This window comes from Meriones unguiculatus, chromosome 4, assembly GCF_030254825.1.
Source record: "Meriones unguiculatus strain TT.TT164.6M chromosome 4, Bangor_MerUng_6.1, whole genome shotgun sequence".
Taxonomy (NCBI): domain Eukaryota; kingdom Metazoa; phylum Chordata; class Mammalia; order Rodentia; family Muridae; genus Meriones; species Meriones unguiculatus.
The window spans coordinates 31,931,263-32,219,620 of NC_083352.1; the positions used below are offsets into that span (position 1 = coordinate 31,931,263).

General features: G+C 39.6%; 4 protein-coding genes, 2 long non-coding RNA genes and 1 other non-coding gene across 16 annotated transcripts; 4 read left to right on the top strand and 3 right to left on the bottom strand.

Annotated features, from left to right (window-relative positions):
• Positions 1–9,313: 9,313 nt before the first annotated feature.
• On the top strand, positions 9,314–75,378 carry Zdhhc2 (zinc finger DHHC-type palmitoyltransferase 2). Of its 2 annotated transcripts, XM_060381627.1 has the most exons (13): positions 9,314–9,905; positions 33,767–33,793; positions 34,885–34,979; positions 42,274–42,394; positions 44,260–44,329; positions 44,977–45,009; positions 50,027–50,147; positions 52,255–52,387; positions 56,114–56,240; positions 56,659–56,751; positions 68,683–68,795; positions 70,491–70,563; positions 73,491–75,378. In XM_060381627.1, exons 1-12 carry the CDS (start codon positions 9,779–9,781, stop codon positions 70,529–70,531), a joined length of 1,101 nt encoding a protein of 366 aa, XP_060237610.1. In that variant the 5' UTR covers positions 9,314–9,778; the 3' UTR covers positions 70,532–70,563; positions 73,491–75,378. The 2 variants fall into 2 exon arrangements, with proteins under 2 accessions (XP_060237610.1, XP_060237611.1); XM_060381628.1 differs by lacking the exon at positions 9,314–9,905 and having other exon boundaries at positions 42,293–42,394.
• LOC132653882 (small nucleolar RNA SNORA26) lies at positions 30,212–30,308 on the top strand. Its single transcript, XR_009591709.1, has one exon. It is a non-coding gene; the product is annotated as a small nucleolar RNA SNORA26 (small nucleolar RNA).
• A 10,752-nt stretch (positions 75,379–86,130) lies between the features above and the next one.
• Cnot7 (CCR4-NOT transcription complex subunit 7) lies at positions 86,131–106,077 on the bottom strand. Of its 3 annotated transcripts, none has more exons than XM_021627173.2 (7): positions 105,869–106,077; positions 104,292–104,503; positions 102,032–102,225; positions 95,046–95,207; positions 92,304–92,448; positions 89,463–89,573; positions 86,131–87,732 (listed from the first exon to the last, which is right to left on the bottom strand). In XM_021627173.2, exons 2-7 carry the CDS (start codon positions 104,406–104,408, stop codon positions 87,604–87,606), a joined length of 858 nt encoding a protein of 285 aa, XP_021482848.1. In that variant the 5' UTR covers positions 104,409–104,503; positions 105,869–106,077; the 3' UTR covers positions 86,131–87,603. The 3 variants fall into 3 exon arrangements, 2 of the variants coding, with proteins under 2 accessions (XP_021482848.1, XP_060237619.1); XR_009591363.1 differs by having other exon boundaries at positions 87,599–87,732; positions 89,355–89,573; positions 105,869–106,071; XM_060381636.1 differs by lacking the exon at positions 95,046–95,207 and having other exon boundaries at positions 105,869–106,069.
• Positions 106,078–106,102: 25 nt separating this feature from the next.
• Positions 106,103–142,422, top strand: Vps37a (VPS37A subunit of ESCRT-I). 5 transcript variants are annotated; one of them, XM_060381634.1, is made up of 12 exons: positions 106,103–106,541; positions 119,942–120,016; positions 121,394–121,508; positions 122,208–122,308; positions 126,009–126,234; positions 126,788–126,858; positions 128,200–128,327; positions 128,411–128,469; positions 128,552–128,620; positions 133,492–133,635; positions 134,635–134,676; positions 136,225–136,502. In XM_060381634.1, the coding sequence occupies exons 1-12, from the start codon at positions 106,417–106,419 to the stop codon at positions 136,240–136,242; spliced, it is 1,173 nt and encodes a 390-aa protein (XP_060237617.1). In that variant the 5' UTR covers positions 106,103–106,416; the 3' UTR covers positions 136,243–136,502. The 5 variants fall into 5 exon arrangements, with proteins under 5 accessions (XP_060237617.1, XP_060237618.1, XP_060237615.1 ...); XM_060381635.1 differs by lacking the exon at positions 136,225–136,502 and adding an exon at positions 135,043–136,211; XM_060381632.1 differs by lacking the exon at positions 136,225–136,502 and adding an exon at positions 137,361–142,422 and having other exon boundaries at positions 106,104–106,541; positions 134,635–134,715.
• On the bottom strand, positions 141,716–230,453 carry Mtmr7 (myotubularin related protein 7). Of its 2 annotated transcripts, none has more exons than XM_021663329.2 (14): positions 230,393–230,453; positions 199,745–199,867; positions 196,666–196,828; positions 185,439–185,596; positions 178,575–178,703; positions 174,875–175,009; positions 168,438–168,570; positions 152,330–152,439; positions 151,105–151,230; positions 149,476–149,525; positions 148,445–148,645; positions 146,214–146,354; positions 145,080–145,206; positions 141,716–142,078 (listed from the first exon to the last, which is right to left on the bottom strand). In XM_021663329.2, the coding sequence occupies exons 1-14, from the start codon at positions 230,414–230,416 to the stop codon at positions 141,716–141,718; spliced, it is 1,983 nt and encodes a 660-aa protein (XP_021519004.1). In that variant the 5' UTR covers positions 230,417–230,453. The 2 variants fall into 2 exon arrangements, with proteins under 2 accessions (XP_021519004.1, XP_060237612.1); XM_060381629.1 differs by lacking the exon at positions 230,393–230,453 and adding an exon at positions 201,106–201,124.
• LOC132653615 (uncharacterized) lies at positions 170,916–188,612 on the top strand. Its single transcript, XR_009591364.1, has 3 exons — positions 170,916–171,044; positions 177,610–177,807; positions 186,723–188,612. It is a non-coding gene; the product is annotated as an uncharacterized LOC132653615 (long non-coding RNA).
• A 7,009-nt stretch (positions 230,454–237,462) lies between the features above and the next one.
• LOC132653616 (uncharacterized) lies at positions 237,463–251,237 on the bottom strand. 2 transcript variants are annotated; one of them, XR_009591366.1, is made up of 5 exons: positions 251,134–251,237; positions 250,924–251,006; positions 246,300–246,395; positions 242,899–243,021; positions 237,463–238,463 (listed from the first exon to the last, which is right to left on the bottom strand). It is a non-coding gene; the product is annotated as an uncharacterized LOC132653616 (long non-coding RNA). The 2 variants fall into 2 exon arrangements; XR_009591365.1 differs by lacking the exon at positions 251,134–251,237 and having other exon boundaries at positions 250,924–251,070.
• Positions 251,238–288,358: the final 37,121 nt, after the last annotated feature.

A 288,358-nucleotide genomic window follows, 5' to 3' on the forward strand; every position in this document is an offset into this window, starting at 1 on the left:
AGGGAAGAAAAAAGAAAAAGGGAGAAAATGTACCTAATATGCATATGCGGCCCTGATTGAAGACAGGCAACTCACCAATTCAAATACCGAAGCTGATGGAGAGAAATCAGGGACTTTCAGTTTGATTCGCAGACTGAGGGTCACATGATTTCTGAAAAGTCTTTGCAAGAGAACAGAAGCCTATCTGACTCTGACATGATGGACTCTGACATGATGTTTTGTCTCTAAGGGGTTGAACACGCCCAAGCCTAGTTTGGGTAGGAAGCAGCCCCACTTCTGCTGTGAGAGGCGCCCGGAGTATGGGCAGCGCTCTACCGTCCCTCATCTGACCAGTTATCTTTCAGATGCATCAATGGCGAACTCTTCGAGTAGGAAAACAGAAAGGTTTCTGAAGGCCCTGGCTGAGAAAGTAGACCATTCTTTGAAATGAGACCTTGTCTGCCAGTTCTGTTCCTTTAGCATTTAAAGCCAGTGCTTACCTTTAAAAGTTTGTGTAGCTGTTTGATGCTTAGAAGATTCTCTCACACACTCCCAAAGTCATCATTTGTGCACAAGTATGTGTTCTAAGACTGTGTTATCTCTATTGTCACCCAGATGGTCTTCAGTCTTTAGACTCATCTTCAAATTAAAAAATAAAAATGAAAGTTTCTAATACAAACCTAAAAATGTCCACTCCCATTACTTTGCGTTTTTTGTTTCTGCATAATAGTAAAGATTAGATGAAGACTCCTTTCTTTCTTTCTTTCTTTCTTTCTTTCTTTCTTTCTTTCTTTCTTTCTTTCTTTCCTTTTCTTTCTTACATGTACAAAAATAAAGCTGGCCTCATGAATATTCAGAAAAAATAAAATGTCAAGTTCCATCCGATACTGTTGCCTCTGGTGATGGAACTGTCCTACATCTGCACTGTCCAGTGGGACTGCTGGCCACGTGAAGCTGCTGAACACTGGGGCGGTGGCTTCCTCAGCGGAGGAACTGAGAATTTCATCCCATTTAAATTTAGTTTTTTAAAATTCATTTTGAACAAGTATGTGTGGTTGATGACTGCATAGCGGGTTTGCGGGTCTAGAGAATAAATCTTGATGGGCTTAGTTCCTGTATCCCTGTATCCTGTATCTATCTCAGAGTACCTCAGCTCCCAGCTGAATAGATCGGAACTAGCCTGAGACCATTGTATATATTATGCACACCCTCTTCTTATAATAATGTACTTGGGAAAAGTAAATTTTACCCGTATGTAATAACACACACACACACACACACACACACAGCCCCACACAATGAGGTTGCCAGGTAAACCCAGAACCCACCTTCAACACTGACCTGCACTGAGCTTCACAGACACCCCTCTCTGAACTGTTCTCTTCCTCACAATAGTCAGACTCAGACAAATACATTTCCATTGTGTCAAAGTAAGGAGAATGGAAAGGCTGATCTGGCCTGAACTGGTTTGGGGTTCACTTTCATGAAGGAAGACTTCGTCCTTCAAATGAACTTTTTGCAAGAATGCGCTATTTACTGCCTTCTGCCCATGCAAGACTGGACACGTGGGAAGGGACAAGTACAGTAGGAAAAAACATATATCTGCCTAATCTATCAATCAGAGTGAGGGACTACCCAAACCATGCCCCTTAGTAACCAGCTCCTTCTTTAAGTTACATAAAATGGCTATAGCCCAGAGCCTTTTAATACCTTTATTCACGTGGCCCCCTGTCAATCTTGAAAGTGTATACTTGTTTAAAGGTTTTCTTTAAAAAAAAAAAAAAACAACAACAACCTATGTGTTGTGTATATGTGTGCGTTCACACACAGGTGCATATCTGAGGATGTGTGTGTGTAGGCCTAAGGACAGCTTGAGGGAGACGGTTCTCTTCTTCTACCCTATGGGTTCTGAGAACTGAACTCAGGTTTTCAGGCTCGTGGCCACGTGCTGTTACGCACTGAGCAACCCTACCAACGCTGTGTGCCACTTTAAGCTGTACTTTGCTCCACGTGGGATAAAGTTATCTGGATAAAGTTACTTCTGCAAAATAATGTGAGCCCTTTGTTTTCAATTTTTTTTTTTTTATAAAAGCCCAAGAATTTAGAAAGTACCCAGTCCAGACCTCAATACTGGTGACACATCCTTTAATAAATGGGGTGCAGAATGAAATTTAAACTCGAACAGAGTTGTAAACATAAATAAAATCTAATTGGTCCCCCCCACACACACACATTTTTTTTCTACGTATATAGGAAGCCTGCAGAATCAACTAGAAGACTAGATAGTCCAGCTTGAGCTGGAACAAAGGAAGCTGGTACATGGCCAAGATGCTGGCACCAAAAGAGGTCTACCTAGAATACCGCTGACACCCGTGGCATGGCAGGATACTCACCACCGCACCGCAGAGTTCTGCTGCCTTTTTCCGTCTGCTGGCCTTTCAGGGGTCACTCCCAGACAGCAAATTCCTCCATCAGGCTTGTTTAAGGGCCATTGTTTTGCCCCTTAAAGAGAAATCTGTGTTACATATATACTTTTTCATATTTGGAACCTAGATTTCATACCATGTATATGTGTGCACGTGCTGTTATGGCAAAGAGAGGACCATCTGGAGGGAAGAAAAGTCATAAGGAGAGGATGAGAAGGTAGGAGAGAAGGTAGAACGGGGGAAGCAATGTGTGGTGTGTGCTGGAAAAAAATGCCATCATGAAACCCATTATTTTGTAATCGAACTAACAAATTAAATTGAAAAAGATTATTTTTAAACTAACCATGCTGGAGAGGCTGATCCCTGAGAGGGGGGAGGGATTCGCCCACACTTGGGGTTAATGAGCAATGCCCTTTCTCATTTACAGGTAAGAGAGGAGGATCATTGTAGGCAAGAGTTATTATTTAAACAAAAAATTCTTATTCTTATATATTACTCTTACTTTCCATTGCACGAAGTGGAAAGAGAATCCATGTGATTTCCTGTATCAAAAGATTATTTTTTTTGCCTTTTTAATTTCTACATTAGCTTAATATTTTTATTCATTAGCCACTAAATTACAATGTGAAATTTTACAATTATAAGTGGTTATAATTATGTGTAATTGATCATTAAGTCATAATTTATAATTGCTTTGGTTAAGTTAACGTTTCGTGTTATTTAACCCATGAAGACAATGCCAAGAGAATGGTGCAGTTTAGCGTGCTCCTGCCATCTAGTGGCCGGACACGTTAACAGGTAGAAGAAATTCTAGAGCGCTTCAAGGGGGTAATTGACCCGTTTGCCCCCATTTACAATTTTCTCAGTGTTTTCACACAGCGAAGCGTCCTCGGGTCTTGCAATCAATTCCGGAACATAGCTTTTGAGAGCCAGGGTGTTTTTCCCCCCCATCAGTTTGTAAACATCATTTAATTCCCGTGTCCCCCTAAAGCAAAATTCTTTTCTAATACCACCTTTCTTTTACATGTGTTCACAACATCATGTTCAATGCACGCATGTTTTTCTCTCACAGTGGCGATCTCTGCCGCTGCCCTAGTTAGGGTTTCTATTGCTGTGATGAAATTCCACGACCGAAAAAAGCAAGTTGGGAAGGGAAGGGCTTATTTATTTTGCTTACATTTCCACAGCACATTTCATCACTGAAGGAAGTCAGGACAAAACTCAAAACAGGTCAGAAGCCTGATGCTAGAGCTTGGAGAGCATGCAGAGGTTATGCTTGCTGGCTCGATCCTTAAAGCTTTCTTAGCCTCTTTGTCATAGGGTCCAGGACCACCAGCCCAGAGATGGCCCCACCCACAGTGGGTTGGGCCCTCCGCATCAACCACTAATTAAGAAAATGCCCTACGGGCTTGCAAACAACCTGATCTTATGGAGGCATTTTCTTTACCTGAGGTTTGCTCCCTCTCAGATGCGTCAAGTTGACATAAAACCTCCAGCTACTCATCAACGCGCATATAAACTGTCAGCCACCAACATCATGGTTTCTGGCTCAGCCTCCCACTCCCCAAACTGATAAGTTGTGTGTGTGTGTGTTTATATATTTTTATTACAATTTGTTCACTTTGTATCCCAGTCCCCTTGTCCCCTCCCAATCCTCCACTGATAGGGGAGGTCCTCCTCCCCTTCCTTTTGACCCTACCCTATCAGGTCTCATTAGGACTCTTTCATAGTCTTCCTCTGTGACCTGGTCAGGCTTCTCCACCCTACCCCCAACAGGTGATCAAAGAGCCAGCTACTGAGTTAAATTGAAGGCTAAGCTGCCATGGGCTACATCTGTGCAGGGGTTCTAGGTTATCTCCATGCATGATTCTTGGTTGAAGTATCAGTCTCAAAAAAGACCCCTGGGCCCAGATTTTTTGATTCTGTTACTCTCCTTGTGGAGCTCCAGACCCTTCCAGGTTGATAAGCTTTGTTTAAGAAAATGGTAAAAGACAGTTTTTCAGCAAAGAGGAAGTCATCAATGTATGAAAACAGATTACACCCAGCCTCATTATTTTCCCCAATCGTCATGAAAGGAGATGGTACTTGTATGTCATAACTATATCATCAGTTTTTTACACATCTGAGAATAATAAAATTCAGAGTATACTTCAAAGATTCTTACTGCAGTGTTAATCACCACAAATACTTGAACTATTGAGCAAATGCCCAGGTAAAGTCCATAAAGGTGTCTGAGGTGAGATTAGGCTGAAATGGATGTTAATGGAATTTGGTGCTCTCTAGAGACTTGATGGGTCTTTGGCTTCTGAGCTTGATTGGCATGGTGGTTTCTTGATAATTTTCAAGAGACTTGGTGAAGATTTCAGTCTGCATCTGAGAGTCAGAGTATTAGCCACAAGGGCAAGATGGAGTTGAGGTCTGGTGACTGGAGAATCAGAGACTGGGATGCAGAGGGAATGGTAATCAAGAATCTTTCCTAAGTCAATCTGGCGCTTTCTCAGACAGTTAGGAATAGTGCTTCCCCAAGATCCAGCTATCCCACTCCTAGGCATATATCAAAAATATTCTCAAGTACATAACAGGGATATTTGTTCAACCATGTTCTTAGCAGTTTTATTCATAACAGCCAGAACCTGGAAACAACCCAGATGTCCCTCAACTGAGGAATGGATACAGAAATTGTGGTACATTTACACAATGGAATACTACTCAGCAATTAAAAACAAGGAAATCATGAAATTTGCAGGCAAATGGTGGGATCTAGAAAAGATCATCTTGAGTGAGGTATCCCAGAAGCAGAAAGACACACACTGTATATACTCACTTATAAGTGGATACGAGACATAAAATATAGGATAAACCTACAAAAATCTGTATACCTAAAGAGACCAAGCAAGAAGGAGGACCCTGGGTAGGGCGATCAATCCTCACTCAAAAAGACAAACAGGATAGGCATTGGAAGAAGGAGATAACAGAAAACAGGACAGGAGCCTACCACAAAGGGCCTCAGAAAGACTCTACCAGCACTGTATCAAAGCAGATTTGGTGAGACACAAAACCAAACTTTGGGCAGAGTGCAGGGAATCTTATGAAAGAAAGGGGAGTTAGTAAGACCTGGAGAGGACAGGAGCTACACAAGGAGAGCAACAGAATCAAAATAGCTGGACACAGGGGTCTTTTCTGAGACTGATACTCCAAAGACCATTGATGGACATTACCTAGAACCCCTGTTCAGATGTAGCACATGGCAGCTCAGTATCCAAGTGAGTTCCCTAGTAATGGGAACAGGGACTGTCTCTGACATGAACTCTGTGGCTGGCTTTTTTACCACCTCCTCCTGAGGGGAGGACAGCCTTGCCAGGCCACAGAAGAGGACAAAGCAGCCAGTCCTGATCAGACCTGATAAACTAGGGTCAGATGGAAGGGGAGGAGGACCTCCTATAGTGGACTTGGAGAAGGGCATGGGAGGAGATGAGGGAGGGGGCTACAGCTGGGATACAAAGCAAATAAACTATAATTAATATAAAAAATCAAAAATGAAAAAATGAAAAATAAACCACATTATTTCTGAGTTAAAAAAAAAAGAATCTTTTGTAGAACCAAGATCTGATCACAGGAATTTTGTAGTTGTATTACTATTACTATTATCATTATCATCATTATTATTAATTACAATGTATTCACCTTGTATCTCTGCTCTAGCCCCTCCCTCATCTCCTTCCAGTTCTACTCTCTCTCCCTTTCTCCCTATGTCCCTTCCCTCCCCCCCACTAGTCCACTGACAGGTGAGGTCTGCCTCCCCTACTATCTGACCTCAGCCTATCAGGTCTCATCAGGACTGTCTGGATCCTCTTTCTCTGTGGCCTAGTAAGGCCACCTCGACAGGGTGGGCTGATCAAAGATCAGGCAATCAAGTTTATGCCTCTGACTGCCCCTGCTCCTCTTACTAGAGAAGCCCCATGGAGACTTAGCTGGCCATGGGCTACATCTGAGCAGGGGGTCTAGGTCCTCTCCATACATGGTCCATGGTTCATCAGTCTCTGCAGGACCCCTGTGCTCAGATTTTTTGGTTCTGTTGCTCTCCTTGTGTAGCTCCTGTCCCCTCCATGTCTTTCTATCTCTCCCTTATTCCATAAGATTCCCTGCACTCTGTCCAAAGTTTGGCTATGAGTCTCAGCATCTGCTTCAATACCCTGATGAGTAGAGTCTTTCAGAGGCCCTCTGTGGTAAGCTCCTGACCCTTTCCCTGTCTTTTTGATGTCTATCTTGTTCGCTCTTCTGAATGAGGATTAAGCCTCTTCCCTAGGGTCCTCCTTGTGGTTTAGCTTCTTTAGGACTATAGATTTTAATATGTTTATCCTATATTATATGTCTAATATCCACTTATAAGTGATTATATACCATGTGTGTCTCTCTGTTTCTGTGTTACCTCACTCAGGATATTTTCTAGTTCCCATCATTTGCCTGCAAATTTCATGATTTCCTTGTTTTTAATTGCTGAGTAGTAGTCCCTTGTGTAAATGTTCCACAGTTTCTGTATCCATTCCTCCATTGAGGGACATCTGGGCTGTTTCCAGATTCTGGCTATTTCAAATAAAGTTGCTATGAACATAGTTGTTGAATGGTGGGGCATCTTTAGGCTATATGCCCAGGAGTGGTATAGGGAATTTTGTAGTTTTAAAAGAGAATATCTTTGAAGTGTGCCCTCAATTTCATAAATTTCTGAGTGGATGGAGACTCCAAAAGAGGCCTCACCAGAATGGTGTTATGGCCATTTGAACCAGAATATACAAATTCTCCTCAAAAAACCCAAACCAAAACAAACAAAAAAATTCTGCTCAACTTCCTCTGCCTGTTTTTATTCACATGTAGTTTCTTTCAAAAGATAATATTTATTTAAATAATCTTTTAAAAGATAACTACAAATTAGAGCTGGAACTTACATAGCTCCGTGAAGAGTAAATTTCTGGTAAACTGTGCTCAGCCTTCACACTGTTTTCCTGTTGAAAGGGGGAGCAAAGGCTGTCTGCTCCTGAGAATAAGTTACCCTTCCAGGCTCATGAAAGCCTGGTGTCTAGCACTGGCTACTGACCAAAGAGCTTGCATTTGTGCATGTGTGTTTATGCCTGTCAAATTAGAGGGCAGGCAGAGATAAATCCTGTCATTGTGTGGCTTCAGACATGATTCTTCCTGCCTCCCCGTGCTAGACAGTTTGTGATAACAGTGAGCACTCATCAACTCAGTTAATAATAGTGTCCTTAATGCAGCAAAGAGTTTAAAACACTTCACAAACACCATAAATGTGAGCAATGAACGTTTTAGGGAAATAATAAAAATGTAGCCTCTAAAGATGTTAAACCTGCATACTCTTCATGTTGAAAGCTATGTAGAATGATTGCTCTCCCTGGCCTTACCTCAAGCCCAGAAACACAGTTGAAGATGACACAGGTGCTATCAGGTAGCTGAAAGGGCACAATGGCATTTTCTCCAGGGCTCCCACGACTGGGGGATGGGATTGTCCTCTTTTGAGTCTTCAGCAATGTCCGCTAATCTTCATCAGCAGCTGCCTCATCGCTATGAGGCATCTCCGTTCTGATATGGGAATCGCATTTCCTCCTTTGTCTCATTATTCTATTTATTGGAAGCTCATTATTTATTGGAAGCTGGTGGAGGATATTGAACCCAGGGTCTTCAAACACGCTAAGCATGCACTGTACAAGGGAGCTACACCGTCAACTCCCGTATTCTGTTCCGACTGAGAATATAAAGTTGATTTCTATGGGAGGAGCTAAGGACAGCGAGGAAGCTGTGTTTTCATTCTAGTCCTCCCTACCGAATATCCAGAAAGAATAAGGCACTACAGCAAAATAAAGTGACTCGCCAGAAAAGACCATTTCAATGACTCAAAGACCCAGCTAAGCCTGACTACCGTTTCCTGTGCACTTGAGAGTGCCGGCGGGATGAAGCGGCTTCTGCATTGTTGTAGCAGCTGTTTTAGGGAGATTGTCTTGTCGTTTAATCCAGTCTGAGGCAGATGGGTGAAGAGCCAGGTGGATCTTAATTCGGGCTGAATTTCCATTCCGTCACTGTTCTTATCATGATCATGAACTAATTCTGTTCAGTGTGGTGGTGTGGCGTAAATGTTAGTCTGGGGCCTGTTACACGTACTGATTATGGACATAGTGGGGGAGGGGTAATCTCAGAAACATGTATCTTCGATTTGCCAGAAGTTCACTGTGGGTGTCCGTTTCATCACTTTAAAATCTACTATGCACTAAATTTAGAACTGCCACCACAGAAGAAAACATTGTCAGGCGGGATGGAGTGGGAAAGAATGCGGAGAAGGACTCTTGAGATTGGGTAGTGGTAAACTTTAGTCTTACAACCTCTAAATAATTTAACACACACACACACACACAAAGAACCTTCTCCAAGCAAAGAACCGCCATGCCCAACTCTGGTTGTCAGTGGATACACAACGTAAAACGCAACAACTTGCTCACTCTTGCTGGCCCCTTCAGGCCAGAAGGCTGCCAGAAGACAAGCCCCCTCGGTGGCGATGTGGACACCTAGGTAGGCGTCCTTATGCCCAAACACCATTATTTTGCTGGCTTGCTCTGGAAACTGGCCGCACTTTGGCTGCTCTCGGTCAGTTTACCCACAAGTTCAAGGGAGAATTTTCCAGGCAGGACTTGGCCGCACAGTCTCTCCTGGGCCTGGCAGGTGAGGAGTGGGCTAGCAGCTGCTCGGAGTCCCGGGGCCTCTGGTCCCTCCTCCCACCCGCGGCTCTGCGCGGCGTCTTCCCTGGGATCCGGGTCCGCGCCCTGGGAGTGGCTTGCGGCTGGGGAGGGTGACCCAAAGCGCGTGTCACTCCTCCTATCAGTCCGGCGATCTAGGGCCAAGCGCAGTGGCGGGAGGGCCAAGGTGGGCAGGGGGTCACCACCTCGGGCGCCCCTGTGGTGGCCCGCGGCCAGGGCGAGCGGGTGGCCGAGGGCCCGAGGGCGCAGTGGGGGTTCGAGCCCGGAGCCCCGGCACCCGCCGGAGGGCGCAGCTCGGGGCGCGGTGGGAGGCGGCGAGGCGGGGACCGGGCGGGGACCGGGCGGGGGCGGAGCGGAGCTTCCCGCCTCCTCGTCGCCTCCGTCCTCCCACTCAGAGCCGCCGCCTCGGCCGGGCTGAGCAGCGGGAGTCCGCGGCGCCCGCTAGCCGCCGCGGGATGGGGAGCTAGCGCCACGGCGGCCGCGGTGGCCGCAGCGCAGCCAGCCGCCGCCCCCGGGCCTGTCCCGCCGGGTGCTCCGGGTGTCCCAAGCCCGGCCCCGAGCCAGGCCCGCGGGCGGCGGCGGCGGAGGAGCTGGGCAGGTGTGTGCGGCTGGAAGATGGCGCCCTCGGGCCCGGGCAGCGTGAGGCGGCGGTGCCGGCGGGTGCTCTACTGGATCCCGGTGGTGTTCATCAGCCTGCTGCTGGGCTGGTCCTACTACGCCTACGCTGTCCAGCTGTGCATAGGTGAGTGAGGGCGGCTGTCCCGAACCCCGCGCGCAGCTCCCTAACCCCCGACTCCCGCCGTCCCGGCGCCGCTGCCCCGCTCGCGATGGCTTCCACTCTGTGCCTCCGCCCGGCTTCCCTGCGCCCCGGGCACTGCCCACTACCCCGCCCTGTCCCCATCCCCAACGGAGGTCAGCCCGCCTCCTCGAAGCCTCCGCGCACTCTGTAGCTCCCCAGGCAGCTTTCGGGTCACCGGGTCACCTCCACCCCAGGACTCACACCCCTGAGTACCCTCGCTGCCTTTTGCTCACCACTGCCGCCCCAGCCACACCCCCTCGCTGGCAGGACAGAACCTGGGACCACAGTGGTCTCCTCAGCCTCAGTGGAGGGCCGAGGCCAGGGAAGCAGGGCCACAAAATCAGAGCTGCTCCAGACCGGTGAGGGGAAATGCTGGCCTTAGCCTGGGCGCCAGAGCCAGATTCTTTTCTGATGGACGTTGATCCACTCTTTACAAAATTGTGACAGTTCTCACTGGGGTTGTAACTGCCTTTCTGGTTAGAGGGTTGATAATTAGGCACTTTCTAATTCAAAAAGAGGCAGAGGAGGTGAGCCACTAGAAAGTGTTTTTTTCGAAGACATATGAGAAATAGAGGGCTGCAGTTTAGATGATGGGATAATGGGAAGTGGGGCAGGGAAACCCAGCATCTGAGGTTTCAGATGCCAAGTGGCCTCAGTCCAACATAACGCTTCCGAGCTGGTGGGTGGGGCACGTTCAGCGCCGAAGATATTTTTTTTATGTTGATCGTGCATAAGCAGGGAATACAGTTATGAAACTTAATGTAAACTTTGTGCCTTCGGAGGTTTTGTGACAGCTAGTGTATGGTGTCAGGAAGAGATGTTCAAACGGGATGACTTTTCTGCCAGTGACTTCTGAATATTTCGTCTGATGTCCCCCCACTGAACTTCCTCTGCCTTGCCCTTATAAGTCCTAGCCTTGGGTGGCATAAGGAATAGATAGGGCCCCTTTCCGTAAAGCTTTGTAACGTAAGCCGCTTCACGGGTGAAACGCAAAATCTTGTGCGAAGCCATCTATCTTATCTCCATACGTTGGTCCTGTGAGGAATGGTGGCAAAATGATACCACAGAACAATTTTGACATAATTTTCAAGATAACTGAGAAATCTCATTTCATATAGTCATCGCCATCACTACTTTGTTGACCAGATTCAGAGACAACCTTTTGTTTTGATTTTAAAAAAGAAGAGGGCTATACTGACATCTTCATGAAAGTGCACATAAATATGTAATATTTAATCATGTATAATATATAGGAAGAATGTTAAAGAGAGACTGTATTAACAGTTAATCTGTAAATAGGTAGCTTATATATTACATAGCTATTGGGAAACTTTGTTGTGTTTTATTCCTTTACTTCTGAGAAATAATGAACAGTATCATTTGTTGCAAAAGAGGAATGCCCTAGAAGGCCTTCACTATCAAAATAGCCAGCTTGTTCTTTATTATCACATTAAGCTAAGAAGCTTAGCCTGGCATAATGGATAATGTCCAGCAAGAGGAAGCGTTAAAAGAGTGTTTCATCCATCACAGGTTTCATGGGAGGTTTTATTTTACTGATAGGTGATGGTCAAGGAACTAAATAAAAAATTGCTATTATTATCTGATGATATTGTGATATATATTTTGTGTGTGTGTGTGTGTGTGTGTGTGTGTGTGTGTGTGTGTGTGGTCTTTGCCTATGTCCATGTGCGTTCATTCACCCATGCTGATGGGTGTAGAAGTCAGAAGTCAGTGTTGGGCGTCTCTGTCAATTATTTTCCAGTTTCCCTCTGGAGAAACGTTCTCTTGCTGAAACTGGAGCTCATCTTTTCCACTAGACTGGCAGGCCAGGAAGCCGCCCCTCCCCCGTTTCGATCCTTCTCCACCTCCCAGAGCTAGGATTACAGGCATGCACTCACCCAGCTTTTACGTGGGTCGGAGGGAGTCTGCACTCAGGACCTCATGGCTTGTACAGCAAGCACTTTAACAGCTGAGCCATCTCCCCAGCTCCTAAGCCATACTTTCATGTATATTTTTGTAATTTTTAAATAAGATATTTGTGAAATCTGAATACCCTTTTCATATGTGACAATTTGACTTGGACATTTTCCTAGGGTCGATGGTCTCTTATTGAGATTTACCTAATAAAGTGACTGTCCCTCCTTGTCACTGACCACCTATGGTTACCTAAATGCTTGCCACAGTAAAAGCATTCAGAAAATGGACTATCAGAAACAAGGGAATGGTATACTCCCCTCCAAGTTGTCAGAAAGTGGTTTTAAATATATTTATTGTCACAGATAGGAAGGACGTGGGTGTTGCAAAAAAGTCTAGATCCTAAAGGTGAGAAGGCAAAATTCAAGATGGTGAGTTTGACTTTTGGAAACTGTGGCAGTTGGTCAGTGGCATTCCTCAAAAGCCTCGAACTGCCTCACTGTGGTTGGCTGAGAAATGGAGGTTAACTGTAGAGTTCTTTTCTAGGCACAAGGAAAGATGGCAACCAGTGTGATGATGCAGACAGCCAGCTTTCACTGCTTTTCACAAACAAAGAAAATGAGAGTGCCAGCTTCCGCCCCACTGTAACATTAATCACATCTGTGTCTGCCCTCTGAGGATCCACCCCCCCTTGGAAGTTGTTATTTACAATCATATTCCTCAAATTTCTCCTATGAAATATTAGCCAGGGTTGGGACCAAAGGATTAGGGGTCAGGGACTGAAATGTGAAGTAGGTAACAAACAGAATTAAGCAAGCAGGGTGATTTACCCCGATCCTAGTTCCACATCTGCTGTCAGCCAGTGATGACCCTGAATATAAATTACTCTATGCCCTTTGCTGAATGAACTGCAATTTAGGAGTAGTGCTTATCCTTGGTATCCTTGGAAACTGGAGATAATGATTCTCATTACAGTTCGTTTCTATATTTAACAATGTGCGTGCATGTGGCTCTCTAGGCACTTTCTCAGTTGAGCATAATTCCTGCTTGGTGTTTGTATTTTCACAAAAATAACTCTTCTCTTTTGGAATGTATATCTGAAATATGTGGGATGCAGAGATAACATGTAACAGTCAGATATTTCAGGTAAAATTGCTTCTAATTGTGCCAATAAAAGACCAAATAGGGCTATTATACTTGTAAGCATCTAGAATATGTTTATATGGTTTGCTAGTTAATAAAACTCTTTTATCATATCTCCCCCTTCACGCTTTTCTTTCTTTCTGATCAAGCCACTCCCTCTTCCTCCTGCCCCTATTCCTACCCCTGGTTTCTTTTTTGTCTTACCCATCTTTGCTCTAGTCAAATATTAGCTATATCATCTTCTACATGGTAATTTGCATTCCGTAGCTTAAAAAGTATAAATGTGTGTACCTAGGGTGCAAAATTAGGGGAGTAAGAGTGTCTGCGGCCTTGGATGTGGCTCAGAGGACATGCGGAGCTGACGTGTACAGAACCACCATTCTAATTAGTACAGAAACGTTGCTTGTTGGAGAAGACATGTTCCTCTTACATGCTAACACTTAAAACGGATTGACTGTTTTTATACCTTTTGTCTTGTTATAATTCCAAAGTTACTAAAAGCTAAGATTATTATAGGAGATGAACACATACCTTTGCTGAACCATTTTGGTCTCTTATTTGCCTAAAATGTGTCCCTGCCTTGATTTCACCCTGCGAATGTGCTGTTCTTCCTAGTGGTCAGGGTCTAGGCCAGGACCTTTTCTGAGTCTGGGGCCTATTTTGATGAAATGAAATCCCACACAGATTGCAAAAGATCAAGGAAACTTTACGCAAAGCAGAATGCCACAACAGGTCAGAATATGCTGCAGGAGAGCAAGTAATCAGTTTTAGATGGCACACTCACAGTTCTGCGTTTCCTTCCGGTTTTACTTAAGAAATTTCAAGCAATCCTGACAATTTCCGAAGCTTAGCGGTAGTGTAGGTCGGCCCCATCTTGATTGTGGAGGGAGAGTTAAATGCTACATTTGCTAAAATTTCAATGTCCTTCCCAAAGTGTCTTTTGGGAGTGTCACCTGTGGATCTTTCCACGGTGGTGTAGTAAGAAAAAATTTTTTTATAAACATAGAAATGTTATGTGAATATGTTTTTGTTTTAATCCCAGGTGTGGGATATGGAACTACTTCAGATTGTCCACAGCTGATGACTATGATTTGCCTCATGCTTTAGCAGATGCATGATATTACCAGCTTAAGATAGTTTGCATTTGAAATTCTGGGGACTCTTCAGAGGGTATAGTAATGTCAAAGCCCTGAGAAGCATGGGAATTGCTGCTGCTCCTGCTGCAGTTGCTGGTTGCTGGTTGCTCCTGCTGTTGGTTGTTGTTGGTTGCTGTTTGCTGGGTTCCTGTTCGCTGGTTAGAGATGTCCAAAAGACAAAGATCAAATTTGCCCCAAGGAATTTGATGACCCTATTCATCAGGAAGTAGTCTGTTGACATCAATGACCCCTTTCCCCTCTAACCTTTCTTCTCTCCTACCTAGTGTTGGGAGGTTGGAAGGGATAGAGGTTGTATAGGGAGATAGGAAAAAGATCCCAATAAAGTAGCCAAAAGCCCCGTTACACAGTGGTCAGGTGTTCTGGGGCTGAGGGACTAGCTCGGTTTGTATTTGCTGTGTATGCATGAAGACATGAGCTTGATCCCCTACACATGTGTAAAAAGCTGGACTTGGTAGCACGCTTGTAATTCCATTGCTGGGAAAATGAAGACAGGTGGTTCCCAGGAGGCCACTGGCTAGCCTACCTAGCCTAATTGGTAAACTCTAGGTCTATGAGAAAGACCCTGCCTCAAAAAACAAAGTAAAGAGCTAGTGAGGAATAGCTTTTGAATATACTCTCTGGGCTCCATACACTAGCACACATGTACACACACACACGAACACACACACCTCAGTAATGATTGCAAATATTATGTTTCATAGTATGTAATGAAGATGCTTAAGAACTTGAAGAAGCCAAGAATGGTGGCGCATATCTATAACCCTGCACTGGAGAGACAGAGGCAGGAGGACTGTGGGTTCCAGTCCAGCCTGGGCTACCCGCTTAACTCTCTAAATAGACGAGTACAATTTATGTATATAAATAGATGAGACAAATAGAGACAATAAAGAATAGAATTAATCCACATATTTAGGAGAGCATGTTGACTCACTTCTTGTTCCTTAAAAACAAACAAACATCCCCAAGGATATACTTTATGAGCCCACATTTTAGACTCAGTTAAACTCTGTTCTCCCATGAGCCCAGGACTACTGCAATCTCAAGGACTGAGACTGGAGGACCCCAAAGTGCCTTCCAATATAAAAATAATTTGAGCCATGCAAAAAAAATATTAAATTTATTCTTGCTTTTCGTAAACTTTCACTTTATAAACCATTTAGGACAACTATGGTTGTTTGTCTTTTAAGATCGGCGAGACACAGGGAGGACTGGTAGGAGAGCAGGGAGGGGATGGGAAGTAAATAATTAACTAAAAAGAGATCAAACAAAAAAGATCAGAGAGACAATTTAGGAATGCAGATGTTACTATCCTTAAGTACCAGGGTAGTTTGAAAGGAAATAGACACATCTGTGAAAAATTGAGACATATAAAACATTTGATGACTCTATGCTTTAGAATGCTTCATGTTAGATTAAGGCAGATATACTCTGTGAGGGCTTTTTTCCCCCCTTGATATTGTTACTTTTGAAAATTTTAAACCTTATCAGGTGTTAATCTAAAATTCAAAAGTTTAAAAAAAATATTTCAAATTCTGGATCCGTGTCACCATCTAACTTTAATATGCTCCAGACAGAGAAAGAAGGAGAAAGAAAACTGCTTGCCTTGTTCTTGGCTCCATTAATTCGTTAGAGCATTCTTTGCCTTTTGATTTGGAGGATAATGCCGTTAATTTTTAAAGTACAAAAACCACAAATAAAACAGCTGACATTCTTAACATGTAGAGATGATTGATAAATGTTTAAAGAACTAATTCTATCTGTGATTTTTTTTAAATTGACTTTCTGTTTTTGATATGAGGACATTGAACCAAAAATACAAATAAATCTGAGAAGAGGATCTAGCCATCAAAATTCAGTCTTTTTTTTTTTTTTTCAATGCAGTTTATTCAGGAACATTGAACAATCCTCGGACCCCGGGGAAAGCCAGCCCACAGCTTAAATAGCCTCTGGGTAGCCAACCCAGGCGTGCCACGGGGGCAATGCAGATAGGTCCACATACATGGAAGCAAGCCAGATCCTCGGCCTTAGCCAAATGTGGAGTTGTTCGTGACAGAGAGCACTCACCATCGGGAAGGTGGAAGGTGGAAACCAGCTCCATCTTTAAGGCATAGCATTCCGCAGCTCTCTACAGTTAAAAGTTTGCTTCTAGAAACTTCCTAGAATTGTCATTTTTATCATATCATTTTTTATAACTGTTTCCCATTACCAGAAGCTGACAGACCAGTTCCCTAAATCAAGACAAACTTCTCTGGGGAACATAGGTGTCTGTGTGTGTGTGTGTGTGTGTGTGTGTGTGTGTGTGTGTGTGTGTGTAAAAAGTTTAGCTGGGAGTGGTGGCACGTGTCTTTAGTTCTAGCCCAAACTAGGCAGAGGCAGGCGGATCTCTGTGAGTTCCTGGTCTACAAAGCTAGTCCAGGACAGCCATGGCTACCCAGAGAAACCCTGTCTGGAAAAACAAAAACAAGAGAGAGAGAGATAAAGAAAGAATGAAAAGAAGTCATCATTGTCCATAGATGAGGAAGCTTCATCCATTGAACCTGGTAACCTGGCAAGCATTTCCCTCCACAGAGATTATTTGCAGAGCTTAATGGAGACATTTCATAAAAGCCAAGAAAAACTGTGTGCCAGCATACCCATACCTGCCTCCTTCAGCTTGGACATGAAGAAAGAGTGCTGCCTTTCTCTCGATAGCTCCACAGCCAGGTGTTAGGGTGACAGAAAGGGACTAGGGAACTGCCAGGAAGTTGTAGATTGATCCTTGGACCAGAATGAAAAGATAATCCATGAAGAAGACAAAAAGACCCAGGGAAAGCATATCAGCCATAATGCCTTCAAATTGTTATGCTGACTCCATCTGCATATGTCCCAGTCAGATTATGACCAGATGTCCTGCTCCTGCTGTGAACTCGGGATGAAGGTTCAGCTTCCGTGTTGCTTCCATGAGGGATGGACTGCTTTAACGCCACCCTCATTTAGTCTGTGGAACTAGGCTGGGAATTTCATGAATACTGTTCACTGAGCCTGCGAGAAGACTGGGGGGAAATGTATCTTAGAAAATTCACAGAGGCCAAGAGAAGGTGGATGAAGCAGTGCTAACGGTATGCCAGAAAAAAATGGGCTTCCGAAGGAGACACTGCCTTGGCTGCCATCAAACACTGAAGATGCCCCTGTGCACACAGTAAACACGGTCCCCACATTAAAGGCTTGAACACAAACAACAAGCTGAGCTGTGGATTTTGTTCCCATGGCGAGGAGGGAGCAAAGTGGTTCAGGAAACATGGACATTTGATGTTTTTTGCTGAGAAATGGCACCACTGAGACAAACAAATTTAAAAAGCAGACAAAATTACGCAGAATGTGGACTGGAGGTTTGCTTATGGGCTTACTGGTAGAGCATTTGCCTAGCTTGTATGGAGTCCTAATTTCAGTCTCCATCAACACACACACACACCACACCGCACACACATACACACATGCAACACACATGGAAAAAGAGAGACACAGAAAAAGAGACAGAAACAAATGGACACAAAGACACACATATGGAGAACTGTAAGTTAAATTTTGTTATTTATCCTGTGGATTCCACGTGTTTTGACAGTCAAATCACCTCTTCCTTAGAAGGTGATGAGTTCAGGAGTCTCCTGAGATTGCAGCAGTGCACAGTCTATATTGACTGTAGAAATAACTGTTTTCTCTAGCTTGAAAGTAATAAAGTAGAATGTGACATAGCTGCCCCATGCTGTCTGCTGGTCCAGCAGTATTCCAAAGGTGGTTTAGAAAGACGCTTTATTTTTTTTTTTCATACAAAACCAATTTAATGAATAAAGTGGTCTTGTCTCTAAGATGCAAAACAAGCAAAAAAGACCCCAAACCACTCTCAGGCATATTTTCCTTCAGAAAGACTTTTTATGTGTAAAGTTCTGTTATTACTATTTAGAAATATTAAAGACAGTCAATCACAAAAACAAAAATGTCATTGACTGGGCATTTTGATACTCCATTTGAAAACCTATTGGAAAGTGTTTTTTTCTGATTCCTTTAAGGAGACTTTACATATTTTGTTTTTTACAGTCAGATGCTAATAGTGGAAAGGAGCAAGTTATCAGGGCAGGGAGTAGGGTTGGGGTTAATGTAAAGTAAGTAGTTGCCTGGATTGCTCTGTTCTCTCTCTCTCCCTCCTTTTCTCCTTCTCTCCCTCCTTCTGTCACTCCCTAGTTTGAAATAGACTGTTATTTAAGTAAGCCTGGCTTAAAGACCTTTGCTACTTCCTCAGCATTTCAAATCCTGGAAATAAAGGTATGTGCTGCTCTCATGCCAAATTGCTTTAGTTTCTTAAGAATCCTATGACTGCAACAAAACAGCTGTAATTCTTGGCAACTCCTCCTTCAGAATTATAACCACATTTTTGACTGTGACTCTTAAATTGTATTCATAATACCAGTGCTTAAAAGCACTGCAAAATCCATATTTAACTTAATTTATTACTTGAAAGTTTTATACACATATACAATGTATCTTGATCCTATACACCCTGCCCCATCTCCCAGTTGGGAATCTCCTCATTACACCTTCCTTCCAACATGCTGTCCTCCCAAATCCATTTTTGTCTGAGAGACACTGTTGAGTAAGGGTCAGTCCTGGCGGCATTTGCCATCTTAGTCTTTTTCTGCACACGTGAAGGTAGCTCATTTTAGATATGCCATTGATTACATAGAAGAGTGCAAATTAAGTGTCTGTATACATGGCTGAGCTATATTCTTTGCTAGTGCTTCTCCATGGCGTCCTAAGATTTGTTTTCTTTGTGAACTGTACAATTAACTGTACAGTTAATTAATTTACTTGTTAATGGTCTCTTTGCTTTTCATCACCAAGAAGAGCAAGACACCCCAGGGAGTCTGGCAACAAAATAACACTAACCAACAGTCAAAAGCCCCCTGTTATAAGTCTTTTAAAACAAAATCTTGAAGGCATAAAATGGCTTTGAATCAGTTTTTAAGTCTCCAGGATCATCTTATAATAGATATAAAATCTGTATGAAGACTTCATGTAGTTCTAAGAACCTCACATCTTTTGTGATTCAGTGAAATAGTTCTCTTTTGTTTTTTTAGTGTGCAGCTAAAATTGGTTTCTTGTGCATTTTGTAAAAAAGAATAGGTGTTCATTGCATTTGAAGTGTGTTTTGAGAATGAAGTGATTTAAAATCCAGACTGGGGCCTAGGAGCCTAGCTTTGTGGTAGAGTGTACATTTAGCATGTCTGAGACTTCCCGGGGTTTTCTCCATCACGAAAACAAATGAAAAAATCCAGATTAGCTTATGTCCATGATCCCATTTTTTTGGGGGGTTGAGGGAGAGGCTTATAGGTTATTCTCATTCTCCAAGAGATGTATGCTGCCTCTGCAGAACGGCTTTTCACTGGGTCTGTAGAGATGGCACGATTCAAATGCTGTCTGTAAAATACATGTAATTCACATCAGCAGTACTTGAGTGGGAGAGGCAGCCTGCTGGAAAACAGTTGGCTAAGCTGTAATGAAAGATGCCTGATAATCAGTTACAGAGGAGGAAAAAGAAAAAAAAAAAAAAAACCATTTCAGTCTCCAACTTATAGTCACAAGCTTGCTCTGAATTGCAGGGCTAATGTATGACCCAGTTTATTGCTAAGTGGCAGCCCCCTTGACATGAATTAGAGAGAACGGCTGTCAGGGATTTATGTACTTAACCCTGACTACTGATTCTCCAGGGCTTCTCCAGGGAGGCCAGAGAACAGGAAAAAAAGAAGGACAGAGACCAGTGTGACTTAATCAAGTCTTTCATTATAACATATTTTTCATAAATTACAATTAGTTTCAGAAATAAGTGCATTTCAGGAAGTAAGATATACAGGACTGGGAGGTGGTATGGATTCACTACAGGTTTTCAAATACTTACCCTTTAATAAGTAACTGCAAGACCCAAGGATCTAATGCCTTTCAAGCATCCGTAAATTTTGAACAGCTTAAATTTATCATTCGGAAATGCCTACTGGTTGCTCCTTGTCTTAGTTGGGATTTCTATTGCTGACGTAAAAACAACTTGGAGAGGAAAAGGTTTATTGTAGGTTACACTTCCAGATAATAGTTCATTACTGAGGGAAGTGAAGGAAGGAAGCTGGAGGCAGGAAGTGAAGCAGAGGCTGTGGAGGAATGCTGCTTACTGGCTTGGTCCTCATGGCATTCTCAGCCTGCGTTCTTACATAACCCAGGACCGCCTGTGCAGGGTTGGAAATACCCACAGCCATCTGGGCCATCACCCCTCAATCATTAACCAAGACCATACACAGACTTGTGTTTAGGCCAAATAAAGAAGACATTTTCTCAAATAAGATTCCTCTTTCCAGATATGTCTTGGCTTGTGTTAAATAGACAAAACCCAAACGGCAAACACTTGAATTGGGGAAAAGATGACAAAATGATTATGTAATCTGTTAGAGAGGCCATAGTTGAGAAATCTAATAACTCCACAGCCCTAGGAGAACCCCAGGAGGCCCCAATCTGTATAGCTAATCTGACTCCATGACAGGCTTCATTTTCAACTTTGCCTAACTAGGCCCAAGTTTCTGGTTTTTGGAACATAGAAAAACACTTTCTGGGAAAACTGAAGCTTAAAGGCAGCCAATCAGCTTAAAGGTTAACATATGGGCTTGAACTAAGTATAATGATTCAGTAAACCTGAGGTAAAGTCCCTAATTGCTTTTAAATTGAGCCTCTGTGCTCAACTCGTGGTCCCATTCTAAGGAATAGTGGCCCCGGCATACTGGAAAATTTCTGCAGAAAATAATGCTCCTTGCTTTTGCATACACCTTGAGTCTGGAGTCTTTCTTCAGTGATTCTTGGACCCTAACAATAGAGTCATAACAAAAAGGAAAAGAACAGGAAGGATTGGGTGCTGGGCATATTAGCATTTGCCTATAGTCTCAGCACATGTGATTATAGACAGGAAGATTGGACATTCAAGGTAGGTTAGGCAACCTGGCAAGACCCTATCTCAAAACAACAGCACCCCCCATGCTCCCCATCCACACCCGCAAATACGTAATGACAACAAAAGCAAGAAGCTTGAGAAGGCCAGGAGAAAATCCAAGTTTCAGCGACGATGGAGAAGCATTGAGGGGCTACAGCTAGAAGATATGCAAGTCAGGCAAAGGGAAAGATACGTGCAGTGCTCCAAAGCAAGGTCACTGGACTCATAGTCTGGGGACGAAATACAGAAGAACGTCATGGCAGTGAGCATGTCTGGCATGTGCATAGTGATAGTACTCATTCCTGTGAGAAAAACAGTCTATTAGTCTTCCAGGAATGAATGAATGGGTGAGGAATGCCATCTGAGTTTGTTGAATTGAGCCTGGTGAGAATGGTAGACATTGAAATCAAAGAACATGGAGTCTTTCTTGAGCTTAGTTTTTTTTGTTTTTTGTTTTGTTGTTTTGTTTTTGTTTTGTTTTTATCATTTGGCCATTCATGTTCATAAATACAAACAAGTTTATGTTCGTATTTATTTTCATATATTTATACACATATGTTAAGGGATGCAATTTGTTTTTCCTCCTGGACTGTGAATGTCATGTGTAATAAGGAATTAGGTGAATTAACCGTAGATTTTATTTGAGAATTGATAGGACAATACAATATAATGATAACATCTATGTGTAATAATAACTACAATTCAGGCTAGGTAAATTATATGAACTGATATACCTATAGAAGTGATCACTAAAAAATAAAATAAAATGTATTTGCAGGAAGCACACAGGCTGAGTCAGCATTGTCCAGACACTCCCTTATGCAATTTTGTAGTTCTCAGATAACTGAATCTTCCTCTTAAGAATACTAAAATTGTTATTCACTTTATATTTTGCAAATGACTTTCCAAAATGTGTTTCAATTCCTTCCTTTCCTTGCCCAACCTTCTTAAGAATGTGCTGAATGTAACTTATTTCCTATTGACTGGAAAAGGTCATGGGGTGGGAGAAAGGGGGGTGGCCACTTTGCCCAGGCATTCTTGTGATTCTCAGGCCCTGAGAACCCCGGGCAGAATCGTGAATGAGCCCCTTCACCAGCACAGATGCCTGGCTGTGTTTCTCTGCTTATCACTCTGGGATTACTTCCCAGGGTAAGAGAGAACACTTCAGCTAAAGTTCAATATTAACCTACTTGTGGTTGAAAATAGACCCTGGAGTAGGTGGTTTTTGTTTTACTGTGGTAAATGCAACATAAAAATCCACTATTTCAACCATTTTTAAGTGTACAGTTTAATGGTACATTCTAATTACTTTACTCATAATCATCATCTCTAGGATAAATTCCCAGGCTGAGTTTCTGTACATATTAAACAATACTAGCCCCACCCTTGGCAATCCCTATTCAACTTTCTGGCTTCGAGGATGACCATTCTAGGGACTTCCTTTGAGAGGAACTTTTGTTTCTGGTTTGCTTCATTAGTGTATTGTCTTCAAAGCTATGATAGCTATAGAAAACATACAGATATGTTGTAGCATGTGACTGAATTTTATTGTTAAAGACTGGATAATATGCCATTGCATGTATATGCCACATTCTGTTTGTCAATGGATATTTGAATTGTTTTATTTTAACTATTGTGAATAATGTTGCCATCAACAGTGTGTATAAACACCCATTGTATCCTTGGACTAAATTCTTTTGAGCTATCTTGGCATGGAATTCTTAAAGAGCATGATCATTCTCTGTTACTTTTTTAAAGGATTACTGTACAAGTTTTCCAAAGAAGGTAATTTTGGTGGAAAATTACTCCAGAGTGCTTATAATAGGTGTTCAAGTGTGAAAGTTTCTAGGGGTACCCAGGAAATGTGTCAGCATTTTTCTATCTTACCCTTTCATGGTTCAGCAGCAAGTTCATGAACAGGGACAGGGAGTTGTGAATAGTCCCACCTTACCCCTGGGGACGCTTTTGTTACTGGGTTGTGGGCACTCATGAAAATGCTGGCCATCAGGCATGCCTGAGGCAGAAAACTTAAGCTGCTGGCATACAGTGATAGTGGATAAATGCAAGAAAAGTGTGGGGGAAAGCACACTTGAATTAATACTATGGGCATTCATTAGGACCTAGATCCTGAGCCGCAACCCAAGGACTGCCCATGATTCATGAATGCATGACATGAATGACATTTCTATAGTGCCTGTGGGCTGGAGATCAGGGAAATGGTCCTGGAAGCCCAAAGTGAAGGTCTATCCCAGCAGATGACCCATCACATTGAGCAAAGGAAAAAATTCAAGTATTGATGACTGCCTTCTTTGAAACAAGTTCATAGCTTCCCGTTTATCTTAAGGAACATATCTGGTATGCAGTCTGGTGCTTTTGGATGAAATTGCCCCGTTTGCTGTAGTAACCCCAGACCTCTGTGAGCTGCACTGATGATGTGAAACCTGCTCTGACTTCAAGAGAATGTCCATCGTTTACAGCAGGAACTGCCAGGTAGACCGTGCTAATGCTGTAGGGAAATGATTCATAGGATAAGGGTACAACCTGCTCTACTGAGAAGGGACGGACATTGTGCAGTGCAGCCTAGAAACAAAGAAAGATCACATAATGCAAGCTGCACGACTCCCCCCACCCACAAAAGAGAGAGAGAGAGAGAGAGAGAGAGATACTCAAGAACTTTGTGACCCTGTGACAGAGAGGTCTCCAAAGGACCACTGATTCCCAGTGGCCCAGCACTGAAGAGGGAGTGTGTGCGCAGCAGAGGCTGTGACCGGTGCTATAACTGCAGCAGTTACTGAGGGGACTAGTCCTGTTTCTATCCCACCTTATCTCTTCAAGTGCAGCCTCGTAAATTCTGTCCCAGGGAGCACTGTGAGCACAGCAGTTAGTATTGTAGTCCTGTGTAGCTCCTTTCTCTGTAGAGCTGTGAAGTGCCGCCTAGGGTCAAATAACTTCTATGAACCTGGAAATGTTGGCTTAATTTTAAAATATGTTGTGTGAATTCTCTGGTCTTAAAACCATGCTTGGTGACTACTAACCAGGGGGTGTGATTAGTTTTAGGAAGTTGTGTGTTTCCTTGAAGAAACACTATTTGCTTGCTCCTAATGTATAAAATAACTAACGTCTGGTAGTGAGAAAGAAAAAATAATATATTTTACCCTTCATGATATTTGTTACCATACCAGATAATGGAAAATTGATGGAGTGACATTTTTTTAAAAAAAATGACAAAAATTGTTTCCCTCTGTTCATATACATTTCAATAGTGGAATTTTGCTATATATGTGTGTATGTGGTGGTCTGAATGAGAATGTACCCCTTAGGCTCATATTTTGACTACTTGGTCCCCAGCTGGTGGAACTGTTTAAGGAGGATTTGGAGGTGGGGCCTTATTGGAGGAGGTGTGTGGCTGGGGGCAGGCTTTGAGGTTTCATGCCATTCCCAACTAGTCTCTCTATGCCTTGTGCTTGTGTATCAAGATCTAAGTCCTAGCCGTGTTATGGTATTTTAGGACAGCAATAGAAAGAAACTAAGACAATATATACATATAAACATAAACAAGAAGCTGGTGAATAATTACACTGGGCAATGCGAGTAGCCTGGCCTTTTTTTGTTCTAATGAGGAAAATGCCTGAGGATATAGGTCCTCTTGGCCTTCCCTTTGACCCTAGACAGCTTATTACATGTGAACCAGCTAGAACTGGTGAGAGTCCAGCATCCACCATACTTGCCATGGTGCAAAGAAATTTCTCATGGCCCCTCTGGTTTTCCCTTAAGGAAAAGCATTTGAAACTGAGAAGGAAGAGGGTTGGACTTGTAAAGGCTCCATGGTTATTTGGACTTGAGGTTGAGCAGTGGGCAAGTATAAAAAATGGAGGGCCCCGCCAGTGTATGCAGATTAAATAAAAAGTTGCACCCACACTGAAGTCTGCACAGCTTGCTGGCACTGAGAAACTTGTTACTGTATATATTACCATTATTTATTGTGTATGTGTGCATGTGTCACACTTTGTGGATTGAGGTCACAGGACAATTTTTGAGAGTGTTCTTTTAACATGTGGCTCTGAGGGATCAGACTCAGGTCATCAGACTCTAAAACAAGTGCTTTTACTCTCCAAGCCGCCTTGCTGGCTCCTAATTTTGTCTGTTTTGAGATAAAGGTTATTGGATTCGCATTGAGTAAAACCAGAATAATAACATTAAGGGACTAGCCTAGAGTTCAGATGTCCCCATTTATCTACACTGCTCATTAGATGGGAATTGGGAATCACTTTTTTCTATGTGAATATGAAAGTGGCAGCGAGCCATAACATACTGTTTGCTTCCCTCCCAGAACAGATAAGTTGAAAGACATGCCCACTCTTAATGATTTAAGTGCAGTCAGTGAATGTGTTTCTAGTCTTAACTTAGTTCTTAATACCATCTGTAGAAGAGCTACACTGATATTTGGAGCAATTGAATGAACATCAAATCGCTGAAGTAGGAATATTAACTATGCCATATGCAGTAGTGGAATGTATGAATCTTGAGGACATTATGCTGAATGAGATCCACCAGTCACAAGGACAAATGCTTATTCCACTGATTCTAAGGATGCAAAAGAGCCAAACTCAGAGAAATAGTGCCTAGAATATTTAGTGGTTTCCAGAACCGGGAAAAAGAAAGGAATGAGGAACTGCATTCATCAGGTGTAAAGTTCTTCAGGCATATTAGATGACTGGGCTCTAGGAATCTTGTCTATTGCTAGGCTGAGACTTAACCCTACTCTCCTGTGCCGTTAAAATGTTTAAAGGAGGAAACTTTCAAGCTGAGTCGTTGCTGTGATTAATAAAAAATGGAGATGTTGTCCTGCTCTTGGTGCAGGAAAGAATCAATCCTAGGCTCTAATATTTTCACAAATGTAAGAACTGGAGATTCTAAGTCAGGGCAGACCCGTGTTCTGTACCCCTTAGTAGCAGCTTAACCAAACAGGAATGGGCCTTCCACGTGCGCCAGGTTAAATCCCTTTCCCTTTGCATTGGTAACGTTGAAAGTTTCGACACCCCTGGCTTTCTGTCACCAACAACCCAGTCTCTTCCTAGTAACACAGCTTGTACTCAATTTCAAAGTGAAAAACTCAGTAAAGTGTAAATTTAGACTGCGCCCATAAATACAGTTACTGGAATATTTTAGCTGAGACTAAAGTTCACAGTATTTGTTCCTAGATACTTTAAGCAGGATGTAAGAGGAGGCGTTGTAGAGGAAGTAACCAAAGTGCTATGGGTATCAAACATTGGCAGAACGAAGGTCACTGACGTTGGAAGCAACCATAGAAGGGATCTTCTCAGGGCAGGAAGCCTAGCAGAGGGCATGGTTAGTAGGCACCAGACGTCAGAGGTCTGGGAAGCCATGTGAGAGGGCCAGTAGGCCCATAGTTAGATCTCAACTGCATATAATCTGCATGGTGTTTCAAACTTGTCCTATCTCTGAAAGAAAGTCTCAGATTTTAAAACTGTAATATAACCCAACTCACAGACTATTATAAGGTGTAAATGAGATGAATATTTAAGATTTCAGACCTCATTTTCTGTGTATAGTGAGCATTCAACAAATGTTTCTTTTTAAAAGGAGTTTAGTATTTCCATTATCACCTGACCCTCTCTAACCCGATTCCCTCTCATCTCTATCCAGCTTTTTCCCTGTTTAAAATAATCTCTGATTTTGAAGGACATTGTGAGCTGTAATGTTTCCATTCAAAAGTCTTAGGTTAGATTTTCAAACTTGAGGGCATGGTAATGTGACTGTATTTGGAGACAAGGTCTTTAAAGAGATTAAATGAAGCTAAAATGAGGTCACCAAAATGGGTAGGGTCTACTCCATTATGTGTGGGGTCTAGATAAAAGGGGAAATTTGAAAGCATGGTGTAACAGAGGGAAGATGACCTGAAGACAAGGAGAGGCAGTGGCCATTATCCCCCAAAGAGAGAGTCGGCAGGCCCCCATCCTCTGGCCACATCTTGCTCTTGTTTTTCTTGCCTCCCTTGTTTAAGGCTGCCAAGATTGCTACCTTGTTACGGCATCTCTGATAAGGTAGCCAAGTGTCATTGCTGAAGATGAGGGGCAAGTCAGGAGGAAAGGAGAGGTAGGGTAAAGAAGTATGTGACCCCCTCACCAAGCTGGGCATACTCCTGTAATCTCAGCTATTCAGGGGAATGGAGGGAGAGGGCAGACCCAGCGGGGCAGCATAAGGAGACACTCAGGAAAGCCTGCCCTTTCCCCTGATTTAGCTTGCCCAAGGTGGAATGTGATTTGCTACATTTCTTTTTCATTTTCACCTTAAAAGGTCTTGCCCCAGTCCAGCCCTAGCAACTCTGCCTTCCCCTCTAACAGCAGCTTTGAGCTTCAAACTCCCAGATCACTGCGCTCCTGGCCTGTTTTTGTGTATGTAACTGCTAGCCTTGAGCACCAGGGAACGCCTCTCTTCATTTCTCTGGCCACGTCTTTATCCACATTCAACTAAGAGCCCCTAATACACGCCAGGCTCTATGCCAAGTGCTTCTGTTTCTTATAATTTAATTTTTAGAACAGTCCTTAGAGATGAATTGAGTGTTTAGAGAAAGAGAGAGAGAGAGAGAGAGAGAAAGAAAGAAAGAAAGAAAGAAAGAAAGAAAGAAAGAAAGAAACTAGCCAAGATAAAATGTCAATGACGCTGTAGAGCCAGGATGCAAATGTCAGTGAGCAGCCCAAAAGAGAAACAAGAAAGGAAAACGAAGTGAAGAGAAAGAAGAGAGTGGTTACTGACATTCAAGCTGCAACTGAGGGGTGGGAAGGAACACAGAGCTGATTCAAAAGACACAGTCAAGCCTGTGTTCTAGAAACAAGCACAGCAGCCTCAGGAACAGGGCTACCGGTGCAAAGATGTGATTTTAAAGAAAGGTAGGTCACAGCCTGGTCACCTGTGACCTCAAGGATAATATAAAGCCGGGATGGTTTTATTTTAAATGCAGCACAAGTCTTGGACTGGGTTTTAAGAAGATGATTTCATCATCAGCTTACATTTTAGTAGAAAAGGTGGTTTGTTTTAGTTGAAAGTTGGAGTTTTTTTAAATGCTGTGTGGAGATCCACTGTGGGTCATAGAGTATCAAGGATGTATGTAACATATCTATGTAAGTGAGGACTGGCTCCCATGGTAACCCAGGTGGGAAGACACATCTTTGAGTTTTAAGTTCTATGCTCTGGGAGCCTCATCCTTCTCCTTTATTTCTCTCCTGAAGCAACTTCCCTGTCCTTCACAAATCAGATTATAACACGAATCCAATGGCAAATTTATTTTTAGAATCACTTTTGACCAAGGTTTTTAAGTCAGTTTTTTTTCTTTTCCAGAAAACATTAAAAGATAATAGTTTAATTTGGGAGTAGGAGGACTTTTCAATATCAAGTACAACTTGATCTTGCCTAAATCTTTGTTGCTTAAACAAGAAAATTATAGCTCAGCTTAGTTGTGGATGGTGATCACAGTAACATGTATGGGAGGACTGGACTGTGTATGTGTGTGTGTGTATGTGTGTGTAGGGGGCAGTATTATTCAGAATGTCCAGAGGGGTAGAAGCATTGTGTTCTGGAAGGAAGCAGTATGATCTAAGGATGGAGAGAAAGGTGGGCTCTGGAGTGTTCCTAAAACATTCCAATGGCTTAAAACATGGCCTTTGAGGATCACACAGAAAAGTTTGTAAAGATCACAAAAAAGGTAATAGGGAAAAAATTAACTCAATAGGAAGAAGAAGCTGTAGTTAGAATTGAGCTGGAAACATTCGTAGGAATAGTAGGTGTCTCTTAAGTCTGGCATTACAGTGTTCTAAAGGCAATGTCACCTTTGATCTTCAATACAATAAAAATGAACGTGAGCTTCTTGAAAAGCAGCCACAAGGACAAAAGATTCTGCTATTAAGAGGCTTCCACTGGTTGAATTTATCCAAGATAAACTCACAGTCAGTTTGACAAACTTTTTCAAAGCGAGCATAGTTAGATCTGCCTGAGTTATTTGAGCCTAAAGAATCAGCAGTATGGAGAGGCCATCGGAGATCTCAGCAACAGTGACCATGGCAGGAGATTAGATATGACAAACTAATGGAGTTGAACAAAGAAGCGATAGGACATCAGTAGTAGAGGGAATGATTTGGATAATTGCTAAAATTCCATTTTCTTGTAAAAAAAAAAATGCTGACAAGCAAAAACAAAAAGACATTGTAATGGCAGCTAGAGGCAGGAAAGCAGGTCTAGGAAGTGTGGGTAGTCAAAAAACAGAACTGGAACCCAACCTCTGAGCCTTGTAGTCTGGTGGGGTCTCAGGTATCACTCGTAGAGGGCTTGGTTTTGCTCTTGGCACACAAGAACAGTTTAGTAACTATGGTAATAATCTCTTGTTCCTGTCCTGCATCCCATCCATGCCAACACAGGGCTATGAGTCCTGTAACACAATTAGCCAGGGGAGAGTTTTAAATCCTGGAGGCATAGCAGAGGAGCAGAAGTCTCTAGAGCAAAACAGATTATTTCAGGACACAGGTCAGGAAGAAATTCTACTCATTTAAGATGAAATTAGACAAGTGCATTTTGAATGTGGTCCACAGTGTTACTATGGCATATGTGAAACAGTAAACATATTAATGTAACAATAGAAGTGCCCTTATACAAACACACACACACACACACACACACACACACCAGCCACCAATTAAATTATATTTGTGTTATCTGAATAATAATATTGAACATTTTTATAATACATCTTCCAAAAGTAACTGTTAGGTTTTTACTACGGCTTTTAACTTATGACACAATATTATTTAATTATATCATTAACTTCACAAAGCACAGCCAGCTGCATACTGTGATCATGGTAACATAAATGGGAGGGCTTGAGCAGAATCCAGCCCTGTGACTTGTTCAAGTGCCAGTTCCCAGGACTTCTGAGGAGGGGCCAGTGTTAGGATCTTAGTTCCATCTGTTTAAAAATCATGCTCCTAACTGACTCGTAGAAAATCTCCTCCACGCCCTTTCCTGTGTCCTTTTAAGGTTGTTGTGGTACGTAGCAATTTCTATAAAACCCAGAAAGGAGATTGTACACCTCCTATTTGGATCCTGTCTGGAGTCACAGATTTAAAAAAAAGAAAAGAAAAAGCAAAGAAAAATCTCCTGCAAGTATCTTATGTGGAATTTCACCATGTTCTTTTAAATCCCACTATTACAATGCATACAGTTGTGGGCAATCTTCATTAAAAGAAAAAGAGAGTTCACTCAATCACAAGCATTCATGCATGAATCAGTTCTGCCTTAGAAATTATCTGACTTCTGGTTTAGAACTATATGTAGTTGAGGAAAATCACGACTTTGAGCTTTATTGTATCAGATTAGAGTGACTTCTTCCTTAAAGCAGATATCTGCCCCTCCAGTGTTTACTATATAAAAGACAGAGACAGACAAGCGGAAGAAGCCACTACTTTAAATCCCATTAGATGATGTATCAACACAAACATAGGAGAAATGTTAACTCTTGTACCTGTATGAATAACTCACAGAAGTGGATGACCTGACTACATCCTCATAGCATATTGAAGAAATGCAAGTAGTAACCGAGAAGCACCTTTTGCTGTGTTCCCTGCTAAGGGTATTTCTCCAGAGGGAGGAAAATACCTCTCTAAAGAGAGAGGAAGACAAGTTTCCATTCCTGTAAAACAGAACAGGTTGAGGGAGAACCTGGCTTCCGGCAGCTTTGAAGACACTAAAACTATGTCAAGATCACAGGAGATCCCCCTACCAGTGATTCCCGACCTCTATGGATTTATGTTCAATTCCTCCAAAAAAAGTGTTCCTAAGTTTCACGGTGCTACAGAGCACGTGCTTCTGGCAGAGGCGGGTGACATTTGGTCCCACTCTGTCAACTGCGGGCTTATACAAGTTACTGTGCCGTTCCTCATAAAACTGTAATGACAGTTTTAGCAGTAGGGCTGTTTTGTGAGTGCCTGCCAGGCAAACCTAGGATTGTCTATCCTCCTGCCTCTGCTTCCCTAGTGCTAACAGACCCAGTTTTAAAACAGTAGTCTTTCCTTTGGCCTATGACATTGACAAATTTAAAAAGACTCATGGCTACAAGAATTTTGTTTTGTTTTGTTTTTCGAGACAGAGTTTCTCTATGTAGCCTTGGCTGTCTTGGAACTTACTCTGTAGACTAGGCTGACCTTGAATTCAGAGATCCACCTGCCTCTGCCTCCCAAATGCTGAGATCAAAGGTGTGTGCCATCGCCCCTTCCCCCAGCAGATATAAGAAATCTGATAGCTCTATAATATTAGTTCAATTGAACATAGTCTCTGGGGACTATTACCTCTCATTGTTTAAATGTTACCAAAATAATTTGCTGTAAGTGTGAATCTACATATAACTTGTTTAGTTATAAAAAACATTTGTAGAATTTGAGGTACATTTTGTGGGGGCATACAAGCCAATGCTGGCAAAAAAAAATGTTTTTAAAAAAGATATAGCTGACCTCTCTCTGTGAAGTTAATAATGCTATTAATAATACTGGATTATCCACTTAATGGAATGCTGTTCCAGGACAGAAAATTATCAGCTCATAGTTGCTGTACTTATTTTTCTGAATGTCTCTTCATTTTACCATTATGAGTTCTGACCACTGCAGTCATGGATCAGCAAGTCCTTTCTCTTCACAGCCCCATACCCCTGGAATGGTCCTAGATGCTCATGTATCCAAATTGATTTTGCATTGTTTTGGACTTGTTCTACTGGAAGATGGGTGAGGGATACAGTCAGTTTTGAACCCTTGGGAGTACAGGACATCTGGGCCTAATAGAAAAATGCTTGCATGAGTAAGATGGTCTCTTCAGAAGCAGAGAAAAAGCTAGTCGTGAATCTTTATGCTGGCAGATAAGCTTCTGCAAGGGGGCCTCAGAAAGTGGCTAGACTAGACTCTCATTTGTAAACAAACCTACATAGTAGGTTTGAGAAGCTAGGAGACATTTTTCCATGTGGTGGTGATGGTGTGTGTGTATGCACATGTGTGTGTGTGTGTGTGTGTGTGTGTGTTTATGGGTACACTTTTTGTATGTGTGGGTAGGTGTTCATTCATGAATGTGCAGGCACATGTGCATGTATGTGCATGTATGTTCAGAGGCCAGAGTATAACCTCTAATGTTATTCTTCAGGAGCTATCTACCTTTATTTTTCAAACCTGTCTCTGTCTCCTAGCACTGAATTTACAAGTGCATATACCTGGCTTTTTTCTTTAATGTAAATATTGGGGATTGAATTCAAGTACCCATGCTTCCAAGGCAAGCAATTTACTGACTGAGTTGTCCTTTTTCATGTCCAGTATAAGCCAGACAGGCAGCATGACGTTTGGCTTACAAATGGCTTTTTCTTGCAAGCTTGCGAACAAATTAGAGGCTAGGCAGAGTTCATTTTCTCCCTGGACCTCTGAAGTAGGTGGTAGAAAGGATACATTTGATGGGAGAGAAACTGACATTATTGTATCCCCCTTTAAATGGGATACAATAATGTCAGCTAGGAGAGGTTTTGTCATTTAGGTTTTCTTTACTGTTACAAAATGGAAATCTGGCTCGCCACAGATCAAATCCATGCAGGAACAAATTTCAACATGCTATGTGCATGACTATTTTCATTCTTAGAGCCAGTCAGTAATGTAAGAGCCGGAGAGCCTGTTCTCTAAAACTGGCTGTGGAAAGACTTGGGGAAGAAGTGGGTTTGATCACATATTATTAAAAATCTGTCCCAAGACCCTGAGATTGCAGCATGTGTTAAGTCAGTGACATTTCATTCTGTAGTAAGGAAAACTGAATTTAAAAAAAATACGTAGGCAAAATGCAACCTTCCCTTGGAATAACCAAGAAAGGCCCAGACTCTAAAAGATATCATTACACAGGACAATCAAATGGTAACATGGATAGAAAAAAAAAATAGAGAGGCAAGGGTTGCACACCGGTGTGGATTACTGAATGAAGATTCCTGTTCCAGCCTGTTTCAGATTGCTATGGCACCTGTTTCAGATTGCTTGTCCTCACCCAACTGCTGTCTTCAGAAGAAGCTCCTGAGGGATAGTGGTTCCTCATGCCTTGTCTGGGCCTCAGTATTGCTTAAGGAGCAATTAGAGCCACGAGCTTGAGGATTTCTGCTGTTAGGATGTGAAGTATCTGTGTTGTAAGGACATTTGGTTCTTTGTGGAGACTTTACTAGACAGTTCATCATTCTTAATGACCAATAAATATCTCAGGCCTGGAGAAGACCTTTTTTAAAAAAAAATCTGAACTCTTTAGTTGGAGGCGAACTAGAGTGGCCCACAGGCTCATGCTTGAGGAGCACTGCTTTGCAGCACTGCTGACTGAAGCTGCTAGCCCCACTCCTTGACCCTCAGTCCACAATGCTTGCCCCTCCACTACATGAAGCTGAACAAACATTTAAGGAATGTTGGTCTGAAGGGAAGCCAAGTTATTAACCCATTTTAATGTCTTTTGTCTTCAGATCCCTTTGTTCACAAAAGATTCATATAACCTATTCATATAACCTTTTTTTCTTCTATTTCTAGTGTCCATGGAAAACATTGGTGAACAAGGTAAAATACTGTTATGATTGCAGATATAATGTCTTAAGAACAGTTGGAGAAAGCAAATTGTATCCATTGTATTTGGTTGGGATTAAGAGAACATTCCTTGACAAGATGGTAATAGGATAGAGTAAATGACATCTCATTCTTCTAAATTCTGTCACTCATGTGGCAAAGAACCCTGTAATGGCCATAATTGTTTCAAAGATCCTTGTACCTCCATGATGCAATCAAATTATCAATATTGCGCTTAAAATATCAAACATGTCATATCCTGCTTATTTATTTGTTTAGTTTTTGTTAGGAGTAGGGGCCTGGATGCTAGAAAAGAACTCTACCACTGCTCGGCACCCCCAGTCCTCAAACATGTCTATATTCCGAATTGGTACATTTTCTGCAACTGTTTACTTCTGAACTGTGCTAATATATTATTCACACAGACTTATTGTCAGTAGTATGGAATTATTATTTCAAATCCATGTCATACTTCAAGACTTTAAAAGAACATGCAAAACGTTTGTATTCTCTAAAAAAATAAAAGTACTCAGGATGTTTTTCTTAACAGTTGTCCTGTGTAATAAATCAAGTCATAGGATCCCCACGGGCAGAAATCACTTCATCCAGATGGTGCCTGTTTACATGTTGTCATTTTAACAAAGGGAGCCACCAGTGTCAACTAGAGCTAAGCAAACAGGCAGACAGTGTCTCCAATGGGAACTGCTTTCTCTGCCTCTCTTAAGCAAAGTTCATAAACCCTGGAAGTCTGAGCATTTGGTTAATATTGTATTTACTCTTCTGCAACCTCCCTGTTTTTACAACTTAGGAAAGGTCTGTTTAGCCAATTTGTAAAGAGACAGGCCTATGTACAGATTGGGGATGGGGTTCTATTCATGGATATAGATATAATGATACATTCAGAGATATTTTTTAAAACCCTCCTGACTTCAGGTTTTTAATTCAAAGAATTGTACTATTGGAATATTATGATACAAATAATATTTTATAGTTTATCATCACTGTTAATTAGGATATTTTGTGAATACCACGATTTGAATAAAAATTTGCATGTTGCAGTGATGATTATGTTTCTTCTGTTTTAGTTGTGTGCCTCCTGGCTTATCATCTACTTTTTGCAATGTTTGTCTGGTCATACTGGAAAACCATTTTCACGTTGCCCATGAATCCTTCAAAAGAAGTAAGTTAAAGCAATAGTGTAGTCCTTCTAAAGACAGCAACCTGTAAAATTAATTTCTGAAAATGAATTTTCTTCTTTTCATTAATTGTTTCAAATTTATTGAATACAGTGATGTTTTTTGATTTAAAAAATCTGTATATGTTCATAAACCCTGGAATTTTCACTAGGTTCTTGTCTCTGTGTATGATAGAATTATCCTATCAAATCTTTTATGCATTCCTTTCTACTTTAGTGTTAAGCATCCAGATGGATCGATAAGAGATAATTTTCAGATAGATAGAAAGATAGATAGATAGATAGATAGATAGATAGATAGATAGATAGACAGATAGATCCAGATGGGTCAGTAAAGATAGGTGACAGGTAGGCAGACAGACAACAGACAATTTTGGAGCAATTTTACATTAATTATTATAGTAAAAACATATTAGTTGTTTGTCAGTCACCAGAAACAACAATAATAAATGGTGTAATTCATTCTCTCTGTATTCAAGATATCTATAGCTAGCCCACAGCTTTTACATACCCAGACTCCTGTCTTACTGTTCTGTCACATGATGTTTTGATTCCATGGGCCACTTTCTGGCTGAAGGTGTAACCCTAATTCCAGACATCATGAATCTGTTGCTGCCAGCAGGCCGTAGACAGTAGGAAAGGGTTGTCCTTTCCCTTCAGCAGCATTTTCTTCAAGTTACTGATTCCATTTCTACTTGCATTTAGATGACTTCATTATGTGACCACCTCTCACATGGAAGCCTGAGGATGTAATTGTGATTCTCAGTGGTCATGTCAGCCACTAAAGGCAGGAGTGGTTATTGGGGGGACAGAGCAGCTAGCAATATGCTACAAAAGGTCTCAAGTAATAGTATGTGACTAAACTAGATTTGCATTTTTTAATTTATTGTCCTCGTTTCTGGGTTACTCACTTGGTTAAACGATTTAAGAGCAAGAGACGGTATTTTACACACTTTTGTGTTCTTCGCATTTGCTCTAATATGTGTTTGTTGAATTGTAATAAACCTTGCTGTGTATATCATAGCATATTTTTTAGTAGGTGAAGTTAAAAAGAAAAGACATCACAGTAGTTTATTTCCTAAAGAAATCAGTTTGAGATGAATTTGTGACCATATGACCCAAAACTACGCTTTTGGCCTGCAAAAGGGTGTTAAAACCCAAAACGCATATATTTGCACAGAAATAATGGTATGTGTAGACTGTAGTGTTTCACAGACTAGCTTGTGTCTTTGACTCTTCATGTCTTTTCCCCTTTTCTATGTGTTTTTTTTTTTCCTTCCTCATATAGTATTCACTTCTTTCTCATAATCTCTCTCATGCTATCTTGGCCTTTGTGCAGGTTTGAGGGAAAATGCTGCCTTCAGTCAACTGAGCGAGTGATCTCATCCACTCAGGTGGCTTACCACCTACCTCTACATTGATAACTTTCATATCTATTCCCAGCTCTGATTTCTTTTGAGGGCCTAGCAAGGGTCTCTCTAGCAAACATTCCACCTTGGTCAGCCCACTGACACCTTAAATACAAACTGTAAACAGAGATCACCATTTTGTCCTTCCCTAAACCCTACCATGTCTGCTACTTTCATTAGTAAATGTCTCTGCTGTCCACCTGGGAGGTAGGCCAGGATCCTAGTGTCTGCTTGCCTCTGTCTCTCTCTTTCCGTCCCTCTCTCTCTCACTCTGCTTCTGTCTCTTTGTCTCTGTCTTTCTGTCTCTCTGTGTCTCTCTCTGTCTCTGTCTCTCTGTGTGTCTCTGCTTCTCTCCAATTCCTCCCTACCCCCTATTCCTCTCTTTTTGTCCCTTCCTCTTACCATCTCAACCATCTCCATTGTCTGACATACTATAGTCTTCATGCCGTGTAAGTCTTACTTGTGTCTGCTTCCCCTGGGCTCCATCCACAGGGAAATACAGCATTTTTATCTGCTGTATATATCTGTTCTGTGACTGCATATACCCCGCAGGGTAATTCTGGTCTCCCTCGCCTGGCAATAATTATCTTTGTCTGAGTCTGACTTCCTGCTTTCTGTTCTTGTAACTCTTAACTCGTGTAGCTTTCCAGTATTCTTCTTTCTATAATATTTTTTTCTCTTTATAGTTTTTCTCTATTTTTTTCTCTTTATAGCTTGCATCCATACCAGCAGCAGTTATTTCCTGAAATTCTTAAGCATGAAATTATCCCAAAGTTCAGTTCCTGGACCTCTTTTTTTATATATCTGCACTGGAGATCCCCTGTAATTTTATAACTTTAGATAGTGTCTCATTGGTATAACTCTCAAATGGATACATTAGCCTTTGGCCTCTCTCCTGAATGCCCGACACATCAATCAAGATCTCTTTGACATCTCACAAAAATTTCAAACTTAATGTATCTGAAAACATCTGGCTCTCCTACTCAGTTTTGTAATCATATTCCTAAAGTGTCCCCGTCTCAGTAATGGCAGCTGCATGCTCCACTCTTCAGGCCAAAACCATTACAGTCATCCTTGAGAATACTTCCTCCTGGTCCAATCCAATTAGCAATTTAGCTTCAGGCTATGACTTTAGCCAATGCCGACAGTGTGAGTTCTTGCCTCCTCCTGCTGCCGCCCTGCACCACTTCATCATCTCTTTCTTACGTATTTGCAGTATCATGCTCAGGATGTCTGTAACTACACCATGTACAATAGCAAGCCGCCTAGCACAAACATAGAAATTGATGACAATGAATAGACTTTGCTGGGTGATTGTTTCACATAAAATCATATGTATCCGTGTGTGTTCAGATAATTGTGTGAGGTAGATAGTATTGGATATCCTTTTATGTGTGTGTATGCGTGTTTATGTGTATGGGGGCAGCCTCAGAGGCCAGAAGAAGATGTCCACATTCCTAGAATCTAGGGTTACAGGTGTTTCTGAGCCACTTGGTGTGGGTGCTAACAACTGAACTTGGGTCCTCTGCAAGAGCCGGTACTCTTAATCACGGAGCCATCCCTCCAGCCCACATTGTAATTGTCATGGTGGCATAGTCGTTTCATTGACCATGTAATAACTGGTGCAGTAATAGACCATTTTTAAATTTTAGGCTAACCCCAACCTCATATCATATGTAGTGCTGATATTACTGTTTGAATGCAGAATTTTACCCACATTTTAAATTATTTTCCTTAATAAAAATTCTCAGATGTAGAATTAATAGATCAAGGAAATTTCAGTGGCTTGACCAATTGTTACTCAAAAGGATGCAGTAATTTTCAACATTACCAGTTATGTTAGACTCTTGGCATGGCTTGCTATTATGAAAACTGTTAGCAACTTCGTAGACAAAATGTTCTGTGTTTTAACTTGCACATTTTAGATTCTAGTGAGGGGATATAGATATATATATCTGTCCTACATGAAAGACAACTAACAGACAAGAAAATGTATTTATATGAGTTATCTGGTTCTTTTTAAAATAAGAATCATGATTTTCTTTTTGTGTATATGGTTAAAATTGAGCCCTGCTGTTATCTAGAAACTATAGATGAGCTCAGATCTCAGTTTCTGTTGCAATTTACCAGTAAGAAGCAGGTAGGCGTTTTTGGAGAAGTGATTACTCTTAAGATTATGCAGGAATAATGAAGATGAGCCAAGGGCACCTTCTAGTGCCAGAAAATAAGAAAGTACTTAGACAAAATAGATAGAAGAGAATGTGTCAGAGGAACACAGGGGCCAATGAAAGAAAGCCCAGTAAAAAAGATCAAATGATTAGAGCAGTAAAACTCTCTGTGCATGAAATAAACATCTATGAGATTACTTAATTAAATAAGCAATTGAGTACATTGATAAATAAGTAGCACAACAGAAACATCTGCCCAACAGAAGGCTTCTAAAAAGTTTCTGATAACACTTGACCTTTTAGGAGTCAAGGCATAAATCCCCACTCCTTATATATGAATGAATTCCCTCCAAGGGTACAGGATGGAAAAGGAGAAGTACTGGGGAAGATCACAATAGAACCCCTGATGGAAAAGCCGCCTCAGGCTGGAGAGGTGGCTCATGTTCAGAAGCACCTGCTCTTCTGGAGGACGTGGATTCAGTTTTCATCACCCACATGGCAGCTAACAACCACTCATAACTCCAATCCCAGAGCTCTGAGAGCACCAGACATGCACATAGTACATATACACACATGCTGTGAAAACATTGTACGCACAAAATAAATCTTAAACAACAACAACAACAACAAAACTTAACCCTTCCTTAAACTAAATGATTAAGGCCAGTATCATATGATCAGGCTTGCTACTATGACCTGCTGGCAATGTCAGTTTTCCTCCTAACGATCCATAACCCCAATCCCATCAGGCAATAAACATCAGAGAAGTTGCAATTAAATGCACAGCACTCTACATGGTATTGGTGCCCCTCAGAACTACTATGGTAATTAGAAGAAACAAGAAATAAAAAATATAAGCAATGAAGGAAAATCTGAGAAACCACAGAGGCTAAAATGAACCCAAGGGCATGTGGCAATTGAAAATACTATGGTATTGTCATAATCCCATATTGTGGAGATATACAGAACAGAAGTACTGAAGTAGAAAAAGATATTCCAAAAAGGAAAACCTGAGTATCTATGCTGAAGCTTATGTGATGCGCTTTGGTTAATAATAGATCGATATTACCTCGTTAAAGTGCCAACTGTGCCTTGCTCCTGTAAGATATTAATATGAGGAACTTAAGTGGGGCATAGAGGAAATTTTATACTATGCTCTTAAAATTTTTAGTAAATTGAATGTATTTTTAAAGGTAAAATAAAATTAGTGTAACAGAAGCAAAACCAGGATGTAGGGAGAGCTGTGACATCTGGAGATTGGAGAATATATCAGGAGTTCCCAGCTCTACTTTCCAAAATGCTCAGTACCTTCAGATCTGTACAGACAGCATCTTCTAATCTGCAAAACCCATAGGACTTTGCATATCATGAATGTTCTGGAGGAGGAAATGGTAGAAGGGAGAATCTTATAGCTCTACCCTATGCCAAGGTAGAAATCCATTTTTCATCTCTGTATTATGCAAGTTAAAAACTTCACCAACCTGTATTTGGCTTCTTGGAGCTTCTGGTTAATTTAATAATTTAAGCATTAAACATGCCAAGGTCTTCCATGTCCAACACTCCCTAGAAGTTCCTCCTAAGCAGACAACGACCCATAAACTTGGTGAAAAGTCATAAAATGTTGATTATTTCAATCGCGTGCCAGTTCTAAAAAGTCTTTTAATAAACCAATTCACAGGCAAGTCATAATGCCGGGTTTTAAATTAACTTTAGAAATGGCAATGGGAAGAACTAGGGAGGTGACTCAGTGACGAGACTGCTTGCTCTGCCAGCATGAGGATCTGAGTTCAAATGTAAAGCACCTATGTAATGGGCTAATGGGCCTGCATTATTATGATTAGGTCTAGCAAAAATCAGTTAAGTTTATTTTATAGAGGTGAAGTATGTGGGCCCAATATCATGTCCTAATTTTTATTGAATAAATTGTCATAATGTATATGACATGTGTAAGTAAGCTTAATTTTTTTTTTTTTTTTTTTTTGAGGCAGAAACTCTCTGGGCAGCCAAGGCTGGCCCTGAACTCACGATCCTCCTGCATCAGTCTCTTAAATGTTTAGATTACAGGTGTGCAGTGTCATACCCAACTCAAGGTTGTTTTTAATCTTTCTTTTAAAAATTATCTATCTATTCTGTTGGAGATTCATTAGTAACTCCTCCCCTGGGAGGAATTCTTAATATAAAATGTGTGTATAAAAGCAGAGGATCTGATTCAATGGTAGAGAATTTCCTTTTTATATATGATGCCCTAGGTTTAATTCTTGCTACTGCCAAAGAAAGTCTATATAATGTACAACTTCAGAATATTCAAATGAAAATGACTAAGCAAACGTGCAGCTAATATATAGAACATTCATATTTTTCCTTTCTGCAATACACTTACTTCACAGTTGCATTTTCCTAGACTCTCCAAGAAGAAACAACTATTCTGCATTTAATTTTAGTTATTCCCTGTTCCTAGATGTGAATGTGCCCTTATTGATTATACAAAGGTGGTTTAGCTTCTTGATTTTGAACTTTATGGAGAACGTGTTCTATAAGGTAATTTGCTGTTGCTGTTTTCAGAAGATATTAGGTGAGATCTGGTCCTTTGTTGTTGGATCGTTATAGTTCATGGTTAAGCACCAGCAGTAGGTTTAGATGTATCTTGTGGGGCTAGAGAGATGGCTCAGTAGTTAAGAGCACAATCTTCTCTTCCAAACGTCCTGAGTTCAATTCCTAGCAACCACATAGTGGCTCAAAACCATCTCTAATGAGATCTGGTGCCCTCTTCTGGCCTCCAGGCATACATGCAGGAAGAGTACTGTATAAATGATAATAGATGTATCTTGAGCTAATTTATTTATTTACCTACTATCCTTTGATAGACATTGGATTTTAGTTTGTATTTTTCCCATTTCAAAGAACAACACTATGATTGATTTTGTACATATCTTTATATATATATAAAGTGATATATATGTATATATGTATAGATATACATATATATCTACATATACATATATACATACATATGTGTATATATATACATACATATGTGTGTGTGTATATATATATATACACATATATCTATATGGACTCATACCAACTTTGGTAATTTTACATGTTTGTGATTATCTAGTAGGAAACGAAATAAATCTTTGATTTTCTCAAATAAGTGTAGTTCATTAGTTTAATCAAACTATCAATAAAAGCCATAAAATGGATTCTTATTTGAGTGCCAGAGGAAATGCTGTGTGACACTTATGGCTAAGTTCAAACTGTCTAACATGAGTATATATATATATATATATATATATATACCCGATTGATTTTTTTTATTTACTTTTGCTTCTAATGGTATCCAAATGAAAAATTCATCTGTTGAGCCATGCATTTTTACTGGGCCATCTTATCTATTATATAATTGATATTTTGACATAATTATTCATTTTATAAATAAATCTCTACACCCTGTTTCCTTAAAATTTAAAAACACTTGATGAAAGAGGTATAATAATTATCATACCTATTACTATTATCACATTTTTTAAGATTCATAAAATGGTGAGGTTAAGAGACATGTCCATATTTGAAACTCTACTAACCTCTCAGAATATACTACACACCATTAATATTTTATAAGAACCTTTAGGGATAATAGAGCAGACAAATGTGTTGTCATTCCTTTGAAAATACTGATTAAAATTTAAATTTATTCCTCAGTTCCATCTCTCTTATGCAGAGAAAGAATTGCTGGAGAGAGAGCCAAGAGGAGAAGCGCACCAGGAAGTTCTGAGGCGAGCAGCCAAAGACCTTCCCATCTATACCAGGACCATGTCCGGAGGTGAGCAGCTATAATGAGGACATTGGAACAGCACCCAAAGGAGGCGTAATGACCTTTAGAGAGCACATTCATAAATACATAATACATACGTTTATGAATACATAAACTGTCAAACCCTGGTTTCAAAATGTTGTTGCTGTTTCTTGGGTTGCTATGAAATCACTCCTGTACACTTCCATAAAATAGAACGGAAACATGAGTCACAGGTGGCACGGAGATCTCAGAACTGACTCTAATTCTGTTCCTCCTACTACTGCGTCGTGACTTGGTGATGACATGAGGACTGCTTAAGTCTGTACCTGCTGCAGAAGACTTGCTTTTAAAGTTTTAATTATAAACCTTTCTATTTATGTTTAAAGAAACTATATCTACAATAGACGTAAAGCTAATAAGTTTGCAAGTATTTTTTAAATAAGATTAAAGCACTAATTATATGTGAATTGTGTAAAACATAATTTAGGTATTGCTATCGGTTTTTAAAATGGAAACTGTTATACAAATATATTAATAAGAAGCCTGCTTAGCTTATATTTAAGGTAATTTAACATCTAATTAAGTCATTGTCTTAAAAAAAAAACAACACACATGAACTATACATAATTACTACCAAGACTTTAGATACATGTGTTGTAGCTTTAAAGTTCTGCCTGCCCCTTATGACTCATTAGCCCCATTGTCTGCCCATTACTTAAAATATGGCTATACCAAGGTGAAAATTCTTAGGTATAAGATACACAAATGCTTTTAAAGATTTAGCATGAAAACATAAAATGCCACAGTGGAGAGGAGATGGCTCAGCAGTTAAGAGCACTCTCTGATCTTCCAGAGGTCCTGAATTCAACTCTTAGCAACCACATGGTAGCCCACAAACATCTAAAATGTGATCTGATGCCCTCTTCTGGCATGCAGGTGTACATGCTGATAGAGCACTCATTAAAAATAAGTCTTAAAACAAAAAGAGAAAATATAATATGCCTGATTAATGTTCCTATATGATTTATATTTGCTTTTAGCTCACATTAGAACCATATTGAGTCTACATTTAACACAATTTTCACTGTAATCTAGTGCACCCTCTGAGGCTTGTGTAGAGAAATACCATCTCAAAATCAGTCATCCAGATAGACTGTGCCCTGCATGTACTATTGAAGAAACAATGCCATTGCTACCTGCAAGAGCTAAAAGCTTTGACACACGCCTGTAATCCCAGCACACAGGGAGGCAGAGGCGGGCACATATCTGTGAGTTCGAGGCCAAGCTGGGTCTATGAAGTGAGGACAGGACAGCCAAGGCTACACAGAGAACCTTGTCTCCAAAACAAACAAACAAAATAACAACAAAATAAGTAAAAAAAAAAAAAACAAAAAAAACTAAACTAAAATCTCCTATTGTATATGCTTCTTCCACCACTTGTTTATACACACTATTGAATCATAATTAACAGAGATGTGAGGTCATTTCCAATTTATCTAACTTATAGAATGTATTTAAACGTTCTGGAACGTGTCTCTGAGGTGTGTCCTCACGCAGTTAGACACAGGAATAAATCGATGTAGCTGAGGGAGACTTTCTGTTGACCTGTAGAAATGAACACAGCTTTCCCTTGAGCTGTAGCTATTGATGCTGGAGAGCTCTTTAGGCAAGCTCCAGGAGGTCTCCTGTTCTCGGGGAACTCTCCAGAAAAGCCTGTCTCTAGGCAAGTGTTTTAATCCTCTGTATTTAAAATGGCTTGAATATCTTATTTATTTTTTCACTAATTTAAATTCAGTATGCTTTGTGGAGTTTAAATTTGGAGTGGTGCTTAAAAACCAGTTAATTGTTTTTTTTTCAGTGACTTAGAGACTAAGTGAGCTCTTTGTTCCTAGCAATCCGATATTGTGACAGATGCCAACTTATAAAACCAGACCGCTGCCATCACTGTTCCGTCTGTGATAAGTAAGAGAATCTTTGCTTTTTTGAAAGTGCATGGTCGTGTTGTTCAGTCTTGCATAACTGCTTTCCAGATTATCACTAGAGCCCACATTCATGCTTTTTGGCCACTATTTAGATACATGAGTTAAATTTTTCCTTGTATTAAGAGCAGTGTAGCTTATGCCACTATTAATGTCGTTTCCCCAGGTCTAGGGATTCTCGTGTGGCAAGTTCAACTTAGCAAATGCTACTTCTGTGAATGTTTTCACCTTTAAAAAGACACCTCTCGATTGAGTCCACATACTTACATACTGTTGTATATTTAATATGTAAGAGGAAAAGCTAAACTTGTCCTAAAGATTGATAGTTAAGAGCAAATTTTATATAGACTGTAAATCTACTGGTGGTTTGCACTTTTTAATGCAAAGCAGTCTTGTATTAATGCAAAGAAACTGATTTGTATCTTAAGGAATGTACATTTTGAAGTTTTATTATTCTATTACAACTTGAGTCAGCTATAGTGTCTGTTTTAAATGAGAATGGCTGCTCTTACTGGATTTCATTTTTAAATAAGCAATTCTGTAGAATTTTATATGCTACAGCTGTTGAAAATATCTTCCTTTTCTAACGAACATCACCAAGTGTCATGTTTTATTTTTGGGTATTTTTAGATGTATTTTGAAGATGGATCATCATTGCCCATGGTGAGTATAAACTTATACTTAAAACAAGTCTCTGTCAGTTATTAAATTAGTATCAATTGAAGCACTTTTTACAAATCTCTTTATTAACTGGTTACCTTACTTGTCCTAGGAGGCACTTTCAGGTTTCGTTTCTAATACCTAATTAGCTTCAAATGAGCCTTCATTTAGGGGAATTTCTATTAAATAATTTCAGAACTAGTGTGTTAATACCATGAAAGTTAATTTTATATGTTTACATGTGCAAAGTATATTCTTTATGCAAATACATAAACGCAAGTGCACTAAAATACTTTCCAGAAATGTATCTATATATTAATTATATGCAACAATACCTCAGTAGAAGTTTATAATAAGCTTTTAATGACTTATTTTCAAGGAAACTGCATTGAGGGGTAGAATAGTAAATATACAGATATGCAGATATGGTTAAACAAGATTTTCTACTTAGAACTCATGCATGCTTTTTTTCTAAGTCATTAAGTTCAGCTCCTTTCCGGAGGGCTATGTGAAATACCTGCTGAGGAAGGTCACTTCTCCCACTCTTGTTACCGTTTTTCATTCTCTCTACATGTTAGTCATGTTAAGGTGGCCAAGGCTGAACTCAAGCATTAATTATGATTATTGTGTGAATTTATTTCTCCCAGGGGTGACACACTGAGGAAATATGAATGCTCACAAATTTACACTAGGCAGTTTGCAGTGCATATAGGTAATGATTTTCCTAGGAACAGGGAGGAATAGGGGAAGATTAATGGTTGATGCATCCTGGATCTCTTACCGTTAAACCTCTCCCTTTTCTTCAGCAGGTTTCTTGCTTGAAATTGTTGAGGGTAGTCAACTCCTATCAAAATGCTTATCTTCTTTAAAACTTCTGCATACTTGACCCCTCTTTGTACTAATTTATACTTGTGTTTGGTCTTTTGTTCCCCATTTTTGTCTCTCAGAATATTTTCCTACCCAACCAATACCCTCAATTACAGGTTTTCCTGACTCCCCCCCCCCCCCTTCTGTCATCCAGTGCTCCCAACAGTACCGTGTGAATTTTCTTGTAGTGAGGACCCCTCTATTTGATGACATCCTTATGTCTCAGGAACCTGTCTGTGTTCCTTCACTTCCCCCTCTGGGCTTTTTTTTTTTTTTTTTTTTTTTTTTTTTTTACCTGAATGAGATGACTCACCTCATGGCATGGTCAGTTCAGAACTACCAGGACATGAGTACCTCTAGGACCATCCTTCAGCCAGCGAGAGCCTGGCTAACAACTCAACTTTATTGACATTTTTCCTCTCCTTCTATGGCACTGGGGATCAAACCCAGAACTTTGAACATGCCGGGGAAGCTCTCTGGCCTAAGCTACATCTCCAGCCCTTCTTCAATTGTTTATCTAAAGACAAACACAAAAACCTACCTACCTGTATCGAAACTGTTGTCCCAGAGGAGAACTCATATTGAACATTCTCCTGTCTAGATTTCTGTGCAATCTAAACACAATTGTCAGTTTGTAAAATAATCAGGGCAGAGAGCCTACACAAAGGTTCTTGGTTTTTGTTTTGTTTTGTTTTCCATTTTAATGAAAAATTGTGATAATAAAGAACGGAGAGGTAGGGACAATCAGATTTCTCCCAAGCCAGTGCACACAATAGCTCTTACCATCCACTGTTAGATGCATAAACTTCCCAAAATAGAAAATAATGACTCAGGATTAGAGCAGTCTTTCTAAACCAGCAATTAATGCGGCGGAACAAGAAACTGGAGGATAATTTAACAATCTTTCGAACTTTGACAGATCCTATTAAGCAGGTAAAAAGAATAGCTAGACAACTGCAGCTATTAAAAGATAAGCTTCTACAGCATGACTTCTTTGATCTCAAGTTTATTGAACTGTTTCCTGCACTGACATTTCTTAGGCTGCTACCTTTGTTCCCACACCATCTTCCCTGCACTCCTCCTGCAGAAATCAGCAGCGTTATCAGTATATGAATGACTGGATCCCAAAGTATCTCGTTTTCATCAGGTGTCAAGTCAATGGCGTAGCCGACTTTTTTTTTTTTTTTTTTGTAAGATGGAATGAGCTGGGTGCTAAGCTAGCATGCATTAGGCCCTGTGTTTAATCTCTAGCATCACAAGGAGAATTTAAGAATTTAATTTAAAAATATAGAGAGCTAGGGATGTGTGTCCCAGTAGTAGAGTACATGTTTAGTGTGTGATAAAATCTGGGTTCAAGATCAGTATACCCTCTCCCCCAAAATTACAGATAAAGCATAGAGTTCAAAAGCAAAGGCAATGCATATGTTTTCTAAGGTCTGTTTTTTTTTTTACTTCTTCCCTAATCACACAGAACCTCTATTGGTATTGTTGTGGCTGCTGCTTAGGTCTAAATGTATCCATGTATATGGTTGTATATCCATACATATATTTGTGTGGCCTTTCTCTTAAAAACAAACTACAAATGGCTACAGAGTTGATAGAATGGATATGTTTCACTTTGACATTCAATATATTCTGGAACTGTTTCCACTTTAGTAAATCAAAATCTTCTTACAGCTGTTATGTGAATATAATTTCTCACAGTGCTTTTAGGATATTACCAGATTATGCAGCTGCTTTTCCTTTTAATAGAACTTGCATATGGTTTTGAACTTTAGAGATCATATCAGTTTGGAGCATTTTAAACGTTAGTTAAACACTGCCTATCTGCTTTGCTTTCAGTGATTTGCGGGTCCTCTTGGGCACTTAAAATTACCCATTAGGATTTAGGAGATCACACGTGTCGTTTTAGCTAAATTAGAGTTTTTGTGGTGTTTTTTATTGGAGGAATGATTTTACTTTTAGCATAAAATTTTAATTAATTATACTTATATTACCTTGGTATGCCTACCTAATAACTTCCTCAAATAAAAGTAAAAATAAATTTAGCCTCAATATATTGAATGCCCAATGAATTTTAAAGACCATACATTAAAAAAAAAAAAGTTATCTTTACATACTGATGACAGAAAGAAGCCAATTATTTGTCCTGAGGCTCAGAAGAGTGAACTCAAAGTCAGACAACTAGTTTTGTTTAGGGGCCTGAAAAGCTACTTTTCTTCTAATATATTATATTCTCTTTATAGTTTAGATTTATAATTTAATTTATAATTTATATAGGAGTTTCTGTGAAACAGCCAACAGCTCTGCTTTACACCAAACTAAAATTTCACAACCCAAAATGTGTCCTTTCTACATTAAAGCCATTGCTATACTTCCTGGGAGGTACTCCTCAGGCCACACTGAGTCTACAATAGGGAGTTAGGATGTCTAACCAAGAGCTGTCATGAAAAAAGTATGTTGTTGTTGTTCAATATAAATACTCCTCCTCTGATTCCTCTTAGAATATACCTTCCAGAATCTTCTATGTATGTAGATCAAATGGTGATCAAATGGTGATTCCACATTCTGTATTCTTGGTTCTTACGTGGCAAATTACCCCAGTGGTCTTAAACATGAGCTATAGTAAGCTGAATCAGATGTTATTAAAACCTGATTAAAACCATCTTTTTATAAAAATGATCTCTTTATCATTTAATAAGAACCTGTTTGCATTTCAGAAAGAGGAGCAACTGTCACAATAACTCAGTTGACAAGTGTCCTTGCTTATACCCACTCTGCCCTGAAGTCCACCTTTATTTAGGCACTCTACTTCTTGAAACCAACACTAGTAAGCAAAGGCAATATTCTGCATTATTTAGAGAGAGATCATATTAGAGGAAGCCTGTGCAGGACTGTTTCCAATATTCTTTCTTGCCATTATTCTATTCCAGTGTCATAAAAAGCAATCTCAGAGATTTGTTTCCATTCCCACTGGGTCCTCTAAAGCTGCAGACATAAACATTAACAAGTAATATGCACCTGCAATTTAGCTTATTTCTGAATTGCTTCTCTATGGACAAGACCTTTAAATTCAAACTTACTCAATCTCCAGCTGTTCCTTGTGGTTTTTGAAATACAAAAACAGTTTTTGTAAACTTGGATTATTGTGTTGTTTTTTTTTTTTTAATCAAGAAAAGGGAAAAAAAGTACTTTTGTTTTTATTACCAAAGTCAACAGAGAGAGGAGGGGAGAGGGGGGAATGGGGAGGAAAACTTAAGAGGGAACAAGGACTGTATGTAATAGGTTTGTCATCCCAGCTAACTACGAGTTAATTCTATCATATATATTGACTAGTTTAGCCATGGAGGCTGTTAACATTTGCATAAAGAAGATCATGGAGTCATGCCCTTGGTTAATGGAAAACAGAGAAAACAGTTACACAATGAAATGTACTCATTTTTGTGTTGTCGCTATTTATAGTTGTGATTCTACCCTCCCTCCACACATCATATAATGATTTTAGAATAGGAATTTAGGATTTAATTAAATTTTCATATTTGGAATCATAGAACATAGAGCTGCATTTCAGAAATTATCTGAGCACTTATTTTCTAGGAAAGTGACCGAGATTCTAGTTCACATCCTCAGTCACATAATTATCTATTATCAAATAGACATTACTCCTCCTTTTCTTAATTCTTCCATTTAATACTCTTTGATAATTTGATTGCCTTCACATTGGCATGCAATGAGGAGTACTGAAGGGCCTTCATCCAAATTGGGGGAAATTAAAAGAATTTAACCTCCTTAATCATAGTTGGAAATAGAATCTAGAGATAACCTAGTAAATTCCCCAAATCTGCCTGACTTTGTAGGGTCTGGCACAAACTGCCTGTCTTTAGGTGTTTGTTTGTTATTTTATGTAATTCATTGTATATGTGGTGTAGTGACATTCACTGTGATTGGTTAAAGCAATATTAAGTATATCATATATTGAATATCTGAGTGCAAGAAAATTCCTTTTCAATATGTTAGAAAATGCTATGGCTTATCGTGAATGAAATGCTAATGAGTTTTAGATGAACATAAACCAAAACCTATGCTATGTTTAAATGTATTTTCCCTAGATTGAAGATGTAACTCATTGAGACTATTTTTGTTTTATTGGCAGGGTGAACAATTGTGTCGGATTTTCAAATTATAAGTTCTTCCTCCTTTTCTTGGCTTACTCTTTGCTGTACTGCCTTTTCATTGCTGCTACAGACTTACAGTATTTTATCAGATTTTGGACAGTAAGTCATTACTTCAGTGGCTTTTCTATATACAAACATTCACTAGTGAGTTACTTCAGACTCTGAGTTTCTAGGGTTACTCTGTGTAGTCATCAGTCCTCCTTATTCACAGTCTGTATTTGTACATTCACCTTCTCAAGATATATTTGTAACTTCCCAGCCAGTGTCCTCAGAGCTTTTTCAGTTGTTTCTAGACATGGCCATATTTGCACAGTGCGCATGCGTGTTCTTACTAAGATGAACCGTCTGCATCTCTGCAGCCTGCAAACAAGGTTGTTCTCCCATGGTCTGTTGACTTCCATGTTTTGTTGTGGGGATTTTTGTTTGTTTGTTTGATTGATTTGTTTTACCTTTTGCTGATATTTGCAGTATAAAATGATCTTCACACATGCCGATGAAGTACTACCTATCGTTTCTAAACGAGACTGACGTGTCTTATGGAGAAAACACATGCTTCATGCAGACATTAATTATAGCACTGTTGTTCAGAATTTCCATATTAGTAAGTCAAGGCAATATGTTAAACAAGGGGCATTCAGACAGAACCCAACATCAAACAAGGTTGTGAACTGGTTAGTAGATGCCCAAGGCATCATGAGAAGAGGAAAAACAACCCCATGTTTCCCCAAGATCCAGTACTCATGGATCCATTGTTGAAGATGACCCTTTTCAGCACGACAGCAAATAATGAGAATTGACTAGATAAGCAGATGTTCTTCTCAGTATTTAAAAACTGAGGTATTTTCTCCACATGTGTTAGATTAAATTTTAAACTTTTACATCTGCAGTGTCCCAAATTTTTATTACATATTCTATTAATAAGCTTTAAGTAATTCATTTGTTTTTTTCACTATATATTTTAAAGTAAAGCAAAGCAAAATTATGGCATATGTAAATGATCCAGAAACATTCCTAGAGAACATGAAATGATGGTAAGAAAGCATTCTAAAAAAATTTAAAAAATTTAAAAAAAGAAAGCATTCTACTCCTCGCCAGGATTGCTTTCTCCCTGAATCTTCTTTTATTTTCATTAAATTATCTCCCATAATGGCAAAAGATTTCTGAATTGCTGGGTAATTTATATAATACTTAAACCAAACTTAACACTAAAGAGTTACCGAATGCATACTTTGTCCTTGTCCCATGGCTAAGAAACGCGTGTATGTGGGTGTGTTTCCAGCATGAATGTTTTCCAAACTGTCATTTCACTGCCCTCCATCCCTAAGGGTAGTTTTCATTCTAAACCTCAAACACACCTGGACAGGAAAGACCAAAGTTTCTGTTGCTCAGATGTTACTGTCAAAAGCTGCCTGCTCAGGTCTTGTCACCAATGGGAATGGCCACTACTGTCGGGAGGTGAAACAATGCGATCATGTCACAGTGGGAGGCCCCTGGCATCTCTGGTGCTCTGCTGAATGTTAGGACCCCCCCAGCCCTTCACTCGAGAACCAGCCCTCCCCTCTTGGATATGCCATCAGTCAGGGGCAAACAGGTTTTGCAGAGCTGGCTGGTTTCAAATATGGGCAATAGAATTTTTATGTCAGACAGCTTGTTACTGATATTGATCTTTTCTGTGATGCTGTTAACAGAACTTGAAGCATTATTTTGGAGGTGTGTCTCCTGTATTCTTTTAGTTGATAGTGTTGTCTATACTAATCTAAAGTATCAAGAAGAATAGAAAATAAATCATGCCAACTAACCTATTCTGGCATTAAATTAAAATCATTGGAACATTTATGAATATGAGGCATGCTAATAACCTGTTCAGGCAGTAAATTTAAAACTCCATTTTATAGGTTGTTTTTTTTTTAATCTTATTTCTCACCAGTATAGTTTATGCTGCCATTTTTTTAGGACTTGATTTGGTTATGCAAAGCAAAATAAATAATACATTTTAATCTTTTCTGAATATATATTCCTATTTCAGTAAGCCTTTAATTTAATGTGAAATGTTTACCTGTCTCCTTAAATTTTATCATGAAGCTATGTGTCATTTTCCATTTCTAAATTATTTAAAGAAAACAATCATATTATCTAATTAATAAATGTAGGGGAATACTCATTCTTCCCTTTGACAAAACATTTTCTTTTCTTCCTTTCCTTATAGAATGGTCTGCCTGATACTCAAGCCAAGTTCCATATTATGTTTTTATTCTTTGCTGCAGCTATGTTTTCTGTCAGCTTGTCCTCTCTGTTTGGTTATCATTGTTGGCTAGTCAGCAAAAACAAATCAACATTAGGTGAGTATCCAATTATTGTGGAGAACAGAACTTTAAATCCATATGCAGTCACTCACAAAAAGTTGTCATATGAGTAAATGTCATCAATACGTCTTGAAATAGTAAAAAAAAAAAAAAAAAAAAAAAAAAAAACCTTTCTTATTTGCCACGTGTTTTGTAATGTCATATAGGCCTATGTCCATTCTTTGCATATATTAATTGACTGTGCATGGCATGCAAAGCAGGATATGTGCCCAGTGGAGAGCTAAGGAGCACGAAGGCAAAAATCAAACAAAAGTAAACAAGGAAACAAACAGGCATGAAGTATGGCAGAAGGGCTGGAGATGGTGCTGGTTTGAATGACTTGTCAAGGAGGACCTCATCTCACCAGGAAATACTCAGTCTGAAAAGTTAACCATAGAAAGGGCCAGAACATGGTAGGCACAGAACAGGGTCTGTTAAAAAGTGATGGCTAATGGTCATTGTTAAACAAAATCTAGAATCACGTGAGAGATGGGCCTCTGAGCATGGCTGGATTATCTCAGTTACCCTAACTGAGGTTCGAAGACCCACCTACTGTGGGTGACATCATTCTGTAGCTGGGATCCTGAACTGTATAAATGGAGGAAGGGACTGAAGAGCAGCGTCCGTTCATTGTCTTCTCCATCTGACTGTGAACATACTCTACCTACCAGTTTTATGCTCCTGGCCCCACAGTTTCCCTGCCATGGCGGTCTGCAGCCTGGAACTGCAAGCCAAATAAACTCTTTCTCCCTTAAGTTGCTCTCATCAAAATAGTTATCACAGCACCAGGGAAAGAAAGGTAGACATAAGGAAATAAGTAGGGCTTAGAGGAACAGTACCATTGCAGACACGCATAGGGAAAATGAGGACATAGCTCAACCAGTAACAAGGTAGGGTGATGAGCCAGTAGAAGGAGAGGAGCATAAGGCCAAAGCAAGCAAAGAGAAGGTCTTTATGAATATGGAAGATAATAGAAGGGAAGTTAAAAAAATAAATGAAGCCAATAACTATTATCTTTAATGTAACTTATTTGTCAAGGCTTGCCTAGGAAAGAAAGTAAAAGTTATTACCAAAATTAGCGGCAAGGGTAGCATCATCACCAACTTCACAAATGTGGAAAAGATTTTGAGAGGATTGTATGAACCGCTGCCCATTGGAAGAACAGGTTAGCTAGGTGTGATAGAAAATGACCAGAAACAAAGCACCAAACCAACTGAATAAATAACAAGGCCATATAAGGCAAGACCCTGTCTAATAAAGACATTTTTGTTTTGTTTTGTTTTTAAAGCTGAACATCCAGGAGCAACAAAGGCTTAAGATTTCCTAGTTTCTGACTCTGCCAGTTAGATTTTCTCTCCAAAAATGATGGATAAAATCTTTATACTTCTAAATGTGTTCATGTCCTAAAGTTCAGATTTTAGAATTTGCTTTGAGGGTTACTCAAGAGGAAAACACTGTGTTGTAAAAAGAACATTGATGGCCTTGTCATCATGAAGTTCCACATCTGTATTTACTTCTGTGACTATGGGCAATTCTAATGTCTTTTGGACCACAGCTTTGATACACAGAGTGGACATAACCAGATATGACTGTTTGGGGATTGTATTTTCGTTTGGAACAAGCTAGCTGTAAAGTACACTCTTAGGTCAGCTGGAAAAATTATGATGAAATAAAAATTTCACCAGAGTGGACGCAGGACTAGCCACAGGATTATCATCATGGATTGCTGCAGCCATGAATCATCTGAAGGAATGGGCGGGCATGGGAGCATTAGCAGGCCTTCTGGTGTTGGTCTCCTTGGTTTGCCTGTGGTATATATGCAAGATTAGAGTCTCACAACAGTGTGATGCAGCCATGATCATTCAGGCCTTTACAGCCATGGAAGCAGGACATTCTCCCCAAGCATGGTTGGATACCATAAAAAGCTAAAATGTTACGCTCAGGATGCGAGGCTAAGCACTGCACTCAGGGTCAGCCGCTTTGGACCCAGAGAAGAGCATGTCTGGTTGCATGCGGGTTGATCCCCCAGGTCCTGCCTCTGAGAAAAAGGTATCGGACAGGTCTGATGCTCTTTGGGTGGATGACACCTAAATGAACATCGGTACAAAGTCCCAATTTATTTCTAATATCAGAGATCAGACCTCTACTCTTGCCTGATGCATCTAAAACAAAAAGGGGGAACTGTAGAGAGCTGCGGAATGCTATGCCTTAAAGATGGAGCTGGTTTCCGCCTTCCACCTTCCCGATGGTGAGTGCTCTCTGTCACGAACAATTCCACATTTGGCTAAGGCTGAGGATCTGGCTTGCTTCCATGTATGTGGACCTATCTGCATTGCCCACGTGGCACGCCTGGGTTGGCTACCCAGAGGCTATTTAAGCTGTGGGCTGGCTTTCCCCGGGGTCCGAGGATTGTTCAAGGTTCCTGAATAAACTGCATTGAAAAAAAAAAAAAAATTTCAGTGAAGTTTAAAAATGGAGTTTCCTGACTTAACAATGATATCAAGTATATGTAAAATATATTCACACTTCGTTAAAAACAGATTTGAGTATTTCAGTGTGATTCAGTCTGTCTACCCTATTTATAGTCAGAAGACCTAGAAGGTGGGCTGGTAGGGTAGCTCAGTGGTAAAACAAACAAACAAACAAAACAAACGGAAAAAACAAAACACTTACCATAAAGGCTGATAATCTGAGTTCAATCCTAAATCCCACATAAAGCTAGGAGAGCCATTTCCAGAGCAGTCCCTTGACCTGTACATGCACACACACTGATAATAAATAAAACAAAAATCTGGAAGGTGTAAATTTTAGTTTATTCACTCATTTGTATTTTCTGATTTTCTCTTGTGCACATGTATTCTTGTAATAGTGAAAAATTAAAATATACTTACTCATTTCTTAATATTTTAAACCAGAATAGACTACCTGCATTTCAGGATAATGGATACATTTTTTTTGTTTGTTTGTTTATTTGTTTGTTTTTGTTTTTTTAGTAAATGTTAGTTTATTTACTACTGAAAAATAAGAATAAATGCTGTCAGCATTCTAAAAACTTATTCAATGTCCTCCTTGATCAATATATTTTTTTATTTTTTTCTTCACAATTTATTCATTATATATCCCGATGGAAGCCACCTCCCTCAACTCTCCCAGTCCCACTCTTCCTCCCTTTTCCCGTCATCCCCTTTCCCTAGTCCACTGAAAGAGAGTTCTCCACTATTGCCATCTGCCCATAGCTTGTCAAATCTCATCAGGACTGCCTGGAGCCTCTTCCTCCATGGCCTGGCAAGGCTGCATTATCAGGGGCAAGTGATCAGAGAGCAGTCAACTGAGTTCATGATAGAGGCAGCCCTTGCTCCCCTCACTCAGAGATCCACATGGAGACTGAGCTACCAATTGGCCACATCTGAGCAGGGGGCCTGGGTCCTCTCCATGCATGGTTCTCCATTGGAGTCTCTGCAGGACTCCCTGGGCTTAGATCTTTTAGTTTTGTTGATCTCCTTGTGGGGCTCATGTCCCCTCCATGCCCCTCTAATCCCACCCCTCTCTTCCTGCATAAGACTCCCTGCTCTCTAACCAAAATTAGCCTTATGGATACGTTCTTGAGTACTCTCGGGAGGCTGCCCATTGGTTGTTAGAATTCCCTCATTTTATTTGTTTCAGTATTAGGGGTTGCTAGTATATGCATTTTGCATTCATGGTATTACTCTCTGTTTCTTTTAGAGGCATTCAGAAATCCAGTATTTAGACATGGAACAGATAAAAATGGATTCAGCTTGGGTTTCAGTAAAAACATGCGACAAGTTTTTGGTGATGAGAAGAAGTACTGGCTGCTACCAATATTTTCAAGGTACTTTGTTCTGGAAGGTTTTTATTTAAACTAATGAAAATAAGTAAACAAAGGAGAGTTAAATCTGTTGTTTTCTGCACAAGACCTTCTAGAGCACTGGTTCCAGACTTGTGAGTCACAGCCCCTTCAGGGGGGGTGAAGGACCCTTTCACAGGGGTCACAGATCCAACAATATCATATCAGATATTTACATTAGGATTTAGAGCAGTAGCAAACTTACAGTTATGAAGTAGCAACAAAATAATTTTATGGTTGGGGGTCACCACAACATGAGGAACTGAATTAAAGAGTCAGAGCATTAGGAAGGTTGAGGACCACTGCTCCAGAGTATGAATTGGGGATTCGCTTTTGATTGTGGAAAGCCATTAATGCACTGACCCACATGTTCTGCCTGTTTCCTCATTGTTTTTAATTACAGTCAAGGCGACGGCTGTTCCTTTCCAACTTGCCTTGTTAACCAGGATCCTGAACAACCATCCACTCCCGCAGGACTAAATTCAGCAGCTAAAAAGTAATGCTACATTTTTTCTGTTTTATGTTCAAGGGATGCATTTTATTCTGTTGTATCTTTTGGTTCTGTGTTCCTTTGAGAAAAGGATGTCAAGGGTGAAGGAAATTTTACTGCAGTGGTTTCCACTTTCAGTGATGGAGGGAGGCAGTGGTATAATAAGGAGGATGCACAGTTTCAATTACATTCTTACAGTTCTGTTCATAGTACTGGAAGGAAGAAGACAGGTGTTAAATCTCTAAACATTTTAGTTGAATAAAATATATTATGATATTTGGTTGTGAGCATAATGTTTAATGGCTGAGCCATCTCTCCAGCCCAAAATATGTTATGTTTTTTGAAAGGCAGTATTTAAACAAACACTGTAAGTAAAAAAAATAAAAAAAAAATAAAAAAAATAGTTCCTCTCTGCCCCTCTGACAAGTCAAGGTAGGATTCCTCTGTCAACCTCTGGGTCTTTCATCTGTGGTAATGTTTACAAGGTTAAAGACAATTCCTTAATTGGACTTTTGGAAATCAAAAGGATGTCTAGGCATCCATTTGACAGTTTAGGGGGGCTCTGAGAGGCCGCAAAGTCCTACCTGAGTTCATGTGCAAGGGTGCATGTGTGGTGTGTGTGTGCATGCAGGCTATGCGTTTTCCCAAAAGAAAGCGAAAGTGGTTTGAAAATTCACTGTGTGGAATCTTTTGCTTAAGATTGTTTGGCTGCTAGTCTGTCAAGGATTTGGGGATAACAACATGAAGATAAGTTTAATCCTGACTTTGTGCTAACTGGAGAAAGGAAAAAAAGTATAAAACCATTCAAGTTGCTGTATAGGAATTTTCTTTCTTTTTAATGAAACATGGTTATAGCCTCCTGTTTTTTTTGTTTTGTTTTGTTTTGTTTTTGTTTTAGAAGGATACATATGCCTTATTGGAACTTTTCTAAGATATTTATTTATTTTATTTGTGTGCATAACTGCTTTGCCTGCATATAAGTAGGTATATGCCCTGCAGGCTTGCCTGGAACACCAAAGTTGCAAAAGGGAATTAGGCACTCTGGGATTTGAGTTACAGACAGTTGTAAGGCACCGAGTATATACTGGGAACTAAGCACAGGGCCTCTGCAAAAGCAGGAAGTGCTCTTAACTGCTGTGCCATCTCTCAGCCCCTATAAAAAATTTCCCGTGGCTTGAAATACTAATTTTTATATATTTATATGAATAACAACAGACTCTGATTTTTAAATGAAAGTCAAAATTATAAAGTCAAATCATAATATTATTTATACAATTTTAGAGGGTTTTTTTATTCCTATAATTTCAGATGCACAGGCCCACCCACACACCCTTTAAATATTTCATATTGATTACAGTAGATTCTGGAGTGTTTCCAGAATTTTCAAGGCTGTGATCCTGGCAAACATTCAAAAATCACATTAAGTTTTAAAAGACTTAAAACATACTTATTGCTCCATCTTTAGTGTGAACTGTGTACAGATCAAACTTTACTCATTAGTGAGAAAGCTGCTCACAGAGACGTTCAAAGGCATGACCCAGTCATTTCCTGGGTCAAACTTGATGCACTTTGGCTTGAAAATTATATACGGTTAAATGTTAATGGATTTTCCTATACATCAATTAAAGAAACTGGATTCTAATAAATTATTTAGGATATGTTTTCAAAGTTTTGCAAAATTTAATAGTAGATTACATTAATGTTTTTGACCCCCTCTTAAATGGCTTTTGTACTTTAAGAATTTGTAGGTTTCAGAAGCAGCATTTTCTCCATCTTCTATGTACTGTGTCAGTGGTTTTCAGCCTTATTAAAGCTGTGACCCTCTAATACAATTTCTCATATTGTGATGACCCCAAACCATAAAATTATTTTTGGTGCTACTTCATACCTGTGTTTTGAATTGTAAGGTATTATGAATTGTAATGTAAGTATCTGTTATGCAGGATATCAAATATGTGATCCCTCCCCCACCCCAAAGGAGTTATGAACCACAGGCTGAGAACCTGTTGGGGAAAATCTTACTTCGGACAGAATTACCCTGCTAGCTGAACTTGAATGTGTCCTCAAGGGGCATTTCCTCTCTTTCATTTAAATGTTTGAGGCTGAATTTGAATGGCTAAGAGGGATCATGAGTTTAAGGCCAGCTTGGGCTGTTTAAGACTAGACTGACCTACAGAGACAGACTGGCTCCAAAATCAAAGGCCAGAGACACAGTTCAGTGGTAGAACTCAAGCCTATTATATCTGCAAGGTCCTAGGTTTGCTTCCTTAACACTGCAAAAATTATATGTATACACACACATATATATAATTAAATTTTTCTTGTGCATACACTTGCAGTCATGTGTGAGCACGGGCACACACAACCTTGCTTACTGCTTTCATGGCTGCTTTGGCGAGCTAGGCCACCGTTACTTTTCCCATAGATAATTTCAACAGGTTTCTAACTGGTCCCCCTTTGGGCTGTGTCTTCTCTCGCTTCTAGTTCTTCAACAGATCTTATCAGATCATATACATATATGTACACGATATATCTCAGAGCTAACAAATGTGCTTGCCTGGCCTACTAGACAGTTTCGGATCTGCCCTTGAAAACTTTTGATGTTATCCCTTCTCACTTTCTCACCGTTTCCAACCCGCAAACACGAAGGTCTTCTTCTGTTTCTAAACCCTGCACGCCGCGGTACATCGCCTTGAGGGCCTTTGTACGCCAGCTCTTCTCTGTTCTCGAGCGACTACCTTAAGAACCAAGGCGGGTGGGTAGAGAGTCGGACAGACTTCCGTGTTACTGTGTAGCTGGTGATGGCTTTAAACTCCTTATCTTCCTGCCTTTGCTTCCCCAGTGCTGGACTTGTAAGTGTCTGATACCCCTCCCTGTATATGAGAGGCCATGTTCAATAACATTTGGACAACAATATTTCATTATAAGGGGCAGCATAGGAAATCATTTAATTTATCATTATCACCTAAATATTTGTGTATTAGTCTTTCACCTTTAATGATAAAATTTCCATGACTATGAAGGCTTCATTCTTTCAAACAATAGATACATAATAAATATCGTTACAGGACTAGATTTGTTCTAATCATATTAGCAGTAATGAATTCTCAAGAAATCCCTCAACCAGTAGTTAATTAATATGTTGTGCTTGTCCTATTATCCCTTTCCTGACAAATAAGAATATTTAACGTAGAAGTAATATTATATATATGTATATATATGTGTGTGTGTGTAAGCCTGTATAGACATACTATTTTAAAGATTTGCTTCTTTTAATCAATTTAATTTATTAATTTATTACATTAAAATTAATAACTGTCCTGAGCCACAAAAAATAAATTACTGTATTCAGAAATTTTTAGATGTAAGGCAGTTATCATGGTGCAAAACCTGATCCTCATAGCCTTAAAAATAATCATTATGATTAGCTGAAACATGTTAAATTATCCTTGGAAAGATTTTAAAGTGGTTCTTTAAAAAAAAAAAAAACTTGTTATAATTATACAAGGGGACCCTAAAAAAGTTTCTGTGTTAATACATGTCCATAAATTAAGTAGTCTTTTATGTTTACTTTCTGTGCCATCAAATATGCTATCATATACCAGTTTTTTTATATTAATTACAGTTTATTTACTTTGTATTCCAGCTGTAGCCCCCTCCCTTATCTCCTCTCTGATTCTCTCTTAGTCAGAGAGGAGGACATTGCAGCCAGTCCTGATGAGACCTGTTAGTGTCAGATGGAAGTGAAGGAGGATCTTTTTTTTTGTTTTTTGTTTGTTTTTCTTTTTATTATTATTATTATTATTATTATTATTACTATTAATTACACTTTATTCATTTTGTATCCCCCGCATAAGCCCCTCCCTCCTCCCCTCCCGATCCCACCCTACCTCCCCTTTCTGCATGCATGCTCCTCCCCACATCCACTGATAGGGGAGGTCCTCCTCTCCTTCCTTCTGATCTTAGTCTATCAGATCACATCAGGAATGGCTGAATTGTCTTCTTCTGTGGCCTGGTAAGGCTGCTCCCCCCTCAGGGGGAGGTGATCAAAGAGCAGGCCAATCAGTTTATGTGAGAGGCAGTCCCTCTTCCCATCACTATGTAAGCCACTTGGACACTAAACTGCCATGGGCTACATCTGTGCAGGGGTTCTAGGTTATCTCATGAATAGTCCTTGGTTGGAGTATGAGTCTTTGGGAAGTTCCCTGTGTTCAAATTTTCTTGTCCTGTTGCTCTCCTTGTGGAGTTCCTGTCCTCTCCAGCTCTTGCTATTTCCCACTTCTTACATAAAATTCCATTCACTCTGCCTGCCAGTTGGCCATCAGGCTCAGCATCTGTTTTGTTAGTCTGCAGGGCAGAGGCTTTCAGAGGCCCTCTGTGGCAGGTTCCTAGGTTGTTTACTGTTTTCTTCTTCTGGCTTGCAGAGGCCCTCTGTAGCAGGTTCCTAGGTTATTTCCAGTTTTCTTCTTCTTCTGATGACCATCCTCTTTGCCTTTCAGGATGGGGATTGAGCGTTTTAGTTAGGGTCCTCTCTTTTGCTTAGTTTGTTTAGATGTACCGATTTTAGTGGGTTTATCCTATGTTGTATGTTTATATGAGTGAGAATATACCATGTGTGTCTTTTTGCTTGTGGGACAAATCACTCAGGATGATCCTTTCCAGGTCCCACCATTTACCTGCAAATTTATGATTTCCTTATTTTTCATTGCTGAGTAATACTCCATTGTATAGATGTACCACAATTTCTGCATCCATTCTTCAGTTGAGGGGCATCTGGGCTGTTTCCAGCTTCTGGTTATTACAAATAAAGCAGCTACAAATATGGTTGAGCAAATGTCCTTTTTGTGTACTTGAGCCTCTTTTGGATATATGCATAGAAGTGGTATGGCTGGATCTTGATGAAGCGCTATTCCTAGTTGTCTGAGAAAGCGCCAGATTGATTTCCAGAGTGGTTGTACAAGTTTACATTCCCACCAGCAGTGGAGGAGGGTTCCCCTTTCTCCACAACCTCTCCAGCATGTGTTGTCACTTGAGTTTTTGATCTTGGCCATTCTGATGGGTGTAAGGTGAAATCTCAAGGTTGTTTTGATTTGCATTTCCCTAATGGCTAATGAGGTTGAGCATTTCTTTAAATGCTTCTCTGCTATTCGATATTCCTCTACAGAGAGTTCTCTGTTTAGCTCTGTTCCCCATTTTTTAAGTGGATTACTTGGTTTGCTGCTTTTCAGCTTCTTTAGTTCTTTATATATACTGGATATGAGTCCTCTGTCAGATAAAGGGTTGGTGAAGATTCTTTCCCAATCTGTAGGCAGTCGCTTTGTTTTGATGACAGTATCCTTTGCTTTACAGAAGCTTTTCAGCTTCAGGAGGTCCCATTTATTGATTGTTGCTCTCAGAGCCTGTGCTGTTGGTGTTCTGTTCAGGAAGTTCTCCTTTCTGTACCAATGAGTTCTAGGGTATTCCCCACTTTTTTTTCTAGCCGATTTAATGTGTCTGGTTTTATGTTGAGGTCTTTGATCCACTTGGACTTCAGTTTTGTGCAGGGTGATAAGTATGGATCTATTTTCATTTTTCTACATGTAGACATCCAGTTAGACCAGCACCATTTGTTGAAGAGGCTATCTTTTTTCCATTGTATGGTTTTGGCATCTTTGTCAAAGATCAGGTGTCCATAAGTGTGTGGGTTTATTTCTGGGTCTTCTGTTTGGTTCCATTGATCCACCATTCTGTTTCTATGCTAGTACCATGCAGTTTTTATAACTGTTGCTCTATAGTACAGCTTGAGATCAGGGATGGAGATACCTCCAGAAGATTTTTTATTGTAGAGAATTGTTTTAGCAATTCTGGGTTTCTTGTTATTCCATATAAAGTTGAGCATTTTTCTTTCCAGGTCTGTAAAGAATTGTGTTGGCAATTTGATGGGAATTGCATTGAATCTGTAGATTGCTTTTGGTAAGATGGCCATTTTTACTATGTTAATCCTGCCAAGCCATGAGCATGGGAGATCTTTCCATCTTCTGATATCTTCTTCTAATTCTTTCTTCAGATACTTGAAATTTTTTTCATACAAGTCTTTGACTTGCTTGGTTAGGGTTACACCAAGGTACTTTATGTCATTTGTGGCTATTGTGAAGGGTGTTGTTTCCCTAATTTCTTTCTCAGCCCTTTTGTCTTTTGTATACAAGAGTGCTACTGATTTTTTTTTTTAGTTAATTTTGTATCCGGCCACTTTGCTGAAGGTGTTTATCAGCTGTAGGAGTTCCCTGGTAGAGTTTTTGGGGTCACTCATCTATACTATCATATCATCTGCAAATAGTAATAATTTGACTTCTTCTTTTCCAATCTGTATCCCCTTGATCTCCTTCAACTGTCTTATTGCTCTAGCAAGGACTTCCAGCACTATGTTGAAGAGATATGGAGAGAGTGGGCAGCCTTGTCTTGTCAATGATTTTAGTGGGATTGCTTTAAGTTGCTCTTCGTTCAGTTTGATGTTGGCTATAGGCTTGCTGTATATTGCCTTTACTATGTTTAGATATGTGCCTTGTATCCCTGATCTCTCCAATACTTTAAACATGAATGGGTGTTGGATTTTGTCAAATGCTTTTTCAGCATCTAGGGAGATTATCATGTGGTGTTTTTCTTTCAGTTTGTTAATAAGGTGGATCACACTGGTAGATTTCCATATATTGAACCACCCCTGCATACCTGGGATGAAGCCTACTTGGTCATAGTGGATAATATCTTTGATGTGTTCTTGGATTCGGTTTGCAAGTATTTTGTTAAGTATTTTTGCATCAATGTTCATAAGGGAGATTGGCCTGAAATTCTCTTTCTTTGTTGAGTCTTTGTGAGGTTCAGGTACCAAGGTGACTGTGGCTTCATAGAATGAGTTTGGTAATGTTCCTTCTGTTTCTATTTTGTGGAATATTTTGAAGAGAATTGGAGTTAGCTCTTCTTTGAAGGTCTAGTAGAATTCTGCGCTGAAGCCATCTGGTCCTGGGCTTTTTTTAGGATGGGAGACTTTTGATGACCGCTTCTATTTCTTTGGGGGATATAGGACTATTTAGTTGATTTACCTGGTCCTGATTCAGCTTTAGTAAGTCAAATCGATCAAGAAAATTGTCCATTTCACTTAGATTTTCAAATTTTTGTGGCATATAGACTTTTGAAGTAAGTCCTAATGATTGTTTGGATTTCCTCAGTGTCTGTAGTTATGTCCCCCTTTTCATTTCTGATTTTGTTGATTTGGGTGATGTCTCGCTGCCTTTTAGTTAGCTTAGCTAAGGGTTTGTCGATCTTGTTGATTTTCTCAAAGAACCAGCTCTTGGTTTCATTGATTCTTTAAATTGTTTTATTTGTTTCTAATTGATTGATTTCAGCCCTGAGTTTGATTATTTCCAGCTGTCTACTCCTTCTTGGTGTGTCTGCTTCTTCTTTTTCTAGGGTTTTTAAGTAAGCCATTAGGTTGCTTGAATGAGCTGTCTCGAATTTCTTCTTGAAGGCATTTAGTGCTATGAACTTTCCTCTTAGCACTGCTTTCATTGTGTCCCACAAGTTTGGGTATGTTGTGTCTTCATTTTCATTCATTTCTAGAAAGACTTTAATTTCTTTCTTTATTTCTTCCCTGACCCAGCTGTCATTTAGTAACAAGTTGTTCAGTTTCCATGTGTGTGTAGGCTTTTTGCTATTTCTGTTATTGTTGAGGTCCAGCTTTATTCCATGGTGATCAGACAAGATACAAGGGATTATTTCAATCTTCTTGTATCTGTTGAGGCCTCCTTTGTGACCAACTATATGGTCTATTTTGGAGAAGATTCCATGAGGTGCTGAGAAGAAGGTAAATTCTTTTGTGTTTGGGTGTAAAGTTCTGTAAATGTCTGTTAGGTCCATTTGATTCATGACCTCTGTCAGAGACATTGTTTCTTTGTTTAATTTCTGTTTTGTTGACCTGTCCTTTGTTGAGAGTGGGGTTTTGAAGTCTCCCACTATTAATGTGTGGGGATCTATATGTGGTTTAAATTTTATCAATGTTTCTTTAACAAATGTGGGTGCTCTTGTATTTGGGGCATAGATGTTCAGGATTGTGGTGTCTTCCTGATGGAATTTTCCCTTGATGAGTATGAAGTGTACTTCCCCATCTCTTTTGATTAATTTTGGTTGAAAGTCTATTTTATCAGATATTAGAATGGCTACTCCTGCTTGCTTCTTGGGTCCGTTTGCTTGGAAAGTCGTCTTCCAACCCTTTACCCTCAGGTAATGTCTATCTTTGTACCTTAGGTGTGTTTCTTGCATGTAACAGATTGCTGGGTTTTGTTTACTCATCCATTCTGTTAGTCTGTGTCTTCTTATTGGAGAGTTGAGTCCATTGATGTTGAGAGTGATTAATGACCAGTGGCTGTTACATCCCTTGATTTTGATGTTGGCTGTGGTCATCAGGTTGTGTGCTTGGTTGCTTTTTGTTTTACTGTAGTAAGGTTAATTATTTCCTGTGTTTTCTTGAAAGAAGCTAATTTTTTGGGGTTGTATTTTCCCTTCCAGTGTCTTCTGTAATGCTGGATTTGTGTGTAGGTATTGTTGAAATTTGTTTTTGTCATTGAATATCTTGTTTTCTCCGTCTATGAGGACTGATAGCTTTGCAGGGTATAGTAGCATGGGCTGACATTGTGTTCTCTTAGGGTCTGCATGATATCCGTCCAGGCCCTTCTTTCTGGCTTTCATGGTCTCTGTTGAAAAGTCAGGTGTGATTCTAATGGGTTTGCCATTATATGTTACTTGGCCTTTTTCCCTTGCAGCTTTTAGTATTTTTTTCTTTGTTCTGTATGCTTACTGTTTTGATTATTATGTGGAGGGAGGATTTTCTTTTCTGGTCAAATTTGTTGGGTGTTGTGTAGGCCTCATGTATTCTTATTGGCCTCTCCTTTAACTTGGGGAAATTTTCTTCAATGATTTTGTTGAAAATATTTTCTGGGCCTTGGAGAAGGGAGTCTTCTTTTTCCTCTATACCTATTATTCTTAGATTTTGTCTTTTCATATTGTCTTGGATTTCTTGGACGGTCTGTGTCAGGAATATTTTAGATTTAACATTTTTTTTGACAGATACATCGATTTCTTCCATTGTATCTTCCACACCTGAGATTCTTTCTTCCATCTCTTGTAGTCTGTTGGTTATGCTTACCTCTGTAGTTCCTGTTTTCTTCCCTAGGTTCTTCCTCTCCATTATTTCCTCCATTTGTGTTTTCTTGAATTTTTCCAATTCTATTTTCAGGTCTTGAGTTGTTTTGTTTACTTCCTTCACCTGTCTGATTGTACTTTCCTGTTTTTCTTTTACTTCCTTCAACTCTGTTTCTTTTATTTCATTCAGTGCTTTAAGCATTTCCTTTCTAAAGGCCATAAACTGTTTGGCTGCAGCTTCCTCTATTTCTTTACGGATGGCAATATTCTGTTTGAGTTTATCTTCCTCTATGTCTTTACGTATCTTATTTGTTTCCTCTGTTATCATCTTCATGAGCATAGTTGTTAGGTCATCTTCTTGGATTTCAGTTATGTTGGGGTGTCCAGGGCTACTTTCCCCTGGGTAACTGGGTTCTGGAGATGCCATATTGCTCTGTCTTTTGTTGCTTGAGCTTTTACGCTGGCCTCTACCCATTGTGCTATCTTAGGTGTTTGGGGTTATTTCCTAGTGGTTCCTGGGGATCCTTTGGTGGAGAGAATCCCCTTTGCAGAAAGCTGGTTTTTCCTGAAGGATGTCTTCTCAGCTTTTTGGGTATAGTCCCTGGATGGTTGGCATTTTTTCAGGAGTTGCTGCTGCTCACCTCAGGGATAGAGACCTGAGTGGTAACTGTGGTCTTTGTTAGTCGAGAGGGTTCTCCTCTCACCCAGGGAAGTCCTGAGGACAGCTGCCCTGTTTCTGGGTTTCTTGCTGTAAATTTAATAATCAGCTGCTGTGACTCAGTTGGACATCTGGTGCGCAGCAACTGTTTGTGCCTGTGTCTGGAGCACAGCTGAGTGATGGCGGCTCAGCCCAGCCGGTCTGCTAGACTTTTTCCAGGTGATTTTAGTCAGTACAGTTTCCTTCCTTCCCTGTGGATTCTCTGGAGACAGGGATTCCTGGTCTCTTTTTTTGCCCTGGTGCGCACTGCTCAGTCTCCGCCAGCTGGCTGGTCGCAGAAACTGCCTGTGTCTGCCTTTCCGGCCTTTGGGAGCCTGGGTGTCTGCCTAAACTGGGTAATTTTCCAGAGACCTTTTTGGGGTGGGGGTGTCGGCTGAGTGCTCTGAGATCAGACCACCCGTTTCCCTCCCTGTGTGTTTGCTCAGGACAGTGAAACTCATTCGCTGGTGCCCTGGTGCCCACAGTTCTATCTCAGGCGGCGAATCAGGCGCGCAGGCAGGGCTCTGTGTCGGAGCCTGGGTCCCCAGCTCTGGCTCTGGGCTGGTTCCTGGGGGGCCCGTGGAACCCGAGTCTTTTTCAGGGGATGTCTGGGTGACCTAAGGTCGGTCCCAATTGTTTCCTGCACCGTGGGGTTATCTCTATCTCTCAACTGAAAATCCGGTCTCTGATAGTGTGGTGTGCACGGTTCAGTCAGGGACTGTGACCAGAGACACTGGCTTGTGGCTCTGGGCTGGGGCTGGGGCTGGTGGCCGGAATCCAAGAGTGTGGCGGAACCGGGATCTCTTCCGCGGTTTAGCCGGGTGAGTTAAAAGCTGATTGAATCCCCCACCGTGGGGTATCCTTTCACCTGGGAAACACAATGACTTTGTTTTATGGCTGCGATTTCTGATTGTTGGTCACTGTGCTGATCCTGCTGCTGCTGCTCAGAATGAGAGTCCTCCCATCCATCCATCCATATAGCAGTTTTGCCCCCCATCCATATAGCAGTTTTAACTAATTTTTTTTTTAATTATTTTTTTCAAGACTCTTAACTTCCCAAATTGTATATTAGGTCGCTGGGACCTTGTAAGATCAGATGCCTTAAAAATGCCTGTACAATATGGTTCAACTTTGTCTAACTTACAAAGGGACAGTAGTTCTTAGTTCAAGCTGATTTAGGTCACTTGCTGAACACAAAGGCAACTTTTCTCCTTGACTTTTCTTCTTGGCATCTTCTTCATATTCCCTCCCTACACACATACCACTTGATAAAATTAATATATATTTTCTTTACTTGACTATTGAATGTGTGTGGGGGGGGTGCTAGCACATGTATTTGCATTTCCACATGTGTGTGGGTGCATGTGTTATAGGTGCACATATCCCCTGCATGTGGAGACTCTAGGCTGCATCTGGAGTCTTCTTTGATCTCTTGCCACTTTACTCATCAAGACAAGGATCTTTCAGTTGATTCTATAGCTCATCGTTTTGGCCAGCCTACCTAGCTTATTTGCTACAGGAAAACCCTCTCTCAGTCTCCTGAGCACTGGCATTCCAGATGGGCTCTCACCCCCACCTTGTATTTATATGGATCCGGGGATCTGAGCCCTGGTTCTCATGCATGAATGCAAATGCTTTACCCACTGAGCCATATCCATGGCCCTCAATTTTATTTTAAAACCAAACTTCATATCATTGTTGTGAGAAATTACTATTTCTTGGCATAAATAAAACTCAATAAATGATAATCAAATAACTGTTGTTGCATTTTAACTAAATACCCGTGCGGGCTTTAGCATTATTTAACTCTGAGAACATTTTCTGTACTTTAAATGGGAATTTCCCAGAGTTGGGGACTGTTGCCTTAGCCTAACAGGGAATGCAAGAAGGCTAAACAGAATGATTCTCTCATGGAGAATCTGGTTTAATGCCCTTTTTTTGTAGTCCTAGGTTATCTTGGGTCTCTCCTCACACTGTCTTGCACTGCAGGAGGTCTGTATTTTGTTCTTTTGAGAAATATTCAATGGTGCTGTTAATCGTTAACTTGTGATCATGATTATTTTTATCAGTCCTGACAATCATCAGTTTCCTGCTAAGCCACTGAGAGAGTCCCAGAGCCATCTCCTTACGGATTCTCAGACCTGGACAGAGAGCAGCTCAAACCCTGGGAAAGGAAAAGCCGGTAAGGTTGTGCTTGCCTTCCTTTCATAGCCTATGTGAAATAGATGAAATAGAAGAAAAAGTCATTGCACAGAGCTTCATCTTTCACTGTTGAGTCAGACTCCTGTCATACTCTTAGAATTACTGTCTCTTCAGCATGGAACCTTTCTTGTGGCACGTTGTAACAATGATAAGTGATGCACAGTAGAAAGTATAGAACGTAAAAGAATGCAATCGATTCAGGAATTTACAAATCGTCTCCAGGAAAGAATGCCGAATTCTGCAACTTTGTCTTTTACTTTAAGAATTCAATCTAGCTTCAGAATATCTGAATGAATTACATATTCACCATAACTTTAGCTGCTTCTGATTTCTTCACATCTCACAATTGCTCTCATTGTTGATGATTCTACTTTTTGTATTACTTCAGTCACTACCGTTTAATTAACAAAGAACAAGCAAGGTTTTTAAGCTCAGAAATGATTACCAGTCTCAGTCTTTAAGTGACATTTAGATTTTGTTTCTTTATATTACAGTACGGGTGCTTTTAAGGGTTAAATGCAACAGTGTGATTATAACACAGGTATGGTGTGTGTGTGTGTGTGTGTGTGTGTGTGTGTGTGTGTGTGGTATGTTTTGGTGTTCCATCAAACATGTACAAAACCACAAATCTAGGATTAGGGAACTGTTATCTACAAGGCTCCAGATAAATTTTCATCATTTTAATTTAGATCTTCACTTATGTTTACCTTGTTCTCCTTTCATTTTCTACATCCACGTGCCTTTTCACTACATTTTAAAGTACTGAATGATTTATTTTGACTCTCTGGTATTTTGTGATAGTTCAAACAAAACATATAGCCCCTAGAAAAAGTTTTAGTTATTATTTAACATCTAATCAGCCACATTCTTCTAATGTGTGATGTTTCTTTAGCAAATCTTAGGTTTTTTTTTTCCAAAATACATTTGTCTTGTGATATGGTCTCTCTCACTTTCAGTTGTAGTATTTCACTTTCCAGGTGGTAGAAAGGAGGAGGCATAACCTACACAATAATTGATGGTACTTACTTGGCTTTTGAACACTGCTTTCCATGGAAACAAAGAAGTGATGCAGGGGCAATTGTCAGGGATGCTCACAAATATTCCTTCCAGGAAGGATATATATTTCATCTCACAGTACACATTAACATACTGCTGATTTCTTGTTTTTTAATATGCTATTAATTATTTGGTAGTTAAAATTGATTTTTATGTTTTTTCAATTGCTACATTGAGAAGCAAAAGGGTGATGTAAAGGAGGTAAGAAGTACATGAAAAGGATGGGATGGCAAAAGGGCTTAAAAAGCTTTCATCAGGTGAGAGAGGGAAGAAGTCAGGAAGTTGAGTGCATGCAGTGCCTGCTCTATCACATCTTTCTTGACTCTGGTCTTCTGTTTCTTCTGCTGGAGGCCTATCTCCCCTCACTGCCCCTGCTCTGTATGTGTGTGTGTGTGTGTGTGTGTGTGTGTGTGTGTGTGTGTGACACAGTAAGAGAGAGAGAGACTGGAGTGATGTAACTAATGCTGTGTAGTGTGTGAATGCCTATGTGTTTCTGTAATCAAATATGAATACAATATACCAAACTCGTTGTTATTATTCTAGAGGACCACTTTATAGGTAGAGATGTTTTTGCTTCTTGTTCAAACAGTCAAAAAAGTCTTAACTTATGGTCTTTAAGGTATGAGCAACCCTGCATTAACTATGGAGAACGAGACTTAACTCTACAATCAAAATAAAATCATTTTTAAAGGGTAAGATGTTTTCGCTTTATTGCTACGTTTTATTTTTAGCAGCTTTCTAGTTTCAAAGAATTACTGGGTTTATGAACAGTATTTGTTGAATGACTCTGAAGATATCTTGCTTGACCCATGGGATTCTATGAATCCTGTTGGACATGGACATGGACCTAGCTTCGGTATTAACCAGCATCTATGTTAGCTTGACAAGCTGTAAGAATAAGTTAGTGGAAAAGTTACTATAATAGTAATACAGTAAGTGCCAAGGATGGATCCTAAACCAAATATTATCTTGCATTTTACAGGATCATAAAATTATTTTTTTCTCATTTAGGGTTATTGTCATCATATCTTTGATAATCTATTAGCAGACTTTTACCTGGTCTAAATATTAGATGGTTAAATCTTCTCAGCACAAACCTTGTCATCCTCATTTTGCGTCATTCCCAATAGGACCTCATTATATAGTCATCTTTAATAGCTGTTGCAGATCATTTTCTTTACATTATAATTAACAAGTAAACTTGTGCTTTCAAATACATTTCCTTAAAACCTATCCTGTTTATAAGCCTTAGTTAGCACAAAGGTAGAATAACAAGTGCCTTTGAAAGACCTCTCTGTGCATCTACTAAAAAAGCCAACTATATATGCAATATTAGAATAAACACAATATATACCACATAGGGTATGTATGCAACGTAATCCCAAAACCCAAAAAGCAAAAGCAGGGAGAGCTCTCTAAGGACTCAGCCAACTTCATCTGCGTTAGGAGTTCCAGGCCAGCCAAGGCTATGTAGAAAGATCTTATCTTAAAAGCAGGAAAACAAAGAATAAGCACAGTGCAACCATGTTAAACATCAAATGTCATAAACGCAACTTCTAAAATCCTCACTTTTAAGGGATACATAATTGTCCAAAATAACATAATTTGTATCATCATGAATATTGACTTTTAAAATTTACTTTGTTTGGTCTTGATGAATAATTATGTAAATAAGAGAAGACTACAGCAGGGTGTAGAGACATGTTTGTTCCATCCCAAAATTCAGGAGTAGAGTCAGGTAGAGCTTTGTGAGTTTGAGGCCAGTCTGGGCTATATAGTGAGTTCCAAGTTATTCAGAGCTGCATGATGGGATAAGAGAGAGAGAGAGAGAAAGAGAAAAAAACTATTAAATTATAAGCTGCTAGTTAAATAGTTTTTTGAATTTGGGAAGCTATGGGTCACCTCTGAACACATGATGGAACAGGAGATCATACTGTCATAGCTATAGTTAGGAAGATGAAAATGGAATATTCTGAGTTTGGTTAAATACTAAATAGGTATTAAATGTTTAGAAAAGATCCTAAGATCCAATGAGTAAAAAAAAAAAAATGAAATACTAGTTACTACGACAAATAGAATATTTTATAGAACATACTTGGGTAAGACACAAAATTCGCAGTATTTTCTTTCAGTATTTCAAACCATTGGTTATAAATACCATTGCTTATCAGGTAATTATTAGCACAAAGTTTTCTTTGTATTAACAGTTCTCCTGTTTCTATGTCAATGCTGTCTCTAAGTATCCTTTGCATTCTAATGTTCTGACACTCACCGGTATTTCATTTGTTGAGAACAAACCCCAACACCTTTCACAGAGACCAGTGATTGGACAACATTAAAATTAAAGATCCAGAGAAGCTTGATTTTATTGGTATTCATAACCAATGGCAGCCAAATCAACTACACAAACCCTTTTTAAAAAGTGATTTTTTTATGTGTTTCTCATTTATGTGACATAACCTGCAAGCAAAGTTTTAAATTAAATTTCTTCTAAGAGAGTAACAGAGACTATACTATTTGTTTGTTTTGAGCCAGGTCTCATCTGGCTGGCTTGGAACTCATTGTGTAGAACAGGACAGTTTCAAACTTACAGAGATCTGCCTGCCATTGACATGGTGGGATTACAGGCATTCAGCACCATGCCTGGTGATATGACATTTAAAAAATAATAATTATTCTTGCATTATGTCTCACATTTGCAAGTCACTTCATGCACACATTTATGGAACTGTGTCTAGGGAGCTAGAGAGATGGCTCCATGGTTTAGACCACTGGCTGCTGTTCCAGAGGACCCAGGTTTAATTCCCAGCACCTACATGGCAGCTCACAACTGTCTACAACTGAAGTTCCAGGGGCTCCACACCCTCAAACAGATGTTTGTGCGCCCAAAATAAAAAATAAATAAATTATTGTAGAATCATGTCTAATGTTGGTGGACCTAGTTCAGATTACCAAATGGTGTCTTCTATTCTTGTCCTTTTGAAATACATTAGTAAGTGCTCTTTGGCTTTGGGTTAGATACCGAAGATGGATACCCAGAGCCTTGTGCATTCTAAATAAGCACTGTACCATACGGTACCATACCATACCATACCTTTGAGTTAAGTCCCAATCCTAATCTGTGGCCTTTTTACAGGTCTCTTGTCCAGCTCAGCATAATTTACAGTTATTTTTCCTGAAATGCATCATGAGGCTAAAAACATTAGCTCTAGTATGCCCAACCCTCCTTATTTTACCACAGAACATGTAGAAGTACTGTGATGTCATCCATGTGAATTAAAGAGTGAAAGTGCCCTCAACTCTTTAGCCATTCCTAATTTCTAACTGGCCTCAGAGGGGAGAACAAAGAACTTACTCCTGGAACTAGATTGTCATGCAGAACCTTGTCCGTTGCCCTATACCTACTGAATCAGAATCTGCATCAACAGTGCGGTCAGTAAGAGCCTCTCGTGTGTGTGTACATTGGATCTGGAGCTCTCTAGTCAAGAACACTTCTGCCAAGCCTCGCGGCACAGGACACGGTTTTGAATAGGGGTTGTGTGATAATGCAACAAACACTGAGTAAGTTGCTTAGTTTTTAAGTTTAACATAGTTTTCATGGTTTTTGTTTGCTTTTAAGGTTCCAGTGCTGTGGAAGAATGGAACAGGCTTCCCACAGGAAGGCACCATTGGGCAATTGTCCCTATATCTCTTTGGCTAAATATGCAAATTTTTCTTCAGTGATGGGGATCAAACCCAGCAGTAAGAAGAATTCTGAGGAATCACCAAACTTATGCTTAAAGCAGAACACAGTTTAGTCCAGTATATAAACTGCTGTAACTAGTACAAATTACTATTAAACTTTAAAAGTAATTAAAAAGAAATTATTTTCAGCCAAAACCTGAGAATAAGTTCATGGGCCAGTTTACACTCATATATTTGGGTTGTACAATTTATCACACAATCCCATCAGTCATTTGATATTCTGTTTCAGAAAATTTAGGTAAATCTTAATATTCCAAAATTTCCAAGTCATGTCATCATGCTAAGCTGTCTCTGGAAGCAGGTAAAAAAAAAAAAAAAAAAAAAAAAAAAAAAGCATCCATCTTTGATTTTTCCCTGTAGTGTAAAACTGGCTTCAGATGAGAAAGCTATACTAACTACGAATTCATTATGAAGGCCATGTAGTCTACAGCTGAAGGTCATCATCCATTTGTGGAAGGTTCTAATTCTAGACTTTTTCTCCCATTGCAAAATAAGTATGAATCCTGAAGCATGAGTTCACTGTTGAAAAAAATTGGATAAAAACTTTTGTGAGCACTAATGCGTTGTTTTGACAAAGAACTTATATCAGAAATTTCTTGTCTTCTAATTTGAAATCAGAGAGGGATTATGCTAACTATTATTAAGATTACTTGATTTTTTTAAACTCCTTACTCTATTTTGAAGTTACTGAGTTTCTAAGCATTTCTGACGGATTAATGGAGTATTCCTCTACACCTGTGTCATCTGCGTCTTTTCATCAAGACTATAATTGTTGCTATGTATTTTTCCTCAAATGCCTATCAACATTCAATTATGCAAATTGTTTAAAATCATATACTTTTGGAAGTTTACCGCGAACTAAACAGTATGCTCTTTGGAAGTGTAGTTTAAGGTAAACTGAAATAATGAGGTTTTTGATGCCAAAAGGTTTGGCCTCAGTGAGTATACTCAGAAGCTCCTGTGCCTTGTCTGCACTATTTACAAAAGGAAAAATGTCTCATTAAAAACAAAAATCTGGGAAATAAGTTTTATAAATTAACCATTAGAATACTAGTAAGCTGTGTGGTCCTTTGGTACTAATTTTGAGAATTTTGAGAGTATATTAGCTTTTTTTTTTTAAACAGCTAAATAACTGACATAAGCAAGAATTAACTGCAAACTAAAAAACTGGGAGATAATAGGTCAATGCAAGCTCCTTGCCATTGCTCACCCTTGCTAAAGCATTTTAGAGTTTCCTATTGAGCGTGTTTCGGGAAGAACTGATATCAGCCCAGTGCACTTTGTGGTCCACTTGGGTGCAGTTCTGTGAAGGAGGGTGACGGGTGGGTTCATGTATCCCAAGCTAGAGAGTTTAATCTGACAATCTACTTCAAAAGACTCAGAGGACGGGGTGTGCTTCCCCTTTGTCTTCATGCATGTTTTGGTCATTTGTCATTACCGGAAGTGCCAGCCTGGAGTCCGTCGCTCCTGCAGAAGTCGTTTGGGCAGCAGCATGCAGTGTGTCGGAGGACCTATGCAGCGGGTTTTCCTGACAGCACAGTGCTCCCTTGTCCATTTTCCAGGACCGCAGTTTCTTAGGCATGTCCTTTTATCAAACTGGAAGCTGGTGGGGATGGGGGGAGGGTTTACATTTTGTCCTGCTAGAATACTGTTATTTCTGCCCTCTTTAGGCCATTTATGTACTTATTTTAAATACCTAAGTCCATACACCTTAGAGTCAAGTTGGAAAAACAATTTAAAAAATAAAATTTTTTTCAAGACGTTGTAATGGTTACTTCTGTTTCCATCCAGTTATTTAGCCTTTAAAGTTGGCTGGTCGTTTTGTTCTTCCTCATGGGGTCAATGATTGGAATGACTACATACATCATCAGAAGTACAAGCATCGGATATGTATGTCTATCTACAACATCTTAAAGACTTCGCTTTAAAGGATGTAATGGCTTAAATCAGATTTGTACAGACACACACTCCAACAGTCCTGATTATGTTTAAACTGATAGTTTCCATTTTACTTGTTTTAAGAGCTCTTTCCATATAGGCAACAAGATTTAAGAAATTGTCCATTTAAAAATATTGAGTAAATGTTTCATTTATTTACATTACATCTGTTGCTTTATAGCAGTGTAGGACTTGTTTGTTCAAGAATAATACTTGCATCTGGATACAATGACAATGTCTTCCCATGCTCATGAATTTCTTTCTGATATTCTCTAATGAAATATCTGTCATTAGCTATCCAGACGAAATTGCCTTGGCACTGTCAATACATTAAAAAGAGGCTTTTTATAATAGTCTGCCAAAGCTGCTAATGGTAGAGTCCATGTCAACAATTTAGTCATAGCTCAAATCTCTGGAGAAGATAAGAAGATGAAGAATGACTTAGTAGTTAAGATAATTTTTACGACAGCTGGAAATAGACTGTAAAACTTAAGTACCTTGTAATCTGTAACTATCTACTGAAAAATATGCCAACCACTTAATAACCAACTACTGTCACCAAGAAAATCAGATGCAAAGAATTTATTAACCAAGTTTATAAAAAGTAGCCTATCATGCAACTTATGTTTAAAGAAAATATGGGGAAAATGTTGTGCCATTATATTACAAACTAGTAATTTTTTTTCTCATTTTAAAATATGTGTAAGCGTACTTGCCTGATTCTGTAGTTGGGCTGTATAAATATTTACTGATGGAAGTAGTGGTTTTGACACCTCAGTGAGTTTTCTTAGGCACAGAAGCTTGTACACAGATCAGTAAGGTGGTTTACACTGTACACCATGGCAGTTTTCCCAGCAGAGCCTTTCCTTCTTCCCAAGCGGATTGTATACTGGTGAGCCAATATTTTGTACAAAGTTGATGACACTGAACCGTGATCTTCTCCCACCCCCCAGTAACATGTTTGTACATAAGATCCTTTTGTGGACACCTGTTTTTCCTGAATTGAAAATCAGCTGCTTCAGTCCCACATTCTGCCTTATCTTGGGAAAAAGAATCATAGAACATCATTAAAGGATTAAATGAATACCAACATTAGGGAGTTCTTATTTTAAAACTGAGCAATATGTTCGCCACCAGAGTTTCTGTAAAATGTATTAACAAGGCTCTGGCTTTTGCTACACAAAGGAATTCCTCATAACTCAGGACCAGGCAATTTTATGACTTACAAAGACCTATGGTATAAATTTATAGTGCCTTATGCAGAAGGCCTAACACTAACAGAAAGTGTAAGGAACTTTCTCCTGTAAGAAATAGTTGTATAGAAGGTTTCACTCCAGGAAAAACTGGAAATTAAACAAAACATCACAGGTGTGGAAAAAAAGAAAATCTTTCAAGATTCTTTTTTTTTTTTAGGATTTTTTTTTTATGACTCGATTATATGCTTATTATTATTATTATTATTTTTCAATGCAGTTTATTCAGGAACATTGAACAATCCTCGGACCCCGGGGAAAGCCAGCCCACAGCTTAAATAGCCTCTGGGTAGCCAACCCAGGCGTGCCACGGGGGCAATGCAGATAGGTCCACATACATGGAAGCAAGCCAGATCCTCGGCCTTAGCCAAATGTGGAGTTGTTCGTGACAGAGAGCACTCACCATCGGGAAAGTGGAAGGCGGAAACCAGCTCCATCTTTAAGGCATAGCATTCCGCAGCTCTCTACAGTTCCCCCTTTTTGTTTTAGACGCATCAGGCAAGAGTAGAGGTCTGATCTCTGATATTAGAAATAAATTGGGACTTTGTACAGATGTTCATTTAGGTGTCATCCACCCAAAGAGCATCAGACCGTCCGATACCTTTTTCTCAGAGGTGGGACCTGGGGCAAAAACCCGCATGCAATCAGACATGCTCATCTCTGGGTCCAAAGCGGCTGACCCTGAGTGCAGTGCTTAGCCTCGCATCCTGAGCGTATCATTTTAGCTTTTTATGGTATCCAACCATGCTTGGGGAGAATGTCCTGCTTCAATGGCTGTAAAGGCCTGAATGATCATGGCTGCATCACACTGTTGTGAGACTCTAATCTTGCATATATACCACAGGCAAACCAAGGAGACCAACACCAGAAGGCCAAGACATCTCCTTGGCTCTTACAGAAATAGTAAGGGACATCAGGGGTGGGGCAGGAAGGTAGACTCTGATTGGTTGAGCTGCCTACCAGTTAGTTATACAGAGAGCTCAGCTTCCCCGAGTCTTTACCCTTGTTGGGATGGGGTATTTGTTTTTCTTTTGTTTGTTTTATGTGTGTGTATGTTTTGTTGTTGTTGTTATTGTTATTTGTTTGGTTTTGCTTGCTTTTTGTTATTATTATTCTTTAACCAATACAGCAGCTTCTGGGTCATCTCTGCTTCTGTAAGTAACCCCTTCCCCACACTCCTGTTAGTAACCCCAATAAATACTCACTATTCACCAAGTTGGGACTTTGGTGCAGTCACTACTTTGGTCTGTGCTGGGTTCTGTTTCTGGGATGAGTACATGTATGTGTTCTGTCCTCCCAGGAAAAGTCTCTCATATGACAGAAGCACATTAATACTTAATAATTTATTTGACATCTAAAGGCGCCTACTTTAATTGAGAAAAAAATTTTAATGCTCCAAAGTCTTACAGTTAAGACTAAGTTAAAGAAAGAATGGGTCTCAGTCCTGGAAAGCTGCAGTTCTTGGTGACTTTCATTAAGTCATTAAAGCAAGGCTCTCACGAGTTTTGATTAAATGTTCTTTTTCTTTTATTTTCTATCACTATGTATGGCTTCTTAAAGTGTAATCTTAAAGAATATTAACTAAGCCGGGCGTAGGGACACAATCCCAGCACTCAGGGAGGCAGAGGCAGATGGATCTCTGTGAGTTTGAGGCCAGCCCAGTCTACAGAGTGAGTTCTAGGACTGCCAGGGCTACACAGAAAAACTCTGTCTCTCGAAACAAACAAAAAAATAAAATAAAATAAAATAAAATAAAAACATTTGTGTGTGTCTTAACCTACTCTTGGAATAGCTGAATGAGGGTTAAAGTACTTGAAAGTGGAAACACTTGGGAAAGTGGAGAGGACAGGGATGTGCCTGCAGTTAACTAAGAGTCAATTAAGTTTCATACACAAAACACAGAAATGTTTACTGATTTTCTATGTAAAGTATACCAGTGATGAAAGACAGCTGCTGACAGTTAACAATGTTAATTTGTATTCAAAGCAAAACAACAACAAAAATGTTGCAAATGGAAAGATCTCCATTCAAAGCATTTATGACTTAGGTCAATTGTGATGTAAAATATTGTGTCCTGAGTTCTTCCAATGGAAATTTCTTAAGTTGGAAGCCCAGTGGTGTCACTCAGGCTGAAATGAAAGGGAGTTCCATTTCTTGGTGTGGTACCGAAAGAGGAGACCTAGGAGGTAAGAATCTACTCTTCTGATGCGACATAGCTGGAGACTATTCACCAAATCCATGTGTGCCAAGAACGTTAGTGACTGGGAATCTTCACTAAAAAAAATAAGGAATCATTACACAGAAAGGCACATTGTTCATTTAGCTACAAAGTTTAGCTATGAGCCAATAAAAATATTTCTACAACTTATAGTAAGAGAACTTATTGTTTGCTTTTATGCTACATCTTACATATAACAGAATGGCTGACACCATAGTCAGTTATCTATCACAAATCAGAAAAAAAAATGAAACTCAGTGAATGAAAATCCTGTGATTATCACTTAAGCTAGCTCCTAACTTAAAAGAAATTTAAAGGATGTTGAACGTTTCTTTCTGTTTCTCTGCCATCCAGTATTCCTTTATTGAGTATTCTCTGTTTAGCTCTGTACCCCATTTTTTAATTGGATTACTTGATTTGTTGCTGTTTGACTTCTTGAGTTCTTTATATATTCTGGATATTAGTCCTCTGTCAGTTATAGGGTTGGTGAATATCCTTTCCTAATCTGTAGGCTGTTGTTTTGTTCTGATGACAGTGTCCTTTGCTTTACAGAAGCTTTTCAGTTTCATGAGGTCCCATTTATTGATAGTTGCTCTTAGAGCCTGTGCTGTTGGTGTTCTGTTTAGGAAGTTCTCTCCTGTGCCAATGAGGTCAAGGCTCTTCCCCACTTTTTCTTATAACAGATTTAGTGTGTCTGGTTATATGTTGAGGTTGTTGATCCACTTGGACTTTAGTTTTGTGCAGGGTGATGAATATGGATCTATTTAAATTTTTCTACAGGTAGACATCCATTTAGACTAGCACCATTTGTTGAAGATGCTGTCTCTTTTTCATTGAATGGTTTTAGTTTTTTGTCTAAAATCAAGTATCCATAGGCGTGTGGGTTTATTTCTGGGTCTTTTATTTGATTCCATTGATCCTCCTTTCTGTTTCTATGGCAGTACCATGTAGTTTTTATTACTATTGCTCTGAAATACAGCTTGAGGTCAGGGATGGTGATACCTCTAGATGATCTGTTGTTGTAGAGGATCGTTTTAGCAATTCTAAGTTTTTTGTTTTACAAAGAAACTGAGACTTGTTCTTTCAATTGTGTTGGTATTTTGATGGGAATTATATTGAATCTGTAGATTGCTTTTGGCAGGATGGCCATTTTTGCTATGTTAAACCTACCAATCCATGAGCATGGGAGATCCTTCCATCTTCTGATATCTTCTTCTAATTGTTTCTTCAGAGACTTGAAGTTTTTTTCAAACAGGTCTTTCACTTGTTTGGTTAGAGTTGCCCCAAGGTACTTTATGTAATTAGTGGTTATTGTGAAGTGTGGTGTTTCCCTGTTTTCTTTCTCTGCCCCTTTGTCTCTCATATACAGGAGGGCTACTGATTTTTTTGAGTTAATTTTGTATCTAGCCACTTTGCTGAAGGTGTTTATTAGTTGAAGGTGTTCTCTGGTAATATTTTTGGGGTCTCTCATGATATCATCTGCGAATAGTGATACTTTGACTTCTTCCTTTCTGATCTCCTTTAGTTGTCTTACTGCTCTAGCTAGGGCTTCAAGTACTATGTTGGAGAGAGTGCGCTGCCTTGCCTTGTTCTTGATTTCAGTGGGATTGATTTAAGTTTCTCTCCATTTAGTTTGATGTTGGCTATAGGCTTGCTGTATATTGTCTTTACTATGTTTAGGTATGTGACTTGTATCCTTGATCTCTCCAAAACTTTAAACATGAATGGGTGTTGGAATTTTGTCCAACCAAGGACCATGCATGAAGATAACCTAAAACCCCTGCACAGATGTAGCACATGGCAGCTCAGTCTCCAAGTGGGTTCCCTAGGAAGGGGAACAGGGACTGTCTCTGACCTGAACTCAGTGCCTGGCTCTTTGATCACCAACTCCTAATGGGGAAGCAACCCTATCAGGCCACAGAGGAAGACAGTACAGCCAGGCCTGATGAGACCTGATAGGCTGGGGTCAGAGAGAAAGGGAGGAGGACCTCCCCTATCAGTGGACTTGGGGAGGGGCATGGAAGGAGAGGAGGGAGGAAGAGTGGGTTTGAGAGGAGATAAGAAAGGGGCCTACAGCTGAGATACAAAGTGAATAAGCTGTAATTAACATAAAAAATAAAAATTTAATTAAAAAACTAAGTGAATAAACTAATTTATAAAAAAATTTAAAAATTAAAAATAATAAATTTAAAGTCTGAAATGATGGATGGTTTGCATAAAGCCTTACATTGCTATAGTCTGTTACATGCAAACCTCACTGTCATATAAATTATATGCAGAAGCATATAAAAGGCACAACACATAGCATCTGCTTTTAGGGGAAATAATCCATTCTTTCTAACTTAATTATAAACTCATATATTCATTTATGAACGTGAGGTGTTTATTGTTTCTATTTATATTTTGATTCCACTTCATTTTGATTACTTCAAGGGTCCATTGCATTTGGTATTTTATCTGCATTTGCCAAGAGGACATATAAGAACCTAAGCATTTCCTCTAGCAGAGTATTATTTTTAGCAAAATCTCATTCAGTTTTACCAATAAAGCAAAATTTCAATTGTTCAATTTTACCTAATGCTTGGGTGAAAGCCTGCTAGCTCAGAGGGTCAAAGAAAGCATTCAGATGGCTTTCCTCCCAAGCCAACATCCCAGGAATCCCCCTCTATCCTGCCATCTCAAACAACCTCCTTCAAATGGAATTTCTCTCCCTTCTACTTCCTGTGCATCTCCCTCTCTATCCACCTGACTTCCTCCTCCTCTGTTTCTGTCAATTGGTTGCTTGCTCTGCCTCTTGACCTATGGTTGATTTTATTTAATCCTGTTTATAATAGTCAAGCAAACAGCACTTAAAGGTACGTGCTAGGGCTGAGCCACACAACTAGAAACAGATTTTTCCAGTCAATAATACAATGGCTGGGTTCACTGTGTGATCAACTATTCTGGAACAGCAAAGGAGTATACAAACCCTTTTGTTTTTCCTAACAGGCTAGAAATTAATATTTGAGGCTTTGTGAGCTAAAAGATAAAATCAAGGACATTACTCTGGTACTTACACAGGAGAGAAAAGATCTTCAAATATTTTATTTTTTAAAAAAGGGCTGGGGTGATGGCTCGGCAGCTAAAAGCATGTGCTGCTCAACGATGAGGATCAGAAGAAGAAAAAGAAAAAGAAAGAAAGGAAAAAAGGAAAGAAAGAAAGAAAGAAAGGAAAGAAGAAGAAGAAAGAAAGAAAGAAAGAAAGAAAGAAAGAAAGAAAGAAAAGAAAGAAGGAAGGAAAAAGGAAGGAAGAAAGAAGAAAGAATAAAGAAAGAAGAGAGAAAGAAATGAAATGAAATGAAATAAAAGTTAGCATTGAACCTGAATTAGAATTTTCTGCTTGTCAAACTTGGAGTAGGGAAGATAACTACAAGTTTAAGGTCTGGTCTAAATAAGGAGTTCAAAGTCATTTAGGACCATGTGGCAAGACTTGCCTCAGGAAACATGAAAAAAGAATTTTTCTGCTTGTCTCAAAACTTTATAGAAACTGTAAGCCCATGAGAGTGAATGAGTAAGTGAATTGTTGATACTAGCAGTTTCTTCACAGCAGAATTTTCTACAGTGTCCATTGATGAAAAATTAATTGAACACTTGCATGTTATACTTTTCACAAATTTTATAAACTAAACATTTTCTACTTATCATCAGTTGTAGTACACCCAGCAGAAACCATTTTATACTGTCCACTGACAGTGGTTATGAACATCTTTCAATTTTCCTAATTCTTTGATTCAGTTCAAACTCAATATTGGTTTCTCAAACATTAAGGTTGATAATATCAGTAGCATCTGACTCATTAATGTAACCAGATTTTTGGCTACTTTTTTTGTTTGTTTGTTTGTTTTTTCCCTACCTCCTTACCTCACTCCTATCCCTTCCAACCTCCAAATACTAGGTAGGAGAAAGAGAAAGGATAGAGAGGAAATGGGACCCATCAATATTCTTAGACTACTTCCTGCTAATTAGGGGCATGGAGTTCCTTGGGGCAGGGTCGATCTTCATTGTCAGGATATCTCCAATCAGCAACCAACAACCAACAGCAAACAGCAACAGTGGCAGGAACAAACAGAAAACAACAAGAGCAAACAGCAATCATCAGCTGCAGGAGGAGGAGCAGGAGGAGCAGGAGGACCATCAGCATCAGCAGGAGCAGCAGCCACTGAGGCTCCAGCTTTTATGCCCTCTCAAGAGTTTCCAGAATTACAAACATAAACTATCTTCAGCTGGCAAAATCATGCCTCTGCTAGAGCACATGGCAAATCACAATCAGCTGCTGTGGACAATCTGAAGCAGCATATCCCACACCTGGGATTAAAACAAAAACATTCATGTAACATTTCTAAAATAAACAGATTTCTCACTACAATTAAATACCAAAAAAAGAAAAAAAGCATTCAAAATAATTTGTTGTTGCTTCCATTGCCTTCTTCAGTCTTCAAGCAACTGCTATCCAAAGGTCTCATATTTCTCTGGATGCTTTCACCTGAAACATTCAAACATGACATTACTCATGGTAAATGACTTCCTTTGGCTAACAAATTGGTCACTTGTAAAGATCCTTCGGTTGCAGGTTATTTTCATTTTGAATTTTTACGAAATTATATTGTTGTGGTGAGATATTCCACCTTAGAAGTTTCTAATTCTTCTGTTGCTTTCCTTTGAGTGGGGAAACACTGTCAAGTGCTGATTGTGGAAATGTCAACATACTGTATTTGCCAAATTTGTATCATAGCATCATAATGAAAATGCATACCAGGTAACCCGGTAAACAGATAGCTTACTTTCTGGCTACAATGTGTAAATTCTTTAGGAATACTTTCAGAGTTCTGGGGAACCCTACTTTGAATAAGATCACCTTAGGAAGCATTTGTTAAAATCCAGTCATCCAAACACTCACAAGAGCCTTAGTGTATGGTCTAAGTGGGCACAGACACTGCTTCAACATGTGAACATGTAGTGATGGACACTTTTAAAGAATATCAACAGTTAGGAGCACTGGCTGCTCTTCTGGAGGATCAGGCTGTGATTACCAGCACCCACAAGATGCCTACAACTAGCTCCAGCCCCAGGGGATAGGACATATCATTTCCAGGCAAACATAACCATTAAGCACACAAATGATACACGCACACACACACATGCAAGTAAAACACATAAAGACCAAGCAAATACTCTGCACCAGGATATTAGTGAAAATGCCTTGGGAGCCAATCAAGATTATGCTACAGAAAAAAAAAAAAAAAAAAAATAGAGCCACCCTCCCCCAAGAAAGCTACAATCTCATGCACCGGAAAACATGTAAATTGAACATTTCCAGATCTGATATAATGAACAGGTAGTAGAAAAATGCAATGGTTTAGTATGGCAATAGATGCAGCATTCCAGATGTTGTCCAATTATTACTGGCAGACTATGATCATAGACACCATAGGCAGCTTCCGTAGCAACAACTCAACTTCCCTACTGTCAAAGAAAAATAGGCATAAATGGCCCATGAATGATCAGTGTGGCTGAATTTCAATAAACCTTTCACTTATGGACTGGAGAGATGGCCCAGTGGTCAAAAGAACTGGTTATTTTCCCAGAAGACTTGGGTTTTATTCCCAGCACCCACACAGTGGCTCATGAGTAACCCCAGCTTCAGGGGACCCAATGCCCTCTTCTGACCTCTCCAAGCACTAGGCATGCACCTGGTGCACCTACATACATGATACATACATTTAGTCATTCATACATTCATGAATGTATGAATTCATACATATATTCATACATATATAATAAAACTAATCTAAACAAATCCTTCACTGTGGATAGCAAAATTTTAATTTTCATGTCAGGACAGGTTCTGCTGTTCAACCATTTAAAACTAAAAACCAGTCTCAGTTTATAGGACACAAAGATATAGAGCAGACTGGCTTGTTGACCAGTTTAACCTCTGAATGCAGATGAATGGATCCGTCCAAATGTATTAAAAGCTGAGATTTAGTATTTAACAGTCCTGAGCAAAAGTTGTTACTACTTCTAGGGAAAGAAACCCAAACTGGTAGAAATCAGGAAACTCGGCAACGGTGACTACTAAACAGGCATACCAGCTTTCCAGTTTTCTGAAAGATAAAAAAGAAACCATAGGGAACTGCATCATCTTGAGTTTTAAAAATAAGCCATAGTTGGGTTGTGCTAAATATTCATAGTTTTATAAGTCATGCAAAAGGCAAGGACAGAAAGATCCTGTTCTCTCCTCTTGAGGTTACAGGGGATGAAAGCCTCATAATCCTCCCATGATCTCCCAGTTGCTAAAATTCCTGGCGAGACATAAGCATTTATCCATCCTACTTGGGTTCAAAGGACAAACTAAGGCATGATTCCCGCTCACCTTCACCCTGAGCAAACAATGACCTTGAGTTTCCTTGCAGTGTAGGTGAAGGTGGAATACAGTAGTGTGGATGCTCCTCCCTGCAACAGTCTTAACTAGAAAGCTTTCATCAAGCAGGGAGGAGGGCTTCCCCTAATCCTCCAGGCCTACATTTTCTAGAACATGTGCAATTAAGAGCTATGCACAATGATTGAGTGGCTGTATATTTAAGTGAGGATATTGTGACCCTCCCTACCCTTGATGGGAAGTAATCAGTTAAAAGGCCCAGTTGTGAAGATTCTTTTTCAAAGGGATACAGCTGAACTCAAGATAGACTCAGGATAGTCACAACAGTAGGATTACAGATGTGAGCTTCCACACTCAGAAGTTCTTATTCACTTCAGGTACTTATAAAGGGCAAGGTAGAGAGAGAGAGAGAGAGAGAGAGAGAGAGAGAGAGAGATGGTACAAAAGGTTCAGAATGCCTTGCTTTATGGCACACCTCAGGCTGGAGAACTGGACTATGGACCAGTTGGCTTTCCTGGAACTTGAACATTAATAAAAACCAAACTAATCTTTTGAAAAAATAAAGCAAAATAAAAATCACCTACAGCTATAGAAGCAGGGCCACCAAGTCCTGTTACCCAAAGTAAATGGCTCAAGCATAACACTTCCAAATAAGTGCTTCAAAACAAAATCACCAGTCACCAGTATATAAGAAATCATTTCTGAAGCCTTTATTTACAAAAGCTTTAAAAACAAATACCCTCTGTTTTGCAAATAATGTTTAGTTTAAAAAGGACCGCCCAGTTACAGCATTTTAGTATCATGAATATAGAATGTACAAGGGAAACAAACTATGCTGCTAACATTTGGAGACTTGCTAATATTATTGATTGAAGTGTAGATAACACACATTACAATTTGTAGTCCATCACTTCAGGGTAGAGTTAATGATCACCAAAATCTTCCAACACATGCTCTGGTCTGGTCACATATTCTGCATGGCTAAATATTTCACAGTCTCTTGTCAATATATATAAAATAGATTGCAAAGATATACACAAAAAAATAAACAAGCATTACACTCCTCAGGTAATTTTATTAGCTATATATATGTGTGTGTATTTATATATATATATATATATGTACGTTGCATTTTGTTGTTTTGCACCAAATCTCTCCATTATTTCTTTTTGTAGCATCTATGAAATCACATTTTTTTGTATTTTTAATTTGATATAAAATGTACCTAAAGACTTGTTATCTTTGGACTTTAGTGAAATTGATTTGTATAGTCAACAAATCAAGAACATCATAAATATACCTATAAAACAATAAGGGTAAAAGTGACGGAGTAAAAGGAAGCCGATCAAGGGAAGTGTTGCTGTCATAAAACTGTAGCTCCAACATCTTGAACGCCAGCTTTCTGGCAGATAGTAAATATCCAATCACAAGGGCTTCTTCCTGAAGGGTGTAAAGCTGGTTTGAAATTCTTCAGTCACAGAGCAGCCTATGCATGCCAATTAGAAACCAACAGACATGAGATGTGCTTGGAAGGTTAAACACTACACACAGAAACAGTAGTTACTAGGCTCTTCAGTAGTTCCTTGTCTTTTTCTGTTAGTCCTGTTGAATCAACAATTTGCACAATGCACGTGCTGTACTCCGAATGTCAAAAACAAGCAAATACTGTAAAAAAGTGGCAAATGGTCATTTTTCTAGCTAAGAGCAAGAAAAACCACAATTTCTGATAAAATAGAGGATTGGAATCACTCTCTAAAGTGCAAACTTGATGGTCCACAATCTTAAATACCTATAAGTACTGCAGAATAGAAGGAGAGGCATGGAACAGGGAAATAAATTACAGTCAATGCTAGTTAATTTGGGAAAAGGGGAAACAAAACCAAGCTCAAGTAGGCAAAGTTTATCAAATTACTTAGTAATGTAGCTTTGTCACACAAGCTTGATAAGAAGTATATTAAATTAAGGCCAGATTTAACCTGAATGTACTTTTATTTATTAAGATCACAGCTAGGAAAGGCCATACTTAGTACTGAAAGCAGAAAAGAAGGGCTATAAAAGGAGGGGGAGGTATTGCCTATTATTTAAGGGATTCAACCAGAGATAAAACCTATATACAAGCATGTGTGTAACTCGTATAAAATAAAAATAAGACTATTTCCTGTCATGACTGTTTGCTGGCTTCCTCTTCATATGCATTCCCTGTGCCGTTCTGTACATAGGATGAACCAGAACCAAGGCCATATAAATGGCCACAGTATTTGGCATCATCAATGTGATCTTCAAAGAACATCTGAAAAGAAATTTTGAAAGAAAAAAAAAATCATTTTGGGTAAAGATACCACTTGTAGTTTCTCTGTCTCTCTCTCCCTCTCTCTTTCTGTTTTTCTTTTGGATTTCTGTGTAATAGCCATTGCTGTCCTGGACTTGCTTTGTAGACCTGGCTGGCCTCGAACTCAAGAGATCCACCTGCCCCTGCCTCTTGAGTCCTGGGATTACAGCCATGTGCTACCACACCTGGCTATAGTACATATCTCAACACTGTAATTGCTACTAATTAGGTATAACAACTCTTTTCTGTGATGTTCCTTTGAGAACATGTACTGCATATTTAACGAATAAGACTGACTGATGTCCTTAACTACTGGCCTAAAGGACACTTTTTAAAAGCATAAATCTGTCTTTATCATTAACATTTATACCATTTTAATGAGACTTTATGAGCATGGAAACATGGTAAGAGCTTTTTATTTCATTAATATACCAAACTCAAGAGAACGAGAGAAATAATGGCAGAAGGGGAAGGGAGGCAGTACTATCTTAAGTTGCCTCTGTGCAAGGCTGAATTGACCAAAATTAACCACATCCTAAACATGCTATGGACCATAAACATCAACTTTCTCACTATATTACTGTCCCTGAAGAAGCCAAGGAAAGTAAAGATTACAAACTGCTGCCAGAAAGCCACCATTAACTAACCATTACGCCATTTTAAAATGAAAATCCAAAATGTGGTTCTATATTGAAACTAAACAAAGTATATTTACTTGCCATGAGTGGACAATTCAAATAACTTCTGAATCAATACCACCTGGCAAAACAGATCAAATGCTTTCTAGCATTAGCATGCTTCTATCAAGAAAACATATTTTGAAAGAAAGCAAATATTTTGCAAAAAATTTTCTGTAAGTAATATATATGTGTGTATGTACCAAACAGAAACAGGATATATATGGTATATATATGTATATATATGATATATATCCTATTTTGTTTTGGTAAAATTTAAAAAAATTATTATTATTACTCTCAATGAAGGAACCACAACACCTACCACCTAAATTCACTTTCACGAAACATCATTACGCTCCTAAGAATTTTATACTCGAAGTACTTAATGGGGAAATTCCTGATACAGGTCTTGATATACTACTGTATATCAAACTTCAAATTTATTTAATACCTTTTAACTCAAAAACCCCTTTAAGATTTAGTAAAAACTGTAAGTTTTACTTTATAAAACCTTCAAAACAATGAAGAATGACATGAGCAAACACATTTTCACCACAAGTTTTAAGTAAGAGAAGGTACAACTAAGAAAAAGCTGATATAATTTTCCTAAATCAAAAGGGCACCTACAGGTCTAAGAATGGCCTCTAGAGTTCTCTCCTTAGTAATGTTTGTGATTAGATAGCATTACTAGCCTCTTATCTGTTCGTTCACATGAAAAACAACATGTTTGTATGTACATGATTTCTACAATCACATACTTCTTTATAAATAACATCTTTTATGTATAATAAACAAAATGTTTTTTATTCTATAAATATTTATTCAATTTCCTTTTGAATTACATTTCAGGAGGACTTATTTAACACTTTCATTCAAATGTGGTGGATGTAACTTATATAGTACCTCTATTCATATCTTCACTTAGTAGGTTCTTAATCCCAAAACTTTTGTCACCAGACTTTTAATGTTCTCTACCTAACAACCAAGAAAAAGGCACTGATGTCTTCATACTTCTCTCATTTTGAAAAAGGCCATTCCTGTAAGCAGAGAGTCAGATCCTGCCTGGTGTTGTGGTCCTATCCGCTCCAGCTCTAACTGTTCAGCCACTTCCTGTAATCCACCCTAGAAAAAAAGAAAGGCTGCTTGTCAAATGCAGAAGATGTTGAAACCTGAATTAACAATCATAATTTTAGACACTGATAAAAGTATGAATGAATTTTTCATATGTAAAGGCCAGCCTTGTAAAAAAGATAGCAAGGAAGTTGATGAAATATATTCGTGGAATTTAAAGGCCTTTTTATCAGAAAGTAAAAGTCTAATTGGAAAATTTTATTTTAATTATACATTTCAAGGCATGTGGCAGGCAAACAGTTTTCCAAAGATAAGGAGGATATAGGTCATATTGAGGATAACAGTAATCAGCCACACTCAGTGTATTGAACCATAAATCATTAAAAAGCTCAGTATCAAGTACAGGTAATTTCTTTAAAATATTTACCTATCCACTAAACTGTTTAAAATAAGCCATCATGAGTCTTCAGATTGTTGTCAATCTACCACATAACTGTAGCTTTCTCAACTACGAGAGTTTTATAAACATAAAACTTTTTTTTGCTATGATCTGCTTACATTAATATATCGAGAACTGAGAAAAATAACAAGTGTGAAAGGAAAACAGAAAGAACAAATAAAAGACAGAAGCAAACTCTAAAAACAATAAACTCACTCTTTAAGTTACAAAAGCCTTTACTAACCAGCCAGACCTTTGCATCCTAGCTCGATAGGTCCTTGTACAGCAACTGTTTCTACGCTAAAAAACATCATGTGCATGATGCATCATTAGCAGCTGTTTCTAACAGAGGAACTGACTAGAAATGAATGAATGGCATCTTATCATTAACAAACTTTTTAACAGCAGCTCACGCAATACATATTAGAAATATTTGATATTTTTAGACATTTCTGAATGTATAGATGAGTAAAACTTTACTACTGTGCTTCTGAAAGCTGTGAACTAAGACAAAAAACCCACGAACAAATGAACAAAGAAACAAAAACCAATCAAAGCCAAAGCCAAACACCCATACCCAGATCAAAACATGGAAGGCCTTGTACTCTCAACATCCCATACATCTATGTGAGTAGTCAGAATATCCTGCTGGAAGCCTCTCAAGTGACACAGAATTCTGCTACTTTCGGCTGACATGGTCATGAAATAATCTTTCTTAAAACTTTTCCTACTTATATGCACCACATCTACCTCAGAGGAAAATAACTGGGTTTGTCCTACAATTCTCAGTTTATTTGTTGAAATCAAAGCATCCACCTTTAATTCCTCTATTCCTGCTGAAGGAAAACTCAAAGTCCTTATCATTTCCTAAAAGTATAACTGTGTTTGTACTTTTCTAAAGCAAAAATAGAGAAAACTTAATCAATCTTGGTTTTATTAAAGGGACAATACTGCATAAACATTAAAAAATAAAATTAAAAAACCTCACAGTATCTAATTACACTTCTTTCCTCAGTTATAACTAAAATATCATACCAAAACCCAGCCAGTAAAACCCACTCTCTGTATTGCCAGGGATCGGTGCTAACTCAGGTAAATTTGCTCTGAAGCTGTAGTACCTTTCTTTAATCAGGAAATGTGTTTTGATAAAATTAATGCTCAAAGGTTAAAAATAAATGGTTACACATGCTATGTAGTATCAGAATAAGCTACTCTCTAGGTAGAACCTATACATTTGCTTTAGCATTTATGCCTAACCCGTCTTAGCTATGTAATTAAATTGTAAGAACATGATACTTCAGCAAGAAAGAATAAAGAGTCTCTACTCAGGATAGTCTGAAGGAAAAACTCAGAACACTCTTGACTGTGTCCACCTGTCGCTGGCCAACACCTATCTGAATCTTTACAACAGTTCTGCATGCTGGGAGTGTGAGTGCCTCTGTAATGGGGCCAATTACTGTGCAACAGCTCACACTTTAGTTTCATTTGAAACGTTCCAATCTGGCAGATATAACAGAAATTTGGTCCTCAGCTTGACTTTAGTTAAAAATTTATTCTTGGGGCTAAAGAATTAGCTCAGCAGCTAAGAGCACTTAAGTGTTGCTAAGTGAGAACCTAGGTTCAGCTCCCAGCATCCACTGGGTGGCTCACAACTACCCATAAGTTCCAGAGGATCTGAAACCTTCCAGCCTCTGCCACCTCTATAAAAAACAAAAAAACAAAACCAAAAACAACCTTATTCTGGGCTGGAACGTTGGTTCAGCACATAAGAACACTTGCTATCCTTGCAGAGGACTCAGGTTCAGTCCCAGCACTCACTGATGGTTCACAGCCATCCATAACTACAATTCTAGGAGGATGGATGTCCTCTTCTGACCTCCTCTAATAGCAGGCACACATGCAAGCAAAATACTATATACATAAATAAATCAACAACAAGACAAAAACCAACCAAACAAAATACAAATCAAAATCAAAACTTTATCATGCCAAGACAGATACTACAGCTTTGAAGAGGGACTATCTATACAATAGGACCACAAAATATAACTGCATTTTAAAATAACTTTTAAAACATTCAGGTCTAAGATATTATATACGTTACTTGGTCTCAATCAGTGGTTCTCAACCTTCATAATGCTGCAACCCTAATAGAGTTCCTTGTATTGTGGTGACCCCAAACATAAAATTATTTTTGTTGCTGTCATGAATTGTAACTTAAACATTTGTGTTTCCCAATGGCCTTAGGCTACCCCTGTGAAAGGACTGTTTATACATAACCCAGGCTGAGAATCACTGGTGTAACTAATATGTTGGTTTCATATAGTCATCTGAAGCCTTACTTTAAGATTTTTGCAGCTCTTCATGAGGTACTTCACATCATAAATGACAGGAAAAAATAATCGAAGAATCTCAAAGAAATCAAGTTCTTCTTCAGGCAAATTAGAGTTGGTCAGGATTTTGATTAAATAGCCAAAGTCATAACCACTATGAAAAGATTAAAAGAACACAAAAAAGAAATACATCAATACCATACAGTGAAAGAAATCAGTTTTTCAGATACAAAGTTAAAGAAATCATGCTATAGGCAAAAGGAGTAACAACAGAAATATATATATACAGGAGCAAGGAAAAGAACCACATTCATAACTGCAATGCAGAAATGCTGTCAGCTTGTAGACTAGTGAGCACTCAGAGTCCTAAACACATGATATTATGACTTCCTCTCTATAGTCACTAAAATAACATTTTTCTGACACTTAAGAAAATTCTGGGTAGAGAAGATGCTTTTCAAACATGAGTACTTGAGTTTGATCCCCAGCACCCAAGTAAAAGCTGAGTATTATGTCAACCCCAAACACATAAAAGTGCGCACCTCCAACAGATAGGTTTAGTAAGGTCCCTGCCACAATGAATGGCAATGTGATCAAAAAATGTTAGAAGCTAGCAAGACATACATTTCAATGGCAAAAAAACATGTAAAACCTTGCCACTATTTACAGGAGGTGGTGACACTTCCCAAACCCAAAGAGTATAAGTCCCTAACAGTATTTCATTTTCCCAAAGTAACTTTATTAGTATGTACATTTCCTCAAATGTTGTTCCTACCTCAGTATAACTCTCCAAGAGATATTTTCAATGAAAAAGTTAAAAAGGAAAGGTTTAAGGAAAAGTGAGAACCATTTTTTTCCCTATATAATACAGTACAACCTTCTGCTGCCTCAAATTGAGATCCCACATCTTTATCACTAGTGTTTGCACAGCTGCCTAGCTCCCTCCATTCCTGAACTCCTTAGACACTATTTTCTGTTAAGGGCCGGTGAAAGCAAGCCCTTAAGTGCCCACATTCCCAGACATCTCTATACAGGACAAATGTTTGCTGGTACTAGCATCTAACTACATGGATTTTATCCACTAGTTTAAAGGACAGGAATCAGTCGTATCTTTTTCTTATTTATAATTTGAACTCATATTTGGTCAATGACCTTACTAAACATATCTTTTGGAGGAGATACAAAATAAACTTTTACTTGATGTTTATTATCTTACTTTTAATTTGAGAAGGGAAAAGTTTACCATGGAAGATCTTTGGCACGTGTACCCAAGAACAGAAACTTAAATTTATTATTGGCAAGGAAGTAACCTTGCCAGTTATCTAAAATACAGCAATATGGATTTTGCTTACTTCTAATAAAATATTTCAGCTTAGAATTTAAATAAATATTATTTATTTTTTGACAGGGCTTTACTCCGTAGCTCTGGCTAGGCTGGAAATTACTACTGAGATTAGGATGGCCTTGAATTCAATGAGATCTACCTGTATCCCAAGTACCATGACTAGTAGGATTTAATTAGAATATATTTTTTATATGTAATATTAAAATATACCATATGCTAATCTAGACTAAAAACTTGAAAAAAACTACAAACCCTCCTTGTATCTTGCTACAGTTCCATCCCCTTCCCAACCATTACTACAATCATTCCACGTGGAAGATTCTTATTTTTACAAAAATACGTGAAGACTATCAAGATTAAGAGCACTAAGACCTGGGGTTTGATTGTATATTCTTGAATGGCCTGAACTTATCTATAGACCAGGGTGGCCTTTTAACTCTTAGAGATCCTCTGGCTCTGACTCCAGGGTGCTGGAGTTAAAGATGTGTGTTACTGTGCCTACCAATGTAGTGTTTTTTAAACAGGCAGAAACCCTGTTATCAGATAAAGAGAAAATAATTTAAAAAACCCAATAACATCAATGGTCCCTTTTAATTCTAGAACTGCTAAATCAGCTGACTTATACAGGAAAACATTTTCTCATACCTGTAAGTAAACTGACTTTTATAAAGTGAATTAGCTTCTTTGTAGAAATCCTCCTTAATTATCCAGTTTTATTTTTACAATAATAAAGAATTAAAAGTCATCACATATAGAGTATATAAAATACTAGATGCTTTAACTAGGTTGTTATCGACCACTGAGAAAAATGTGAAAGATGTTTTTTTAAGGGATACCCTTCCCAATCACCTCATCAAAAAATAAGGAAATAAAATTAGAAATCCCTAAATATCCATTTTTGGTATTCTCCTTGTTGATCAGTTATTCTTCACAGCACTTATTATTGTGTAACATACCACACTAGACATTAGGTCATTAAAAAAAATACGGGTTTACCTTCAGCAGAATGGAAACTACATAGGGAGGAAAATTTTAAGTCTATTTTGTTCAGTTTTAGGATCTTAGCACAGTCACTAACGTCAGGAAATACCAAGTTTTTAAAAAATGGATGTCTTCCTTTGTATAATCATAAAAACTAAGACTTAAAAACGGTTGCAAACCATAGGTGGCACATATCCTCAATGGCTTTGCCAGATTTTAACAAAGGTTTGCTCTAGTTTATATTGTTTCCACTGAGAAACATTACCTCTCACAGGCTAAAACAAATGCCGTGTTAAAAGGTGGATAACACTGTTCTCAGTGGCAGTCTGGAACTGAGCATAAAACTGCTGATACAGTGATCTAAGCAGACATAAGGCAGATATAGGATGGAAGCACACTGCAATCTTTTTTCTTTTTTTAATTACCTATGAAATGATAACCATTTGACCCCTTCGCAAAGAACCACTCCTGAAGTCATAAGAAGTTCTGCGAAGTATTGGGTCTCAATTCCTTCCTCCTCATGTTTTTTAAACTGGATACCAGATGTTGTTAGTAGCTCTATAGAGTCCTGAGCATACATGTCCTCCCTGGCAGGAGAAAGAAAAAAAAAAAAGTTCAAAAATACCATTACTTTATACAGTTGCTCTCCCACTTACTACAACTACAGTGCAGAAATAAGACAGAGGACTGGTTTCTGTAAAACTATTCAATGTTTCATAACTATCAAGAAAAATAACAATTAAAGTATCCAAAAAGTAAACAGTCATTCAAAATAGTCCAATGGTGAGTTTTTAACCCTTACCACTGACTCAATTTCATTAGGCTTCTGCACATTATATAAATCTCACTGGGCTTACAAAGGGTCTTTTACTCACCAGAGCCTATCACAGACATGTTCTTTCAGGGGCTCTCAGTCTCTGCAGCTATTTTAGTGCTGCCAGATGGAGCGGTAGCCACAGCTATGAGGGGTTAAGCACACCTCTCAAGCTCTCAGCAGAACCAGGAAGTAGACACCAAGTGGCAAACATCTCGTGGCTGAGTTAAACTACATTTCATCTTAAAGAAGAAGGAAACGCCTCCTCTCACAAATGAGGGGCCTTTCAGTGGCTCTAATAAGCAGTGAACTGATCAGAATTAAGGACTTAGTTAAGACAGTAGTTTCTTCTTCCAGCAGTCACATACCTACATTAGAGGCAAACACTACTGTAGAAGACTATCTTCTAAAACCAAGCCAGGGAGCCTACCTATAAACCAGCCCTTCAAAATTTGACTTAAAACTGGAGAAAAGGCACCTCTAATTTACAAGCACAAACATGCTGAATATCCAAAATATTAAATTAAAAAGTTAAGGACTCATAAAAAAAGTATCTTGTCGATTTACCATTTATTTTTATTTACTTCTTTACTTTAACACTGTTTCTACCATTAGCAAAGGAAAATTTCTACGAAAGACTGTAATAAAACAAAACCAAAATAAATGTTTGACTTTGACCAAATATATTTTTGTAGTTTATTCTCTGGAAATCAATTTCTAACACAATTTCAAGAATTGAAACACATAAAAACAGAGAGAAGCCACAGTTGTCACTTTACATCATGATTTCTCTTGGAAAATCCTGTAGGAAAGATATCAGAATAAATTTAATGCAGTTGTTTCCCCCAGTCAAATAATCAGTATTTTGCCCTACTAAAAACATGTCCTTTAAGGGAGACTCTCACCACAGGTCCTTGGACTCACACTGAAGCATATTTTAACTAATGTAACCAACCAAGAACACAGCAGACTGTCCTCCACACTCACACTACTCTTGGCTACATGCTCAACTTACTATGTTCAACATTAAATAACCATTACCAAATTAAATAATACATCACAGAGGTAGGACAGTGAGTCTTGTGGTATTTAAGTCATTATTTCTCATACTTGTAAACGATAATAATCACCAGGGGAACTTACCAAAACTATGGATTCCCAGGTCCCAGTGCAGTCCCAGACCTATTGAATCACAGTCCTAGGTGAGAGAGCTGGAGGAGTACCTCGGTATTTTATAATAAAGTAAGATTGGCAGACAAAGACATATGTACAGTCCCTTTCTCTCTCTCCCTTCAGCAGAGTTCACATAGCTTAGTCTAAGCCTTACAGAAATGAGTCTTTTATAAGAAAGTTTGGTACAGATCTCATGCTTTATAATACCCAACTTATAACCACATGGGTGAGTTCAATCTCTAGACAGGATAAAAAAAAAAGTTCTATAGTAATTTGAGTTTCACAGCAATTATTATTCATACTTTCAAATCAATACATGGTCCTTTTCTGATGACATCAATTTTAAAAGGTCTACATTCTGCCTTTTCTACTCTCAAATACTCTAACACTATAGGGGAAAATACTAAAACTAAAATTAAAAGGTAACTATTACATTGTTTAGTCAAAATATAAGAATTTCAGCTTGTGTTGGCTAGTACCTGTTAGATCCACTGTTTAGAATTATGAATACTATTAAAGATTACAGTTGGCAAAACACGTAGTTATTATGACTGAGTATGAATGAAAACCATGTAAAAATCTCTAACAATTTCCCAAAAGTCATAGGTGTATGGTTATCTTTAGTTAACATCCTAAAGACCCACTATCTACAAACTCAACCATGTAAAAATAACAAATTTCCTATTTTTATAATATGAACCAACCCTACTGTAAAAACTCACATTTCTAAACATGTGTTCTTATCAATATTAAACTACTTCTGGATCACTTTCCTGATGGCCAACACAGGTTTGATGCAGTCAGTACCTTCTCCAAATGTCACTTACTTTTATACAGACTTTTCTTTATAAGTCAAATTTACTTTAAAAAAAATAAACTCCAACATATTAAAATTTATTTTAAAATACAAATAAGCTGGAATACAGAGAGCCATAGAGATGGTTAGCCACCTTTAATTTTTAATAAACTGAAATAAGTAAGACAAAAATATCCCTAAAATTGCATAGGCTACCAATGACAAGAAGACAAATAAAAAGTATTCCCATAATTAGCAAGCCATTCAAAATATGCTCATATTTTCTATTTCCATGGATGAAACAAAACAGGATTTTCTAATTGCAAAGAACTACAACTTCCAGAAAACAGTAACAAGGCCACCTGTCCGTTTTTTAATATACACATATGTACCTAGTTAAAATTCTGTGAAAGAATAAATTAAGCTTTAAAAAAATGCTTTCATCCTTGCATTTAGATCTGTACTTCCAATAAAATAACCAAAGTATCCTAAGAATATACAGATACTCCATGATTAATGTGATGCTGTAATAAACTTATTAGAATTTAGAAAAACACAGTAACAAAAGCTGGATTATTAAACTATCTAGGAAATCAAGCATCATAGCTTGGCAGCAAAATTCAATGAAAAATACCATTTTCTATGTCAAGAGAGTAGCCAACTGGGAGATGGTGCTTACTACTGCTACCCAGCACTTCACAGAATATACATTGCTGCCCAAGAAGAAGTTCAAAATTCAAAAGTAATCGAATACATACTACTTTTGTACCATTCCAAAGTCAAGAAAGGGTAAGTTGAGCCATCTTGAGTCAGGAATCATTAGAGTGCCTCACTAAAGAATCTAAAGCACACACTCTAATCATCCAACCATTGCAACTGGTTAGATATACTACAGTACATTAAGAAAAAGGTCTACTTGGAGGGCAGAGGCTGGCAGATCTCTGAGTTCAAGACTAGCCTGTTTTACAAAGGGAGTCCAGGACACCCAGGGCTATAGAGAGAAACCCTATCTCGAAAAACAAACAAAAAACAAAAACAAACAACCCAAAAAGGTCAAATAAATGACTACTCAGAATTCTGAATAACAATTTCACATAGAAATGAGATGTCCTTGATATATATACCAAAAATATAATAAAATAGTTACAAAATAACTAGACGGAAGTGTTGAGAAACTAGTGATAGTTGTTGCAACTTTTCAATACTCTCCAGTTCCAAAAAGCATATTTATGTAAACAAAGAGAAAAAAATGTCGGCAAATATGCTTTGTAAGTTACAGTCTCACTTTGCTACAGTCTAGATTTCTTCCTTTATGTCTAAAACCCATATGTCCTCATGTTGGTAAATCCACACTGGGCAAATGTGTTTACCTCACCAACACCTTTTCAGACCCCAGAAGATGAGAAGGTGAGAAAATACAGAATTAAAATAATTACAGTGACCACAAGGCCAGCTCATTCTGTAACAATGAAGCTTAGCTGTATTTTAGGACACTATAGTAGCAACTGTGCTCCTTATTTACGGCTGTGACAATCCTTACTGTTAGAAAATTATCAAGCATTATGCAAAGAAAGTAAATGGTCTTACCTTTAAAACATTAAGAAAGATTTGTTTGCTTTCAAGCCAACAATAAGTAATTACAGTCATAAAAATACTAAGGCATTTAAAGAGAATCATTTTTACTGAGAATATTATTTGTTCCTATATGCTTGTTACGTAATACGGACCTAGACATTACAAATCACATCTTCAGGATTCAGAGAGTGTTAAATATTACTTAAAACTAAAACTTGAAATGAGTGTTCTTCTGATTGCAGGAGTTTCTTATAAATATTTTGAAGTATCTATTTAAAGCTTAACGTGATACATACTGTATTAACAAATATCTTTCCACAAATCTTTAAACCTATAAAGATTTGCATTTGCTCCTTTCATGCTAATGGTAAAACTTGAAAGAACACTGGCAAACCTAGAACCCTGACTTGAACCAATGTGAGAAACACAAAAACGTCACAAGCACAGACAACAGAGGGAGAAGAGATGGCAAACACTAAGTTATGATGACCTTAAGCAGTGTTCATCAACAGTGTACTGTAGTCTAGCACACTGACAACACTGCTTATAGGCGGCGTTCAGCAAAGTCAATTTTCACCATTCTTCAATATATCTAAGATGGTATGATGTTTTCAACAATAGGCAGTACTACTTTTCTTCTCAAGGGCTTTTCTCTGCATAACATTTTTCACAATGCTCTTCAAATTTTCATTCACTTATGTGTGTGTGCCTAAACATGTCTGTCACAGGACACACGTGAAGATTAGATCATAACTTCAGTCAGTCAATTCTACTATGTGGGTCCTAAGAATCATACTTAGATCATCAACCATGTTGGCAGGCACTTAAGCACTGAGCCATCTATCTCACCTTCTTTCATCATTTTCTATGACGTTACCATTACCATAAATACTAGCAGAACTGGTAAGAAACTAATTTTGTCCAAGTAATAAACAAACACACAAACAAATAAGTGATAAATAAATAAATAAAGCATAAAGCTCAGAGACTAGTAGAAATTTCTAACGGACTAATAGAAATGCCACTGCTACAAAAATCACCATCTAGCAAAGGACTACAAGCTTTATCAGCTGACACACTGGTGTATTAGTTCCTACAGACAAACTGAGTATCTTATGTAAAAAACCAAACCAAACAAACAACAGGAAAACAATGTTCTGATGATGAGTGTGAGGGAAAAAAGAACCTTGAAGGAATAAAATGGTAAAAAACTAAAAACAGTTATCGTTTGAGGAAAGGATGGAAGGCATTTTTAGTTTGTTCCAGAGCTGTAGCACTTATGAAGCATTATAAGGTTATAGTGGAGATGAGCACTTTTATAGCCTTTGTAGGGTCTAGAGAGACTACTGTTACTTTAGTATTAGACATTAAAATACTGTTAAGTATTATTTACAGAATGAACACAAAGTGTTTTAAAGATACACAACTGCACCACTAACACTATTACTCTCTAAAATCACCAGTCCTGCTATTTAGTAAGTCTTACATGTTAAACAGTAATTCTCAACAAAAAATAGGAACAAAGAATTTTTACATTGGTACTGGGATCCATTTTCTTACCGTTTTCGGTTGCTACTTTTCAAACCAGATGTTTGATCACATATAAACACAGGCTACCAAACAGAAAGGCACTAACTTACTGTAACAATGCATAATATGCTGAGTATTTTCTTTCCTTACCTTAACAGAAATAATATGCCCCTCTTCCCTACTAGGCACTTACAACCTGCAGTTCACATGAATACCACGATAGTTAGGAATGTGGCCCAGCACAAAGCATGAACTTAGCTAAAACATTATATATATATATATATATATATATATATATAATTATTATTATTATTTTACAATTTTCTTTTTGTTTTTCGAGACAGGGTTTCTCTGTATATCCTAGGCTGTCCTGGACTCACTCTGTAAACCAGGCTGGCCTTGAATACAGACACTCTGTCTGCCTGTCTCCTGAATGCTGGGATTACAGGTGTGTGCCACTACACCTGACTATATTTACATTTTTTAAAACACAACTGCATGGTTCTTGAGCATGAACTTTGCAAGTGACAACACTGTCCCATAATGTCAAAAGAATGAACTCACTTTTCTGTAGTTCCCTCAGCTACCAAGATTACAATATGTAATGTAGGAGTATTCTAACTAAGGAAATGAAGTTTATCCTCAAGATTTGAGATAGAGATCAGATTCTGGCATATAACCAAGGTTTTAATACTATAATATTTTCTGTATGTAGATTAAGAGGTTTTGAGTATGACATGAGAATTGTCATCTAAAGAACACTAATTTGAGAAGAAAATATATCCAACTTCCCAAGAAACTATTTACAGCATGTGATAAGTATTCAGAATGCAAAGCATGATTGTAATATCTTAATAGGAACAATGACTATCTTAACAATTCTAGAGCAGACTGGGGATGTAGCTGAATGGTACCTGCCTTCTTAGTCAGTAAAAGTGGCACCTGAATTGTATGACTTTCAAATTATGCAAAAAAAAAAAAAAAAAAAAAAAAAAAAGTGAAAGTGCTGGGTGTGGTGGCACATGTCTTTTAATCGCAATATTTGGCAGGTAGAAGCAGAAGGACCTTTGGGAGTTTGAGGCCAGCACTGTCTACACAGAGAGTTCCAGGCCAGCCTGGCCTATGTATATAATGAGACCCTCTCTCAGAAAAACAAAACAACAAAATGTAATAGTAAAGTCAATAACCTAAGACTCGTGTCTTAGGATCCCAGGTTTAATCTGCAGCACCTTAAACAATGACAAACATAAGAGAAAATAATAACAAAAATACAGTTTCACAACTTTCCAGAAAAACGGCCGTCATATTTTAGAAATAACATCTCTATAAATAGTCTTTGAAATTAGAATTTTTTATTATCTCAATTGTATCATAATAATAAACCTAAGCTTTTGAATTTCTATATTTAATAAATTTCCAAGGAAACGACAGCAAATTCACTTAGAATTTCACGACATTCAAATTCAATTCTTAAAATTAAACTAGAAACAAAAAGTTGGGTTATATATTTATTTCCCACTTACGTCAAATTAAATTTAAAATTAAACTGCCAAGTTGATGTTCCTGGAGGGTATTCTCCTTGCTCATTCATAAATGTCAGTCCTAGCTGAATTATCTTTAACAAGTCTACATTACATCGCAATAGTTGGTATTGATAGTCAGCATTGCTCCTGAATTCTCCAATGGGCCTTGCAACAACACCTGGAAACTCGGTGTCCTGTAAAATAATTTTAAGATTCACTATTTACTAAATGGTCATCAATACAATCCATAAATCTCAGGAAATTTTTGATGCAAGTCAAAGAATTCTATTACAATGACATTCTGCATGTTTATAGTCAATGATTAGGTATTGTATAAGTATAAAGAACATTACTTATTAGACTCCAAATTCTATAAACTCAATTACTTTTTCTTAGCTTAAGTTTATCAATAAATTATTACCCTGTACAGACAACTCATGATAAACTCAAGCAAATATTTGCTCCATATCCAAGAAGAAAAGCATGAACTCATCCCTAAGGAATGAAACTATGCTTATAGCATTCCATTATAAACTCAAAATGCACAAAGGATTGATCAAAATGCAGAAAATACACCATGCTTTCCAATTACTTTTGTGAGGCAACATTTATCTTGACATCAAAATAAAGAAAAAGTCTCAGTAATTTTTAATTTCTTTAGTTAGCCCAGTATTGTCTGTATTTACAGAAAGCATGTCAAGATTTCCACTTCCTCTTATAAGCTATTATTATTTCTGGAATGCAGCTATTCCTTATCATCTGATATATAAAAGACCACTAGCAATTTCTGCTGCCCATAAAAATAACGGTCCCTGCCTAACAAGAAAGTTTCAGCTCTAATAATGGACAAGTACAGCTTTATTGAATGGAATTCTGTCTATGTGCAGACATTCCTTTTTTAAGCAAGCATCCTGTTCATTCTCAAAGATGTACTTTTGTTTGTTTAAGTTTTGATACTAGGGAAATTATGTATTACTTTAGCAAGAGAACTTAAATTAAGGCTAGCCAAAAAGAAAAAAAAAAAAAAAAAAAAAAGAAAGAAAGAGAAATAGTGAGTCAGAATGAAACAGTAAAGAAATCAAAACTCCTCAAATTTAGGACAGCCACAAGACAATTACTGGATTCTATAAGCATTATGTTACACTTGAGGGGGCTGGGGATAGAGTGTAAGACATTAAAATACTGCCTTCTAGAACTAATAATCACGTAGACCTAGAAAACAAAAGACTTGTAACAAATACACAAAGTGCAATAACAAAGCAGAAAGATAACAATACAGTCTAGGCAGATTGAATACCACCTATAAGAGCAGAGTTGTTTAATGTTCTAGTGTGTGTTTTGGAGCTTTAGCAATGTTTTCCTAAAAGATCTAATTTCAGTTTTGTTTGATATAGATGTCCAGGAATTCACTGGCTTCTGAAACCTTATCTGGTACTAGTAGCATGGCCTTGGGATTGCTTAGAACTGAGCTGACATTCTTAGACGGCCTCTAGTGTCCTCCCATTGAATGTAATCAAGCTTCACAAAATAAAATACATCTATAGCCATGTCCCGACAAAAAAAAAAAATCTAAACCATAAAGAGGATTACATTTCTCATCCTAGCTAAATGATTAACTACTGGCCCTCTGCAGCCCCAGTATCATTCGTCTTCTTACTCAGCACCTAAGACTCAGGAAGAAGCCATAGGTACACCATGGTTTCTTGACAGCATCTGATCCATGACAGAGCCAGTCTCCATTAAGCCCTTAAAACCACCTGACCCAAGCCCCAATACTAACGTACTTCTAACACTTTTATTCAATTGCCCATTACTTCTAATCCCTTGTCACTTAATGCAAGCAGTAATAAGCTCAACTTGTTAAATTACAGGTTTGTTTCTGATGGGCTTTGCTGGAGGGAATAAGCAATTTTTTTCATGAATAAATTAATTAGTTCAAGGTTTTTAAATCTCACTCCAGGGTCTGAGGAGACAGTTCATTTGGTAATGCAAGCATGAGGACTGCAGTTCAATCCCTAGGATCTACATCTTAAAACTTGCATACTCCATGTGCCTGTAATTTAAGTGCTTGGAAAGCAGAGTCAGGTGGATCCTGGGGCTTCCTGGCCAGTTAGCCTTGCTTTATCAGCAAGCCCCAGGCCAAGGAAAGAACAAGCCAGTCAGTCGGTCTGACCCTGTCTCTCTCACTCTCATTCTCCCCTCCCCCCATATTCCCACTTTACCCTACAAAGGCATTTTAAAGATTTAGTCATGTCCATACCATGGCAACATAATTATATTTTCGGATAACTTGACGAATTTTCTTCATCTCTTCATCCAGGTTACAAGCCCAAACTTCACAAATTCTTTGGCTATGATCTACAGTTGCTGCTGGCATAGTGACAGCACAAGGAGTCTAGATGCCAAGCATCAAAATGTTATACTTGATTGAAGATTTGTTTCATAAAAATATTTTACCCTTTACTTGTGTACCTGTAGGAATAAAAAACACCTATATCATGAATGTGAATTATAAAATTCAGCTGGTATAAACCTAAGGTTACTTATTCAAAGTTCATGATTCATAACAAAATCAAGTTTTAGAAAGTCACTTTTTTAATGGTACACAGTTACTATATACAGAATAAAAGCACCACAACTCCAATTTCCCATTTGGACATAAATTTCACTAATTAGGATCTGCTCCAAGTTCAACTCACTCCATATATATAAATATCTATGGTCCATTTTAAGCCCCCCCCCAAAAAAAAGAGAAATTAACAAAACCCAAACATTTCATTCAAAAGTGCTTGCTTTTATTCTTCTAACAAAACATTTAAAATCTTACTTGATTAAAAAAATTCTGCAATCCCGGTGTTGGTACTCATTCAAACCAACCAGAGGAAAAAAATTAAAAAAAAAAAAAATTTAAATTGTCTGAAACAGCATCAGGCAATCTCAGAAATCAATGTTCATACCGCAGGAGGGAGAAAGAAAGAAGGCAATAAAAATACGTGCATTTAAAATTTCCTAATTTCAAAACCAGTAACCATTTCCCCTGGATACCAAACAGGGGAATCAAGTTTTTGCCATAAATACAAGGTTCAGGATATTCAATGGTGAGGTAATGGATACAGACAAACAAAATCCCCAACAAAACAAACCAGTTAAAGGAGGATGCCATGTGTTCTAAATTCGTAAATGTAAGCTGGAGAAATCTCAGAAACCAAAGGTGCTATTGGGCACGCCTTCTTTCTTACTCCTGTTCGTGCTAACCCAGGTACCCAGGCACCTACACATACACACGTACGTACACACACACACACACACACACACACACACACGAGGGGGAAACACTGTAATTTAACACTGCTTTCCTCCACCCCTCTCTCTACTGCCATCTCAGGGGCCCTGAAGAGGCACCAAAGGCCTTCTCTTTACTGAGGTCGCATGTCCTCCGTGGGCTCCCAGAGCAACGTGAAGAAAGCACAGACGCATTCATGTCAGTGAGAACTCTCTTCTCTGGCACACAGCCAGGCTGAAGGCGCTGAGGGCATTTACTAGAGCCAGGTTGACCCTCGAGCAATGTGGAGAGGAGCTGGTAGTTGAGAAGTAGGCCACCGCCCTCCACTCTCAATTTCCTTCCCACAACGAAGTCCCAGGTACAAAGCGGTGGCGTCATCACTGCGCGCCGCGCTCCTGACAGGCCCCCGGCCCGTTACCCGCCCCCCACGACCCCCCTCTCTGCCAGCTCGGTCCGCCACAGCCGCGCATCAGCGGGCGCCATCGCGCGCCCTCAGGTTCCCACTCCCGCCCCTTTCCCATGGCCCCAGCACGCCCGGGCCCCGCCGGATCTACTTGTGTCTCTGAGCTCGCGCTCCTCCTCCTCCTCCTCGCCATAGAGATAGCACCCGGCGGCGGTGGCGGTGGCGGTACCGGCGGCGGCGGCGGGTGCCCCATAGACACCTCTCGCCCTGCAAAGGGGAAAGGGTTGCTGGAGCTGTGCTCTGCCCAGCGCTGCGACGTCGCTCCTCGCACGTCCTGGCGAGGGCGCGGCATGATGACGCAGAGCCGGTGGGCGGGGCTCTCGGGAGGGCGGGGCGGGCAGGTGACTGACGCCCGGCGGTGGAGCTACGGGCAGGGCGGCGGGCCTAGCTGATTGACCGGGTGGTGCTGGCCGCGGGCGTACCGGGGTTTGTCCACCGGGCGAGTTGCCCTTGTTTATTCCAGCCGCCCGCCGGGCTAGCTCGTCTCCCGCCGGAGCCAAGAACGTGCGAGTGCGGCGTGTGGGAGAAGGCGCGGGCCCTGGCGTCCCGGCCCTGCTCGGTCGCCGGGGAACGACTGGACTAAGCCAGGAGGAGTAGGCCGGAGCCTTCGAGGGCCTCGGGCCCGGAGACTGGAGGAGGATGAGCTGGCTCTTTCCCCTGGCCAAGAGCGCGTCATCCTCCGCGGCCGGCTCGCCCGCCGGCCTCACCAGTCTCCAGCAGCAGAAGCAGCGGCTGATCGAGTCGCTCCGGAACTCCCATTCCAGGTGACTACGGTGGCTTTGACCCAGGGAGAAGTAGGGCTGGAGGGTGGACTGCTTGCAAACACCCGTGCAGCTCCGCAGGCCGCCCCGCCAGCTGCCTCCTGTTGATAGTCCTTGCCTGAGAGTTAGGCGCTTGCTCTGTGTCCCTGGTGCCCCACCGGCCGCTCAGCTCCTCTCCTGAGTTGCTCATCTCCACTGTTACAACGGAGTAACCTCTCTTGAGCTAAATTCAGTATCCCTGGCTTCCACGCTAATTTTTCCTTTAAGCCACCTGATTGTAGCATTGCCTTTGAATTGTTAACATGCTAACAATTGGGAAGGATAATTCTCAAGTTTTACAAAGTGAGAAACTAAACTGTTGCAACGTCGAAGGAAAGGGAAGCCAGTGTTTTCAGTTAACTTTTGTCCTGGTGATAATCCTCTTGAGTTTGTAATTAAGGCTCATCGTCCCAATAATCTCTCTCTGTCTTGCAGCTGCCAGTCTTTACACTTCTCACTTTCTTGTGTTCGGCTCTACTTTTTAGGAATTGCCATATATCATCTGGATTATCTGTTGACTTTCGAATTTGCTAATTTTATCGTCGTTAAGCTAGAAATGCAGGAATTTAGATTATTTCGACTTTTTTTTAAAAAAAAAAAAAAAACAACTGTAAACTCGTTTGCTGCAGCCTTTTTATTTTTACGTATGTCCGTGGCCGCTACAGGTTTTCAAATATCAGACCTGCTTTATGATACATGAATTTTACAATTAATTAATAGGTTCACAGCATATTTTATGCGTTTCAAAAACATTGTAACATTATACTATCTAATATAATTTCTTACTGTAGTATATATACAGATCTATGAGATAATAATATCAAGTTGTCAACACACCATCAGGAGCTATTTTGATGTTACACATCATTTCTCCCCTACCCCTAAGCAAATAAGTTATAATCTCTAGTCATTTTAAGTGGTATTGTCAAAAGAAAAATTCACTACAAAATTTGAGGCCTGTTGTGACTGGTGCAGGAAAGTTTCCAAATGTCATTTATTGTCCTTTTAGATAGAAAGAGTGGCCATCTTTTATTTCATTGTGGGAAATTAAATTCATAAAGGTCTTCAAGTGTAGACGTGTGATAGCTTTACCCCAATCACAGAAAGAAGGTCATGATCCATGCTCTTAAAGGTTTAGGTTGGCTACGGGAGAGAAGCATAATAGACTTATTTAAAAAACATTTTATGTGGCATGGAGCTGTCAGAAATGAAGGCCCGGAGTCTAAAGGAAAACTGTTTTTATACTTAGGATAAATAGGAAAGTGTTTGGACAAAAGGGTGTGATCTAATGGTGGTTGCCTGTCACAAGTCTTGTGTTTTTGGTTTTTTAAGACGGTTTCTCTGTGTAGCCTTGACTCTCCTGGATCTCACTCTAGATCAGACTGGTCTCGAACTCACAGAAATCCTCCTGCCTCTGCCTCCCAAGTGCTGGAATTAAAGATGTTTGTCATTTCTCGAAGTAAGGTTTCTTTCTGTTGTCCTAGATGTCTTGGAATATGTTCTGTAACCCAGGCTGGCCTTGAATTAAGGGATTTGCCCCCTCTGCCTCCCAAATGCTGGCGTTAAAGGTGTGTGTCACCACACCTAGTTCCTGGTGCCAGTCTTCCTATTCTTATCTCTACCTCTGTGTAGCATTCCTTCTACCCTGCTATAGGCACAGAATCCTCTAGAAAGGATTTTCTAAGGAAGGAGTGGCTTTTCTAGGTGTTAGGTTTCTTTTATCATACTTGAGGAAAGGGAACTCTTGTTTTTATTACTACTTTCAGAGGAAAAGATGGGCAGAATTTGCTTCTGAAGCTTTCAATATCCCTTAGTTCAAAGGTACTTAGCCTGTCCAAGTGCTCTACTTATGAGGATAGCAATTTCTGAGCTCTACCATAAGTCAGTCCTTCTCTAACTGATGTTTTTTGATAATTTTCAAGAGCTACACTTGCAAGATACTGTACAATAAAGTGACTAAATTTTAAGAAACACAACAAAGGTTTCCCCCTTAGAATGTCACCTTTGAAAAGTGTAGACTGTGTTAGTTCTGCTGTTGCAGAAACACTGTTGGACTCATTCTTGTTAGTATTTTCTGTTAGTATTTTTATTTTCAGAGGCTGGAACCTCCAAAAGATAGAACTTTTGAAATACTGTATAGTCTTTTACTGCTAAGCTTAGTAAATGAGGAAAGTGGTCTGAAGTTTGTGTTTTGGCCCCAAATAGAGGTAATAAAGTGATAGTTGTTAATTGAAGGAGTTCTGGAGTTGGTTTAAAAGGATCAGTAAGTAAACTTAAATGGGTGCAAAAGCTGTTGCGTGTGATAATCTTTGAACTAGAAATTTTGGACTGGTGATATTATCTACATATATATGTAGAACATACAACCTTATTTGATTTGATTCTTAGTTGAAATATTTCAAACTTATAAATTTGATATGAATAATTCTAAACAGTTAACAATCTCTTAAACACTTTCTTCTCCAAAAGTTTAGGTGAATTTTATGGCTACTTTTTTTTGTTGTTGTTGTTTTTGTTTTTTAAATTAGTGATGCTCTGCAGGAACAAGTCTGAAACTATCATGAAAGACTAAAAGGGTTTAACCAAAGCAGAAAGACATACTTAAGTCTGCTATGAAAATGAAAAATGGACTCAAGAACTAATCTTCTAAATAAAAATAATGACACTGTTAGTTTACCACTAAAAAGCAATTGTCAACCTTCCTGATGTTGTGACTCATTAATATAGTTACTCATGTTGCCGTGACCCCCAGCCATAAAACTGTTTTGGTTGCTGCTTCATAACTGTAGTTTTGCTACTGTTAAGAATTATAAGTAGCTGATATGCAGGATGCTGAAATGAAACCTCTGTGAAAGGCACATTCATTCCCCAAAGGGGTCTGGACCCACAGGTTCAGCACTGCTGCACTGAAACTGAGTTCATATGAAAAAAAAAATTATTCAAACTCCTTCAAAAAGTTGACTTCAGAAAACACCATTGCTTTCCTGTTTAGGTCCTGTCTAGATTTCTTTAAAGACCACCTGTTTATGTTTATAATCTGCAGGATCACAGACTTAGTGGAGGTTCTTTCAACCCCAGGAGGTGTAAATAATCAGTGATGATCTTAACTCTCACCCTCATTTCTTTTCTCATGGGAGTAGGATTCCTCCTCTTCACCTTTTTATTTTCTTCTTATTACTACTTATTTATTTATTTATTCATTCATTCATTCATTCATTTTTGGATACTTTGAACAGACAGGGAGTCATCTGCCTCTGATTGCGCAATGCTGGGAGGTTGGACTCTTGGTAAATAGAAGTTGGAGGGGAAGTCCAGGTTTTCTAAATAATATAAAGAGCTGTCTGGGAAGAAAAACAAAGGGGAGAAATCCATGATTTTTTTTTTTTAAGATATTACATTGTGATTCAAGACTGTCAACTAATATAAAATAGGACATTTTTTTCTTGCTAAATGATCAACTCTGGAGCTAACCCTCTTTTCTTTGTGGTACTTAGTGTTTGAGATAAATAATTCCTCACTGGTGAAATGACTTTCACACTGTTTTTTGTTTGTTTGTTTGTTTTTGTTGTTGTTGTTTTTCAGGCTAATATTTAATGTTTAAGGTTTCCAGAAGTGAAGCTGCTTAGTAGAATTTCTCTGTGTTGCACCCACAGTTAGAAAATACTACAAATGGATGAATTAACAGTGACTGTTCTAACCAGGTTTCTCTTTTCTCAACATCTAAAGTTAATTATCCTCTTTATTAATTTTTGTATCTCTAAAACACCCAAAGCTATGTTATTAGTGGTAATTCTTATTTATAATTAACTACATAAATTCAAAGTTATACAGTAATAAGCTATCTTTATTACCTTTTCTTGGATCTCCGAGGTAAAAGGCTTCTTTTTTTGTACTATTAAATAATAGACTGCATATATATATATATATATATATATATATATATATCTGAGCCAAGAAGTCAGGAGATACAAATGGGAGATACATCAACTGTCCTGCAATCTTTACATATCTTATGACCAGTGAACTGAAAGAGTTGAGTTGACTGCCTGATAGATAACTTTTTGCTCAGCCAAGAAAGTCAGTTGATTCCTTAATCCTGTCAGTGTAATGGTATTCTTTTTTTTTTTTTTTAAATTTTTATTAGTTACAGTTTATTCACTTTGTATCCCAACTGTAGCTTCCTCTCCCCTCCTCTGCCAATCCCATCCTTCCTCCCTTATCTCCACCTAAGACCCTCCCCCAGTCCACTGATAGGGGAGGTCCTCCTCCCCTTCCATCTGATCCCTAGTTTTTCAGTTCTCTTCAGGAGTAGCTGCATTGTCTTTCTCTGTGGACTGGTAAGGCTGCACCCCCAGGGGATCAAAGAGCAGGCCAATCAATCCATGTCAGAGACCAGTTCCTGTTCCAATTACTAGGGAACCTACTTGGATACTGAACTGCCATGGGCTACATCTGTGCAAGAGTTCTAGGTTATCTCCATGAATGGTCCTTGGTTGGAGTATCAGTCTCAGAAAACAACCCTGTGTCCAGATTTTTTGGTTCTGTTGCTCTCTTTGTGAAGCTCCAGTCCCTTCCTGGTATTTCTATCTCCCCCTTCTTTTATAAGATTCCCTGCACTCTGCCCAAAGTTTGGCTATGAGTGTCAGCATCTGTTTTACTACCCTGCTGGGCAGAGTCTTTCAGAGCCCTCTGTGGTAAGCTCCTGCCCTATTCCCTGTTTTCTCCCTCTTCTGATGTACATCCTCTTTGCCTTTCTGAATGAGGATTGAGCATCTTACCCGGAGTCGTCCTTCTTGCTTAGCTTCTTTAGGTATACAGATTTAGTATGTTTAGCATATATTATATATCTAATATCCACTTATGAGTGAGTATATACCCTGTGTGTGTTTCTGCTTCTGGGATACCTCACTCACAATGATCTTTTCCAGATCCCACCATTTACCTGTAAATTTCATGATTTCCTTGTTTTTAATTACTGAGTAGTATTCCATTGTGTAAATGTACCACAATTTCTGTATCCATTCCTCAACCGAGGGGCATCTGAATTGTTTCCATCTTCTGGTTATTACATATAAAGCTGCTACAAACATGGTTGAGCAAATGTCCTTATTGTATACTTGAACATCTTTTGGATATATACCTAGGAGTGGTATAGCTGGATCTTGAGGTAGCGCTATTCCTGATTGTCTGAGAAAGCTCCAGATTGATTTCCAAAGTAGTTGTACAAGTTTACATTCCCACCAGCAATGGAGGAGGGTTCCCCTTTCTCCACATCCTCTCCAGCATGTGTTGTCACTTGAGTTTTTGATCTTAGCCATTCTGATGGGCATGAGGTGAAATCTCAGGGCCATTTTGATTTGCATTTCCCTGATGACTAACATTTCTTTAAGCGTTTCTCTGCCATTCTATATTCCTCCACAGAGAATTCTCTGTTTAGCTCTGTACCCCATTTTTTTTATTGGATTACTTGATTGGTTGCTTTTTAACTTATTTAGTTCTTTATATATTCTGGATATTGGCCCTCTGTTAGATATAGTGTTGGTGAAGATACGGTATTCTTTTTTTTTCTTTTTAATTTTTTTTTAATTTTTATTTTTTCTTATCAGTTACATTTTATTAACTCTGTATCCCAGCTGTATCCCGCTCCCTCATTCTCTCCCACTCCCACCCTCCCTCCCTCCTCTCCACCTTGCCCCTTTCCAAGTCCACTGATGGGGGGGACCTCCTCCCCTTTCATCTGATCCTGTTTTATCAGGTATCTTCAGGACTGGCTGCAAAGTCCTCCTCTGTGGCCTAACAGGACTGCTCCTCCCTTGGGGGGTGGGGAGGTCAAAGAGCCAGCCATTGAGTTCCTGTTAGAAATAGTCCTTGTTCCCCTTACTATGGGAAACCAATTGGTTATTGAGCTACCATGGGTTACACGAGCAGAGGTTCTAGGTTATATCCATACATGGTCCTTGGTTGAATGTCAGTCTCAGAAAAGACCCTGTGCCCAGATATATTTGGTCCTTGTGGAGCTTCTATCCTTTCTCCATCATACTAACTCTCCTTCTTTCATATGATTCCCTGTACTCTGCCAAAGGTTTGGTTATGAGTCTTTGTATCTGCTTTGAAAACACTGCTAGTTAGAGTCTTTCAGATGCGCTCAGTAGACTCCTGTCATATGTTCACTGCACATCCCATCTGTCTTTCTAAACGAGGATTGATCATCTTACCCCATGTCCGCTCAATTGATTATCTTTTTTATGTGTATAGATTTTATTATGTTTATCATATCGTATAGGCCTATATAAGCGAGTATATACCCTGTTTGTCTTTCTTCTTCTGGGATATTTCACTCAGAATGATCTTTTCTAGAGCCCACCATTTGCCTCCTTTTTGATTGCTGAGTAGTATTCCATTGTGTAAAAATACCACAATTTCTGTATCCATTCCTCCGTTGATGGACATCTGGGTTGTTTCCAGGTTCTGGCTATTACAAATAGAGCTGCTGTAAACATGGTTGAGCAAGTATCCCTTTTGTGTACTTGAGCTAAGTTTGGGTATATACCTAGCAGTGGTATAGCTGGGTCTTGAGGAAGCACTACTCCTAATTGTCTGAGAAAGCGCCAGATAGATTTCCAGAGTGGTTGTACCAGTTTACATTCCCACCAGCAGTGGAGGAGGGTTCCCCTTTCTCCACAACCTCTCCAGCATGTGTTGTCACTTGAGTTTTTCTTAAATGCAGAAAACAAAATAAGAATATTGTAGACCTGTAGGGGGCACACGAAAGAGTCTTGATTGAACAGTGGTTCTTAACTTTCCTAATGCTGTGACCTTTTAATACAGTTTCTCATGTTGTGGTGATCCCCAACCATGAAATTATTTTTCTTGCTGCATTACATAACTGTAATGTTGCTACTGTTATGAATTATAGTCTAAATTTCTGTGTTTTCTTATGGTCTTAAGTAATCCCTGTGAAAGGGCCACTAAGCCCTCGGTGGGATGAGAACCACTGGAATTGAAACATTGTATAATGAAATTATCCTAGATTCCAGTTCTAGTTCTAACACATACTAACTGCAGAGTCTCTTAGTAAAACATCCAGTTCTTCCAGGTTTCTGTTTTCTGTCTGTAAATTTAAATTATGATTCTGATGTGTAATTTTGGGGATGGGGAGGTGTTGGAGAGGAGATAGAACTCCCTATCTTCTTGAGCCTTGAGCGTGAGGCCAGTGCTCTGCCGCTGAGTTATATCCCTCCCTCTCATATTGGAGAGTTGATATTTGAAAATTAAAATAACAACTGGATCATAGTAGGCATGTGGGAAATTATATCTCATTTTGTACTCTGTAGAATCAGTGTGCCTAAAATCATTGTTTCTTAAACCAACTGCTTTTATTCAGCTTATTGTTTATGCATCTCTAACAACCTTACCTACAACTCATTTATCTTTGCCAGGCCTCCTCTTGACTTTCTTATAGAAAAAGTTTAATCAGGAGAATTAGCTAATAAGTGAAATGTCCTATTTAGAAGGGTTTAAAGTCCAAGGCAGCTAAGGAATCTGAAGTGTTGTTTAATACACAATAAGTATACTCTGTAAGTGGCCATTGTTATTTTATTCTTAGTCTTAAAAATAATAGGTTCTTGAATTTAGTGGCTTGCTCTTTGATCACCTCCCCTTGAGGGGGGAGCAGCCTTGCCAGGCCACAGAGAAAGATAATGCTGACAGTCCTGATGAGACCTGATAGGCTAGGGTCAGATAGAAGGGAGGGGGACCTCCAGGAGAAGAGGGAAAGAGGGTGGTATTGGGAAGGGATGAAAGGGGGCTATAGCTGGGATACAAAGTGAATAAACTGTAATTAATAAAAAATAAATTAATTAAAAAATAATAGATTCTTTGTAAGTAGGCCTTCCATCACTGAGAAGACACCTGAGATACACAAACATATAAAGGAAAGGTCTGTGGGAGATAGGTCCGTTGACAATAGACTTGAGTCCAATCCCTACAACCCAATAAAAAAGGTTGAGCACAGTGGTTCCTGTATATAATTCCAGTGCTAGGGATGTGGGGTCAGAAGGACCCTGTGGTTCACTGCTCATCATCTGAGCCTTCTCAGGTAGCTCCAAGTTCAGAGAGAGGCCTGCCTCAAAACACGAGTTAGACTGCTGTGCTTACAAACAATATCAGAGCCTTGCCTTCATATACGTGTGTGCTGTGTACCCAGGCACACACAAAAAGTGGGAAGACTTATTTTGATTTCACAAATTCAGAGACTTAAGGTAAGCTGTTGGCCACTGAATTTTCAGTCTGTGGCTGAAGTACGTCATGGTCATAGTCCATGACAGAGGAAATTACTCTGTCATGGAAATTACTCTCTGCTAGGAGGCAGAGAGTTGAGAGCAGGAGCCCAAATTTCTCCTTCAAATACATGTCCAGTTACCCAGTTTCTCTCTGCTAGGCCCCTCTGCAGAAGGTGCCCTGACATTCCAAGTAACAGCACAAACTATGATCAAAGCTTTCAGCACATGGGCCTTTGGCAAACATTCCAGATCGAAACGTGCAGCAAAACTATAGCAATGTCGGTCTCCATAGTCTTTAAACCATTCTTTGGTACTTTGTTTTGAACCATTGCATGGATCACAGATTTCTTTTTCATAATTCAAACCTAAACAATATCACTTTGTTGGAGAATAAGCTTTTGTATAGCTCTTGACTTACAGCTTTAAGCTTTACTCTTTGTTTAGTGTAAGGCTTTCACCCTACAACTCACTGGTTTCAGAGTAAGTCTTTATAGATTTTACTCTCAGTTCATAAGACTCAAACATTGAACCATAACAAACTTGTAATGGGAGGGTATACATTATCTTTTAACTTATTATATTATTTTTATAAAAGAATCATTTTCAGTATTTAAAGTTGAGACATTATGTTTAGTTATTAGAATCTCCAAGTTTTTTTTTAATAGACTTCATTTTTAGAGCAAAAAAAAATTAAACCCATCATGACTCTTCCAACTTTTCTTTTACAAGTATGAACATCTGGCAACAATTTTTATATAACAACATTTATATTTAGCTAAGAGTACAGTGCCCTGTGCTAGGCTACCCTCTTTCCATTTTTACAATTCTCTGTTGTACAAGGAGCTGTACATTCACATGCATTACCTAGCTACTATAGGTCTTTGAGATTAATTTGTTGCAGTAAAAAGTTTTATAAGAGGGATGATGAGATGCTGAGCACCCCATGGGCCTTCCTCAAAAAGGTCAGCCAATCATGGGCTAAAATTTCAAACTGTGTCCAAAATTAAGCTCCTTTAAAAGCTAATGTACTGTAGGTATTTGTTACCGCTGGTGAAAGATGAATAACACAGGAAACTGCTACTGAGAAGTAGAATTTTTGCTCTGATCGTTCTGAAACAATGTGGAAAAGCCACTAGAACTGGTTTATACAACTTTGGAGCCAAGGGCATTTGAAACCTGTGATGCTGTAGATAGAGCTTAGTGGGCAATCTTGGTAGGCACTCTGAAGACCAGGCTGGTAGTAGAGAAATGTAGACAGTAGAAGTTAAGCTGAGGAGGTAAGAACTGGATGCTAGATAGCTCACAGGGCATCACCAAGCAGAAGCTTGGCTGCATTGATTACACTTGGCTGGAGACTTTATGGCTGAGCTTGAAGCTAATGGAGTAGTTTTGTGGTGCATGAAATTTCAAAGCAACACAGCATTCAAGCAGTAACATGGATGCTCTTGAGAGCAAACAAATTTGGAAGACAGATGTAGAAAAATTTGAGAATAGCCAGAAAAGGAGCATATTTAAAGCTGTGTAAACAAAAACTGCCACACGTGACAGTCCCAGCTCTCAGCAGACAGAGGCAGGAACATCATATTTAAGTTAGCATAGAGGAACTACATAGCTTAAGGCCTGCCTAGAAAACATGATGAAACATTTTTTTCAGAAGTACAAACAAAATGTAGTCAAGTTTTGGTTGTTAACAAGATTAACCTCATTAAAAAAAATAATAAATCCAAGTGTTGTTCACTGGGACAGTAGGAGCTTTCCACCTCTCACTAGTTCACCCTGTTTTGAGACCCGCAGTGAGGAAGCACACAGTAGTATGTTGCACAACTGTTCACTGGATAGCAAGGTTTAAAAAGAAAAAGGAGCTTGGTCCTCTAATGTTCTTTATGACACAGGCTTCTAGTAACCTAAATCCCACACTCAGTGGGCCACCTTAGAAGCTTCACTCTTTTTCATTAGTACCAATATAGGAACCAAATCTTTGTCACGTAGGCCTTTGGAAAACATTTCTGGCTAAAATTATATCAGACTCCATGTTTTATTTTTGCATCTGAAGCTTCTTCAAGAATGTGCTTTCCGATTTCCTTTTCCTAGTTGCTAAGTCTGGGTTCAGACTTGGGGAGTCTAATGCCGGGCAGTTCATTGTCAGCATATTTAAAATATGGTACAATTTGGAGCAAGGTTTTAAGGCAACAGTCAGTCCAATCAGTTCATTTTCAGGTGCACAGTACATTAAGCTTAAGGTGTGACTACATACAGACTCTTAGTATGTGTGACCATGAGGGTTTTATAGCTAAAAGGCCTAGAATCTAGTCTCCAATTGACAGCATACAGGTCAGCAGGCCATAAATTACATGTGACATCTGCCCTAAGGATGATGGGTCATGGTCTAGGGAGGGAAGAGTCTGAGATAATTGTTTTGGGAAGTTTGGGTGACATCTGCCTCTATAGCAAAAGGTGGGTGAGTGCCTCCACAGGTAACACAATGGCCCCAGGTCATTAACAAAAACCTACTTTCAGCTTTCTGGATAGAATGCAGGTATTTGATATTTATCACCTCCATTGAGGAGACACGCCTGCAGGATTAATATTCCTGGTTCTCTTAGTGCTTCTCTCTGATTATAAAGACCTGTGTCCCCAACACACATTGTCACACTTGCTTTGAGTTTATATGTATCTTTCTGTATCTGGAGGATATTGCTTCCTTGTACTTATCAACAACCTCTGGATCTTATATTCTCCCCTAACCCCCTTTCACAGTGGTCCCTCAGCCTTGAGAGAGAATTTGATGTAGATGCCCCATTTAGTGGTGAACATTCCTTAGTCTCTAATTATTAGTCTCTGTACCTTGGCCAGTTGTAGGTCTCTATTAATCACCATCTATTGCAAATACAAGCTTTTCTGATGAGGTTTGAGAGGTACATTCATCTGTGAGTATAGCATTAAGTTCCGTGTCATTTAGCTGTTCTCCCCTAGCCATATGACCCCTCTAGCTACAGGTTCTTGTCCCTAGTAATGGTGCAGGGTATGGGTATCATGTTGTGAAGAGGGCTGTAAATACAACCTGAAAGTAGCAGGGTTTTCTGTTGTGTTTGTGCCTCTACTGCACCAGTGCACATGCCTTGCTGGCCAGTTATTATTGTAGCTTTCGGGGTTCATAGATGGGTAAGATTGTTGATTACTTTTCTCCTCCAACCAGAATTTCATGGTAGGACCCTGTCAGCCTGGACCAGCATATCGTTCTGCCTTAGGCCAAACAAGTTTATTAAAAAATACAGCATCTTACAGTTTGCAAGTGGTTGAGGTGGAGGGGGTTGGAAGTTGGGGGAGGGCATGGGATGGAAAGAGTCTGCAGAAAGCTCTCATAGTGGGAAAAGTCTGGATATCTCAAGTGTGTCACAAGACTGAGAACAGAGTGGCCTTGGGACTGATAACCATAGTCCTTTAAGACATTGGGTCCCCACAATTGGAAGTTGCAGCTCCCCCAAGGCTCTGGCTACAGGCCATTACATTCCTTCTCCATATATCAGGGACACATGAAAAGTACTGGATCACCCGGGCTCCCAACCCCTGTTGCTGAAGACACTATATACTTGAGTCATAGAACAAAGAAAAATCAAACTGATTTTGACCTGGAAGCTTTATCCCTTATGGTTAGCTTTCCTTGTGCTGGAAGGTGCTGCGATGCTATGGAAACAGAAAAGTAGCCATCAAATCTTTTACGTGTTTCTTATTAGTGACAGCCTCATTCCATAGGGTATTAGAGAAAAATGCTTATTTACATCTAGGATTGTCCATAGCTTCATCCCAACTGTGGTGGTTTAAATGAGATTGACTCCCATAGGCTCATATAAGTGAATGCTTGGTCACCAGTTGGTGGAACCATTTTGGAAGAATTAGGAGGTATGGGATTGTTGTAGACAGTGTTTCTCAACCTGTGGGTAACAATGCCTTTGTGGGTGAATGACCTTTTCATAGGTGTCACCTCTGACCATCAGAAAACATATTTACATTATGATTCATAATAGTAGCAAAATTAGTTAAGAAATAACAACGAAAATAATTTTATGATTGGGGGTTGTTGCCACAACATAAGGAACTGTATTGAAGAGTCGTGGAATTCGGAAGGTTGAGAACCACTCTTCTAAGAGGTGTGTCACTGGAGTGAGGATTTGAGGCTTTAAAAGTCCATGACAGGTCCAGTTTCTCTCTGCCTCGTGCCTGTGGATCAGTTGTAAGCTCTCAGCTACAGATACAGCACTGTGCTTACCTGCTGCTATACTCCCCCCATGATGGTCAAGGGCTAACCCTCTGAAATGGTAAACAAGACCATATTAAAAGCTGTCTTTTATACATTGAGTTGGTCATGGTGGTGCTTCATAGCAATAGAAAAGTAACTGAGAAATCAACACATAGGAATCTTTCAAAGTACATAAGATTTACATATTTGAGAGGCTAGGTTTTTTATTAAAGGCCAGAAAATACAGTAGTTCAAAAGTGAGGAAAACAAATAAGCTTTATAAAAGCTATTATTGGTTTGAAATAACTAAAAGAACAGAAAATAAGTCACTATGCATTTTGTAAGCCGTCTTTTCGGAAGAAGAGGAAATGTAGAAAGCAGCCTGCAGCCATTATTTTGCCATTCTAAGAGACATTAATCTAGACTTCTTGGTTTAAGCTCTTAAGACCCAGACATCCCTAGCTGGCCATAAAGCTGTATAGTGGCAGAGTTATTAGAACTTAGATACTTATTGACCTGTATTACCCAGAAAGCTTGCAGTTGCTTCTACTAATGATAAATTGAATATTAAATCAATATAAGATTAATTTGAGCTTCCCTTTATTTGTTTTCCTCAGCATCCTTCCCTTACACTTTGGATATTTCAGAGTATCATTGTCTACAGAATTGATAAGCCTTTCCGTCTATGGTAATTTTCTTTCTAGATACAAGTTATATTATCAGCTATCGAAATTGTGTGATTAAAATTAAAAAGTTTTAGTAGGCTATAGTATTCAACAGTTGGTTTTGATAGTAATAGTTTTATAGCATTGATCTCTTTTTTTTCCCCAAATTTTCTCATACAGTATAGCAGAAATACAAAAAGATGTGGAATACAGATTACCTTTCACAGTAAACAACCTGACAATTAATATTAATATGTAAGTAGAATTGGTTTCTATTTTTGTATTAGGTGTTATTTTTGCTTTATGTCTTAACAGCCTGATATTAATATGTGAATAGAATTAGAATTTATATTTCATGTAATAGGGACTAACTTTTTGTTTTGTTTCTTAGTTAATATCAGAAATAAGCTGTTTAAGTGAACTTATTCAGAGTAACTATAACATAAAATAATGCTCCATTTAGTGAAATAAAAACATTCATGGCACATCACTTAACACGTGGACATAGGAGGCTTATTAAATATTAGTTCTCTGAACAAACCTGCATATGAATATATAGTGCTGGCAAGTATTAAAATACATTAACCTAACAAATATGAGCTTTATGAATCTATATAACAGCTTATAAATTAAGATAGATTACACACACTTAAATGGCTACGATACAAATTCAGATTGGTTACCTCCAAAGGTCAGCCAAAATAATTTAAAATAATTTAAAAAATTTTAGCTATAAAAAAAACCCAGGCAAAACACCAAACTCTTAGCTATGTAAATGCATTCATTTTATTTTTCATCCAGTGCCAAGTTAGAGGTAGATAGGAGAGTACAACAAAATCCCAGTCTTTTTAATAACACTGTTAACAAATAATTTCCTTAGTAATATATGAGCAGAGAAGTTTAAAAGAAAATGTTCTGAGTTTTCAAAATTTGGAAAAGAGTGTTCTATATTAAACTCCTGTTAAAATATTTCATAAAGTAATCTTAATTTTGTAGTACTTAAGGGTTTAAAGTTTTTGCTATTTTGAATTAAGAACTTTTATTTTATTTCAGACCACATGATATTACTTCAGCTTGAAGAGAGAGGTTTGGTACAGTATTTAGGAATTAGAGAAATGAAGATCATAGTGCAGTCCTAATTACTTGCCTTCTTACCCCTTTTCTCTTTAGTAGTACATACATGCTGAATAATTCTAGGCAGAATTTTACAAGTGAAACACACACACACTCAGAACCAGGGCCATTATCTACTAACTAACCAGTTGTGTAATTTGCTTGATACAAGTGTGCGATCTAATTTTTAGCTGAAATTTTTTATTCAGCAAGTTGTATTATCTTTGAAGTCAATTCATTGTCTTGCTAAAAAGACTATTCTGTAATATATGCTGTCCATATTCCACATGAAAAGGAATCTATAGTATTGAATTACTGTTATCTTTTTGCCAAAACATAACCTTTTGTGTATTTCAGTCTGTTCAAAATCTATAATAAGGCACTGGTTACAAAGAATTAATACATATAAGTCAATGTGAAAGTTTAGCTTGCTTTTAAATAACTTTGTATTAGGATTATAGTCACGTGGTTTAATTATTTTCATTTGTGTTTTCTCTCTGTGTGTTACTCCTTTCCTAGATTACTTCCTCCACAATTTCCTCAGGAAAAACCGGTTATTAGTGTTTATCCACCAATAAGACATCACTTAATGGATAATCAAGGATTGTACGTTACCTCTCCTTTAGTGAGCAATGTACGTATATGCTATAGTTTATTTCAGAGTAATAAAACAATTTCTCATATTGTTATTCTAGAAATCTGAAGTGTACTGAAAATTTCATTTCGAAATTAGTAATCTTAAAAGTTTCCCCTAGATGTACTGTTAAGACTATGAATTGAAATCCGTGGATAAAATGTGGTTGATTAATGTGACAAGGTGAAACTTAAATACACCCTGAGTATTTACCTTTGAATAATCAAATTATTTTAAGTGTGAGGTGTAGGGATATTTTGGCTCTATTAGTGATTGAAAAGACTTTTAACCTGATTTGCTAATTACTAAATATTTATAGTACTGATCCTGTGAGAAAGTGTTATAAGTCATGTTGACATAGTCCTCTCTGTTTTTCTGTTTATTCTTTATTTTTATTTTATGTGTATGAGTGCTGTGCCTACATGTAAGTGCACCACATGTGCAGTGCCCACAGTGGCCAGAGGAGGGTGGCAGGTCACTTATAACTGGCAATGTTGTGAGCTGCTTGTAGATGCTAGGAACTGAACCGGGAGCCTGTGTAGAAACGTCAAGTGCCCTTATCTAGTAAGCCACCACTCCAGCCTCCTTTGCTGTTTATTCTTGCCTCAAACACTGATTTAGAATGACATTTAATCCCATGAAACTTTGTCATTCTTTTTCAAGAGGATTTTTATCATTATGTATTACTGTTACTTTCAGTTTACAATGCACTCAGATCTTGGAAAAATTATTCAAAGTCTTTTGGATGAGTTCTGGAAGAATCCTCCAGTTTTAGCTCCTACTTCAACAGCATTTCCATAGTAAGTATATTTGTAGTATGTAACTGTAGCATATATTTTCATTTTTCATAATTAAGATGTAGTTTAAAGGAACTGAAATAATGTTCAAATTTAAGACAGCTTTCTGATTGCCTCATACTTACCTTTATGCACATAAGGCCATAATTTTCAGAGGGTGGTATGTGTGTGTGTGTCATAGCTGTTTATTCACCCACCTTCTTTGTGATAATTGCTATGTGATGCTAATCATGAATTTCATTTTGGCTTTTACCTCTTGGCCTCTTATTGTAACAGGTGGGGATTTTAGCTTGTCTTAGTGAAATTATATTGTGATTTCTACACAATTTGGTGTTTTTGTTACATGACTAAATACTAGCCATTGTTGAGCTAAGTATTTTTAGAACATGTCATAACTGGCAGGCAATTTCTAGGTTCTTTGTTTAGTTGGTTGGTTGGTTTTGTGTGTGTGTCATCCCCCACCCCTACACGCTTTATCCTTGTTAGTTACACTCCATTTCTGTTACACTGATCTCATTCAGTAACTTTCCTTTGTTTTTTTCATCAGATCTTTCTTTGCTGGTTTCATATATTGAATTATTTGTTTCTTAGGTTTTATATTTCTCTTTTTAAGGTGGTCTTTTAGTTTCTTAAAAAGTACTCACTAGCAAAAATAGGCCGACATTATTTTCTGTGTGTGCTGGGAATTTATCCCAAAGTTTATGTATGCTATGCTTGCTTTACCACCGAGTGTGACTCTAACTCACTATCCTTTCTTTATGAAATTCCTTGTAAATTTGATATTACATCTCTTATTGTGCATTTTAATATTTTCATTTCTTCTAGAAATAGTATTTTGACAAATATTGCAAAATTGTTCTGTAACATAGTTATACCAGTCTTTACTTACATACACCATGCCCATCCATGCCTTTTCCAGTATGGGATATTGTCAGAATAGATCTTTGCCCATTTGTAAGCATAAAAATTTATTTATTTGTTATCTAACAGTTTAATTATACATTGTTTACTGTTTTAAAGATCCTTTTCTTTATTTTATCGAACTTAATGTTTTCATCCTATTATGAGAATAAGTGCTTGGCTCCAACTTTTTGTCAAACATTACAGTACTGCTTTTCAACTGCTGTTTATACTTTCAGCTTTAACATTTTTTCTATACTTTATATTTATTTAAACTAATCCTCCTAAGCATTCACTACATTGCTATGTGTTAATTTTAAAATTATTGTTATATAATTTATTTTGCTGTGTGGTAGAGGTAATATCTCTTTTTCCTTATGCAGATTATTTTTTTTGACTATTTTTCATGTAAACTTTTAGTGTCACTAGGAATAAATACTTCAAAAATCCATAATGAATGTTTTCTTCTAATAGAATTTCCAACTCAGGTTAATTTCTGTCATTAAATGAGATTATAGTAGTTCTACAAACATTAGTTTTATAATACAACTTAGAATATATACCAATATAAAGTGGAATGTTTTAGTAGTTTGTCACTGTCCTGCAGTGACACCTGGATACCACCTGAGTGAGGGCAGGGGGAAAGAGATAGGGTGACACAAAGAAGGACACCAAGTCTAGGCTCTAATCAAGGTGTCGTTTACTGAATGTCAAGTTAACACGTAAATAGCAGGAAAGTATAAGCAGTTTCTCATAGAGGCAATTTTTACTTAGCCAAAACATATGAGGGCTCACTCAAGGTTACACAGAACCTGCTGTCTGGTTACCATGGTTGCATGGAATTTATTGTCTAGTTTTCAGGGTCAGAGCCCTCTGCTGTAGAATTGCCAGGGCCAATCTCTGAGACACCAAGCTTTAGATAAAAATCAGGACCAAGAGGCCGAATTCCACTGCTGACGTGCACACTCCAATTTGCCATTAACTCCAAATGGGCTGCCATAATTCCTTTGTTTCGAATTAAAACAAAAGGACCATGCCTTTCTTAGACGGAGTGATTCCAAATAAACAGCGTACCCGTCATGGGACAATCTGCTTATTAGGGGACTTCCTGCCTTAGGTGAGAATTTATCAATCACTCCTTAGCCGTCATTGACTAACTGGCCCATCACACAGGAAAGGAGAGGTTAAAGCTCATTTGAGCTGGACAAGCCAAGCCCCTTCCTAGGGAGAGGGAGTTACAGCATGCTGCTGTTCAGTGGCCAAAACGATTTTGTGCGTGGTGTCATTAAATCTAGCTTGGTGCTGTTGAGTTAAGTGGACACATCTGGCAATTACATAGATGAATAGTACCAGACCAGCAACAAGAGGGGGGTTTGGCACTAAGGCCTAAAGGTGTAAGTCAGCCTTCACTGGATGAATCAGCTGCAACAGGATTAGCAATATTGTCACTCAGGGAATGATCTTGTTCCTTGATGTAATCCACCTGTTGCACTAGTCTCTTTGGCAGTCATTGAGCAGCATCTTCAGCCTTCGAGAAAACACAAACATATCCTCAACCCCAAATTAAAATGGGGTTGGGTCCATGCCATGTATTATTCAAGGGGTCTCTCCATTTAACCATGGAGGTTTTAGGGTGCCAAAAACATTTAGCTGCAGATTTGCCATGTTTGTCCACAGTTAAAAAATTCAAAATAAAAAGTACATGATTTAATTGAGCTCTGGATGAACGATGAGGATATAATTCCCCCTTTTTTCTTTTGTAAATACATCTTAATGGTGGCATGGGCACATTCAACGATGCCTCGGTTCATAGGATGTATGTAATTACGTCTTGAGTAGTTACTTAGTTTTATCTCCCAAATAAATCCATAAGCACCTTTTCACTGTTTCTTTTAGATGAGAGTGACTGATCAACTTATTATTAGCTCAAATGTTTATATTTATATAAATTTTTAGTGTTCATTTAGGCTGAAGTAGTACAAATTACTCTTCTATAATTTGATTTCTTCTCAGTTTTTTGTTTGGGTTTTTGTTTGTTTGTTTGTTTGTTTTTGTTTTTTAATTGAGATAAGGACTCCCTACGTAGCCCTGGCTGGCCTAGAACTCTTTATGTAGACAGAATGGCCTTGAACTCATAGAAATCTGCTTGCTTCACCCTAGTGCTGGAATTAAATGTGTGAACCATTGAAGCTAGCTTCTTCTCCTGCTTAAGAGAGAAAAAATACTAATTTTAAAACATTTTTCTAAAATAAATATTGATTAACTTACTGTCTGATTAAGTCCCAGGTAAATAATGATTTGCTACTCTTTAAAATATTCATTTGTGTTCACATACTAAAGTGTTTGCAGTGTTTTTAACATCATAATAGCTCATTTATGTATTTGATTTTTCTTTTAAAATTTCTAGAAAAACATTCTCAACTTTAAGGTAGATATTGTCCAACATTGAAAGCCACTTAACAACATCCACTTGAGTAAACTTTCTGGATTAGATCCTCTCATAAAGAAACAAAACTAAATGATATCACTGAAATACTGAAAACTCAATAATGAATTCTGATAGACTTTTACACAGAGCAGTGGGATTGTTTGCTTTTTAGAGCATTCTTCCTTCTTTTCATAGAAACCACACTTTTCTTCTGAGGTGTTAATAGTTTATGATTTATATAATTTAATTTAATTATGAAATCACTTGCCAAAAGACATTTCCATATGTGGACATGCATGACCATTGTTATTTAAGAATTTACGGGTAATTTGACTCCTAATATCCTACCTAATGATCTTCTCTTTCTTTCTTCAGCCTGTATAGTAGTCCCGGTGGGATGCCTCCTTACCCTTCGCAGGGTTTTCCATTTCTTCCTCCATATCCTCCACAAGAAGCTAACAGGAATATCACATCTTTGTCTGTAGCAGACACTGTTTCTTCTTCAACCACAAGTTACACTGCAGCCAAGCCGGTGGCTCCTTCATTTGGTGTCCTTTCAAGTCTGCCATTACCTGTTCCCACAACAGAATCTTCAGCATCGGTTGGTATCTTTAGGAGTCTGTATTTTGTACCTGTGAAATAGGTATTCGGAAATAATAATCATTCCAGTTTTTTGCTTGTCCCCAGCACTTGAGACTGTGCACAAAGCAGTTGTTCAGTGAAAATGAGGTAGATAAATGAATGGATGCATTTATGCTTGAGGTCAGATTTTTAAAGATGGTTATAAAATTTTGAGGATAGTGAGAAGGTGCATAAAGCACTATGTGGTTGGAAAACTTTGACAGATGCCTTGCACTGTATGCCAGATGGCATGTTTGTAAGTTGCCTGTAATAGATCTGTTTGGCTGTCATGTGGGATATACTGAACAGAGCACAAGAGCACACGATGAAAAAATATAAGCTCTCTGTATAAAAGTACACTGAGAAATAGACTGATGGGCAGGAATATATGTATGTGTGATATGCAAGGATGAAGGTGTGATAGATAGCAAAAGCACTACCAGATGCAGTAACTTTACAGTTACTTCTAGAAGGTAGATGGGACCAATCAGAAGTATAGCTGAGATTTAATACTCTTTAAAATTCTTCCTTAGATTAACCAAAATGGTTTTGGTTATAAGATGCCGGATATTCCTGATTCATTTCCAGAGCTTTCAGAACTAAGGTAAAGAACTTGAAGATTAAGTAAAATGATTTAAAAGTTCTTCACAGTTCCTTTCCTGTGGTTTTCTTAGTGGGTAAACTCATATAAATCACCTTTAGTCTGATGAATTGTTCCATGACTGTTGTGTACTAGGGATTGCTCTAGATAGCAAGAAAGATGTAATGGCTACCAAGGTAACAAGTTATTTTTTCTCATGTGTCTTGTGCATATCTTAAATTTCAAAATAGGTCTTTGTTTCTTCAGTAGATTAATATTGTGTATAGATGAGTAGACTAAAGCTATCATAATATATTAGAAAACTAATTTTAGAGCCAATATTTTATTTAAATTTATAGCAGATAAGGTGGCAGAATTCAATTTTAAGGCATTGTTTTTCATAGACTATAAGATGTGCCATGAATAAAGCATTTTCTGGTCTCTCCTTTAGTGGGTATACCATGTATCCCACTAAGGATTTATAATATCCATGAGGCTACTACTTAATAGACCAGGGTATATAATTATAAATTTTCTGTAATTTTATGCCTTTAGGTTATATTCTACCAGAATTATACAGATTAAAGCCTGTGAACAATCCTGTAATTAAAAAAAATAAAGTTTGACTTTATTTGATCCAGTATTTTAATAAATACAAGATTTTTGTTGTTGTTTTTTGAGACAGGGTTTCTCTGTGTATCCTTGGCTGTCCTGGGCTCGCTTTGTACACCAGGCTGGCCGTGAACTCACGCCATTTGCCTGTCTCTGCCTCCCTGCTGGGATTAAAGATGTGCACCCCCACACCCAGCTGAGAAATAATTTTTAAAGAATAAAGTTCCACAACAGAAATATGTGTTGCATATATCTTAACAGTTCAATATGCATTAAAAAGTTCAAGTTCCAAGAAATAAGGCTATTTTATAAAATATATTTTTTTTTCCTTTTTTTACCTACTATAAAACTTGTGAAAACACCAAAATTATGAAATGTGATCAGCTTCCATGTGTCTGTCGTCCACTATTTTTATTATTACCTGTTTCTCAAGCCCTTCTGTCCAGCTCTGTTGGGCAGCTGTGCAAATGACTCAGTCTTGCTGGGTTTCTTTTTTTTTCAAGCACCCACAATGGGCTGGGCCCTCCCCCATCAATCTCTAATTAAGAAAATGCCCTAGAGGATTACCTGCAGCCTAGTCTTACAAAGGCACTTTTCTCAATTGAGATTTCCTCTTCTTAGATGACTCTAGCTTGTGCCACATAAAATTTGCCGTCTCACAGTTCAAGCTGGAGAATTGTGAACATTTAGCTTCATGGAGAAGTTAGTTGACTGATATTTATTAACAGTTTGCTTTTTCTCTTGTGTCTCTAGTGTGTCCCAGCTTACAGACATGAATGAACAGGAGGAGGTATTACTAGAACAGTTTCTAATGTTGCCTCAACTAAAACAAATCATTACTGACAAGGAAGACCTAGTAAAAAGTATCGAGGAGTTAGCAAGTATGTTTCCCTTTGCCTTCATTCATAATTCATGACAAAAATGTGATCTGTGTTGGGAAATAAGCCAGAGATTTATTTTACAGGAAAAAATCTCCTTTTGGAGCATAGTTTGGAAAGCAAAAGACAAACTGTTTTAGATAAGGTGAGTTGCTACTGATCATTTTGAAAATATCTTTATAGATCAAAAATCAAATTAAATAGCAACTTTTAATGTTTTCTTTCAGTATGAATTACTTATACAAATGAAATCTACCTTTGAAAAGAAGATGCAAAGGCAACATGAACTCAGTGAGGTATGGCTGAATAGGTCTTTCTGTTCCTCATGGGAGCTGCTAATTACAGGTGCTTGGCCCTTCCCTTACTTTCCCTTCATCAGGGACAGTTTCTGCCTGTCTGACGTTATGAAGCTGATAACTGTAAGCATAGTGATGGTGTTTGTCCAAGAGTTTCTCTAGTTCTAAAACCGTAAGAATGAAGCCAGTAAATTAGGAAAGTAATAATATTCATAATAAAACCTAGCAATGAAAGATATTTTAAATGAAATATATTTTATAAGAGTAAACTTACACTTAAGAAAAAATAATCGTTAAAAATAAAAAAATGGAAGATGTAATATTTATAGCTCATTGCAGTAAGAAGTGTTGTAGTTAATAATGATCTAATTCCCTTAAAATTGAATTTTGGAAGGTAAAGTCAGTGTATTATAAAACAGATAAAACCACAGCTAAAAGCAGATAAAGCAGAACGAAATTTATAATGAACTTTGCAAACAACCATCCTTTAAAATAAATATAATAAAAGTTAATATTGAGCAATCATTATGTGTCTGGGACTGAAGTCACTTACACATATTTACCCAGGATTACCCCAAGCTCCGTGAGGAAACAATTACCTGATACTCTATTTTTTAGATAAGGAAATTGAATCACATTAGGCTAAATAGGTTTCTCACGGTCATAGGGATAGGAGTATTAGAGTTGGGAACTTACCCAAGCTATCTGGTTCTTTCAGGAATACCTGAAACACTCAGGACAGCACACAGGAGCTTAGTAGTTTTTCTCAGGAGTCAACATCATTCCTTTACGCTAGTCCTTAGTAACTAAAAGTAGATAGTGTTGTTTTAACTTAATAAAAAAATCATTGGAAATCACCAAGGAACGTCACAGTAGATGTTGGAAATACCTGCCTGTGTTGTCTGTCATTGCTTGAGATGTATCCAGCACTGCAATAAGAGGGGAGAGACTCACACATTGTGAAAGCACAAGTATGCAGTTGTTAATTAACAGAGTGTTAGAGACATGGGAAAACTTTTCTCATAGTTTCAGCAATTACTGTTGCAAACTGAGGTATGGAAAAACAGGCAAACTTTCATTTACAATAGAGGTGGAAAAGTACTTAGAACCAGCTACAAAAGTACTTAAAGTACTTAGAACCAGCTATATAAGTTAGGAAACTGCTAAATGACATATAAGAAAACTTATATTCTCTAGTTAAAACAGCATAGGATATCAGTAGAATGAAAGAGTATTAATTAAGATTTGATTCTTTGGACTATGACTTAAAAGTTCAGTATTTCCAATCAATCTCACAAATATGTTTTTAAATTTTAGCAGATTGGGTTTTTTGAAGTCTGAATGGATTAAAGTAGTAAGGAAGGAGAGGAACAATAACAACAAAAAAGATGAGAAAAACGTGCTTTCATCAATAGCAGAATATACTGTGAAGTCTCATTTAAAATGGTGCATGATTTTGTAGGAAGATGAAAAATAGTTGTATGGAGCAGGTCGCATTTCCAAAATAGAATTGTGTATGTGAGTAATAACTGGAAAAATTTCAGGATTCAACAAATTATGTGATTATTTATTAGTCAGAAATAGGCTTGATCCTTTATATCAATCCTCATAAAGATCATATCATACAAAGCTTAGAAAGATACTATCTATACAGCTTCAGTAGAAAATAAAAAAATCAGTTAATTCCTAGAAATTTTTAAAAAAGATTTTTGTGTGAAAAAAATGAAGGCTCATTTTCTGATTATAATAGAAAGTAAAAGCATACAGGGAAAAATGTTCACATAAATATGTAAACTTAGAATATATATGTACTAAAAATCAAATTGAAAATGAAGGTTATTTTTTTTTTTAAGAACACATGTATAATGAAGACAGCAGGGATATTGTTATTGGATAATAAAGAGCAAACAAGAAAGTAGGAAACTCAACTGTAAGTGAAAACAAATGTCTCGTAAATGATTCTGCTTTTGGGCTAAGAGGTAGAACATTTACTGAGCATTTGTAAGGCCTCAGTTACATCCCTGCCACCAACACAGTTCAGCTTTAACAGTTTTTCCTGCCCCTGGACATTTATGTACATCTGTAATCCGAACACTTGGGGAGGCAAAGGCAGGCGAATCTCTGAGTTCAAGACCAGCTTTGCTGGTCTACAACGCAAGTCCAGGACAGCTAAGGCTACACAGAGAAACCCTGTCTCTCTCAAAAACAAAACAACAACAAAAACCAGAAAGAATTGCTTGAGGTGATTCGTAGAAATTGGCCTGAGATGGTGGCACACACTCTTAATCCCCATGCTCAGGTGACAGAAGCGGGTTGATTTCTGAGTTTGAGGCCAGTCTGGTCTACATAGTGAGTTTCCAGATGACCAGGGCTATACAGAGAAACCTGTCTTGAAAAACAAAAAACAATAGTTATGTTGGTAAGACTTTGCAGATATCTTCTGACATTACTAGGAGACAAAATCTCACAGCAAACTCCCTGATTCTCTGGCTCTTAAAATCATTCCAGTGTTCTCTGAGCCTTAGCTGCCTGAGTTGTTTTGCATGTGTTTGGACTGGGCTGCACAACTCTGTATTTTGATTAGTTGTAGTTTTGTGAAATTGTCTTCCTGTATTGAAAAGAGAAGTTTCTTTGATGGTGGGTGAGGACTCACCTTTCTGTGGATTAAGGATTATGCTGGTTTAGTAAAGCAGTGGTTGTATGTTTTTTAAGAACCATAACTTTACTAGCCTGTGTAGTTGTCTAGGTCCCAGTAACAGGCATGATTCTCTGTTTGTTGAGCAGGTCTTCAGACCTTTTAGAAGCAGGTCTTAAAACCATTTGCTTCCAAGGTGTGAATGCCACTACTGCACTTCTGAGTTATCAGGACCTGCTTATTATTACTGTGGTTCATCGGCGTTACAGCTGATGCCTTCCCTCCTTTGGAAGTTTGCGTGGTGCTTTCATATCATGAAAGCTAGTCTTGATGGTGGAGCATTCAAGTCGGTTCCAGCTTAAGAACATTAAGGCCTTGTGTTTGAAGAGCATGGTGTCTTTAGCAATAAGGACTTACCTTATACCTCTGGGGCAGTAGCAGTAGCCTGTAGGGAGTCTCTTAGACATCTAACTAACAAACCAAAGAAGGATTTCCCATGCCTGATGTTGGGTTTTTGTTAGGTTGGAAGGAGTGTCGTCAAGCCATATGAATGTTAGAATACTTTTTAAAAATTTATTTTTATTACAGTTTATTCACTTTGCATACTAGCTGTAGCCCCCTCCCATGTCCCTTCCCAATTCCATCCTCCCTCCCTCTTCTCCCATGCCCCTCCCTCAGTTCACTGATAGTGGAAAAGTTCCTCCCCTTGCATCTGCCCCTAGCCTATCAGTATCAGGTCTCATCAGATCTGGCTGTATTGTTTTCCTCTGTGGCCTGTAAGGCTCCAACCCCCTCAGGGGGAGGTGATCAAAGAGCTAGCCACCGAGTTCATGTCAAAGACAGCCCCTCTTCCCCTAACTAGGGAATCCACTTAGAGACTGAGCTGCCATGGGCTACATCTGTGCAGGGGTTCTATGTTATCTCTATTCATGGTCCTTGGTTGAAGTATCAGTTTCAGAAAAGAACCATAGTATATACTCACTTATAAGTGTATATTAGATATATAATATAGGATAAACATATTAAAATCTGTACACCTAAAGAAGCTGTGCAAGAAGGAAGACCCTGGGTAAGATGATCAATCTTCATTCAAAAAGGCAAACTGGATAGACTACAGAAGAGGGAGAAAACAGGGAACAGGACAGGAGCCTACCACAGAAAGCCTCTGAAAGACTACCCAGTAGGGTAGCGAACCAGATGCTAAGACTCATAGCCAAACTTTGGGCAGAGTGCAAGGTATCTTATGGAAGAAGGGGGAGATAAAAGACCTGGAGAGGACCTGAGCTTCACAAGGAGAGCAACCGAACCAAAAAATCTAGGATACTTTTTTTCAATGAAAGGTTCTTGAAATTTATGAAATTGTGTCAGTTTTGTAGATCTTTTGATTTAGCATTGCCATCATACCAGTTTTAAATCTTCTAAGCTATGACCACTTATTTGTATCTTTAGGGTTTTTTCATCAATGTTTTATGGTTTTTAGTGTGCATATTATCTGCTTCTGTAGTCATATTTAAATCCCTTTGCTTTTGTCACATTTTTTTTTTGTTGTTAGAAATGAATTGTTTAACTAGTTCATACATTATCAAGGATATGCAAGAACAGGAAATACAAGGTGATGGGGTCATTGGGTATTCTGACTATTCTCACAGTGATTTCAATTCCAAAATATCCAGGATAGATTAATGGTTTATCGTTTTTCTCAGCAGTTCACAGTATCCATACTTGCTAATTTTAATGTCACGTTGACAAAAGTTGTAGGAATGAGGAGGGAGTCTTAATTGAGAGAATACCTGCATAAGATTGGGCTGTACACAAGCCTGTAGTACATTTTCTAAATAATTAGTGATTGATGGGGGAGTTGGGTGGTGTGATCCCTTGCCTCTAAGAAAAAAAGCCAAGCAAGCCATGAGAAACAAGCCAAAAGGAGCACTCCTCCATGGCCTCTGCATCAGCTCCTGCTTCCAGGTTCCTGCCCTGCTTGAGTTCCTATCCTGACTTTCTCCAATGATGAGCAGTGTTGTGGAAGTGTAAGCCAAATAAACCCTTTCATCCCAGTTTACTTTGTCATGGTGTTTCATCATAGCAATAGAAGAAACCTAACCAAGACAGTAGCTATACAAGTACCTAATGCTGAAGACCTGTGTAAATAGTGCTTTTCATGTCTCTGCCTCATTTCCTCCCCTCTATGGTTTCTCTGAGATTAATGCAATGCCTGAATTGTTTTGTTTGTTCTCAGAGTTGTAGTGCAAGTGCCCTACAGGCAAGATTGAAAGTAGCTGCACATGAAGCTGAGGAAGAGTCTGATAATATTGCTGAAGATTTCTTGGAGGGAAAAACTGAAATAGATGATTTTCTCAGTAGCTTCAAGGAAAAGAGAACAGTATGTAATACTCTTCAATTGAGGATGAGTGACAACATAATATCAATTTTTATAATTGTGTTCATAAGTAAAAATTGTTACCACATTACCAAGCTGTAATTTTGAGTACTGAGCAGAATCTGGAAAGCCTCTTTGGGGAAGGATAGCAGCGCTCTACTGTCTCTTTAAGCCTGTTAGTTCTGAGTATACAAGCAGGTAAATCAAATGATAGTTCTCTTTCAGAAATGATAGTATCTTTATCATTGTATAAGAGCTGGTAAATCACTTGTACTACTCTTCTGAAAAACAACCTATTTTAAAAGTTCCTTAAACAGAGAATAACTTACAGAAATTAAAAAATAATAATTTAAATACTATTTAGAACTTTCTAGAAGAGCTTCTATTCTGATGTTTCCATTGTATTCAAGTAAAAAAAAAAAAACATGCCTAACAACTTCATGCTGTTTAATATAGTCCTAAGTGTTTACCCAGTATCTCAGAAGCAATCATTTGTTAATTAGTTTTATGAAATGTGTGTGTATGGCAGTGTGTTTTTCTGAGTGTATGCTTGTATGTGTGTAACCTGTTAAAGAAGATAGGGCAGATTTTTTGAGCTCCATTTTTCATGAGATGGTTAGTAACTTGCCTGTGTTTATAATATTAGTAAGAAATTGGTTTCCAATCCATTTATTCTATATAGCTACATAGAAGTCTTTGTTCCTAATTTTTCATGGTTAATAAGAGCAAGATTTAGCACTGTGTTTTTAAAGCATAGGCATGTGGAATTAAATAATCAGAGTTTAACATTAGGAAAATTTGTAGTCAAAGATTGCTTTCAAATAAAGCTTAATGTTTTGGATTCCTAAATTCTGAGGAATCACTAGTTACCTTAAATGTTAAAAAGTTAAAAACTTGTTAAGAAATTGAAATATTGGAATATTAAAATAATACTTGGAATTCTGTTGTAATGTAGGAAGTAGTCGGAAAAGTGACTGGTATTTTAAATAATTTATCTTCTAGATTTGCCACTGTAGAAGAGCTAAAGAAGAGAAGCTTCACCAGGTGATAGCAATGCACAGCCAATATCATGCTCCTCTATAGGTAAATGTATTTCCAGCTAGTACCTCAAGGCTATTACACAAGTGTTCTTTAATGGAATAGTTCCAAACAGTGCCTTTCACTCTGCTGTGAGCCTACTCTGTCATATAGTTGTTGTTTGTTACAAAATGCTGACACACGTTAAACACACCGCTGTGTAAGTAAGCCTGTAACCAGGAGAAACCTTAGAGATATTTTTTTCAGTGTGATGGTGTCCTTAATGACAGTTTGCATTTTCCCCTCAGGTAGGTTCTTTCTTCTACCATTATCTTCTCATCCATGTTCTTGGAGTTCTCAAGCATGTTTGCTTCTCCTATCCACTTGTTTTAGGAGTGTTTTGTTTAAGAAAGAAAATTCTGAGCTGGACAAAATGGTGCATGCCTGTAATCCCAGAACTTGAAGAGGCAGAGGCAGGTGGTTCTCTGTTCTACAAAGCGAGTCCAGGACAGCCAAGGCTACACAGAGGAACTCTGTCTCGGAAAACAGGGAAAAAAAAAAGAAGAAAGAAAGAGAAAGAAAATGCTTCTCTGTATTAGTTCTACTACTGGGATAAAATACCATGACCAAAGCAAAGCAAGTTATCGATGGAAGAGTTTGTGTTTATGGTTCGTGATGGAGAGTCCATGATGGTGAGGGAGGCATAGCACCAGGTCGCCAGTGCAGGAAGCTAAGATCCCATCGTCAACCACACAATTGAAGAGAGAGCAGACTGTTAGTACAGTGCTCTCTCTCCACCCAGAGTGAGTTACTAGCAAAGCTGCATCACCTCCCAAAAGAGCAGCAAGTGCTCGACCACCCAGGCCTGTGGGGGTACTTCTCATTCAAACCACCTCAAACTCCACAAACTAAGAGCTTCTTCCTGAAGGAGAACGCAAAGATACCATTGAGCAAAAATGAAGAAAGTACAGTCCAGTTACTGAGAAACACTGAAAGCCACCCAGTAACCACAATAGCTCTTCTTTTATAGGATGGCTGTTTCTCATTTCTGCACAGAGTCTGGCTTTTGTTTTTGTATTGCTGGGATCAGACTCATTGCTTTACATGTGTTCAGCAAGCACTCTAGAACTGACCTGCATTACCAGCCTTGTTTTCTTCATCAGCATCAGCAATTACTGCTCATAGCAGCTGGTGAAGACTGCTGAGCATCTCCTTGCAATACAAATCCCTAGGAGAGATGGATAAATTACCTGCACGAAGCCAACCAGGCTGAAGGAGGAGTGTGGGGGATTCTTTGAAAAGGGAAGCGGTGATAGGCATTTCTTATCTCTAGTTCTAATTGAATTACTACCAACTCTGAATTGTTTTTTCCTATTTTCCATATTGAGTTCATTTTTACACTGTTTGTCTTCATCCCAACCCAAGAAGGGAAAACAGATTATTGATCGGAACATCTTTTCATTTCCCAATTCCCTCCCAGTCAAGTTACTGTACTCTAAAGAGGAAGACAGTGTAATGGAATGAATGTTTATAATCTTAAATTAAATCTTAAGTTTAAAATTCTTTTCATTTCAGATTTTCCTGAAAATATGAACCAAGAAAGAAATGGGACACAAAACTAAGCACATTGTTTTATATTTATGACTTGGAATTGGCATTTCATGACCATGGCTGAAATCCAGATGCACTATAGATTGTATACACACCTGAGACTGATTTTGTATAGATTAGAATGATTGCTATATTTGTTTTGAGAAAATTTTCTGCACTATTTGCACTAAAAAATGTTTATTGTTGACAAATCCTGTATTTAAGTTCCTCTGCAATTCCTAATTAAACATCTATGCATGTAATTCTAGCTAGTTTTTAATATTTTATAATACTACTGATTTACATTTTTAGTTTTAACTTGAAGCTCCCTCATTACTTTGTCAGGAACGGTTATTACTTATATTCATTTCCTATCAGTCTTCTTTTAAAACCTATTTTCAGCTGTGGAAAAGTCACTTAGCCTATTCCCTGACACATACACACGCACACATACATGCATGCATGCTTCTTTCTTTCTAGATGATAAAACTGTCCAAGGCAGTTTGTTTTCAGATATTCAGTGTCAGGAAACAGCAGTCCTGCCAATGTGCCATCTCAAGAAAGCAACCTGTAATACCTGCACTAAATCAGGGTGAAGAATCTGCTCTTTTATAGTTTCACTTGTAAAGTAAAGATGCATTTAGGGAGCAATACAAGCTAACATATTGGTTTTGTTTTGTTCTGGAACAGGGTCTCATGTGTAGCCCAGGCTAGCCTCAAACTCGTGCTCCTTTCCCCCAGGTATTGGGATTACAGGCAGGTGCCATTCATCTTATAAACAGATACTTTATTTAATTAAAAACTGCCTTTCACTTAAGCCAGTACAGAACAGACTTTCATGCAAATTAAAAAAATAAGTATCTATGGATTTTGGTTAAATATAAGCATTCTTTTTATATTCCAAATGTTAAAAAGAAATCCTTTTGTTAAGAAATGGTAAATCCAGATGAAAAAACAAGTCAGTGAAAATTTAATACTGTTTCTTAATCTTTTTCTAAAATTATTTCTTTCCTAAGAAAAAAGCTTTGTAATAGCAAGTAATGTTCAATCTTAATTTTTAATGAATTTAATTGTCTAATTTGTAGATATATTCAGCAGTTTGTTTCTGTATTTTGTCACAGAACTAACCCATAAGTGCACAAAGAAGAAAATGAATAACTGCATATCTGAGGTTTGGTAAGGTAGGATCTAAATCACTAAATACCTTAACATTCCAAAGCCTGCATAAGTTATGGATTGTCTTCATTCTTTTAACTCTACATATTTTTGGTAATGCAATTTTAGGAAAAACAGAAATATTTTCTTACTGAAAAATTGTTTGTAGAAGACATTCACACGGACTGTAAAGATCTAATGCTGGCTATACCTTGTTATTAAAGTTGCCCATCTTCCTGGCTAAGGTGTACTATTTAATCCTCAAAATGGCCAGAGAAGGGTAAACTTGTTACTCCTGACACAGAAGTGTAGGTAAAATAACTGATGTAATGTTTCAAATTTGTGACCAAGTTTGAGGACATTCAGAGACATCTCCTGAGTGCACCAGTGCTGGCATTTACCATTCCCAGCAGCCACTGTAGTCAGTAGAGAGCCTACCAGACACAGTCCTGTTGAGTTCATAAAAACCAGGCGTACCCAGAACAAGAGCCAGTGGACTGTAAGCCTTTTAGAATATTGATTAATCTCTTATTAAGCATATGCTAAACAGCTCTAGCATTATTTAAAGAATGCTGAGAGACAACTCAAATGATGGACATAGGTGCTTCTTTCCTTTCTGTTTCTCTCTCTCTCTCTCTCTCTCTCTCTCTCTCTCTCTCTCTCTCTCTCTCACACACACACACACACACACACACACACATCACTTGCTCACCCAGGACAGTTTATACAGACACAGTAGTAATCCAGTGGGATTTTTCTTGAAACTTGTATTCTCCAAGTTTCACTGTCAGTTAAACTGGAAGCATACTTTCTCCTTCAAAGTTCAGAGACCCTCTTCATAATCCAAACATTAGACCAAGACATTTCACCACAGTTAACTGCATTTACCTAGTTGACAAACTTGTTCAGACATAATTGTTACTTGGGGTGAATATTTGAATATGCCAGTGTGAATTTGAGTTCTGTATTTGCAGAATTATATGGTTGTAATTTTATAGCCCTGTTTCTTCTTTATGAAAATTAGCTACACATATGAATACCAAAGAAGATCCTCTGGTTTTACTTGAGTGTATAATATAGAAGACTATAAAGGAAAGCTTAGAAATGGACTACCCAGGGCAGAATTTGTCATGGGTATGTAAAGGTAGATACTAAGTAGTAAGTTAGTGAGGTCAAAGTTGAGTGAAATTTTCTGAATAAATCAACTTTACAGAGAATTAATGTCAGAATACAGAACAGAAATTGCTTGACCAGTTTACATAATTAAATTGGAGAGCAGCTAAGATTCTGTTGTAGGAGTAAGAAGTAAACTTGTGCCTTGTTTTTTTTAAGGCAGGGTCGCTAACCCAGACTGCCTTCTGCCTTGTGATGTAGCTGAGATTGACCGCGCCCTTCTGATCCTCCACCTGAGTATTAGGATCATAAGTATTTATCACCAAGCCAGTTCATGTGGTGCTTGGGACTGAACGCAGGGCTTCATGCATGTGAGACAAACATTCTACCAGCTGACCTGCACCCTCTTAAGGCATGAAAACTTGGGCTAGGGAGGTGGCTCAGTGCTAACCTGTCATGCAAGCATGAGGACCTGAGTTCAAATACTGAGGACTTATATAAAAACCTGGCACGCCGTAAAACACCTCAGTAGTTCTATTCTACACAAGAGAGGAGGCTGAGGATCATTCCAGGGTGGAGAGGGTGGCTGCAAACAGGGTGGAAGGCAAGGGCTGGCATCCGTGCTTGTTCTCCTCTCACCCAGGGTTTCACTTTTCCTCTTCTTAATTTAAAATTTTCAACCGATTTGTTCAAACATGATCAAAATTCAAAATTCTTTAGTATTACTAAGTGAAATCATTTGAGCTGTAACTATCACTGGTTGGGAAGTAATGTGTCTTGAGTCAGTTATATATTGAAGTAACCCCTAGAACACTACCTTAAATACTAAAATGCTTCATGACTAAAGCTTGATTTAGAATGAACATGTAATACTGAGACTTTTAGTTGGACTGATCATAATTTATTCAGGGTCTCTAAAAAGGCCTACAGTAAAGCATGTATGTAGCTTCAATGATAGGTTGGTTAATCTGTAAAAGACTCAATAAACACATGCTTAAATTATGTCTTATGAAAGAATGAAGAGAATGAAGTGTGGCTCTGATGTTGATGGTGTTACATTAAAAAGTAAACATTTAAAATATATACTTTTTTCAAATATGTAGTCCAGTTTGACATAGATGCTGGTTTTTCTTTTTTGTTACGGACTTACTGTCTACTATAAGAAATTAGGCAACGGTGTTTCTAAGAGTAGATGGTACACAAATATAAGGAAGCCAGGCGTGATAACACACATCTTTAATCCCAGCATTTAGGAGGCAAAAGCAGGCAGGTCCCTGAGTTCGAGGCCAGCCAGAGCTAGAGAGTCAGATGCTGTCTCAAAAAACAAAGCAAAACAAAGAAAATGAAAAGAAAGTGAGTCATGTTGTAAAGCTGTACAAGCCATTCCCACTATCTCCCACGTGTTTATTAGCTATTAGATACACTATAGAAAATGAGTAAATATTCCTTATGCTTAACTGGGGCATTTCCCACAGAAAGTGCTCAGATTTAACATCTAAAGGAGTTAAACTTGCTTTATTTTTATATTAACAATATTTTTATATTACAGGCCTTTAGTATATTGAAGTCAGTCTGTCCTTAAATGTGAACACTACTATACTGTATTACATTATGTGATTATGTGTGTAACTCATTCTAGAGGTCTTTACAGTCTCTTTTCCTTTCTTATTACTGTATTTCTATTTCCACAAAATTGAATACATTATCTGATAAAAATTTTTACTTTAAAATACTGTTATAAAAAACTAAGATTAAATTCATTTTTATTAGAATGTACTAATATTGCAAAACCATACAATAAGAACATTTCAGTGTGTTCAAACACAGCAACATTTCTCCATTAAGAGTTTTCAGAACAAAAGCTCAACTCAAATCCTGTTTTTTTTTTAGCATAAAATGGGAATAATCCTGCTTTAATTGTGCATTTTAAAAGAAACTTCAGAAATGACATTCAGCTGTCCATGGTCATGAGATATTGCTAATGTTATAGAAAACATTAGTTTGCTATATGCTTTGTAAAGTGAAAAGCACTGTAACCTTTACTCCCTATGTTTAACAGATGTAATATGGAGGTTTGAAGAATGGCCCTCAAAGGCTCATATATTTGAATACATATTTCTCAGTCAGTGGAACTGTTTCGGATTGGGAGGTGTGGCCTCGTTGGAGGGGGTATGTCACTGCTGGATGCTGCCCTTAAATTTTCAGAAAGCCCACACATTACCAGTGAGCCCTCACCGGCTCTCGGTTATGTCTCAAGATGTGAGCACAGCTACTGCTCCAGTGCTTGCTGCTGCCATGCTCTCTGCCATGACTGTCATAGACAAACCTTCTAAAAGTGTAGGCCCCAAATAAGTTCTTTATTCCAGTTGCCTTGGTTGTGGGGTCTTATTACAAGAAGAGAAAAGTAATTTAAGACACTTGATAAGCAAATACCCTAGTTTTTGCTGATATATTATTACCTACTGAGTTTATAGTTTTGTCATTTGGAATCAGGTTGGTGTGGCTCACAGTTTTGGTAGGTCTAATCTCTGAAAAAGCAGGAAAAATTTACTAAGAGCTGATACCTGGATTCATATTTGAGAGAGAGAAAATGAATGAGGCTCCTGCTTTATTAGGTACTACATCTATGTAAAGACAGACATACATTTTAGCATTTTTAGGTGATGAAGAAAAGCAGAAGATACTCCAGAGAGGGTTAATAAAATGATTACCCTACCTGAAAGATTAATTTCAGAGCTCTTTAGGAATATATTTATTAACAAAAAAAGGGGACTTTCAGTACTCATTTTAAAAATATTAGTAAAGGCAGAAGGAAATGTCAAATGTTTCAGAAAGCAAACTATGTGGAAGTGTAATAAAACTCCAGCCATTAATAGGTATGATGGAAAGGTGTGGGGGGGCTTTATAAGCAGAGACATGCTATAAGGGGAAGACTCGCATGGACAACCTTAGATGATAATGGTTTCTTTGCAGTGAACATAATTTCCAGTCTAACATGAGCCTCAGGAATGGTAAACAGTCTTCATTTTGATTTGATAAAAGAACTGGCTATTCAGAGAGTGTATTCTTTTTTTTTTCATTTTCATAGCTGTAAATTTATGGTTCTGGATGGAATGTGCCATTCCTCGACACTTTTTATTATGAATTGCACTTTCCCCTTAATTTGGAAGTGTTTCTGTGTCTCACTTTGGATATCCAAAGGGAAACTTCAGGCAGTGAGAAACACAGCTTCATCAGAGTCCCGGTCCTTGCCACTGTCTTCGCTCGGCGCATGCTCACCACCACTTGGAGAACGACAGCTCAAATCCTCCACCCCGGACTCCTGATCACTGTTTGCTGACAGATCGGGATCTGAGCTTTTCAGATTGTCTTGGGTTAGAATAAGAGCAGAATCTTCGTCCCCCTGGGAAGGGCTTCTGGATGGGAAGGACTTCATGTTCCCACTGTAATCCTGAGGAGTATTGGCTGTGCTGTTGTCTGAGGTAGAAAATCCTGAGTGTTTGCTGGGTTCACTTTGCTTACTCTTCACTTTGGTGCCATTTAAGTGAACTTTCTGAATTTTTTCCAGCCTCTAAAAAATAAAAAAAAAACAACTTTGAGAAAAGTCATAAATATTCTTAATTATAAATGCATGTCTTATTCATTGCCTGATAATGTTAAGGGCAAGAGTCTTAATGTTGGTTGCAAATCAGGGGTCAGGAACTTGAATAAAATTGAGAGGCTTATTTTCTTAATATAAGGATGGTAATAAACACCTTGAAAGATTCTCTATAATGTGAACAATGCAATATGGTTAAAGTACTGGAAATGAGTAAGTGGTCTCCCCTTTTCTCATGACGATACAATCTGACAGATATTTCCATCGTATTAACTTTAAATGATTTTTTAATTTTTAAAACATTTATTTTATGCATATAGATGTTTGTGTGTATATCTGTGTACCATGTGTGTGCCTGGAATCTGTGGAGATCAAAATTGCTTGCAATGAGAGTTACAGGCTATTGTAAGCTGCCATTTGAGTGCTAGGAATTGAACCTGGGTCCAGTGGAAGAGTTTTTGGTGTTCTTAGCTGAACTACCTCTCTAGCTCCTAAATATGTTGTTGTTTTCAGGTAAGAATGAGGTATTGATCTCATCAAAATAGGACTTGCTAGAAAACTTATCCTTTTAAAGTGCATAACCTAATTCTCCCTCTCTGGATTGGCATTTTGTGTCAATGTCTTTTATAATGCATGCCCTTTTGTGTTTGGTCTGCTCTCGAGGAGCACCTGTGTTCATTCATTCATTGCTTATGGCTCAGTTACAGTCTTATGAATGGGTATACTCCACCAGATCATTTGGGGCTGTTCCAAATACATTTTATTTCACTGCACCCTTTAATATCAGTAGGGAGTGTGTGAAGATTAAACATTACATAATCAAAATCATTCCTGCCAGTTTCTAGTATAGTGCAGAAGCACTGTGCTGTGCCATGGGAGAAACAAAGATGGATCCAGAAGCAGACATCGCATACTGTAACATACAGGCAGGGTACTTGTAACCATTTCAGAAGAGTAAGATAGTCTCCAGCAGAAGAGCAGAGGAAGCACTGTAACAAGCCCGAAAAAGCAGAGCCCTTACCTTGCAGTGGTTAGAAAGCCATAAAGGCAGGGATCAGAAAATATTAAATGGACTTAATGTTTAAAGACTTAAATGGAGAATTGAGAGGAATTATGGTACACTATTAAAAAAATATGCAAAGCTCAGAAATTTTAGCTATTTTAAAGAAATATACCAACATTTTGGAATTAAATTACTTTTGCTAGTCTACATATTGTTTCTAAATTTTACATATTTTCAACCAAAAGAATGCTATAATAAGTAGGATCTTAAGATTAAGACAGATCGATGCATTTATGAAAAATAAATTGGCCCAACAAGAGGGTCAAAAACTTTTGTAAAAGGTCTAAGATGCCTCCAGGACTATGTTTAATCTGTAGCTTATTTCGGTTCTGAGTTTATTCTTTAGTCCAAGGTCTCAGCTCTACACCCACCTTCAGTCCTGTGGGTCTAATGAACATGGGGATTTCTAGGGATGGTACTCGGGCACCAGGACTACTTATAAAGTAGTGATCTTGCTGCACACAGTTAGAGCAACTTCCCAGTGACATACAGCAGTGATGCAGAACAGAGGTTTTCATTGCCAGGTGCTCCTTTGACAGTGGCTCATTTATACTAGAATCACATTTTATGCTTATCTCAAAAGTACTCAAGCCCAACACAATGTGTTTGCAACCCTATTGAAAGGTGATTTTCTTCTAGTGCATTATGAGAGAAACAGGAGTTTCCACTTCCAAACAACTCTATTGTTGTCCTTGAACTGCAAAGCTCCATTTGTCTAGGCCATAATTCACAGTGGGGTCTGCAAGTGAGTTTCCACTGGTCGCACTGCAAATTCAGTTTGAGCTTGCCAATGTTAGGTAGTAGGCCATTATAAATCCGAGAGCAGTGCTCTCTTCTAGTACCACCACTGTATTCAGCCCTCATCCTAATGCTTATTTTGTATGCTACATAAGACTGTTTAAAAGTTTCACCATATTTAAACTTTTAAAAGCATTTATATGTATGTGTGGGTGTCTGAATGTATGTATGTGCACCACGTGCATCCAGTGCCTGTGGAGATTAAAAGAGGCATCAGAACCCTTGGAACTGTAGTTACCTGTGGCGATGAGTGACAGTCATTAGGTATTGAGAACCAAACCCAAATCCTCTCTGAAAGTAGTATTCCTAACCACTAAACCATTTTCAGCCCAGTCTCCTTCTATTTTATTCCCAATTCTTGAGCAAATGAATGGTAAGGTACACTTTCGGACGAGTGAAGCAGAATGACTACTGTATTCACTGAAGATGAAGATATGCAAATAGGAAACACATTTATGTATATCACAATGTCTCTGCCCAATAATAGAAATTATACACACAAAAATCATATACCATATGTAGTCAATCTCAGCTATTCACATATCAATACAGTATTATACAATATGTAATTTTAAAAAGTGGAGCAGTAGGCCTTTAGTTCAGTTGAATATACCCCATTACTGGTCAGTACATTTTATTTTTTCCATTACCTTTTTACATTTTCATATCTTTTTTTAAGCATTAAAAAGACGCTTAAAATAAAAGGTAATGAAAAAAATAAAATGTACTGATCAGTAAAATATTTCAGCAAACTGAAGTGGGGCAAAAACTAACACAGATGACTGAACAGGTTTCAGTTTGCACTTCATTTGTGGTATTGACCCAAATGAAACGGTCTTACCCACTGACTAAAAAGAATGCATTTTAATGTTCGAGATCTTGAGGGTCTTCCTCAAAGGAATAGGTAGGTACAGGTTCAAGAAATAGGTACAGAAGAGGGGGCTGCAGAGATCCTGAGTTCAATTCCCAGCAACCACATGGTGGCTCACAACCATTTGTAATGAAATCTGGTGCCCTCTTCTGGCATGCAGGTGTACATGCAGACAGAATACTGTATAAATAAATAAATTTTAAAAAAAGGCAGAGAAGAAATATAAACAATACGAGACTCACTTCTTCTAGGGCCTCCAGTTCTTCTTCCAGTTGCTGGGACTCCTCCTTCACAGCCATGAGGTAATCTGTCACCGACTGTCGAGGCTGCATCCCCTTTTCAAAGCGGTTATACATTCCACTCCAAAACCTGGAAAGAAGGATACCATAGATCAGTCTGTAGTCCCACAGCCTCCAGTCCTATCTTCAGTACCACAGCCCAACAATATTAACCAACAGCAACTACTAAGGTAGTAATTTTAGGTTTATATTTTTTCTGCGGTGGTTACTTCTCTTAGGAAGAGTAAGTTCATATAATACTGAGTTAAAATATACGTAATGTTTTTCTATAATAGTCAGAAACAGCGTATTTTATCATCGGAACTTTGAGAATTTGTGATTATATAGTTAGAATTCCTGTTGCAAAGGAAAGCTGGCTTTTAAACTTAGGATATCTTTCACCAGAGAGTGACATTTGCATTTCCAATAATTCTATCCTAGACACTAATGTATTCTAGAATGCAAATGGAACAAATGTCATGGGGGTGGGGCTTATCTTAGGCTTGTAAAAAAATGCCTTGAGGGCAAAGAACTATTTATCTGCAGTACATAGAACAGTGCCTGAGCCTGTTCTGCTATGCTGACAGAGAAATAATAGGTAACTAGGACTGAACCATCTTTAGAAATGGAACCCACAGTGTGTCAAACTGTTAGTCTGCTGTTTTGTGACCCAACTTGATACAAGATTGAGATGAAGCCAAAGGAGAGCATGCAGCACACATTTAGTACATCTTAACTAGAACCTGTAAAGGTCACCTTGCTCTCCTCACCTCAATACCATCTTAAAATCGATGGGCAAGTATTTCCACTAATGTGAGCTTCCAACTACACTTCTACAGGACTTGACTTGCTTTTCTTTCTCTTTCTTCATTTTCACATTTCAGTTACCATAATGGGAACTTACATTTTTAAAGACCTTATTATAAAGCATTAATTTCTAGGGGAATTTTATATGTGTAGCAATGGAGAGAGAGAGAGAGAACACTGCCAGAAATGCCACCATTAGATAGCCAGGCATCTTTTCTGGCCCAGCAAAGCTTCGAAGCTTGTGTTTCACACACTTTAACACATCTGGCAAGTTCATAAAGACCAACTCACTTATATGTGAAGTTACATGGAGCTGTAGGCAAATGAAGGCTCCCCTGGGTCTGACTGTGGTCAGCTCTGAACAGAGGATTGAGGTAGTCAGCCCGATTCTTCCACAGATGAGACCACAAAGAATAAGTTCTTTCTTGAATCCTGTTATTTCAAAGAAAGGCAAGAATAAATGAGTGATCTTGGTTCTTCTGAATGACAAGTATTTTATATTAAAGCTGGGAAAGAACAAGTGTTACCTGAAACTTTTATTACATAACAGCAACATTACCTTCAGCCAGTGGCTTCTTGGCATGGCACAAAAACATTCTTACAATAGTCTCCACTCCACTGCTGTCACACTAGCCTTCACAAAATGTTTGGTTATTTTGAGTATTTAAAGAAATGTTTCTTTCACTTTCTGTCTCCAAATAGTTTCTGCATACTAACTTTCTAAACACTACGTGAAATGCTTCATGTTTTACTTAATCTTCAATTCCTATATGTCCCATTTCTGGATGAAGATACAAATGAATGGAAAGAAGTTTCTCCAAATCCCAGTAAGTAGAAAAGCCAGTATTGAGAGCCAAGCAGATACCATTAGGATTAGCTTTCCTAGTACATTAGACCACAAACTAGCAAAGGATATGCTCTGCTCTGTGCACATTCTTACTCATGTATGCTGTGGTTACATTCAGAGGCAAGCCTTCAACCTCAGGAGTCCTTTGGGAACGGTGAACCTTTTCTCCTTTTTCCATTCTTACTGTGTATGATGGAAGGGTGGAGGTTGTGTGTAGCATGCATGTGTGTAGACGGATGTGGGTGTGTGGAAGCCTGTAGTTGATATCAAGAACCTTAATTGCCCAGCCTTAATCATTGAGGCAAGCCCTCTCAATCAAACATCCACATCACAGTTCACCAGCCAGCTGCTCTGGGTTAACTATATTACATTAGTTCTGGAACCCAAACTCCAATCCTCATGTTTGTAGTAAACATTAACCATGGAGCCATGTCCTAAATCTCCTTGTTTTTTAAATTAGGATCTCTCACTGAACCCAAAGATCTAAAAGGATCTGCCAATCTCTATCTCCCCAGCCCCAGGGATTATAAGACTCCACTAGTCTGGTGATGGATGGTAACATACAACCACCCTTAACTTTAGTCCTGGGGATCCAGCACTGACTTCTGACCCCAGCATGTCCCAGGCATGCATGCAATGTACATTCTTACATTCAAGCATGACACAAACCTAAAATAAAAATAATATATCTTTATAAACATGCCAGTACAACCAGTATTTGTTTTGTTTTTAAATGTGAGTTCTAGGAATTAAGCTAATGTCTCCATGCTTACATAGGAACCACTCTATGAACAAGCCTGTACTCTGCAGAAATCAAACGAAGTTGCATGGAAAAAAACCAAATCATCATCCTTCAGAAAAAGTAATTTTCTATTCCTCTCCAGATGGTATAAACCTACTGAAATTTTTATTTGGAATGATTTTTCCACAATTAAGGTGGATACCATATACAACACAGTTACAATCATTTTATGCTATTAGTACCTCAGAAAAATCTTTCATTTGCACTTCCTAAGTCACCTTAATTTTCAATGGTATTTGAGAGTCCGTATTTCAGGCTAATATTAATTAGCCCTGACTAATGCAACCCAGTTTTATTCTAACCTGGCTGGAGTCATTGTCAGGTATGGTGGCACTTGGATGCAAAGATCATGAGTTCTAAAACAGCCCATGGCGCTTCATCTCAAAGGCAAGTTGTGTGTGTGTGTACACATACATATAACCTACTTAAATGAAAATGTCTTTATGGTGAAACTCATCAGCTGCTATGTGCAATGAATATACTCTATGAAAAACAAAAACTAAAAACCTAACGGCCTCAGTTTCAAGTATGCTTTTCCAATTAATTTGAAGTTTTTATTATCAAGTAACTCTCACCTTTTTTTAAAAGCAAAATTAAATTTAATTCCAAAAGTCCCCTTTAAATATCAGTGTCAGGTTTTTCAACCTGTTTGATTCAGACAAGTCACAGGAAAAAGTGACTTGATATATTTCTGTCAGATGATAACATTTAAACCACTAAGAAAATGATGTCAGTAATGGGAAAAGAATATAGAATGGTTTTGTAACTCAATTAAGTAGTCTTAAAAATTATCAAAGTAAAAAAAAAAATTATCAAAGTCTATATGAAACTCTCAGTTGCCAAAATAATTCAGAATTGGCCACCAAAACTTACTTGAGTTCTCGTCTCTCTTTCTGGCTATTACATAGGAAGTTTCCAAACTGGCAGGAGTAAACATGATGCTGAATGTGAATCAAAAACCTCTCGTTGAACTCAAAGGCGCAGGGGAACTGTTCCATTAACTGCCACACACACTCAATGAACTGGTCAATTACTGGAGAGATTTCTTTAGGGTCACCATCTAAATTGCCGTATCTGTAAGACAAAGGATTCTAGACTTTATAATGTAAGTTTTAAAATTTAATTATAACACTATAAAGGCAAAGATTATCATAAAAGCAACATTACTTCCTAAACATATCTTACAAACTTGTGCCAGAAGGTTTGGAGGGAGAACACCAAGAAAACAAGGCCCTTTAAATATGGTATATGAATGTCCAGAGACAGAGGCAGCCTGCACCAGATGGAGCCCTAGAGCTGAAAGGAGAAATGGAACATGTCCCATCCCTAACCCAGAATTTATCTCCAATTGATAACCACTTGCAAATGAAAATTTAGTTCCATCTAAGGGAGTCTCATAGGGAAACATAAGGGTAGGCTGCATGCCCAACAGTAAGTAGATGGCCAACAGAAAATGAACTCAACAGAATCTTTGGAGGTTTCTTATCTCTTACTATTGTGTCATGGCTTTTTTCTCTCTTTCTCTTCCTTTCTTTTGTAATTTTATCTTCTTGATTTTTATTTTTTCAATCTTCTATAGTTTTTACCCCGGTCTGTATATATTATGGCTTCTGGTTTCCTTTTGTTATGGGATTCCTGAGTGTGCAAATGTGTCTATATCTATTTCTTGTGCCTTTTTGTAGGCTCTTTTCCCTCTGTTTTGTCCTATTCCAATGTGTTTTTAATTTATTACATCTTATTTTAATATTATCCCTTAGATGTCTGTCTGTTTTCTAATGAGGTAAAAAGGGGTTAGATCCAAATTGGAGTAGATGTTGGGAAGAACTGGGAGGAACAGAGAGGGGAATCATAATTAGGATATACCGTATTTAAAAAGTATTTTCAATATAAAAAATATTGCTTACCTATGATTAAATTTATGTCCGAAGGAAATCCAGTCCTTTTCAATTAATACCTACATAAAAAAAATATAAATATAATGGAAGCTTCTGAGGGAAATAGAAGAGAACGAAACTAATAAAGGATTCAGTTACTGGGAGCAGAGAAAACCCTCAAAATGGAGACTATGCCATTGGACAAGAGAGGGCTCCTTAGATTAGGAGCACTTGATGCTCTTCAGAGGACCCAGTTTCAGTCCTCGGCACCCATATGGTTACTCTCACCTGTCCGTACTTCAGTTTCTGCACATGGTGCACCCATACATGCCTCCAAGCAAACCCCTTACATAAAACAATAGTAAGTAAATCTTAAATATGTTATTCAGAATGTATCCAGATGAAGACCTTCTGTATGAAAAGTAAAAGATATGTGTGAGACTGCTTTAACTGTACCCAGAGTCCTGTGTGCCAGGCACTGGACACGTGCCATCTTGATTGTTGGACAGCTGTTAGTACCCATCATTTACGAGAAAGGGAATACCGATGAAACATTCTCCAAAGATCACGGTCTTAGGGAGTGCTTCATATCCTAGGTCTCTCCATTCCTAACCTCATCTGTTAACCAACATGTAATGCTGTTTTCTCTAAAAAAAAAAGAAGCTTAATGAAATAATGTGGAATAGTTTCATTAATATCACTCCTTAGTAATGCATGGATGGGTTGAAGTCTGTCCTTGATAACTCTAAATGCATTTCATAAATTTAATGGCTTAATGTGGAAAGATTTCTGTGTAGGAAAAAAAAAAAAAAGACTCATGGCAGTATGTACTTAGAAAACCTGATGCTTTCTAACTAAACCAAGGATGGTAGCCTGGTCAGGAAAACACTGATGCAGAAGCATACACATCTCAGTTGTCTGAGGAAGGAGCCTGCCTGTCCTTTGTCCCCAGGGTAACAGTTGACATGATTTACTAACAGTGGTCCAGTGTTACTCCGGTCAGCTTCTGTCCCAAGCACAGAGTCAGGATCCACCAATACACTATTAAATTATGGTTCAAGAGGCAGGTTCCAGGCCCCTAGTTACCAGAAGCCCTCCAGTCATTTGAGGGAATTATACCCACTCAGTCATAACATCACATACGAGCAACTGCGGTCAAACTGTGATGCACACTCAAAGGTTCCCGCTCTTAAAGATGTGTTCCTAAACCCAGCAAAGATGGAAAACACTGAGATTCCGTACTGCCATCTAGTTCTGTCAAGGACCACTTAAAAAATAGAAACTTAGCAATGAATGGTGTTTTTTTTCCTCCCAAGAACTATATGTACAATGCAGTTTTTTCCAAATTTTTTTCTTACATTTTCTGTTATAAAGTCATACACTGCCCCAACTTGAACTACTTATGTATAAAAATCCTTATTTTCGAAACTTTTAAATATATTTTTATATTGCTCCAGAATGTACACCTAGGAGCACTAAACTACTTTCAACATACTCAGTATTAATCTATTTCTGGCCTGTTTCAGTATCTCCCCTCTAACCAACCTTGCTAATTTACTAACAAGAATGCTAATTAGAAAAAAGCCACAAGATTCTAAAAATGATGTGTGCTGCTAGTCAAGGCTCTGCTTCTCCCAGGAAGGCCGTCATCAGACTCACCATGAATCCCTTCACCGTCCGATAGTAAGGGTCTAGTAGCAGGCTTGCCACTGAGCACACCTGGGCCGTCCTGTCCCAGCCATCAGAACAGTGGACGAGCACACTTGCCCCTTCCTCTGAAACTGCCTGAAATGGTAAAGAGTCACCGTGACAATTAGGCTTGGTGGTAGACAAACAGAGCTCGGAGTTAGCACTTAGGCCCAGCCTTCTTAGAACTAGTGGCCAAAGCTTTTCTTTTTTATTATATACAAAAGCCAACGTTCAAATCATAACAAATTACTGGATACAAGTATGTGCACTATGCAATACACTTTCATGACATGTCCCCAGCTCACCTGCAACCCAAGGTAAGCCTTGCTGAAAGTCTGGGGTTGCTACAGGCCTTTTCTAAAAAGAAAAGGTACAAGAATTCTAATTTATCAAATTATGAAATTACAGATAAAAGGAGAAGGGCCAAGTAATATGTCCAGGGGAAGAAGAAGAGGTAAAGACCCTATCACATACTGCTGAGAAAGATTTTCTATCTGCCTTGGCATCTTTAGCTGTCTTGGCACCTGATCACATAATGCAGTGATTATGTAGCATTTATCAGTAGCTGAAACCTTTATTTGTATGTAACACTTCTGTAAGAGACTCCTGCCGCCACAGCACAATGCCAGGTACTAAATAAGGATCTGTTAGATAAATTTCTAACAGAGGGCCTCTACACCTTCAGAAAGGCAGAGACCTATGTGGAATTTCTTTATAGAAAACACTCAATAGCATAATAGGATTATTAAACAGTTTTCATAAAACATTTATACAAAAACATTTTACATTTACGTTCCAGCAAGATCCTTCTGGCAAAATGAAATCCCCCTGTTACCTTTTGCTTAAGTCACAGTTAAAAAGCAGGATTTGTTCGCTATAAATCAAGCCCCTATCACTGAGGTGACTCACTTGGAGTGCTACAGTCTCCTACAGAAAATTCTTTCCTTTATCCAGAATTAAATCTGATAACAGAATATTCTAGAAATACTTTAACATTTCTAGTTTAACACTGTGTTAACACTCAGTTATGTGGCCACTGTACTCTTTCACAAAATCATTCTCACCACATGGAGGTCTGCAAAGCATGCTTACCCATGCAGTGGGTACAGGAGAGCCAACAGGTAGAGGACAGGCCCTGTTCTATACTAGCCTTCATGTCTAACCCCTTAACTTTGTTTTCTGTGTTTTCACAAACCTTTGCAATGAAGATCCCAGCATCCATGATGGCTTTGATGTGTCTGAGCCAGCCTGAGTTCTCTAGGCCCCACAGGAAATCACTCATAGAGGGAGATTTAAGCTCACACACTGTAAGAAAAACCATGTTACAAAAGTGAAATTAAGGCGATCACTCATTCTACTGACAGTATTTTAGAGTGATTTGTTGGCTTTAGTAGATACAGTCAATAAATATCCACATTTATAAAATTAGATTCTAATGAATCACTTCAAATAATGCTTTTTAATTTTTTTTCTCTGATTATGGGAAATACTAAATCTATTTACAAGAATCCTAATATTGATGAAACTCATTGACTTGCCATTGTGAAAGTTCAGCACAGACCACCTACTTATCTTTTTGGTGCAGATGTTAAACTTGTGCAGCTAAAGAGCACCTTACTTAATGCTGTGTAGGAAAATCATCACAATGCTAACTCTAGCAATTACCCAATTAGAATGCTCTATCACCTCAATGCTTCATATTATAAGAACACAAAAGGAAATAATCCTAAAAGTATTCCTTACATGGAAAGGATATGGATCCTTTTGCCAGCAGCCTACTAGGTGAGAGTGAAACTTGCATACAGAAAAATGAGGTCTGTACCTCTGAGCCCAGACCTGTGCATCAGGCCAGGGATTTTCCCTTTTACTAACGGAAAAACTAGGATCCCAATGATACCTATCTTTATACTTCCAAAGCAGGTATATAGATACTTCTAAAGCATTAGCAAATAAGAAATGTTGATCTCAAGAATTCATTATCATAAGAAATTAAAAGCCTTAGGCCTATTGTATGTATTTCCAACACAGCATTCCAAGCCTTATGAATATGGGTATGAAAGTCTTTGAAGTATTATAGATCAACCCAGGAAAATTAAATAATGATCTTCGGTTTTATTTGAACCTAAGAGTTTTCTACGGTGCTCATTCATGTTGTGAACACCCCAAAAGTAGGGAACTCTGTTTCCAACTCCTGTCAGTAAATGCAGTGTAATCAATCATCTGATGTTACTCAGACCATTAGGCCTCAGTGTCTTCATTCTTTTGGGAGGAGGTTATAATTAAATTACATTTCTCTATTCCCTTTCCTCTCTCCAAGCCCTCCCAACTTAACCCTGCCCGCTCCCCTTCAAATTCATGGTCTGTGTTTTCACTGACTGTCATTGCATGTGTGTGTGTGTGTGTGTATTTATATAAATATATATTTATTATATATAAATATAGGTATATATATAGTATATATACCTAAGTATACCTAAGTTTAACCTATTGAGTCCAAACAACATGATCTGTATGTTTTTAGGACTCAATGTTTAGCACTGAATAATCAATTGGTGTGCTCCTCCAGGGGGAAGACCACCTTTCTGACCCTCAGCTTTCCTTAATTCCCTATACTTTGTATACTGTTGAGACCTCATGGGCTTTTCCTTCCCCAGTTTGGCATGTTCCCTGGTATCATCCTTATTCAGCTCACTTTTGGGCAGTCATGCTGCTGAAACCTTATGGGTATAGATTCTGATGTTGCTAGGGGAACAATCTCACAGCAAACTCCCTGATCCTCTGGCTCTTAGAATTTTTCTGTCTCCTCTTCTGCAATGTTCCTGAGCCTTAGGTGTGTGAGTGTTAAAACTGACATATACTTTCAAAGTTAAACTCTCGCATTCAACTTTAAGTCTTTAAAAGTGCATATAGGAGCACACGGAAATTGTTAATAACCTCATTTAATTCAGTAGATGCTTTCTGCCATATATCAAATAAAAACTTTCACTCTAACTTCCTGAAAAAAAGTTACACAGAAAAACCATTAGCAGTTAAATTCTAATTCACCCAGATACTGAAAGAACTAACATTGAGATTCCCAGCACAAACATTCATTAAGAAAGCTATGTTATTGGAGTCCAGGGAGATGGCTCAATCAGGAAAATCCCTGAGTCACAAGCCTAAGGACCTGAGTTTGGATTGCTAATACCCAAATTAAAACCTGGTCATGGTAGTGCATGTCTGTAACCTTGGTACTCAGGAGAAAGGTAAGTTCCTAGAATTTACTAGCCAGTTACTTACTTTAGCCAACTGGTGAGCCTGTGTTTGGGGAGAGACCCTGTCTCAAAAAAATAGCACTAGAGGAAGACATCCAGTGTTGACATCTGAGCTCCAAACGTGCATACATGTGCATGCAGTTGCATCATGTGTACACACACATACTACATACTTAATATACAAAAACAGGAATAAATAAATGAGCTACTGAGCCATGAAAAGGCAAGGAGGAACTTCACATAATTACATGAAAGGACTCAATGTGAAAGAGCTTCCTACTTATTAGGGAAAGATTGTTCTTGGTGGTCACCAAAAACAAACAAACAAACAAACAAACAAACAAACAAAAACAATGTTTGTCTGAACTCCACCAGAGGGGGGAAATCTATTCCTGAGATGTTGAAACTGTGGTTTTGACTCATCTATTCTGAAACTCAAACTCCCACTCCTCTACACACAGAGGCCTGTGCTGAAAGATGACTACTCTGGGAAGGAAGACACAAACCAAAACCAGCTCAGGAGCAACACTTCCATAGTACCATGGAGTCCCAGAAGAAGTCCCATGGAAGAGAAGTTGCAATACAAGTAACCAATAGATGTAGACAGAAGATGCAAGAGTAGCACAGGGAACATGATGCACTAGAACAATTATTTATGATAGGACCTAACATATCTAAACTGGAGCAGGGGAAGGGAACAAGATACAAACACCACCTTTCTGACATTTTGATTCACAACTGTGACAACATGGGTTAGGACAGCACTGTAGCACTACTTCACACAGTCTGGTCTGAATGGTTCCAGATCCCCATTTCCCAAAATGCCCAGACAAAGGAAAGCAGGCAAAAGGGAGTCATGTGCTGCAGGGTCCAAGGCACAGTTGCAAGAAGTCTCCACTGTCTCAACTAAGCCTCCCATCCAGCTTTCCTGCCCTGAACCGTCCACATCCATTTATCACAGGAAATACATACAGCCTCGCTGAACATCTTCTGGAGCTCCACTTTGCATGCCTTCATCTGAGCTTTCTCCTTCCTCCAATCTCCTATCAACAGCTTCCTAATCTAACCACTGCTAGTTGGTCGTCCATCTTCCAGTATCAAACTGGTGCTGGGTGGAGTGAACCATACAAACAAAAACTGAAATGACTGGAAAAACCCAGGGAACACATTAATACTAATACTCGGGAAATAGAGCCCGTGTTATTAGCCTCAGCCCTGAGTGATGCTACAGGATAATAAACATGAGCATGAGCTGGGTGAGGCTGAGGAGAGAGCAGCAGGCATTGTGAGAAGTGGAAGGCAGGCACACCCCACACTCCCCTTTCAGAGACTATTCACAACAGACCTCACGTACAGAATAAGGAATCCCAGCAGCCAAGTCATCATGCCCTAAGATTACAGGGGGTGGGATGGGAGGGATCCCATAGGAAGAAGGGATGGCAGAGATAGAAAATTACAATATTGTTGCTATTATACAGAACTGTTTAGGATTTAACAAACACTTTCTATAAGTGAGAATTTTATTAAAGATCAAAATTTAAGGTCCCTTTTAATCACTCCCATCTCCAGGCCTCTACTACAGAAACAGCTCAAGTTATAACAGCCTTCACCTCATATACAATATATATATATATGTATATATATATATATATATCCTTCACCTAGAGATTTCCATTGCATTAGTCAAACTCTGTAACTGTAATCAAATAACTGAGGCAGGCCACTCTATAACAAAGGTTTATTCTGGCTGGCAAGTTTGAACTAGGCACAGGTGCCAGGGAGTTCTGAAGGGTGCCTCATAGGGTTAGAGTTGAAGAGAGCATGTGCTCTCCCTGGCTTCCCAGAAAGCCAGCAGTAATGCGGTCCCTGGGCTTCACTCTGAAGAGCTCACTCAGTCCTCATCACTGAGAAAGTCTTCCATCCTCTAAAAACAGCATCCCACCCTTTTTTTCAATTCCAAGTAAGTCTTTTAAGCATATAGCAAGCAGGAATAAATAAGCCAGTAAGCGGCAGATAGGTAGTAAAATAGACATATCATCCAACAGGAACCAATGGGGAAGCCCCAGCCACCTATCCCACCCAAAAGTTAGCTGGAGGCACTGGTCAACAAAGAGAAGCCTAGGCATGGTGTCTCCACCCTGACTTCCCACCCTCTTAATACCTCACAATAGGGACTGAGTCTCTTAACTATGAACCCTAGGGGGATACTCAAATCACAACACTCTTCCTGTTTTCTTTTTTAGCTTAACTAGAATAATTCATCTACATTTTTTATTCAGTTAATGTGTTCAAGAGGTTTATAGTATGGTTTGTGCATCTGAAACTCAGAACAGTTCCAAGAACACTGACTTCACCCCCAAACAGCCGACCTCACTTCTGTATTTCCAAGCCCCAGCATCCATGGATCGATCTATTTTCTGTCTCTTTAAACTTATTGATTTCAAGCATTTCACACACCATAAGTTGAATCAGAGTAATGACTGATATCTTTCATTTAGCATGTGGCCAAGTTTCATTCCCATCACTGTATCCTTATTTCAACTCTCTTAAAAATCTCATTTAACTTCTCTTTGCCCCATCTACTGCAGGAATAAAGATAATTCTCAGCAATCAGATGGTCAACATCCCAGGAAATGTCGACATTACTCTGAAAGGGTTCACAGTCATTGTGAAGGGCCCCAGGGGAACCCTACGGAGGGGCTTCAATCACACCAATGTAGAGCTGCGTCTTCTTGGAAAGAAAAAGAAGAGGCTTGGGGCTGACAATGGTGGGGCAACAGAAAAGAATTGGCCACTATCAGAACCATCTGCAGTCACGTTCAGAACATGATCGAGGGTGTTACACTGGGCTTCCGTTACAAGATAAGGTCTGTGTATGCTCACTTCCCCATCAACGTTGTTATCCAGGAGAATGGGTTTTTGGTTGAAATCTGAAATTTCTTGGGTAAAAAAATATATCCACAGTGTCTGAATGAGGACAGGTGTTGCTTGTTCTGTCTCTCAAGCCCAAAAGGATGAATTAATCCTTGAAGGAAATGATATTGAACTTGTCTCAAATTCAGCGGCATTAATTCAGCAAGCCACAACAGTTAAAAACAAGGATATCAGAAAGTTTTTGGATGGTATCTATGTGTCTGAAAAGGAAACTGTGCAGAAGGCTGATGAATAAGACCTAAGTTACTTTGCTCCAGAAACAAGACCCTGAATTGTAAGTTTGACTTGGGGTGTCTTTTGGAACAATAAAAGACTTATAATGAAAAAAAAAAACTTATTTAAGCAAATCTACTCATCAACAAATAAACACTTGAGTCGCTTCCTGTTTCTCTGTTACTTTGAATAATGCTGTTATATTATGCATAAACCTTTTGTGAAATACATTTCTTGCTTTCATGGATTCCTCCTAGGAGTTAAATCTCTGGATCACAGGATAAATCTATTTTTAACTATTTGAGAAACAGCAAAATACATTTTGTTTCATAGAAACTGCAGCAACCTATGACGCCTCTGCATACTTCCCAACAAGCTATTCCGTCTCTGTAATCATAGGCTCTCTTCTGGATGGAAAACTGTATCTCACCATGATTCTTCCCCCAAGTTAAATTACACCTAAAATTAAGCAAATATCTGCTCAATTTACTTATAATTGTAAGTGTCTTCATCTGGAAGTATTTCACATTATCTTAGTCTAAGATTTTTGTTTTATGTGAACTAAACTGTCAGGCATTCTTATGTTCATATTTTATTTAGTTCCTCGTTGCCTAACTCTTCAGCCAAGAGCTACCAGCCTTAAGCTTGGCTGTTTTAAATGTAACAGGAAGAAAATGTAATTTTCTCAAATCAAGCTAAGGTATGCAGTATGCCGGCACAGGTGAAGATGCCCGAAGAAGTCAAAGCACAAAGTCATCACTGAAAGAAAACGTTCTTACAAACAATTGTGTTGACAAGCAAACCTATAGTTTTTGCCACCACAGCATGGCTACATTGGTAGGCTTTAGCAGAAATACTAATAACCATAGTAAAACTGTTATACCAGATGCTTTCCTAAGAACCTTAAAGAGCTTTCCCATTCTCACTATAGTCTCCTATGTTAGGTGCAGAAAGCAATGCAATGGTGGACTTGGTCCACACTCTACCAGCTGAGATGGCACAAGAGGCCATCTGACTCTGACTCTGTCATCTCAATTCCAGATGTGTTTCATAATTCAAATGTGAGCCAATAAAAGTTCTCCTAAAGATCACGTCTTGTGCCCTGCCTTGAGGTTTGGCTTCCCACTTCTCCCATGACAACACCACCTCACTGCCTGGACCAATGGATTAGAACTGAAGATCCATTTATAAGCCCACACTTTTATTGCTCCCTAATTTTGACAAAGAGGCCAGCAATACACATTGGAGAAAAGACATCCTCAACAAATGGTGCTGGTCTACACGTACAAGAATGAACCTATATACCTATCTCTATCGCTCCACAAACTCAAATTGAAGTGACTAAAAAACTTCAAAAGAATGCCTGAGATACCTTGAATCTGTTAGAGAAGAAACTTGGGAATTTCTGAATAAGAGCCCTGTAGCATGGAACTGATAAATGGGCCATGAAACTAAAAACTGCTGAACAGGAGAGCATATCGTCATTCAAGTAAAGAGGCAGCCTAGAGAAAGGGAAAAACCCTTTGCCAGGCTATAAGCCAGATTATATAGCAGAGAGGTTAATTTATCTCTCAACACCCACCCCCCCCATCAGAGACACTTCTTTATGTAGTAGATGGCAATTAACTGGTTAAAATCCAGAGTATAAAATACTGTGTTGTGCTAGGCCTTGAATGAGATATCTAAAACACACACATAACACAACACACGCACACACGCACACACAACACACGCACACGCACACACACACACCCATCCTCCAAGGCTCAGGGGTCATTGCAGATAAGCAGATAAGAAAAGACTGCAGGAAGCAATAGTAGTGGATGGCTAGAACAATACTGCTTTTCATACCAACAGGCAGCAGCACATATGAACTCAAAGAACGTACAAGACCTGCATGGGTTCAAGGCTGAAAAAGATCCCAGGATGGATGAGGGAGTGGTCAAAAAGTCCCACATCTAGCTGAGGAGCTACTGGCATTTGGTTGCTGCTGGGAAGGGAAGAGAGAGAGTCAGTTTTCTTCAGGGATAAGGCCACTGAAAGGCCAGTAGACAGCCCTACCCCTATTGGTATTACCATCGTTAAGCAGTAAGTGGACACTTTGGTTTTTATACAAAGACTGAGCACATTCCTGAACACACGGGAGGGAAACAGTATGGTGGTGCTAAAGTAGAAACTAGAGACGAGGGAATGGGTGGCAGTCTTGATTCAAATACACTACGAATGTATGGAATTCACAAACAATAAAAAAAAAATACACACTTTTTATTATTTTTAGAATTTAACCACCAGGGGGCTTAAAATTATACATGTTGCTCACAGTTATGGCTTGAATTATACTTCTGTGGACAATGGTGATTTGGGTTGCTCAGGGAAGTTTGGTTTAATATACATAACTTTAAAATAAATTGTAAAAGAAAATTACACAAGTAAATTGTAACAGTCTGCATCCCCTCAGACACCCTAATCATTCATCTTGATGTATGGAAAGAAGAGACTTTTCTGCTGTAGAGTAGAGAAAAGTCACTTAGAAAGGGCACTTGGAAGAAAGCTGGCTTAGGATGGTGCATAGAAAAGTTACTTGCTCTAATGACTCCCAGAAAGCAGTGCATACACAGTGCAGCCCAGGAAATTTTCCTGAGCTCAGAGAACAGTATCTTTAGTAGGCAGAGCGGAAGCTGATGCAAAAGGCCAGATGCCAGCTCCTACCTGCCTCTAAGCAACACTTGGTCTGGCACATTCAACAGGCCCTCCATGTGGTAGGATCACCTTTGCCTGTGCACACTGCCCAAGACACGGCCCAGCAGGAATGAGGCAAATTCTAGTACCTTCCATGCAACCGCATGGTTTTAGTATTCCCTGGATACCTGGTGCTTAGAACATCCAACCTAAGGCCATGACCCAAATGTTCAAATTAATCCTAAAATGCATGCATTCCAAGGGAAGAGGTCACCAGAGTCGGCTGATTCCATTAAGTCTTCTGTAGGAAACATTGTCTTGAGGACAAGGCTCAGGTTGGTGCTGTAGGGGCTGTAGGTTGGTTAGCATACATATTTACTTCAGAAAATCTAGCAGGCCTAAGGAATATCTGGGCATTTGAAATGTGTAGCTCAGCCCAGGACAAAGGATCCTGTTTACCCTCTCTTCCCACAGAGTGCAGAAACGATGGCAAGTTTGAAGAAAAGGCGCCAAGCTCTGCAGCTAAGCAGGAGACAGCCTGTGCTTACAGTGAGGGGGAGAGACAGCTGAGAGGAAGGTGAGAGAGTGCACCAGCACTTGTTGCTCCTGCAGCAGGGGAGGGATGGGCTCCTGGGTTCCTGCCGTGTCAGCTCATCCCTTCCACAGGAAGAACAGCTCTTGGGTAATGATTCTGCTTTCAGGAACACTGAAATTGCACATGCTTGGGAAAATAACCCCACCAGGACTTCGGGCAAGGTGACAGCTGAGAGGGTGTTTTCCCCTAATGGCCAGTGGCTGCATTCAAAGCAAACAGCTCTGTGGATGATTAACACACATGACAGATGGGGCTACACTTGAAACTGAAACAATTAGTGCCCAGGCTTTTAAATACGAAACTGTTGTGTTTGGATAAACCCAGGATAAGGCAGAAATACTGATTTGTTCACCTTTGTTGCCAAACCCAAACCAATATTTACAAACCATTTTGCTGAACAAAGTTCATGTCAGCTGACATCAGTTGCATATGCCACAGACTGCAGAAAATTTTACTTGGCAGCCTGGAGCTGGATGCTAGGTCTCGTGATACTGTTTTATATAACAGGGCACTTCTACTGTATAAGCATACGAAACACTGCAAAAAGCTAAAAGCCAACATAAGGTGTGTATTTTAGAACTCAAAAACCATGAAAGTTACTCAGAAGAATGGCCGCTTGACCTAGTCTTCCATGCAACAATCAGTTTACTTTTTCCTGTGCAAATGCTGGGCAGGATGAGGAGGACACAAAGAAAGAGACATTCAATCAGTCTTCTCACAACCCCTAAAAGCATGTTCTTCCCCTCTAAGCCATCTTGAAGCATGCCCCAGTGCCTCTGATGTTGGCTTTGTCACTTTTCCTGCTGCAGTCAAGTACCTGAGGCCATTTAGACGGTCCTCAAATAAGTAGCATAATAATAACACTCTCCCTTCACTCAACAGCATAGGAAACGGTGCCGTCCAAGACATACATGGAATCTGATGAAGGGAAACATTTAGCCAAGTCAGCTTTGTCACCTCCCTCTACTGAGACTCAGAATAGACTTCTGAATTGTACTTAACCTAATATGGTCAACAACACAGCCCTCCTTAGCCTCCCAGCCACACTCCTCAGCACCTGGAGAGATTCCCAGAGAGCACCAACAAGACCAAAGACTATTCTTCAAAACATTTTCTACTCTTGTTCATGATATACTCTCTATAATTTTTGAGCAATATGAACATTTTTTTGAATAGCCTTGTTTTCTTTAAACAAATATAATATTACATGACATAGTGCTGTTAAACCTAAACTCTGTGCATCTGTGTTAACACTGCTTGATCTGGTAGCAAAGGAAACAGGGCACATACACATGTATATCCAAAGAACTACCATCCACTTGCATATGCAAATGCATGTCCACACAAACACGCTCCAGAATCCTCAACACTGACCAGATGGCAAGGTCACACGAGGGATGCCCACTAGCTTTTGTTAGCTCCTCTCCAGTGGACTGTGCTAAGAGGACAGGTTCACAGACGCACAACATATGGGGAACTTTGAAAGCAAGCAGAAGCAGAGAAGTTGGGACAAGGAGTAGGCGCTGGGGTCACGTTGGCTGGAAGGTACCCTGCTGGGGTAGGTCTGAAAAGGTGAAGTAAGATGCAGAGGACACTGGGGCTTCTACACTCCCACCATGGTGCATGCGCCCCCAGGAACCACACACTCAGCAAATCTAAGATGGCACCGTCGCTAGCGAACAAACACCAACTGCCAAGCCCTAACAATAATCTTGTGGAAAACAGCTCATCTTGTCATTCCTTGAAACAATAAAAAAGTGTGAGGGTATTCTGTGGGTAGGGTTGGCCAGATGAAATTTTAAATCCTCACACAACACCACACAGAGAAAAAGCACGGACTCTCAACTCACTGTACTCCCAAGTCAGGAAGAGATAATCAGTAAAGCCTGTAGGACAGACCGTGGCTCAGGAGAAAACTATTTAAAAATGGCTGAAGCCGCAGTTTCTGAGTGGAGCTACCCATATCCTGTAAAGCGTGGTTTAAGAGGTTCACTACACCTGTGGTAAATAGATGTGGTAAATAGCCAGGAAATAATCCAGCTGAAAATATGGATTCTCCACGTGGAAACTACGCCACCAAGCTAAATTCTGAGAAACAATGTCAAGACAGATCATGATCTCTACGTTTCCATAGTTAATGCCTGAAATTCTCAATCTGTGACCGAAGCACTCTTCAGTCGGGAAAGTGAACCCCCTGGTCTCCTCTCAACCAGCGCTTCCCTGTGTACAGCCAGGATGGATGAGTAACACTGAACCTTTGTTCCATGGGTTCTAGGCCCACTTCCCATGTGGTCTGCTGTCACCGAGATTTCTAGCTCTATATAACAACTTGCTGGGAAAATCTCCACCAGGCTTGACATGTTCGTTCGTTAGTTTTTTGATGTGCTTATACTGAGTGGACATAAACTGCATTATGAGGCAGGCAAATATATGCCTCTGAAACTGTCTTTTAAATAACAAAATTCTGCCAAAGGTTTGGTTATGAGTCTCGGCATCTGCTTTGATAACTCTGCTAGTTAAGAGTCTTTCAGAGGCCCTCTGTGGTAGGCTGTCCTGTTCAACAGCTGACTCTTTGACCTCCCCCCTCCCCGGAAGGAACAGCCTTGCTAGGACATAGAGGAGGACGTTGCAGCCAGCCCTGAAGAAACCTTCAGGACTAGGGTCAGAAGGAAGGGGAAGAGGACCTCCCCTATCAGTGGACTTGGAAAGGGGCAGGGAGGAGATGAGGGAGGGAGGGGGATTAGGAGGGAATGAGGGAGAAGGCTACAGCTGGGTTACAAAGTTAATAATCTGTAACTAATATTTAAAAAATTGAAATTTAATTAAAAAAAACTCAAAAAAATCAATCAAAAATAATTAAATAAATAACAAAATTAAGAAAACTAACCCACAGGAAGCCAGAGGACGTATCAAATACCCGGCTGACTGCGTTAACCTGTCCACTCCAAGACGAAGCAGTATGACCTTACACTGGGAAACTCTTGACAGTCTATAAGTCATCTTTTGTTTGTTTGTTTGTTTGTTTGTTTGAGACAGGGTATCTCTGTGTGACCCTTGGCTGTCCTGGACTCACTTTGTAGACGAGGCTGGCCTCAAACTCAAGATATCTGCCTGCCTCTGCCTCCCTGAGGGCTGGGATTATAGGCGTGTGCCACCATGCCTGGCTATAGGCATCTTTTTAATGCTATGATTAACAAGGACATATTTATAGCATTTGCATTACCTTACATACACAGGAATGGAGATCTGCTTAATTTTACTCCAACTAAGTCAGGAACCCAAACACAGGACTTTCACCCCCTTAGACCTGGGCAGTTTCTCTATCAACCTTTTTCTCTTGAGGCAATAAATAAATAAATAAATAAATAAATAAATAAAAATGTGGCTAAGATTTTGGCACTGGGCTTATGATGATGAGGCCATGTTTCCACCACTTACCACAGTGAGCACACCTAGTCTCTGTGCTTCCATTTCCCCATCTGTCAAAGGGAACCAAGAAGAGCAGCTACAGGGTGGTCTCAACAAGGTCACAGTAATCTACTTGAGCAAATGTATCTTTAAAGGTTAGTGTCAACCATTTAATCACCCCCCCCGAAATACTGTCCCCATTACTACGTAAAGAGCTTTTCTGGTTTGAGAACCACGAATTAACAAGGATCATGGTAATCTAATAGGAAACACTTCATTCAAATCCTCCTCGAGGACATGAGCCTGACAAAGGCAGAGAAATTTGCACAAGGAAAACTATAATAACCTCCTCTTCTTAGGATGAATGGAAACTGACTAACCAGATGTGGTCTTGGAGAGGGTGTAAACACACACACACACACACAGACACACACACACACACACACACAAAGGACATCAGGTGTCCTCCTTGATCACTCTCCACCTGACATATTGAGGAAGGTATCCCCCTGAACCTGGACCTCTCTGATCATCAGCCTTTACAGAATAATGAGCGTCTGAAAATGCCTAGCATCAAGCTGTAATATACTATACTCCTGAGCTGGAGAGACACACCTGCAGTTGGCGTGAAGAAGCAAACTGCCATATGCCACGGGTTTATGCACAAGACCACATAGAAAACTGGCAGCCGCAGGAATGGAAAGTGGCCTTTAGCCAACAAAATGTGGGACCCTGCACCAAATTCTGCCAATAGCCTGAATAAGCCCATGAGCAGATGGCCCTAGTCTGAGCCTCCTAATGAGAACACAGGCTGACACTCAAAGGCCTGGTAAAATCCTCAAGAAAAGCTTTTAAGTCCCCAGCCAAACACAAAACATACTTAGAATCCTGAAGCGCAGAAGCTGTGAGATAAGTATTGCTGAACGTGTATGTAAACAACCATGGCCCACACTTTGTCCATCCAGAGGGGAGAGAAGAGCACCACCCACCATCCTCACACACTAATTCAGGGACACTCCTGAGTCCTCCCTAACCTCCCTTTATTCATAGGGCTCACTGTACAGTGAAAATAGGCATGCAATTTTACAACCTGAATGTGTTACTTATTTCACCCACATTTTCTATCAAGAATGTGGAATGAAATTATTTAATCAGTTTTCTATTGTTGGACATATATCTGGCCTCCAAGGTTCTACTATTGTTAAGTGAAACTGCTATCTGTGCGGGCATGTTTAAAGCCATATTCTCGATTAGTCCATAAGAGGGGGAAATCGTTAAGAAATTATATTTCACTAAGCAGAGTGCACACCTCAAGACAATTCAGTGCTATAGAAATACTCAAAGCACTGATTTATCACCTTCTTTGTAGTGCTGATATTTTTCTGAGAAAATGATTCTTTGAAATTTATCAGAGCCAATTCAAATATTTTATGACTTTTTCAACTTAGTTTATCTTTAACTGTCTGATCTTTCTGAGAATACAGCACAGATGTTATGCATTATAAAACACTGCTGTGAAATCAGATATAATCAAATAAGCAACAATACTTTCGTGGCTGTAACTCAGTGCTCAGGAGGCAAAAGTCCAAAAATATCTAGTTTGAGGCCAACCTGGGCTACACAGTTGGACCCTATATCCAACAAAAAGAACTAAAGAAAATAAGAAGGAAGGAAGGAAGGAAGGAAGGAAGGAAGGAAGGAAGGGAGACAGGAAGGAGGAGGAGGAATGAGGAGGAAGAGGAGGAAGAACAGAATCACAAGCCACCTAGCGCTAGCCTGACATCTAGAAGTTGCTCAGTATTTTACTTAAATGACTAAGTAGTAAGCTACACAGATATAGAATAACCACCAATACAAGATTCCCGTGGAATGCAAGCAATAGAACTGATGGTGGGAGCAGGGAGGGAGGATGGGAGAGAAAAGGGGGGACTCTAGGCAATAGTAAAAAGATGGCACATTGTATATTAACCAACCAAACAAACAAACTGGCCCTGCCTTATCTTTCCTCAAAGACCTTGTTTGGGGGCAAACTACAAAAAGCGGGTGCAGGCTGCTGCGCCACCTCATCAAGCTGTGACATTAAACACTTGCACAAGCATTACGTGCCTTGTTCCTCAAACAAAAGGCAGATGGCCTCTTCAAAAAGTACCAAGGATGCCTGCAAGACAGACTCCACTGCTAAAGAGAACGGCCTCAAAGAGCACACGCTGGACTCTCCTATCTGCTGAAAAGTCAGTGATCCCTTATTCTTTGAGTGTGTGAGAAAAGGGGAACTAGAAAAACTAGTAAGTTGCAAAACTGCTGTGCACAGAAGCATACTTTTCAAGTTCTTGGTGGGTGACTTACAACTTAGTAAGTTAAAGTTTAAGTTGATGCAGACTGACCTCAGTGAAAGGACCTACAGAAGGGGCGAACTCACCCTAAGTTTCTGTTTCTAATGAAATATCCTGGGGTTCTTACTCACAGACAAAACTTTCTAGACACAGGAAGCACACAATTTCCACTTTCCATCTCATAATCTCTTCTGGTAAAATCCATGGTTTAGCAAACTTGAAGGAAAAAACAGTCATGGGGAAATCCATGACTGCCCTGCTGCCCAGCCTGTGATGCCAAGGACCCCCATGTTTGAAGCAGAACCCCCTGGGAAAGTGGGCCTTACAAGGTGCATCACTTCATCGGCTGAGCCTTGACCAGTGGGTTACAATTTACTCAGGAAAAACAGGGAATCAAACATTGGTCAAGACCCCGGAAGGGCATCCAGAAAGCTGTCCTTGCTTCCAACTCCACAGAGCCAGAGTTATGCAGCAGCCCCATGAACCCTTGTGAAACAGACCTGCCCTTCCGAAATTAGTCAGTTTGCCTGTCCTTGAGAAAAAGCAGTGAGATAGACCAGAGGACAAGGGTTGAAAAACCAAATACAGGATAACTTTGCAAAATATGATGAACACAGGGCAGGAAGTATGTTTTGTTGTTGTTGCCTTAGATGCAGGAATTGGCTTTTCCCAGTGCTGAGAACTGAACCTAAGGCCATATACTACTAAGCTAGACCCACAGCCTTCAATCCAATTTTAAAGTATTACCACCAAAGATACCAAAGTGTCATGTAGAAAAAACAACAGCAAAAATCCTGGGTAAGTTATTAACTGAATCCTCCCAGTTCCCTGCAGGCGGAGTTCTAAAGAAACAACTGATGTGTTCACACTTCCCCAGCGTGCCATGATGGTCTCGCCACACTCTGCTGCCCTGACGGAACAGAGAACTCAGCAAGTAATGAGGACAAAGGTGTATACCCCCCCCCAAAAATTTAGCTCCTTCCTTGCCCCTCTTCTTCTCAGACTCCAAGTTCCTACTGAGACACACAGCTTCCCTAGACTCTACCCCATCCTTCCATACTCCCCTCTGAGGCATTCTAGTGTTCACAAGCAGGACATGGCTCTGTGGCCCCAGCATCTTCCTCTTTCTCAGTTGCCTCTGAAAGACACAGGATCTCTCCCAGGACATCATGATCAGAAAGAGCACAAACAGTACTGAAGCAAAATGCATGAAATGCAAGGCACAAGAGTGATTCTTCCATATCATATGCCCCGTCTTTCCATTTCTCTCCACATGAATATATAAGTTCTCGTGTATCCTCACAGTGCTCTCTGCTCTACTAGGATGGGGGTGGCATGTGCACGTGTGCCCTGGCAGTTCCTGGTATTTAGACATGAGGACTCAGAACTCCAACACCTTCCATCATCAGTCACTCAGGAATGTGCACCTGATTTCCACACAGGAACACTGGGCCACTGCTTTAAAGGTAGGACTGCTTTCTTTCCAAATGTCCTTGAATGGAAGAAAGTGAAGACAGGAAGAAAGAACAGAAGGAAGGAAGGAAGGAAGGAAGGAAGGAAGGAAGGAAGGAAGGAAGGAAGTTAGTTTCCTTCCCTCTGTATATTTATCTAGAATATTAAAGTGCTAATGCAGAGTACCTGGCTGCTAACTGCCAAATGATAAATCCACTTGATACGACTACTTGGATGAAATGAGAAGACTGTTAACATGTTTAAAAAGTCACTGCAAAATGACTCTTTTCCCAACTGCCACATATCTTCCCATTACCACACTTGTTTAACAGTATCACTGGAAAAAAAAAATTAGATCAAAAGACTATCTTATTCTATTTTGGCATCAAAATACTTAACTATTCTTTTAATGCTGTGCATAACAAAATGGTTTACCTTCCAGCATTTTCTGAAGACTGTTCCTCATGACATGGATGTTCTCTATCCCGATAAACTGAAACTTGATATTGGAATAATTGTCTTCATTCTCATAGCCTTTCCCTGCAGCACGATTTGCCATTGCATTAAGCTGCAGTGGTCAGCAAAACAAAATAGTCATCAATTACATTCAGGACATGGAACAACCAACACATTTCTTGGACACTTAATTAAAACATTGCAAAGACCTGTAGACACATAATGTGGCTTACATTCCTGGAACACTATACTTAGCTCTCACAGCTTCAAGGGTAAAAGCTGAGCTTATGGTCAACAGCACTCACGTGTTGGCCTGAGTAGCATTTTCTTAGTTAGAAGTGTTCTGTAAGTTCTGGAGATGCCTCTGCCAGTTCTGACAGTGGTGCTGACTTGATGGGGCAGTCTGTAGCAGAGCCAGTTTAATACCATCCTTGCTGACTGGCAGAAGGCTGTCCAGAGACAGCCATCAATATAAGGCTCTGAAGTTAAGTTATCCACCAGAACCATAATGCAAAGAACCAAGGTATCGGATAGGAATGTTCCTTCTAATTTGCATGATGGAACCTTCAGAAGGAAGCACTGAAGAGAGAATTCTGGTTCAGCCTTCAGGACATTTCTTCCACTTGACTTCTTCAAATCTAGATGTCTAATGTGGGGGCTTTTGTCACTTTCATATCCACGATTTTGGAGATAAGACCTTGGAATTTCAGACTGAACTTGGTTCAATGCTAATGGATGCTGAAGAAACTCATTAAGCTCAAACTGCTCCAACCTGTGCAGTAGCATCAAGCCGATAAGCCCGGTCCAGCTAGGCAAAGCAGATTTTTTACAAGGATAGATGGCTGGGGCTGTTCCTCCTTGGCAGCATGACTAAGCAGGCTGTTACACGCATGAAGGCTGCAAGCCTATAATATCTCAACAGAGCACTAACTGGATAAACCACGGCACATCCACGCCCTGGAATATAGCCAGGCACCAGAGACCCAGGTCCCAATCTACCTCTCCTCCTTTCCCTTTCTCGGACACTACACATCTTACATGTACATATGTGTAAGCTACAGAATGCTCATGCATTTATTAGCAATGGGTACCCACTGTTAATAAACTTGTTGGTGGACTGACATTCATTAAGAATAATTAAAATTATTTAATATTATGACAATTTGATAACAACTTCAGCAGAAAAACAGGGAGTGTCAAGCTGCCGGGTAGTACTATCACTTCAGATACTCTTGTAGCCTTCCACTGTTACAAGAATATACATTAAGTTTGGACTATATGTCACAGAAATGAGACAGTCAGGAAGTCACACAACATAGCTGAGAACAAGCCACTGCAACAGGAGCCCTTGCTTTACGAGCAAGCTGGCTCCCGCTCCTCAGCTCAGCTCTTCCAACATCTGTGGGGGCTGTCAGCAGTTCTGACCCCAGTCTACAAAAGCAACTCTCCAGTCCTAAGGACAAAGCCTTTAGCTGTAATCGAGAAAAACTTTAATAGTAAATCTTAAGGGCTACTCTATACTCTTCCATTAAAAGGGTTCTAATATTTTGAGGGATGTTTTTTTCTTCCAGAAACTACATATAGATGTTGCTCTCTCGGAGCTGTGTACTATAAAAATCACTGCTTTATATAATAATTTTCAGGGCTGTTGTGGCTAACCCTTTGTAATGAGCTTCAGAAAATATAACAAATTAACAGGATCCATACAAGAAACCTTATGTTACATGAACTATGCACTTACTCTGCATCTGACTTCAAGCCAAGCCTTCTCACCACACCCCTCATCCTCTTCTGAACGTATGTAACATATATCAAGCAAAATATGGTTACTACTACAGTTATTACATATACAGTACATGTTCACATTTTAAATTATTTAGAAGCTACAATGAGAAAACTGACTGGTGGCAGTTTTCCTTAAAAGCACACAGTAAAAAACTTCATGAAAGACAATGTGTACTTCACATAATGAACAGAAGGTGGCAATATTTAATCTATTTAAATAATTTTTCAGGAGCTCCACTTATTTTATGTGGCAAAAGCACAGTTTTAGGAATAAACAACCCAAAAGTTACTCCATAACGAGACAGATATATAGATAGAAGAAAGAGAGAGACAGTATGCTTGCATCAGGAAACCACTATTAGCCAGTCAAATGCGGGTCATCCTTTGGCTGAGAACTGCAGTTGGTAATTAAATAAAAAGTTACTGAGTTCAGATCCTAAAAATCCTCAAGTAGATGAAGCCACAGAGGTAAATGAGGCCCAGTTTCTAGACATGCTTCAGAAGTAGGGGCTCGAAAAGCCACCGGTCCAAATGTGAAAAGCGTTTGCTATCTGGCATCAGAATTTCTGGTGCAGAAATACCCACAGGAGAAACAAAAAGTCACTGGCTGGGATCAAAAGATCACATGATCATGTGATCATCATGCACATGAAGCTAGCTGTTCCTGCTGCCATAAGAGCATAACTGAATGTGGAATGGAAAGCACATAAGGCTTCTGCCAAACGGTAGCTGATAATCCCACCAGGCCTGGGAGGGGTCACGTGAGCAGCAGGACCTGTGAGAGTTGGAGCCTAAAGGCAGGTGAGAACACAGCGACAACCTCAGTTACAGAATTTAAGCTCTGTGGTGGTGAACACTTGCTGAGTCATTTTGTTTATTTCTAGTGGAAAAAACAGAAATTGATTTAGAGTCGATGATAGAGGTCCACCACGTGGGAGCAGCAAGGCAAGTGGAGGGCATTTAAAAATTTATCAGTGAGCCAGGTCTGGTGGTACAGACCTGTAATCCTAGCTACTCTGCAAGCTGAGAAGGGGACAACAGTACAAGTTCAAGGACAGCCTTGGCAACTTAGTAAGACCTACTCCTCAAACCGACTGTGAAGAGAGACTGGGGATGTAGCTCAATGGCAAAGCACCTGCCCATGTGTGATGTTCTAGGCTCAATCATCCCCAGTACTGTTAAAAAAAAAATCAGCAGTGAGGAGGGAGAGATTATGAGCTCCCAGGAGTCTCATCAGCAACAAACACATCTCTGCACCTCACCTATGCCCATGCTCTTCACACACACACAGTTATACAAAGGAGACCTAATGACCAGCTGACCAACTGGACTCATGACTACATAAAAGAAAGAGGTAATGGGTAACCAAGCCAAGACTAGAAAGAAACAGATGTGCCACCCCTGGATCAATCAGACCCACAAACTTCCAGTGAGTGTTGGTCTTGAGATCAAGCAGTGAAGGCCTGGTCCCTATCCTTACCTCGGAGTCCAGGATCACACCAGTTATATTTTATGCCTGAATCATGACAAGACCTGATCTGACAGTGCTGAATAGCAAACCACAGCAAGCTAACTTTAGCGGAACTGGACCACGGCCTAATATGGGTTGTCAAAGGAAGGTCCCCTCCTCTCCTCATCTTGCCATGACCTACTAACTCTAACTATGGCCCACTCACGAAAGTACTACATGATTTTATTGCCTTCAAGGACTACAAATGAGCCTGTCAAATCTCCCCTTACCATCTAGAGATACCGTGTGCATGTTTAAGAGAATCACCATTATATTCAAGCAGGACTTCTCAGTCCAGGTTATTTTATGTTTTTAGCCCATAGAGGGTAGAAAATGGTCTCTTTCCCTCTCTACAGGCTGTGTGGGCTGATGAGGGCTTTTCTCAGGAATGCTTCCCTCCTGTGCTTTCTACCAGGCTCATCTGTTCTATGTAGCTGGTAAAAGGGGCCACACAGGAGGAATGCAGTTAGATAAAGAGTTCTTTGCAAGGGTAGGCAAATGCAGTCATCTTATTGGTTGACAGGCTTCTCTGATTAATACTTACTGACTGTCTGCCTTCTCAGCACAGGTATCCAAAGTGTGACTTTCCTAAGGTACACAGATAGGCTCCTAGAGGTAGGAAGTGCCCATTTCACTCACATGGCAGATTCCCTGTGGCATGAGCCTATTTCAGCAGCCTTGCTAGCATACTTGCCTGACGCCCCTCACTAAAATCCTTCAGTATAGATATGCTGTGTTATCAAAGTTTTATATAATTTGTTCAAGTCCAACCTAAGCCACAGGATATTTCTCCATGCTTTGTACTGGCAAAAAACAGGAGTGAAGACTGTCCCCCCACCTGCCATGAAACACAACCGTCTCTCTTCCATCCTCCTCCTCCTGCGATGGCTATCTGCAAGCTTGATGCATATTAAGACCAGGAAACAAGGTCCCAGGTTCCCACCTCTCTTCATAGTTGTGTTTTGCTCCCTGCATGGAACCCAGTGAACAGACACTACCTCATTTCCAGAGAGAAGAGAGAAATACCCCATGACTTCCTGTTGGGCAATAAGACAACCTCTGATGCAGTGACCTTCAGGCCATAACCACAAAGCAATACTTGGAGCTGGAGCAGGACAAGGGCCAGTAACCCACTGAAACAAGTGACAGTCTCAACCTCACCCCTGCCTTCAGGACTCATCCTTCCTCCATAGCTAAGCAGGTGACCGTCTAGCTTTTCCCCTTCAGGAGCTGGTAGACACACAGCACACAGCTCAGAGCCCTTCTTGCTCTTTTGGTCTTGAAGTGCTTTGGACTAAGCTTGGAGCTGGCTCTTCAGCTGAGTCTCTGGTTCCACTGAGTGCATGATCAACCAAGGTGGCAATCCTCTATAGTCCAGAAGGAGAAACAAGGTTCCCCCAGAAAAAACACTGGCTTTGAAGTCAAATAAGCCTGTGTTTGACTGAATGTGTCCTCAGCCCTAAAATGTGTGATCTTGGGTGAATTACCTGACCTCTTTAAAGCTAAGCCCTCACATAGGAAAAGAAAAGAAAAAGTCTTCCAATCTGCAGGATTCTCATAAGAATGAAATGAGAAAGTGCTTACCATTTTTGCAAGCTCATCAAAAATCCCAGAATATCTGATAAAGCCACAGGCAAGGCTGAAATATGATGACACACTGCCTGCTTTAGACCTCAGCAAACACTGTTCTGACACGTTTTCTTATTGTTTAATGTACCAACCTCTAGCGGCAGCATGTGACCTAGGAGACTTCTCAATAAATTCTTGGGACTGTCACTGCCTCTGCTGCCCTTCAGTTTCCCAACAGTGAACAATGCAGAAGGCTCTCATCTGAGTGAGGGACTCGGGAAGCTCTTGTGTCGACTTAGCTGGAAGGCCACGGATCGGGCTGCTCTGAGCTGCATCCTAAGCCTTTCTCTTTAATTGTACTAGGAGCAAACCTGGGTGCAGAAGCAAGGACTGGGGAGGGCTTGCATAGCAAACATCTGCTTAGTTTCCCGGGTACCTAGGAAGGCTAGGGATGGGGAGGAGGAAATCAACCAACATGGCCATGGTCTTAAAAAAAAAAAAAAAAAGGAAATGAACAGTTTAAAAACCATGTGAGTGGTCCTGGATAGATATGAGAAGAGGCGACCCCACTTTATTTAATGGATCAGAGTCAAACTTCCTATTACTTAAGAATAACAAAGAGTACTAAATATACCCTTTAAATCAAATCCTTAGGATTAGTTGGCTTTAAAGATGACCTAGCCTGGCCTCGCAGCTGTCATACTCTAAGGAAGGCTTATACTATACAGAGCCGACGTGGATCACTGGCTCTTAAGTTAGGATGTCAATCTGTTTATCTCTATTGGAAAAGCCCCGTCTTCCCGCCCTGTCCCAAATGTCCTCTAAGAAGCACATAGCTATCAGAAAACACAGAACAGCTCTTCCTTACATAAAAGACACAGAGAGGAGGAGGACAGTCAGGGTTGGAAGGCAGGGGTTTGAGCCTGATTCAGGCACAGGCACAAACTGAAAGACCATAATACAAGTTAAAAACTTTTTCACATCTTTCAGGTGCAGAACTTCCAGCTGGACAGGATTTTCATACCTGGTTGACAATTTAACCAATGTTGTGAAGTGAAAGTTTACTAGGAAGGCAGAGACCCATTATGTATTGTGTAGCAAGATGTGAAGACTACATTTACAAATACCTACAATTATGCCACTAAGTGCCTATTCTTAATGGTTTTACTTTTAAACTGGCAAGAGTTCGTAGTCTATTTTCTCTTTCCTATGTCACATTTTTATTCCCTTGTATTCATTTTTTAATAGCATGGCTGACATTTAATTCACATATTACACAACAACTTATAAAACTTAACAGCACCCATTTATTGTGTGACCAGCACAATGTTTAAAACAGGGTAAATAAAAATGTACTCAGCGCACTCAGCCTTTTCAGGAACAGAGTGTCAGCACAGAGCAGCCCCTTGGAGTCCCCATGGTCTGATCTCTCCAAGAACAATTCTTTGCAGACAAACCAACCATAGTAAGGAATATTATCAGTGAAGCTTTGGTTCCCTCCAGCCTCTGGACTCAGGGCCACAGAGGCATGTATGAAAATCCTGACACTTACTTTTGGCCGTGTGTCCACAACATAAATGAAGTCACTTCCGGGATTGGCTTTCCTGATGGCTTGAAGCATCTGCTCGTCCTCCAGGCACCGAGCACTGAAGCCAGAAAGAGGCTGGCTGCTCCTGCAGATAGAGGCCTGAGGGAAGAGGCCACAGAAACACAGTATTGTCAGAGATGCTTTGGGAGTATCCCCGGAACAAGGCACCTTTGGTTAGCATGCACCTTGCACCAACATCGGAAAATGGGATTGGATTTTGTGGAAATCAAGATTTGTTTGTTTTTAACCCAAGTTGAAGAACATGCTACACTGGAAGCTTTCTGTGTAAGATATTAGGAATGTGTGACAATGTTTAGGTAGGTTCCAAATCATGAAATTTAAAGCTATTTAAGCAACCTACTTTCCTTTCCACTAATATTGTTTCTTTTCACTGCTGAAAGTGTAATAACTATTCTCCTGAAACTTACAAAACACTATTAATGCCTTTTTGTCAGTTTCTGTAGTGTTTTTTGTCTATTTAAAAGACTCATAAACACCCAAAATCAGGCATAAGGGTCACATTTCTACAGCAATGAAAGCTTCATGTTACAGCTAGGTTTGCTCAGCAACAGTGTTTAGAGACAAGGAGTTTCTTCAGCCCCCATCTCAGCTTGTTCTGCCATTTCCCTGCCCTGCAATTCCAACATCAAACAACTGTCTTTCCATTTCACCAGGTCCTGCATCGGTGGGATTAACCAGCTGTAGCTTTAAACAACCATGGATGAAAGTATTTAAAGAAAAGTACTGACTCTGTACTGAATATACTCAGATTTGTTGTTGTTGCCTCTCCCTAAATAACCCACAAGTATTTACCTTGACTGGGGATTTTAAGCAATCAAAGAATCGATGTAAAGTGTGCAGGAGGGTGTGAGCAGGGTTCGTGCAAACATTACCATTTTATGTGAGGGTTAGTACGCGCAGAGACATTGGTCTCTGAGCAACTCTGAGACCCATCCCCACAGACAGCATGGAGAACTTCATACTGCACTCTTGGATGATATATAGATGATATATAGAAAAACCATGAATAAGTGAGGATAGGTAAACACACAGCTTTAAACTTAGCTTTCACAGCAAAATATTTTTGTGGGTTTAGCTTCTGGCACTTTAATCACACATAAATCTCTTGAATTTATGATCCTTCTGACTGCTAGGATTTCTGGATACACCACTATACTCAGTTGGTTTATTCAGTGTAGGGGATTGAACCCAGGGCTTTGTGCATGCTAGGAAAGTTATCTACAGACTCTCGCATATCCAGGCTCCGAATCAACAGGAAGTTGGGCAGTATGACACACCCATAAGAGTAGCATTGCAGAGAATCCAACTTGAGTCTTAGTTCTGCTCACACTATATGATCTGGAGCAATTACATGCCTTCTCAGTATCTCAGCTTCCTCTTGTATAAAAGCTGGTAATAGTTAAAATCAAGTGGAATGCTAACGTGTACACTCCTGGAACATTCCTAGAACTATGCCGAACACCTTAGTTACTTTTCAATGAACCATATATATAAATAATATATATTATGCATATATTATATATATCCTTTGATCCCAAAGGGAGTTGGGGCAGGGGTGGGGAACAAGGTTCATGTACAGAAACAGGCTTAAAATTAATGTTATCGGCTGCCTTGACATCTGGTAAAGCCAAGAGGCCCTGATTCAAGCTCTCACCACATGCTGCTTCTACAGGTTAAGGGGCTCACATCAGTAAGGGGCTTCAGTTCCCCACCAGCCTATGGTAATAACACAGCAGTCAAACCTCCTGCAGGAACAGGATGACCTCCCTCTCATGACTCCTGTAGCACCCCATTTTTACTGCTCCCAGTATAACCTCGTGGCCCTTCTTATTCTATGGATGGGTTATAATGAGCAATAAGTGCATGGGAAACCAGCAGACCATATCACCTGACTTTTACTTACTTGCAGAAATCCGTATTTCAGCAATGATACTTTTTTAAGGACAAGCCCTCATCCAGAAGTACTTATATAGTTAAATATAATACAGGAATACAAATATTGTTACAAAACACAAATATAATTATTATTCTACCTGCAATTCAGATCTTACCATGTACAGAGGTGGGAAAATGGGAGCTTAGGTGCCCACATGGTGTTTCCCATGAAGTGATGCTTAGGAATATGTCCATCTGACTGATACCTTTTCAAGAACAGCTAAAACTCAATGCAGAGGATCACCAACTTCTTAATATACTTAGTTGCTAGGCAAGTTCACTATCAGATTGGAAGGTCAAGCAGAAGGACAGCATGTGAGGGCAGAAGTGGGTGATGAGGGTCATCAGAGCAAGGTTGGCCTCTGAGGTCTGTCTCCTAAAGATCTGATCCTGTCTGAAGTATTCCACCTTTGCCCATACGATATTCACACTGGCTCAAAAACAGGTTCACTTTTCTCCAAAGAGGGGGTACCATAGATCCTGGACTCACTGTTTAAATACTCTGCCTGTCCTACTGCTGAAAGGAGGAATAATCCTCTATTCCTTACCTAAATTCCTCCCCTCTTTCACTTCACCAATAAACTACAAAATGTGAATGTTACTGGCATCCCGGTTTAAAGTGCAACAGGAAATCTCACAACCTTACTAGTTCAACTTTCAAAAAGGGAAAGGCGCAACATCCTTTGACCCTAGACACTGTTCCATTCCTGTGTTGACTAAAACCAATGTTAACCTTTCACCAGCCCCATCTCATGGCTAAGAAGTGAACAAGAAAGCGGATGCAAATTCATCCCTTCAAGGAACAGAACCCATCAATGAAGCAGTATTTCCTCTTGAAGAAGGCAACAGAGGGCCATATGCTTACTCTACTGAAGCTGCCTTGCTCCACATGTTTTTGGAAGCCTGCTATATCACCTGGCAGCTGCTGCTCCACCTTGGCTGTAAGTAAATTTACATTCACTTACACACAATCACACACGTGAGTGCTTATACACACACAGATAACATCACTTAGTTTTGCACATAAAACTATGTTAACTGTGAAAATCAAACATTTTTGCCTGGCCTGAACCAAATGATTTTTAGTTGATGGCAAAGACCACCATTGTTCCTCCAAATTGGTTTTCCTATCTTCCATAGAAATGGAGTTTTAAATTCTTGCATGGCTACCTACAAGACTGCATTTTCATGCCTATTCCATATAGTTCTGGTGACTAGTATGTAAGCAGAAATGTCACACATGATTCTCAGAGCCTTGCTTTAAAAAGGGACTCAACATTGTTGAGTCCCTCCTCATCCACTGCCAGGAGAGGGGTAGTGATGGCTGATACTGAGGTCTTCTTTAGGATCTCAGGATCACAGCCAGGCATGGGGCCTCCAGAGAGCATAGCCTAATTCATGCCGATTACACTTAGGTACTATCTGAGTCTACCATTAGTTTATTGTCAAATATACATGAAAGGTAAGTAAGTTTCTGCATGGAACTAGATTGTCTCACACCATTCAGAGGATATGAATGTAACACAAAGAATTAAAATAAATACACACACACACAAAAGAGAGAGAAGGCAGATAGGGACAGACAAGCAGAAAGACACACACACACACACACACACACACAGAAAGAGAGAGAGAGAGAATGATCACTGTGCATTCAGGATAAAACATAAAAGCAGAGTGTGAAACAAAGACCCGCTTGGAGACATACATGGCTTTCTTTACAGTAGTAGGAAAGGGCAGGAAATCGCCGTCTGCTCCGGAACTTGGAACTGCCCACAATGATGTGTGCTGTGGCCGATTTGGGGACGTACAGTTCCGTGGGGTAAGAGTCACAAACCTGTCATCAGAAAACACAAAGGTGTGTTGAGGCAATCAAGCATTCCATTGCAATTTGCCACCACAAGTCCCATTTCAACATACTGAAAGGTTGCAGATCTTAGCTTTCCTAATCAAGTTACAGAGGAGGCTGTTTCAAGGAAACCTGAAGCCACTCAGAAATGAAGCTGATTCTGTGACATAATTCTGAAGGAGAGCAAAACAACCACGGACGTCCTGCCTTTGTGCACTGTCCCTTCTCTCCAAAAGCTCTTTATGTGGGGAGGACAGTCTTCCTTTCATCAAAAAGGTACAAACTGTAACTCTGCTTCCTAATGGCTGAAGAAATATTAGCTGCCTGTATCTGACTGGCAGCCTGTGTGGGGACAGTTTCCTACAATGTAACCACAGCAGTTACATCCTCAGATTACCTCTGTGTCCCTGGCACACTGTGTCCTCTTCAGCCTTCTCTGAAACCCCTGCCCCTGGTCCTCTCAACTTTCTTCCATGCTTCCCCAGCCTACGCTGTCCCACTTTCCTCAGGAAGTCTCCTCCCAGGTCCTCCCAGGAAGATTTCTAGATAGGATTTCGTGGTGTGCCTCCCATTTCCACACAATGTACCAGTTTTATCTGTGATTCACAAGCGTGTTGGTTTTGTAAGTGGTAAGAAAAGATCTGCTCCTTCTGGCAGAAACTGCCACAGGGAGACCTGGTGCCTTGAGAGTGTCTAAAGAGCGAGAATAGGACACTTACTACACAGTGTGGAGTTTGCAGCTCCGCAACCTTGGGGAAGCCAAACTACACTGGATGCTTTGGTTTTCTAATCTCCCAAACTGACAGTTAAGTAATGATATTTTAGAGAGTTAATAGAAAGAAAAAAAAAATCAGACAACACCCACGACAGAGCACTTTATAAACCACCACAGCCAAAAGAAATGCCAGCACTTGGCAATGTTGACGGCTGCTGGCTATCGGTGTTTGACTTTCCCATCAGTCAATCCATCAGGTGGCAGTTTCCTGGGCTTCACCACACAACTGTTTATTTCCTGGAAGTCAAGCATCTCTGAGGTCATAGCAACAGAATCCTCATGGGTGTGGCAATATGGGGGTAATATTTAATCTTTGGCCATCTCCACCCACCCTTACCACAGTGCAAGTTGCCACTGAAGGAAAGGAGAAACAAGAAGCCTCCTGACTACAAATAGTTTTGTCAAGATGCCCTCCCTCCCTGCCTGCCTGCCTCCACTGACTCCCTTAACTAGACTGCTAAGTCATGGAGCAAGAGATAAAAAGGCCACAAGAAAAGATCATCCTGAGTGAGGTATCTCAGAAGCAGAAACACACACAGGGTATATACTCACTTTTAAGTGGATATTAGACATTTAATATAGGATAAACATACTAAAATCTGTACAGCTAAAGAAGCTAAGCAAGGAGGAGGACCCTGGGTAAGATGACCTATCCTCATTTGAAAGGCAAATGGGACAGGTATTGGAAGAGGGAGAAAGCAGGGAACAAGACAAGAGTGTACCACAGATGGCCTCTGAAAGACTCTACCCAGCGGGTTATTAAAGTGGACACTGAGATAGCCAAACTTTGAGCAGAGTTCAAGGAATCTTATGAAAGAAGGGGGAGATAGAAAGACCTGGAAGGGTCTGGAGTTCCACAAGAACAAAACCAAAAATAATCTGGGCACAGGGGTCTTTTCTGAGACCGATACCCCAACCAAGGACTATTCATGGAGATAACCTAGAACCCCTGCATAGATGTAGCCCATGGCAGCTGTCTCCAAATGGGCTCTCTAGTAATAGGAACAGGGACTGTCTCTAACATGAAATCAATGACTGGCTCTTTGATCACCTCCCCCCTGAGGGAGGGGTAGCCTTAACAGGCCACAGAGGAAGACAATGCAGCTAGCCCTGATGAGACCAGATAGGCTAGGGTCAAATGGAAAGGGAAGAGGTCCTCCCCCATCAGTGGACTGGGGAAGGGGGATGGAAGAGATGATGAAGGGCTGAAGTGGGAGGGGATAAGGGTGGGGTCTACAGCTGAATTTATTAGAGTGAATAAATTGTAATAAATAAAAAATTATATATGTTTTTTAAAAGGCCATAAGAGAGATGAGCACAGGTCCAAAGTGTAACTACAGTCTCATATGGGCTTGGGTGCTCTGAAGGAAAATCCTGTTCCAAGACTGCAGAGCAGAGCTCACTTAGACCCAGACAGGCAGAATAAGGCCCCAACCCACTGCACTTCCTTCCTGATTACAGCCTGGTGTCTGAGTCTGTTTCAAGTAAGCAAGCTACTAGAAAATTAGCACACATACTACTCCTGCTGGCCCAAAGGTCAAAGGCATGTGGTCACTGTACCAGACTGCCATGTGCTGAAACATAAATGGGAGGGATACTTGAGTTCCATTTTTAGAAGAACCATTTTGTCCTCACTAAAGAAATAAGCCAGGCTTAAAGGCTCATGTGTCTTGGTGGGGTCCAGCCCTATGGAATCTTTTGCACTCATTCAGTAAGCTGTTACCAAGTCCTTACTTTATTAAGGAATTACTGTTAGACCCTGGGCAAAAATGAGTTAACAGAGATGGGGGCTGTGATGATGTCAGATCAGTCAGAACTGGTCTCTGCTGACCTGGACGTAACCTTCCGGTAATGTATTTACCTTATGTAGATGCTATCCATCCAAGATGCTACCCAATGGGTCCGAGTCAGACCTGGGGTAGGCTTACTGTCGGGAACTGCGATATATCTACACAGAAATATCTTGTTAAATATTTAGGCCCTAGAACTCATTTCAAGGAATTTGTGAAAAATGAGGGTACGAGCAAGGTAAAGTAAATAATATAATATAATATAATATAATATAATATAATATAATATAATATAATATAGTAAGATCTAGCTCTAGGGAAGTGAAATTATAATTAAATTAAAATTTAAAATCTAATTGAAAGTTAAAAACAACTCTAATTAAATACATGATTTAGATACTATTTTAAGTTATAGTGCAAGAGAGACTGAGCAAATCTGCCCCATTTCCAGGGACTGAGCCTGGGACCCTCTCCATGCTAGTCAAGTGCTCTGCCACAGAGCTACATCCACAGCCTGACTAAAAATTTACCCTTGTAATGGGAACTTCGGGGTTGTATATAAAATCAAGTACAAGCTTAGAGAGTTAGGCTTCCATAGCCAGTGTCAAAGGGGTCTTAACTGATGCATCAGTGACAAAGAGATGACAACTACTAACCTGCCCACAACCACACAAACTCACCTGACATCTTCTCTACCATTGGCAAGTTGCTCTTGCCCCACCGACTTGAAAGGCATTGTGCAGAGGATAAAACTAGCTCAGAAAGCAAGAGGGGAAATATGGGTTTTTCTCAGTCATAAATTCAAATACACAAAAAGTGCATTGTGATGAAACTCTTCCAGTGGATGATTAGTTAGAACTTACTATGTAAGATAATTTTTGTTCTATTCTAAACTGGTAGTAAATAAATATATCTCTGTGGTATTTCTCAAGTCAGAAAATCCCGAGGTTTTCACCTTTTCTGCCACATCATTCTGTAAATGGCCAGGCTTGTTTTGCTGTGTGCTTTTCTGGAAGGAAATGATGAGTGACACATTTTTTCAGTGTGTGCAATGCAGGACGCCAGTTACTATGTCTGAGTCACTTTTGTGATGTTAATTCTAAGAGGAAAAGTCATCAAAAAGTAGAAAGAACCATATTTTCAAGAAAAGATTATTCACTGGTTGTGGTTCACTTTCTTTTTTAAGAAATTTATTTATTTATTTATTTATTTATTTATTTATTTCAACTTACTCACTTTGCATCCCAGCTGTAGCTCCCTCCCTCATCTCCTCCCAGTCCCACTCCTCCTCCCTTAGTCCACTGATAGAGGAGGACCTCCTCCCCTTCCATCTGACCCTACCCTATCAGGTCTCATCAGGATTGGCTGCATCATCTTCCTCTGTGGCCTAGCAAGGCTGCACCCGCCCTCCCAAGGGGAGGTGATCAAAGAGCCAGCCACTGAGTTCATGTCACAGACAGTCTCTGTTCCCTTTTCTAGGGAACCCACTTGGAAACTGAGCAGCCTATGGGCTTCCTCTGAGCAGCGGTTCTAGGTCCTTTCCATGCATGGTCCCTGTTTGGAGTATCAATTTCTGCACGACCCCCTGGGCCTACGTATTTTGGCTCTGTTGTAACCTTGAAAAAAACACTTTGGAAATAAGTCTAGCACTTTATCAGAAAATTAGGAATAGCGCTACCACAAGATCCAGCTATACCACTCCTGGGCATATATCCAAAAGATGCTAAACCATACAACAAGAACATTTGCTCAACTATGTTCACAGCAGCTTTATTTGTAATAGCCAGAATCTGGAAACAACCCAAATGTTCCTCAACTGAAGAATGGATACGGAAATCGTGGTACATTTACACAATGGAATACTACTCAGCAATTAAAAACAAGGAAATTATGAAATTTGTGGTTCACTTTCTTTTCTTCCTTGCTCAAGGACAGTTGTCTTTTAAAATTAACGGCATCTGACTCCCTTAAATAGAGTTGGATTTCCCTACATTTTTTCATCTTAAAGCTAAAACATTTGGTGCAAAAATTGACATTTGCAAGAGGACAACCTGTTCTGATTATATTAATCTGATTCTTCACAAAGATTAAGTATGAGATCATTGTTGAATTGAAGCATAATTACAAAGAAGATTCAGTATCATAAGTAACCAGCTGTATCTCAAATAATCTGTATCTCTGATATAGTCTGGACAATAGTGAAGAATCACCCAATTTTAGGATAAGATTTACTATCAAACTATAAAATCACAATTAGTAAAAATGTTTATTGTAGATCTTACATAGAGTCAAATTTGGACAAAGATTAGCAATATATAAAAGTACAAATCACAGTTAAAATAAATGATTGGAGCTGGGATGTAGCTCAAATGGTAGTGTCTTAGCCTAGCATGCAAGAAGTTCTAGATTCAGTTTCCAGAACCCTGTTAAGTCAGGCATGGAAGCATAATCTATACCCTAGAGATTTAATTTAATTTAATTTAATTTAATTTAATACCCAGAGAAAGGAGGTTTAGGAGTTGAAGGCCATCTTTGACTATATGGTGAGTTTAAGTTCATCCTGAGTACTACTTGAGACTGTCTCAAAAAAAGAAAAAAAAATAAAAATCAGAAGTTCCGAAGATCAGAAAACATGCTGGGATCTATCTGTAATAGCTACATGGATGAAAACAATTACCCAAAGCAAAACAATATACATAAATATACACCAAGACAATCTTCTAGAATAAAGGAACAAGAAAATGAAGAAACAATGTAGTCTTAGTTTTTTTTTTTTAACATAGAAATGTATAAATAAATTAATGAAGGAAAAAAACATAGAAATGTTATGTGAATATGTTTTCATTTTAATCCCCGGTGTAGGATATGGGGCTGCTTCAGACTGTCCACAGCAGCTGACTATGATTTGTCCTGTGCTCTAGCTGGGGTGTGATTTTGCCAGCTGCAGAGTTTGTCTGAAAGGCCGGAGCCCCCAGAATGGTGTGGCCGCTGCCTCCCTGCTGCTGTTGCTGTTTACTGGATTGCTGTTTGGAGATTCTTGACTAGAACGATTACATTTTCCCTAAGGAACTTGACACCCCTAATCAGCAAAAAGTAGTCTAATGATATTGATGCTTACTTCCCCTCTAACTTACTTTCTCTTTTACCTAGTGTTGGGGAGGATGGAAGAGATAGGGATGGTATAGAGGGAAAGGAACCCAATAAATAGCCAAAACGTCCAGTTACAAGGCAATTCAGAGTCACTATGAATGGCCAATAAATGCAGGCACTATTTAAATATTAAAAGAGGCTATCAAAGGAAGTATCATGAACGAAGGAAGGAAAATAAAGTAGAAGAGTGGGCTTGCAGTACACTTCAGTATTTGCCTGACATGCACAGAACCCTAGGCTTTAGCCTCACCAATACACTATAGGGTTAAACTAAAGAAATTCTCATTTTTTCTCTCTCTCTCTTCCCCATGTCTATCTCCATCTCTTGCTAACTCCCTGGAGCATGAGGAATTAATACTGAAGCTAATACTGAGATGTGAACTCATCACTGAAGAGAACAAGAGGTTCACTTGGCACTCCTTCCCTTTCTCCATACTCCTCTCTGGGAGCATAGGCACATTTTTTTTTCCACATCTCTCCAGGGAGCCTCTTGGTGACCTTATGTACCAATTGAAAATCCAGTAAGCATATCAAGGGGCTGGTGCCAAACTGCCATCAGGGTCCCTCTGATTTCCACACTAATCGGCCCCTGTACTATAAAAAGACATGATGGGAGAATGAGGTCCCAGCCAGTGCCCCAGCAACTGCCTGGCCACAGAGTCTCCACTGGGCCTTCCCGAGTTTACAAATGTTCACCTCTTAAGAGGAAGAGTATGTGGGGATAGTCTTGAGGGACTAATTCTACGTGCATTTAGAAAAGAAAGCCAGAATGAGCCTGGGACATAGCTACAGTAGCAGATGACTTGTGTAGAATACAGAAGACCCTGGGTTCAATCCTCAGTACTGGAGGGGCTAGGGAACCACCAAAAAGAACGAGACTTGGGAACCCTCAGACTTCATCTATAAAGAGCTGCAGAATCTAGGAAAGACAGAAGTTATCTCATGCTAATGGACATAAGACTTCGTGCGGTTTAAGTGTTTGTATTCCACTAAAATGGCACTACTCACTCTGTAGTCTCTGTTCACATCGCTGAGCTGCCAGTAGTTATCAGGGAGGCCCATTCGCTCATACTCCTCACTAAGATCAACCAGAGACCAGCCCTGCTCGCGTTCTTCCTTATCCAGCTTGGGATTGAAGGAAAAGCAGTATAACTCCTCGTATTTCACTGCAAGAGAGAGAGAGAGAGCAAAGCCAAATCAAGCTAAGCCAAAGCCAGAACCAAACTGCACCCAAAACGTTCTGTCCCAGCTAGAGTTCACCATCCCAGCCTCCCAATCCTGGCGTGGGGACAAGGGTACCCTGCTGCCATGGACAGGGTCCCACAAACCCCTCCCAGGAATGGCAAGAGGACCTTGAGGATGCAACTCTTCAAGAGCCTCCTTCCCTATAGAAAGTAGGATGTTTCCTGTTGTCAGCATATTTACTTTAACTACTTTAAGAGTGAATATATTTTCCAAAACACGTAAAATATGGAGCATAAAGTAATTACATCTATAGGAACTCATCAGATGTCTAATGTGCTTGGATTTGGAACAGATTTTGAGAGACACAGTTTGATGCTCACAATACTAAGAAAGAGGAAACTAAATAGTTACAAAAGCAATAGATTAATGTTCCCACTAAAAACGTTTGCGTTGAACAACTGCACACATAATTGCATTGCTCTTAGGAAATTTATAGGAGTAATTAATAAAATCAGTTCATAATACACAAGTAGCCTGTGTGCAGAGTCCAAACTGAGGGATGCACCATGAAAGCCTGCCTTCAGCTCTGCCAGGACATTTTTATCCTTCAGGCTTGTGAGGTCATGCCTAATAGCCTCACTGTTTCCCTTTTCCCAACAAAATCTAGCATTTGACTCTCTTTGCTGTGGTTCTTGCCATATAAGGGAAATATACAATTTAGCACTGCCCAACAGGAATGTAATATAAGCCACATCGCCCTCACAAAAGTTGCCGTGGCCACATTAAAAAATTAATTTAGAGGGAGGAGGGAGGGTGGGATTGGGAGGGGAGGAGGGAGGGGCTTATGGGGGGATGCAGAATGAATAAAGTGTAATTGATGAAAAATTTAAAAAAAATTAATTTAGTAATATTTTAATCCAATATAGTTACTATAACATGTATAGAAGACAAAACTGTTCTGTCTGGGGGATACCATGTGGACTACAGCTCAGTTCAGAGACTGCCACATTTTAAAGTGCTGGATGGGCAACTGTGGCCAGTTGCCACCATACTGGAAGTACAAGACTTAAGAATTCTTGATGATGATGAGTCCCTGTTTTGTTCTAGATTCTGTTCTAACAAACTGATCGACCCAGCTGATTTGCACCAATGCTGATCCTCACTTCAGAGATGAGAAAAGTGGGGCAAAGGAGGCGGAGGAACAGCACTTCTGCAGGGTCATGCGGCTGGGAGAGGGGGCACCCAGACAGGGACATGAGCTGGCTGCATGCTCAGCATCACTGTGCTTGGTGCTCCCCATGGCAGCTCTCCGGTCTCCCCTTATTTTCCCTCTCCCATGATAAACTTCCTGTCTCTCTCCAATGTTGCCTGCATCCTCAGTTTTCTCAGGCCCTCCCATTTAGTGCTCAGCTTGCTGAACGCCCTCTGTGCAGCCAATTTAACGCTCCTACAAATGACTGGAGGCCCTATAAAGGCTCTGGCCACCAGCAAGAGGCCAAGGAAAACTCAGCTGTAAGCTTGTTTTGACTGCTATTAAGATGACTCATCCGCACGAAAGAAGAAAGAGACGTCCTATTTTGAAGAAAGATAAAGACATTTTCAAGGACTGCATCTTTTTCACTAGACATGTCAGAGGCACAACTAGACAGATTATGTTCCACTTCAGTCTTCTTGACATCACCTTTCTAAACTTTAGAACAGAACACTGGCAATGGATCAGATAATAACAGTACACAGACACACTCACATTGACCAGACACGATCAGTAAAACAGTTTCTGTCATATGAGCTAATGGGAAACAGCAGAGAAGATTGAGATCCTGTTCTAGGAACAGCTGGTTCAACAGTGACCCATCTTTTCCATTACTGAGTACCATTTTCATGACTCAGACTTCTGCTACCACAACGCTAACTGCAAATGCAATTGTGGGAGATGCCAAAAGGAACTCTTGAGAAATCTGCAGCTCCCAGGGGGAAATAATGAAAGTTAAGCTTCCTTTGTTAAGTGTTTACAAATAGATTTAAAGGTAGGAAGAGAAAAATATCACATGACTGACAGCACTCTGTATGTGGGCTGATGCTGAACAATGAAATTATACAAGACAAAGAACAGTGGACAGGAAGCTCATTCTGGAGCTCAATGACATTAAACTAGAGTTACACTGAAATTATAAAATGTTTTCTTTTGGACATTTTTATAGAAAGAGATGATAAAAAAATCCTCAGGCCCAATTTTAAGCAAAATGAGGGCAAGAAAGCCTCCATTTCATTGATTTATTATTGTTGGCCAAACCTGGATCTTGCTAATATACTGTGGGTAGAAGCCAGCCTACACTGTACACTAGAGACTGTGTAATTTGAGAAATTAAAAAATACCGTAGCACAGACGTACATTTTACAAAATAGTTCCCATGTTATAATTGTTCTGTTCTTCCCACTCCAATGCTTATGATAAAATATGGCACAAATTTTAACAGTCACCAGGGAAGATTTTAAAAAATTGGTATAGAAAATAAATTTAAATAAAAAAGATTTTAAAAACGGACTAAAGATTCCTTGCACTCTGCCCAAAGGTTGGCCATAAGTCTAAGCATCTCTTTTGATAGTCTGCAGGGCAGAGAGCCTTTCAGAGGCCCTCTGTGGCAGGCTTCTAACTTGTTCCCTGTGTTTTCCTTCTTCTGATGTCCAGCCTCTTTGCCTTTCTAGATGCAGATTGAGTGCTTTAACCTGAGTCCTTCCTCTTGATTAGTTTCTTTAGGTGTACAGATTTTAGTAGGTTTATCCTATATTATAAGTCTATAGGAGTGAGTACATACCGTGTGTGTCTTTCTGCTTCTGGGATAGCTTACTCAGGATGATCTTTTCCAGTTCCTACCATTTACCTGCAAATTTCATGATTTCCTTGTTTTTTATTGCTGAGTAATATTACATTGTGTAGATGTACCACTATTTCTGTATCCATTCCTCAGTTGAGGGGCATCTGGGTTGTTTCCAGCTACTGGCTATTATCAATAAAGCTGCTACAAACATGGTTGAGCAAATGTCCTTATACCGTACTTGAGCCTCTTTTGGATATATGCCTAGGAGTGGTATAGCTGGATCTTGAGGCAGCGCTATTCCTAGTTATCTAAGAAAGCACCAGATTGATTTCCAGAGTGGTTGTACAAGTTTACATTCCCATGAGTAGTGGAGGAGGGTTCCCCTTTCTCCACAACCTCTTCAGCAAGAAATGGAAAATAGTAAGATCTGGAGAGGACAAGAGCTCCACAAGGAGAGCAATAGAACCAAAAAATCTGGGCACAGGAGTCTTTCCTGAAACTGATACTCTAACCAAGGACCATGCATGGAGATAAACTAGAAGCCCTGCACAGATGTATCCCATGACAGTTCAGTGTCCAAGTGGGTTCCATAGTAATAGAAACAGGGACTGTCTCTGACATGAACTGACTGGCCTGCTCTTTGATTTCCCCTAAGGGGGAAGCAGCATTACCAGGCCACAGAAGAAGACAATGCAGCCACTCCTAATGAGAACTAATAGACTAGGATCAGAAAGAAGGAAAAGAAGACCTCCCCTTTCAGTAGACCTGAGGAGGGGCATGCGTGGAGAAGGGGGAAGAAGGGATTGGGAGGGGAGGAGGAGGGGAGGTCTTCTGTTAGCTTATTCTATTTAGCACATGGTTCTCTATTTGCATCCATACTTTCACAAGCGATAGAATTTTTGCCTTTTCAAAGCTTAATAGTAATCCATTGTGTATTGCAGGGATTAGAGTGAGGAGGTCTCCTGTAAGCTCATGTATTTAAATCCTTGGTCTCCTGCTGGTGCTATCTGAGGAGGTTATGGAATCTATGGGATGTAGAGCTTTGCTGGGTTAAGCACATTACTGGGGGGAGGGGCGCTTTGAGGGTTTTATAGCTTCACTCCACTTCAAATTTGTTCTGCTTTTTTGGGTGTGGTTGAAGATAGGAGTGCTAAGCATCCAGGGCCAGCTGTTTTCTGGACTCCAGCCCCCTGCAGCTCCAAACCCAAACAAACGCTTCCTTCTATTAGTTGCCTTTGCTGATATTTTAATCAGAGCAATAGAAAAGTAACTAACACCTGCACACATCTTTATCCAGTCATCAGTGGACGGACACACAGGTTGATAGCTGTGCTACTGTGGATACTGTTATAATGAACATGGAGGAAGTCGTCTCTTCACTGTAATGACAACAAATCTGTCAGATGACTCGGACGGCAGCTCTGTTTCATTTCTGAGGAGTGCCACAGTATTTTCAATATATTCATTTATATCCCTACAGCACATGAGAGTTCTCTTTTCTCCATACGCTTTCTGATCAGAGTAGTTTCTTCTTTTCCACATCAACCACTCTACTAGCCATGAGGTGCTATCTCAGGGTGGTTTTGTTTGTTTGTTTGTTTGTTTGTTTTTAATCTCCCTAATGATTAGTGACATTGAGTTTCTCACCTGTTACCTACTGAGACATGTCTGGTAGATCCTTGTGATTCTTACCTGGATAGTAAGTTCTCTTTACACAGTTTGGATAGCAATCCCTCATCAGACGGTTGTCTTACACTTTCTTTCAATACACAGGCTGTCACTCAGCCCAGGAACTATTGCCTTGCTTGCACAGAAGCTTTTTACCATACAGAAATCTTTAACTTTGAACAGAGGGAAAACTATTTGCCTGGTCGAGCAAGGCCATGTCCCTCAGCTGATTCACAGACATAAATATCCCTCAGACTTCTCATATCTACAAGTCTGCGCCACTACATCCAACAGAACAACTCATGCTGCAGTGATGAGCAGCAAGGGCCTCATCCTACGGGGTCCCTACTGGGAGGGCACACTGGACCTCTTCTTATGAGAAGCAAAGCAAAACAAAATAACAACAATGATAAACAAACAAACCAAACCGAGCTTCTGAACTACAAGGGTAATCTAAGATACAGCTGTAACTTTAAAAATTACTTTTAAATCACAAGAAGTTACATACTTTATTAATATATTATGGCATATTACCTACTGAGACAACATAATTAGCTTAACAAAGGCAGACAATATTTTTGAATGTTCTTTTGTCCAAAAAAGCAAACTGACAATTCACAAAATATTACATGAAGTGAATTTAAGCGTGAATATTTCTAGAAAGCCCAACTGGTATTTCAGTGAAAAGCACAATAAAAACGGAGCAGAGGGAAGTGTGATTTCACTGTTTAGCACTATAGCTCTCTGTGTGTCCTCAGCTCTGAGTATTCACTAGTTTCGCACTATTGTTCACTCTGTCTTCTCAAGCAGGAGTCATTCCACGCCAGCTCCTTCTCTCTCAGAACACTGAATTCTCTACCTTCCAGAAGAAACACAATCTCATCAAGTGTAAACTCTCAACAGGGAACCTGTCACTGACCCCTTGTTCCTTCTGCCACATTTGAAGAGAAGGTATCACCTGGCTGATGGAGGAGCAAAGTGTGTTAAAAGGAAACGGCAGAAAAGAAAGAAGTAATTTGTTTTTCAGCTGTCAGCAGAAAAAGTTTTGAGAAAAGAGTACTTAAAAGAAAAAAGAAGAGATTTCATCTCATTGTGGAGTAACTTAAAAAAAAATACAGGGTAGTTTAATGTTAAAAGTACTTTAAACATTCAAGAAAAACAAAAGGGATGAGGAGGCTACCTGCTACCATCAGGACACGTAACTGGCATTTTTTAAGACCAGAACTTAAGTAATGAAAGCCACTTGCCTTAGACACTCCACTGAATTTAGCCAACTCAAAAATAAGTATGATGGACAGCCTATCAGAGAACAGTAAGGGTTATCACCGCTTGTTACCAGGTTGTGCGGCCCTAAAATAAAATAAGAGTCGCTCACCGTCACTGGGTATTTTAAACAAGGCGAAGTTTAAATTAAACTTTAGGACCGTGGAAGCTAATGTCATGGAAGATGACGACCAGACTCAGACAAATATCATCAATGAAAAAAAGAAAGTAACAGGGTGGGAAAATGGAAGAGGCGGTAAAGCGTTGGCTTGGAAGCATGAGGACCTGAGTTCAGTACCTGGTACTGACATTAAAAATCGTCCAGGCATGGTGACTCCCGCTTGTAATCTCATCACTGTGGCTCACTGGCCTGTCAGCCTAGCCTACTTGCTGTGATTCAGGCCAGTAAGAGACTCTCTCAAAATACAAGGTGTTGTCTGGAGATGTCCCAGTGGGTAAGAGCACTGACTGCTCTTCCAGGGAACAGATTTGATTCCCAGCCCCACATGCAGCTCCTAACTCCAGTCCCAGGTGACCTGATGCCCTTTTCTGGCTTCTTCAGAAATTGCATGCATGTGATGCAGGCATAAATACAGGCAAATACTCATACACATAAAAACAGTAAAATACAAACTAAAATTAAAAATTTAAAAAGAAAACAAGGGGAGACAGCTCTCGAACAATACTTGAAGCTGTCTCTAGCCTCCGCACACATTAAGACACACATGTGCAACCACATACATATGTATAAACATACCTACATAAAGATATAATGCCAGTGAAAATTTGCTCAAGCATCAATGATTCATTAGACAATATAAAAGATTTAAATTAAGCAAATGAGACAAACTCAATCCTGAGATTTTGAAAAGCACAGTACATATGGGTATAGCTCAGTGCTTTACATGGGTAAGGTCCTAGGTTCAATTCACACCACCAAAGGGGGGAAAATATGCAGAAGAATCAGGAATTAAGATGACCTAAAAAGGCTGTAATTTGGTTTAAAAAAAGAGAGAGAAAATAAACACAAGAAATTATTTAAGTATTGAAGGAAACACAAACACTAAAGTAGGCAAGATAATTGATACAAAAATAAACAGCAGGAGGCAAATTAGAAGGGGGAAAATCTGAGGAGCAGGCTTCTTTTTTTTTTTTTTTTTGGTGGTACACATCTTTAATCCCAGCATTTGAGATGCAGAAGGAGGTGGATCTCTGTGAGTCTAAGTCAGTATAGCCTACAGCAAGTTCTAGAACAGCCAGGGCTATACAGGGAGACCTTGTCTCAAAAAACAACAACAACAAAACAGCACATAAGTAAATAAACAAATATATAAATAAATACATAGTACATGGGTGTTGGCATACAAAGATAGTGCTGGTGCCTACATTATTCATGATGGTCCCCTGGAGGTTAGCAGACTCTTAAAAAAAAAAAAACAAAAAACAAAAAACAAAAAAAACAGTAGTCACCAATCTAGAATTGTATAACTTTGGCCAAGCCTTCTGAAACCAGCTTGAACTGAATTTCTGTACAAATATTTCACTTTTACAGCCAGAAATTTATATTCTTGGTGTTGTGACACACTGAAGACCGTACCTACCACACTTTCCCTCCCTGGGCTATCATTTTAGACACAGCCAACCCCCTGCCTCTCCACGAGTAACTTCTGCTATTTCCAGAACAAGGCTTAAGCCTTGTTCCCAAGTATAATTAACTTTCTCATTTGCTCAAGCTTCTCTTCCCTACAGAGGTACATTTTTGCCTTTCCCTCTTCCATGTTTCAGGAGTTACATTCAGTCTTATCTCTTCCCTGAATTCTAGGGGTTCTGTTCTAGCCCCGGGATCAAGGGTTCCAGAGCTGAAATTTAACTCTATGTATGTTAACCTGTATTCTGTGTGTACATGCCAAACATACGTTTCTTTCCTAGCAGACTGTTGTCTTGTTTGTGAAGGAGCATAACAGCCATCTTTTAATCAGTTTCAGACCCTGATTAGTATGTCAGACCCACCGGGTTCATGGGTTTTTCCATCTGGCTCCAGCCTTTCTCTTAACTGAATTGTCTTATACTGGGATCTTTTGTAATCCATGACCGAATGCTTATCCATCTTTATTTACACCAAATGCAAAGCAGCACTAGTCCCAAAACTCCTAAGGACCTTCATAGGTCTTGAACTCACAAACATTATTTAAAAAAAAAGAAAACAAAAAACAATTTTGTTGTTGTTGTAAAAAAAAAAAAGTCTCTCTACTACTTTGCAGTTAGCTCTATCCACAGGAGATGAAATGTACGAGCCATGGTGGGGACTAGAATAACCTGAGCTGATGGAGGACCCTGCACTGCACATTTGCGTCACCCAGCTAACTTTCCCTCCCTCTCCTCCTTACTCTGACATGCCTATTGGGGAATGATATTTCTTGTGAGCTCTGCCCAGATGATCTGTGTGAGGGGTACTTGCTCCCAGTACCAAGCTACTGCTTTGTATCTGAACCTCTCCACGTCTACCGGCCTTCCTGATTTCAGTCCTGCCTCCGAGACGATATCCACAATGTGCCGTAACTTTGGCACTGCAGTTAGCAGTGTGCTCTGGAACTTCCCACACTTATTAAAACACTGTGTGTTACATAACCTGACATTGCTAATGCCAGTGTTTCAAAATACTGGAGACATTTTAAATCCGCTCAGGTGATAGTTTTAACTCAATTAATTACTATGTTTTCCTTTATGGGAAAGGCAGCCAATCGGGTCTTTGGCTCCATCTAATATCTAGTGACCAAAATGTCCCCTTTTAAGAAAAAACATGCATTTTTTTAAAGCAGGTGGACCCTCACAGTGAGCCCTAGCACTTTCTGCTCCCACCACAGCCTTCCCCACCCTTAGAGCTGCTCTTTCAGCCTTTACCAGTTCCCAGCTATTCCTAAATCCCATTAATCCGGTCAGAGCACATTTATTACCCTGCACATCCATTAATCAGTGACACAGAAATTGCTGGCACATAACTCTTCCTGCAAGCTCTGCTGCATGCAGCCTAGCCTACATCTTCCCAGAACCACTGTTCCAATTACAGTGTACCCTCCAAAGAGTTCAGCCACTCTTCTGGCTTACTCAGCAGTTAACACACTCAGAGGTGGGGAAAGATCTCAACCAAATGCCTGGAAAGAAGAACAAAGTGAAATCAGAACCATCAAATCCCAGGCACCATTTCCTTTAAGCAGCATTGGCTCTAAGCTACTACAAATGCTACACTCCTATCTGTCAGAGGGACGTCGGAACCCAGCCCAATGCCTTGCAAAGCTCACAAATGTCTCATCACTTGGTTAAGACACTATAAGGACAGGTCATAGTTTCCTTATTGATGCCTTCCATATGACACATATGTTCTGTCTTAATGATGCCTTTTTACTCTAAGAAACCTGGATGGGTATTTCCTTTAAGCAAGCTCACACAGGCCTGGCAGAGAGTCAAGAAGGTAATTCCAGCCCTGGGGGAGCAGTGACAGGGAGCTCTCTGTGAATTCTGGGCCACTGGAGGCTACATAGTGAGATTCTGTGTCTCAAAGAAACCAAAGAAAATAAACAAGAAACTAGAGTGCTGTGGGAGGGGAGGAACTCAATAGAAGTTTTAGACAACAATGTTTTCTACACTAAATTTTTTTTTTAATATTAGTTACAGTTTATTAACTTTGTATCCCGCTCCTTCATTCCCTCCCAATCCCACCCTCTCTCCTTCATTTCCTCCCTGCCCCTTTCCAAGTCCACTGATAGGAGAGGACCTCCTCCCCTTTCATCTGACCCTGGTTTATCAGGTATCTTCAGGACTGGCTGCAAAGTCTTCCTTTGTGGCCTAGCAGGGCTGCTCCTCCCTCTGGGGAGGGGGGGTGTCAAAGAGCCAGACATTCAGTTCCTGTCAGAAATAGTCCCTGTTCCCCTTACTAGGGTAAAACCAATTGCTTACTGAGCTACCATGGACTACATCCGAGCAGAGGTTCTAGGTTAGATCCATACATGGTCCTTGGTGGAGTATCAGTATCAGAAAAGACCCTGTGCCCAGATATATTTGGTCCTTGTGGAGCTCCTATCCTCTTCAGGTCATACTAACTCCCCCTTCTTTCATATGATTCCCTGTTGCCTGCCGAAGGTTTGGTTATGAGTCTTAGTATCTGCTTTGATACACTGCTAGGTAGAGTCTTTCAGAGGCCCTCTATGGTAGGCTCCTGTCCTGTTACTTGTTTTCTCCTATATCCAATGCCCATTCCATTTGTCTTTCTAAGTGAGGATTGATCATCTTACCCCAGGTCCTCTTTCTTGTTTATCTTCTTTAGGTGTATAGATTTCAGTATGTTTATCATATCTTATAGGTCTATGTAAGTGAGTATATACCATGTGTGTCTTTCTCCTTCTGGGATTCCTCACTCAGAATGATCTTTTCTTGGTCCCACCATTTGCCTGCAAATTTCATGATTTCCTTGTTTTTAATTGCTGAGTAGTGTTCCATTGTATAAAATTACCATAATTTCTGTATCCAGTCCTCCGTTGATGAACATCTGGGTTGTTTCCAGGTTCTGGCTATTACAAATAAAGCTGCTATAAACATGGTTGAGCAAATGTCCTTGTTGTGTACTAGAGCATCTTTTGGACATATGCCTAGGAATGGAATAGCTGGATCTTGAGGAAGCACTTTTCCTAATTGTCTGAGAAAGCGCCAGATTGATTTCCAAAGTGGTTGTACAAGTTTACATTCCCACCAGCAGTGGAGGAGGGTTCCCCTTTCTCCTACACTAAACAATTTTTAAGTTCTGTCTTAGGCCTCATATACCAGATGACTCAATTACCAAAGTTGTGTAATTATTTTGAAAGATTTATTTATTTTCATGTGCATTGGTGTTTGGCCTGCATGTATGTGTGTGTGATGGTGCTGTACCTTCTGGAACTGGAGTTACAGACAGCTGTGAGCTGCCATGTGGGTGCTGGGAATTGAACCCAGGTCCTCTGGAAGAACAGCCAGTGTTTTTAACCACTGAGCCACCTCTCCAGCCCAAGTTGTGTAATTTTTTTCAAAGTGACTTCAATCCCAAAGAAAAACACATAATAACCCTCACCTAGAAAATGAGAATACAAAGTTTATCAGGAGAGGCCTATGTAGCAACTCAGGGGAGACGTCAAAAAACAAGGTCAAGACCTCAGGCAAAGATGACAAGCAAACCCTCAGGCACTGTTGTTCCTAAGCAGAATACAAATTCTCCATCATGGTTTGTGCCTTTCTTCGGAGTCACGCGTCAGATGCTGAGTCTCTCTGCCTACCTGGCCGTGCAAGGCGTATCAGAGAGATGTACACGTCATGGCAGTCTCGCTCCTGCGGGATGACGAGCTGGACGACCTGAAAGTTCTTGCAGCGAATGAGCAGAGGACAGCCAGTTGCAGTCGTCGCCTGCTTCTCAATGGTGGAAATCTGACTGTGGAGAATCTGGACCAAAGGTGAATGAGTATGGTAGGCATGAATGAGAAATAAAAATGACAAGGACAGACAGGTCTCTGAGCCACACGGACAAGAAACACTCCTTAAAACCAGCCTTGCCCAACACCTGAACTCTGGTTACGAGAACTGTGAGGTTCACCTAAGAATCAACCAAAGAAATCTGTAACTTAAGTTTCCATTACCATACTTTCTGATATCACACTATTTGAAAAGAAATATTCAGCATTTAAATTTACATAGCTCCAGGTAGGAGCTATGTTTTGGTACTACGTTTTGGTAGTCAAATGCTGAATGCACTTAATAGCTAAAATTAAATAAGGTCATGGGAAGTTAGTAAAATAAACTTTTGCAATCAATGAAAGTTAGAGATTGCTCCACTGGGAGGTGCCACCATGCTCCTTAATTCCACACGGGATGCTCAAGTTCAGTGGCCACTTGTTCTCTAAGCTGTTGGTGGCCAGGCAGTCTGCAAAAGGAAGTATTCCACTTTCTCACTGTTATTTTCAGCGGGCAGTGTGCTTTTCTAAATCAAGCTAACCAATATACACTATATATCTCAGCTTCCTGGGCTATCGTTTTTATGGTGAAAGATACACTTGAAATTTACTAAAGATATTTTGAAATACATGCCATTATGATTTACTATGAACCATCGTATACAACACACTCAATCTCAAAGCCTAGACCTCATGTCTATCTGAGTCATACCTCAGAAACCCTTCCCTTCCTCCTTACCTCATCTACAGACTCTGCAACCATCATACCATTAAGAAAACAGGCTCATGGGAAATAAATCTTTCTGGACTGTGTCTCCCTGGCTTGTGAGAAGACCTATGTTCTGTCCTTAAGGGCAGCTCTCCATGAAGTTCCTGTCTGCTGTGTCATACTGGCTACCTTCTGCTAAGCGCAGCCCTCTCCATGGAATATGGGAATGGAACCTACCAGTGAAGATTTGGACTGTGGGTTATAAAGTCATGTTTGTGTGGCTATATAATGTCAGAAATGTCTCATGGTTTGATGACTATGCACAAAATATCTGAATATGGCTTTCCTGTTCTTTTTTTTTTCTTTGCAGTGAAATTGTGTCACATTTTTTATTTTTATTTATTATAATTTATTCATTTTGTATCCCAGCTGTAGCCCCCTCCCTCATCCCCTCCCAATCCCACCCACCCTCCCTCTTCTAACCCTATGCCCCTCCCCTAGTCCACTGATAGGGGAGATCCTCCTTCCTCACCTTCCCTCTGACCCTAGCCTATCAGGTCTCATCAGGACTGGCTGCATTGTCTTTTCTGTAGCCTGGAAAAGCTGCACTCCCTCAGGGAAAGGTGATCAAAGAGCCAGCCACCGAGTTCATGTCAGAGACAGATCCTGTTCCCCTTACTAGGAAACCCAATTGGGAACTAAACTGCCATGGGCTACATCTGTGCAGGGGTTCTAGTTTATCTGCATGTTTGGTCTTTGGTTGGAGTATTTGGAAATCAATCTGGCGCTTTCTCTGAAAATAAGGACTAGTGCTACCTAAAGATCCAGCTATACCACCCCTAGGAATATATCCAAAATATGCTCAACTATACAACAAGGATTTTTGCTCAGACGTGTTGGTAGCAGCTTTATTTGTAATAGCCAGAATCTGGAAACAACCCAGATGTCCCTCAATGGAGAAATGGATACAAAAATTGTGGTATATTTACACAACAGAATACTCCTCAGCTATTAAAAACAAGGAAATCATGAAATTTGCAGGCAAATGGTGGGATCTAGAAAAGATCATCTTGAGTGAGGTAACCCAGAAGCAGAAAGACACACATGGTATATACTCACTCAAAAGTGTTCAATAGACATATAACATAGGATAAACATACTAAAATCTGTACACTTAAAGAAGCTAAGCATGAAGGAGGACTCTGGGTAAGATGATCAATCCTCATTCAGAAAGGCAAACGGGATGGACATCAGAAAAAGGAGAAAACAGGAAAAAGGACACAGGAGCCTACCACAGATGGCCTCTGAAAGAGTCTCCCCACCAGGGTATAGAAGCAGATGCTAATACTCATAGCCAAACTTTGGGTAGAGTGCAGGAAATCTTATGAGAAAAAGGGGAGATGAAAGACCTGGAGGGGACAGGATCTCTACAAGGAGAACAACAGAACAAAAAAAAAAAAAAATCTGGGACCAGGGGGCTTTTCTGAGACTGATACTCCAACCAAGGACCATGCATGCAGATAACCTTTCCTGTTCTTTTAAAAATTACCAGAAAAATAGAGTCAACATAATAAAATAATAGAATAGATAATTTATAAGCTCCTGCAAGGGAGAGGGGGCCCTGAGGTTCCCCCCTTATTGGAGGAACTACTGGCAATTGATAGCTGTTGAGAAAGGGAGAGTCCTCCCCCTTGAGGACTTGGCCCCAGTGGATAATGATATAGCCGTGTGCACACAGACAGTCCTCATTGGACTCAGGGCATTAGCAGTACCAAAAAAAAAGAGGAAATGAAGTTGAAAAGAAGACAGGATAGGGCAGTAGAAGGAATGGAAGGGTGCTTATGCTCAATACTCATTGTATGAATGTATGAAACTTTTAAAAAATAGCAAATATTTGTAAAACATCTTTTGACTGTTTTACATTCAGGCACTACAGCCTGAGACAATTGAAAGAACAGAAACTCTTCTTCGCAGCTGTGCATGAAGCTCCAGCAGCTACAGGCCACTGCCGGGCCTATCTTCAATAATAGGCCTATCTAAATAATCAGTGTTTACTAACACCATACATGCATCAGATAGATATGACTGTGACTTCAGAAGGACATTCCTTTTCTGTCGTCTCCAAAATGCCTAAGTTAGTCCATGTTCACCACCGAAACAAATGAAAAACACATAAGGCCAAAAATGTGAACATCATACCCAGGTTTCTTTCCTTGTGTCAGGTGCATTTTCCACAAATATGACATGAGTAGCTGTCAGATATAAAGTTCCCAGTGACGCTTTCTTACAAGACACTCGATCTACCAAGCGGACATTTTCAACCTAGAGAAATTTGAAAAAAAAAAAAAATCAAAACATTAAATAACCTTATACTAAACTTATACCTAAAATAACCTTATACCTAAAACTTACATCTAAGAATGTCTCCAATAATTAAACCAAATATGTCCCTCAATCCAGTGGCAGACTATGATAATGATTATTAAATAATAAAATACAGGCTATGATAACATGACTTTAAATGTGTCACAAAACATTTACAGGCTGCATTCTTTCCTTCAGTTGTAAATAGGTCAGTGTTTTTATTTCATTGTAGCAATACAAACTTTCACATTTAAGCCAGCACAAATATGCATTACAGCTCTGCATTTATATAATGACTACAGATGAAATGAACTACATCCTATCAAAAAGAAAACTACACTTTTCCATGAGTTTGTGAAGTTGTAGGCGTGGCATATGGATGTTTGCATTCATATAAACTACTATAGTAGGAAATATAAAGACACATATGGGAGAAAAAACATATCAGAGAAAGGTACATAAAGAAACCCAGATGTCCCTTAGCTGAGGAATGGATACAGAAATTGTGGTACATTTACACAATGGAATACCACTCAGCAATTAAAAACAAGGAAATCATGAAATTTGCAGGCAAATGGTGGGATCTAGAAAAGATCATCCTGAGTGAGATATCCCAGGAGCAGAATGACACACATAGTATATACTCACTCAAAAGTGGTTAATAGACATGTAATATAGGAACAGGGCAGTGGATATCCTGGGGCTGAAGAGGAGCTGTGAGCCATAAGACCTTGGGAAGGGCAGAGACTCTCTTAAGTGATGAGCCATCTCTTTAGCTCCCTTTATCCACTGAATTACGCCTAATATTATAGGCTTTACCTCTTTGACTCAAAATTAATTTAAGGAGCATATTTTTTCACCTCCCATATGGTTGTATATAACTTACCAAACATTCTATTTTGAACTAAATTTAAGAAAGATCACGAAACAGCTATGGAAGGAGAAAAATAACAACATTATTTTTATAGTATTTCTTTGGGGGAAAAGAATTTGACTGTTAGGAGGTATGTAGCTAAATTATCAAGGGTAGGTATAGTAAACTAACAATAAGAAAAAGTGAAATACAAATATTTTTTTCTGCCCTTAGGACTAGTGGAACCAAACTTTATTCTAATACGTTGAACTAAAGTAATATTTTAAGGTAAAACTATTCAGTTAAGAGATATTCTCCCCACCGAAATGAAAAAGGCTGTAACCTTTAATGGTAGTTTTAGAAATCTCAGTAGAACAGAGTGGTACAGAGATGTTGGCAGATGGGAAGACTTAATGGAAATATTCCCATGTCTTTTTGTTAACTTTGGACACTGCTGCAGGAAAATTAAATGTCAAAGTTTGGCAATCGCTCTCACAGGTCCCAGAGCTGTCAAAAGCAATTTCAAAGCTATAGAAGAAAAAAAAAAGAAATAGAGGGAAAAAATAAATGAGAGAAAACACCAAAATGATTTACCAGTGTGTTTAACAATACAAAAGAATGGGTAAATACTATGACAATTCCATCACTGGAGAGAGTGCGTGAAGACAGCAATGCTGAGGGGCCACTTCACAGCGCATGCTTCAGTAGCTGGAAAGATCTTAAATGCAATCCCCCGCCCCCAAATTCTGACACCAACCTGAAGACCTAACAGTTTAATAGCTATGCTTCATTGTTCAGCTAACTCAAGTCTGTGTCACCTACACAGTGATAAGGCTCCTCAGAGCTGAAGATGAGACTTGGGAACTTATTCATTTCGTAGACAAAGTTATCGCAACTTGTTTTGCTTGTTCCTGAGAAGGCTACTTATGGCACACAGGACCTCAGCTTCTGGAAATGGCATTTAATGTATGCTTAAGAAATTAACTTGTTGATTCTGGGCTGTGCATTTACCACAAATCTGACACTTTTGAAATGAGATCCCTCTATATGATCAACGGGACAGCACACCCGTGTTATCTACCTGGTGTTGCTCTTTTCTTCCTTTGTGGGACGTAATATTGTGATGCTTCTATTAGTGGTGACTGAGGTATGCTCAAACACAGTACACCTGTAGCCTTTGGCATTATATGAAGCATTGAAGTCATGGAACTGGCAGAGGTAACCTTGAAGAGTATGTCAACTGGGAAAGAAGACTTCTGAAGAAATCCAATGTTTAAAGTTCTTAGAGAGAGGGGCGTGAAAAGCATAGACGGGAATGGTTGGGGAGAACACTGTAAGCAACAAATTTTACTGTTAGGGAGCAGAGGGAATGTTTATGGCAGTTGCTGTTGAGGCATGGAATAAGGCAAAACTGGTGTCAGTTACAAGGTAGATACTAGTCCTTTAGCATGAAGAGGCTGGGAACACCAGGACTGGAAGCTATACAAAGACACCAGAGGCATAAACTCTTAAGTGCTGAGGACACAAAAATTTTGTCCACGTGGAAGAGATGGCATGGTGGGATAGAAGCTGAAGGCAATTCTGATCATGCAGACTCCACCCCAGAGACACAAAGCCAAAGACATTTTAAAGAAAGAGGTCTACTGTCAGAATAAGAATGGAGCTTTGTGAGGAGAATTCTGGGTGCCTGTGCGGAGACAAGTCTTGTGACCTCAATTTCTTCAAAAGCACAGAACTGTTCTTGGAATGTGTTTTTTGTTCTCCTTTCAGGTGCAGCAGCTAGGAGTGTGTTTACTTTGGGCATTGTTATTTATATGCCTCTATGGAAAACATGGCTTGTCCTTGTGATTGTACACTTCACTTGGGTGACTGTTCTTTTTCTTCTTCCTTCTTCCTTCTTCCTCTTCCTCATCTTTTTCTTCTTCTTTATTTTTATTATTAGTTACATTTTACTAACTTTGTATCCCAGCTGTATCCCGCCCCCTCATTCCCTCCCAATCCAACCTTCCCTCCCTCATCTCCTCCCTACCCCTTTCCAAGTCCACTGATTGGGGAGGACCTCCTTCCCTTTGATCTGACCCTGTTTTATCAGGTATCTTCAGGACTGGCTGTAAAGTCCTCCTCTGTGGCCTAGCAGGACTGCTCCTCCCTTGTGGGGTAGGAAGGTCAAAGAGCCTGCCATTGAGTTCCTGTCAGAAATAGTCCCTGTTCCCCTTACGAGGGAAAAACCAATTGCTTACTGAGCTACCATGGGCTACATCTGAGCAGAGGCTCTACGTTATATCCATACATGGTCCTTAGTGGAGTGTCAGTATCAGAAAAGACCCCTGTGCCCAGATATATTTGGTCCTTGTGGAGCTCCTATCCTCTCCAAGTCATACTAACTCCCCCTTCTTTCATATGATTCCCTGCACTCTGCTGAAGATTTGGTTATGAGTCTTAGTATCTGCTTTGATACACTGCTAGGTAGAGTCTTTCAGAGGCCTCTACGGTAGGCTCCTGTCCTGTACACAGTGGAATACTACTCAGCAATCAAAAACGAGGAAATCATGAAATTTGCAGGCAAATGGTGGGATCTAGGAAAGATCATTCTGAGTGAGGTATCCCAGAAGGAAAAAGACACACATGGTATATACTCACTTATATAGACCTATAAGATATGAAAAACATACTGAAATCTATACACCTGAAGAAGATAAACAAGAAAGAGGACCCGGGGTAAGATGATTAATCCTCACTTAGAAAGACAAATGGGATGGGCATGGGATGTAGGGTGACTCTTCTTAACCCTCAGAATATAAACTGCCTGATGCTCTGAATGAAGCTGGCTATTGTGTGGGATTTTAGTCTACCATGCTCTCTAAGCACAGCAAACGGTCTACTTGCCCCAGTGCTCGTGAGATAATAGTTAACTTGATTCCACTGGGAAGTGTTTGTGAAGCTGTTAGGGTCATCTACTTTAAAGGACTAGAAAAGATTCCTTTTCTAAGGATCACAGGGATCACTGAGCTAGGATTTTTTTTTTATGATACTATGAAAGATTCTCCCCCAACCCTATAAAGTCTCTTAGCTTTTAGAACTGTTTCCCCAACTGTGGGACAAGTACTAATTCACTTAATGCTTTGAAGATTCTGCAATATAGAAGGAAGAAACCATGCCTAGAAGCATAACCCAAGCGTAAGCATTATTCATCTTCTGGTGTACTGTGGAAAACATCTCTGCATCACTGTAAGTGGGTTTTACTAGGTACAGAGGTGTCGGGGAAAACAATTTCCAGTAAAGTAGGTAGGCAGCCAGCCTGTCCAATTGACTGCAGCATCAATCCAGCCTTAGCCGAAACTGTGTAGACATACAGGCCTTGATATTTAGGAGTGCAATTAGGAAGAGGTAGGTCCCATGTCTAGCTGTGTCGGGGAGTAAAGATGAATAATAAATGCTAAAACAACTAGAAATAAGGTGTGCCAAGGGAAGAAAGAAAGTGTAAGCCACATAGAAGCTGGCAGGCATTCTCAAGACAGCTTTAGACTCCCAAAGGAAAGAGAATAGAGGTATTAAGTAACAACAGAAACGTCTCGCATATCAGCCCCAACCCAAGCTGTCATGGTCCATATAGAAATTAACAAAATAACCACCAATAATAAAGAAATCAATGAAACCTTTTGAGATGTGTTCTTATACCAGACCGTGCCAGGTACCGCACTATCACTTTGTACATCTGACCTCACTTAATCCTCATGATACACCCATGAGTCAGATTCTTCACACTTCCCACTTCTAAATTCTCTTTAGAGACTTGATCAACACCCTCACATCAAGGTGGCTAGCTCTGAAACCTGGGCTTGTCATTTGTTATGGCTGTGGACACCTGCCAATCTCCTGAGGTTTCTCTCTAACTGCTACATTAAAAAGAAATGCTAAATAATAATAATAATAATAATAAAATGTTTAAGATAATGCATTCATAATTACTGCACACAATTTTAGGCATAAAAATTCAGTGTTAAAACAGGTGATTTATTAAGGTAAAATTACAGTGCAATACTATCTTCACAAACACCATCAAGACATTATTCTTAGAGAAAATCCAAATATAGATGCTTAGAAATTGTAAACAAGAGCCCAAACACTGGTACAGACTAACTTTCAGGATTCTCAGAACTAATAAAAGAGGAAACAGCAAACATGTGATTGCATTCAACAAGATGCTGACATGCAGCACTGTGCTAGGCACTGAGGAAAAACAAAATGGGTAAGACAGCCATTGTATGGCTGCAGGGACCTTACAGATTCAATGTGAAGGACTACAACAGTTTAACATCCTTCTATTCCCATCCCTTCTCTGCTGGGTCCAGGCTGAGAGGAATAAAGAGTTTTGTTGTTGTTGGTTGAGCTTTTCTAAGACAAAGCTGAGAAGCTTCAGTCAAAGCTCAGGGCTCTATCAGCCACTGCCAGGTCTGAAAGTAGACACCCTGGCTGCAGAACAGCATCCTTCCTATTTGCATTTCTGCCTGGGAGTCAGGACGTAAATCTTATAAATCACCCAGAGACAGGACTTCTCTCCAGCAATTTCACAATGCCATCTGCTAATCTCACTATAAGAGGATATTGCTTTCCACCCCGCAGGTCAAATATGGCACTGGTAAACATTCTGGGTTCCAGAATCATTTGAGACTACAGATGCCCTTCAGGATGAGGAATTCACAGGTAGCGTTACTACCATTCACTGAAAAGGATAGGAGAAGGACTAATAGCAGAGAACTAAAGTGTTCTCGGCCAAATACCAAGTCTTCAGTGCTATATAAATTAGGCTAAAGGTCACTGTCAATCATTTAGGCGAAGAGATCCAGAGACTGTTGAGCAGAGAGAAATCAAAATGTTTGCGGCAGCCAAAACCTAAGACAAGTTTATGTTCTAATCTAAGAAAAGCAGCTAGATAAATAGTTCACCACGCTAAATTTGGTATCATGACATTTTCTGACTCTACCAACATGAAAAGAAAAGTATTCACAAGAGGCAGGGGCTCTGGATCTGGTTCTGAAATGGAACCGCTGGGCAGAGGCAGTTGAGCTCTCTGCTTCTGACCTGCAGGAAGAACCTCAGAGTCTCTGACAGCTCTCCATTCCAGGATGCTGCAGTTCTGTCTTAATGGTGCTTTCAAAACCACGCAGAACACAACATAGGCACCGCTGTAGCAATGTGCACGAAGTGACTGAGTAGTAAAACTTCCATTAACTCAGCCACATGGAAAGGTGGTTGACCAACAGAAAACTCTCCCAGCTTTCTAAGAAAAGCAAGGCACGGCCTCTGCTCCAGCAGAATCTGAACTGCTCCAGAGGCTGTGCTGCTCATCACAGCTCTACGCACAAGGTGAAAACCCCACGTGCAGCACACCTTACTAATAATAGCTGGTAGGTGTTCAGGCTGAGCTACCCTGTTCTTACAACCTGGCATTTTTCTCTTTGGGGAAGTTAGGAAAAGACTGGCTATATACTAGAGGATTTGAAAGATTTCCTGAGTTAGTTCTACCTGCCATAACTATAATTTTATTTTAAGTCTGAATTAATGGTCTTACTGTAGCATTAAAAATAAAATCCCTGACTCTCCAAGATGGTGGCAACCAGTGTTCACCATTTCTGAAGGGCAGAAGATCCAAAATTCCAAAACAAGTGAGCAGATGGGTGGCTGAAGCCAGAGCATTAACTTTGAGGCTTCCCCAGCTAGAGGGGCCAACCGTGAGCTGGGACAGACTGAAACGAGAACCCCCACCCCACCCCCTTGGACAATTCCGGGGTCTGAGAGTGGCAAGCTATCAACCCCCTGCACTCCTGCACTGTCAGCTGCACCTTCGCACTGCGGCAGCGGCAGGGAGTGCAAACCCAGGTACAGGGCACCTCCTCACTCTAACGGCCAGACAGGGTTCCCAAATCTGCGAACAGAAAAATGTGGGCTCTCTGAGATTACCGCATACGCCTGCGCGTGAATTCACAGGCCCTCTGCGCTTCGCACACCCGCCTGTGAGTGAGTGCACGGGGACCTCCAAGTGAGTGCTTCTGAGAGAGTGTACAGGGCCCCAGATCGCGTACCCTGTATGCTAGCAGCCAGACATCGGGTCCCTCTCACACACACCCCTGCTGTGGACAACATAGGGATCTCTGAGGCAACATTCTCAACACTGAAGCCTCTGTTCTGTGGGTCTCCCAGTGGAGTCCAGGCAAACAATTCCTGGAGCCAAGATGGTGCAGCTCAGGCAGATCTGAGCGCTTGGAGCATAGTACAGAGACAGGCCTGTGGAACACTGCGCCATTCAGGACACTTGCGCATGCACACTGTGCCCACACCTGCACCATAACCTGCGCTTGCTCTTCTACCTTCATTTCACCCTACCAGGCAAGGACACTTCCAAGCACACTCCTGCGCTTGTGTCCTTGCCCCTGTGACCTTCCTCCCTTAGCTACATCTGAAACACCAACACCCACTCTCAAACCTGTGGACCTCTCTCATCTTCCTGAATAATACTCCATACTCCAGAGACTGACGGACCCAGTCTGAAGTACAGGCTCCAGGAAAAACAGTGAAGGCTACTGACCTTCACATGGCTAGAGGCAGGCAAAAGAACACACCCAACAAAAAGCAGGCCATCATGGCTTCACCAACAACCCCCAAAAATCAATGGATATTTTAATTCATCAGAAGGACAGGAAAATGATTTTTAAAACTATGCTTATCAAGTAATTACAGGCACATAAAGAGGAAATGAACAAAAAAGAGGCCATCATGGAAACAGAGGAATCCACATTCAAAAAGCTGAAAGAAATGGTGCAAGACATGAAAACAAAATTAGAATCAATAAAGAAAACACAAACAAAGAAAATCCTGGAGCTGGAGAACTTAGAGAAAACGTCAGGGACCACAACAAACACACAAGATGGAAGAGAGAATCTCAGGCGTTGAAGATACATTTGAAGAAATGGATACATCTCTCAAAGAAAATATAAAATCAGAAAAGTCTCAAACACAAAATATCCAAGAAATCAAGGACGCCATGAAGACCAAATCTAAGAATAATAGTAATAGATGAAAAATAAGATTCTAGGCTCCAAGGTCCAGAAATATTTTCAAGAAAATCATAGAAGAAAATTTTCCCAACTTAAAGAAAGAGATGTCCTTAAACATACAAGAGGTTTACAGAACACCAAATAGACTACACCAAAAAAGAAACTCCTCACATCACACAACAGTCAAAACACCAAATCTACAGAACAAAGAAAAAAAATTAAAATTGGCAAGGGGAAGAAGGGCAAGTAACATAGAAAGGTAGACCTACCAGAATGACACCAGACTTCTCAACAGAAACCATGAAAGCCAGAAGGGCCTGTGCATATGTCATGCAGACAATAAGAGAACACAGATGTCAAACTAGACTACTATACCCAGCAAAGCTTTCAATCAACATAGATGGAGAAAATAAAATACTCCATGACAAAACTAAACTTAAACAATATATACACAGCAACCCAATCATACAGAATATACTACAAGGAAAACTCCAATCTAACAAAATCAACTACAGCCAAGACTACAGTGGACACAGATAACCTCACAACAAAAAAATCAAAAGAAAACATACACACAAACACACTACCACCAACAACTCCACCATAAAAGTAACTAGCATCCATTGATAACTTATCTATCAACATCACAGACTCAACTCTCCAATAAAAAGACATAGACTAACGGAATGGTTGCGGAAACAGGATCCAACATTCTGCTACATTCTAGAAACTCACCTCTGAAACAAAGAATGACAGCACCTCAGAGTAAAGGGCTGGAAAAATGTTTTCCAAGCAAATGGACACAGAAAACAAGCTGGAGTACATATCCTAATATACAATAAAATAGACTTTCAAACAAAATTAATCAAAAAAGATGAGGAAGGACAATTCATTCTCATCAAAGGAAAAATCCACGAGGAGGACATCAAAATCCTGAATATGCCCCAAATACAAGAGCACCTGCATTTGTAAATGAAACATTATTAAAGCTCAAATCACACATCAGTCTCAAGCCTTAATAGAGGGAGACTCCACTTTCACCAAGAAACATCATCGAGACAGAAGCTAAGTAGGGAAATCACACTTACAGAGGCCCTGAAACAAATATACCTAATAGATGTCTATAGAACCTTTCACCCAAACTCAAAAGAATATACCTTCTTCTCAGCACCACACGGAACCTTCTCCAAAATTAACCATATATTCAGACACAAAGCAAGCCTCAACAGATACAAGAAGATTGAAATAATCCCTTGTATCCTATAAGACCATCATGGCCTAAAATTAACCCTCAACAACAGAAATAACAAAAAGCCTACACACACATAGGAACTAAACAACTCTCTACTCAACAACAGCTGTATCAGGGAAGAAATTAAAAGAGAAATTAAAGACTTCCTAAAATTCAATGAAAATGAAGGCACAACTTATCCAAATTTATAGGACATAATGAAAGCAATGCTAAAAGGAAAGTTCATAGCACTAAGTGCCTTCAGAAAGAAGTTTCAAACATCTCATAGAAGCAACTTAATGACACAACTGAAAGTACTAGAAAAAAAAAAAGAAGCAGACACACCCAATAGGAGTAGACAGTTGTAAATAATCAAACCCAGGGCTGAAATCAATAAATTAGAAACAAATAAAACAATTCAAAGAATCAATAAAACCAAGAGCTGGTTCTTTGAGAAACTCAATAAGATAGACAAATCCTTAGCCAAACTAACTAAAAGGTAGAAAGAAACTATACAAAACAGCAAAATCAAAAATGAAAGAGTGACATAGCGAAAGATACCGAGGAAATCCAAAGAATCACAAGTTCATTTCCTTAGATGCTGAAAAAGCATTTGACAAAATTCAACACTCATTCACGTCTAAAGTTTTGGAGAGATCAGAGATACAGGCACATGCCTAAACATCATAAAGACAACACATAGCAAGCCTATAGCCAACATCAAACTAAATGGAGAGAAACTTAAATCAGGGGCTGAAATCAGGGACAAGGCAAGGCTGCTCACTCTCTCCATATCTCTTCAACACAGTACTTGAAGTTCTAGCTAGAGTAAGAAGACAACTAAAGGAGATCAAGGGAATACACGCTGGAAAGGAAGAAGTCAAAGTATCACTATTTGCAGATGATATGATAGTATACATGAGTGACCCCAAAAATTCAAACTGAGAAAAACTTCAGCTGATAAACACCTTAAGCAAAGTGGCTAGATACAAAATTAACTCAAAAAAATTCAGTAGCCGTCTTGTATACAAAAGACAAGAGGGCTGAAAAACAAATTAGGGAAACAACACACTTCACAAGAGCCACAAAGTACCATGGTATGACTCTAACCAAGCAAGTGAAGACCTGTATGAAAAAAATTTCAAGTCTCTGAAGAAATCAAAGAAGCTATCAGAAGATGTAGATATCCCATGCTCATGGATCAGTAGGATTAACATAGTGAAAATGGCCATCCTACCATCTAAAGATTCAATGCAATTCCCATCAAAATACCAACACAATTCTCTACAGAACTTGAAAAAAACAACTCTCAATTTCATAAGGAAAAATAAAAAACCCAAAATATCTAAAATGACCCTGTACAATAACAGATATTCTGGAAGTATCTCCATCCCAGATCTCAAGTTGTATTACAGAGCAACAGTAATAAAAACTTCATGGTCCTGACAGAGAAACAGTCTGGAGGATCAATGGAATCAAATAGAAGACCCAGAAATAAACCCAAACACCTAGGGATACTTAATTTTTGACAAAGAAGTCAAAACAATACAATGGAAAGAAAGACAGCATCTTCAACAAATGGTGCTGGTCCAACTGGATGTCTACATGGAGAAAAATGCAAGTAGATCCATATTTATCTCCCTGCACAAAACTAAAATCTAAGTGGATCAAAGACCCCAACATAAAACCAAATACACTAAATCGGTTAGAAGAAAAAGTGGGGAAGAGCCTGGAACTCTTCGGCACAGGAGACAACTTCCTGAACCAACAGCACAGGTTCCCATCAATAAATGGGACTTCATGAAAATAAAAAGCTTCTGTAAAGAAAAGGACACTGTCATCTAACAAAACAACAGCCTATGGAGTAGGAATGGATCTTCACCAACCCTATATCTAACAGAGGGCTAATATCCAGAATATATAAAGAACTTATGTTTATATAACAAACCAAGTAATCCAATTAAAAAATGGGGGACGGAGCTAAACAGAGAATTCTCAATAGAGGAATATAGAATGGCAGAAAAATACTTAAAGAAATATTCAACGCCCTTAGTCATCAGGGAAATGCAAATCAAAATAACCCTGATATTTCACTTTACACCCATCAGAATGGCTAAGATCAAAAACACAAGTGACAACACATGCTGGAGAGGTTTTAGCGAAAGGGGAACCCTCCTCCACTGCTGGTGGGAATGTAAGCTGGTACAACCACTTTAGAAACCAATCTGGAGCTTTCTCAGACAACTAGGAATAGTGCTACCTCCAGATGCAGCACTACCACTCTTTGGCATATATCTGAAATATGCTCAACTATACAACAAGGGCATTTGCTCAACCATGTTCGTAGCAGCTTATCTGTAACAGCCAGAATCTGGACACAACCTAGATGTCCCTCAATGGAAGAATAGATAAAGAAATTGTGGTACATTTACACAATGGAATACTACTCAGCAATAAAAAAAAAAAAAAAAAAAAAAAGGAAATCTGAAATTTGCAGGCAAATGGTGGGAACTAAAAAAGATCATTTTGAGTGAGGTAACCTAGAAACAGAAAGGCATATATGGTATATGCTTACTCATAAGTGGTTATTAGACATATAATATAGGATAAACATACTAAAATCTATACTCTTAAAAAAGCTAAACAACAAAGAAGACCCAAGGGAAGATGCTCAATCCTCATTCAGAAGGACAAAGGCAATAGACATTAGAAGCAGGAGAAGACAGTGAACAGGACAGAAGCCTACCACAGATGGCCTTTGAAAGACTCTACTGATCGAGGTACCAAAGCAGAGGGTGAGATTCATAGCAAAACTTTGGGCAGAGTATAGGGAATCTTATGAAAGAAGGGAGAGATAGAAAGACCTGGAGGGGACAGAAGCTCCAAAAGGAGGCCAACAGAGACCCTCCCCCCCCCACCCCACCCCAAAAAAACCCTGAGCCCTTGGGGCTCTGAAAGGAATGATACCTCAACTAAGGAAAATGCATGGAGAGGACCTAAAACCCCTGCTCAGATGAAGCCCATACTCAGTCTCCAAGTGGGGTCCCTACTAAGGGGAGCAGGGGCTTTCTCTGATATGAACTCAGCAGCAGGCTCTCTGATCACCTTCCCCTGGGGGTTGCAGCCCTGCCAGGCCACAGAAGAAGACAATGAAACCAGTTCTAGTGAAACCTGATAGGCTAGGGTCAAACAGAAGGGGAGGAGGACCTCATCTATCAGTGAACTAGGGGCTGGGCATAGGGGGAGAAGAGGGAGGGTGAGATTGGGAGTAGATGGGGGAGGGGGCCACAGCTGGGATACAAATTGAATAAATTGTAATAAATGATAAAAAAGAATAGAATAAATAAATAAATGAAGCCCTTTGGCTGACTTAACAGAATGAACATCATATTCTCTCTTTTGGCATTACATACACCAAAACACCATTAAAATATTTAAAGATTGAATAAGACAGCAAGGTAGGTCAGTCGGTAGAGGATCTGAGTTCAGTCATAGCACCCTAATATTGCAAAAGCATTATGGATCAAAACTCCAACCTCCAATTTCCTGGAAACTCCAATCAGACTCTAATGCACACGTGAAAAGGCCCAATGAAGCTGGAGAAGTGACAAGCTGGTTGGCTGGCTACCTGAGGCCCAGCTGCCCTCTTCTTCCTTGAGGGGGCAAACCCCCATGTCCAATCGGAACAACATAGTTTCCTGATTCTCCCATGATCCATTGAAATGCCTTGAGGTCCACAAAGGTGCATATCCCACCATGAGCTGTGAGGCCTCCCTTCAACCTGGGAGAAATGTTTTACAAGCCAAGTCTTTTTAATATTTTTGTCTTAGTGTCTTTTCTTGTTGCTATGGTAGGAAATACTCTGACAAAAACAACTGAAAGAAGGCTTTCATCTGGCTCACAGTTCCAGGTTATAGTCTACCATGGCGGAGGATTCTGAGTGTTGGGAGCTTCCGTGAGCTGGTCGCATTGTGTGTACAGTCAGGAAACAGAGAAGGACAAATGCATCATGAGCTCACTTTGTCCCCTGTACACAATCCAGGAACCCCTGCCCAGGAAATATTTCTACCCACAATAAAGATGGGTCTTGATTATAAAATCACTAGATGCTCTTCCAGAGGGCTGGGATTCAACTCCCAGAACCGACATGGCAGCTTACAGCCATCACTCACTCTAGTTCCTGGAGGATCCAACACCTTCTTCGGGCCTCAGTGGATACCAGGCATACATATGGTACACAGATACATACATGAGCAAAATATCCACATGCACACAAACATTTTTGTAACTAAAAAGATGGGTCTTAACACATCAAGTAACTATAATTAGACTAGCTCCTCACAGGCATGCTTGGAGACCTACGTCCGGGGGATTCTAGAGTCTGTCTGGTCGAAAGTTAAGAATAACCATCCATTAGTCGTGCAGTAATTGCACATAGGTAACTGGAAATTCCAAAGTTAACCACAACAGAGACTAAAGTCCTTTTTCCTTCCACTGAGTACTCATATCTATATAGCAAAGCTCCCTTGTTGACGTAGTGGTAACAAGAAATGTACTCAATTATAGTTGGCAAAGGATACACGCTAGAAGAAAAACTGAAGCAAAAACAAATTCTTCAGAACATTCAAGATTGCTGTAATCTTATAATTATGGGGGAAGGAATTACATTTTTCTAATTTAAAAAGGAAGTACTTTTTTCCCCCTCCTTATATAAGATTGCCTAACCAAATAAAGAGCATAGTCACAAAGCTTCCAGGGTTTTCCCGTCCAGCCTTTTGCTAGAAAAAAAATCATGAACATCAATCCTTTCCCCCAAAAGGCAGATTTAAACTGTTCAAAACTATAAAACCAATGAAAGTCTTTTCCCAGGACCATTTGATTCAAAGGTCAGAGACAGAAGAACTAAGGGAAGGGCAAAAAGCATAGAGCACAGTCCAAGGAAATACACAACATGTAAGCAAAAGAAACATTCTACCCTTCAGGAAACCCTTGAAGGCCTTCAGAACAACACATGAAAGGAGCCTTTAAAAATGAACTCCTGCGAGTATACAGTGCTGTACAACTAAATTATTTCAAAATCATAGTTTATAAGCATGGCACCTACAAATGAGCCTACAAATTAGACAGCTGAGCCTTATCAGTTTAACTTTTTAAATTTATAAACGCATTATTTAGTTATGTTGATTTGTTGAATGCCTACCGTGTGCCAGGGACCCGGACAATGTATCAAAGGTTCCCAAAGAGTAAGGAGGCACAGATTACTTGACTCCATCTATCTCTGTTATGAACCTGCTAGGAGAAAGAAGAATCTCATCCTCATGTGCTGTAGGCCACACAGAAGTTACCAGGTCATATGTCTACAAAGGTCAGGGGTAATACTGGCTTCAGGCCAGCAGTGACTCAGAACACCCAGTTCCTCACACACCAACCCTGACCGCACCCTCATGCATGCCCTGGCTTCTCCACTCCAGACCACTGCAGCAACTCCAGCCTTACCATCAGCCACCTCTAGAGACAGTAAAGTTATCAGATGCTCCATCAGCACCTCACTTCCCTAGGGTCCATGCCTATTCAGAAACTCATATAATGATGCAATCTAAGAGCAAGGACTGGTAGCGCAGGACACCCGCCCTGCATACAGTCCCAGCAAACACCTTCAAGGAGCCAAGGAGAACGACAATGTATCGGTACACATCTAACAGAAAACCTTCCCCAAGCTCTACTGAAACAATCACCTTTCTACACACTTTCATCCTGTGACACTGTCAGCAGTAACAGCTTCCCTCTGCTGCTGCTGCTGCTGCTGCTGCTGTGCCTTCCACAGCACCGCCCTACCTGATCTGCTTAACAGATCCTTCCTTTTATCCCCATAGACCTCACAGATTGGCCTTTAAAGATGTCGTGACAGACTGAAATTTATAGTCAAAGTCAAACCTTCAGCCTTGTCCTTTCTCTGGCAATAGCTACTTAGCCCATGCTTTTAACTTTGTCTCCTTAAACACAAACTTTTCTCTGGACAGGGCCGGATCCATCCAGATTAGCTGAAGTAGGAGGGTTTAGATTGAGAAAATCCATACCCTGGTCAGAAGAAGATTTATAATCCAACAATCCAAGGGGTTTAGACAGACGCACATTAGACAAGAGAAATCCACCCCTGTAATCTTGATACAGTTTTCAAAACTCCCAGGAGGAGAACAGAAAGGTGCAGACTGCCTGGCTACACTCACAAAAAGATGTTAAAATCTTGAATTTGGTGCATGGTAGAAGGATTTTTTTTTTAAGTGTACCAGATTTCAAAGTAAATAAGCAACATATTTCTCAATTTGCTAGGAATGTTTGAGTCCTTCTAACACGTGGGAAATAGGGGAACTGGATATACATACTTCTCAAAATTTGTGGGCTATATAGACATTCTCAAATAATTCCCATACAGTTATATTCCATCTGTAAAAACAAGGGAGTTGAGGATTTTTCTTTTAAAATTAGGGGGGAGAAAAAAAAAAAAAAAACAGTCCCATCTCCTGTATTAAAACTCTTCTACCTGACTTAGGTCAAGACAAGGAATCCAGCGTGACAATTCTGAGCAGACTCCAATGTTTACACACCAGCGCCAGGATGCTGTTCTAGCTACTTATTTACTTGTTAAAGAGACAGATCTGAATGACATTTAACTAAATTTTAAAACTCCTCTGAGGTAGATAAGGAAGCTACAATGGTGACACACATCAATAGCTGCTGAAGAAGCAAGAGTGCTGGGAACTGTTGGGAGAGGCAGAGGGAGCCCCACCCCCCACCCCCCAGGCTCAGCGGGAAATGCAAACATCACGCCAGAAGCTGGCTCTCATACATAGCCAGGCACTTGAGAGTTTTACATGGGGCCGTAGGATTTATTTTGCTAGGATGACCCTAGATGTGCAGGCTCAAAGGCACATGTGCCGCTGAAGAAGAGAACAGTCCCCGGATTCATTTCAATGCCACCTTAAAATAACCTCAACTAAAAATACCATTTTCTGCAAGCATAAATAAGAGAAAGATTTTAAAATGTTGAAAAGAAAATAAATTAGGAACAGATGCTGGGCCTGATATAATTCAAATACTAAGTGTTTGGAGCAATCTATTAATGACAAGTGGATTAAAAAGAATAAAGCTATTTTTGAAAAAAAATTAAGTAGGTTTGGAAGAAAAAACTCCTTGTGGTGAATCAATACAGAATGCTAAAGGTTGTTCTGTGATAATAATGCATTCCTCTAAAAACTATTTCTAAAAATCCTTCTGAATTTGATATATTTCTGACAAAAGCATTAATTAGCCAACAAAAGACTAAACAAACACTTTACTTACAAAGAAAGCTTTTTGGAAACTATGGGAAAATATTTTTCCAAGGCCAAGCTGTGCCAAATGGAACTTAACTGTGGCTCAGGAAGACACAGCCTGGGCATAAAGCGAGGCAAGCCTCAGCCCTTCCCACCAACTCCTGACAAGCCTAGGGCCTGGGGCTGGAAGAGTGAGGCCATCCATTCAGGGGAAAGCCAGGCTGCATCCTGTCTATACATGCCCATGCTGTACTCCTGGGTGCTGGAGCTCGGAAGGATGGCCTGCACAATCACACCATCTTCTCTTCCTCCTCTTACACAGAGCTCTTGAGAGACCCACTGATCCCTTTCCATGAAATGAGCATAAAGCAAACTGTCTCACAGACACAAACTTAGGAGGCTTCTTCTGAGTTCTGAGTGCAGGAGGGCACTCCTGCCCAGTCACAGTGTGGTGGATTGCTCAGCACATCCTAATAGCTAAGCCCTCCCATTAACCCTTTCTTATTCAACCACTCCACAAAGTGGCCCCTCTCTAGCCTTTAAGCTGCTAGGAAACCTCTGGTAACTTTTTTTTAACACTTTTTTTTTAACACCTTTTATTTTTTTTTAAACTTACTATGCACTGTCTTAATGTAGACTATTCTTACGGTACTGCTTAGAATTGTTTGATCCTGCAGCCTCATGAATGATGCTAGGCAGATACTTTCTACAGATGTCCCACGGTTTATTGGATTTTGGAAGCACCAAACCATAACTGCAGATCAACCACTCTCAACTGTGGGATCCCTAGTGATGGGCATCACAATTTTTTTCATCTTTTCAGGCTAATGCGGAGCATATATGCTAAAATGCTTGTCTAATGAATGGAAATTAGTAACACTTTGGTTAAAAACCAAAAATATGAGTGCTCATAGGCAGAACTGGGTATGATTAAGCAGGAGGGTGCTCTCACTGAATTTGAATTTTCAGACAAGATAAAGAGGAATGTTCTATTATGAGATACATTATAAGTAGAAGAAACAAAGAGCAGGAATCAAATGAAAAGAAAACTCATGTCCTATGACTAAAATGAAGCCTGAGGATGACACTAAGGCCTTGAAGCTTGAACACAAAGTCACATGAAACCATATTCTCTATTTATTCATTCAACAGGCTGTGGATTCCTCTCCTTTGTACTAGACAGGCTCTTGGAAACTGGGGATACATAAATAGTCAAGATAAAGTTACTGCCTGCATGCCACTTGGAGATGTGTGGACAAGAAACACATAATATATCAGATGGCCAAATAAAACAACATGCATGTGCATGGGTGTTCATGCTAGAGGGTCCAAGATCCGAGGGAGGAATTAAAGCAGATAAACACACTGGGAGGGATGGCGGTCTGCTCAGGAAAGACTTCGCTAAAAAAATGGTGAGCTATTTCAAAAGAGAAACAACGAAGTGAGTCAAGTCCTTGGAAGCATGGGTAGAGACCATTCCTTCAAGAGGGGAGAAGATACAAAGGCAGAATAGCTATGAATGCTCATGTTGTGGGAGTGGCTGATGGAAGCAAGTCAAGTGAGGAGGAATGGATGAGGTGGCACAGGCTACAGAGATGAAGCTTGATGGGTCTTCTAGACCATGATATAAATTCAACTTTGATGTGGTGGAAAGCTACTGGAAAGCTTACATGGGATAGGGAGCAAGGCTTGAGAAAGGAATGTTCTAGAAATGAAAAGGTTTTCCATACAGAGATTTCAAATACAGTATATTAAATAATTAGAGTATGCTCGTTCAATTCCAAATGACAATGTAAGTTCCATGAAACTAGGCCTGTCAGTCTTGTTAAACCTTCAGAGATTCGGGCCTTTACACAAGATTTACTATACAGGAAGCATGCAATTTAACAAACAAATGCATGGCCAGGCATCTCAAGCTGTATCCACTTAGCTCAAAAGGCAGAAATCCTCCTTCTTAAACCATCACAGCTCAAAATGGTTGAATTGTACCTTGAACATTCTAAATAACTTGTGCTTAGCCACATGCCCAGAGGAATAAAACTTTCTTTCATAGCTTGGCAATAAATTTATTTCTCCGGGAATCTGTGATAAGCAATGTTTTAATACGCAAAAAAAAGAGAGGGAAAAATAAATATACAATTTTTATAAAGTTGTCATGGCCTGACACAAAGCTTTAAGTGGAAGCTATTTTTAAGCTATTTTAAATGGCTTGTGGGAGGAAGGGTTGGGTCCATGTCCTGGGAAGTACTCTTACTCCCTAAGGCTTCAACTAGCTGTCCGCCAGGGGAAAGGGCACTAGAAAAAAATAGTTTCAACTGTTCCTGGCCTACGAAATACGGTACAAAATGAGCTGCTTACAGGCCCCTCTGAGTACAGAGCAAGAATACAAAGCTGGGCCATCACACAGAGTTACGAAATTTGGGGTGTCTGGTCAAGAGGTTTAGTTTCACACATACTTTCACAGCTGGCCCTGGTCAAAGTGGAAAAAGCAACAATAAAAATAAGTTTCCAGTTGGGATGAGAAAAGCCTATGTAAATCTGACCTGTAAAGCGAAGCATCCCAGATGCCTTTGCACCGGCAGACATGGACCGAAGTGATGAAAACTTAACCTCACGTGAAGCCACTGAGGAAAAGAGGCTAAAATTTACCAAGAAGTAAAGAGCGACAAACATGGCCACACACAGGAATTCCATGTCTTCATCGGTCAAGCACGCACCCGTTTCTAGGTATGTAACAATTGCTCAAATCAAATCCCTTTCTGGTACAAATGGCACTTTTCTCCACCACAGAGTTACCCTCACTTCTCTCCTCCACACATCCACCCCAAACAGACCCTCCCTCAGGAATCTGGGCTTTGCCACTCAGGTCTCTCTGCAGAGACTTCCCAAGCAAAACCGGATATTCTCCTAAAATCCATGAGCTTGCAGAGATTGATGTTTTTGTTAAAGAAAAATAAGCTCTGAAAGCATGGGTGTGAACTAGAGTTGGGTTACACAAAGTCACTCTTTGAAGATTGCCTCCAGGGGAGAAAAATATTTAAACCCATTGTGAAGTGTGGAAGTGACTAAGTAGGTCAAATGAAATATTTGGGTTGAGAAAATTCCTTTTATTCTCACATTGCAAGGAAGTTTTCTCAGCATACAAACCTGGCGTCACCCCTTTTGAAACCAGGGTAATAAAAACAATTAAAAAGCACTAAGAAACACCATGCGCCTCATTATTAAGTGTTGTAAATATATCTCACTGTCTGGCCTGTAAAAGGCAAAGACGAGGAAGTCAAGGTTTACGAGTTCTCAGGAACTCACGGAGACCATATACCTAGCTGTAGTTCGGACTGTGGTACTGACCACAGAAGGATACAAAGATTAAAGGAACAGAGCGGAATTGAGGAAGCCCACACATCAGTGCTGAATTATTTTCTCAGCATGTGCGCTAAGACAAAAAGACAGATCAAGCAGGGTCTTTTCAATAAACAGCACTGGAGCAAAAGATATATCCCACAAGCCAAAGGACTACAGCCCTCTACCTCACAGAACGTAACCAAACCTCATTCTGAGTGGATCGAAAACCCAAACATGTAAGTTTCTGTGAGCTTAGGTTAGGCAATGGTTTGTAAAGAACAAGGCACTAAGAAAACAGTAAACTGGACTCCCAAAACTAAAAACTTTAATGCTTCAAAGAGAAAGGAAAGACACCCCAAGGAATGAAAGCTCATAAAAGTCATGTATGAGCTCATGAGCACAATCTATGAAGAACACTTATAGCTCAAAAATGAAAGGCAGAGAAGCCAGCTAAAAGCAAACAAAGAGTTTAAAGAGATATGTGTCCCAATAAGATATAATCAACACACACAAGGAAAGTAGTCAAGATCATGTATCCCTCAGGGAGGTGTAAACCACCCCAGCAGGGACTACTACCCACCCTTTACAGACTATGATCTTGAAGGTAGACATTGAGTGCTGCTGAGGTGGTGATGCAACTGGAATGACCATTCCTCTATCCTGGGAATATAAAATGGTACACTATCTCTGGAAAACTTACCCAAGAGAACTGGAAAACATGGGTTCCCCAAAACACTTCTGTAAGTGTTTATGGAAGCACTACTCATGAATAAAATATCTGGGAACAATCCAAATACCCACCAACTAACAAATGGGTCAACAACCCCGAATGCACCCACAGCAGAAACAGTAAACAACAATAGCTAGGAGACGCAGCTCAGGACATAGGCTCAGGGCCTACACTGAAACGAGGAAAACCAGGTGTGGCAGCATGTGCTTGTAATCCCAGTACTGAAACGGTATCAGCAGAAGGAAGTTCAAGATCATTAACTGAACCAGTATAAGCTGGTTTGAGGCAGAAACACTGTCTCAAAACAAAAAAAACAAAAATGTCGTTTAGCAATATATGCTGAAAAATTGTATGAACCGTAAAATATTACACTAACTGAAAGAAGTTAGGCACAATGAAGAACAAATAATGCCACTTACGTAAGCTGTTCAGAAAAGGCAAATCTGTAAGGCAGAAAGCAGATGAGTGGGTGTGTACATTACAGGACGACACGATGGGGAAATAAGTGCTAACATATACAGGGTTTCATTTTAGAACATTCTTGGGTTTAAAACTGTTTGAAAATTCTATTTCTGTACAAAAGTCATTTTACCTGGGAGACGTTATCGTCCTGTATGAAGAACAATGGTGACTTCCAGCCATCTGTCTCTTTGGAGTTCTCCCACAACATGCACACATATGCCCACAGAGTCATACAGTCTTCATCCCACTACTTTAAAGGGTATTGGCAACTAGCTGCATTCTACATTATATGAATGAATAAAAATACAATTAAAAAATGAAGTAGTCTTTAGTTCTATGACAGACCATGTGCTCTAAATATCAAAGGCTACCTCAGGAAAGCAAGACTTCGAGTACTGCTAAACGATTAGAAGGAAGGATGTCAAGAAACATGGCTACCTCTGTGTGTGTGTGTATGTGTGTGTGTGTGTGTGTGTGTGTGTGTGTGTATCATATGAGGACATCAGAGGCCCTGTTCTATCACTCTCTGCCTCATTCTCTTGAGATAGGGTCTATCACTGACCGGGGAAGTTGGCTTTGAGGGCCACTGGTGGCCAGCATGCCCTGGTGATCCCGCTGTCTCACCATCCTCTGCTTTTTTCACATGGGAGCCTGGGATGGAATTCAGGTCCTCAGACTTGAGGCAGCAAACACTCACCCACTGGGCCATCTCCCCAGCCCTAAGAATGAATGGTTTTTGAGGAATGCTTAACTTCTCTGAGGACTTGCCTTTCTGAAAACGAAGGAAAACGTGACTGCCACAGCTAAGCTTTAAGGTGGATGGGTTCAGCCCACCCAATGAACCCACCTTGCCTCTGCAGTGCGAAGCCCGGTGCGATTACACAAACTATCTCCCCTGAAGCCGTTAAAAGCATTAGGCAATACTGGCCATACCTAGATGAAAACACAATGCTGCCCCTGGTTCTTTTGGTGAAATCAAACTGAAATATAAGGAAAAAGGGTCCAGAATGTTTGATAGCACAAACTGTCAACAGGAAGGTAAAGGCCCAAGCAGACACCATGAGGCCTGCATCTACTTATCACCCAGCCCCCAAGCTGCCCTTTCACATCATCCTCAACAGTACAACAAAAATGAATGTAGTTGTGAAGCATATAAAATTTGGTGTCACACTGTATCGTTCTGAACTCCATTCTGCCTCTCTTGGCTGAAAAAATCTTGCTTAACCTCAGTTTCCTCCGCTTTAAGGTGGGGCTAGCCATGGCATTCACCTAAAAGTGGGACTGATTTAAAGCCGCTACGTGGATTGCCACATGGAAAGCCTGAGAAGAGCGCTGAGTGCAGTGGCCACACTGCTCTAGAGGATGGCTGTCATAAACAGTTACAAGATGAGCTCAATCCGACCAGTAAGCAAAGAAACATAAATCAACAAATCACATATCATCATCAAGAATTATTTTTTAAAAATCTGCTACAACAGTGCCACACAAAATTCAGAAAGAAAATGTTTGAAAAGTCATTAAAAATACTAAAAACATACGTAGAAATGAAATCAAAGACCAGAACATAGGCAATACAGGCTTCTTCACAATAATTTAAATACACTGATGTTTACTGCGGTTATTTGTTAGTGACAAAATGGGGATAAATTAAATGTCAACTAAATTAAACATTAAATGTCTATCCTCAGGAGGATGAAGTACCTGAAACTTTTGACTGCTTACAACATAACAAGTGGCCTCCCAGAATTCCCTATAGATACACGACTTCTGGGTGAGAAACAGAAAACGTGGTTGTTCACTGCACACCAAGAGTTCAAGTTCACTCGAGCTCCTCAGCCTGCCTCCTCACTGCGTCCAGGGAGCAGTCCACATGGACAGAGAACTGAGTAGATGTGGGTCACATATGGGGAGCTTTCAAGCTCACAATTGATAAAGATATCAAGCCATGTGCATAGGCCGCCAACAAACTTGAAGAGCTTTTGCCTCCAAGGAAAACACTATACTTATTTTGGTGGGGGGGGGGAACTCAAGTCACTCTATGCTACTTAGATAGAAATGCCTTCTCGAGAGAGACAGGGAATGAATCCAAGCTGTTCAATATACACCATGCTTCAGACAGTGCAGAACCAAAGCAAGAAAACGAAAATGCCCCAGGAATACTGTCTTCCTAAATAACTCATGGTTTAACCACAGATGACAATTATAGTCTACAAGGTTATTAGAAGTCATTTTTCAGAAGAATATTCAATAAAAAGAACATGGAAACAGAGAGAATACAGATCCAATTTTCTTATAAATTTCATTTTTATTCATATGCAAAGAAAAAGGATGATATTTTTTAGTGAGAAGCAGGTTTTATTTTCTGGGTGTTGAGATTATGCATCATTTTGTTTTCATTCTGCTTTTCCAACTAACTGCCTTACATTACCTTGATACTAAGAAACAATGACTTTAAAAAATACAAAAATTACACCAAAACCATAATTGCCTCCTCCCCAAAACAAGCAAGCAAGCAAGCAAACAAACCATGAACGCTTGGGTCAGTAAAATTAAACCTCTTGTGTTTTCCTACAATACTAGCAAAGCTGGGGACTGACAGTGTACTGCACTGACCTGCCTGGTACTGCCGGGCAAAGCAAGAACCCAAGGGCTGGATCCCCACTGGCCAGCATCACTTAAACCAGGCATGTGTGACATGTTCATCATCTCAGCGTTTGGAAGGTGAAGCAGGCAGGACCAGATGCTTACGGTCATCTGGGCAAGTTCAAGGCCAGCCTAAGATATACGGGACTGTTTCAAAGCCAAAAATGCAAAATAAAAACACTATCAATACACTGAAAGAAAAGCCTCCGGAATGGAATGGGGGACAGCACTGACAACTCAGACAACTGACTAGCAATTTACATCCGGAAGAACTCCCACAATTCAACAATTAAAAAGATAAAGGGGGTGGGAGAAAGGGGAGACTAGGAGAGGATATATGAGAAAGTGGACATGACCACTGCAGGACATACATGTTCATGGAAACTTCATAGTGATATCCATTAGTATGTACTATTAACATGACTTAGTGACTTTAAAACATATTTTTTTAAAGAATCTGGAAAAAAATTAAGATTCAATTTCAAAATAAGCAAAGGATTCAAATAAAGTTATCCAAGGAAAATTTATAAATGGCTAACAGGCACATGAGAAAACAATTAACACCTTTGGTCATTAGGGGATTGCAAATGGAAAACACAGATGAGAAACCACTTCACATCAATCAGGTCAGAGCTTAAATGTGAAATGCTCTTGACCAGGCTCATATGTTCAACACTTGGTCTCCTGCTGGCAGTGGCTGGAAACTTTAGAAGTAGGTCCTAAGAGGAAGTAGGTCACTAGGGGCGTGGTTTTGAAGATCACACCCACTCAGTTTCTTCTTTACTGTTTCCTGTCCACCATGAGGACCCTCCTCTATCACATGCCCACTGTCATGGTGTTCAACCCAACTGTATTAGGCCAAACAGGGATGAACCAATACCTTTGCAAGTGTGAATCAAAGTCGCTCATCCTCTGAAACTCTGTCACATTAGCCAATACAGGAGACTAAAACAAAGAAGATAGTGAACGAGAGAGAGAAAGAGAGAGAGAGAGGAGGGGAGGGGAGGGGAGGGGAGGGGAGGGGAGGGGAGGGGAGGGGAGGGGAGGGGAGGGGAGGGGAGGGGAGGGGAGGGGAGGGGAGGGGAGGGGAGAAGGAAGGAAGGAAGGAAGGAAGGAAGGAAGGAAGGAAGGAAACCTGCAACAGTAGGTATTGTTGGTAGGGCATATAAATGGTCCAGCCACTGTGGACAACTTAGAAAAGTCCTTAACATGCTAAGCAAAGTTTCTCATAAGTTATCAATTATACTCTTAGAGAAAAGACATTCTTAAGAAAACTGAAACATGGGTACAGATTAAAAAAATCCATACACATAAGTTCATAGTTTAACAATAGCCAGAAAACAGGAACACTATAAATCAAGAAATAAAGTTTTAAAAGCCAAGGAGCCACATATTTTGATTCAATTCATATGAGATTTCTCGAAAATTTGCTAAAATAAAAGAGAAATCCCCAGTGCCAATGGTACGATGATGATGACTGGCAGAGAGAAAGAAAATCTCAAGTCTAAATGTCAAACAGAGAACTCACAAATGGGATTACTATTCCCAAATGGAGGATACAGTGAAATTGGTCAGTTTGACATTAATTCTAGGCAGGATTCTAAAATTAGTTACTTAATGGAACTTTGTTTCAACCTAAATAAGGAAACTATCAATCATCAAGAACATTGAGATTCACTCGGTCATCATTTCAAAAGGCTGCACTTCCCTTCTTTCTCGGATGAGCTATTTAGAGAGAGTGGGAGGATGGGCTAGGAAGAGACCTAGTAAAGTTACCAAGGTCAAGGCCCTAAGAAATGGGCAGATGGCATCAGCTACTAAGAATGCACACACTCTAGTTTACCTTGGATAAGATAAGGAACAAGGTAACAGAACTGAGCACAATATATAGTACATGATACCAAACCGAGAGGATATGAAGGTGAGTGGAAGAATCCAAAGCAAGATTAAGCAACAGTACTGAATCCAACGGGAATCAAACAAACAAAAAAAATGACTCATGTAAGTTTAAGAAATTATAAACCAAGACCAACCAATAATTTCTCTAAGCCTGATGAACACGTTCTGGAAATGACTAAAGATGATGTTTGCACAACACTGCATACACACTAAAAGCAGTCGGTTGCATATTTGATGTAAGTGGCCTTATGTTATTCACATTTTATCATATTAAATATAAACGCAATCACTGTTCACTATGTGTATGCATGTGTGTGTATGTATATATATATATATACATATATATATACATATATATATATATAACACATATAAAAGGACTCACAATACAATCGTTATAGGTACAATGTATATGAAACCTCAATTACTAATGCCTCCTCTTAAAAATGAAGTTCTGAAATAAAGAATACTATTCATTGTTTCAATTATTATTTCTTTAATGCACACTTACTCGGTACCAAGCACTGTGTGAGGTGCTGTGGATGCAGGAGTGAATACATCCACATTCTTCTGAGACTCCCAGTTAAGAAAGAAAGCTTAACATTCAACAAATACAAGTCAAAGGAATGCAATAATCATGAGGAACATAAAAGAAAAACAAATGGTTCTATTAGAAAAACATAACAGGCAAGTCTAATTTGGATGAAGGACATGGGCAATAGCCTCTCTGAGACTACATTTAATTTGAAACTGTGACTATGTGAAATTTAGCCTTGTGAAGAAAAGATTAGAGAGGGTTGTTGCCCCATTCTTCCTGCAATGGAATGGCAGTGCCTAAGTCTTGAGATAAAAAAGAACCTGTCATACTTGATAAGCTTACTAAAGCCATTGCTCTAGTCAGGAAATGGTCACTAAAGGAAGTAAGACAGGTCAGTCTCACAAAGACCTAGAATTGTCTTGGGATTCTTTTTTTATATCTAGGTCCAGAAAGAATTCACTAGAAAACTTTGACAAGAGTAAGTATCATATCGATGGCTGATTTCAACTGATGGATTTAAAAAACAAAAACAAACAAACAAAAACTAAGGACATTAATGAGGCACAGCTTGGGGTGTGTCCATGAAAAGGTTTCCAGAGAGTTTTAACCAAAGAGGAAAAACTCACAGTAAATGTGGGCAGTACCATCCCAAGGGCTGGGGTCCCAGACTACATGAGAAAAGGAAACCTTCTGGTGAGCACCAAGGACTAAGCCATTCCACCATCACAACCTTCCCTCCATGAAGGACTGTAAACCCTCAAACTGAGCCCAGGTAACCTTTCCCACTTTAGGTTGCTTTTTTGCCAGGTATTTGGTTGCTGCTTTAAGAAAATTAATACAAGACATGTGATCATATTCTGTCCTAATATAATTATACAGGAAAGAAGAAAGCAGAAAATGAGGAGACTATATACAGTAAGGGCTCAGAATAAGGTGTGGGAGTCAGAATGAAGAAGAAGCATTTCAAGGTCTGTCTTAGAGATGATCCCATATTCCATTAATAACTCAATTTTACAAATGTGGAGGAAATGCCTTTCAGAAAAAGAAAAGATTACTCAGCCAGACCCCAGACAACCAAATGAAATTCTACCAACCATTCAAGCTGTTTCTAGAAACTCGGAAATCTTTTGATGTAAGTAATACTTGAGTGCAAATAATTGCTAAGCTTCCAACAACACAGTTTCTCACTGGGGAATTTTATGGGTGGGAAAAGAAGAGCAACAGCAAAGCAGAAACCCCAGTTTCCACCGTGAAGAGTACAGGTAACAGTGAGTGGCCTTACTACACCCAACCGTAAAGCCGCTTGTTCCCGGAGTATTTCCTTCCTTGCAGGGGCTATTCTGGTAGAAAAGTATTCTGTTTAGCATATGCTCTATTAAAAGCTTTAGTCAAGTGTACACACAGGCACACACACAGAGAAAGAAGTATGGACAAGGCACTTCTAATTATGCAAATGTATGCATCTTCCTCAACTGCAAACTCTATGGCGGCCATTAGTTTTTCATTGAGCAAATCAATAACTTACACTGTCAATGGGAAAGCAGCTATAAAGCATATATTCCTTTTCCTCAGAACTAACCCATTTACATCCTGGTAAATACTGCATCAAATGAACAGTGGGTGAGTTAAGCAAACTTTGTATATAATAACTGAAGACATAAAACAAATTCAAGGAAAAATTCCCCATTCAGTTCCCTGAGATTATAACAGAAGCATGAGGTACAAGTACGAACATGACTCCTAACTACACAGTTAACAATGAATGCTTTAAAAGTAGCTGTACCCCTTTTCTTCAGACATATGCAACCTTTAGTGTTTAAAATCCATGTGAATGCACCCCTAGAGGCTAGAGCTTGACAATGGGTGGGCCCCCTCTATTGTTCTACGACTCTTCATCTTATTTTTTGAGACAGGGTCTCTCTTGCTGAAACCTGGAGCTTGCTGTTTGACTAGACTGGCTGGCTATCGAGCACTGGCAATCTGGTCTCCACCCACCCTCCAGTGCTGGGATTACAGGTGTGTGCCATCACACACAGCTTTTATGTGGGTAATGGGGATCTAAACTCAGATACCCATACTTGTGCAAAAAAACACTTTAACCACTGAGCCATCTTCTGAGATGGCTCATAACACATTCAACCTTTTGATGTTACTACATGACCTTGTCATCTACAAAGCTGACAGCAGAGTACCTTGCAATTGAGCTGTTTGATCTCATACTGTTTTGTGTTGGGCTGCATTCACAGCCACCCTTAGGCACATAGGTTTATGGCTATGGGTTGGATACTCCTGAATGCTTAAAGTTAATTTCCAACTTAAAAAAATGTAAGACAAAAGATACTATCTTTTCTTCCCAATTAACTGCTCATGCTCAGCAGCATCATAGTTTTCAGATTCTTCGTGGCTGCAACTATTTGTTAGGACGTGTATCTCGAGAATTGTGTGGCACATCCCTCAAATGTTCTTGAACATCGACTCCTTCCATGGTAAGAGTCAACTCTGCTAAGAAGGGAGAGTTTTTTTTTCATCTTCACATGAGACTACACACATGACAGAGTGGGTAGAGAGACCTATAGGACCATGTAGTGACTCACCCTCCATTAACTCCCCTCTTTGCATCCATGGTACCTTGTTGAAGTCCATGTCTCGGTCATATAATGCCATGTTCACAACTGGCACTCCATCCAGGCTATGAGCTCCTGCCTGTATGGTACTTCAAAGCATTTCACAAAAAATATGCTACATGGCTCTTAAATGTTTATGGAATGAAACAGATCAATGAATTATATCTGACCAATCTGTATAACTTCAGAGTTTTGTTTATTTTATTATTGCAATGTATTATTCTACTGCTAACGGCCCTGTAATTTGAATTTATTTCTATTTCTGGACAGAGGAATTTCTGACTTGAAGTAGTACACTGCCTATAGGGGGCTGATGAGAACCAATTTATTAAATACTTCTTGTTGCTCAGGTTTAGATATACGGCTTTGTCTGGGGTGAAACCGAGTAAAGACCAGAAAACAACTTCACTTTCCCAAGTTCATACTGAGTGAGAGCATGCCATCCAGGGCTGCCACCATAAGACACCACCTGCATAAAGGGCCTCTTGATCATGAAAAAGAATGCCCTTGGCAAGAGACAAAGGGAATCCATGGGTTAAATACATCATTCTCAAATAAATTATTTAATACCACTTAAGGCCTGAAAGCCTTGGGCCACCTATCTTGTGGTTTATGGCAATGTCTTCTAAGTTTACAATTTCCCGATTGTAAAACAGCAATTTAATTCCACAGTTCAACATCAATACGATTTAAATTTACCATTGGAACTGACATTCTCCAGCAAGCTAGAAGACTGACTCTTCCACGAACATAATATTAAAGAGGCTTTTACTAAGAGGTATGTGCAACCCTTCCAGAGTGTAGGAATAAATTCTTGCTGGATAAAGAGCAAAGTAATTATATTTTCGTTCTCATGAAATGATAATATCCCTGGGACCACATGAGTTCTGTTCACCCAGATATAATTTTTGACCTAAATCTGTCAAGGGCCTAGATTTAAAAAAAAAAAAAAGATTCTAAAAGGACTGTGAGGTGTCAACAAAAGACAGACAACAGGATTTTTAAAAAGTATTCCTTCCCACGGTTTTTTTGAAAATCAGATAGGAATTTCTATCATTGTTTTCACTCGAAATTACATTACAACAAAGAGTGGCAAGATTTGGTACAAAGGCCAAGGCTTCCAGTCGTATTTAACTGGGTAATTGGGAAAGAGTCAGTTCCATTCAGTGGCAAACGCCGTTGTGTTTAACACACACCCACAGACGAATCTACATGCCGCATCTTTCTTCCTAAAGAACCAAACAGTGGAAACAGAAGAATACGCCATCATTCAGTTACAGCAAGTATGGATCCTAAGCTCAGCGGAAGGTCCCTCCCTAGCAGCTCCCACCACGTAATGGTGAAGGATGCGTCGGGTGATTCCGAATTCTCAGCTTCAGCAAGCTTCCAAGTTCATTCAAACCATCTGTTTAATAATGTGCTTTCCTTTGCACCTGCTGTTGAGGAGCTTGCTTCCCTTTCAACTGCTTACAGCCACCAACACTTGTAAATGAAAATTTTTAAAGCCTAGAAATAGGCAAATAGAAAAAAAGCGTTTATCACCTCCCTATTACTCAACAGACAATTGGGGTTCATTTCCTCCTGCCCAACCCTGCGTTCACTGCGCAACCCCCAAGGACAAGAGGTTAGCTCCCGCTAGGCCTGTAAGCCAGCAAGAGAAAGACCAGCCTCGCAGGGCTCTGGGAGATGCTAGGGCGCCTCCAGCTCCTCCCCGCGGTCCAGCTCCCCGTAGGGCAGCCCCGTACTCTCAGCATCCCTCCTCCCTCCCTCCCTCCTCCGCCTGGGGCACCAACCTTGGGCGTGCGGATGTGCTCCATGGCAGGACCGCGTCTGCAGGGTCCCGGGCGGGCGCGGCCTCACGCACCTGCGCGCTCTTGCGGCGCAATGGGAAGCACGGGGAGGGGGCTTCGGCGGGAGCGGGCGTGGGCGGGCCGCGGCCTTAGCTCCGCCTCCAGGTGCGCCGGGATGTGCGCGCGCCCCGGGGCGCCTGCGCGAGTCCCTGAGCGCGGCTCTGCGCCTGCCCGTACCTGTGAACTTTACTCTTGGACTCTGCTCTCCTTCCAGCCTCCCCTCCCTGGCGGAGGAGATGAGGGCCGTAGCTGATAGGTATCTGTCAAGATGGGCATCCTCAAACCGGCCGTGGTGGCGCTTGCCTGTAATCCCAGGCACTCGGGAGGCTGAGGCAGGAGGATCGTTTGGGTCCAGCAGCTTGGAACCAGCAAGAGAGACTTGAAGGCATGCCCCTACTTAAAAAAAAAAAAAAAAAGAAAGAAAGAAAAAGAGAGGCAGCCAGCGGAAAGCGTCAATACTGTGGCACAACTGTTTCCTAAGGCACAAAGAGGGCCTTGTGTTGGGTGTGGCTTCTTGGAAAGATGCGAATATGTGCAGATTTACACCCTCATTGGCTGCCTTCCAGAGCATCCAAGGATAAGTAGAATTTCAGAGTGGGGTGGGGGCTAAAATTACTGAGCATGCACCCTCACGAAGCACGCATAGTCTAATGGGTTCTGGCTATATTCTGGCAGAGGCTCAGCCAGCAGGGTATTTGGAATGAAAGACATTAATACCAACATTGTTTGCGCCCTAATAAGTTTGCTGTCAAGTTAGACATCTCACATCACCGTGCAACTTCACTGTTGGAACTTTTGATAGAGATGTGAAAACCCGTGGCCTTGTGCGGGGTACCCATTGGAATCTTCACCTAGCTCTAACTAAACGGAAGCTAGAGACACAGAGCATCGATTATGAGGTAACTTTAAGCCACCGAGGGAAGCCAAAGACTAAAAAAACAGCAGCTTTAAGTAGACACTGCCATACTGATATTCCATAGAATGATTATTGGAGTTTTGTTTCATTGTTTTCCTTACTCTAAGTTATGATTTTTTTTGTAAATTCTTTGACCATACATACATACTGTTTATTTGTTTGTATCTCCTGTTCAATGCTGGCATATTGCAGGCTTCCAAATAGTCACTACTGTCGAATTCATTCTTAAACTGTCACATCCCCTTCACACAGCTGGGACATTTTCATCCTCCTGCTGCCCTGGAAGCTGGATTGGAACAAGCACTATGAACCATCACTTGTAAATGACGAGAATAACCCGAAGAGTAACTCCCTCTTTTGTAAAGAACATCAGTAGCACTTTCTGGTCTCTACTCAAACCAGCCCCCGTCTCCTCATTTACAGAATGAGAACATCATCTTCTGTCTCCATGACCTCATCTCCAAATTAAATTTTACGATATAAGGAGCTTGCGTCTGTTTGGAGGGGAGGGGTTGATACTCTGAAGCGGACGAAAGTCCTAGAATGATGTGTTCTCAGTATTCTCTCCGTGTTCTGGTAGAGGCTGATCGAGAGTGCACTGGGTCAACAATTTTTGCACACAAATATTATAGTATAGATTGGACATCAATCTGTAGTTGAACAATTCACGGTTATTTTAAATGTTTATCATTTAAAATCGTTGTCATTATTTAAAACACCCTTGTAAAATAAGCACTAAGTTAAAATAATCAATTATAACCCAGTTGTTAGGATAAGTTCACAGAATATGATGGGAATATAATAATAAGAGGGTAAGAAGTTCCTACTGATGGCAGTTTGGCTAATGACTCCCTAAGGAATCTTTCTCAAACTGCTCTTTAGCCCCTTCATTATGGAGGATATTCAATGAGAAGGTGTCTATTCCTCAGTAACCACAGGAACACACAAGTACTTATGATATTGCTATATATCCCTCACACTCACTCTGTTCACTGCTTATCACCCAGTAGACCACAAGGGACCAAAGGCTTTTGTTTTGCAGAAGGAATCTTAGAGTAGTAAGATGAGGAAACAATGTATATTATTGAAATGCCTAATTTCAGTATGTCTATATTCATGAAATGCCTAAATTCACCCTGGGTAGGTGAGAAAGCTGTATAATCATTTACTGAAGAGACACTGTCATTATTTAAGCAAGTCTTACTCAGAGTATCACAGCAGATGCTGAAAGATTGATGGGTGACATAGATGAGAATAGTAAACTATAAATGAGATATAGCTAACACCAAGCAAATGAGGGTAAACCAACTAAGATACTCACAAAGAATATGAAATGCCTAAAGAAATCCCTTTAAGAACAATTTGTACCTTGATTTTTTTGTTATTTCTTTAAAAAAAAGCAATGGATAAAATTAGGATCAGATACTTAGTTCTTAAAGTTTAATGTCACTGGAGGAATTTTTAAATAAAAACGACATAAAATGGAGCCTTTTCCCACTACCTGTGAAATTCAGTGGCTTGAAGGGATTTGGAAATGTGCCAAACACAAGTCTTTCTGGAGTCTCTCCCAAGACAACTCAAATTTCTGATCTGGCAATGATGCCAAAAAAACACTTCCTTGGGCACTAATGTGGCCAATCATTGCACATTAAATAAAAACCATGTCAGCAATATTGGACCCTAATGGTCCATCAACATGTAGGAGAGAGCATTTGTTTCCAAACATGTCCAGTCTTTGATAGGAAACGTTATGAGGCACCAAGATGAGAAGATCAGAGATGAATTTGTTTTTGTTTTTGTTTTGTTTTGTTTTCTTGTATGCAGAAAAAAAAACCAAAACCTGGCACCCACACTTCATGGTTTAAATAAAGTTGATAGTGTGGAATATCATGTCTTCTTTGGCTTGTCCTGTACCAAAGATGCAGAGAAAAAACACTAAGAGGATTGTAGACAGCTCTGCCTTTTTTCTGGAAACCAGAAAAGAAACATCGGGGCAGCCAAAAAGAGCACTTAGCCCTGTGAGCAGGCAGGGTTTTTAAATAGTCTCCTTTATTTTGTTCTCTCTCCAGGAAGACCTGGGGCTTAAGCCAAATCTGTGTCCTCAGGCCACTTACATCGTGTATCCATTTTCACTCCCATCCCTTCAAGGACTGATTTAATACATGCAGCTTCCATCTGGGTAGTTCTAGTCCTGAATCCTCGCCTTAAATATGATCATTCCATTTACCTCCTCAGTGTAAGCTCCTTGGATGTGCTTTGCAGGCTGGAGGCATGGCTCAGTTGATAAAGTGATTGCCACATCTCAGGAGGAACTGAGTTTGTATCCCCAGAGCTTGTATAAAATCTAAGTGTGCTGGAAGAAAGGCTTGTTATTCCACCACTGGGAAAGCAGAGTGTTTTCTCAGGCTCACTGATTAGCTATCCTGGACTAATCAAGCAAGCCACAGACCCTGTCTCAAAAAAACAGGGTGGATGGTTTCTAGGGAATGACATCTGAGATTATCTCTGCTTCTCTCTCTCTCTCTCTCTCTCTCTCTCTCTCTCTCTCTCTCTCTCCCTCCACACACACACACACACACAAACACACCCACAAATGCGCACCATCATGCCCATGCAAAATAATTCACTTGTCACAAACCAGGTATGATTCAAAAGCTGGTCGCTAAAAAGGAGACAGGCTTTTATTCAGACCACAACTCTGACCTATACTAGCTCTGTAACCTTGGTTAGGTTATTTCACAACTCTCAGTTTCAGGCCTCTTCTATATAAAATGTGTACGCCAATGGTGCAATGGACTGGATATCTGTGCTCCTTCAAAACGTGTATGTCAAGACTTGAAGCCCTGAGGCAGTGGTATTAGAAGTTGGGAATTTGAGGAGGCAGATCCTTTAGGATTCACTAACTATTGTCATGAATAGGATCAGGCTCCATGAGGAAGCCCCTCATCTCTTCCATCAAGTAAGTTATGGTGGACAGACAACCATCTATAGACCAGGAAGTGGGTCTTCACCAGACACAGATGAGCTGATAACTTTATTTTGAACTTTCCAGATTCTAGAATGGTAAGAAACTGATGTTTACAGGCCACTCAGTTTATAGTATTTTCGAATACTGAAGCCAAAGCAGACTAAGACAGATATTACAAAGCTCTCTTTGTCATGCTGAACAGATGGATATGTGTGTGGTATGCTCATTATAATAGTTTCTATTTTATATATGCATGAGGTTGGTCAAATGTCAAAGGTAATTAATATGAAAATATGACTTAATTATACCTCCCTTAGAGTGATTATATAGATTCCACAAGATCAAACATATAATATATTTTGCAACAAATACATTATTGAGGGCACATTTTACTTCAAGCATTGTGACTACAGTATGAGTGAGAGCAACCACAATCCTGCCTTCAAGGCCTAGTATTAACAGTGCTTATTACTTTTATATATTGCATATTATATTTTTTATTTTTATTTATATCTTTTACATTAGCTATGCATAATATATTTGAACAATAAATATTTCCCACAGCGTTCTGCATTGACTCTGTGGTCCCAGATAGTGGCACTGTCTGGGGAGATGGTGGAGACTCAGGAGGTGGGGGCCCAACTGGAGGAAGTGATTCACTGGGGAGCATGTCTTTGAAGGTTAGTCTTGACCCTTAATCTCTTCTTATCACTCTGCTCCCTGCCAACCTCGAGATGAACAACTTCTGTGTCACATACTTCTGTCATGATATTTTACTCAAGCAAATGGAGCTAAGCGACTGTGTGTATGAACCTCAAAACCTTATTCCAAAGTATTTCTCCCCTTTTGCTTATTGATGGAGTGTCTTCTGTCAAAGCAATGTGAAAACCTAGCTAATCCACTCACCTAATATCAAATCACCCCGACTGTCTTGTAACTCTTGTTTATTTTGAAAACCCAGTGGGCTTGGAGATGTTCTTGGCTTTGTCCCTAACTGGCTCCACATCACATTTCTTCATTGCATCCTTTTCCTTTTTTCACTGTTGTTGTTACTCAACTTCAGATCCTCAGTTTTTCTTCCTGGCTGGGACAATGCTTTGTGCTGCCAGATTAATCTTCATAAAATGCAGCTCTCATCTTTATAACTCTGCAGCTTAAAACCTTTAAGTTGTTTGCTGTCTGGATTGCTTCCTTATTCTGTTGTGTAAGGTCCAGACTCAGCTGGGCTCATTCTGCTGTCTCTTACAACCTCAGCCAAATCAGTCAATGGACTGAGCAAAGATTTCTATCAATTATCAACCAACTCCCTTCTGCAGTCTGCATTGGCTTATCTCTACGTGTTTGTGTGTATAGTTCTCTATCAAAGGTTCGTTTTGTATTCTTAAAGTCCTCACCAGATGCAGTTCTGCAAGAGTGACTTGAATTTGTTCATTGAATTAGACAAAGATCATCAAAACCAGCTTGTACATTTATTTCCATACAGAAATGTAATTTTCTGCCTCTCTGTCGCAACTTAGCCATGGGATCTCGGTTAATACACTATGGCAAGGATCTCAACAGTAATAATTTTTTTTTTTATTGTATCCAGTGAGCAGGAAGTAGGAGAGGCCCATGTAAGCACACATGCACCACAGAATGAAGGCTAAATTTTAGGATCAGCAAGGCTCCTCACATCACAGTAAATATTCTAGGGATCTGAGGTAGTCTTGGATGTGTGGAAAAGGTTTCTTCACAGGAAAGGCAAGTTGCCTCCCATAATGCTCTTACCACTCTCTGAGATAATTTATTACTAATCTATTCAGTGGAGTTATCAGATCTGCAGGGGCCCCAATAAAAGTCTCTTCAGCTTAGGTTGTGGTGCATACAGATCTAGCACAACAGACTTTGACCTGAATAGACTCACATACTCTCAGGGTTTCTGAGAAGATAAGGGTTATGTTATGGAGCCCTGGCAAGCCCCAACTAGAAATGCAATAGATTATGGGCATGGCCCACCACAATTTGTTGTGCCTTTGTTCTGATTTTATTTTATTTTTTTAATTTGTGATAAAAAAATAACCTAAAATTTTCTCTTTCCACATTTTAAAGGTCCAGTCCTTAATGAATCAAATACATTCATAATGTTGTGCCAACAAAGGGTGGAGGGAAAGCAATTCTCCCAGTGGGCAAATCCCTATAGTTTTCTGGAAATTTTACATGCCTTGAAGGATGAATGACCAGATGTACAGACTGATGTCAATTTTGGGTGAGTGGCCTCATTTTGTTCAAATGTCAGGAAGTTGGAACAAAACTGGATACTGGTGATGAAAGCTAATAAAAATATTTCTTGGTTGGTGTCTCAAAATGAGCCCACAGTGTGAAGTTATTTGTGTCCTTTGAAAACAGTTTGTGACACTCTTACCAATCATAAAGACATGGAAATCTATTTATGACACCACTTACCAAACCTTTTCCTTTCTTACTCTTCTTCTTCCTTCTCTGCTAAATTTGTAAGCCCTTTGCATTAAATTCTGTTAATTTGCAATACTATTGTGGGCTGTTTGTATCCACATAAAACCCTATGTTGAAGTCTTATCCCTAAATATGACTATAGCTGAAGACAGGTCCTGCTAGGAAGTAATAAAGGTCAAATAAAATCATAAAGCTGCTGCCTGAATCAAATACAGCTAGTTCCCTATTCTGAGGAAAGAACAAAAGTCTCTTTCTCTCATCTCTCCTCCTCCTCCTTCTCTCTTTCTCCACTCTCGTCTCTTCTCTCCTCCCTCTCCCATTTCACAAAGAGAAAGTATATGTCAATAAGGTACAAAGAAAGCCCTTACAAACAACTAAACTCTACCAGACCTTTATCTTGAACATACAGACTCCAAAACTCAGTCTGTGGTGGTTGTTTTATATCCCAAGATTGTTCTATAATCCCAAGATTACTAGTATAAATATTTAGTTGGTTTTGCTCCTTGTATTGATTCCAATCTGATTGAGATATTTATTATAATATAGCTTCTGAAAAATCTAAGTATTTCAAGATTTTTTTCAGCTATTTTATTTTACTTTATTAATTACAGTTTATTCACTTTGTATCCCAGCTATAGCCCCCTTCCCCGCCCCCTCCCAGTCTCACCCTCCCTCCCTCTTCTTCTCCTATGCCCCTCCCCAAGTCCAATAATTGGGGAGGTCTTCCAGTCCATCAGGCCTCACCAGGACTGGCATCTTTGTCTTCCTCTGTGGCCTGGCAGGGCTGCTTCCCCCTCAGGCGGAAGTGATCCAAGAGCCAACCCATGAGTTCATGTCAAAGATGGTTCCTGGTCCTATTATTGGGGAAACCTCTTGGATACTGAGCTGCCTTGGGCTACTTCTGTGCAGGAGTTCTAAGTTATCTCCATGTGTGGTCCTTGTTTGGAGTATCTGTCTCAGAAAAGACCCCTGTGCCCAGACTTTTTGGTTCTGTTGCTCCATTTGTGGAGCTCCTGTTCCCTCCAGGTCTTTCTATCTCCCCCTTCTTTCATAAGATTCCCTGCACTCTGCCCAAAGTTTGGTTATGCATCTCGGCATATGTTTTGATACTTCACTGCTGGGTGAAGTCTTTCAGAGACCATCTGTGATGGGCTCCTGTCCTGTTCCCTTTTTTCTCCCTCTTCTGATGTCCATCTCATTTGCCTTTCTGAATGAAGATTGAGCATCTTACCCACGGTCCTCCTTCTTGATTAGCTTCCTTAGGTGTACAGATTTTAGCATGAGTACCCTGTATTATATGTCTAATACCCACTTATAAGTGAGTATATACCCTGTGTGTCTTTCTGCTTCTGGGATACCTCACTCGGAATGATCTTTTCTAGATCCCACCATTTGCCTGCAAATGTCATGATTTCTTTGTTTTTAATTATTGAGTAATATTCCATTGGGTAAATGTACCACAATTTCTGTATCCATTCCTCTACTGAGGTGCATCTGGCTTGTTTCCAGCCAATCTCTTTTATGAACATTGATGCAAAAATACTCAATAAAATGCTTGCCAACCAAATCAAGAACACACCAAAGATATCATCCACTATGACCACGTAAGCTTCATCCCAGGCATGCAGGGGTGGTTCAATATATGGAAATCCATCAATGTAATCCACCATATAAACAAACTGAAAGAAAAAAACACATGATAATCTCCTTAGACACTGAAAAAGCATTTGATAAAACCCAACATTCATTTATGCTTTAAGTCCTGGAGAGATCAGGGATACAAGTCACTTACCTAAACATAGTAAAGGCAATATACAGCAAGCCTATAGCCAACATCAAACTCAATGGAGAGAAACTTAAATCAATCCCCCTGAAATCAGTGATAAAGCAAGGCTGCCCACTCTGTCCATACATCTTTAACACAGTACTTGAAGTCCTAGCCAGAGCAATAAGACAATTAAAAGAGATCAAGGGATTCAGTTCGGAAAAGAAGAAGTTAAAGTATCACTCTTTGCAGATATGATAGTGTACATGAGTGACCCAAAAAATTCTTCCAAGGAACTCCTATGACTGATAAACACCTTCAGCCAAGTGGCTGGATACAAAATCAACTCAAAAAGATCAGTAGCCCTCCTGTATACAAAAGACAAAAGGGCTGAGAGAGAAATTAGGGAAACAACACCCTTCATAATAGCCATAAAGGACATATTTCAAGATTTTTAAACTTTAGAGTACAAAAGCACTCACATGACTATAATACCCAGATCTCATCTCCCCAAACTTCCATGTTCATAGAGATTCTTCCTCTGAAAGAACCATGTACGCACACATCATTATGCCTGGCTACATGGGCCTAGATTCAGATGTAGGCAGGTACACTAAGACAAAATTTGCAGCTCCAGTGTTGGAGCCACACGACTGCAGAACACATCCAGCACATGATCGAGGGAAAGCTTTAATCTACCTCAGGTTCTGATTAAAAAGTCAAACTTGCACACAGTTTGGATTCCTCAGTGTAACAATGCCAGCTTCTGAAATTCTAATAGTGTGTTTTCTTTTTTCTCCACGACGGGGATGAAATCAACAGCTTCATTCAGTGGCTATCTTACTAGATCTTATCCCATATCCTAACCACTGCCATTGTCAACAACTCTGAAATTTTATCTCATCTTAGTCAGCGTGACTAAGATCAACAAAATAACTGACAGGAAACACTGGGAAATATATGAAGAAAGGGAACCCTTATCCACTGTTGGTAGGATTGCTAACTGTTCCAGCCACTCTGTAAATCATCGTGTATAATCCTCAAATAACTAAAAATAAGTCTGCCACAGGAACCAACGACATTACTCCTTGGCATATGCTCACAGGATTCCACATATGTCTTCAGCCATGTTCACTGCTACTCTATTCACAATAGCTACAAAATGGAAACGCTTTAAATGCCTTCCACTGACAAATGGAATGGATAACAAAAATGTGGTACACATACACTATGGAATACTATTCATCTATAAAGAAAAATTAAATCAGGACATTTTCAGGTGACTAGATGGAACTTAAAAAGGTCATACTGGGTTAACCCAACCCATAAAGGCAATGTCACACATTATCTCTCATCTATGGCTCATAACTATCTCTAGATTGGAGTGGTTAACCTGGAGTAGCCATAGAAATAAGGAAAATAAAAAGGAATGGGGTTGGAGCTAGAGTGGGGAAAAGCAGCACACAGGTAACATGAAGGAGGAATTGGGATATACATGGAGGAAAGCTTTCATTTGGAAGCAGAGAGAGAGTTCAACATAGGAGAGAGAGGAGGTAAAATAACACTAAAGATGTTCGATAAAGCCTCAAGAAATCATATTATTTTATAATTACCTACAACCACATAAAATCCATATAAGTATGGATACATACATATGTATATGGGTATATCTTAAGTGACATTATGATATTTGGGCTGACAGTGGTCCTCATAAGAGCCACAGACTAACAAAAAAATCCTAGTTAAAGACATGAGAAACCTCCATTTGAGTTGTTGTTCAGGTTAGTCTAAGTGACTCCTGAAACAATATAGGCCACTGCTGTTGTTGTCCTTGGTTGCCTCTTAGAGGTTGAAGATAAATCCCTATTGTTAAAGACAGCACATTTCTGAAAAAGACTTAGAAATCTGAGAAAGAAGTAACCTGAAAACCTCCTCCTCCCTGTGCTCTAGCTTTTATAGTACAAGAAGACGGCATACAAGATGCCAAAGAAAGAAATCCATCATAGTCCTATCTAGCTGATACATATGAACCACAACAACGACGTGAATAGCAAAGTATCCTTAAAGGTACAATAGCTGTATTTACTTATATCTTGATGGTAACCAGTAGCAAAGGCCTGTTCAACAGGAGGGAAAAACCAGTCCTGGTAGTGGAAACTTACCAAGTATCTGAGACTGATGAGGTCATGACCTTTGGTGAGAACCTACTACCACCACTTTAGAACAATAACATAATTCCTAACTGTATTCTGAATATTTATCTTTATACCTGCAGATAGGGTTATCTCTCATCTTTCATCAAATGCACTTCTCTTTCCAGAAAATGGAGACCATTGCAGAAAACCAAGTGGTCATAATGCAAAGAATAACTAATTATGGAGAACCCAGCCACAATGACTACATCTACCGCACAACCCTTGTACCTAAGGCTCAGGGAATATCAAAGAAGGGAGGGGAGGATCTTTACAACCAGAGGACCAGGAAGTCCATTGAGGTTGTGCCTTGTAGAAATGATGGGAAGCTACACTCGTGATACCTCAATAATATGACTGCCTGTGTAAGACCTAAACAATGACAATGGCAACAGACATGCTAATGCATGAAATAGAAGTGTCATGGTGTTCTGTTTCTATAGAAAGAACAACAGGCATCTAATGACTTTCCAAAGAGGGAGAATTGCTATTTCTTAGGAATGAACCCCCTACTCAGTTATCCAACACAAGCTGGTTAGCCCCAAAATCAAATACACACAAGCAGCACTACACAGACTCAACAGGCTTTATTGGAATATTTATAGCACATAATAACTTAAAAAAGAAAGAGGTTCTTCTCTGCTTTCATTCTCTTTATCTTGTCAATTATGGCTTTTACAACTAATAAAATATTTTTTTCTACAAGATCCAGCCTGTTTTGAAGGGATATTCTATAGTACTTCACAGGTAATGTTCTATTAAAAAGTGCTTAACATTGTTTCAAATTTTATTTACAAACACAAAATGTGTTTTTGGTATTTAGGAAATGGAATGAGTAAAGTAAGTTTACATAGTTAAGCCTTACTAAATGCAACACTTCTTTTAATTTGGTTGGAGATGCTGAAAAATGAGAATCATATATAAATGCATATTTTTATCAGCAAACACTTTGAGATTTTTGACAAACTGTTCCCAGTGTTATTCTTGAGTTGTATGAGGGTTTCTTGGGGCAATAATGAGTCATTCCAAATATTGGCTCTGCAGGAAAATCCTTTCTTTCATTCTCTGGCAGGGAGGATGTTTTATAAACAAAACCAGTGAACATGACTTTTCAAAGCAGTGAAAAAAGTGATGCATGTAACTTGCTGAAGGCCAATTATGTCTGCATTTGGATTCAGCAGCATCCACAGACTATTGAGATATTGAGCAGGAATAGCAGAATTAGAACCCTATTGTTCTGCTATCAGAGTTTTTTAGATACCATGATCTTTTTAGATTGTGAAACAGTGCTCTAAGCATGTAGAAAATATGATGACCTAATAGTCATAAGTAGAATACAGTAATAACAACAATGTGTTTATGATTATCTACTTAATTAAATAGCTGCTCCTGAACTTCAATCCGTAAGTATTTGTTTATTCAGTTTGGTATTAGATACAACAAACATAAAGAATTTTTTTAAAAGATGGATAAGAGAAAAATTTTAGATAGAGGTGCTTGTACTTTTGTATTTCTGAAAATTGACAGAAATTAGCACATTCCAGTTCAGCTGAGAGGTCCAACTTTTTGAAAGCATTGCTTTGAGTTAAAGAAGGGTAAAGTAACTGACCACAGTGACTGTGCTGAAAACTTTCAGGTTTTGTGAAAGTCTTTCTTCACCTAACAAAATATCACCAATCTAAAGCAAAACAAAACAAACAGCAACAACAAAATTATTGGCATGGTGGCTATTTGAATTATCAACTGAAGCTTCCTCCTCTTGGTTTTCTTTTCCCATTCTGTTTCCTCCTACTCCTCCAGCAGCTCTGATATCTTTTATTCTATACAAAGAAGCCAGACATAAACTAGAGCCAGAAAGCCTTGAGCATCAACCGTTGAAATGTGAGTCGTGGCACCTGATGAAGATCATGCTCTCTGAATCCCAACAGCATGGATCTGATTATCAAAAGCCAAAACATAAGGGAAGAAGACAAAGTTTATCCACAAACAAATACAGAATATATTCATTACTTCTGGGTGGGAGAAAAATGAAAAGCTCATTTAGCTTAGCCACACAAGAAGATGAAGGAGTTTTCTCAGGGTTGAGGAAAAAACAAATCACAGTGGAGAAGAAAGCAAAAGCATATATGAGGGCCTGGATCTCGCCTTGCTTCCTACCTTAGCAGAGTGTAGGTGGAGAAAACAACTGGAAATCTAAGATGGGCAAAGTTTTCCTTCTCCAGCTTTAACTCAGGATACTGCAAGACTTGGAGAAAATGTGCATGAATCCTGGCCAGCAATCTGTAAGAGAGACATCCAGAAAGCAGGCCCAGGGAAAGCCCCTCATCAAGAACTGGCAGGACATTACTATGAATTCTGAAAGGATGTGAATGAAAACACAGCCAGAGGGCAGTAAAGAATCAGACTTCTAAACCTGGGGTGGGGTCGGGGGTCCCAGAGTAGCCAGCTGGCAAATGCTATGTTAACCTGACACAGGCTACAGTCATCGAAGAGGAGGGAGCCCCAGTTGAGAAAATTCTCTCTAAGATTCGGCTACAGGGAAGACTTGGGGAATGTTCTTAATTAGTGATTGATGGGGTAGGACCTAGCTCATTGTGGGTGGTGCCATCCCTGGGCTGGTGGTCCTGGGTTCTACAAAGCAGGCTAAGCAAGCCATGAAGAGCAAGCCAGTAAGCAGCACTCTTCCGTGGCCTCAACACCAGCTTCTGTATCCAGGTTTCTGTTTTTGTTTTGTTTTGTTTTGTTTTTGAGTTCCTGTCCCAGCTTCTTTCAGTGATGGATTATGATCTGGAAGTATAAGCTGAATAAACCATTTCCTCCCTAACTAGCTTTGGTCATGGTGTTTCATCACAACAATAGTAACCCTAAGACATGCTTACATGTCTTAAGACATGCTTAGCTTAAGACATGCTTAAGACAAGCTTACATGGGATGAATAATCAGGGTATTTGAGAGGACTGTGGTCATTTCTGGACATGCATCAGGCCATAACCCTGAAGCCTGAGGGAATATGTTCAGAAACTGCCAGAGATGAACTAAAGATAATCTAGTGTTATGTCGTCCTGACCTAAATGTTATTTAAGTTACCTTCGCTGTAAAGCTTGTATCACCTCCTCTGCAGAAGGGAGGGAATGCTGAGGAAGAATCTATACTGATTGAGATGATAACCGTTATCCACTGAGCTGTGAGCCCTCAAGGTCTGAGCTGACCTTGAATCAGAACATTCCTTTGTCACCACCATGGAAAAGGAGAATTTGAAATCAGGTTAATTATGAAGAGATAAATTTTCAATGTTACAGACCTGTAACATGCATTATGGGTGAAAGGCAGATGCAATATTTGCTCACATCTGACAAATTCCTACTGTTGAAGGTCAGTCTCCTGTCCACATTCTCAAGTGAGTTTATTGATCTCACTCAGCCTTTCTTCTTCATATAGGCTCTCTTCCCTCATATTTACTTCTCTCTTCAGTTAACCTTAGAGATTCCTTCAGCTCCTCCTCTGTCCACATGTAAACATATTACACCTTCAGTATGGCACATGCATCCACTAAACAGAATCCTTTCTTAGAACCCTTAAGGGTTAGTGTGGCAGTTGGTTTTCATGGCATTTAGAATCATTCTGAAAACACTTCAGGGTGATCTGAATTTGTTGACCACATTCATGCCGTGCCCTGTGATTCCAGATCCCCAGGAGCTGAAATCACAGGCTCTTGTGACCCGCCATGCTAGTGCTAGGAACTGAGCCTAGGCCCTCTGGAAGAGCCATCAGTGCTTTTAACTGATGACCCATCTCTCTTGCCCCCTCCTTCACTGAGAAGGGAAGACTCATCCTAATATAGGTGGCACCATCCCATGGACTGAGGTCTCGAACTAAATAAAAAGGAGAAAACAAGTTGAGCAGTAGCATTAATTTCTCTCCTTCTTCACTGTGGACCCAATGCCTATATGCCTGGTGCCATGCCTAGCCTACCGTGACAGGCTGCACCCCCAAACAATGAGCCAAAGTAAACTCTTCCTTAAGCCACTTTTTGTCAGGTAATTTGTTATAGCGGAGAGAAAAAGTAACTAATGCAAACAGTGTGATTTTCCACTAACACTTATGAACCAGCAATGTGGTGGTTATCTTATTTATATCCACCGTCCTAGTTAGGGTTTCTATTGCTGTGAAGAGACCCCATGAACACCAAGAAAAGCATCAGTTTTGCCGTGGAGCCAGCTGGAGCTGACCAGACAAACTGTGTGTGCTTCAGAGGGCAGAGCCAGACAAGTGATCCAAGCCCTTTGGAAAAGTCCAGAATATGGTGATTAGATCTAAGACATCGTATGCTGAGATCCACTGAGTTTTTTACAGTTGGAGTTTGGTTTTGCTTTGATTTTACTCTGGTTCTATCCTCTCGAAGCATTTAACTTATTTCTTAAAAAAAAAAAATTTATAGGCATCCACAGCTGAAAGACTTTCAAGTTTTTTTTTTTTTTTTATTTAGCTTTTTAAAGAGATCGGATATTTTAAAGAGACTGAACTTTTAATGTACTTGATTTGTAAGAACTGTGGGACTTCTAAAGTTATTTGTGTTTTATATTGTGATGTTAATATTAATATTATATCTTGGGGAAAAATGAGAAAGGGAAGGTTATAATTGAAAAGTTATGTGTTTGTGTGCCATGTTGAGAAGGGGTCATTTCTGCTGGCTAGTTTTATGTCAGCCTTACACAAGCCATTGTCATCAGGGAGGAGGGAGCCTCAATTGAGAAAATGCCTCCTTAAGATCTGGCTCTAAAGCATTTTCTTAATTAGTGATCAGTGGGGGAGGCCCAGCCACTTTGGGTAGTGCTGTCCCTGGACTGGTGGTCCTGGGTTCTATAAAAAGGCAGGTTGAACACATCATGAAAATCAAGCCAGCAAGCAGCACTCTACCTGTCCTCTGCATCAGATCCTGCCTCCAGGTTCCTGCCCTGCTTGAATTCCTGCCCACACTGCTTTTGGTAATGAACTACTATATGGATCTGTGAGTGAAAGAAACCCTTTCTTCCCCAAAGATACTTTGGTCATGGTGTTTCATCAGAGCAATAGTAACCCTAAGATATCCATCTTACAATAACACTAATTAAAAAGCAAGATGGTCAACAAGAAAATTGAATGAAACATATAAGTCTAATAAAATCATCTCTGTGTACCCTTATTTCCAAATCCTTCACTATTAGTCATTGTATTGCACAGACTCTAGGCCTTTGCGTATATATTAACAATCTTCATCCTCATCTGGAGGTTTGGATTTTTCTGATCTGCTTAACCCATTTCGCTGGTTAATGAAACAACGGCTGGCTGGCTCTGTCTCACCACAGTAAGAGATAACTATCTGCTTTCTTATTTGGCAACCTGATCAGTATACTCAGCTGCTTATTGCTTCCTGAAACCTGGGGAGATCTTGGAATTACCCTTTGGTGACAACAGTCATTTCCTGCCCAGAGTTTAAACTACATTTTAATCCTGCACATCTATTAGGGGAATGTGGCTGTTGTGCAATGTGACAGCTCAATCATTTTAGATCCACCTACCATGTGGATACCATGGTCTCCCAAAGCACTGGTCCCACAATCTCCTTTGAGCAGACACCTTTAGAAGGTATTTCACTTATATGATGTTTCAGTGTTCTCACGAAATAGGGGAGAAAAATAGTTATATAAACAAGTGCAATCATAAAATTCTTGGCTTCAGTGAACTACTTATTTCAGCATGCCTATTATTTCATAGAAAACAGATATTTCAAATACATTCTTGTTACTAAAAAGACTACACTTACATCAATTTTAACTTTCACAAGCTAATTCTAGTTTCAAATTATATATTTTAAAGCAATTTATTACAAATTTGAATAATTCTAAAAATAATAGCTTTAAAAACAACATTTTGTTAGCAATTATCACTGGGCAGTAAGGTCTATTAAATTCAAATCCAACTTTATAAACTTCTTTATTTGAAAAAAAATGTCTCATGTCAAGTTTAAGAATAAACTATAGGAGTTGGAGAAGTGACTCAGCAGTTAAAAGTACTTATTCTTTCTAATAATTTGAGTTCATTTCCCAGCACTCACATAATGGCTCACACCCATCCCTCTCTCCAGTTCCCAGTGATCCATTGCCTTCTTTTGACTCTGAGGGTATCAGACATACATATTATACAAATATATGCATGCAAGCAAAACACTCATACATGTAAGATAAAATAAATACATCTAACTTAAAAGAATAAAAACATAGATACAATTCATCATAGTATTAGACTAAAAATAAAGCAAAACTGTATTTTCTTCTTAACAGATACAGAAAAGTCATCTCACAAAATATAATATCTATTCCCAATTTAAAATAATAGGTGACTCTCAGCAACTTCAGAAACAAGAAATTTCCTGATAAAGTCTATAAAGATGCAGACAAAACAATCGTACACATAAAATAAATGATTCTAAAATAAATTTAAAAGATATTTGTCATGTGAATTGTGGAGGACTAAGGGTCAACATAAAATTTGTAATCATAAGCAGTAGCATCGAAATGGTTTGTAAATATTTTATTTTTCATAAAAACTCTATGAAGAAAGACTACAGACATTACCATAATCATGAGGGAAAAACTCTCTTCCCCCTCCTCCCTGAGGAGAAGTTAACTAAATTACAGAGCTGAATTCAGAATCTCGCTAACTCAAATTCCCACGCCCTGTCCTTCCACTGGCATGTTGATAAGGTCATTGTGTTACTGCTGATACTGACGTGACGCTGAGCTGGCATCACATAGTTCATTGACTTCTTCAGCCAAGGGTGGGAGGCCTCTGAGTCCTGATGTCATGGACACACGTATATCCTACGTCTGTGAAATGATAGTGATTTACGTCACAGCAATAGTAGCTGACGTTAGTAGAAAATTACAACATAGGAGGAATGTCAAATAGGAGAAAAAAAAAATAACCTGAATCTAGATTTTTCAAATCATGTAAGTTTCTGTATCTTCTCCTTTTCTTTCGCCTCCACTCTCCCTTTATGCCAAATAAAAATTTCCAAATGATTAACTTGGAGAAATAATTGGCTCGTGAATAAGGCTTGAAGATTTCAAAGTCTAAATGACTTGGGAGTTTCTGGCAGCCTCTTAGAGAAACGTGGGGAAAGATCTGGGGTCTATGTGAGTTCATTTCACATGGTAGCTGCCTGGCAAATGTTTGTTGAATTAACAAATTATTCAAATCAACAAATATTTGCTGAGCTAAACTCTGTGGAGGCTTGGGGAAGAGAAGGTCTTGTCCTCCCGAGTCAATGACCTCACTGAGGAAAATCAGCATGGACACCTAAGCACTTGTTTGGGGCCATAATAAATGGTAAGTAATTGCCAGTTTTGGTGATGGGTAACAGAAAGAAAAAAGTTTTATAGCAGAAAACAGCCATTCAATGAAAGCTGATCAAGTGAATGGTTATGGGGAAGATGACCTCAATCTAGCCTTAAAGAATGGCTAAAGCTTTGGATGGATGTAAAAAAAAAAAAAAAAAAAAAAAAAGTCCCAGGGTGGGGTTGGTGAGGGTGCTCCCCTCAACAACTCAGAACAGAGAAACACAAAAGCCATCTATGGAAGAGGCCATTTGTCCATTTCAGACAGGTACTGTTTGAGATGAAATTGCTTATGCCAGAGCAGCCATTGAGCTTTAGTTACAAATACCAAGAAGCAAAATGGAGGCAAGGTGTAGGGTGTTATGGATGCCTAGCAGGTTGCCTGGGTCCAATCCCCAGGACTGCAAACAAAATAAAATCAAAGCATCTCAAATACTCTCTGAGACCTTGGATACTAAAAAATAAACAAATTAAGATAAAAATCGAAGTAAAAAATCTGATCATTGTCTTTTTTGTGGTTTTCTTTTAATTACTTCATAAAACTTCATCCTAAAGAATTGATGGAAGGCTGATGAGATGGCTATGTGGATAGAGGTGCCTATCCCCCAACTCTCGTAAGCTGAGCTTTATACTTGGTACCCATATTGTAGAATGCAAGAACCAGCTCCCACCTGTTCTCCTTTAAATATAAGCACACACTCTAGCATAAAATTGGGCCCCCACAGTTTTAAACACACATGCATACACACAAATGTAATAACTTTTTAAAAAACATGTTCTTTTTTTTTTTTTTTCAAAGACAGGGTTTCCCTTTGTAGCTCTTGCTGTCCTGGAGTCACTGTATAGATCAGGGTGGCCTTGAACTCACAGCAATTCACCTGCCTCTGCCTCTATGAGTGCTGAGATTACAGGCATGTGCTACTGCACCTGGCTTGAAAACCATATTTTTAAAAAATAAATGTCATTTGGGTGAGTAATTACATTTTCCTAGAGTTTTGTCTCTATGATTTAAAATTTAAAGTATAACCCTAAACACGATTTTTATGAGTAAAAACTAAAATATATAAGTTACCAAGAACTTACCTTTTCCTTCATGAATATGAATACTCAATATGAGTGTTGAAATCAGAACTCCCTGTGTGTCTTTGTGTCTACGGCCATCTTATGTCTTGTTTTCAGTTAAGACTGTATTGTGGGGATAGTTGTTTTCTGCTTGCTTCTCTTTAACTGACTAGCTGTGTATCAATCTGGTTCATTCTAGTAACTCACGGGCCACTTCGTTTTCTGAAGCTTTAGTAACAAGCACTCCTCTCCACTTGTTCTCAACCTGTAGGGTCAAATGACCTTTTTACAGGGTCACGTAGCAGATATTTCCATTACTGCTCATAACAGTAGCAGAATTATAGTTATGATGTAGCAATGTTATGGTTGGAGGTCACCACAACGTGAGCAACTGTGTTAAAGGGTCGCAGCATTAGGAAGGTTGAGAATTTCTGCTTTCCCCAGAAGTGGGCCTTCAGTTTGCTGCATGTTGCTTATCTGTAGTTAAACGACAATAAACAGGAGTGCCTTTTTCCTAGAAGTCAATTCCTTTTTTAAAAACATGGTTTTCTGGCACAGAATGAAACAGGGGGGAAAGCTTTCGATTGCTGAGGGAGACTGACAAAAGGAAACAAGACACGACTGGACGAAACTTGTCTTCATCCTTCCGAAGCTGGAGCATGCGCCCAGAGAGCATGCTAAGAATAGAAGGAAGTGTTTATTGCTGTTTAATGTAGCTGTGAGACCCAGCTGCAGATCTTCCTGTGGAAACAGTCCCACACTCTGCTCACCCCAAGAATTCTTTTCTTCCAACTAAGCAAATCCCTCCTGGTCCTAAAGTTCACAGGATCGTGGAAACCCAGAGATCCTGTAGGAGCATCTACCCAGCATGTCTTGTCTCCTACTAAATATTCACAGTCACACAGGATACTTGACACTTAGCCGTGAGTAAAAGATTCGGTCAAATTAGAACTCTGTGTCTTAGGGGGAGGGGTGGCTCAGGGGGAGCTGGAATAACCAGCTTCTCTGTCCCTGGAAACTGTCTACTCATCTTTCAAAACCCAGTTCTAAGTCTCCTCAGCTATGAAGGCTTTCCTAATTCTCCGAGGAAGTGCTATGTCCTGACCTCATGTTCCCCTAGAGAACTCAGCCCATACTCCTACCACAGGCTTCCTATTGTGTATTACAGTATTGTTAGAAGTCCTCCCTAATTTTATGGAACCTTCCCCTATCCTGGCTGGCACTTGCTGCTTATTTAATCAGCAGTTAACAATTGTTGCTTGGGTGGCATTCCAGAATAGCCCTGCAGCCCCCTTCCCTCCAACACAGTCTCAGCTTGGATTCACATCTAAGTTGAAATAATTACGTGAATAATAATTTTAAGACCTGTGTCTTTTAGAAAATAAACTAAATTAGAATGGGTGCTTACTTTTAGAAGTCTTTAATGTGTGTTGAGTAAATTATTAACCACAACCGACTATTCATCAAATTCAAAGCATAAGAGGTCATTCAGAATTCAGCTCAAAAAAAAAAAAATTAACCAATGGGCTCAATTAAAGTAAAATAAATAAGTAAATAAATAATAAAAAATAAAAAATGAAGTGCCTGCTTTCTTCTGTCTTTTTATTTTGTGTGAAGTTTTTTCTTTGTCCTTTGTTGACTAGATTCATCTTTACAATTATTTTTACACTTTATGGACCCCTTATTCTTATGTAATATCACACACCAAGGGCTGATGGGATAGCTTAGTGAGTAAAGTACTTACTCTGAAAGCAGGATGCCATGTGCTCATACACCCACGTGTCCATGCAGAAAAACAGGGGGATCTCACACGCAGGATTTTAGGGACTAGGAAGAATAGAGTCTAATATTAAATACTATGCTAATATACATACACACACGCTTCACTGAGGTGCTGCAAGTACAAGATGTCAAACTGCTTAAATTCAATTTTTATATCATTAGCTCTACTCACGTGTTTCAATCCCAGGGCAAATTTGGAACTATTTACTCTGGGAACTCTTGACCGTATTTCTGATGTCACCCCAGCTGTGATGTGAGGCCCCAGCACTGGCTTCCTGTTTGTTCTGTCCGCTATCTTCTCTATTTAAAATGAGGCACACGATGGCAGATATCCATCCTCCATGGAATTAACTACTAACCTGCCAGAGAGTGGGGCTCACTACTAATGTTCGCCAGATCTTTGGATAAAATTCAAACCCACAAAACTTGATATGAGCAAATCACAGGCATTGTGAAGCCAAACCTAAATGCAGTGAACTGGATAAGGCTCAGGACTCGGAAAGTCTGGTCTTGAAACTTCTGCTGGAAGTACTGACTTTTCCCTATAAGCTTCAAGTATTAATATCTGCAATTCTTTATTAGAGTAAATAGTTGTTCCTTGGAAAAAAAATCATGGAAGACTTAAATTTTTTATTTGATTTTTTTTCTGCATGAATTCAGAGAGCATATTCAATTTTTAGACACACATAAAATGTCTTGTTTTCTTATTTCCAATAGATGTAAGGCACATTTTCCCATACAGAGTGCTGCTGTCCTCCCTCCCCCACAGAATCATAAAAAGCATGTCACATTTACATATCTGTATCTACAGATGCAGCAGATTTCTTTTGGTCTTTTTTGTTAAATCAATTCTTCTACAAATGGTTTTCCTTTAGCTTGGAGATTTTCACCTGTTTCTTTCTTTGGGTGGAGGAGATTGCCTTCAGAGCCTAATACACACTAAGCACTTGTTCCACAATGAACTGTACTATACCAGTCCCAGAATGTGTAGACATGTGTTTAAATGTCCATGTACACATTTGCTAGAACTCATGTAAGAAAAGTCACAGAGCTATATTAGAATGACATGATAAGCAAATTGGCAAAAGGTCTTAGTAACTACTTGAAGCCTATGGAAGCAATTATTTGAGAATACTATACAATGGGCTAGAGAGATGGCTTAGCAGGTAAGAACACTGGCTGCTCTTCCAAAGGAGCTGAGTTCAAATCCCATCACTTCGTGGGGACTCATATCCATCCATATGTCTAGTTCTAGGGATCTGACACTCTCTTATGGCCTTTGTGGGCCGCAGGCATACACGTGGTAAACAGACATACATGCAGGCAAAACACTCATACATATAAACTAATACAATAATATTAATATAGAACATATGTTTTATTTTATCGTGACACATCTCAGCCCTACCTACCCATTCACATGGATGTTGAAGCCTTGACATGCCAGGAAAAGACACTCATATATATGTTCAAAGATATATATATATATATATATATATATATATTACACTCACACAACTGAATATGAAAAATCTTGGAAGATCTTTTTTTGTAAAGATTTTATATTTCTAATTGTGTGCATTTGCACTTGAGTACAATATCCATGGAGGACAGAAAATGATATCAGATCCCCTGGTGCTAGAGTGACAGGTGGCTGTGAGCTGCCCCACACAGGTGCTATGACCTGAACTTGGATCCTCCTTCAAAGCAGCATGTGATCTTAACCACTAAGTTATCTCTACAGGCTGTGGAGACCCTTTATTGCAAACTCACTAGATCAGTTTGGTATATTCCAGAAGTTTGTGAGCATATTATAATGTTGAGTCTTATCTGAGCAAATCACGGCACAACATTATGTCGTTCCCCACAGCCTCTGAGGTTTGAGATGCCCTGAAACTTAAAATGCAAAACCAAACAATACCAAGCTTACCCACTCCATTGGCAAAATGCTTGCAAACATTCTCATCTATACCCCACCTCTCTCTTTAAACCAACAGGACAGGTAACGGGGTAACTTCCCAAAGCTTCTACCTCCTAAGTGCTAGTTTTGAAAGAGAATGTTAGAGCCCTGATTTACTTTCTCTCCAAGATGCAACAAGGTGAGACATGGGTACCAAGAGTCAGGCTCCCTTTCCAGTCCTCCTGGGTTCACAACCTCCTGGTGTTCCTATTCCTTAACCCAAAGGGCCACAGTGTCATGTAGCATTTCAATGTTTCCCATGACATCTGGGTTAGAAGAGGCACCCCCATATGCTATGATGAAGAGGTAAGATTTCTTTGCACGGCGGTTTTTCTGGGTAAACAGAAATATAATGCAAGGAAAGACACAGGTGGCAGAAAACAGTGCTATGAAACAGAATGGCATTTGGCAAGAGGCATGAGTCAACCCCCTTTCTCTGGTGATGATGAAACATTGCAGCTGCATGTAGCCTAAACTCCTCTCCCTCCATGGAGTTACCCCTACATGGATGGGTTACTGCTCCTGAGGGAGCTGATCACTTTACTGTGTGTATAACCGTGCCTGGTCAGGAGATTGTGTTCCAAGGGAAAGTCACTTTTAGAGTTTGTTTTCCCTCATTGATCTCCATACCCAAGGCCACTGAAAGTACGTCAAGTGACAACACTTTCAGGACATCTGTGTCACAAGATGTTTGACACTTTAAGTCAAGTCAACAATGATTATTCGAATCCATTTGTGTTGTGTGGAAAGCCAGCATGGGTAACCATCTAGTTTTCTGGGGGAAGAATCTAGGGGAAAGGAGGTTGCTTATGAGATAAAATTTTATTTTGTATTGTAAAAGACTGTACATCTTGTTAGTAATATTCAATGGGTGTCCAGCCCTTTACTTTCATAAATAATTATTTTATAATTTTCATTGTCTAATTACAATTCTCTGAACCTGTGCAATGATAACATGATTCCTCTTAGGTTCATTGGTGTTTTTCTTCCCCTTGCCAGACATTCCCCAAATTGAGACTCTTTCACAACTTGAAAAGCTATTAAATTACTGAAGAATACCCCACTCTGCTATTTAGACTTTTCTTATAAGAATAAAATCTAATGCTTAAATGAGTAAAATATCTTACTTCCCAAATACATGAAGACAGTATCTGAATGATGGAGAGGGTGAGTCATTTTTAATAGCCAAGACATCAGCTAATCATATGAAGAAGGAATCAAAAAACAGGAAAGTTGTCCCTTGCTGTTTGTTGCAGTGGGTGGACTCCAAAACCTGTCTCACCACTACCTGTTTGAGGAAGCAGAAATCAGGAGGTGTGGGTAGGGGTGTGGGATTTCAGATATGAACTCAAAAGAGAATTCTACCATTAACAATTCTCATTAGAAAGATGGGAGGGTGGTTTTTAAATCACAATGGGCAAATCTGAAATTTAGTAAATTTTGGAGTGTGTCTCAATTTTGTTAAGCTTTTCCTCTATCCCTTTCCTGAGATCACCTTGTGAAACAACTCAGACTAAGATGAGTCAAGCAACAGCCAACTGAGAGAACTGAATAAAAGAGTAAATAAAAAAAATATTAAACTGTTCTTCAAATATCAAACCCATGCAGCCTCTATGGTGCTTCATTAATGGTGGGCATGGGGGGGGGAAGGGAGGAAGGGGTTGTTTGCTCCATAGAAAGAAGCTGGAATGTCCTGAGGGCATGTCCCTGCACTGAAGTTGGATGAGGCTAAGTACGCTGAGTGGATAGTGGCCAATCTGATGGTGAGATCAGGGAGGTGGGGAGGAATGGCTACAGAGAATCAATGATTGGAAATCAGTGTAGCAGGTGGAGGACAAAACATTCTTTGGGTTCATAGACCTTTAAAAAAAATCAACAGAGGGGACTGGAGAGACAACTCAGCAGTTAAGGGCATCACCAGCTGCTTTTCTAAAGGACCCACGTTCAATTCCCAGCACCCACATGGCAGCTCACAACAATCTGTAACTCCTGTTCCAGGGGAGCTGACAACCTCACTGAATACACAGGCAGACATGCAGACAAAAGCCCTAATGCACATAAAAAGTAATAAATAAAAATTTAAAGTAGCTACAGAGAATGGAGTTGTAATAAAACCAGAAGTTGAAGGGACAAAGAGGAAAAGGAGAAAGAGACAGCCTAGGTTGTGCTGCAGCTGGGGATCAGGGTTCCAGTGGTGACTGTCACATTTCCGGTGCTCAGTGCTTGTTCATACATAGACACCAGGGTCAAAGATATTAGGACTTGTGGACCCAAAGAACTCTAGACTTGTGTTTTTTCCAGTGGAGCCATTAAGGTCTTAGCATTCCAGTTCTCCTAATTTCTGTTCAGTACCAACTGCAACTTTTGATATTAGTCCTCGAGGCTGAACAAAGGGATGAACACACTACAGAGTCACACCAATGAAAGAAACTGTGATTAACAGGCATAGATCTGAGCTAGTAACTAGGGATGCAGCTCACTGGTGGCTTCTTGCCTCGCATGCACAGGGTCCTGGATATAACTACCACCAACAATAATAAAATAAATCAAATACAACTAATCTGCAGGCTCTGTGTGGACAGATCTGTGTGGAAAGCTCAGGACTCTGTGCAGATAAAATTTGTACAGAAGTCTAGAGTTCTTTGGGTCTATGGAGTCCTAATACCTTTGTCCCTAGTATCTATTTATAAACAAGGACTGAACACCATGAATATGATCTGAAGCCCTTTTGCCCAGAGCCAAACACTAACCCTTGTGTAACAGGGTGGGTGGGGGTGGGGAATATGTCATTCCTGGGCAGATCAGTCAGAGACTCTCTCCTGCTTCTTCCCCACCAACATGTTTTTGCCAGTTAGTATATTCAAGCTCTCAGGGATGGTGGGATTTCAGCCCAGCCCCAACCATGGTGGCTAACAGAGCACAGCATACACAACCTTGACTTTTGGGGGAGTTAATTTTAATTTTTATTACTTACAATTTATTCACTTTGTATCCCCCCTGTAGCTCCCTCCCTCCTCCCCTCCCAATTCCACCCTCCCTCCCCCTTCTCCACCCATGCCCATTCCCCAGTCCATTGATAAGGGAGGTCTTCCTCCCCTTCCTTCTGATCCTAGTCTATCAGGTCTCATCAGGATTGGCTGCATTGTCTTCCTCTGTGGTCTGGTAAGACTGCTCCCCCCTCAGGGGGAGGTGATCAAAGAGCAGGCCAATCAGTTCATGTCACAGACAGTCCCTGTTCCCATTACTCTTGAACCCACTTGGACACTGAACTGCCATGGACTACATCTGTGCAGGGGTTCTAGATTATCTCCATGAATGGTCCTTGGTTGGAGTATCAATCTCAGAAAAGACCCCTGTGCCCAGATTTTTTGGTTCTGTTGCTCTCCTTGGTGAGCTCCTGTCCTCTCAGGTCTTAATATTTCCCACTTCTTTCCTAAGTTTCCCTGAACTCTGCCAAAGGTTGCCCATAAGTCTCAGCATCTGCTTTGATCTGTTGCAGGGTAGAGCCTTTCAGAGGCCCTCTGTGGGAGGCTACTGTCCTGTTCCCTGTTTTCTCCTTCTTCTGATGTCCATTCTCTTTGCCTTTCTGAATGGGGATTGGGCATTTTAGCCAGAGTCCTCTTTCTTGATTAGTTTCTTTAGGTGTACAGATTTTAGTAGGTTTATCCTATATTATATATTATATGTCTAATATCCACTTATTAATGAGTATATACCCTGTGTGTCTTTCTGGTTCTGGGATACCTCACTCAGGATGATCTTTTCCATTTCCTACCATTTACCTACAAATTTCATGATTTCCTTGTTTTTTATTGCTAAGTAATATTCCATTGCGCTTCCTCAAGATCCAGCTATATCACCTCTAGGCATATATCCAAAAGATGCTCAAGTACACAACAATGACATTTGTTCAGCCATGTTTGTAGCAGCTTTATTTGTAATAGCCAGAAGCTGGAAACAACCCAGATGCCCCTCACCTGAGGAATGGATACACAACCTTGACTTTTAAAAGGTGATTCATGAAGGACAGCTTGTAAAAGCCAACTTTAATTCAATAGTCTCCAAAATTCCCTAATGACAACTACTTGGCAGCAGGAAATAAACAGAAATCCCCGAATGACTCCCTGAGATGACTGAATCAGACTCTTCAAAGACACAGACAGGGAATTTACGTTTTCAATTAGTGCCTCCTGGATACGTGTCCTCAGAGATGCTTGGGAAATATTGACCTAAGGCATGACTAAGCATGGGGTAACCCTTAGGCTTGGTATGTGCTCTCTCTGGCTGGGGAAATCTGAAGCATCTTTCTGCTCCATGTCTTACTTTCCAGGATAAAAGCAGAAGCCATAAAACTGTGGAAGAGAAGAGCAAGCTTGAAAGGCATTCATGAAGATCAAACTGCCGGGAGGCTTATACTTCCAGGTCACTTCCCACCACTGTAGGAAATCAGGGTACGAATTGAAGAACAAACTTGAAAGCCAGCCTCCTGTTCCACAAAGCATTATCTCTAAACAGAGAACTCACTCACTGCCTATGAAGTACCACAGAAACCATGGAGGATGTTATTTGATGGCTCACTCACCGTGTGTGTGTGTGTGTGTGTGTGTGTGTGTGTGTGTGTGTGTGTGTGTATAAATGTGTATGGTGTATCTGTACGTATACATATGTACACATGTATGGACACACATACGGAATGTTTTCCCAGACAATGGTGCTGTCCACAACGGGCTGGGTCCTCTGGTATCAATTAACACTCAAGAGAATCCTCCACAGGCCAGCCTGGCAAGAGAAGTCCCTCAATTGAGACTCCCTTCTCAGGTGATTCTAGGTTGTGTTAAGTTGATAGTTAAAGCTAATTAGGTCAGAGATTAAGAATAATAAGTAATAATTATTAGAAACTAGCAAATAGGATGAAGGAGTTGTAATTAAAATTATTTAGCTTCTTGAGTTATTTCTGGAATTTTCTACTTACCATTTTTCAACATTGTTTGATTATCGATATGTAAAAGTACATACAAAATAAAACAGCAAGCTGCATTGCATCTGTACTCACAATGCCTCGTTTTTGTTTGCCACACTGTGCAAGAGAGTAGGTGGAAGGAATTCAATGTTTTTGTGTGATTACACCAGTAAGCTTATTTCTAGAATTCAAAAACACATGTCTCACTGTTTCATAAAACAACAGAAAAATATATCCAAGAAAGAGCAAACTTAGTCTATTAAAAATATTAGAAGTGTATCTCATGGACACTGAGCTGCCATGGGCTACTTTTGTGCAGGCGTTCTAGGTTATCTCCATGCATGGTCCTTGTTTGGAGTTTCAGTCTCAGAAAAGACCCCTGTGCCCAGATTTTTTGGTTCTGTTGCTCTCCAAGTGGTTTCCCCAGTAATAGGAACAGGGACTGTCTCTGACATGAACTTATGGGCTGGCTCTTTGATCAGCTCCACCTGAGGGGGAAGCAGCCTTACCAGGCCACAGAGGAAGACAATGAATCCAGTCTTGGTGAGATCTGATAGACTAGGGTCATATGAAAGGGGAGGAGGACCTCCCTTATCATTGGACTGGGAGAGGGGCATATGAGAAAAAGAGGGAGGGAGGGTGGGCTTGGGAGGGGATGGGGAGGAGGCTACAAGGTGGAATACAAAGTGAATGAACTGTAATTAATTAAAATTTAAATAAATAAATAAATGTAATAAAAAAGAAGTATATCTCAGATTTAAGTATTTTTATTGTGTCATGAACTTAAATATAACATGAGAAATGTGAATAAAATATGTGTTTAGAGTCTGGTAATCATCACATTATGGTGAGAACATCCTTACAATGTCTAACATTAGAGGGCTAAAATGCCATAATATGTGATATTAGCAAGGGTTCAGGGAGGGAAGGACAAAGAGAGGAAGAAGTAGGAGATGGAGCCATGAGGAGAGGACCGGGAAGCATTAGAAATGAACCACACCTTGGAAATGATTAAAAAGCAAACATAATGTGGGAAATTTGAATGGGAAGAAGCTATACTATCTTGGAGATTTAGGATGGGGTAATTATATCTCAGTATGTGCTCTAGGTTAATTAAATAAATCCTAGTCTCTCTGTATGGTTATTTGGGTGATTAGGTGGTTAAGGAGTTACTGCTGCATTACTAATAATATGAATCAATATTAATTATTAATACTCATTCTACAATAATAATAGCTATTGTTGTTTTAAATCTTATAAATTAATTTCTATTACGGTGACCCATAAAAGCTAATTCTATTCTTAAAGGTGTTCTGGCCAAGAACAGTACAAATAATGCCAAAATGGTTCTAATAAGAATCAAGGTAGCTTTTGGAGGTTCCTAGCTGAAACGTGTGACCAGGTAGGGCCCTTGATTACTTGATGGTCCAATGACTACTCATCCCCAAGGCTGTAGGATATGGTTAAGAGCCTCAGAGCTCATGTTCTTCTAAAAGACTTAAGAAAATTGATTTCCTTATGAATGTAGATTGTGACATCTACTTTTGATAGGACTCATGTTAGGAATATTTGCTAGAAAGTGTTAAATGTGAATACACAACTTGAAATGATCATTCCAAGTCAACAGAATTCCTGTGCAAAACAAACTCCAACCTTGACCACGCTCTTATCAATATGCAAAATGTAGAAATGTACAGGTGCAAATGTAGCAAGGCTCAGTAGGACATGCTTGTAACTGCAGTACCCAGGGTGTCATGGCAAGAGACCTGACAGTAGTGCTGACCTAGAGCTACAGAGCAAGTCCAAGTCCAGCTAAAAGTTGAGCTAGAAGGAGAGACCCTTGAAGTTAGAAGAGGCAAAGGTTTGAGTGACTAAGCTACTTATGGAGTGTGGTTCCATAAAGGCTGGATGGAGACCCTGGAAAAGTGGGTCTCCATGGTACAGGGGCTGTGGCGCTATAAGGCACTATTGGCCATAATGGTTTGATTGTTCCAAACTTGTCTGAGAGGAAAAGCAGAATAGCACGGGGAATTTTTTTTTTTCTATTTACAATCAACCAGAGTTTTGTTTGCATTTCTGCCCATCATCTTTCTAGAAATAAACTCAGTAGTCTCAAAGATAACACATCTAAGAACAACAGTGACAAAAAACACAAGCCAGTAGTTCCCATGAACTCAGATGCAGGCCTCTAACTTAGACAAAAGACAAGCAATGCATTAAAACACTAAAATGAAGTAGAATTCTTCCGGTATTTGAAGCTGATTCAGCATTTCAAAAATAAACTTGTGTGACTCATTTTAGCAAGATTAAAGAAAATTAAACGATGTGGTAGAATAATTGTAAGAGCCAGAGGATCAGGGAGGTTGCTGTGAGATTGTGTCTCCTAGTGGCATCAGAAGCTGCCCCTGGAAATTTTCACCAATATGACTGCCCAAAAATGTGCTGAACAAGGATGACACCAGTGGACATGCTAAACTGGGTGATGGAAAGCACATGAGGCCTTAATCCTGCATCAAGAACCACAGGCCACTGGGGAAAGCTGGGTGTGGGAGAGGTGGGCTTCCCTAAGGAAGAGCACATGCATTTGCTGTCCAGTGCCAAACAGACAGCCCTGAAAACGTGCAAATAGCTGACAGTACACAGACTAAACAGGTGTGTGTGTATATATATATGCCCACACATATATGCACACAATAACTAATTGTGAAGAAAAGAAGCTATGAATTTGAAGACAGAGGTGAGGGGTGTATAGGAGGCTTGTAGGGATGAGAGGGGGCTATAATTATAATCTTAAAACAAAAGTTACAGTTTCAAAAGAGAAAAGAAACTATGTCAATCGACCCTCCTGGCCCCCTGAAACAATCTAACAGAATCACAATTCATGATTCACACACAAAAAAAATTGCTGAATTTAACAGTAATAGAGAACATCTAAAACACTCTTACAGTTAACATACTTGATGGTCAAAGACTTCTTTCTCTCTAAGATGGGGAACAATGTAAGGATATATGCTGTTACTACTCTTAGTCAACACTGCACAGGAAGCCCAAGCCATGACAATAAGACAAGGAATAAAAGCCAAGAGCATCTACTCTACAAAGAAAGAAGGACAAACATCAGAAGTGGTAGGAGAGAGAGAACAGGACAGTCTACCACAGATGTCCTCTAAAAGACTCCAACCAGCAAGGGATCTAAGCAGATGCAGAGACTCACAGCCAAACTTTGGACAGAGCACAGGGAGTCTTATGGGAGAAGAAGGAGACAGAAGCCCCACAAGGGGACAGGAGGGGTCAGGATCCCCACAAGGACATCTACAAAGTAAAAAAATATGGGCCCAGGAGGGACTGCAGAGACTGATGCATCAACCAAAGACCTTGAATAGGACTTAAACCCCCTGCCCAGATGTAGACCATAGACAACTCTGTCTCCATGTGGGTTCCCTAGTAATGGAAGAAGAGACAGTCTTTGACATGCATTGGTTGACTGCTCTTTGATCACTGCTCCCTTGGGGGGGAGGGGTTGACCTAGCCAGCCCACAGGGGAAGAGGATCCAGGCAGTCCTGATGGGACCTGATAGGATAGGGTCAGACAATAGGGGAGCAGGATCGCCCCTCTCAGTGGATTAGGGAAGAGGGATAGGAGAAGGAGAGGAAGGGCGTGTGGGACCAAAAGGAGATGAGGGAGGGGGTTATATTAAAAAGAACAGGGTCTCTTACCCACACATATTTGGTTTCTTCTTCTACCTCAAGTTTATGTTATACCAAGCTAAGAAAAAATAAATACTAATGACAAAACCTTCAAATGTGCTTTAATATAATTGTAGGCTCATTCGTGGAAGATTTATAAAGAAAAACTAAAAAGGACTGACCTGAAAAACGTATATTCTATAGAGTCCTGAACCCTTGTCACCACCACTCAAAAGATGACAGGGTGAGACCAGCACTTCAGAGCAGTGCTCAGAGGCAGAGAGTGCCATTTTCTGAAGTCACAGTAATAGGTGCAATGAAGTTCTCATTTGGAAATCTTCCTAAAATCTGTTTTGCTGCCATACAGCTGCTTTGGAAGCCTATCTATGACTCTAAATTAAGAAGATGTGCTCTCCCTAGCATTATTACAGTTTACCACACCCTGTTAAGTTTGCTCCTTTGTGGTTTTTGAAGTACTGATAAGTAGTACTTCAGAAAACAGAAATTCTTTTATGCTTAGCATTTAGAAAACAATGACCTAAGCAGTTAAAATATTTTAAATATTCTAAAAACCCAATATCAGAATTACTACTACATGGGTATATTATTTTCAATCATGCCAACTTAAAATATATTGATCACAGAGCCTACTGGCATTCTTCTAGTCAACAAAAGGAAAAGGCACTCTGACCTAATCAGTGATTTGATCCATTGATGGATTCAGAATCTGAACAGATTATCTATGCAGATGTGACATGGAAGGTCGAGTCTAGTTGAAAGAAATGGGTGTCTATGGTGAAGTTTTCCTCCCTGACTCTTCCCAGCATTCTTCTCTGCTCCCTGGATGCCATTAGATAATCCTCTGGCATGTTCTCCAGCCACCATGATGCTATTCTCCCTCACCTCAGGCCCAAAGCAATGGGTCTACCCAACCAAACACAGAATCTTTCTTTAAAAAAAGTAAAGTTTAGGATTTTTGCTATAAATGAAGAGTCTGAATATTACAAGCTTTATTTATGTTCACAGAGACATTATTTATTAGCAGTCTAACACTGATCTTTCAGAAAGTTATCAAAATCCTATTAATTATCTGGAGTAAAAATGTGCCATGGATGGACCACTGACAAGAAAGGTCTATCACAATGCACTACCTCCCCCTGGCTGCCTGCTACCTTAAGGAGGAAATTCTCATCAGTATCAAGTCCGACCAGTCAGTAGATATTGGCAGTTTGTTTTTCATATGGTTGCCTAAGAACTACGTTATCACAAAGATTGCCCAACTTATCAAACTCGCCAACAGGTTTTTGATGCCTACGTCAACAGTCAACACCAGCTAGAAAGCAATGATGGCAGTTGGCCAGACACACCCCTCCACACACCCACCGACATTGCTAATCACAGATGGGACAGACAATCCAATAGGTTTGACTTAGTTTCCATTAGCTTTTACTTAATTCTTTATTCATTTGTCTCCCAGCCTCTCAAACCTCAAGACAAATTATGTAGTTTTATGACCTATCTAGTGAAAAACTAAGCATTGTGTTTGAGATAGATAAAGCGATGTCACAAACCTTTTTTAATAAGATGCCTCCTTTTATTTCACTTTATTATTTTGTAGGGTAGGAGACATTTAATTTTGTTGGTAGATGGTTCTGACAAATGCCTGGTCATTCTATTGCTGTCTTTTCAATTAACTTTCTGTGGACGTCTCTGAAGCCCAAGTCAGGGGCAAGCTGTGCTTGAGGCTGAATTAGCATGTTTGCCTAGTGGAAGGCATGTGTGGGATGGTCTACTCTCCCGCCCACTACTTCAAACCTGACCCACAGGGCACCTGAGGCCTTCAGCAGCGGAGCAGTGATAAGGCCAAGGGATGGTGGGATGTCTTTCTCACCCCTTGCAGCTTTCAGGATTTATCTTTGTCTTCCATTTTTGACAATTTGTTTATGGAGTATCCTTGTGCAATCCTCTCTGGATTGAATTTGTGAGCTTTCTTCTTCTTCTTCTTCTTCTTCTTCTTCTTCTTCTTCTTCTTCTTCTTCTTCTTCTTCTTCTTCTTCTTCTTCTGTAACAGAAAGTCTCCTGGCTTTCTGTACCTGAAGGCTGTCATTTTCCCCCCACATTTGGAAATCTTGCAGCATGAGAGCTTAAATCTCTCAATTCTTTTCCTCACAAAAATCTGGCATCTGTACATTTTTTCTCTTAAAAGAACTTTGTAATTGTCACTGGCATTCATTATTTTTTTATTTTTACATTTTACTCTGCGACTACATAATATCAAGTGCACAATTGGTTTATAGATTCTTTCTTCTGCTTGATCATTTCTTCTGTCAAGGTTTTCCTATTGAGAATTATTCTGAGCTCTTTGTCAATCGTTTTGTAGACATTCACCTTTGCAGAGCTCACTATTGGAACATAGTTTATTTTGGTTGTTTCACATTTCAGTAATTTTTCAAAAACCTTTGTATACCTAAAATTTAAGGAAGTGGTTATCCCTTACAACAATTCTGCCATTCCTTTGGAGTGGAAGAACCTTCCTCTTTAGTTGAGTTTAGAATTATGATTAGGTTGGTTTGTGGTGAGCACAGAGACAGACCTTATTAGACCAAGATGTAGTTGGGAAGGCCTGTTAATGGGGTTCTGGCTGGCGAGAATGTTGGCTGCGCTACACAGTCTAGCACAGCCCTCAGCTACATTCCACAGCAGGAAAGAACAGCTGGCTGCGTTCTCATCACAAGACACTACAGATTGTCATTCCTGGTAGCTGGGCAAGGCCACACATTAGGTTCTCACGCTGAGATCTCTCAACCTGAGATCAACACTCAGCCACTTAGGGTGGGCAGGGTTAGGACAACACTCCGTGCCATATGCATGAATATGGGTTTGCCTTCTGACTTTGGGTTGCCTTAATGCAGACCACTGACACTTTATGAAATAGCTACTTGGCCAATGACCCGGAGTCAAACTGTATTCCTCTCTATGGTTAGTCACCTATCTGCCACTGCTTTAAAATCAGGGAAGAGTTAGAGAGTGCACTGAAATTTGGCTGTATAGAATAATAGATGCTAGAAATAGGTAGGACCAAATTTTTCCTTTGTAGATGATCATTAGGTTGGCAATGGGACTGCAGTGGTTTGAATGAAGATGGACCCCATAGGCCAGATAAGGAGTGGCATTGTTAGGAGGTGTAGCTATCCTTCTTAGAGTATGTGTGGCCTTGTTGGAAGAACTATGTCACTTGCAGAGCTGGCTTTGGGGTTTCGGAGGTCCCAGCCAGGCTTAGAGGTTCACTGTCTCTTCCTGCTGACTGCAGATAAAAACTACTGTTCCAGCACCATGTCTGCCTGAATGCCACTATGCTTCCTGCCATGATGATAATTGACTAAACCTCTGAATGGTAAGCCAGGCCCAATTACATGTTTCCCTCTTAGGAGTTGCTGTAGTCATGGTGTCTTACTTATCCTAAGTAAGACGAGGACTTTCAAGGAAAATAATGGGACTAGATAAGAAACCCAGGCAGAGATTCAACTCTGTGAAGTTTGGTCATTTGCATGATGATACTGTTATAACAGCCTCTCCGGTAATATATATGCAAAGGCGGTTATGTGTAGCATACTCTGAGCTCACTAAAGTGTGACCCTCATCCTTGTTATTGTTCATATGTGGTCTATTATGTTAATAATTCCAATGTTTTTCCTTAGGTGAGATAAAAAAAAAAAGCACCTCTTGTAAAAGGTCCTTAAACGTTGGGGAAGGTGGAGAATTTCTAAACTTTTACCTTACTCCACTATCAAACCTGACTGGCTGTCCAGAGTCAGTGTTAGCATTACTTTCATGCTATTCATAACAAATTGTGAATGACCAGCAATATATAAAAACTCTAGCTGGAGAACACTTTAGAAAATAAGAAACAAGAGGGGAGGGGCAAGATGGCGGCGCCGGGAGGACTCTCATTCTGAGCAGCAGCACAGCAGGATCAGCACAGTGAACAGCAATCAGAACTCTCGGCCATAAAACACAGTCATCGTGTTTCCCAGGTGAGAGGATACCCCACGGTGGGGGATTCAATCAGCTTTTAACTCACCCGGCTAAACCGCGGAAGAGATTCCGGTTCCGCCAGACGCTTGGCTGCCGGCCGCCAGCCCCAGCCCCAGCCCAGAGCCACAAGCCAGTGTCTCTGGTCCCGGTCCCAGACTGAACCTTGGACACCACACTATCAGAGACTGGAATTTTCAGTCGAGAGATAACCCCAGGGTACAGGAAACGATTGGGACCGGCCTTAGGTCACCCAGACATCCCCTGGAAAAGACTCGGGCGGGTTCCACGGGCACCCCAGGAGCCAGGCCGGAGCCAGAGCCGGGGACCCAGGTTCCGGCACAGAGCCCTGCCTGCCTGCGCGCCTGATTCGCCGCCAGAGATAGAAACGGCGGGTCTGATCTCAGAGCACTCAGCTCACCCCCAACCTGAAAAGGTCCCCGGAAAATTACCCAGCTTAGGGAGCCTCTCAGGCTCCCAAAAGCCGCAAAGGCAGACACAGGCATTTTCTGCGCACCAGACAGCTGGCAGAGACTGAGCCGCCATCACACAGCTGTGCTCCAGGCACAGGCAAATTTCTGTGGCCAGCCAGCTGGCGGACACTGAGCAGTGTGCACCAGGGCAAAAAAAGACACTAGGAGTCCGTGTCTCCAGAGAATCCACGGGGAAGGAAGGAAACTGTACTGATCTAAATCACCCAATCCTTCCCTAGAAAAAGTCTAGCAGTCTAGTGGGGCCGAGGCGCCAGCACTCAGCTGTGCTCCAGACACAAGCACAAACAGTTGAGGCGCGCCTGATGTCCAACTGGGTCACAGCAGCTGATCATTAAATTTGCAACAAGAAACCCAGAAACAGGGCAGCTGCCCTCAGGACTTCCCTGGGTGAGAGGAGAACCCTCTCGACTAACAAAGACCACAGTTACCACTCAGGTCTATATCCCTGAGGTGAGCAACTCCTGAAAAAACACCAGCCATCCAGGGACTATACCCAAAAAGCTGAGAAGACATCCTTCAGGAAAATCCAGCTTTCTGCAAAGGGGATTCTCTCCCCCACAGGATCCCCAGGAACCACCAGAAAATAACCCCAAACTCCTAAGATAACACAATGGGTAGAGGCCAGCGTAAAAGCTCAAGCAACAAAAGACAGAGCAATATGGCATCTCCAGAACCCAGTTACCCAGGGGCAAGTAGCCCTGGACACCCCACCATAACTGAAATCCAAGAAGATGACCTAACAAGTATGCTCATGAAGATGATAACAGAGGAAACAAATAAGATTCGTAAAGACATAGAGGAAGATAAACTCAAACAGAATATTGCCATCCGTAAAGAAATAGAGGAAGCTGCAGCCAAACAGTTTATGGCCTTTAGAAAGGAAATGCTTAAAACACTGAATGAAATGAAAGAAACAGAGTTGAAGGAACTAAAAGAAAAACAGGAAAGTACAATCAGACAGGTGAAGGAAGTAAACAAAACAACTCAAGACCTGAAGATAGAATTGGAAAAATTAAAGAAAACACAAATGGAAGAAATAATGGAAAGGAAGAATCTAGGGAAGAAAACAGGAACTACAGAGGTAAGCATAACCAACAGACTACAAGAGATGGAAGAAAGAATCTCAGGTGTAGAAGATACAATGGAAGAAATCGATGTATCTGTCAAAGAAAATGTTAAATCTGAAAAATTCCTGACACAGACCATCCAAGAAATGCAAGACAATATGAAAAGACAAAACCTAAGAATAATAGGTATAGAGGAAAAAGAAGACTCCCTTCTCCAAGGCCCAGAAAATATTTTCAACAAAATCATTGAAGAAAATTTCCCCAAGCTAAAGGAGAGGCCAATTAGAATACATGAGGCCTACAGAACACCCAGCAAATTTGACCAGAAAAGAAAATCCTCCCGCCACATAATAATCAAAACAGTAAGTATACAGAACAAAGAAAAAATACTAAAAGCTGCAAGGGAAAAAGGCCAAGTAACATATAATGGCAAACCCATTAGAATCACACCTGACTTTTCAACAGAGACTATGAAAGCCAGAAGGGCCTGGACAGATATCATGCAGACCCTAAGAGAACACAGATGTCAGCCCAGGCTACTATACCCAGCAAAACTCTCAGTCCTCATAGATGGAGAAAACAAGATATTCAATGACAAAAACAAATTTCAACAATACCTACAAACAAATCCAGCATTACAGAAGACACTGGAAGGGAAAATACAACCCAAGAAAGCTAGCTACATTCAAGAAAACACAGGAAATAAATAACCCCACTTCAGTAAAACAAAAAGCAACCAAACGCACAACCTGATGACCACAGCCAACATCAAAATCAAGAGATCTAACAGCCACTGGTCATTAATCTCTCTCAACATCAATGGACTCAACTCTCCAATAAAAAGACACAGATTAACAGAATGGATACGTAAACAAAACCCAGCAATCTGTTGCATACAAGAAACACACCTAAGACACAAAGATAGACATTACCTGAGGGTAAAGGGTTGGAAGACGACTTTCCAAGCAAACGGACCCAAGAAGCAAGCAGGAGTAGCCATTCTAATATCTGATAAAATAGACTTTCAACCAAAATTAATCAAAAGAGATGGGGAAGGACACTTCATACTCATCAAGGGAAAATTCCACCAGGAAGACATCACAATCCTGAACATCTATGCCCCAAATACAAGGGCACCCACATTTGTGAAAGAAACATTGATAAAATTTAAAGCACATATAGATCCACACACATTAATAGTGGGAGACTTCAACACCCCACTCTCAACAAAGGACAGGTCAACCAAACAGAAATTAAACAAAGAAACAATGTCTCTGACAGAGGTCATGAATCAAATGGACCTAACAGACATTTACAGAACTTTACACCCAAACAAAAAAGAATTTACCTTCTTCTCAGCACCTCATGGAACCTTCTCCAAAATAGACCACATAGTGGGTCACAAAGCAAGCCTCAACAAATACAAGAAGATTGAAATAATCCCATGTATCTTGTCTGATCACCATGGAATAAAGCTGGACCTCAACAATAACAGAAATAACAAAAAGCCTACACACACATGGAAACTGAACAACTTGTTACTAAATGACAGCTGGGTCAGGGAAGAAATAAAGAAAGAAATTAAAGTCTTTCTGGAAATCAATGAAAATGAAGACACAACATACCCGAACTTATGGGACACAATGAAAGCAGTGCTAAGAGGAAAGTTCATAGCACTAAGTGCCTTCAAAAAGAAATTCGAGACAGCTCATTCAAGCACCCTAATGGCTCACTTAAAAACCCTAGAAAAAGAAGAAGCAGACACACCAAGAAGGAGTAGACGGCTGGAAATAATCAAACTCAGGGCTGAAATCAATCAATTGGAAACAAATAAAACAATTCAAAGAATCAATGAAACCAAGAGCTGGTTCTTTGAGAAAATCAACAAGATCGACAAACCCTTAGCCAGGCTAACTAAAAGGCAGAGAGACACCACCCAAATCAACAAAATCAGAAATGAAAAGGGGGATATAACTACAGACACTGAGGAAATCCAAACAATCATTAGGACTTACTTCAAAAGTCTATATGCCACAAAATTTGAAAATCTAAATGAAATGGACAATTTTCTTGATCGATTTGACTTACCAAAGCTGAACCAGGACCAGGTAAATCAACTAAATAGACCTATATCCCCCAAAGAAATAGAGGCGGTCATCAAAAGTCTCCCATCCAAAAAAAGCCCAGGACCAGATGGCTTCAGCGCAGAATTCTACCAGACCTTCAAAGAAGAGCTAACACCAATTCTCTTCAAACTATTCCACAAAATAGAAACAGAAGGAATATTACCAAATTCATTCTATGAAGCCACAGTCACCTTGGTACCTAAACCTCACAAGGACTCAACAAAGAAAGAGAATTTCCGGCCAATCTCCCTTATGAACATTGATGCAAAAATACTTAATAAAATACTTGCAAACCGAATCCAAGAACACATCAAAGATATTATCCACTATGACCAAGTAGGCTTCATCCCAGGTATGCAGGGGTGGTTCAATATACGGAAATCCATCAATGTGATCCACCATATTAACAAACTGAAAGAAAAAAACCACATGATAATCTCCCTAGATGCTGAAAAAGCCTTTGACAAAATCCAACATCCATTCATGTTCAAAGTATTGGAGAGATCAGGGATACAAGGCACATATCTAAACATAGTAAAGGCGATATACAGCAAGCCTATAGCCAACATCAAACTGAATGGAGAGAAACTTAAAGCAATCCCACTGAAATCAGGGACAAGACAAGGCTGCCCACTCTCTCCATATCTCTTCAACATAGTGTTGGAAGTCCTTGCTAGAGCAATAAGACAGTTGAAGGAGATCAAGGGGATACAAATTGGAAAGGAAGAAGTCAAATTATCACTATTTGCAGATGATATGATAGTATACGTGAGTGACCCCAAAAACTCTACCAGGGAACTCCTACAGCTGATAAACACCTTCAGCAAAGTGGCAGGATACAAAATTAACTCAAAAAAATCAGTAGCCCTCCTGTATACAAAAGACAAAAGGGCTGAGAAAGAAATTAAGGAAACAACACCCTTCACAATAGCCACAAATGACATAAGGTACCTCGGAGTAACCCTAACCAAGGAAGTCAAAGACTTGTATGAAAAAAATTTCAAATCTCTGAAGAAAGAATTAGAAGAAGATATGAGAAGATGGAAAGATCTCCCATGCTCATGGCTTGGTAGGATTAACATAGTAAAAATGGCCATCTTACCAAAAGCAATCTACAGATTCAATGCAATGCCCATCAAATTACCAACACAATTCTTTACAGACCTGGAAAGGAAAATTCTCAACTTCATATGGAATAACAAGAAACCCAGAATTGCTAAAACAATCCTCTACAATAAAAGATCTTCTGGAGGTATCTCCATCCCTGATCTTAAGTTGTACTATAGAGCAACAGTTTTAAAAACTGCATGGTACTGGCATAGAAACAGAATGGTGGATCAATGGAACCGAACAGAGGACCCAGAAATAAACCCACACACTTATGGACACCTGATCTTTGACAAAGACGCCAAAACCATACAATGGAAAAAAGATAGCATCTTCAACAAATGGTGCTGGTCTAACTGGATGTCTACATGTAGAAAAATGAAAATAGATCCATACTTGTCACCCTGCACAAAACTGAAGTCCAAGTGGATCAAAGACCTCAACATAAAACCAGACACATTAAATCGGCTTGAAAAAAAAGTGGGAAATACCCTAGAACTCATTGGTACAGGGGGAAACTTCCTGAACAGAACACCAACAGCACAGACTCTAAGAGCAACAACCAATAAATGGGACCTCATGAAACTGAAAAGCTTCTGTAAAGCAAAGGACACTGTCATCAAAACAAAGCGACCACCTACAGATTGGGAAAGAATCTTCACCAACCCTTTATCTGACAGAGGACTCATATCCAGTATATATAAAGAACTAAAGAAGCTGAAAAGCAGCAAACCAAGTAATCCACTTAAAAAATGGGGAACAGAGCTAAACAGAGAATTCTCCGTAGAGGAATACCGAATGGCAGAGAAGCACTTAAAGAAATGCTCAACCTCATTAGCCATTAGGGAAATGCAAATCAAAACAACCCTGAGATTTCACCTTACACCCATGAGAACGGCCAAGATCAAAAACTCAAGTGACAACACATGCTGGAGAGGTTGTGGAGAAAGGGGAACCCTTCTCCACTGCTGGTGGGAATGTAAACTTGTACAACCACTCTGGAAATCAATCTGGCGCTTTCTCAGACAACTAGGAATAGCGCTTCCTCAAGATCCAGCCATACCACTACTGGGCATATATCCAAAAGAGGCTCAAGTACACAAAAAGGACATTTGCTCAACCATGTTTGTAGCAGCTTTATTTGTAATAGCCAGAAGCTGGAAACAACCCAGATGCCCCTCAACTGAAGAATGGATGCAGAAATTGTGGTACATCTACACAATGGAATATTACTCAGCAATGAAAAATAAGGAAATCATGAAATTTGCAGGTAAATGGTGGGATCTGGAAAGGATCATCCTGAGTGAGTTGTCTCAGAAGCAAAAAGACACACATGGTATATACTCACTCATATAGACATACAACATAGGACAAACCCACTAAAACCTGTGCATCTAAAGAAACTAAGCAAGAGAGAGGACCCTAACTAAAACGTCCAATCCCCATCCAGAAAGGCAAAGAGGATGGACATCAGAAGAAGAAGAAAACAGGAAACAACCTAGGAACCTACCACAGAGGGCCTCTGAAAGCCTCTGCCCTTCAGACTATCAAAGCAGATGCTGAGCCTGATGGGCAACTGTTGGGCAGAGTGAACAGAATTTTAGGTAAGAACTGGGAAATCGTAAGAGCTGGAGAGGACAGGGTCTCCACAAGGAGAGCAACAGAACAAGAAAATTTGAACATAGGGAACTTCCCAGTGACTCATACTCCAACCAAGGACTATTCTTGGAGATAACCTAGAACCCCTGCACAGATGTAGCCCAGGGCAGTTCAGAGTCCAATTGGGTTACATAGTAATGTGAAGAGGGACTGCCTCTGACATAATCTGATTGGCCTGCTCTTTGATCACCTCCCTCTGGGGGGGGGGTGCAGCCTTACCAGGCCACAGTACAGGACAATACAGCCACTTTTTATGTGAACTGACAGACTAAGAACAGAAAGGAGAGGAGAACCTCCCCTATTAGTGGACTTGGGGAGTGGCATGCAAGCAGAGGGAGGAGGGAGGGTGGGATTGGGATGGGAGGAGGGAGGGGCTTATAGGGGATGCAGAATGAATAAAGTGTAATTGATGAAAAATTTAAGAAAAAAAGGGAAAAAATAATTTAAGAACCTTAAATGACTTTCAAAATTGGAGGAAAACATGGAGTTAGTCAATTGGCATGGAGCACGTCTCGCCCCTGGGGGCAATGGTCTCCTGAACCTACTCAGACCTCGGACACCACCACTGCTAGTTCTAGAACTGACGCAGGATGTTCCAACGAGGGGTTAAGGCTTCTCATAATATTTCCTATAAGCCCACACCTGTTTGTCTATATCCCCCATTTTTATGCATTATTAGCCAGATAGAGCCAAGTAATTGTGGTAATGATACTTGCTTTTTTTTAAACCCCAATGCTAGTAAAGTTAGGTATGCCCTGGTTACTCGCATGCCTCACTGGGTGCCTATGCCCATTGATGCCCCTCACGCTATGACTCTCTTCAGACAGAAAAGGGATCTTGGAACTACAGCCACCATTGTTACTACCATCTCATTGACGGCTGTTGGAGCTACCACCAGGGCATTAGCCATGAGTCATACTGGGCAGACTGCTCAGACCCTGAATAATCATTTAGCCAATGTAGCTCATGCCTTAGTTGTACATAAAGGAATTAATGCTCAACTAAAAGGAAGCTTGATGGTGTTCAATCAGAGGATTGACCTCTTGCAGGAGCAAATTGATACCCTATGGCAAATCGCTCAACCTGGCTGTCAATGAAAGTATGCTGGACTTTGTGTCACTAGCATACAACATGAGAATTTTTCCTGCGCTGCAAATCTGTCTAAACAATTGTCGAGCTATATTTTAGGTAATTGGACTGGAGAATTCGATACTACGATGGAGCAGCTGAGAGTGGCCATTGTCACAGTAAATTCTACCGGAGTGGACGCAGGACTAGCCACAGGATTATCAACATGGATTGCTGCAGCCATGAATCATCTGAAGGAATGGGCGGGCATGGGAGTGTTAGCAGGCCTTCTGGTGTTGGTCTCCTTGGTTTGCCTGTGGTATATATGCAAGATTAGAGTCTCACAACAGTGTGATGCAGCCATGATCAATCAGGCCTTTACAGCCATTGAAGCAAGGCATTCTCCCCACGCATGGTTGGATACCATAAAAAGCTAAAATGATACGCTCAGGATGCGAGGCTAAGCACTGCACTCAGGGTCAGCCGCTTTGGACCCAGAGAAGAGCATGTCTGATTGCATGCGGGTTGATGCCCCAGGTCCCGCCTCTGAGAAAAAGGTATCGGACGGGTCCGATGCTCTTTGGGTGGATGACACCTAAATGAACATCTGTACAAAGTCCCAATTTATTTCTAATATCAGAGATCAGACCTCTACTCTTGCCTGATGCGTCTAAAACAAAAAGGGGGAACTGTAGAGAGCTGCAGAATGCTATGCCTTAAACATGGAGCTGGTTTCCGCCCTCCACCTTCCCGATGGTGAGTGCTCTCTGTCAGGAACAACTCCACATTTGGCTAAGGCCGAGGATCTGGCTTGCTTCCATGTATGTGGACCTATCTGCATTGCCCACGTGACACGCCTGGGTTGGCTACCCAGAGGCTATTTAATCTGTGGGCTGGCTTTCCCCGGGGTCTGAGGATTGTTCAATGTTCCTGAATAAACTGCATTGAAAAAAAAAAAAAAAAAAAAAGAAAATAAGAAACAAAAGTAAAATCTTGATATATGATTGATGAATGGATCAACTGTAACTGCTCTCGTTCTTTGAACAAAATCACACATGCTTCTCCTTGTATATTTAAAACATTTAGTCATTGGATATTGTCAATTAATAGATATTATTCTCTTTGGCTTTGGTGAAGCATATAATAAGTGAAAAATTAATAAAGGCTGTTTAGTAACTTACAAAAAATTGAGAAGCCACCAAGTTAAAAACATCAACGAGTCTGTGTTTTCAAAATCAAATAACTGGAAAACATGATTTTATGTGTTAAGGACATAAAAATAAGTAAGAACCAGAGAAAATTAGGGAGATTTCTCAGTCTTTTTCTGTTCTTGAGTAGCTTGTCAGACTCTTAAAATGTAGTTCCCATTAACTTTCCTATCTAATCTTTTTAATATTATTTTCAAGAAGTTAATGACTTGAATCTAAGATTCTGTTTCTAAAGACACCACGTACTTCAGACACAAGAGGCTCAAACCAACCTAGAAGTCCTACCTGAGGACTAGAGCTCATAGTATTAGAAGGTGCTATGCAAGCTGCAAAAGCAGAAAATCAATTAATAGTCTAACTCAGATGAGACAGCTTTGAACTACAACAATGACATCCGACAATAACATGCACAGCGGTGCAATAATGGTTCCTTTATCTTGGGGACAACCACCAGGTGTCTAACTATACCTAAGGTCCATTCAATAAAAGGGAATTCTTGCCTGTTATTGTGGACCCAGCCAACTACCTATGACTAGAAAAGTCACAGTCCCTACAGGAGAGCTTATTACTAGCATTTTCCTAAACCAATATGATTTCTAACCATACTGTAGATATTTATCCTTATACCTGTAGTAAAGTGTAGCTCTCAACCCTCATCAAATAAGCTTCTATTTTGCAACACATAGAGATTATTAATGAGGGCTGCAACTGGCCAAAGTGCAAAGAAAACGTGACCACAGGGTTTCCAGCCCCAATTTATACACTGGTAACACAACCTCTACCCCCAAAGATTAGGGGAAATCATGGAAAGAGGGGGCGGAAAGCTTATAAGAGCCAGAAGACCAAGATGCCTGCTGCTAGACAGCATCTTCCAGATGTGGAGAGAAGCTGTCAAAAATCTCAACAATTTAGTTGCATAAGGAGGACCTACATAGTGACATCACCAGTTGGCATGCCAATATGGGGTAGAGAAAAATTTCTCAAGGCCCCACTAGATGACAAGCTGTAGGCAGTCAATGGCTTCTGAGAGAGGGAAAGTCTGTTGCCTCCAGGGATAAGCTCCCTGATAGTTTATCCAATCCCAAGTAGTCAGCTTGGGAAGAAGCAAGTAGAGGGAAGGTGAGGTGAGAATTGAGGTGTATGTGGACAGGATCAATGCATAATATAGACATGTGTGGAAATATCACAGTAAATCCCATTCCTCTGAACAATTATCATGCTTTAATAATTATAATAAAGCCATTTCAATACATGGCTAACTTTGGCATTCTATTCATTCATTATAGGTTCATTCAATTTGTTGATGCGTAGCTACTAGTAACAAGCCCTTACTTACTTACAAGGGTCTTTTTAATCGCACATTACAGTACTGTCACTCTCATTTCTAATTTTATTTCATCTTACGCTATTTTGGTATTCTCCAATTTCTCTTTTTAGTTTAGCAAAACATTTCTTGATTCTTTTCTTTTTCCCCTTAAAAACCTACCATTATTTTTATTGTTTCTTTTCTATTTCCTTATATTTTCTTTGTGATTTCTTTCCTTCTGCTAATTTTCAGTTCTAAATGTGTATTGTTATGATGATGATGATGATGGCGACGATGATGTACATGTACATGTGTGTGAGATGTGTGTGAGCACACCATGGTGTGAGTGTGGGGACCAGGAGATGTTTTCAGGAGTTGAATATCTCCCTTGAGGTGTAGGACTCTGGTCATGAGGCTTGCACAGGAGGCACTTCTTCTTTTTAAGATTTACTTTTATTTTATGTGCATTGGTATTTTGCCTGCATATGCAACTGTAAAGGTGCCAGATGCCCTGTAACTGGAGTTACAGATGGTTGTGAGCTGCCCTGTGGGAGGTGGGAATTGAACCCAGCTCCTCTGGAAGACCAGCCACTGTGCTTAACCACTGAGCTGTCTCTCCAACCCTGCATTTTTTGAGACAGGAGGCTTCTTTAATTTTTATTTTTTTATATTAATTATAGTTTCTTCACTTTGTCCCTAATTTTGGTGGGACTGATTTAAGTTTCTCTTCATTGAATTTGATTTTGGCTATCAGCTTGCTGTATATTATCTTTACTATGTTTAGGTATGTGCCTTGTATCCCTGATCTCTCCAAGACTTTAAACATGAATGGGTGTTGGAGTTTGTCAAAATTTTTTTTGGCATCTAAGGAGATGATCATGTGGTTTTTCTCCTTCCGTTTTTTTATATGGCAGCTCAGTATTCGAGTGGGTTCCCTAGTAAGGGAAACAGGGGCTGCCTCTGACATGAACTCAGTGGCTGGCTTCTTACATAAAGTTTTTTCTTTTTCTTTATTCTCTCATACAATACATCCTGATTGCAGCCTCTCTCCTCCTCTCTTTTCAGTTTTTCCCCACCTCCCCGCTCCCCAAAGCCACTGCTCCTCAGTTTCCCTTCAAAAAAGAGCAGGTCTCCCAGTGATATCAACTGAACATAGTGTAAGAAGAAGCAACAAGACTAGACACAAACCCTCATCCCAAGGCCCAAGGCTCTACAAGGTTGCGGGAGACATTTTTATGCGCTGAGCTATCATCTCTCCAGCATGTGCTTAATTTATTTTTATCTTTTCAGTTTTGTGTTGGTTATTGCTGTTCATACCCTCTTTAGTACTATTTTCCTTGATCTCCTAAGTTTTGGAATGTCTTGCTCTTGTTTTTGCCTGGGTCCTGCTTTTTTGGTTGTTGTTTCTATTTATTTGATCTCATCTGCCCCATTGATTATTCAAGAGCATATTGTTTATCTTCCACACATTTGTGGATGTTTCCAGCTTCCCTAGTCACCAATTTTCTGCAAGTTACTTTCAACTTAGAAGAGACAGTTGTTACAATTTTAATCTTTTGAAGTGTTTATGATAGTCGATAGTATAACAAATGATCAATACTGAGAAATACATGTGTCTCCTTGTGAAGAATACAGGCTTTACTACTATTGGGTGACCCAACGCACATATGCTTGATAAGTGTTTGCAATATAAATTTTGGCCAAATTTGATATTATATATTAATCGTGTGGACATTATAGCCACTTTGAGAATAAGCATTAAAGTTTTCTGCTATTATTGTATGTCTATTTCCCTTTTTAAGTCCATTAATTTTTTCACATACTTGGATGTTCTAAAATTCAATGTACATGGATTCACAACTGTATAGCTTTCTGATAAACATTTAGCATTACATAAAAATCTTTATTGCCTGCAGTGGCAATATTTAACTTACACAAACACAAACCCACACACACTATCTAATATAAGTAAGTGTTATTGTTGGGAAAATCATAGATACAAACAGCAACAGATGAAGATTGCAATTATGCATCCACAAACCAGGGAATGACTAGAATCTGAAAAAAGCATGAAATACACTATTCCTAGTAAATTCAGGAAACATGGTGTTCCTGAAGATTGCATGACATAGCTTTCTCACCCCCTAAAGATGTCATGAAATAAATTTATAAAGTAAAGCCATTTACTTTGTGTTACCTTGTGACAGCAACAATATGAAACAAAAAGATTGAAAACTCTGAAGTCAAATGTAGTGGTGTTGAAAGTTGGGAAAAGCAAGAAAGTTGAATATAGTAAATGATACAAAGCAGGCCAAATTAAAGGTGTGTAAGGTAAAAACAGACAAGGAAGACAACAAACTTACAGCTATTACCAAACTCACTCTATCCTACTGTGCATGCTAAAAGATAATAAACAGCTAACTTTGTTTTCACGATTAACTCTAGCCAACTTGTTAAACACATTCTCTTTTGCTCTGTATTTTAAAAACAGCCAAATAGTCAATTTAACTATGAAATTTGTTTGCATGGAATTTTTATTCATCACCCCCTCTTCTATATTTTGGTTTTGCCTGTTTTTATAGGTTAAAAACTTAGCATAATAGATAAGACACATTTATATGCAGATGTCAAATGTTTATGAATCATTCATCAAACTGAAGGAAGGTACAGATGATTACTAAAGTCTAGATTACTTAAAGAAACTTTAAGATGGGTTTGACGTTTTCTCTGGAACCTAAAGTGCTTCCCGGGCTCCATAATATGGCTAAATGTTGAGGAAATAACTTGATATGGGGATAGCTGTGTAAAGAAGGTTTCAGAAGGTAATGTGTCCATGCTGTGCGTGAAGGGCACACACATTTGGAGAACAGAAAAATCTGTTCATATTGCAAAGCTTTTAGAGCACAAGAAATGTGGGTAAGGAAGCCAGACTCACACTGAGTGTTAAGTAGAAATAAGATTTGGTTGAGATGCTGGAGACACAGTGGGAATGCCACCTCCAGGGCCCTGTAGTCTAAGAGACTCTTGTTGCTAAGCAATTGGATCTAGAACTTAATCCAGTGAAGGACAAAGGGAGAAAGGATTTCATGTTCTATATGTCATGTGAGTTCTCAAATAGAAATCTTTGCTTATAAAATGGTCCTTACAAATGAGTCATGAATAGAACCATACCAAGAAACCATTACTACACTTCCTGGTAAGTCACTCAAAAGGTTAGGTCAAAAGGACAGAAGTTCATGGACATACATACATACATACACACCCACCTCTTTCAGTTGTTCAGATCTTGGGAAGGACTAGTGGCTCCTATTATTTCTAATTCCCTTCTCTTTAATTGGTTGGAATACACTGTTTTTTAATGTGTTGTTGTTATTCAAAGTTTATAAAATATTGAATGATGGTGAGGGCTAAATGATTATCATTGTGTGTACGTATTTATGATTATAGGAGGGGTGTGAGGTGAGTGGCTGAGAGTGGGTGTGAAAACCAGAGAACTTGCAAGAATTGGTTCTCTCCTTCTGGTATAGATTTCCAGGGTCAAATACAGGTCATCAGGCTTAACCAAAAACACTCATACCCACTTAGCCATGTCCTCACATTCTTTTGGTTGAAACTTCTAAAATCCTTTAAGACATGGATGGTCTTTAGACATAATGTAAGATGTGAGAAAACTGGCTCAGCCTTCAGTTTGTTTGCCAGTGACCTGTTTCCAAGATGAGATCTTAGGAATGGATTCTCATAATTTTGTATGGATTATGTTTATCAACAATTTTATTGGTAAATCATCCTTTCTACCACAAAATATATACTCATTAACAAAAATACATGTACACTTGATATATATGTAAATACACACACATATAAAAATAGACATAAACAGAAAATTAGCATATCAGAATTTACTTATAGTTTCTACCGATTATCCTCAAAGATTACTTTTACTGATTTTGCTTTCTTATGTGGGGTTCTGAGCATTTCATAAAGGAAGCCTTCTATTCTACCTGCTTACTTTCTCTAAGCACTAAAAACATTCTTCGTAGTTTTTTTTTCTTTTTTAATTTTTTTATTTTTTATATTAATTATAGTTTATTCATTTTGTATCCCAGCTGTAGCCTTCTCCCTAATTCCCTCCCAATTCTACTCTCCCTCTCTCATCTCCTCCCAATCCCCTCTCCAAGTCCACTGAGAGGGGAGGTCCTCTTCCATTTCCATCTGACCTTAGCTTATCAGGTCTCATGACGACAGGCTGCATTGTATTCCTCTGTGGCCTGGTAAGGCTGTTCCCCCATCTAGAACCCCTGCACAGATGGAACCATATTCTAATGAATATATGGATGAATCTTACATGAATTTGAGTTTCAACATATGTCAATATGATACAGTAATAGCAGAATGAACACTGAAGAGAACCCCCAGGATTTTTATATTACAAAATCCAGACTGGGCAGAAGACACTAGGTTATCATTATCATCATCATCCCAACATAATTTTCATTAAATCCTTGGCTAGCATATACTAACATATGTTATTGTACAGCAATTGCAAATGTTAATATATATTGGTGCTTCCACTACCATGTAATAGGCTCTATATAGATCACAAATTTTATACAGATGGTGAAGTTCTAAACTACTTCTGGTCATTTCCGAACACAGATTTGGTTGTCAACAAACAATTAGGATCACCTTATTTGGAAGAGAATAAATAGGGATCACATTAATCCTGTGTGATTTCTTTTTTTTTTTTAGGTTAGGTTGATTGTTTTTTTGTTTGTTTGTTTGTTTGTTTTTTGTTTTTTGTTTTTTTTCCATAATTTTATTTTTCTCATTAGTTACATTTTGCTTCGTAGTTTTATAAGTTCTTCTCAAAACAAATCTTCTGTCACTGTTATGCAATGACAAAGCCAAAGACTCAGAAAATATCCTACCTTGAGCTTAAGAAGTATAACAATATTATTAGTTTTTAAATTTAAAACACTATAATATGTGTTCAATAATAACAATTTGAAAAAAAACGATTTTTAAACAGGGGTCCTGCACATTGTTGTGTGACATCATAAAATTAAGAAGTACTGTGGAAAATAATTCAGAAGTTATTACTATAGACTATTTGAGGAAAAAAAATCATTCATCATGACTTTAAACTGAAGAATCTGACTATCTTACTTGAATTTTGTGTTTCCTCATCTTCCCCAACCCTCTCAATGGATTCTGTGATTCATATTTCCAGAAAATTTGTCAGCATATTATAAGAGTGCCGAAAGCTGGAAAACAAATCAGGCTACACAAGTTGAGTGATTTGATCAGTGGTTGTTGAACTTAAATGGAATTTAAAGTTTATATGTAAACAGAGAGGATAATGATGAGAACTTGCAAAATGGCCAAACAGAACGATCATTATTGTAGGCTTCCCTGAATAGAAGAGTAATTAAACGAAGAGTTTTAATTAAAGGAAAAATGCGGCAGTATAGTAGAAGGTGATATCATGATACAGAGCATGATTATTAGTCTATAGCTAATGATTTTTGAGGATGAGTAGCAAGAGCGAAATTAAACAGCAAGTGGGGATTGTTCACATGCTTGCTAAACACAAAGAAAAATTGGAGTAAGTTGAAGAGAGCAGTAAACCCATACAGTGGAAGAAGAGAATCAATTCCCACATGTTGTCCTCTGATATTAACTGGTTACTCCCACAAGGCTGTGCCACCATTGCCCTGGAATATTTTGCAGATGGAACAGATTGTAGATCAAAGGATTTGTAGTTGGGTTGGTGTTTACTTTTCTCTTTTGGCAGCCTGCAGAGTACCTTTCCATGCCATAGGCACTAGAACAGGGGGGTGAAGGTTCTATGTAGGCACCAGATCAACTTCTCTATGTTCAAAGAATTATGTAGATGAGCCATTGCTGTCAGTTTGTGGAGAGCAACCTCTTAATCTTATCACGTTAATGATCTCATAGACCTTGTAGATTCTTTCAGTTGTGAATTAAAATGGACAATTTATATGTGCAGTTCTCCATGCACAGGGACAGAATACATCTTTCCTCCACAAATCTATACATGTTAAGGCCCACACCATCCATTTATATCCCAAGTGTATAATGTACTATCTACATTTTATGTAAATTATCAACATGTCTTCGCAATAAATGGCAACTAGTTGTTGTTGGTGTCCAGGCACTCTGCTGCTATAAGATTCTTATTATAATTATTGTTGAGGGAATTTTTGTTAGTTTGTTTTTGGAGACAGTGTTTCTCTGTGTAATAGCCACAGCTGTCCTGGACTTGCTTTGTAGACCAGGCTGGCCTCAAACTCTCAGAATTCCACCTGCCTCTGGCTCCCTGAGTGTTGGGATTACAAGTGTGTGCCATCATATTTGGCTAAGGCAATTTTTTCAATATTTGTATTTCTATGTGAAATGGGTACAGGCACTTAAAATTTTATCAGATATATCTATTTGAAAACTGATCTTTAGCAATTTTTAACTTCAGAAATTTGGAGACTTTTGTTTTTCACAGGACTAAATCACCTAACTGAATCTTTTATTCTTTCTGAGGTTCCTTAATATTCTTTTTGACAGTATCTTCTTAGCTCCAATTATAAAACTCCCAGTTCATTTTAGTTCTTTTTCATTTTATCTGAAAATGGGACCTTAATATGTCCTCCTTTTGAATCCTTCAGTCTTGTCTCTAGTGCTGCAACACATACCTAGCCTTTGTGCTACCCCACACATGCCTGCATCTCCTGTGAATCAACAGACCATCATCTCATAGCCTCCCTCTCCCACATCCGTTGCTTTATAACAGTGTTAAACACCAGGAGGCAAACCCTGTGAACACACCAGCTGACCAGTCCAATAAAACAGGCAAAGTGCAACCACTACACTCTGAAAATCCAAAGAGAAGACAGAAACCAAGGAGTAAAACACTCACCCAATAAAGACAAACTCAGAAAACAGCACCTATACCTATAATCATCTCAAACCCAGATGCCTAGATACCAGCATAAGAACCCAATAACAGCCAGGGCAAAATGTTTCCACTAGAGTCCAGATATCCTACCACAGCGGGCCTTGAATATCCCAATATAGCAGAAGCACAAGAAAAAGTCTTAACTATATGAGATGACAGAGGTCCATAAAGAGGAAATTAAGAAATCCAGGAATACACAAACAAACAATTGGAACAAATAAATAAATCCCTTAAATAAATAAATAAATAAATAAATAAAATACAAACAGTCAAAGGAAACAAATATAACTTTTAAAAACCTGAAATTGGAAATGGAAGCAGTAGAGAAAACACAGAGAATTCTAGAAATAAAAAATTTTGGAATTCAAACATGAATTACAAAGGCAAATGTCACCAACAGAATGCAGGAGATGAAAGAGAGCATCTCAGGCATTGAACATACAATAGAAGAAATAGATTCACCAGTCAAAGAAAATAGCATATCTAAAAAATTCCAGACACAAAATATCCAGAAAATCTTGGACACTATGAAAAGAGCAAATCTATGAATAATAGGAATAAAGGAAGAAGAATCCCAGCTCCAAGTCCAGAAAATACTTTCAACAGAATACTAGAAGAAAAATTTCTTAACCTAAAGAAGGAGATACCTATAAAGGTACAAGAAGCATACAGAATACCAAGTAGATTGGAATAGGAAAGTCCCATTACCACATAATAATCAAAACACTAAACTATAGAACAAAAAGGAATATTAAAGGCTGCAAAGGAGAAAGGAACAAGCAGCATATAAAACAGACCTATCATAATTATACCTGATGTCTCAATGGAAAGTCTAAAAGCCACAGCACCTGGGGAGATGTACTGCAGACTCTAGTGGACCACAAATGCCAGACTAGACTACCTATTATACCCAGCAAAACTTTCAATCATCATAAACAGAAAAAGTGATATATTCCATGTTAAAGTCAAATTTAAAGGGTATCTATCTACAAACTCAGACCTACAGAAGGTACTAGAAAAACTCCAACCTAAGGAAATAATCTCACAACAGCAAAATGAAAAAAGGTAAGAGCACAGACATACACACACACACACCACCACCACCACCACCACCACCACCATAATAACAAGAATAAACAATCAATGATCCTTGACATTTCCCAATATCAATGGTCTCAATATCCAAATGAACTCAATGGTAGGCTCTCTGATAATGACCCCCTCGGGGTACAGCCTTGCCAGGCCACAGAGGAAGACTATGCAGTCTTGATGAAACCTGATAGGCTAGGGTCAGATAGAAGGGGAGGAGGACCTCCCCTATCAGTAGAATAGGGGCGGAGCATAGGGGGATAAGAGGAAGGGACGGTGGGACTGGGAGGAGACTAAGGAGGGGGCTACAGCAGAGATACAAAGTAAATAAATTGTAATAAATAATAAATTAAAAATTAAAAAACAGAAAAAAGAAACAGACTAACATGGTAGATGTGAAAACAGTATCTATCTTTCTTTATACAAGAAAAACACCTCAATGTCAGAGAGACCTTAACTCAGAATAAAGGGTTGGAAAAAAATATTTCAAGGAAATAAACCTAATAAGCAAGCTGCTATACCCATTTTAATATCTAACACAGCAGACTTTAAACCAAATCAATTAAAATAGTTTTGTAAAGACACTTCACACTTATCAAAGAAAAAAATTACCAAGATGATGTTTCAATTCTTAACTTCTATGCCCCAAAGGCAAGAGCACCACATTTATAAACGTTATAAAAAATATTACTAAAGCTAACTGTACATTGACCCTCACAGATTGATAGTGGGAGACTTCAAAACTCACTCTCACCATGGACAGGTCATCCAGACAAAAACTAAACAAAGAAATGCTGAAGCTAACAAATATTATAAAGCAAATGAACCTAGTAGATACTTAAAGAACATTTCACACAAACACAAAAGAATATACCTTCTTATCAACACTTCAGGGAACTTTCTCCAAAATTGACCACATACTCAAGACACAAACCAAGTTTCAACAGATATAAGAACATTGAAATAACTCTGCATCCTATCAGACTACCACAGACTACAGTTGAATATCAACAACATAATAGAAAGTTTAAAAACTCATGGAAACTGAACAACTTTATACTAAATGAAAAATGGGTCAAGACAGAAATAAAGAAATTAAAGACTTTCTTGAATACACAGCACAGCCAAACTCATGGGCTACAATAAAAGAGGTGCTAAGAGAAAAGCTCACAGCACTAAGTGCCTTCATAAAAATATTGGAAAGATCTCATACTAGTGACTTAACAGCACAGCTGAAAACTCTAGCACAAAAAGAAGTAAGCATAACAAAAAGGAGTAGAGAGCAAGAAATAATCAAACTCAAGGCTAAAATCAACAAAATAGAAACAAAGAGACTAATACAAAAAAATCAATGAAACAAAGAGTTGGTTCTTTAGGAAAAACAATAACATAGACAAACCTTTACCAAAACAAACTGAAAGACAAAGAGGGAATGTCCAAATTAACAAAATCATAAAGAAAATGGGGACATAACAGACACCAAGGATATTCAGAAAATCGTAAGGACATACTTTAAAATCCCATACTTCACTAATTTAGATTGGAAAATCTAAAAAGGGGGCAGGGGATAATTTTATTCATAGGTATCACTTGCCAAAGTTAAATTAAGACCAGATAAACAATTAAAACAGACAAATAGCTCCCAGTGAAATAGAAGTAGTCTCTACACCAGAAAAAGTACAGAACTAGATGGTTTTAGTGCAGAAGTCTACCAAACTTTCAAAGAAGATCCTCAAATTACTCCACAAAATAGAAGTAGAAGAAACATTGCCAAATTCATTTTATGAGGCCATAGTCACCCTAATACCCAAACCTAATACCCAAAGAGTCAACAAAGAAAGAGAATTACAGATCAATTTCCCTTCTGAACATAGATGCAAAACATATTCAACAAAATACTCTGAAACCAAATCTAAAAACATATCAAAAAGATCATCAACCATAATCAAGTTGGCTTCATCCCAGAGATGTAATCAGCATAGATACAAACCCTAAGGTGGGGGGGGGATGATCATCTGATTAAATGCAGAAAAGGTCTTTGGCAAAATCCAACACCCCTTCATTATAAAAGTCTTGGAGATATTAGTGATACAAGGGACATACCTAAACATAATAAAGGCAATTTACAGCAAGCCTATAGCCAACATCAAATTAAATGGAGAGAAACTTAATCAGTGACAAGGCTTTCCATTCTCTCCATATGAATTCAAAATATTACCTGATGTCTTAGCCAGACAATGAGACAACTGATGGAGATCACCGGGATACAATTGGAAAGGAAAAAGTCAAAGTATCATGTTTTTCAGATGATATGATAGTATATATAAGTGACCCTAAAAATTCTATCAAGAGTCTATAGCAGATAAACACCTTTAGTGAAGTGGCTAGATACAAGATTAACTAAAACCAAAATAATCAGTAGCCTTCAGTTATACAAATGACACAGGAAACAAAAATAAATCAGGGACATAACATCTTTCATTTATTTCATTCTCAAATAATAAAAAATATTTTGGGGTGACTCTAGCCAAGCAAGTTGTCTTAGGATATCTATTGCTGTGAAAAGACACCATGTTCGTGGCAACTCTTATAAAGGAAAACATTTAATTGGGGCTGGCTTACAGTTTCAGAGGTTTGGTCCATTACTGTCATGGTAAGAAACATGGCAGCATGCATGGAGAATGAGCTGAGAGGTCTACATCTTGACCCACAGGCAGCAGAAGGAGACTGCCACATGAGGCCTAGCTTGAGCTATTAGACCACAAAGCCCACCTCCACAATGACACACTTCGTCCAAAGCCATGCCTCCTAATCATGCCACCCACTTTGGGCCAAGAATTCAAACACGTGATTCTATAGGGACCATTTCTATTCAAACCACCAAACAAATGAAAGATTTGTATGATAAAAACTTCAAGTCTTTGAAGAGAAAATTTGAAGATGACATAAGATTGAAAGATCTCCCATACTCATGGATCAGTAGGATTAACATAGTGAACATGGCCAGCCTACCAAGAGCAATCTACATATTTTATGTAATCCCCTAAGAATTTCAACATAATTCTTTAGAGACCTTGTAAAGACAATTCTCAGTTTCCTGTGAAAAAACAAATAATACAAGATAGCTAAAACAATCTGAACTTCTGGAGGTCTCACCATTCCTGATTTCAAGTTGTATGATAGAGCCATAATAATAAAAACTGCATGATATTCATTGATCAATGGAATCAAATTGAAGATCAGACATAAATCTGAACACCTATAAATACTTAATTTTTGATAAAGAACCCAAAAATACACACTAAAAAGGACAGTATCTCCAACAAAAGGTGCTGGTCAAAGTGGATGTCTATATGTAGAAGAATGCAAGATTCAAGTTCAAGTGGATCAAAGACCTCAACATACAACCAGATACACTGAACCTCACAGAAGATAAAGTCTTGAACATATTGATATAAGAAAAAAACTTCCTGAACAGATCATCGATAGCACAGGCACTAAGATCAACAATTAATAAATGAGACCCTATGAAACTGAAAATGTCCTGTAAGGCAAAGGATGCCATTGATCAGACAAAACAACAGTCTCCAGAATGAGAAAAAAAAATTAACAACTCCATTTCCCAAAAATATATTAATAACTCAAGAAACTACATACCAAAGCCCAAACAATTCAACTAAAAAATGGGAGTACAGAACCAAAGAGAATCCTCAATAGAGGAAACTCTAATAGCTGAGAAGCACTTAAAGAAATGTTCAACATCCTTAGCCATCAGGGAAATGAAAATCAAAACTACCTTGAGATTCCGTCTTATACCTGTCAGAATGGCTAAGGTCAATAATGCAAGTGACAGCTCATGCTGGTGAGGATATGGGCAAGGGGAACACTCCTCCATTGCTGGTGGAAGTGCCACTATGGAAATCAATATGGTGGTTCCCCAGAAATTTGAGAATAAATCTACCTCAAGACCAGCTATACATACAACTCTTGGGCTTACACCCAAAGGATACTCCATCCTAAAAACAATGGAACTTGCTCTATCTTGTTCATTGTGGCTTTATTCATAATAGACAGAAACTGAAACAACCTAGATGTACCTCAACTGAAGAATGGATAAAGAAAATGCATGTATTTCCCTCAGAAAGGGAAGTAAAATATATTTTGAGGGAACTGGGGGCAGATGGGGATGAGAGTGGGAAAATTAATGTGTGAAAGGGGTGAGATGGAGGAAGAGAGTGTGGGTAGAGATGGCTGGAATTGGGGGTCCTTTGGAGGTGGTTTGTAAACCTAATGAAGTGAAAGCTTCCTGCATCCCAAGAAGGTGATCCTAATGAGAACTCCTAGTATTAGGGAGTATGGAGTCTCAGTTGGCCATCCCTCATAGCCAGGCAAGGCTTCCAGTGGAGGGACTAGGTTACATTCAATAGAGTTGTTGGTCAAGGGGATCCCATAGAAATACAGCCAGGCTGATGCTAAGCCAAAGGGTTGCTCTCTGTAAAGTGACAGCAGGACCCTGTTGCTGAGGACAACAGCCACTCAATTCATTGAACATGGAGAGGTAAGATGATGCCTACACAGAGCCTATTTGGTGCAGGAAAGTACTCTGCAGGCTACTGAAAGAGAAATGTGGACACCAACCCAGCCACAAAACCTTTAAACTACAA

Excerpts from the sequence above, each read along its gene's own strand:
- Zdhhc2 (XM_060381627.1), top strand. The coding sequence starts at position 9,779 with ATGGCGCCCTCGGGCCCGGGCAGCGTGAGGCGGCGGTGCCGGCGGGTG. Across the intron at positions 9,906-33,766 it reads CGCTGTCCAGCTGTGCATAG|TGTCCATGGAAAACATTGGT; the intron begins GTGAGTGAGGGC and ends TTCTATTTCTAG. Across the intron at positions 45,010-50,026 it reads ATGGATCATCATTGCCCATG|GGTGAACAATTGTGTCGGAT; the intron begins GTGAGTATAAAC and ends TTTTATTGGCAG.
- Cnot7 (XM_021627173.2), bottom strand. The coding sequence starts at position 104,408 with ATGCCAGCAGCAACTGTAGATCATAGCCAAAGAATTTGTGAAGTTTGG. Across the intron at positions 102,226-104,291 it reads AATATAATTATGTTGCCATG|GACACCGAGTTTCCAGGTGT; the intron begins GTATGGACATGA and ends ATTATTTTACAG. Across the intron at positions 92,449-95,045 it reads AAATGGTTATCATTTCATAG|TGGTTATGACTTTGGCTATT; the intron begins GTAATTAAAAAA and ends ATCTTTTCATAG.
- Vps37a (XM_060381632.1), top strand. The coding sequence starts at position 106,417 with ATGAGCTGGCTCTTTCCCCTGGCCAAGAGCGCGTCATCCTCCGCGGCC. Across the intron at positions 120,017-121,393 it reads CTGACAATTAATATTAATAT|ATTACTTCCTCCACAATTTC; the intron begins GTAAGTAGAATT and ends CTCCTTTCCTAG. Across the intron at positions 133,636-134,634 it reads GCTTCAAGGAAAAGAGAACA|ATTTGCCACTGTAGAAGAGC; the intron begins GTATGTAATACT and ends TTTATCTTCTAG.
- Mtmr7 (XM_021663329.2), bottom strand. The coding sequence starts at position 230,416 with ATGGAGCACATCCGCACGCCCAAG. Across the intron at positions 196,829-199,744 it reads ACACAAGGAAAGAAACCTGG|ATTCTCCACAGTCAGATTTC; the intron begins GTATGATGTTCA and ends CCTTTGGTCCAG. Across the intron at positions 185,597-196,665 it reads GATACGCCTTGCACGGCCAG|TGAAATACGAGGAGTTATAC; the intron begins GTAGGCAGAGAG and ends TCTCTCTTGCAG.